General features: G+C 45.6%; 3 protein-coding genes across 3 annotated transcripts; 2 read left to right on the plus strand and 1 right to left on the minus strand.

Annotated features, from left to right (window-relative positions):
- The first annotated feature begins 9,156 nt into the window (after positions 1–9,156).
- LOC121833393 lies at positions 9,157–36,496 on the plus strand. The gene is made up of 3 exons (XM_042286627.1): positions 9,157–10,497; positions 28,744–28,793; positions 36,235–36,496. The coding sequence occupies exons 1-3, from the start codon at positions 9,731–9,733 to the stop codon at positions 36,273–36,275; spliced, it is 858 nt and encodes a 285-aa protein (XP_042142561.1). The 5' UTR covers positions 9,157–9,730; the 3' UTR covers positions 36,276–36,496.
- A 12,770-nt stretch (positions 36,497–49,266) lies between these two features.
- LOC115324735 (laminin subunit alpha-1) lies at positions 49,267–192,851 on the minus strand. Its single transcript, XM_029985369.4, has 62 exons — positions 192,709–192,851; positions 164,267–164,393; positions 153,358–153,517; positions 149,648–149,890; positions 148,952–149,011; positions 148,770–148,889; positions 148,618–148,707; positions 148,165–148,279; positions 147,990–148,108; positions 147,215–147,376; positions 146,232–146,387; positions 144,609–144,749; positions 143,509–143,661; positions 143,320–143,421; positions 138,750–138,964; positions 137,223–137,334; positions 136,698–136,811; positions 135,674–135,900; positions 133,979–134,187; positions 131,592–131,698; positions 114,333–114,510; positions 109,809–109,915; positions 109,071–109,254; positions 107,816–107,955; positions 105,661–105,888; positions 104,482–104,622; positions 103,179–103,352; positions 102,496–102,675; positions 92,003–92,127; positions 91,419–91,539; positions 90,659–90,799; positions 89,691–89,803; positions 89,508–89,591; positions 87,801–87,994; positions 82,835–82,977; positions 80,024–80,131; positions 79,853–79,964; positions 79,641–79,791; positions 78,813–79,011; positions 75,324–75,440; positions 72,925–73,085; positions 70,022–70,160; positions 69,840–69,948; positions 69,460–69,750; positions 68,157–68,311; positions 67,515–67,673; positions 67,290–67,444; positions 67,022–67,178; positions 66,331–66,452; positions 66,098–66,260; positions 65,882–66,029; positions 63,839–63,962; positions 63,643–63,763; positions 63,389–63,553; positions 62,944–63,083; positions 61,544–61,732; positions 59,651–59,881; positions 58,399–58,585; positions 56,672–56,818; positions 56,429–56,579; positions 54,707–55,075; positions 49,267–49,861 (listed from the first exon to the last, which is right to left on the minus strand). Exons 1-62 carry the CDS (start codon positions 192,803–192,805, stop codon positions 49,719–49,721), a joined length of 9,495 nt encoding a protein of 3,164 aa, XP_029841229.2. The 5' UTR covers positions 192,806–192,851; the 3' UTR covers positions 49,267–49,718.
- Positions 192,852–227,784: 34,933 nt separating this feature from the next.
- Positions 227,785–280,992, plus strand: LOC115330294. Its single transcript, XM_040215415.2, has 2 exons — positions 227,785–228,513; positions 280,042–280,992. Exons 1-2 carry the CDS (start codon positions 227,785–227,787, stop codon positions 280,969–280,971), a joined length of 1,659 nt encoding a protein of 552 aa, XP_040071349.1. The 3' UTR covers positions 280,972–280,992.
- The last annotated feature ends 7,366 nt before the right edge of the window (positions 280,993–288,358 follow it).

A 288,358-nucleotide genomic window follows, 5' to 3' on the forward strand; every position in this document is an offset into this window, starting at 1 on the left:
GCTTGCTTCCAGCGTACATCGGCGTTACGCTTGCGCCGTGGCCAAATTGGCCAAATCGCTTGCAGTTGAAGGTTGAAGCAAAAACGAAACCAACTGCAATGTCACGTGTTCACATGGAGGACACGCTTTTTATATCCATTTTAACTGTTTGGAACGAATAGACTCATGACTTTATTTGTGGTGTCTAAGAAACTGTTATCAGGACCCCTAAACTAAATTCAAACATGGGCGACATAAGGGAAGCCGCATTGCCATCGACCAGAAGATGGCGGCGAGCTCGGTAAGCGCGGGTTTTGCCAACGTCCTGCGACATTGCGCAATTGCTTTTGATGCATATCTGTCTTCGAGACATGTTTCTTTCCGCGGCATTTGTCTCGACGGTCCTTTCTAAGTGTGTCCTCAAGCATTCCGGTGCTTCGATAGCCGGCAATGCCGCGGTCGTCGCCGGGGGCGATGCGTGTTATCGAGGTCGGCTACACGGTTATGCGTGTATGACCGAACATAGAGGCTATGGACCGAACCAAAACACGTTTTTTACAACCTCGCATGATTTCTGAACGAATTATCCGTTACTCATCGTGTAAATTTATGGTAATTTGTGTAAATAGCGTGTTTTTCACCCCAAATATTCGCCAAATACACGGGACTTGCTAACAGTGTGGGTTCCCGCAGCTTCCGAAGGTCAAGCGTGGAGCGATGCGCGTCTTTTTCTATTTTCTTGCTCTATGAAGTTTTGCGTTTTCCTCTCGCTCTTTCTTTGCTCGTTTACGGTGCATTTCAGGTAATTCCTCTTCACGGCGTCCTTGCAGTTTTTATTATTTGACCGGTTATTTTTTACAGTGATACTCTTGTGCGATTGCTTTGGTGGCTCCGGAGTTGAGTGTCTTAACGTCCTCGTGAGAAGATTCCCCTGCCCTTCGAAGTTATTGCAAGCACCACGAGCGGCACGAAAGGTGTGGAATCATCGTCTCAACTACAAATAAGCAGGCCTTCACGAGCAACAACGATTCCGAGCAGGCGCTCGGCACAGTTGTGTCGTCAGATGTTCTACAACGCCGAGGTATTTTCATTTATCATTTGGAATGGCTTCAAGATTGGCAAATTAATCTATTTCGCGGATTGTTAACGCCGAGGCGAGTGCCCTCCGTTGCAGTGCCGTTGTCGCGCAAAGTGCAGAGAAAACCGGGTTGCGATGGCTGCGGTGCTCTTTGATCGCTTTGATCTTGCGCCGTCGGGTTCATGGAGTCCGGAGTAAACGTACGTACGTGCGTCTGCTGGATCGATGTTTTGGACTGCCTCAAAACTCTTTCTCACGCGCATTTTCCTTGTGAAGCTTAGTAGCTCATTACACCTCGTCGTCGACTGCGCTCATTTGACTACGACGGACGAGCCTGCGTGATGTGAATTTCACTGCCTAATATCCTTGATGTGCTGTAACGAGGGCTAATAAAATATCACCGCGAACTTCTGAACAAACGACTCGAAGTTTCGTCTGTTATCATAACTGATCGCCTGTCACAATATTAATCAGTAGCGTTTCTAGACTCCGCCCCCACAGGCACCCTGCTTCGTTGCCCGATAGCTCCCACTTCAAGTAAGCACATACCATCCTTTAGAGCTGGCAATTAATAGTTCCGAACCCAGACGCTCGCAGCGTGTGTGTGTGTGTGTGTGTGGGGGGGGGGGGGGGGGGGACGCGTGCTAACATGCTCGGAGCCCTCGTTTACGCCGCTTCGTGGCGGCAGACAAGGCGGCACATTAGAAAAGAAAGCTAATCCGAGCTGTCTATGTAACTAGACCCATTCGCTAGTCATTCGATGAAACGTCGTGGTCTCGTTTTTATTCGCTAAAACGGCATTCGATCAAGTGAACGCCTCGCACTTATTTCGGCTCGGCAGAGCCGCGCTGCCGCAGAAAGGCAAGCAGATCGCGAAAATCGGTCTCAAACGTGCCACGAATGTAATGTCGTATAGAAGAAGCCAACAATCAAGCATTTGAAAGCTACAAAAAAGCGGTAGCGAAATATTTACTACGCAATGAACTCGGACTGAAACGCGGATGTCAAGGGTCAGCAGACACCGAGAACATTAAAGACAAGAAAGCTTTTCTCTTGTTTTCTTGATCGAGATGGGTTCTCGAATGTTCATGACATGTTATCTGTTGAAGAACGGGCCACGGAGGCTTCTGGTGAAGACATCTTTCACGATGTGCCGGAGCATTCGGACAGCCTGCCGCATCCAGCTCCCCAAAGCAACGCCGCCGACGTAGCCCCCCCCCCCCCCCCCCCCCTCCTGCCTGCCAGTTCTCTCCGTGTGGTGGCGCGAGCGTAGATAAACATGGCGGCGCCCTGGAATTGACCCCGTAAGTGATGACGTCACAACTTGGCGTCTGGGTTATGCAAGGAGGTTAGAAGTACTAGGAGGGGGCACGTTGCAATATTGGTGAAGCCTAGTCATAAAAAGTTTAAACGATTTTGTGCCCAGCGTGACCGTAGATCTCTCTGGCGATTGGTGCGCGTGACATGTCACGTGTGAGATGGATGGTTGATTGCAGAAGGACATCTTGCAGGCTTGCGCCACTGATCTCAATGACAATTGCTGGATCGCGTTTGCCGCTCTGCGAATGCGGTCACTGGCGGCCATCTTTAGGTAGAGTTATATTACCTCTAGCCAATGTAAGCTGCTGCGGCCGCTATCATCCATCCATGGCAGACAGAGTGTGGTGGCAGGCTGCCATCAAAATAGCGTGGGTGATATTTCGTGTTTGATTGAAATTGTTTGACGAAACATGTTTATAGAACCCTTCGTGAACTGTAACCTGACTTTTGAAGACCCGGTGAAAGTTTCACGAAATCGCAGCACCGGGGGAAAAGCAGCACAGCACGCATTGAAAGTCGCATCGAAAGGAGCATCGAAAGCAGACGCCGGTACGGAATCTCTGCTTTCGATGAGAGCTGCGCTGCTTTCCCCCGGTGCTGCGCTTTCGAGGAACTTTCTCCGGGTCCTCAAAGATGAGGCTACCGTTCACGCCGGGTTTTAAGAATCTGCTTCGTCGAACAACTTCAATCAAGCACGAAATATCGCCCACGGTACAGTGTACTAGATCTACGGCTATTTTATGGCCACTGATCTCAATGACAATTGCTGGATCGCGCTTGCCGCTCCCGCAAGTGAAGCCACCGGGCGTCACTCGCTTGGGATACGATTTGCCGTTTTTGCTAGCCTTTGCTGCGGTTTTCCAGCGTGCTGACGACACGTTTTCTACTCGTTCGTCGTCATTCGCCGAAGAAGTTTTTTGAAGACTCTGTGTATTGTTGAGACTTTCCGTTGTGAACACGTGGAAAATTTTACGAAAGTGCAGTGTCGCAGGAAAAAGGCACAACGCGTCGAAAGGAAGGGCTGGCGGCGTGTTCAAAGCATCCTTGGCACGCCGAAGTGCCGTGTCTCTGTGCCTTCGCGCGCTTGGATACCGACCAAGAACCGACGCCGTGTGAATGTGTTTAGCGAGTGCAATGTGCGTGAAGCCGTATCAAAAGGTACAACTCGTCGAAAACGTGTCGCCGGTGTCGCGGCGTGATCAAAGCTTCCTTGGCACGCCGAGTGATGCATCTTTGTGCCTTCGCACGCTTGGATACCGGTCAAGAATTGACGCCGCGCCAAAGTTCTGAACGTGTGTCGCGCGTAGATGCCTTTAGATCATTTATATATATCGGCCACGGAGTTCTGGATCGTCCAGCTGTTCCGGTGAGTTGCTATCAATAAAAGGGGGAGATCTGTACGTATTCTTATGTACTATATTAACCATGGCTATGTCCCAAATCTACTCTAATAGATTCCGTGGGAGCACGAATAGGGCAACGTTGTACGTGGAGCCAGGGGGGTTTTCGAAAGCAAAAGTACAAGACGGCGAGAATGAAAATCTTTGAAGCGCGGCCGATATGGTCGTGTGCAATCTGTTGACCAATTACAATTAGGCGAGCCGCGCTCAAACGTCAAATGCAATTAAGTAGGTTGATAATAAGCCAGCACTGATCAGTGATGAGGAGCTGTTGTGCACGGTATTGTGTAAATCGTCTAAGGACGAAAAAAAGACGTACCTTCTCCCCATATTCCGCCGCTAGTGGACGCTGGATTAAGCTCGTTCCTAAACCGCGAGGGGAAAAGACGCTGATCCAGAGGCACGAACAGCTTCACGCACATTGCACTCGCTGAACACATACACACGGCGTCGGTTCTTGGTCGGTATCCAAGCGTGCGAAGGCACAGAGACACGGCACTTCGGCGTGCCAAGGAATCTTTGAACACGCCGCCAGCCCTTCCTTTCGACGCGTTGTGCCTTTTTCCTGCGACACTGCACTTTCGTAAAATTTTCCACGTGTTCACAACGGCAAGTCTCAACATACACAGAGTCTTCAAAAAACTTCTTCGGCGAATGACGACGAACGAGTAGAAAACGTGTCGTCAGCACGCTGGAAAACCGCAGCAAAGGCTAGCAAAAACGGCAAATCGTATCCCAAGCGAGTGAAGCCCGGTGGCTTCACTTGCGCTGCAGCGAACAAGCGGGGAAGCGCGATCCAGCAATTGTCATAGAGATCAGTGTTTATGGCAGACTGCCACCATTGCGCTGTCCGCCATATTATTATGATGGCTAGAGATGATATAACTCTACCTAAAGATGGCCGCCAGTGACCGCATTACGCGATCCAGCAAATAGACATAGAGATCAGTGGCTTGCGCGCGCTCCGTCCGGTAGGTTTTATCAAGTCGAAGTCTAGACTGTGGTGTATTCTAGTACCCCACAGCAAGACGAAGTCTAGCTACGGTCACGTGATATGGTCACGTTGGCATGGTAAGTGAGGAGAGTAAGGAGGAAAATGAGAAAGAGGCGAGGCGTCAAGGGAGCATGGCTTGTGGAGGCTACGTGGCCGACGTCATGCACTCTCACCATTCCATTTAGCGCTCTCTGGGCGGCACCATTTTGTTCGACCGCAGCGCCCTCTCCACACATCCGGGAAGTTCCGCAGGGTTCGGCGGGGTAAAACGAGAGAGAGGGCACGCGCCGACTCCGCTAGCAGACGACAAACCGGGACGTTGCCGTTCTCCATCTTTGGGCTGTATCGGCGGGCAGTGCGGAACATCGAACGCTCGCTCGTGGCTGCCGTTGTGAAGTGGTTTGCGTTCTTAGAATAGTAGTGGCTACTCCAAAATCAGCCTATAGCTCTCTGTTCTATTTCGCTAAATGATCAACTAGCGTATCTTTTTTTCCGTTACTTAAATAGCAGTTGAGTCAGCCGGCAGTACTACCCTCAACTACTGCGTGTATTTCGGCAGGAGAGCACGTTTTATTTATTATCTCAGACTTCCACTCATGTTCGCTAAAGGACCTACACTAGTACGTACTTAGTATGGTAAAAAAGGTACAGCCACCGGATTCACTTTTCGCCGGAGAGACCGGCCACTCTGACACAGTTTTCCCTATTTTTTTTTTTTATTTGCACGCAGATAACAGCGCAGTTGGACTCTGTTAGTTTTTTTTTATCTAGCATAGTATTACACGACAACTGGCATACCAAAATCTGCGCATCTGCGCTTGAAAGTTCCAAAATGACGCGATTTTAAACAGAGTTTGCACGCCAGCCGGACGCTAGCTACAGCCCAATCGGCGGAGCGGACGAGATGCGGGGCGAGAGGGGGAGTGCATTTTTTTCTCTTTTACCCTCTCTGCTATGACCCTAATGGAACGGTCTAATGGGGTTATGCCGCCATATCTGGGTCACCGTGTTCTGGGTCCAAACAAACGTTGCTAGGGACGTTGCTATGGGTTAATGCGTGGAGACTCCACACGAGGCTAGATTTTCGCTTATAAGTAAGTAAATAATTTGTCGTAAGCAACCTAACTTCTTGATATCTAATTATGAAGATGTTCTTGTCATCTCAGCTTCGTATTGCAACGATGAAAGCCATTTCTGAAGTGTTCCACTCCGCTTTGCTTTGGTAGCAGACGACACGATAGATTTGCTGGCCTCTGTTGCAGCGGGCGTCTTCATTGAATTTCGTCGGTAAACGAGCAACACAAGCAAGTGAATCGCCATGGCCGCAGAGGCCTCTGCAGTGTGCGTTTTTTTCTGTGAAGAACCCAGCTTAGCTCAGAGGGGCGAAAATTCCGTAAAATCAAACCACGTCATGCAGATCAGTTACGACGACGACCTGAAGTGCATTACCGGCGTAATGCCGGTCAGCATGAGAAACAAATAGTACGCCGTCGAGATAAGTCGTTTGTTATCATTATTATTGAGGTTGACAGGTTATTAAAATATTGCATGTCTATCGCAATTTCGCAATTTTTTTTTTTTTTTTTTTTGTCTACATTAAGTTTAATGGATGTGCTCTTTCGGTGAAGATCTCCATCGAACCCGCGATGAGAGTACAATCTGTAATAAACTCACCTTGTTTTTTATCCAGTTCTTTCGCGTTTTGGGGTTTTGCGGAAATCGGAAGAAACTGCAAGAATCTTTCTCCACGCGATGGTTACAATCAGATACGAAGCAACCTCCCTTAGCGCGAGTCCGCAAACAAAATTTGGGATCTCTACCGATAGCCTGAAGTGCTTTTCTCACGGGTGCATTGCGATCTTTTAGCAGACGATCATCTCGATCGACGCCCGGACTTTCGATAAACCATATTTTGCATCGCACCCCACTATGAATTCTTATAAGTGTCTGAAAAACAAAAAAAACAAACAAATGCAATATCAGAATATCGTTTTTATTCACCCGATTCAGACGCCGGCGCCGGCTTGGCCGGCGGGCGTATGACAGACGGCATTCTTTTTGCATTCGTCGTCTGCTGCAGGCATCTTGAGGACCAGAAGTTGCAGTCGTAAATATTTCAGAAACAAGCGATTACCGGCACACTTCTGTTGCAACATATATGACATTCAAGCTTTCTATATCTGTGATTTTTGGAAGTTTAAATCGTACTCCCGATTTTTGTACGATCGGGTTTTCGTAGCGAAACCTAGCCACATGTACAGGGTGAAACAAGGAGACGGCAGGCTCTTTAAATCGACCGCAAAATTCGGTTTCTTAACCTATCACGCTACGACTCTGTGCAGCGTTGCCCACGGTTGGTGCATTTTTTTTCGTAAAACTTGCAAAGAGCGAACTTACCTGAGGAAAAAGTAAAGAAAGAAAAAGGCTTAGCTCCTATGGAAACGCAGCGGAGCCACCGGTCTGCAAACAACACGGCGCCGTTTCGCACGGGAGACAAGGGATGGCGCACGCGGTGGCGACGCCAACTGCCGCCAACGAACGAGCAGATAGATGACGGCGAGAGCCGGCGTATTTAGCAGACAAGGAACTGCAGTTCCTTGTTGTTACCGCGCCTGTTTTTGTTTCTGCGACTGTCGCCGCCTGCGGAACGCGCGCCGCTTTTGAGTCGAAAAGATTGTCTGCTAAAGACGCTGGCTTTCGGCGCCGTATGCTCGTTCGTTGGCGGCGTTCGTTGCGCCATCTCTTGTCTCCCGTGCGAAACGGCGCCGTATTGTTTGCAGACCGGTGGCGTCTAGGGGTGTCGCGGACTTTTGTCGAACCAGATTTTTTGGTCGAACTTCCGGGGTTCGACTGAGTCGAACCTCTGAGTCGAACCGGTCGACGAACCTTCGAACTTTTCACCAGATTCGACCGGTTCGACTTTATGGACAGTGTGGCCAGAAATTAATACAAGCATGTCTAGGTTTGGAGAATTTTTTCTTTTATGCAAGGGGTTATTTTATTTTGTGAACAGCTGCAATTAAAAGAAACTAATTCTAATCACTGAATAAGTTAATAACTTAATGTTTAGTACTGTATTGACTAAAATAGACAATCAGCGCTGCACTTAATTCATCTTTTAGCCATTACCATCCAATCCGAAGCCAACTGGCCAGCCTGTTGCGCATGCGCACACGAGTCGAACCTCAATACAAGGTTCGTCGAACTTTCCACTAAAAGTTCGAAAAAGTCGAACCTGGTCGAACTCGAACCGCGGCCGGTTCGCGACACCCCTAGTGGCGTCGCTGCGTTTCCATAGGAGCTAAGCCTTTTTCTTCTTTTACTTTTTCCTCAGGTAAGTTCGCTCTTTGCAAATTTTACGAAAAAAATGCACCATCTGTCGGCAATGCTGCACAAAGTCGTAGCCTGATAGGTTAAGAAACCGAATTTTGCGGTCCTTGTTTCACCCTGTATTTGTCCATAACAACGACCCTAGCAACGGTTTGTTCGGACCCATGACGGAGTCAATTGGCGCGGACACTGGTCTATTTGTTACGAGTAGAGAAACTGTCGAAGAGGGTGTCGCGGACCGGCCGAGGTTCGAGTTCGACCAGGTTCGACTTTTTCGGCCTTGTAGTAAAAATTCGACGAACCTTGTATTGAAGTTCGACTCGTGTGCGCATGCGCGACAGGCTGGCTAGTTGGCTTCGGATTGGATGGTGATAGCTAAGGCAGGAATTAAGGGCACCGCTGATTGGTTATTTCAGTTAATACAGTACAAAAAAAAATTAGGTTATTACTTCTTCAGTGATTAGAATTGGTTTCTTTTAATTGCAAGTGTTCATAAAATAAAATAACCCTTTGCGTAAAAATAAATTCTCCTTAGTAAAAAGAATCAAAGGTCGAACCCAAAAGTTTGACCCGAAAATCCGGTTCGACAAAAGGAAGACTGCAAAAGTAGACTGCCTTCCCCCAGAGCTGCTTACCCCCAGACTAGCGCCAGCTGAGCCTCTAGCGTTTATTGTAATAACTCTATGGTTTACACAAAATTTAAATAAAAAAAAAAAATGGCGAATTACGGCGAACGAGCAGGAAACGTGTCTTTCAGGACGTTGCCATCCAGCCTTCAACTTTCTGTGAGCACATCAAGGGGCACATGATGGCCGATATGGAACTTCCCGAACTCTCGGTGGCCGCGCTTGCGCTGGAGCGACCAAGCGGGGAAGCGCAAGCAAGGTCGGAAGGACGGCCAGACCAGCATTGGGCCAGACGGCATAACCGGCACAACTTTGGAACAATGTCTTGGTTTATATTCTGTTTTTCTAGTATAGACACTAGGTTGCGCAAGCTACCGCCCAATACAAAAATATAAATATTACTTTTTATTTATCTACCTATTCACCTACAGTACTTCCGGCCACACTTCCGGCCTTTTGTCGTGTTCTCTTCCGAATGAATGTTTTGATGCGTTGGTGTAATTTCACGCAAACGCCTACAACGATTCAAGAGGCGACCGCTTTCCAGTGCTTTCTTCAGAAACTGGCGGCGACCCGGCCTTGGCCTGAGACGTGACGGGACGTGAGAGATAAATGTTTTTGAACTCGAGAGAGCCATTCGTTTCGCCCGTCGTCCAGAACGATGTCCGATTGGCAACAAAACCATCCATCAATTCAAATTTGTTCCACAGCTCTCTGATGCCGTGACGTTCTGTCACAGCACATCTTCTTCGTGGTCATAGCCGGTCCCGGTCGCCGCTGAGCGCACGACTTGCCGAGCGCTCCCGAACCTCGCGTGAGGTCAACTGCAGCGGTGAGCCCGGGTCCACGCACGACTCCGAAAGATTTGTTTCCTTCCTCTTTCCCGGAGCGGGCGAAGGCGAGAGTCGAGCTCGAGCCTCGTTAAACGTCGAGAGACGTCCTACCGTGGGTGGCAGAGCGGGTTCTCGGCAGAGATCGGACGGCGGAAGCCGTCGACAGCCAAATGCCACGAAGACAAGATCGGTCCCAAAAACAAGGCGGCAAATACGGCGCCGATGGGGACAAGAACACAGCGGCCCTGATCCGTACTGCCAAGAGGCGGCTTATGACTGCTCTTGGCGACGCCGAAAGGCTGGTCGGACGGCCCCGTGTGCGTCCCCCGCCCGTCCGCCGTCGTCGGAGACAACTCCCTGTCCACCGCAGGCTGTCCGGGCCCCGCAAGGTGTCCGCGGCCACCTGGACGGTGCAGGAGAACGGAGAGCCCGTGTCCTTCGTGTCGCATACCCGCTGGCGGGACCAGCCCCGCTGCGTGCGCGGCGCCGCACCGGACACCCTGGACGAGCTGTTCCGAGGGCGCACGCTCCAGGATCGCCACCCGAACGAGCCCAGGGCTGTCTACTCGGAGGCCGAGGTCGGCAGCCTGTGCCCGATCTGCGGCACGCTCGTGTTCCAATGGGAGGCCCACGCGGCGGGCGCGCTGCACCTGGAGAGGGTGGCCGCTCTCTCTGCGAGCTGCCCGGAGCCGACCGAGAGCGACCTGCAGGCGGCGCTTCATGTGCTCCAGGCTGCGCAACCCTGGATGTTGGCGGCCTCCATGGCTGCGATGCAGCGGCGCCCGCCGCCACTGCCCGCCAATGACGACGAGGAGGCACAACAGGAACCCGCGGAGTTCTCGCCACCGTCGTCGCACGGGAGTAGCCCCTACCGGCCCGAGTCGCCAACCAGCGAGCCTCCCTTCAACCCGGAGCTTGACAAAGACCCCCCACGCACGTGAGCAGCTGTTGTTGGCTACCGGCCTACGGGTGGGGAGCGGAGGGCTCTGTAGGCCGTTGCTCGCATGATGAGGCAACATACGATTTGCACGTGACACCGCTTGGACGGCTGTCCACACAGCAGGGATTGATCCTCCTCGTTGCTCACTGTAAGCGAAGCAAAGGTTGTCATTAAGGAGAGAGGCATCTGTACGAGACATCCGTTGAAATGATAATGAATGTTGTGTGCAGGTGTAGCTTCATATGTTTGGGGGGGGCGGAACGACTGAGGCAGAGCTTTGACTCTACATGAGAGCACGACAGCTCTAGTGCCAGAGTCCTACTAGAGTGACATACAGAAACAATAGTGACGGTTATTTCGTGCGCGCCGGGCGGAAGTGAGCGAACGCAAAAGGAAGCGCATTCACGAAGCGTTAGTCTCGGGAGCCGCCACTCGCCGTCCGAAGGTACAGCCAGTCATTTCGGCTGGCGCTTCCGTCCGCTGCAAACTTTTGCTGCCGACTGTATCTTCAATAGGCTTGCAGTCTCTCGACGCTCCTGGTGTTAGCACGAGAGACTGCGAGCCTGCCAAAGAAACTTTAGCGTGCTTTCTGCGCATGCTCGCTGCTCGTTGGTGTTAGTTGTTTTTGCCTGTCACTCCAGTGGGACTCCAACATCAACGAGAACGGCTGACAGTGGTCTCTTCAGTGAGTAGCCAACATCTCGGCCACGCATTTTGCGCTCGTTTTAGGGTGTCTGGCACGCTTCGTTTCACCTCATAATGGACCATGGCAGATGCTACGAGTCGTCCCGGCCGACCCAGTACTGTCGATATACCGCGTGCCCCACACATTGCTGTACCCAGCCTAAAGGTTATATGACACTGGCGCGGCATTCTTCTTATTATTATTATATTGACTCCGATGGTTTCTTGCGCCTGCTGCGTTCTGTTGTGTGGAATCGCATACAGTTGTGTCTCGTTAATGTGAACGCCTCCGTTCCCCCGGAAATCATCCGTGGTGTGACACGTCCATAATAACGAATCGGGCTCAAAACACTCATCAACAAGCGCAGCAACAACCAGAAATACACGGTTTATTAAGCTGCACTCGCATACTGCACAGATGTGGAAGCTGTCTCTCTTTTGAATTTGCAAACTTCTCGTTTCCAGTTGAGTGGAAGGCTATGTTCGTGTGCGTTTCACGCTCAACACAGTCTCTGACCTCTTCCGCTTCTCACCTGACATCGTCTCTGCCTTCCAAATGACTAGAGTAGGGTCTGGCCTTGCCTTTTATGCCAACGACAGGCTTATGACTTAAGGGGGCTTTCGCCGTGAACCACTTCGAGAACGAGAATTCCCTCCCCCGTCGTAGCCTTATCTATACTCCGTTTCACCGCAATTTGGCAAAGAGCGAATGCCACTGCCCCCTCGAGCTTATCGGAGTGATGGAGGCAAAGCATGTGACAGGCAGGGGCTAGACTGTAGGTGGTTTTCGCATAACCCAAGCAGTTGGAGAAGAGGGGAAGGAGGAACTCGGCACCATCTTTTGTGTGTCACAGACGTCCCCCAGAGCCTGTCACTCAAGATTTGTACAAAAGTGTCATTCTCTCTCCTGGCCGTTTCTTCGACAGCACTGTGCACACTAGTGAGACGCGTGTCTTGACGTGCCAATTTGTTCACTTGGACCGTAGCCTTTGCCGTATGCCAACAGCGAAACGGAGTGTACAGTGCAATCCACTTATACTGATAATAAGGAAACCCGAAATTGCAATCGTTATAACCGAATATTGTTGTATCTGGACTAGAAACTGATAATTTCCTGTCTAGAAAATCTAGAAAATGATTGTTATAAGCTGTACATTGTTATATGTGGTATAATTGTAAATGGGTTGCACTGTAGAAAGAATTAGCTTTGTGGGTCCACAGCTTCTCTCTCATTCTTCAAACAATGACGAAGTCTAGAGTGAGGTGACCTAGCTGCTTTAGGGTTTATTCTTTGTTCCCGGTCGTAGGTCTTACACAATCTCAAACAATAGACTGCAAACAATAATGACCCATTTTACGTACAAAAAAGATTATTTCTTGGTGCACAACTTTAGTCGCAAGACCCGCGACATCCGGGTGCACACTGTGACCTCTTGGGTTCACCAATATCCTAGAAAGTTTTTGGATTTTTTTTTTTTAGACCGGGGTAATGGGTATTTGTGACAATGAGACAAAAATGCCCGTATTTGCCCGATCCATCCCCAAACTAGCTGTTTATAGTCCAGACTGCGAATTTCCGTGTTAACAAGGCAAAAAAAAGTACACGGCGAAAGATCGGTCGCCTAAAAGTTCGTCCTTGATATCGTCCCATCTTAAAGGGACACTGACGGGGTATTTACGCTCGCCGAGGTTTTTAGTTGTACCTGACATATGAGGGCCCAAATACCCAGAACACAATTTGTGGCCCGAAATTTGGTTTTTTTCCGCCCGAAAACCAGCAATCAAGAACTGGCCAGTTTGAGTCGCGCTCACTCTTTTCTGTGGTCACAGGCCATTTTCTAAGGTTTAGACACAACCACCGAATTTGATCAAAGTCGTGGGTCGTTGAAGGCACACACTCAGTATTGAAAATAGAGAAAAATTTGAAGCTCATTTTTTGTGGCTTCTAAAAAGCTGCAAATAGGTTGGTTGAAAAAAAAAGGTTGCACAGAGAACCCGAAGCATTCTCTGCATTCGCTGCATAATTCTCAACGTGGCATCGTTTCGCATATTGTGGGACTCGCGGGGACGGCAATGGCAGCGGACAACGGGCGTGGGACTTCAAAACTGTCGTTTTGCAGTACCGGCGAATTCTGTCTACCTTTGAAAGAGAAATTTTGGACCGATCAGAATTGGTATTCATCCCGTACGACACTCCCGACCACCAAGCTGATTTGCACGAAGACGTCGCCAAGCCGTCGCCTTCCTCTCGTGGCTGAAGTCATCGCTCGCGCAAATGTCAAGCACGAAATGCGTACTTCAAGTTGAATATTCATGCACGCGTACGATTCAACATTTATCGAAGCAACACTTGTTTTTAATTTTTGTCGTGGGACAGATTAGTATCACTACTTGCATGAGAGGCCGGGCCCAGTTCAAGTGGAGAAATATTATTTGATGCAAGTACATTTTTTTGTGTCTGGCATGTTTACACAAGGATATTATATATTTTTATTCTTGAAAAATAGAAAACACTGCAAAATGAAACGCTAAATTTCAGGGAATCAGGAATCTAACAAAAATAAACTTAGATAAGCTCAGAATGTTTGGCTAAAAATAAGCTTCGAGAAATACCCTTCGAATTTAACGAAAACAGGAAAATCGTAGTTATAAAGCAGAAAGTAAAAACTAAATGCAGACAGATTGCTTCACTACAAGAAAACAAACAAAAACTTCGGGTACACAGGGGGGTTATTCATACTTAAACTTGCTTCAAACTAGATTCTTTGGTCTTATAAACACAAGCTATCTTTTTCACAAAACAAGGGTTATTTAGCTATGTTTAGGGTGGCAATTATCATGATGAAGAATTTAATGACCCCTCTGCCTTAGCATTTGTTCTACCCTCCAATGACAAGATTCCCTAAGATTTAGGGCTGCATCCCTAGTGTTCCTTGGTGCGAAGTAGTGTAAGATGAAGCAATCTTTCTACGCCTGACACGAGTTATGTTAACATGGATGAGACACTATCTAATTCTCCAGATATAAACGTACAGAATCTGTTTCTTCAATGAGACAAGAGGTGCAGCTTGACTCGCTGGCAAAGCGAAGGAAAATATCAAGGTTAAAAGAACTCTTTTCCATAACGACTGGAATGACATAGCTAGATCCGCAGCTTTACTTGCGGCCTTCAACGTCTCGTTCCCAAAGGACTGGCAACATCAGTATTCTTTCTTTTGTGGGACAATAGTAAAGTGGAACGCTGTGCCAAATGAAGTCGTCAGCTACTGTAATCTCAAGTCATATCATTGCGCGAATTTTTAACTGAATAATGTATGTGTGCGGAATACATCTTCAGATGTGCAGGGTGTGACCGCACCTCTGCATGTGCCTAAGTACTCACTTGAGTGTGACTGCATTTTGCTTGGCTTGTTCAACTTATTTTTCTCTCCTTTGTTGACTGTAAGGTTCACAGTATTGTAAATAAATAAATAAATCTAGTTAGCATATTAAATTGGCCTATGTAAATGCCTTCATTTGCAAGCCAAGTGTGTTAAACCTCACCCAATGCTGTCCACTAAAAGTTTGGTGACTTGCGATTTTCAAACCAGATGAAGGTCTCCATGTAAATGCAAGTAACTCAATTTGAGTGTTCGCGCTAGGAATGACAGAAATGTTGCATTAAGTCAAGAGGGGATACTAAACAATCAACAGGCCGGCAACCAAGGCAGCAGCTGGCCACATTGTTTTCAGCTTCAAGTAAAGTTAAGCGCCGTTCACACTCTTGCGACCGAGTAAGACTGAGAGAGACCAGACCAGTTTTTAAGCCTTTTGCGACTTCTTAGGACCGGACGTGATGCAGCGGAGCTGGTCCTAAAAGATTGCAAGAGGCTTAAAAACCGGTCTGGTCTTTCTCAATCTTACTCGGTCGCAAGAGTGTGAACGGGCCTTTACCGGAAAGTTAAACAGAGAGCAAGCGCAGCAGCATTGATTGCCATTTTCGCTGCTTTAAATAGATTCAGAGTTAGAAAGCTTGTCACTTCCGTCATGCTGAGCAAACCAGAAACGATCGACGGGTCACGGAGGTTGCGTTGGGATTGTTCGACGTCATATGGGTTGATGCGAATACATCTAAGCACTGTGGTTAGAGTAGACTCAATGGGTCAACTTTATTTGTCGAGCTAAGGTGTCATTCATGTAAGCATAGCCATGGTCTCCTTGTGGTGTTCATGAGGGTGATCTCTGAAGCAGCCTCCCTTTTTACCTATGTGCATTATGCCAGACATGGAACAAAGCATCACTTGTAACCATAATCTTCTTCACTAACACCGCCTCCATGGCTTACGAATGAAGGGTAAGGGAAAGGACAGAAAAACGGTAATTTTCAGTAGGTACTCCCAAAGTTACTCTAACCATTTAAGTCATGAACAGGTCCTCACCTGGACTGCACTGATTTGAGAAATAGTCTACTGGCATATTAAAGAAAACTATTCGCCCCGGTTGCTGTGCTCACATGCTGTGTTGACCTGCCTTGTGTACATCTTGTCCCATCAGAGTATGTAATATGGAGCCTTTTCAAAAGTCCATCAAGCAACATTGACAGTCGCCATTACTTGGATTTGAGGATTACCATTTTTTTGTCTGATACCCCCAAGGGGGTCATCCTGGTGATATCCCACACTGCCTGGTGATAGGGGGAGAAAATTGGCCTTAGAGGGATACTAAACCGAAATTTCGACCTCGCTAAACGAGGCCGGGCGGGTAGGCGGAAAGCTGCAAAACCAAAAAATATCACTCATACGGCGATATATCTAACGGATCACCATATTTTTTAGAAAAGAAGTGCGTGATTGAACCTGGCCGACGAGGCCGACGTGGCAGAGCACGTCACGATTCCTATTCTCTCTCCTTCTCACTACGTCCCGTCAAGCTGGTGAACCGAAGCGAGGAGGAGAGAAGCGAGGCAACTTCTCCTCATTCTCAAATTCTCCCGGAGGACAGTTACGTCAAAGAACTCGCTTGATCGCGCCCTTCTTTTCCAAAAGTACGGCCATCCGTTTGAGATATCGATGTACAAGTGCTGTTTTGGAGTTCGTAGCGTCCCGTTCAACACTTCTGCAGCTTTACTTTGCGAAATCCGAATTTTGGTTCAGTATCCCTTTAGAAGGGCAGGAGGCATATGTTTTGTCATTTTAGACTTGGGCTAGGTGGTGCAAGCTACTGCACGTTACAAAGGGTATAGCCATTAACATCCGTCCGTCCATCCATCCATCCATGGACACGAAGTGCATGATTCTGAGTCCACGCCGATGCAGCGCTCGTTTTCGATATGAGCTAAGCGGAGCTCACGCCGAACGCTGACACAGCCCTCATGTCCAAAACATTTTCAGAGTTTGTGATCAAGCAATGGCGGAAATGTGTTGGCACGGACTTTTGAAAAGGGTCTATTGCAAGCCTTTTGGGGTGCACAATACCTTGTACAATAGATTATCTGAAAGAGGGGATGGAATTTTACAAAAAGCTCTAGGATAAACTCGAGTCGTTGACCAATGTTTGTAAAAGTAACTTCATTGCTGGCAAACTTAACAGCAAATTGTTGTATTTGTGAAGTCTTGAAAAAAATGGTGTAGAGGTTGGATGTCACTTTCTGTGAAACTCTTTGTAAAAAAGGAAAAGCCATGAAATGGTTACTTCTTAAAGAAATATTGAGGGAAAAGTTGTTGATGAACTTTCTCGCGATAAAATGGAAGTCTCCAAAACTGAATTTGGTGTTTTTTGTTATAATGTCTTGGCTCAGTCTTTTGGTCCAAAGGCTAACTATATCACAAATTATCTTTGCTCTTGAGAGCAACCTCAGTTTCCTTTATTGTTCACTACTTTTATTTTTATAAATTTTACATTTTCTCGTAGAAGGATCGGTCGTTTCATGTATTTAAAGGTATTTAGGGTAGGTAATGGGCACTTAAGTTTTGAGACCTATGAACTAAATGCCGGGCACATGTGATATTCACTTTGTGGAATGATGCACCATTGGCAGAAAAATCATCAGTAGTTTTTAAGATGGGGGAGTGTGGCTAGTGCAACCAGTATTTTTCTACTTCGTTCCTGGAGTGCTCTTGGAAAGCAAAAAAATATGCCCAATGGCAGCAGTCATTAGGGGTCCAACCGAGTTCCACTTTGTGCCTTTTCAGAACAAACAGCATTCGGGGTTCTTTCATTTCACAAATACTACACCCATGCATGGCATCGCCTTGTATGCTACTCTGACAGGGCAGCAGCAGTCTCTTGGATCCAAGAAGCTTTTTTGGTAGCTTGTGATGCAAGGGGCAAACCAAATGACTGTTGCAGACTGCTTGGACAGGAAGAGGTCACTAGACGTATGTCTAGGACTTTGCTTTGATCTTTCATAACAGCTGACACCAAATTCAAAGATTTCTGTTGCTTGTCCAGGAAAGATTAACAAGTGAATGGTTGCAACAAAACTGCTAATGAAGAAGGTCCCTTCACTTCAATGATTGCCATCTGGGGTGCATTTCCTGTCCTTTTGGTCCAAAAACCTGCGAGAAGGCGTCGTACAAGCATTCATCTGGGAAGCACCTTCATGGAGCTGCACTGTCAGGCGAATTGGCAAGAATGCCGGTTGTTACCCTTGCTGTATTAGCCCCACTTTACCTCAGGCCAAGCAGACCGTAGGCCTCACCCCCGATACAGCCTCTGACGACCATCCTTCAGCGCCTCTCGCCACCCTGCATCACGTGCTGTGGGAGTGCTCAGCAAGACGACAGGAGAGGGAGGCTGCATTAGCCAAGCCCAGCCCAGCGAGTCAACCCAAGACGCTCGAGGCTTGGACGGCACCAACAGGTCCCAATGAAGCAAGGAAGCTTGTCTTCGACTTGCTGTTGGCTTACATCAGAACAATTGATGTAGCCGGCCTTATATAATCCTTCATCCTCCCCCCCCCCCCCAATATCCCTCTCTCCTTCCCCTTCGTGGCAAGGCATACAGCCGGCCGCGTCGTACCCTCCTATACCTAAATAAAACATTTTCAACAACAGCAAACTCAAGTTTGCCACCACAAGCATCAGATGACTCTGTTCTTGCATCCACTACTTCGAGACACTTACTGCCGGCTAGGTTCTGCACAACGGCGTAACAAGCAGTGTCTGAAGTGTCCAGAATTTGGTTGTTTCCATCCTTCCAAGAACTGTCGCCACTCTGAAACAATGCATTGCAGGCGGCCCCCGCTGGAATGGCAGGCCCAAGACGACGTTTCCTGCGTGATTCCTGCTTTGACCATTCCTCAAGGAAAGATGAACTCCCGCTGCCACAGACTGGCATGGACTGAAACGCCTGTTTTGATTGACAATAGGGCAGTGTCTTATACACTGTCTGTTGCTGAAGTTACACCTCAACAACCACCACTTCCCGGGAAGCTTATGAAAACCCCCGTGTGTGTTGCCTCCACCGGTACAAGATTCATACATTGAATGGAGTGTCTACAGATGACATAGCCTGTTTCATGCATAATTCTGTCTCTCGATGTGCTCGACATCCACACAGGGAGGAAGTGTGCTGGTACCCGAGGCTATCCATGGAGCGAGGAATGCATTGCAAGCAAGCATGGTCATGATTGGAGTTCACCAAGTGAGCAACATACTGCAGGCAAGCATAGCCATGTTTGGAAAGTGCCGGCAGCCACACGAATCACTGCGATGGATCACATCCCATGGGTCAAGCAGGTTTAACTCTCATACTACATGCCATACAAACTATAGTTCTGTAAAGCGCTATATTGAAATTTTAGATAGATGCTAGGGGCAGTCTTGGGTAAGTTACTTTTAAAAAATAATTGGTTACAGTTACGGAAAGTATGCAAAAATGTATTTAAGTTACAGTTACATTTACTCAAAAATAAAAGTAATGTGTCACAATTACAGTTACTTTGTCATGGTAACTTAGTTACTTTCAAGATCCTTTTTTTTTTTTAAATATAACTATAGAGACATTGATGACAACATACGACTATGATTTATACGTATCACCCTTCCCCTTCCTCAAGAGCTCTATTATTCCCCTTTCTGAGCTGACAGGAGAGAGATAGTGGTAAACAGATGGGTCCATTACAATATTAGGGTGGGAAGCAGAATGCTAAACCATTTGGAACTAAATAAAGTGCAAAATACCGTTAGTATCAAACGGGATAAAGAGGGGAGGGAACAAAGACAACACAAGGTTTCTTCGCAAGGTGTTCCGCTTTTGTTTTTCATTTCTTCTATATATATATATGCAACGCAGTACAAAAGATTCAACTGTGGATCACGGGCTCGCTGCCCTTCAGAAAGGGCAAGTCGACCAGTAGAAATGTTGTCGACAGAGGCTGTCATTTGGAGCATAACAGAGCCTTTAGGTGTCTATGCGCCGTGTGTTTCCACAAGGTGGCTCTGTCACTTGGCTGAAGAGGCGGGGGTGTTCGATGAAGGCCAGAAAGGGTGAAGACGGGGCGAGAGAGCCATGCACATAAAGGATGAAATAAAGCTAATGCTAAATGCACTTTTCCGATCATGAAAAGCTAAAAAAAAAAAAGAAGTAGAAAGACGTCTACCCTCGTCGCGGCACTTTGGTCGGACAAAACAAGTTTTGAGTTCTTGTTTTATTTTGTTGCGTATAATGTGGGACTCAATCTCTGCACATGATCGAACCTGCTGTAGTGTTCACAAAAGAGGGTAATTTTTTTGCGAAAAGTATCTATTTTCGCAGATACTTTTTAGTTACTTATTCAAAAATGATTTAAGTTATTGTTACAGTTACTTAGAAATAATGTATAGAGTTACAGCTAAAATTTACAAAAAATTGTAATGAGTTACGGTATCACGATACTACCTAAGACTGGCAGGGGATAGTTGTTTTATGGTAGCATATCAAAGGGACACCTGAATCAGTAGTTCCAAATGAAACTGCCCTAAAATACCAGATAAGTGCCCACTTAAAGGGGTGCTAGAGAGGATTCTGCGATCATCTGTTCTTGGTCATTACTGATTCTATAAGCCCTTATCATACTAAAAATTAAAAAAATTACAATCGCACGACGCTACTTGCTTTAATGAAAGCGTGTTGAAAGGTCGGGACGCACCCCTTTCTGAGATGATGATGGGTGCTTGTCAGCCAATAACAAGCCGCCTCTATAGGCAGCTTGCGATTGGCCGACGAGCGCCCATCGCAAGGGCACTTTTTTGGCCACTTTTTAGGCCCTAGAAGTATAGTAGAGGTACATGGTACGGTAGCTTTGATCCCACAACGCTGTAGGGGACCAGTGCAGGGGTCTGGTGGAGCACCGAATTCTTAAAGCAGCCATGCCAATCTTGTCAAGCCTGCTTTGCACCGTCGCTCTTGTGTCAAGCTTTATTGCCTTACTCCAGTTATCACACAAAGCCTTACCGCTTTGCATCGACTTCTTAGAGAAGCAGCAGACGTGAAGTAGCCCCCTGGTTAGCTTGATGGGCTCTAAGATTTGCCAGGATGGGTAGGTGATATGTGCCTTTCTTTGTGGCGTAGCCAGAAAATAGTTTCGGGGGGTGTTTCAAGGTGCTGGCGCAACCACGCAGACGATAAAGAAAATGTTTAAATATATTCATATAGAATAAAGTAAAATTTCGGAGGGTGTTTTTGACATTCAAACACCCCCCTGGCTACGTGCCAGGCCTTGATTATATATTATATTTGAAATGTTTCAATAGTAGAAAGGGGGCACTTAATGCGACATGGGTGCATGGCCGGTATTTTACAGTGAGATTTTTATTGAATATCAATTCTATCACTAATTTTATATAATTTGGTGGTCTGCAAGAGCTCTTTGTAGAGTGCATTAAAAAAGAAAAGATAAGCAAAAACAATACAGTGTAATGATAGCAACAACAAAACTAAAGTATGGCAGTCTGGCATTAGTACTCCTAATTAATGTGGAGAGAAACCAACTATTGGCAGAATACAAAAGAATATAATTTTTAGGACCTCTGGGGTGGTGGATTAGTCTGCATTTTGATTTATTTAATGATTTGAGCAAGTTGCATTGGGAAACATTAACTTTGTGGTCTCGAAGAGATGTTTAGTCATTAAGGTAGGTTATTTTATGTTACAGTTTGTAGCAGTCTACAAACAATATGTTTAAAGAAAATCGAGTTGGGAAGCTTACTAGAAGCTTACTACAGTAAAACCGTTAATTCAGATCTCATGGGACTGGCAAAAATGTCCGAACTATCCGAAAGTCGAAATATCGAAAGGACAAAGAAAGCTGCGCAAAAACATTTCTCTGTGACATACCTTTATTTTGAGAAGAAATCTGTTATTACCGCCTGCTTTCTGGACGATGCTTGGGCGGAGATGGCAACTTTCCTTAGCGCGGTCGAGTGCTCCACCGCACTCGCATTGTCGGAGCTACGCATCCCGTGCGCGGACAATATAGCACAGCAAGGCCTCTTCTAATTTCGGGTGCACCACCTTCCAAGGCCGCTTTCTTTTTGCGTTGAACTTCTTGCTTTCGATATCGGCCTCAATTTTCACGTACGTGGCCAAACTGCTTCTCTTGACGTCGTAACTTTCCGTCGCTTATCGTTTGTTTCGGCACGACTTCGTGAGGAGCAAAAGCTAAGGCTCAGATGAGCCGATCGGAGGAAAAAGGCAAAACTTGTGACCTTCTCGCAGTAGGTGGCAAGGTCATGGACTTGGTCTTTTGTCGGGCCTATTGCTTTCATTTCCTATTGATTTGTGCTGAAACATAGTATAGTGGCACTTGCTGCTGTCTTGTGAGTGATTAATTCAGTCATTCCAACTTTTTCACCTGGTACTTATGGTGGTTTGGATACAGTTGAGATGTGCGAATAATACATTTTCCTGCGAGTTGAATACGAATATTAAAGTTTGAGTGCGTGCGTCGAATTCGCATTGTCGAGTACAAACATTTTACATTTCGTTTGAATGAAGCATAGATGCTTTAAAAGATCATAGACAGAAATCTTCTGTAGGAAGCACACCTATGAAAAGGAATAGATAGTTATGGAAGAGACATTTCTGTACTTGTAATTAAGAAAGAGAGGCCTTGATAAGACGTGCTGGAGAATTCATAATTGGGGATCCATGTTTCGAGGGTGTATTTTTCTGTTGTGTTGTGCGAATATTCAAATATTCAAATAGTAGATTCGAATAATGTGCTATTCAATATTCGCTTCAAGATGAGCTGCGATATTTATACTTTTTGAAGTGTTGATTGCGGGAAGTTAGCCCCGTTGAGCATGCTTCTCACCGAGGATCTGTGCAGTGCTCGGAAGCAACATCCGCGGAGCTTCAAGGCTCCGCAGGTATTACTTTTCCGCAGTGCACAGGTGCTCAGTGAGAAGTGCACTCAATGGGGTTAACCCACCACGATTATGCCAGAGTGTGCGTTATACTCCGTTCCACCTTACGTCCAAGCGCAATGGATGTTACGAGCCTCCGAAGCCAATCCAAGGCCGTGCGAGTGTCGCGTGACCTTGCAGAAGGAGCACAGTGACGCGCGGAAAGCGTATCACGGGCTACGTCCACAGAACGGGATTGGCTAGGATAGCTTGTAGCGTCCACTGCGTTTAAACGTAAGGTCAAACGGAGAATAGGCAGCGATGTTTTGACAGCTTGTGGTCATCATGCTTTTTTTTTGTGACAAATTTGAAATTGAAGATAGAGTATCTGCATGTAGCAAGCAGACTTATAAATTCCCTCAATTAGAATAGCTGCAGCAATCTTGTCATTTCTAACCGTGGACAAGTGGAGGGTTGGGAATAGGCTTCACGAGTTCAGCTGAATTTTTGTTTAAGCATGGTGCACAGTAGTGAAAGGTCTGAAGAAACTATTTGATACTCAATTCGAAAATATTCGGCTAAAACCATTATTGACTACGAATTTGCTTCAAACTCAAAATCCACTATTTGCACATGGCTATTTTTCTGCAAATTTGTGGGTGTGCCAGCATCACACATGTGTGGAACGCTTTGTGAGATTGGTCTATTGAAGTGCTCCGACTTGTCGGCCGTTTCTTCCTGAACGCTGGTGCAAAGCAGTGAAGCCTGACACCGTTGCAGAGTAGTGAAGCTTCGCTGATCTGCACTGCTGCGGAGCAATGAAGCTTAATGCAAGAAGATGGGGAATTCTGTAGAGTTTATTTGCAATTTTCGAATATTCAAAGTGTAGAGTATTCGCACACCCCTAGAATACAGGCATGGATTATTGAACCTAGGTGGAGATGTTCAATGACTAAGTCCATGGCAAACTCTTTGCATTGGAGGCAGGAGGGGCCGACGGCGTCCGAATCCCACATGAGCATGCCGGTCGCTTGTCATGAAAATTGCTTCAGCTCAAACTGTCTCTATGGTGATTATTTTGGACTAATTGTGACACAGAAAACCGTGGCATTAATTTGGCAGTTTTAGCCACACAGTTGCCCTAACTGGAGTCATCACTTGTACCTTTTGCCTAGCTATGCTGAAAATGAGCTTACTGTAATATACCGCGGATGCACCCATTTCGTTCAAGCGGCCACTATTAGCGATTCTCAAACTTGGAAATTTTGCAAATTATATGTTAAGCGTCCGGTTCGACCGGGCAAACGCCTGTATCTAGGTTAACCCAGTTTTCACTGAGCGGGGTTTGATCTTCGTTCCTCTGCGTGGCAGTTGCATGTGTTGCCAACTCTGCCATGCACATGGCAATATGAAAACATTCTTACACCTGAATGGCTTGGATTTATTTTATGCAATAAGTGCTAGCACTATTGGTATACAGTAGTAGCAAGTAGCCGAAAGACTTCACTTGAATTTTTATAACTGCAAGCAAGGCCAACCTACAGCTACCATTGTGTCGTTCGTCGAGGTAAAAGCAGCTCAGTTAACCTTTAAATGCAGAAGCGAAGTAGCTATGGTATATAATGGCATGTGCACCAGAAATAAGCATCCTTTTGACACTGGAAGAGGATTTTGAAAAGTATATTGGGCATTGATTAAAAAACCAGTGCCAATTATGGAAAGGATGGTGCAACAAATATTATTCTTGACTCAACTTTGACGTGTCGGAGATCAGGGAGAGCGTCCAAGATTCAGTAAAGTAAGAAGTCTAACGGGCACTGAAGACACCACAGATGTCCATAGAGCAGTGGTTCTCAACCATCAATGTTTTGCGGACCCCTTGTGGATCGGCGGAAATGATGGAGGACCCCGTTCGGGGTGAGGGGAGGGGGAAGGAATAGGTTAAATATAATAATAATTGAATCAATGGACTTTAAAAGGGATACTGAATCGAAACTTAAAATACACAGGAAACACCTAGAGATAAGTCATATGGAATCAGATTAACCTGTAATTGATAATCGCATAGTCATATTTCAAGCGGATGGCTGTATTTTTCGTTCGAAATGCCTGGATTTCGGCGAGCGCTTCAAAATCAGCTGTCGAAGAGCACGATGCATCTCGGGAGATCCGGCGCGGTCTAGACGTCATCATGCCTCGGAGGGCCAAGCGTACTGTAGTTACGAGTCTTGCCACTTGGTGGCGTCAGCGTGTTACAATCTCGCACAGTCGAAGTACCCGAGGGCTGTAGTAGCATATTGCGGAGCTGGCGGAGCGGCTTCGAGTGAAATGGTCGCCGACCAACGCGACAAGAGTGGTGGGTAGATGACATTAATAAGGACGAAGATGCCGCCACGCCGCTACATCACCAGGCCATGATGGCCGAGTCGTATTTGTACGACACGTCTGTCTTGTCTTAGTCGTCCGCAACAGGTAGCAGAGCTTATTCACAAAACAATCTTGCAGCAAAACCTAAGAAAAGTGCCGTATTCACGAAGCGAAATTATCGCAAGTTTTTCGCACGATGAGATCCTACGACCACGCCTACGACAGCTACATAGCTTTACGCACTTTTTATGATCAAATTTACATCGCCGGCTACATCGCTCGCTTACGTCGTCGCGACGACCAACGTGTATTTCTATGTGCTCTCTGTGCACGTTCCAGCGAAAGAAAAGAAGAAAAAAAAAAGTAATTGAAACTGAACGCCGCGGCGGAGACAAACACTAGAACCACGGATACCTGAAAAAGCTGCAACAACAAGGACCCACCGACCAAGCGACCACCACAGACGCTAGGCTTAGCAAAACACTTTGACGATCCGGGGCAGGACCATCTGCACACGATCGGCTGGCTTGATGAATGGAATACGCCCACGCGACCTCTGCGGACCCTCCTCGAATGAATAGTTTGAACCTTTAATTTGGGGTAAGAAGGCCAGTTTTTCCCCTCATCGTACCTAGCTTGTTTTCAGATGCAGCGGTGACGAACGATCTCGTCGAGGAGGGACACTCTCCTCGATTCAATCTCCTTTTTTTTTGTGTGTGTTATAGAGCTCAAATAAATGCCGTATGAATTGCCTTCGCACCTTGGATACATACACTTTTTTTAGATGTCCATTTCATTTCGACATGATACGTTAGAGGAGTTTTTGGGAGCGACTCAATGCCGGTCCAGTTTTTCTCTGCCGAGCGTCTCGTCAGCATCGAGTTGCGATTGTCTAGAGGCCCAGCGGTTCATAAAATCGGTTGTAAAAGACCGTTCCCGAAGCGGTTACCAAGAATGCAATGCCAGTGCGGTTCTGCTCCCAGTGCGAACAGGTATTTACGTGGATCTTGCTGACACTCTTTTACTTCAAACGTATCTTCCTGGACGTTGGCTCCCCCTCCCGCATCCCCAAAAAGCGCCGCAGGGATTTGTTTACATGCGCGCTGCTTTGCAGAGCCGTACGGGCCGCTTTCTTGGCAACGGTGGTAGTTGTGTATACTTCTTAGCGATCGAGTTCGTTATCAGTTGCGGTCAACGACGGCGGCTATCTCGTAATCAGGAAAGTTGGGCATGCGGGCCCGTTTAAACAGACATTTTGTAGCGTGAATATTGCATCGCACGAACACAATCTCCAAACCACCCCAAAGAAGCGTTGCCGGAAAGACCACCCAGTACTAAAACGAACGGTGGCCAACTCTGCTGTTGCTTTCTTCACCAAAGCGCCTCGGTACTACGTTCAGGCCTCAGAAATGCCTATGAGTGTCCGTACTTCCCGTTGTGGCGCTGCTCTTACGGGCATGTTGTCGTCACGACATTCCATCAAAGCTTCACAGACATCCACGAGGTGGTTTTTGGTTATCGATTTATTCAGTTTAAAATTCGTTTTCTCGCGTTATCCTACGGAATATTGGTATTGGTGAAGTCCTATTTTAACCCTCTTTATGTTCAAGCAAAGAGATGGGCTCTAAAATTTGGTTTCCGTACCCCTTTAAGTAAGGGCTAGTGTAAAGTAGACCTTTCTTATTGACATGCACACGAGGAAGCTCACCCAAAAACTGAAACATTTCTTCTCGACCTGGAAAAGAAACTTTTATTGCCGGGCTTGACTAATGAACGCAAACCCCTAGAATGCCCTCGCGAACCCTGAAGGGTCCGCAGACCCCCATTTGAGAACCACTGGCATAGATCATTGACGCGTGGACAGAGGATCAAAGGGAAATTCTCAAAGTATTTCATATGGATAAGAATTGGCTCATCTAGAGCAAGGTTCTATTCACCACTGATTTTTTTATTAAAAGGAAAAAAGTGGAAGGAATTTTAACAAAGTCGCCTTGATGAGCATCCTTCAAGAAACTTTCATGACGAATTGAGGTACCAACCATGTCAACGATATAGGGATATTCACAATACTCAGTTGTGCTGCCCATCTGTTTCAAAACAGATTGTCTTCACTCATTTGGGTTGGGGTCCATGGAAAATAAGGTGCCAAACCTGAAAGAAACAATTGTACCTTACGACTCTTTTGTGGCAAGCAGGCCTGCCACGTTCTCTGGGCAAGACCTTCAACAAAGACTACGAGAGAAGGTGAAAGTCAAAATTCGCAACCATGTATTAATTTTGTGGTTGGCACAAAGGCATCTTAGCAATATTCAATCAAAGGAGCAAAACATCTGGAAGCCATACTCAAGAATTATGGATTGCACATTATTTTAATATTCTTTTACCACAGTCTCATCAATGTCACATGCTTTCTAAGGCAGACTGACATGAACTCCTTCAGAAGTCTGAAGATGAGCTACAATTGGATGTGGGTTTGGCCAGCCAAGGTTCAGGATTTCCTGGATGAAGGAAGTGATGCAACCAAGGATGATGACGGATGATGTACCACAGCGGTCTGATGTCTGCCAAAGGATCTGACAAGCTTCATCTATATTTCAAATGTCTGAAAGTGAAATCCTCTGAAAGAGCCGTCGGTAAGCTCCGAGGCTTTTCACGACTCCTAAAGCGCATTCCTGGTGTGCTTGCCACCAGCACTTTCACTGGGCTTATGCAAAGAGATATTATTTTTGCCCTCTTCTACCACAGTCCCATGGAGGACGGGTGTTTTGACATAAATAAATAAATAAATTAGTTTCTCAGGTACCTGTCACTCAGGAAGGAAGAACCTGTGATCAGCCATGACCTGGGATGGTAGTCTCTTGTATAAAGATATCTGCAGTTTCAGACTGGTGTGTTTAAATATGAATGTTTGTCAAGTGATGATAATGTTATTTATCTGACTTGCATGGGGCTTGCTTATTTTTCTGACTCAGTCTCGAGGGGCCAATACGTCCTGAGTCATAATATTGGGACTGTTTTTTTATGGGTGTTTTATTGTTTAATATTGCTTCTCACATTTGTAAAAAGCAAAAAAGCCCTTTTAATATTGTTTCTCAACGACTTTAGCGAATGTATTCAATGTGTATACGGTTTACATGCTTTCTGCGAGAACTTGTGATTCACTCTTATATGAGGTTCTTTTCAAAATCCTTAGCTGTAATGTTTTATCTCGAGCAAAAACCAGGTGATTCTTCAATTGACGCTAAAACTAATTGAGTGCATGCTTTTTTTTCCCGCTTATTTGGTTGCGTATTTCGCCTATATGTAACTTCAAACATAAAATGAGTGTAATTGTGTTTGCATTTCTGCAATTAACAATTGTAGCAGTGGCAAGCAAGTCTGCCATAACCAAACCTTGGGATGTAGTTTTGTAACCTAGATATGACCAGGCCGGACAGGGAAGAAATCTGTCTGGTGGTATGGGCTACTAGGGATAGGAGTTGCTTGTTTCCAAGTTGCCCATGAGATGGTATTGGTATGATTAGTAACACATGCCTCATTGGTGACGGCCCATTGCCCACCTTATCTTGCTGAGCTTGTTCCGCGCAACACCGACACCTGCGCATTTCAAGCTAGCACCCTGAAGCTACTGTGAAAAACCCGCACGAGTGTGCTGATTTTGCTGAAGAAGGCTGGATCCAGTTGGGGCTGATCTAATAACACTAAGCTCTTGCAGGTTGCAAAATACCGACAGAAACGACAACGGCGACTCTACCGGGAGCGGCACCACCTTTGGTGTCGATAGAAGTTCTCTCAGGTCGTCGATATTCCCAGAGATAGTCAAATGCTAGGGGAATTATGGCAGAGTTGGCAAGGCTGGTTTTCTCAAGCAGTGCTCTCTTTGCAGGGATTCAAATGCTGCGGAGGAAGGCAAGTCCCACGACGACTACATCAGAGGTGAAGTGCATAATTCTTTTCCTTTTCCCATTCAAGCCAGTTCAGAGGCCAGAAGGGTATAGTGGAATGCGTGTACCACAGCCATTGTATAAGCTACTCTCTGAGCATTGGCTCTTCATTCTTAAGTGGTCTCGTAAAAGCCACTACAGTGGAATTTTGTTAATTTGAACCTAAGGGGACCCAAAACTTTGTTTGAATAATGCAAAGTGTGAATTATCGGGGTTTCTTTCCTAGAAACATGGGCTGACCTGCAAGTTAGTTTGAATTATCTGCGAGTTTGAATTAACGAAATTCCACTGTACCATATCTGGGTACTTGGTGCAGAGTGGGTGCAGTTAGCAAATATTATGATTTGAAAATGTGACTAGGAGCTTTCGATACAATGTCGGAAAGCTCGGACGATATTGTTCCACTCTGTCACTGTCTGTTATGACATTTCTTGAGGATGGAAACGTGCTTCCCACAATTAAGATAAAGCTTCAGATAGCCTTCGACCATGATCAAGACGGCTGAAGTGTTGTTACGTTGAAGTGCAGCTTACTTGGTTGCTCCAGTGCATATGTTCAGCATAAGCACAGACTACCGTATTTATTCGAATATAAGGCGGTCACGATTATAAGGCGAGGGGGCAGTTGAAGGACCCAAGAAAAAAAATCGTCCTATTGCTGTACTGAGCTTCGAATATAAGGCGGGGTATGACTTTGAGACTAAGGGTTTTGGAAAAAACCTCGCCTTATATTCAAATAAATACGGTAAGTTTTTGCCGTTGCAATAAATGGGAGTATCCGGTCTCGCCTGGACTGACCTGTGCCAGAGTTCATACTTTGCGCTTGACCAGTACTCTGAACTTAGTGGGCAAACATTAAGATGGACTTAATAATAATAATAATGGTACCTTCAGCAAAAACAATGTTGAAAAAGTGACATGGGAAAAAAAGCTGTAAAAACAGCTTGACGAGCCACTTAAACCAACAGTCGCGATGCAGGCAGCAAAGAAATTATACAAAAATAAAACATGACATGTGTACTACATGTTTGAGAAACTTGACAAAAACTAACTAATGCTATACAAGATAAGTAGCATATTGATGCAATTTACACAATAGTGAAAACATGCACAGAAAGTTAGAGCATCACTGAAATAAATGCAGAAGAAAACATTGATTCAAGAGATTTTAGAGCTTATTGTGGACAATTTGGCTCGAAATAAACATTTGAAATAAACATTTCCCGTAAGACGCCCACTAATATATAGCTAAGCTCAATTCCTTGCCTAGTAAGCTGGTTAAGGGTAGTCGGCAAAGTATATTTTAAACTTTGGTGGCTGTAGTTTGTTCTAAAAAAGGGTACTTCCCAAGGTTCTTTAATTCGTGTTGGGTATCTATGAATTTTATCTGTTAGCTTCGCTAAGTTTTCAAGGTGATATTGGGATAAATTTGTTTCTATTTTATACCTTGCACATAAACCATATTTATATAAATCTAAAATTTTCATCGCACCAATTTTACTAAAAAGATCGTCAGTTGGATGTTCTAGTGGCACATTAGAGATACTTCTTAATATCTTCTTTTGTAACATAAAGATTTTTTGGAGGTTGGTATAGGTAGTAGTGCCCCATATGAGTTGACCATAATTTAAATGTGAAAAAAATAATGAATTATATAATATTAACTTTGTTCTGAGTGGTAGAATGTGTTTATGACGATATAGCATACCGACAATGCTAGCTAATTTTGATATGATATGATTAATATGATCGTCCCATGACAAGTTTTCTTGAAAAATAACGCCCAAAGTTTTAAACGTGGGAACAATTTCTATTTGAGAATTTATAAAAATATTCTTGGTAATATTAATAGTATGTTTATTCTTAGGTTGGAATATAACTGCATTTGGGTCTTAACTGCGTTTATTTTAATGCAGTATGTCTCCTCCATCTATTAAGATTTTCTAGCGCTTAGTTCGCATTATCAATAAGCTTCGACGACGTGTCATCACCATCAAACAATAAGCTCGCATCCTCTGCATAAATAAAAAATTGAGTTGAGTGATTAATATTTACAATATCATTTATATATACATTAAATAAGAAATGCTTCCATGGGGAACCCAGGGAAGCATTCTCATCAATCGGTTCTATTTCAGATGAGTGGCCGTTTATATGAACATACTGTCTGCGGGAAGATAAATATGAACATAGAAGTTTTGATACATGACCATGAAATCCATAAGAAGTAGCAAATTATGATCTAGATCAGGGGTGGCCAGGCTGGCCAGTCCTAAGAGCCGCACGCAAAACCACAAAATTTCCAAGAGCCGCGGGGGGAGGGGGGGGGGGGTGCAAACTTTTGTTTAGATTTGAGAGCAATGCATGAAACTCGGATTACTTTCAATCTATTCGAGTCAAAAGCAGTCCAACTGTACGTAAGGCACAAGACTACCAAACCACAACCTGTGTTTTGATTTAAAACGCGCTTCGTTTTTCTGTTTGGAGAAGCGCTCGTGTGAGCGGAAGGTAGGCGGCGCAGTGTGTGTGTGGGGAGGGGGGGAGGAGGGAGGGGAGGGAGCCACGAGCCGCACTTTAACACGCGAAGAGCCGCATGCGGCTCGCAAGGCGCAGCTTGGCCACCCCTGATCTAGATAGTCAAACGCTTTAGTAAAGTCTACAAATAAGCCGAGAGTGAGTTTCCTTTTTTCAAAATTTCTAAGTATATGTTCTTTTTTGCACAAGGAGAGCCAGTTTTGTGGATCAATGTTTTCGAATACCAAACTGCGACAGGCTAATTAAGTCATGATTATCAGCAAATGTTGTCATTCGAAGTAGTATAACTTTTTCTAAACCCTTAGAGCAAACAGAGAGAATTGAAACAGGTCGATAATTGCCCAGTTTGTTTTTATTTCCTTTTTTTATATAAAACGGTTACCTTCGCTAGTTGCATTTGACGAGGAAATACACCGTTTATGAAACAGAGATTGAATATGAAGAGAAATAAGATCAATTACATATTTAGCTGGTTTGATCTGCGATCCGTCGGAGTCGCAACTTTTGCTATTTTTTAGTACATTAAAGACAGATATTACCTCTGAAGCCGTAACAGGCATAAGAAACATGGATTGATTATTTCGAGCATTGTTATGTTCACAAACATCTGACTCAGGATGCTCTTTAACTAGACTTGCATAATAGTCATTAAACACATTTAAAAATGCTTGTCCTGACAGCTCTTGACCATTGTGGTTGATCTTTAAAACTTGTTTCGTGGCGCATGAACGACCCAAAACAGAGTCGTTTTTTCCACACAACGTCGACTCTGTTGCTACGCAAAAGAAAAAAAGTCACAAAAATAATTTTCATAGCATTTTGGAGTTCTTTGTTCAATTGGTTTCAATAACATTTAAATACTGTTAGTTGTTCAAATGATTTTGTTTTTACAAACTTTTGATATAACCCATTTTAGTATGAATTTTTGTGAGCAATTGTTTTGTAATCCGTGGTTTACGACTTTTTCTATGTGTGTTTCATTTTTTATACGGTAAGCAGCTTTCATATATATTTTTTTTTAATTTGTTCAAGAACAAATCATATCCTTTATCTGCGTTCATTTCATGAAGGACATTGTCCCCATCCAGACAAGATAGTTTTGGTCTGAATTCATTCATGTTGTCAGGCGTTATATTCTGAAACTCTATAACTAACTGATCATTATATTTTATGTTTATAGTTTGCTTTTTCTTTATACACAAAAATATACCCAATTGATAGCTTATATTATCTATCACTACGCCAGATTTGATATATGATGTATCGTAGCTTGTAATAAATAAATCCAATAAATCGACGATTCCGTTGTAATTCTTGTAGCAGTATTTATCATATTTTCACATTTGTTCAATCTAATTAATGCATCAAATTGTAATTTACATGTCGCATCAAGTAGCATATTAACATTAAAATTGCCTCCCAAGATTACGTTGTATTTATTTTCATTCGCAAACTCGAGAAAAGACTCGAAGTAAGCAAAAAAGGAAGAGAAGTTCCCACTTGGCGGGCGATAACAGTCAGCTATAACGCTCTTTCCTATCAGTAAAGACAGCATCCCGTAGTCTTTGTGAACGCAGCATCTCACAGGAAATGTCAGCCTTTACTATTAGGGCAACGCTTTTGCCACGACATTCTGTGCGGTTTAAAAAGTAACTTGTACATTGGTAAGTTTAAAACGCTAGTATTATCCATAAACCACGTCTCTGAAAGTATAATTATATCAGACGAAAATTCGGACTGATAAAAAAATAATTCAAGCTCGTCTGTTTTATTTTGCGCTGATTGAGCGTTCATATGAAAGCATTTAAGAGAATCGATATACCCGTTTCCTAAATAAGATTTCACATTCGAAGGAAGAAAATAATCACGACATAAAGTTCTGTTTTTTGAATAAACTATCCGTGCCATCCATTTAAAAAGGCCTTGAAGCTTCAAGGAAAAATGCAAACTTCATGGGAAAGACCCAATTGGTTTTATTGCGGCATAATGTGGAAAACAGGCATTGGAGAAGTTGGATGTATTTTTCCTTGAAATTTTTAATGCAGTGTTAGACTAGCAATGCATTCTGCTCATCCAGAGCTTTGCCCAGGTGCTATCTATCTGAATGACAGGATGCCATTTGACTGTCACTCCATATACCTGATATGACACTGACATGATGTCACTTGACTGGCATGCCATACCCCAGTGGCTCTCAAATGGGGTCGACGGATCCTTTGGGGTCCCTGAAGGCTTTTTGGGGTCCCCTAAGCCCTTGACCATGTCAAGCGGAGCAAAAAAAACTTTTTTTATTGATGCTGGTTGTACCACAAAACCAAATAGACTAAACCAGTAGTGATGAGTGGGGGGGTTGATTATTTTTCTTTTCGGAGCTTCAAAGTTGGTTTGCGTAAATTTAGTTTCCTTAATTTACTCCTTTGTCATGGTAATCGTTCAATCCCCCCTTGCCCCCTCTTCTCCACCAAAGTGGATGGGGTTTCCCATCACTTCTTTGGCTCCTGAAGGGGTCCCTGAAACTTCAGTAGTTCAGAACCACTGTCATACACCATACCATGAAATACACCAGGGGTTGGCAACCCATTGTTTGTTTGTTTTATGTTTATTTCTTGATGCCCATCAACAGCAACATGTCTTCTTAGTGGTGCATTGCAATGCAGACGAAAAAAGAAACATGCACACACATCAAATGCCGTAACGTTATACACAAAAAATACCAAATTAAAAAAAAAAAAAAAAAGATGAATTGTTGCAAACTGGAGGTGTGGGGGGCCGGCTGGAAAACTATGCTGAAGGGGTATCGGCCAATAGAAATGAAAGGTAAAGAAACTGCCACAAGCTCAAAGTGATGCACAGATGTTTTGGGGATTTAGGCACATGTGGGATTGCTCAAACTGCCTCTATAAGATTTTTGATGTTCAATATAGTATCCAAGATATTAACATTCAAATCAAAGCACCGAACAGAGTCGTAAAACTTTTTGGCGGTGCTCATCCCTCATTTGCAAATGGACGTTAGATTTTACAGTCTTCATTTTCGAAAAGTATGTTCACAGTTATACCATAGCCTCCTCTATACTGACGAAGCCAGGCAGATTGCCACGAGACGTGGCCGCCGAAAGTGGAAAGGTAGAGCGGCAGACAACGGATCAGAGGAGAGTCATGTAACGGACTGCGGCGAGAAGCCGAAACACGCTTCTCCCGAGTAACAGAATGTCCACTCATGCCCCTCGCGTTCCTTGCACTACTGCTTCTTTTCTCATCATGTTTGAAAGTCATGTTTCGGGTCCTCGACACTGCAAACGCTGTGCACTGAATAGCAGGTTTCCCGACAAATGCTCTCTGCTACCAGATTTTTGCACTCCAAATCTGCGACCGGGCACTCTATGGCTCCGTCGTCTAACTGCTAGGCTTTGTGAGTGTAGAGGAGGATATCGTTATACATACTATAACGATCACTGCAATTAAGGCTGCTGCAAGCTTTCCTAGATTTGAAAACTTTGATTCAGGGGAACGAGCATAAAACTTGATGAGGTTGTTTGGTGTGAATGCATAGTTGAACTTATTGTGTGCATGGTGATCAGCTGATCAGCAAACTGTCCGGTGAATCTCTAGAACTTGAGAACTTGACCGAGGTTGGCCTTAAATAGATTAATGAAAATGTGGACGTCGATCAAGTATTTCTGGAAATCAGCAAACAATTGACTTCCAACTCCCTGGCCAGATCATGTAATGTCTTGCGAAACTTTCTTTGTGGAAAAATGAGATCATATTTCCAACCGAAATTTTTCAAATTCAAAATATTTCTTGTTTGTAGAATTTTGGGAACAGCTCGAGCTTCAGCTCAAAAACATTTACATCAGAAAGCGTCCCTGCCATGAGTTTCCCTTCGCTTTGTAATGTAACATTCAGGTCATTAGGTGTCAAAATGTCCCTGTAATTCTAAGTCACGTGCCTATTCAGAGTAAAGGAGATCCTGCATATTCCACAAATAAAAAATTGCTATCTCTTCAAGGAGCTAAGAAAAAAGACAACGGATCTTGCATTCCTTATCCATCAAACCTCTGTGGAGTGCTGGTCTTCCCCATGCGAAGCTTCCATGCACAATAAAAATTGTTTAACTTAACAATGTGATTCCAAATAGAATTCATACTAGATATGATGACTTTAATTATTCATACCCAATTCATCATATTGATATGCAACAATTGCTGATAGATAATATGAATAGGAAACTATAACTCCCAGGTGTGCCATTTCAGAGTTTACATGAAGGTTCGAAAACACTGCGCTTGGTTAGGAAGTGACGTAAAAGACAAAATTACATGCTGTAACAAATTTAATGATCAGCTTACCAACTTTTCGGGGCTAGTTTGTTTTCTTGTGTGTGAGCGACTGTGATATATTTTCATTGGTGAGCTCTAATTAAAGACTTGCCTGCTAATTAAAGGCTAGCTAGGGACTGAACTGGTCCTGAAACGTTTTCTCATTAGAGGTTGTAATGTTAGTCTTTTGCAATTTCTGAGTTAATAGTACAGCTGATTGCACCAGGTTTGCAGCCAACCATGGTATTTAATATGCTGTTAGTATTGTTGGGGGGATGGGTGGGGGAGTCTTCTCTGGTGACGTGCAGGGTGCCGCATAATATTGCCTGGCAGACTAGGTCTGGCCTGTGGGCTGGCAGTTGCCAAGCTCTGTCGGATACCATCAGATGTTCCACTTCCATATGCCTGATGATATGTGTGTGTAAGTGGGATACACTCAAACCACATTCACATGGGAAGGAATCAAAAAGATCTCAAAGTGTCGGGGTTCTTGCCTAAGCCATCTTCTGTGCTGGTGCCTTTCCCTAACCAGGCAGCGAGCTGCCTAGTGTTTACTTTCATTCCGATTTCAATTGCAGATGCACCCCCCCACACCTGGAGGAGCAGCAGGTGGCAGTAGCTCCTCTGTACGTTGATTCTTTCCATTTCATGCTAACGATACTCTTCAGCTAGGTACAGCTGCAAGGCCATTTGTTGTGGTGGAAAGACAACCGTGTTGGTGCCTCAGGCAGAGCTGTGTGTTCCCCTCAAGCGGCACGAACTTGAACAAGAAAAGTGACGTGTGCAAGTATTCCGGTTTCAGAATATCAGGTTCAAATACATATTTTCCCATTTACTTGACTAGTGTTCTTTATTTGCTCAACCTTGCCACTCCCATTGCAATGTCACGGTAAAAGTAAATCCTTGTTAATAGCTTTTTTTTTTGTCCATGTCAAAGGGGCTTTGTAATTATATTTATGCATCAACCTTTTTTGCGGTTTCCACGTCTTTTGGGGTTTAGGCAATCCCAGCGGGCACGGAGGGAGCAACTTAAAGGGATACTTCAACGAAATTTGAAATATTCCCGTCGTATTCAAAAATAGGTTGAATATGATCCATATTATCCGTAAATGACAATCGCACGTTTGTATTTTGAGCCTGGTGGCTGTATTTTTCGTTATAAACGGCCCACTTTGGCAAGCGCTCGGAGAAGGCCCAGCGGAGACCACGTGACATCCAACGCAATCGTGACGTATGTCGTCTCAAGACGAGCAAAGCCACGGCGAGGTTGACGTCGAGAGGATGGCCTAGTCGTTCCAGCCACCGAAGCGGCTGCTTTTGTACAAATTTTGAGTGACGGGTTAATCTTCTATAATCTTGTAGGGGGACAATAGCGACTTCTGCGACACACAAAAGGCATTCTCGGGAAGAGGGGAGTTCCTCCTGCCCCTCTTCTCTTGTCGTGGCCGGATTCGAGACAACCTCCGTCACTAGCTGCCAAGGTTGCTAGACGGGCATTACAAGCGAGGCGTTAGCGACATCCACCAGGTGCTCTTTGCTAATCGTTTAATTCGTTTTAAAATTCCTTTTCGTGACATTTTTAACGAGATATTGGTATGTTCGATTTGATGGTGCTTTTTTGAACACATATAGACCAAAAAATGAGCGCCGAAATTTCGTTGTAGTATCCCTTTAATATCGGTGCATCATATTTTAACCGGACGACGCGGAAACCTCTTCCACCTACGGGGGCGACCCGCGGTGCCGAAAGCGCGCTAAATGTGAAGTCATTGGTCCTGGGCTTACTACTGGTCAGAGCAGCTAAAAGCTCCTTTTAGTCGAAATACAAACTATAAGTGGTGCAAACCGTTTCAGTTATTTATAAAAGTAGTTTTTGTTCAGTATTTTAGATTGGAAAAGAAACAAATGCTGTATATAAAGTACGGAAACAAGAAATGACTCGTCGACATACCCGCCACCAAGTGGTGGAAAAGGCGGCGCATACTAGAAAGGGTGGTGGGATCAGGCACCAACGAGTGGCGAGAGTCGAACGTTCCCGGATGTTTGCGGCGGTGCTGCGGTCATATACAGACTCGAGGATACGACCGGTTCTGAGCATTCTGAAGGCCTTCGGCGAGAAGGTTTGGCTTGCGGTTTGGCTGTTTGGCGGTATAGCAGCGCGTAGTGGCTCATGTTCTGAATTGACCTTTACGCCATGTTTGCTTTTGTTTGTGGGCAATGAAGTGTCATGCCGAATTAGTGTTTAATCGCGTAGCAAATGCAATGCAAGCCGCCCTGGCTGCTCGCTTCATACAGCCTATTCAGAACATGCTTTAAGGGGAGGCACGGCCTAAAAATCGCAAGTTTTGCGAAAAAAACGCGTTTTTGAAAATCAGTTTTATCATCATCTACAACTAATAAAGAATGCTCTCACAAACTTTTATACTCGTGCGTAAGGGATTTACTCCGGAATAAATTATTTTCGATACGTCGGCGGCCACGCGCGCTCGCCAGAAACTCGAGCACACCCGCGCGTTTGCCGATTTCAAAGCGCGCTAGCCGCTCGTTGGCTAGGCCTAGCGTGGCGTGGGACCCCCCATTGGAAACAGCAGTTCTTTCTCTTTTGTTTACGCCCCGGCTTTTCGTTCAACGCCGGACATTCAGGCGAGAGAACCCCCGCGAAAACATCATTCAGAAAGAGCTATGAAACGCTCTAAGGGCTCCTATTGGGCAGCTCGACGCATTCGGAGTTCTGATTCGCTCGGACACGCCACGTGACTAAAAAGAGACTCGCTCGCCCGCGTGAACGCTTGTTTCGTTTTCTACCTGCGTAGCGCGCGCGCTCTTGCTTTTTTTACGGTCTTCGAGTTTATCGATACGATGCCGGCGGTGAATGGCAGGAAATCGTTTACGTTTGGTGCTCGGAAGCGTAAGCGTGGAAAACCGAGAGGCATTGAAGGAGGTCGACCTCGCAAAACCGCTGCACCGCTGTCCCCGAGTCGCCCGGAGTCGTCGGAACAATCACCGTCTTCAAGCCCGTCACCGTCTCCTGGCCCATCGCCGCCTGAAGACTTGGACTTGGACTGTGTGGGACAATCGAGGCTTCTGTCGCCGCTTCCAACTCCTGACACCCCAAAGGAAGATGAGCTGACCGCGATTGAGCGCAAGATGGAAATGCTACGACGGGACGAGTGCTCCGGAGAGCCGCTAGGCCTAGATGGGAGCCGTGACAGCGGCGAACTCGAAGGCTACCGCTTGCTCGAAGTTTCTTGTGTCAAGGCTTTGGTGGGAGCTCTGCTGTGCCCAGAGTGTGCCGGGTCTTGCCTGGAGCTAAAGGAAAGTGGCCAAGGAGCGCTCCTCGGGTTTATCGTCGAGTGCCCGTCGTGTGGAGAGGTGGCGAGCGCACCGCACTCGTCGAACATCGGCGACACTCGCCAGAATGAACTTTCCGCGCGTATCGGACTAGCCGCACGCGACTGCGGCATTGGTTTCACCAAGTTGTCCAACCTCTTTTCTGGCATGAACGTACCTCCACCGATGTGCCTGAAGTCTTCGCAGAAGATAGCATCAAAAGTGCATGACGCAGCTACGAAGGCCGCCAGCAAAGTGATGCAGAGCGCGGCGCAGTCCATACGTCAAGCAGAGAAGTCCGGAGACGACAAACTTTTGGACGTGTGCATTTCGTACGACGGGACTTGGCATAAGCGTGGCCACACCTCCCACTTTGGTGTTGGCGTGGCAGTGGAACTGAACAGCGGCCTGGTGATAGACTACACTGTACAGAGCAACTACTGCCAGGTGTGCGCTCAAGGCCCAAAGCCAGGGTCTCAGGAATATGAAGAATGGTTTGAAAGCCACAGCCCTGACTGTCAAAAGAATTTCCAGGGGTCTGCTCATGCCATGGAAGTGGAAGCTGCTTCAGTCATTTTTGGGCGTTCTGTGGAGCGACACAACATGCAGTATACCACGGTACTCTGCGACGGTGACAGCAAAGCGTTTTCAAAGGTTGCTAGCCTTGGTCTATACGACAAGGAAGTGAAGAAAGAGGATTGCATCAACCACGTTGCAAAGCGTATGTATGCTGGCCTGGATGCTCTGAAGAAGGCAAAGAAAGGCCTTGGTGGAAAGGGCAAGCTGACGAACGTGAGGATGAAGCAGCTGACAAATTACTATGCCTGCGCCCTGAAGGACAATGCCCCAGATGTCCCAGCGATGCAGCGGGGGGTGTTTGCCACACTCCTGCACTCTTACTCGACAGACGACGAGCCACGACACACAGCTTGCCCCACTGGAAGAGACTCCTGGTGCCACTTCAACAGGAGCAAGGCACTTGAGGCTGCAGGAGAGCCACCTGCGTCCAGGCCCCACAAGCCAGCCTTTTCCAGGGAGTTAGCCAAGGAGCTGGTGCCCGTCTACAATCGCCTTTCGCGTAGAGACTTGCTCGAGCGCTGTTCGAGGATGAAAACTCAGAATGCAAATGAATCGTTTAATTCTCTAGTGTGGAAGAGGTGCCCCAAGGTGGAATTTGCCTCCCTCAAGACCGTCGAGTCAGCTGTGGCTCTGGCAGTCCTCGAATTTAACCTGGGATCTCGAGGCTTTGAGCATGCCCTTTCCGAGATGGGAATCAAGCCAGGGAGCCATCACACCGTGCATGCTGCGAAGGCCACCCGAAAGAAGATCGGAAAGGCCCAAAAAAAGGAACTAGAGTCGTCCAAAGCGTCGCACAAGCGGAGAAAGATGGAAGCCGTGGCTAAGGCGCAGAAGGACCGTGAAGAGGAAGGACTTACCTATGGCCCTGGAGCGTTTTAAGTGATATACTAAGCACTGTTTTCAGCCGAACACTGTTTGAACTTTCAAACACATTTTTCTCAGTTTGTCATTTTGAACACTTTTCCATTTTTGAAAAACTATCATTTTTTAGAGTTTGGACTGAGACTCCTGAAGTGTTGTTTTTCTGGAGTGAAATTGACTGAAGAATTTAGTAAGGCACTTTGTTTTTAATAATTTTGAGTTGTTCACCAAGAAAAAGTTGATTTTAGAAAAAGTCATATGAGAGAAAAATGAAGCCATTTTTAAATTTCCTGTTTTCATGCTGATGCTTGCTATATTAAATATTGCTACATACCTTACTTTGTTCATCACTTATTGAACATTACATATATGCAAAAAAAGTTGGAATTTTTCTCTTTTTTTTTGAATGATAGATTTTTTTCGTTGGTGCTGCATCAGTCTTCTTTTTTATAACAAATTGCACCGTAACTTGGCAAAAAATCTTCCCTGTTGGTTGAAATTTTGCATGCCCTCCCAAGTTTGCATAACTAACATATGGTAAAAGTTTCACTGCAATCGGCAAACTATTAAAAAAGTAGACCCCTGTAGGCCGTGCCTCCCCTTAATGGCGCCCTTTTGAGACGTTGACACGGAGTGCGACAGCCTTGACTGCTTGCTGAGCTCACTACCCCTCCTCTAATTCATGGCCACTCAAGCGACTAAGTGCGTTATGAAGGAGGTTATTTTTTTGCTTGTTTTTGTAATCTTAGTTGGCCTATAACTTTTAAAATAAAGCGAAATTCGAGAAAAGAAAAGTTTCATTAAATTACTATGTTCAGTGCGCTCAGTTTCGGTGCAAATTAAAAACGAGTAAAAAAGTCCTTGCAGCGCCCCTTTAAAGGGACATTGACAGGGTATTTATGGTGGCTAAGGTTTTTATTTGTACATGACATATGAGAGCCCAACTACATAAACACAGTTTGTGGCTTTAAACACAGTTTGTGGCTTTAAATTAATTTTTTTCCCACCTGAAAACCGCCGATTGAGAACTGGCCGGTTTGAGTCACGCTCACCCTCTCCATGGTCACGTGCCGTTTTCTATGGTTTAGACACAACCACCAAAGATAATCAAAGTCATGGGTCATCGAAAGCACACGTTCAATATTAAAAATAGACAAAAAATATAATACCCATTTTTTGTAGTTTCTAAAAAGCTGCAAATACGTCGATTGAAAAAAAAGTTGCACAACCACATGAGTTCCGGTAACTTTTTCTTCTATATTTCTTCTTCCTCCCCAGTCCAGTTTTGGTACTGGGCAGTTGCATATTTTGACTCTATTAAAAATATATGTGACGCTGTAGCAAAATATTGATTGGGCATTTTTCGGAAACCATAATAAATCGACTGGAAAAAATATATATATCTTTTTTTTTTATGTGTTAGTAAGTGTGGTTTTTACATTTAATTTGGAGGGAAACATTTTGAGCATTAAATGAAAATACTGAGCTAGCAGCGAGGCAAAAGTTTGGAATAATCACTAAAAAGCAGGGATGGGTGCTTGCTAGGTTTGAAAGCAAAAAATGCAGAGGTGGTACATTGCAGGGTAGGCCCCCAATTGATCCGACGTAAAGGTGTAGCAGCAATGGCTGGGTCTGGTGGAACCCCTAGTTTTCAAAGCAGCCATACCACTCGGAAAGCCTGGTTCGCACCGGCGCTGTTGCATCAAGCTTTACTTCTACGCACCCGCATAAAGCTTCATCGCTTTGCACCGGCTCCTCAGAAGCAGGTGCCAGGGATGATCACCTCGGCCAACTCGGTGGGCTAAAGAAGTTTCCTGAGGTGGATGCTTGATATGTTCTTTCCTCTGTCACGAATATTTCAAAAGTAGGGGGTGCGCACTTATCGCGACACGGATGCAGGCTCGGCATTTTAAGGTAGATTTTTCCACAACCTGACGGTCTGTTTCGAGCCCCGATGGTTATCAAACAGCTTATATTTTGTGCTGTTACAGAAAGAGCAGAAAAACAAAAGATTAGTACTATAATAATAAAATCTCTAGGGTGATTTCAGACAGCATATTTCTGGCTCAAACTCCTGGAATTTGTACTGGGACACTTCGACCTAGACGTTTCTCCGTGTGAGGGCAGTGTTTTCCCGCTCAAACGGGTTTTCTTGCGTCGCGATTGATCGCACCTCAAGAAGTAGCTGGCAACATAAAGGTGCATTGGCTGGTGCTGAATTTTTTTTATACGTCACTCTTTATTCGAAGGTAAGAGAGTCGAGAAGAGAGAAGTCGGCGTGTCAGCGGCATGGCCTCCGAGATTCTCGGCGTGCAAAGCTCTCCTCTGTCCTTTCCAAACGCTCGCTTGCCCAGCAGAAGGAGCGTGTGGGGGGGCTATTCACTGGACACCATATTTGATTTCACTGTGTACTGGGCATCCTCAGAATGAGCTTATACAGTCTAAGCTCATTACAACAGACTTTTGGATATAGCAGTTTCTTCTCAAATCTCAGACCGTTGTCCAAAGGGGGTTTACCGTTCATTTTGTCAAGGCTCAGTCAGGACAATGGGTCATTGTATTTCTTTGACATGACAAAAAACAATGTTCCCGTTCTCAATTTGAACTCTACTGTTTGTGTTTATAGGAAAAAAGGGGTAATGTTCTTATAACAGTGAAAGATATGAGCCCATAGATTGTATAAGAGTAGGAAAGGTGAACTGAAGCTGCTATCCTTCCCAGCGACTACGTCCAAGTGTTCAGTTATTTAAAAGTCTCAACCTTTATCCGGGCAACACTTGCTCGCAAATTTTTTCGTGGGCAGTCAGCATTGTCAATGTTAAGGGCACCAAGGATAACTCCACTGAAGAAATATCATTCAATACATTTGAATTCTTATAGATCTAGGGCATGTTTGCATCCGGATATCAATTATTTTTATTTTAAACTTTAAAAAATTGGGAACACAGTGAAATTGAACTCAGAATATCGGAGAATTCAGAATACAGCTAAAATGATCTCCGATTAACCCCGAAACTCTAGCGAAAAATAAGCAGAGAAACACACCTCCGAATTTCACTCAAAATACTCTGAAATCGCGGATCTCTAGTTATAAGCAATTATTTCTCATTAGATTCAATCTCCTAAATACTGCTAAGCCTTCAGTCTTCAAGAAGGGAAGCATTCAAGGGCTACTTGCACACTTGTGCCACGGCACGAGTTTGACACCTCGTAAGCAGTCGCAAGCGCAGTCAGTCACAGTCAAATGCAAAGGTGTGAATTAGCCTTTCGATGTCCCAACTCTTCATGGGTGGTTAAAAGTCAAGATCTTGTCGTTCATGTTTTATAGCGAGGCATTTAGGATTTTCAATGTGCTCGATCGAATGACTAGATCTAGATAGTTTAGCCCAGAGCCGTATATGTAGAGAGTTTGGCCATTCGTTGGGAAGTATAGGAGACAAATGAGGAGGCGCCATTGGCTGAAAGCGGGCTGGGCGGGTTCCAGGGAGTCTTCAGAAATTCGAATGTGACCAACCACAAGCCGGAAATAATACCCTGGCGGTGGTCGCGAGAAACAAACCTGATAACTGCATTGGAGTAACTCTCGATGGCTGAAAATATAATACACGTGACGTTTCAATCACGCTCATTTAAAATGATGGTGGAAGAGTGCGACTAGCGGAAAGATCGACATAATCCTTACGCCAAACGCCGAGCGCCGGGAATCTGCCGTCAGAGCGGTCACACTCTGTCCGCGCAAAACAGAGTTGAGCGGCGCATTCGTTTCTTACATCTTTCTGCATGATCATGATGAAACAACAGGTGCACCCTATTTTCAACCACAAAGAGTTACTACACTTCACTCTTACGCACTTATTAAAACCATATACGAACAGACACCTTCAAAGATCGATCGGCTCAGAACTGTTTCTCGCTACCACCGCTAGGGGATTCTTTTCGGCTTCTGGTTGGTCAAGAGAGCATGCCAAGCCCTCTTTCTGAGTCTGCCGCACGCCCTGGCTCTGCCCGCGCCTCCTATTGACCAAACTCTCTACATATACGGCTCTGGTTTAGCCCTGCACTGTTGCTGAGATGAAACTTGAGGCCTACATCTTACAAATACCTATATGCAGTGTATCACGTGCTGTAGACTGATGCCACCATACCAATAAAACTAGTAAAAGAAAGTATGACTCGTATTAGAGCATTACTAATTTCCTCTGTGTCATAAATTTAAGATATACATATTTGAGATAAGGTTTTTTGTATATTATCAAAATATATTTCAATAGAAAAAAGCTTTGCTTTTTGCGAATACCTTTATATCCTGTAAGGATTACTAAGTGCTTGGAAGAAAGAACTGTGTTTTTTTTTGCCGCAAAAATAGACCATGCATTGCTGAGAGCACATTCTTTGTCCAAATGTAGCACTAGTGGTTTGGACCAGTTGCCAAAGTTTCTAAACTTACCATAATCTAATAAAAAAGTTGTAAGCCATTTCCACAATTTTTTATGAGGATAAGTGGCCAGTTAGTAGTAGCAAGTGGTAATCATCTCCATGCATTCAGAGACTGTTGGTCGACATCTATACTTATTGAAAGTTTCCAGAAATCCCTTATAACTCTGATCATGTGACCATAAGTTCTGGAACTCTGACACCTGGTACCAACTGCTAGCACTACATTTGTGCTGAGACTGAGCATTCGATGGTGCTTAGGTTATTTTTGCGGTGAGAAAAACGTGGTTCCCTTGCAAACACCCAATAAACATTGCAGCTTACGAACTAGGGTATGTATAAAACTTCTATGGTGACGAGTCTAGGTAACCACCATCAATGGCGCAGTCTGGCAGTGGTAATTTGGCATGTGAAGTTCATCCCTGTCCTGCCAACATAATGTCGGCATTTTTTACTCAAACTTTACGAAGATATTCTTTTTACAAAAGTAGGTGTTGGTGCTTACTCAGTCTGTATCTAGTATTCCACGTATACTCTGATCTCGCCAATTCAGAAAGTACAGAAAAGCATTGCGTTTTATTTTTTTAAGGTTCAAAGATGAAGATCAGTCATGTTAGAAAACAGCCCTATTCATAGATTTATATTCTGCAAGTTATTTTAATTGATGAAAATTGTCAAAAGTGGTTTATATTATTATTATTACTGTGTACTTAGTCTCCATAATAGTCTTCAATTGTCTCAACAACTAAAGAGTCACTGACCCTTCAGCGGTTGAGAGAACTCCAGTTCGCTTCAGCTGATTTGGTGCAAGTCATCTCACACATTGAGGAAGTTGAGGCCGCTGTCGCTGTGCTGCGAGAGTCGGGTGATGTGAGAGTCTTAAACACGACGAGGGAACTTTGTGAAAAGGCTCACATGACTCCCGAAATGCCAGCAGTCACATCTCGCCAGAAGCACCGCAGCAACGTCCCTACGACTTTTGTGGATGAGTAGTTCAGACTCGCTGTATTTCTTCTCTTCATTGACCACTTTCTCTTAGTACAGCTCAAAGATGGATTCAAGAATCACCAGAGAATCCTTAAACTCCCATTTGCCCCACCCCCCAGAAAACTCCTCCAAAGAGGAGAAAGAGCCTAATTAAGACAAATTCGGGAACCTCTGCGTCGACTTCATTTCCTTAAATGAGCTGCCTGGAGAAGTCCTTCTTTGGTCTTGGAAGTGGAAGGACTACGTTGCTCTGCACGTTTCTGCCGTGCAGGTGACGTCCCTTTGCCCGAACGCCCTGTACCCAAACATCTACAATCTATTTGAAATTCTGGCCACCTTGCCTGTTAGCACCGCCGAGCCGGAGCGCTCGATTTCAACTCTGCGAAGGCTGAAGACTTGCATAAGAGCGTCCTCGTCCCAAGATTGCCTTTTGGGACTGGCTCTTCTCACGATTCAGAGAGACATCCCTGTCAGCCAATAGAACTTTCTATTGTCTCTTTGCATCGATTGGAGACAGCTTCGATCGAATGTGTTACAAGGTTCTGACCTAATCTGGTGTTTAACAGTCAGCGTAAGGACGCACATTACTGACGACTGTTTTTTTCTCGTGTTTTCTTTCGCTGTCGTGAAAGCAACGCGTTATTATATTCCTGTCCTCTCATAATATTGTTAATATTCCACTCAGTTTTCAAATTTCTTCTTATAGCTTAAGTCGTGAATTTATAGAGTTTATTACAAAATGTATTTGAAGTGCACAAATGAATAAACAGTATCTTGTTGAACCAGTGAGATGAGCCGAAACACGTGGGCCGGTTCTGGGATCTGAACAGGCCCTCACCGACCCCACCCCTCACGATTGTAACACTTTCGACGGCACTGTGAGGTTTTCTGACCTCATATTCAACTGGTTGACCACTGCGGCAGCTCAAAGTCGAGGCACAACGAACGCCAGCAAGGTTTGTGGGTTCTTTCTGGACACAACCTTGGGACTCGTTGACCCAAGTGCCACTGCTAGGCATGGTAAAATTACACCATAATTTATAAAAGAAAAAAAAAATGGTGGTAGGGGGGGGTCTTAATTTTCTAACCCTGTTTTCTGCAACAAAACAATTTTAAAACGGGACAGAATTGCAACGATATAAATACGAATATATGCGACAATTCTGAATGTGAATTAGAATATTAGTTCATTCGGTTCGCGACAAAAAGTCGTACCTGATTGCTGATATTAGGAAAGGTCGGAGTGCTCCGCAATTTTTTAACTGGGACGTCGGCTCCCTTGAGTGTGCTTCCCCAGCAACACACGTTCACTGCAGAGAAGCAACACCCGCGGTGGTGGCTTTGCACTAGCTATCTTGTACATTCTAGATACATGCACTCTCATTTTGAAAAAAATAAAATGTGGCTTTATGTTTGCACAAGGTACAGCTATACCTTACTTGGAAGTCAATGCCGTACCGCGGCTAGATAAAGGCAGTTTTCATCGACCGTTCCAATAACTCCTATAACAATACGCGATACTCCGCCGGCACCTCTGCGTGTGCATCGTGTCGTTATTGGAGGTATCGGAACGATCTACTAAAACTCCTTAAAAAAGTGTAGCGGAGGTCACCGCATTCTTTCTAAGCACTGTATACAGTTATATAGGATAGTGGAGACTTGATATGAAAAAAATGGAGGATGATTAGTTGGCCCATATTGAAACGATTGATTTCAGATGACACGCGAAGTAATGTGTTAATATTTAAATATTAACACATTATGCATAGTCTAGCTAGTTCTCCATGTAACCAGTGCAGATTTGAGCAGTCATGACTAAGCACAAACTCTTTGATACTCTCCCCAAAGAAGGTTGCCGCGCGAGTTCTCAGTAGTTCCGTAATGAGCTCAACAAGACTGACCTTCTTTCGTGACCCCACCATCATCAAGGACGTCTGTTTGTGCTTCCCAAAGTTTTATGCAGTTTTCTTCATACACCCATGTCTGTGGCAGGTGACGGACTTTCTGGCGCATGATGAAAGGACTGAGAACCCCGGCAGCAATCTGGTTTAGGGGGTGCAATCAAAAAATTCTTGCACGTCATAACTGCTCCTTTAATCTCTTTGGTGATTACTTAAAGAAGTAGCTAGGATATGTATCTGCATTCTTAGTATATTAAAATATTTTTGTCATTCTTGTTTTTTATAGCCAGATCAAAAGATGTTGAAAAAAACAAGCATAAGTATATACTATTGCGGGCAATATGAGCTAAAACGCCGCTTATCGGGGCGCATGGTGCTACCAGAGCCCCCTGTCGCATTTTTCTGCAGACTGATGCACTTTGACGACAAAACAACTCCCCTCCGGCACTTGTGGCGCCACGCTGCGCTTCCTTGTTGTCTGCTACCGAGACGGCAGTTCTCGACTGCGGCAGGACTGTCGGAAACTCCCGCTCCAATCGGACAGGGTTTACCGATACAGTTCTAATGACCTAGTGGTTCTCTTCGTCCCTCGTAACTCCGTAATGCTTTCGTGTGGTGCATTCCCAAGTCGACCTTCATATGTCCGTGGGCATGAACTTTGCGATTCACCTTTGCTAACGACATTACATATGCTATTTTCTTTTGACAATACCTACGTTTTAATGCTCAAATTTTTTTGCATGCTATTAGCACGCAAATTGCTAGAATATGTTTTTTGTTCTTTTTTGGTGCAAATACATATGTATGCAGTTTCGATTTAACTCAACTGTGGTCTGATGTCTGCGTGATATTAGGTCGGGGCTCTGCAAAAAATGTTTTGAGAAGGTTGACGATGGGTATATGCTGCGATGTGCCTAGGTTTTACAGCCCGGTTAGAAGAAGTCAAGTCGCCTCCACTTGCTTACTAGCAGATGACATGGAAGTGCAGAGTGGCACCGTGAGCGTTGGAGAGGAGTTGTTTTGGTCCCAGCGTGCATCACAGTTTGCAGACAAATGCGATAGGTGGCTCTGATAATACCAGGAACCACGCGGAGGGGCGTTTCAGCTCATATTGGCCGTGATGGTACATTAAAGGGAACTAGAGTCTAGCCAGTGCAGTTAAACCGCGGAATATTTTGCAAATATAATTACGGTTTCGTAGCTTTCGAGTTTACATCATGCACGATTTGGCAAGTGTTATGGGAGCCCACATTGACATACCCAAAGAACAGAGCTTCATTGAAGTAGTATATTTTTGAAGCATTATAAAATGCTTTGAAGATATAGTTCAACGCTACGTGACATCACCTGTCAAGCAGCGGTAAAGTGCAACACCATGACGTTGGTGCTCTTGTTCTTTTTTGCTCGTATTATTGACATTTTATTCAATCGGGCAGTAACGTGCCCGGGGATACCGAAATTTACTGCATGTCTTTGTTCGTGTTCAGATTTTGCACCAAAACAAACGCTCCAGGCATGTTTTAAGTTTATGCAAACTTTCGACTTTATAATGCATTTATTGTACGAAGCAATGCTTCATGAGCTCATGGCATGAACACGTTGACCCTTCAGGTTGAATTGGCAACGTTGTATTATTCTATTAATATGCTGGCACGACAAATGGTAGGTCGAAGTTCCTTATTAGGAGGCAGTGATTTGTAAACTGTAGTTCGTTCCACGTTAAGCACCTACACATATGCGTTGAACTTCGAAGATGGACTGAAAATTGCTGTTACTCAAAAGCACGAGTAGCTTGTCTCACAGAGGTTCTTGGTAGAACTTGGCACCGTGATGCTTCAATTCCCTTGTTATTACTCCGTCACCACGTTCTTCCCAAGATTTGCGCGGGGTGCAAACACTGTGCTTGGTCAGTTGTAAGTTAAACAATAGGTGCTTGAAGGCCTTTTGGTTTGACAAATGGCCCAGTTTGCTCAAGCGGCTGGGCAAGAGTTGGGGAGGACGTTGTGGAGCGAAGCCATGTCGATCCACTCGACGCGCTTGTCGTTGACGGCGACGTTGCGCAGGCAGCCCACGAAGTTGTCTCGTCCAAACAAGGCCCCGTTGGTGCTGCCCTCTGCAGAGGGGAATCCAATCAACCGGGTTAAATCGTGCCACTCCCCCATGGGTGGTGAAACTGGGGGAAGTCGCGACAGATTCAGCGTCGGGTTGCCAAAGCGGTTCGGGATTTTAAAAAAATGCGGAGTAAAATTCTCTGCCATAACGACTATTAAAAAAAAAAAAACAAAAAAAAACAGGCTGCAGCTTTACTTTGAGCCTGGACTGAAAGTTGTGACCTTCAAGCTCGTTCCTCGTTTCGAGAAACTGCTCTAACAAGCAAGCCCACTTTACTACTTTAGCCATTAGGATCAGCCGTTGCGCCGACATGCCTCTTGTTCTTGCGATGGTTAGCAGCCCAGCTGATTTACTCGGACTACATTAACCGTAAAACAAAACTCTGGCATCAATTTGGTGTATCACTGTGAATGCACTAAAATTGAAAAGTTTGTGGCATCAGGAAAAGCCGAGGGTGTCGCGACGCTACAGTTAATGCGGAGCGCAGGTTTGTCTGCTTCCTTCGCAGGGGTTGTGGTGACGTCGGAATGCCGAGGCCTGATTGGCCCCAATTGAAGGATAGTTGGTTGACCTGAAAGCAAGGTGCCTTGAGGCCTACCCACTATCCTGCAATCAGATCCAATCACAGCTCGGCGTTCCGACGTCACCACAGCAACTGAGAAAGAAGCAGACCAACTTGCGCTCCGCATACGTTTGGCGAGTCTTGGGGTAGCACTGCTTTAAGGTTTACAGAAAGAAGGTGGCACTTGATGAGTACGACCGAAAATCAAAGTTTCAAATAGAGGCTACAGTCACGGACAGAATGACAATGGCAGGGCGTGTATTTTGAACGCCTGGCATGCGCTACGCCTTTTGCCGTGCTTGATTACGTGCGTGCGTCGAGGTGTACGAGACTTCGAAGCGTTGCTGAAAGAAATAGGAAGCTTTGGCTGGAGGTGGGGCAGGAGACGCTCCTCCCTGCCCCTTGTCGGTGACTAAGAATCGATGCACCCACTTCGCTTTTAGGGTAGAGGTGGAGGCAGCTTGTCTCTCATCATTCAGTCACGGGAAAGATGTCAAACACAGGTAAATCAAGGAGTCGGCTATGAGAAAGCTTGCCATCACACATTAAAGTGTGCGGAATACATCTTTGAGCTATCGGAGCAGGCTATGCGAGGCGGGACATTAAAATCAGATTTTATAGTTCTTCTCTTTATTTTATAGTTTATAATGAGATATGCGGGTGCTTAGCCTCATGTTTTGTACTGTATCGAGTGACATCTTAAATAAACTATTGCTCTTGAAAAGGTTACCACCGTCACAGCCATCAATAGCGTGAGTCGGGCGACGATTGGTTCATGGGCAACAGGTATTGCTGGGAGGCGGTGAATTAACAAGCGCCCACATATTGAAATAGCCTGCTAGAAGATGAAAAAGTCCGAACCTATCTTTGGGGCTATATCGCGACAGATGGGCTTCCGTCTCGGTAGCGTCATGCGTGAGTATGTGCATGTGTCGCACTTGTGTCAGTATGCTTGTGTAAAGCGCGTAAAGTTCAACCTCAGTAATGTATAAAGGTCTATTTAATCGGTAGTTATCAGAACAAAAAAAAAAATTTGTTTTTAACACAGTAGGAAAGGGTGATGCTAAAGGAACTTTATTGAGGATGCTCATTGCAAGCTTTAATCACAGAAGAAACCGACTTCACAGTGTAGTCTACAATGCACCTGCTGCTGGATATAGTCCACCAGTCTGGCACCGGTCACCACTACCAGTACTACTATCCTGGTACCAATGCTAGTACCACAGCATCACCCGTGGAGGTACTGAAGCAGCACTAGCCTTTTACATGTTACTTGAAAAATGTAATCAATTACAATTACAATTACTCTTCTTTACTTGAGAAGGGAAACCTTTCTTTTTTGATTATCTCGCATTTTCAGAACACAGATTTTTTTGGCCGGTTCGAAAACGGGCCTTTTTACTGCTCAATACTGGACTATAGTCACCGAATTACAAGCTACTTACTTCTCGAACTTCCAGATTGAACAACGACTGTTTGCATGTAACAAGGAAGTTTCTAAATTCCCTCGATTACTCATACCTGGACATCTCTATAAGTTCGTTTTTATTTCAAATGCGTCATTTACTTGCCATCTGAATGCAGACAAATGGACAAGTGAAAGCTTGGGCCTTCCCGTGTTCAGCTGGATTTTTTTTTTTAAACAGTGAAAGGCTTGGAGAAACTCTGCGGACAAGGATTTACTCCGTTGCAGTCTGAATCCGACCGAAGCAGGCGCTACGCTCCGACGGAGCCAGTCAAGCAATGCCAAAAGAGCACCGTCACGGTGCTTATCTTCTTTGTGCATCTGCTACCTTTGACTAAAACAATCGCGCACAGTAAATGCGTCACGATCTGCGCTTTTTACAGCGTCGGCTTTATTCAGCTTGTCATACCCAACAAGCCTCGTGTCGCCGAAAACGAATGGAGCATGCGAGCACTCATCGCAGTTGGCTTTTGCGCCGGTAGAGGGCGTCACCCACTCTTCCTCGCTTTTGGTCGCCCATTCGCTCGGTCTCACCATGACCGTTGGGACGGAACGCAATGGCCGTTCTGCGTGTGATCGATTGTGGTTTACGGGAGACCCGGCGTCTTTGCCAGCGTCTTGTCACTAAATCCTTCAATCGTACCCGGACAGTTGGCCAAGTGCCTTCAGGCTGTGTTCGATGCGTACCCATACACCGTCTCATCCTGCGATAGACTAAAGCCCAATGCTACAAGCAGCCAGGTCTAATCACCAGCCTATAACAAGCCATGTGGAACATTTGCTCCGTCGTATGTATTAGTGCGCCAAAACGCGTCGGCTCCGTCTGCTTGTTACTACTAAAGACTACTAAATGGATTAGATACCGTCTGGAAGCGATGGGGCGAAGAGAGCCCGGGATCAGAATTAGTGGCCATTAGTAAAGCACCTCAATGTGTTTGCGTTAGTCTTTCAAGTAGCATCAAATGCGCCAGTGCACGAGGCCCGCGTCTCGAGCGGCCCTTGGAAGCAAATGGCGGCGGAGCACTTGCTCGTGCCACGTGTCTTGCACGTTTCCACAACAATGGTTGGCAATACTTGTAAGCGGGAATTTTATCAAGAGACTTTAGCCATTGGGGGCCCTGCAATCATATTTAAGCGTTTAACTTTTTTGCGGTTTCCATGTCTCTTGGGGTTCGGGCAAGCCAGCGGGCACGGCGAGAATAACTAAATATCAGTGAGTCATATTTTAACCGGATGATGCGGAAACCTCCTCTACCTACCGACGAGTGGCGAGCGTAGAAAAGTCCCGGATGTATACGGCGGCGCTGCGGTCGTATACAGGCTCGAGGATCCGAGCGTTCCGAAGGCCTTCGGCAAGCAATTTGGCCATTTGGCAGTATGGCAGTGCAAAGTGGCTCCCGTTCTGAACTGATCTTTACCCTGTGTTTGCTGTCGTTTGTGGTAAATGAAGTGTCATGCCGAATTAGTGTTTATTCACGCAGCAAATGGAATGCAAGCCGCCCTGGCCGCCCGCTTCATACATTCTATCCAACACATATGCTTTCGTGGCGCCCTACCGAGCCGCCGACACAAAGTGCGGCAGCCGTGGTCGCTCGCTGAGCTCACCACCCCTCCTCTGGTTCGCGGCCACTCAAGCCAGGACCAAGGACGTCATGAAGAAGGTTATTTTTTGCATGTTTTTATAATTTTAATTTGCCTATAACTTAAAATAAAGCAAAATACGAGAAAATAAAAGTTTCATTAAGTTACTACACTCAGTGCTCTCAGGTTCGGTGCAAATTAAAATGCAGTCTGAAAGTTGTTGCAGGGCCCCTTTAAGAAATGAAGATGAGTCGGATAGAGTGTTAGACACGGAGGCGTATGTGCGGACTGCGTGTAAAAGGGAAATGCGGGTCCGGGACACAAAAGTTGGATTGGATTGGATTGTTATGGCTAAGGCAAAACGACTTTATGTCAGTGTTGCCTTCATGCTGTCCAACTTCTCAAAACAGTTGACATCGTAACAAAATATGGCAAGAATGTTTTTGAATCTAAATACCACTACATTTACTTCAATATAAAATAGCGCACTATCATAACAGATAACCATATGCATTAGATTAGTGCTCTTCATACTCTGCGTATCAGAATTTTTCTCGCGCGCTCTCTCGCAATGCGTACGCAAGCTTTTCTGAGGCAGCCTTCGGGCCCTAATCCATCGTTCGTACTGGCAAGACTCGAATCTCGCCCGTGCCGGAGATTCTGCCTTAGATTGGCGGCCGTTCGATGTCCGCTTGGCGCTCTAGACTCTTTCGCGCAAGGATGGGGCAGCTGAAACCTAGGCCGGAACAAGCAGAGGCTGCTCTATGGCGCAAACACGCCCGCGTGAAAGAACGCCGACGTGTAGGCTCCAGCTGACGCTGTTCGTTCTTATCACGTCACGCGATCGTCTGCTCAACCTTTTCTGAGCGTTATCGGTTGAGTCAATAATAGTAAACTTACGAAAACAACAAGCACCGTGATAATGCACTTTTGGCATTCCTCGATGGGATGGTAGCACCGGCTGCGAGCGGATTAAAAGTGGGACGGAGTATAGCGGTGCGAAAGCATAGTAGAGCAGCAAGAAACACACCTGTGCAGCACAGATTTGGCCAATCAGCTGGCAATGGTCAGTGGCCAGATAATGGCCTGCCATAAGCCAATGAATTACCTTCCTCTGGCCATCGGACTGCCATTGGCCGATAAATGGCCACTCCTTGGCCATTCGCCAAAAGACCATCGCCAGCTAATGGCCAATGCTTGCAGTCTACCAAAGATCCCCATGACCGGGCAGTTCTTACCGGGCAGTCCTCCGATGTATAGTGGACTCTCCATGTGTGGCTCTGGCGGCGTTGCCGGAGCCAGGCCATAGGCGGCCTGGTGCCGGTCCACCCGGAGGGAAACCTCGCTGCGCGAGACGTGCACCACCAGCGTATGCCATTGGCCGTCGCACATGGCCTGCTTGGAGGAGAACTTCTTGCGCGCCCGGAAGGGCCCCGTGCCGTTGTGGCCCAGGTCCACCGAGACGATGACCTCGCCCTCGTGAAGCTCCACGGCCAGGGCCGGGGTGCCGTGCGGCTGCTTGGACAGACTGAGGAGGACCCCGTTCAGGCGCCAGGTGCGGAACTCGAGCCGCATGTCCAGTTTGTCGTTTACGTTGAAGCGTTCGCCTGCGAGACACGCCCGTCTACTGTAGTACCGTGCCACGTTCCAAAGAAAAGAGCCACCGATGCAATCCGAGGCGTATCCAGCGATTTGCTGTATAGTCGCAACTCACTCGGCAGGCATTTAATTCTCTTTCGTCCGTTTCACATTTCAGCTACCAGGCTGTGCCGGCTTATTGCTACACACTTGGTTAAACGGTAGTGCCCATGCTTCTCTCCTCCAGACTTTCGCCCTTTAATTGATCTGCCTCCACTTGCATTGAGAAAAGTACTTCTTAAATTCCAGTTTTTCGGCGTTGTATTTTGGTGCAATCTTGCGCAACTAGTGGTTTATCAGTGTCCACTTTTTTGTATTTGTGACGACTGCAGAAAAGTAGGCACTGAGTGTTATTAGGACATCACGATATTGAGTGTATTAAAATATTTTTGTCAATTATTTTGTGAATTGTTTTGAGGACAAATCGGTGTAAAGCCTGGAGCAGTTCAGTCATAGTGTTTTGCAAAACTGTTGGTGCAAGCTGATTTGGTGGATCGTAAAATCGACAGAAGGGTTTCATCTCACCTGCATCATAACCTTGCAGATCAAGACATTTGAGTCCTACCATGACAATTCTTGTGTAAGTGCACCCTCTTTCTCCTTGTCTGATCAAGAATACTACTTATTGAAGAACCAGTGACGCTGGAATTTGAGAGGGGGGGGGGGTGTTTCTAGACCATATCTTTGTGCTCTGCCAAGTGTGCCTGATTTCATGTTTTAAAACTGTGTCATCAAAATAAACCATTCAGAATTGAAAGTTACGCTGCGTCCTGTTAAGTTCTCTCTTCGTTTTCGTCCTTGTTGTTTTGGCGTACTATTACACCATGTTTAAAAGTTTGTATTTGGAATGGCACGTAAACTACTGCTCGCCGATCGCAGCATCCAAGATTCTGATTGCCACTCGTGGTAAAAAATAAATAAAAAAGTGCTATCAACTTGATATTAGATAAGCTGCTTATCCATTGTTCCAATTAACCTCAACATTATGCTATTCGGGGCTCGGTGACGGATCCGCAATCTTTTGAGTCATTTTTCTTTTTGAGATATGTTCTAGATTCCCGATAGAGAAAATGCCTTTCTGAAGCTGTCATTGAATCATGTGTGCACGTGCTATGGCATCAGAGAAGTGTCGGATATACTCAAAAATTATTTGCTCTCCTATTGCATTAAACGAAAAAATAATGGTGAATTGGAGTATACACAACTGCAAGTAGTACAAAGCAGTAGACATAGAAAAAATCAGAAACTCACCTCAACTGCCCAGAATCGCAGAATTAAAGAAACTGACGTCTTTGAAAGCACAGAAAACGCTTCGGACTTACCGTAGACAGCGTATGCGTCTCCCTCGAAGAGCGCCCCAGGCTCGATGGTGGCGAAGCAGACGCCGATGCCGCGAGACTCGCCCTTTGCGAGATCCACCATCTGGCCGTTGAGGTTGAAGTTGCGGATGCAGCCCTTGAAGCTCTCTCTCTTCTGTTCGGGCGAGAGGGGTGACTCGTGAGCGCTCAGTTCGGGAAAGGAGCGCCCACTGGAACGCCGAGAACAGAGCAGGCTCTGGCACTCACCAGTTCTTCAGGGACGGACACGCCCTTGGCGATGCCTCCGACGTGCAGAGGACCTCGGAAGGGCAGCCTCTTGTGCACCTGCAGCTTCAGGGCCGGCTTGTCGTCCACCTCGAGGCTTAGTCTGGAACCCTCCTTGCTCAGATGCACCTGGAACAAAAGAGGCGCTGAGGACAGGATCTCTCCGACGGCATTATTGATTTAAGTTTTTTTTTTCCTTTAGGAAAACCTGATAGATCAGTTGGAAAAAAAACCCAAAGGCAGCGGGCTAAGTGCGCAAAAATATTTTGAACCGGTCGAATGCCTGCCCTCGCCTGCTCGCCCGGGTTGCCTCGGCCACTTCCATTGTCTGTTCCATCCGGTTCTGTACAGCCACTTCCCAGAAATCCTTTCGGCGGTGCGGCAAAGGGTGCTACACGATTTGCAGCGGGCGGGCATTGGGTGAAGGGCGTGTACATCTAAGTGATAGCTGGACTCCAAGCATAGGTGCAGAAATCCATCCGATGTAATTAACCTATACAGGTTCGACGTTTTTCTTTTGGCTGCTTTCGCGTTCTTGCAGATTATTTTAAAGGGCAACTCCGCTTCTTTTCCAGTAGTGCAAAACTATACAGTTCTCTTTGTTATCATCTACAAAACCCCCATGGCAAATATTACGACGGAATTCCGCCTAGAAGTTCATTAAAATCGCTGTCAAAGTTTGACAAGCACGAATCCGCTGGTTTTGGATGAGACGTGCGGGCCAGACAACACTGCCCGGCTGCATTTCCGCTTCCTCCAAATTCCTTCTCCCGGCACGTCCGCGACGTCATCAAACATGTACAGCTTCTTTTTTTTTTTTTTCAATTTTTTTTTCTTTCCCGGGGAGAGCACGGGTGGCGCCAGCGCCGTGAAAGACGTGAGTGACGCGCTCGGCCGGCCCGGCGCTCGACTATTGATACTACTGATAAGCCGATCGCCTCGTTGAGCGCGGCTTGTGTTACATCGCATACTTTTGAACACCAAGTAAAAGGAGGAGAGGGAAGCTGCTTTTGTAAGAATTTTGAGTGGCAGGTTAATCTTCTATAATCTTCTGGGAGGAGAATAGCGACGCCTGTGCTAATCCAGGAGGCACAAAGGAGGATCCTGATAAGAGGGGAGCTCCTTCTTCCCCTTGCATATCACGTGGGTGTACATGCTTAGTGATGCCGAATATACAATGTTGTCCGGCTTTTCCACCGTTTCGGTTTCGGTTTGTGATCATGGCTAGAGTAAAATTACACGAAAAATATTTTATTTTTCGCGAAACAAAGGATCGGGGATTGTTTTTGAGTGCTTCAAAAAGCAAAATCGGCGACTATCTCAAAATTTTTGAAACTAAGCGGAGTTGCCCTTTAAGGATTAATAGACTGCATAACCAAGTAAGGGATAAATTAGTTAAAACTTGGCATCAGCAACTGATAATTTGGTTTGAGAAAAAATTATGCTTCTTATGATTAGCTAGGCCATTGCGCCGGTAGTTTAGGTACAATCCCTTAAAGTGTCGCGAAACCCGCTCCGATATAAACATATGTACTTCTGGAATGTATGTATTTGGAGTAGAATACAAACACTGGAAAGTCTACTTTCAGTACAACTTGAAGTATTTTATGGTGCTAAATATTCATAACAGGCCCTTGTACTGATAGGGTCGTAATGCTGTTGCCTCTATGTATAAAGTTTCGCTGCTGGATGAACCTATAGTGGCTTACGTGGTGCCATTGGCCGTTGTTGAGATTTCCGTGGCTGACTAGCTTTTTGGGAGACCTCTCAGCCACCTCGAGCTTCACCCTGCCCCCCGAAAGCAAGAGCGCCAGGTGCCGGTTGTGGCCTGGGTTCTGCGCCAGGACTAGGATGCCGTTCGGGTAGTAGGTGCGGATGTCCAGGCTCAGGTTGAAGCTGCGTATGTATAGAGGCCACTTAATTGCTAAAAACCGAGTCACCGTGCTTATGCGAAGCTTGTCAGTTTGTTTTCAAATGAGAAGTGCAACATAGAGAAGAGGACATAGGCCAAGATGAGCGTAACGTATGACACGCATTAAAATATTTTTAGGGGCAAAGCTCCTTAGGGTCTAGCCTTGTCCGTCCGTTTGTCCGGCCGACGTCCATGCTCACATAAAAAGAAAAAATGTTTACGCAGTCAACAGGATTTGAACCTGTGCGGGGAGACCCCAATGGATTTCTAGTCCATCGCCTTAACCACTCGGCCATGACTGTGGGACGAGTAGGGGGCTCTGATGTCATGGATGAAACATTGCATGTAGCCACTCAACGTATATACAGGAGAGGGCGCTGCGGTCAAATGCATACATAATCGCGTTAAACTTTGCATGCGTTGGCTCAATGTTTATAGACGAGAGGGCGCTGTGGTCAAATGCTCAAATGCGTATATAACCACGTTCCATACCACACATTCTCTTTGTGACATGGACCGTTCCCACAGCTTCTAGCGGATCCAAGCTGATCCGCTAGAACCACTGGCACTGCATTTCACCGACCAGAAAGCAGTAATAGTGAAGTCGAAATGCAACTCGGAACTCAGCACTACCTATGAGCAATAAAAAAAGATTCAGCACCATCAGCACTACCTACGAACAATAAAATCAGTATCATCAGCACCACCAGAGCTTCGCCCCAATTAACATCATTCACCACGTGGAGATGCGGTCTTTGTAGTAATATCCTAATGATGGTAAGACCTGACACGGAAGTTGAATAAAGGAAAACACACAGTGGAAGGCATAAAAAGGGGAGAATTGACAACCTCTCAAATTCAGCTACAAGGTTTATTTCGCCGGTAATTATACTACACCCCCTTTCTAATGTGAAGAAAACAAACGAAAGTGACACGTTTGCGTTAATGACGTTGAATTGCTCGCAGGTGTAGCCAAGTTTAAAACGTTGACTCCGGTTGTCTGTCAGCGACCAGGATTGCAGGGCATAACCCAAAGAGGTTCCACTCACTCTGCCTTGAAGTGGACAACGTCGTGGAGCCGGACGTAGCTGTGCACGCTGTCGCCAAACTTGACGGCGCCCTCCTGGACGTCGTGGCTAGGAGCATCCGCGCACTGGTCCTGCTCCTGCTCCGTGAGCACCTCCATGCGGTCGTGCTCTACCGGGGCCGGCCGGGGACGTCGCAAGGGTCGGCCAATGCCCGCCCCCTCGTGGGACACGGGCGAGTTGAAGCCCAGCAACCTGCGTGGGCGTAAACAAGTATCTGTACCCACCGGTGGTCTGCGTAAAACGGAGGCCAATACTTGGTTCTTTGCCTACCAAGTTCATTTTAATAACAAAGAGGACATCGGGAGACTGGTGGAAGTTATCTAGGGAGAATCGAATGGCGTACAACTAGGATAGGTGGTGCAAGCTACCACCCAATATAAAGGGTACAGCTGTTAGCATCCTTCCATCGAGGTTAACAGTTCATAATAGAGCTTTTGCGAAATGTGCAGCACCCTCTGTGGAGTCAAAAGGAATTCTCCAACACAAGAGAGGGCAGGCGAGCAAGTGCGTTACCCTGCCTTAAAGAAATACCACAACGAAATTTCGGCGCTTATTTTTTGGTCTATATGTGTTCAAAGGAGCAGTATCACATCGAACACACCAATATCTTGTTAAAAAAGTCACGAAAAGGAATTTTAAAACAAATTATACGATTAGCAAAGAGCACCTGGTGGATGTCACTAACGCCTCGTTTGTAATACCTGTCTAGAACCTTGAGAGGTAGTGACAGTAACTGTCTCGCCTCCGGTTACGACGAGAAAAGAGGGGAAGGAGGAACTCCCCTCTTCCCGAGAATCCCTTTTGCGTGACCCAGAAGTCGCTATTGTCCCTCTACAAGATTATAGAAGATTAACCCGCCACTCAAAATTTGTACAAAAGCAGCCGGTTCGGTGGCTGGAACGACTAGGCCATCCTCTCGACGTCAGCCTCGCCGTAGCTTTGCTCGTCCCGAGACGAACTACGTCACAATTGCGTTAAATGTCACGTGGTCTCCGCTGACTGCTCTCCGAGCGCTTGCCAGAGTGGGTCATTTATAACGAAAAATACAGCCACCAGGCTCAGAATACAAACGTGCGATTGTCATTTACGGATATTCAACCTATTTTTGAATACAACAGTTATATTTCAAATTTCGTTAAAGTATCCCTTTAAGCTCTTTAGTGTCAGATGGTAAATGCCGCAGGAAAAAGGTTATACAGGGCGTTCTCGAAATTTGTATCTTGATTCGCGTGCAAACTTTTGAATTTTCATAAATGGTCTGTTGGAATAATCGTCTTGGCGACATCGTGAACTAAAGTGATCGTACCACATTGAGTGCACAGCTCACCTAATACCGCGTTTTTTCTAATAATGGACGCACCGTGCACTGGCTTTCTTGCAGACTACTGGGATAGCCAACCACTGCGGATTGACAAGGAGCCGGCTACCTACAGCACAGATGTAACGCCCTCACGTGAAAATGCTATCTGCAGATCACATTTTCGTGGAGAACCATTGTTTTTACTTTGTTATTTGTAACCTTCCTTATTCAAGACTTGGAGATTGGCTCAATGTGTGCTCTTCGAGAAAGCGGACGCGTGGGCCTTGTTTGTATAGAGTGTGTCTATTACTCGAGAATATATAAGATATTTTATATCTCTTCGTAAAATGCTTTTTAGGTATTTTCGTATAACGAGCGTGTGCTACAGCTTTTGCTTGTATTTATGATCCTATACAATAGTGCTTAGTCCTTTCGTATTGCCGGTACCCCCCATTTTAGTCACATCGGTTCTGTGTGCTTTCACATCGAAAACTGCACAGCATGTTGCTGAATCGGCCCACATGCTCTAATTCAACATGGCTTTGTTCACTCACACGTCATTGAAGACGGCATCCTTAATGGTGCCCACAAAGCTCTCCCGGGTGGCGGCCTGGGCACCAATAGCAATGCCGCTCCGGATGCCTCCGAAGAAGAGGCCCCCTTGGGGGGGACCCTCCACCTCCAGGGTCCCTTTGGGAAGGCGCAAAGTTCCGATCTCCGTGTCGTCCACGTTCACCTGGACCCTGCAGGTGCCAAAAACCTGTCACCCCTGTTTGTACCACACTGTCCTTATGACACTATAATTACTAGGAAAAGTAATTGTCTTGTACATATGTCTAGGCAGAGGAAAGTTAAATGAGAAATGGTAGTCAATGCAGTACCACTGCTAGCCTTGGGCCCAGGCATGTAGGCGGGGGGCGGGGCAGGGCGGGGCATGGGGCCTCGCCCCTCCCCCAAAATCTTTCATTTTGCTGGGACCTCCTTTCCCCCCTACCCTCATACAGCATTTTGTCATGGGTAAGACCCCCCCTTCCCCCCTTCCCTTCCTTTCCCTTCCCTTCCTCTCCCCTCTCTCCCCCCCCCCCCTGAAACAAAATCCTGGCTGCAAAGGACGAGGGACTTGATGAAGAAAGACACAAACACAGCCTTCAGTGTGCATCGCAGTAGCGATACACTATCACACGCTGGTACGATGCTCACCCAGATCGATAAGGGAAGAGGTAAAGATTGAACCCATGATCACTGGGTTGTGCAGTAAGAGCTTTTGGCCCACGTGCTCCAAGCCGTGGTGCGTTAACACCCTCAATCACCGATCTCCAAATTTCTAAAACCAAATATATAGATTTCTACTTTACGGTGAAGGCTGCTGACCCTTCGTTAGATCTTGAAGGATTACCAGAAGTTATAGTCTACTCTGTTTGGCCAAAAGCTATTGTGACCTTTATTTGCCTCTTCAGAAATTACACCTTTGTTGGATCAGACCATTGTAGCGATACTTGCACATTTTTGAAAAATATTTTATGGAACTATTCGTTTTATAGAACGCTTTAACGAAAATTTGGAAATGTATCGTAAGGGCACAATGAGACTTTGGCATCAGCCAAGATCCGAACGTTTGGCATAAAGAGCTGGGCGTGGCGAGTAGCAGGTTTTTTTTACAAAAATTCGTACCTGTCAATGGAGAGTGCAAGTGAACAAGTGAAGCTGTAATTAAGCGCGTAACTCTGAATCACATTTTAATTTGCGGCTTTGGTTTACTTAAAAAGAGCAAGGAATGCAGGATTGTTCAAAAGAAAGCCGGGAGGTAATATGTAGAAATATAGCTTCAACGTGTAAACATTACAAAGCTGTATAGTTCCCTCTTTTATGTATGAGTATGGTCTATTGGTTAATAGTTTTTTTTTTATCCCAGAAATTCCAGCCTCGAGGCCACGCGTCAAACAAAGCCACTCACTTTCGGTGCCTCTTCAGAACTGTAAGCGTGTGGAACTTGTTGTCATTGTACCGCTGCTCCGAGCGCAGTGCCACCTCGCCAGGTCCTCCGTTCAGACGAAGCTCAAGGTGACCGTCCTTCAGGGCCACCGAGTAATAATGCTGGCAAGAATCGGAAGGGAAAGCCAAATTGTGAAGAGCTTGAGAGTATACTTCACTCCGTTTCACCTTAGGATGGATCGCAGCGATGGCGCTACAAGCCATCGCAGCCAACTCTGCGCTGTGAACTTATGGCATGACTACGCGCTGTGCTCTTTCCGTAGGTCAGGCGGGACTCGCACAGAATGGGAATGGTTTCGAGGGCTTGGCTTCCTCCGTGGTTCATTGTGAGGTGAAACGAAGTAGAGTTGACGAAAAATAGTGAAGGGAGCAAAAAACCCCGTAAGTTCATCACAAACAAGACTTACATCCCGCTTCGCGTCGGCACCTTGGACTGAAGAAAACGTAGAGATCATAAGAAGACCTTCAGTTTGAGTTGATTGGAAGGTGAACCCGTAATTGCCCTCAGCGGCCAGGGTTTTCCCCTTCAGTTCCAAGTAGCCTGTCCCTTTGAAGCTCACCAGCTTCACTTTCTGTTACCAAGTAGAAATTATATATGTATTAGTAACCAAGAAGGAGATCCGGGAGAATGCAACCGAAACCAGACTGAAAAGAAACTTGCCCTGTCCGAGCAGCCAGGATCAACACCGTACGCCTCATATTTGAGTAAGTCCAGCGGTGTAGTCTCAACTTGTAGATCTTTCATGCAGCCAATGAAACTCTGGAAGCCCACAGTACTGAACCTGCATTGAAGCATTACTTTAGTGAGTACATTTTCGAATCGCTCAAAGTCGCTGTTGGATCTCAAACTTTGATACCTTGACCCATCAAAATCGGGGGGCACGGCGCCGAAGTAGAGCTTGCTGTCCTTCAGCTGAAGTTCACCCACAGTGCGCCGCGGGAGCTCTCCTTGCACCTGCTCATCTTCGACATATAGTACCCCTAGGCGAGAAGAGAGAAATATTCGTTCTGAGAATTCCAAATTATAAACATCAACACGCGTCGAGCTTATTTAAAAACAAGTAGCAAAAAGGCCAAACACAACACACTGCAGATGTGCTCTAAGAATTTTACGAAAGGTTTTTGGAGACAATATTAAGGCCAGTTCAGACACTTGCGTTTGACTGCGGTGCGTTCGGCTACGGAAGCGCGACTGCGGTCCGATACGGAGTACGCTTGCGCAGAGCTTGTGCACACAGTTGCGTCGAAGCGCCGTCCGCCGCAGTCAAGAACCAATAGGAGCTTGCTATCGGCTCTTGCGGCGCACCAATCGAAACCGCGACTTGCAGAGCGAATGAAGTCAAGCAACTATGATCACAACGAACTTGGCGGCGTCCAGCGGTAGCGTCGCGACTTTTCCGTGTCCGCCGGGGTTGTCGAGACTGGAACAAACAGAAAACCTCAGGAATCTCTTTCTAGACTGCGTGCGGGGCTACGTTGCACAGGCCGGCAGTGAGACGAACTGGCCCCTGGTTGTGCGAGCTAACACCGCGATGATCTTGCTCCAGCGACGGCGCCACCCCGGCCGCGAGTCTGACCGGCTCGTGTCGTAGAGCCAGGGTTGCGATTCGACGTGCATGATGAGCGCCTCCTGGTCGCTCACCGTGGGCTCCCCTGGCTTTTGTTGGGCTCCTCTTGATTCCATTCTGCAGGGAATGCTTGATCTCGACTCGAATACGAACACACGACCGTCACCGGCGCAGCAGACGTCCCCGACCGGAAAAACGGGACGAACCGGATGTAGTTGCCACCGCCGCGCATGCGCTTCGGCGTTCTTTTTTTCGCGAATTGTGATTGGTCCACCGCAACCCACCGCACGCCCCTCCAGACTGGAAAGTTCAGCCTGGCCCAACTCTGCTGCGGTGCGTTGCGGAACGCCAAGCGTCGTCGGTTGCTAGGCGACCCGCTTCTGCAGTCGACCGCAAGCATGCCGTACCGCACTGGAACGCAGTCAAACGCAACTGTCTGAACTGGCCTTTACACTTTTTTCCGCATTGGCCTGCATAGTTTCCCAGCTAGGGCTCCGACCTTATTATGTGGCGTTGAATATTGTGTGGCGTCGAACGTCACACGATATTCAACGGCAATCGCACCAACCGCGCAATTTGCTGTACCAGCTCGTCTGACAAGCGAGTCAGTTCATGGCGTGTTCCCGCGTTTTTATCCGCGATTTGCGTGCGCGTTATCGGATTCCGTATCACTTGAGTTGTTTCCATGTTGCACCGTGAAACGCGAATCTGCTGCGTCCGCGATTTGCGGTATTCGTTTCCGTGAGATGCGAGTTCTCGGCGAGTTTCAGCGGGTCCTTCGCACCTTGAAACGCAAATCTTCTGCATCCGCAACATGCGGTATTCTTTCCCAGGGCACGGGTGTTTGTAGCGAATTACCGGGTGTTTATCGCATCGTGAAACGCGAATTTGCGGTGTCCGCGATCTGCGGTATCATTTTCCGTTTCACATTCTTTGTAGCTGGTGCCAAGGTGTTTATCATTATTTTTGGTAAAGTTTTGCTGTGGTATCTCCAAAGATAGCCCACACTATGTTTTTCACCATTTATCTCTTCATTTTGGTTGGGTGTTATTTCGGAACTTTACGTGGGTAGAAGTACTCGTTACTACTAACGCCTTACGTACACATCTGGTCACAATAAATCTTCTGTATTCTGCTGAGGCATGAGAACTCGTTACTAGTAACGCCTTGGGTAGATGTCTGGTGACAATTATTCCTCAGTATTCCGCTGAGGCGTGCTTGATGCCCTTTTGTTGGTTTGGTACGTAAAACCCCCTAATTTGACTTCGCAACGGCGAAGTGCACTTGTCATAGTTCGCAGAGCGGTTGAATAGGCACAAGCGGCTAACACACCTTCGAGTTTGTTGCGGTGGGCAGACAGCCTCGTCCAGTTGCCCGTGTTGTACTTGCGCTTGCTTCGGAGCTCCATTGGGGCATTGGATCCAAGCTTAAACTGAAACACGACGTAGCCGCCGCGCAGTCCCAGCGACATGAAGTCACCCTAAAATGGGAAGAAGGTACGTTGTGGCTCAATGTACTTGGAGAAGGCGATAAAACACAGCTACTCACGGTCACATGGTTAGGACACAGGAAGAGAAGTGCATCTTCATCGAAGGTCTTGATGAGCATGGACACGTCGTAGTTGTGCTTGTCGTACCTCCGGATCTGGGGCAATATGGAATAGCCCTCACCCTTGAAGTTGTATGAACTTGGATCCACGTCTTCGGTAGGGCTGTATAGGATTGCGCGTTTGTCATGTTTGTCGTTTTCTTCGTATTCCGTAGACCGCAGCAGGTACCTACCCAGACTTGCAGCCATCACATCCTTCGTTCGTGAGGAAGTTCCAGAGACCGACTTGTTTTCCGTCCAGAATTACCTCGTGCAGACATCCCACAAACGTCGTGGCCGTCAGTTCGCGGGCAGCCTGAAATGCAAATCCCTATCATTATCGAAAAAAAAAGAATAAAATGGCAACGCTTTGAAGTTCCGTCATGCATGGAATGTAGCATTTATGGAGCTACCGTTTAAATTTGTTTTGAAGGCAACCACTTTCTTGTCTGTCGCTTCCCATTATCACTCCACAGCCAATGAGACAGTGGCGTTCCGTTATGAAGGCCAAAGAAGGAATCAGGCAGCGCATGAAGATAACGAGCCCCGCGACTGACCAAGTAAGAACGGCAGGCAGGGCTTATTATGTCCCATGCGCTGTCTGATTCCTTCTTCGGCGTTCATAATGAGTAACTCTGCGATTTGATTGGCTGCTGAGTGATAATGAGAAGCGCGCGGTTCCGAAGAGAGTCATTTCGCGTGCACCTCAGTTGGATATGTGCGCCATCTTCAGCTGCCGCATGCTCCCTATAGCTCACATGATGTTAATTTTCTCAGCGGTTAAATGCATGGGTGGACGGACGGACGAAGTTTATGAAATTTGGGGGTTCCGTCAGAAAGCATTGCGTAGTTTGAAAAGTCCTAGGAAGCTTCGATCGTACTTACCGGAATGTCATCCGGGATGCGCCCGACGTACAGGTGCGAACTGGCATCAAGGTCCATCTTTCCAAAGCCAGCTGGAGCGGCACCTGTGATCTCCTCGGGGTCGTCACGCGCACCGTCGGGCTTGCGCTTGACGCTAAGCGTCGCTACGTTCCCCACCCTAAGAGAAGGTGCCAGACGTCACTAGGTGTAACAGTCGCACCTGGCAACTCAATTACCGGTCTCTCGCGAAACCAACATTCCATCGATCGATAACTGACGCAGAACTTGCCTGAACACTTCCACCTTGTACCAGCGAGAGTCTCGCTCCAGCTGCCTCTCGTTCGTTTCAATGACCATGTTGTGGGTGATGCTGTGGGTGCCTCCGCCGGCGTTCCAAGAAAACTTGATTTTCCTATTGACCATCTCAATGGCCATAAAGTCATCCTGCGGTACCATAGAAGTGCTTTGATAGCAGCACTTAAAACCTGATCCGCTATGTGGGAACAACACTTGCCTTTCCTTTAGAGTTGGCAATAAAGAAAAGTAGGCTGTTTTGATCTTCTTCCTTGATGGCATAGTTGAGGACAATGCTGTTTGTTGTGGTTGATTCAATCTCGGGTCGGAAAGAGCGGGAACACTCGCCCTCTTGGTCGGCGCTAAGAGACACCCTTATCTGAAAAAAAAAAAAAAAAGCTTTTTTCAACTCCCTGTAACGCCGAATCGGAGCGCAGCTCTTGAGGAGGAGGATGGAAGCGTACTGAGGGATAGGCGACTCCTTGAGGTCACGTGACCTCAGGGGGGGGGGGGGGTCGTGTGACGTCAGGGGAGTCACGTGACGTCAGGGGAGTCACGTGACCTCGGGGGAAGGGGGGGTCACGTGGCCTCAGGGGGTCACGTGATTTGGGGGTCACGTGACCTTGCGGTTACGCCGAAGCCGCTCAAGCCGGAAACGGGCCCCTAAGAGCTGCGCTCTAAAAATAATGAAACACTTAAATCGCGCACAGTCGAAGGGTTGTTCAAAGTATAGAGACAGAGTAGTAGTATTTTAGCGGCATATGTATTGGAGGTATCTCCGATCTACAAACTCCTTCGTCCTAAACTTGGGCCCTTGTTGCCTAGAAAGTTTCCAAATGAAGTTCAGACAAAATATGCTCACGCTGGAAGCCCGTTGCCTGGCCAGCAGGACTTTGTCACGCAGTTCCTCCAGGTTCAGCTGCAGCTGGTTGTGAGTCTTGCGTGCTCTTGCAGCCGATTGCTCCGAGCGAGTGGCCAACTGGTCTGCTCGCTTGATGCCCCGTTGAGCGTCGTCAACTAGAAAGAGATGACGCCGCTCTTAGTATCTTTCTGCAGACCCTTACATGAGCAGCTAATCAGCTTCGGAAGGTAGTCTATCTGCAAGAAAATAGTGTTTTCTTTCTTTTCGTCGCTAAAATAAACTACCCATCGGGGATAGCTCAGTCTCCGCCCAAATGTAGCACTAGCGGTTGGTACCAGAGGTCAGTGTGTCAGGGCTTGCCGATATCTGGTTCAAGAGGTATGACTATTTCCTGAAATATTAAACGGAGAGATGATGGTTGGTGAAGCCCACGAATGCATGGAGATAAATGGCGTGAAATATCGGGAACGGGCCCCATTTTCTCTCTGAAATTTTTCTAAGATTCCCTTTAGATTTTCAGTCAAATATTTAACAGTAAAGTTTCAAGCTTAAGAATGCATTCCGAACCGCTAGCACTACATTTTGGCGTAGACTGAGCGTTCGCCAATGCGTCGTTGACTTTGCAGTAGCGATTTTCCAGACTATAGTCCGCAGGGGCAAATATGGGGTAAAAAAAAGTATTTGCTTAGATAGTCTGTTCCCGGTACATAGTCCGCACTTAGTGCCTTGTCAAAACGTAAAAATTATCATTCACAGCACGCCTGGACAAGTGCCTCCCATTTTAGCTTTTAAAAAAGCTTGTATCATACATAAATCAATGTTACTATACTTCGTTATTCATAAAATCTTTCACGTATCGTCACAGTGAACGATCTAGAAAAACAATCATCCTCGTATATAGTCCACACATGTAGATGTGCACATCGGGTAAAATTTATCCTTTTTAAACATGTATAGTCCGTGGACTATAGTCCAGAAAATACGGCAATTAAAATAAAAGCACTGCACAGTTTGTTCACGGACACCTTGCATTTTCTTTGAAACAAGAATTACCCATCTAGCCAGGTAATAGTCAAAATATTCAAAGTGCTTCAGTAGTCAAATGATATCATACCCAGTAAAACTCGAGCGTGAGAGACAAAGGTATTATAACAACAAAAATTAGAGTACCAAAAGGACAAAACATGGGTGGGATTGATGATTTCAGTATGAAGAGGGGTGTGGAATTCATTCATTCTAGTTTTCTTTTGAAGTCATCGTCAGTGAGAGCTTCGGTATCGAGTATGACAGTTGATCGACTCACTGAGGCGTGTCAGGTTATCCAGCCCTTCTGCCGAGCCCGTCTGCAGAGTGCCGATCTGGGCGTGCATTCCGGCCAGTAGGCCTAGGACGCCGTCAATGCGAACGTTGGCCGTCTCCTGCTTGCCGTAGGCGCCCCTGGCTTGCTGCAGTGCCTCTTCAAGAGGACCCGACAGGTCATGGGGCAGCTTGTCTAGTTCCCTGTTGATGGCGGCCACAGCACGGACCCCGTCCCCAATGTCGTTTTCCAGGGCTTTCAGCATGTTCTTCTTGGCTCGCATGGAATACTGCAACTCTGCAAGTGAGTAGACCCTTGGAGTGTAGCTTTCTCCTACTTCCATCTAGACGTAAGGAGCCCGCATCAGAGTTGTCATTGCATCTCACCTGGGATGTCGTCATCTCGGAGCTGCTTGGCTTGCTGAAGAAGATCTTCGCTGCGCTCTCTAGCTGCGGCCGCCTTATGCCTCAAGGACTCTCCGTTTCTGGGGTACGCCTGTCCAGTGGGAAAAGGGAAGCAACAAAGGTTTACATTTCTTGTAGGAAGCGGACAGGAGTGGAATCGATACCTCATCGAAGGCTCGGTCAGCGGCTTCTGATGCTTTGCGCGCAGCTTCTTCGGCATCCTTGAGAGCGTCCTCGATGTTCTGGTAAACCTTGGCAGCCCTTAGCGGGTACTCAGAAACCTCCTGAGTTTTCTTGAATTGGCTGCAGATAAAAAAAATAAATATGGTTGCGATAAAAAAAAGGTTACACTCCGAACGGGCATCTGGGCCGTGAGCTAAATGAAACTGGCGCAGGGCGAATGCATTTTCTTTAATGAAGCGCCTTTAGAAATCAGATAATTAGCTCAGTTTCTCAATTCGTTTTATGAAGGACATCGATTTAGGGTTAAAGTGGAATGACCTGAAGGCCCCTCTGATTTCAGCCAGAGAGTATGGAGGGTTTGGAGGAAGAGTTTTGATAATATTCCATAATCTATGTGAAAGTATTCGTTGCAGCCCTTAAATCGGCTTGCTCTGGGGTAAGCGAGTCACGTGAGGCTTATTAAAACAAGTTAAGTGACTGGGTCAAATTTCTAATGAACTCATTCGTGGTGGAGCGGGGCTTTGGTCTTCTTTTCATGAAGGCATACTGATTGTTGATTACTTCAGGAAAATCTGAACTATTCTATTTCTCTAAACTTTGTTGAAATTCCTAGAAGCAGTTTTATCAAATTTTTAGATAATGTCGGTATTCTGTACTTTCTAAATCATAAAATAACTTGCTCGGTTGATTCCTAATGTTATTTGCAGAATTAGTATGTATGTTGCAGTGCTTGTTGTGTAATATAGATACTAGGCTGTTTTTATAGTAGATGTCTCAATACAATATGGAAAAGTACACGGCACGTTACTATGCACCATTTCTTTTTAGGCTTGTGATTCTCAGTAAAACCTTCAAAGTTGTAACGCCTTCTGAGACTTGAAAGACGTCAACGAGTGAGTATAGTATGTATAATGCGGGTTCGTTTCTAAAAGTGGTGAAAATCCAGCAATTTTATTTTTATCCTGAGATGGCCGCGGAGCTAGCCACCTAAATATCTTGCCACAGTCGCACAACTATGTCGGCAGCTAGAGTGGCAGCGCCATCTTAGGAGCTGGCTGTCGTCAACTCTTCTAAAAGGGGCAGAATAGACCGTTCCTCAAATACGCAGCGCCTCCCATTGTCTTTTCGATACATTACGGCGATCCGATACGCGATGCGTCGAGGAGTACCCATGAATAAAAGGAAGTCGTTTATGGTAATGTGATAGCTTTACAAGGCCACCAACCTCAGCAGCTGCGTAAGCACGAAATGTATAGGTCGGTTGGTTCGTAACCGATAAACAATAGCGAGTTTTAGTACACCGTGTTTCCCCCTCCGCTAAGCCCCTCCGCTACCCGGAACTCTACAGCCAAGGCCATCGCGCGCCGGCGCAGTGACGGTTTCTTCGTAGCGGAGGGTTAGCAGAGAGGGAAACACGCTCTACTAAAACTGGCTAATATTGAGAAAAAAAAAATGGCAACTGGTGCCAGACAATCAATCCCGGTCGCCGGCGTGAAAGCCGACTGCGCTGCTGACTGAGATACAGACCCAGCACGCAGGAACGGGAGGAGCAGAAGCAGGTGGCGCAGAAAAAGCACGCGGAACAAGGACGAGTGGAAAGGACAGGAAAGCGCGCTTCCCTTCTCTTGGTGACCCAGAAAATTTAATGCAAAGGCTTTCTATCCGGGTGGTGCTGAATGGAAGCGTGCGCAGCATCACAAAGAGACAATGGTGTAATGTAATCTGTTCCCATACAAACCCCTGCCTTAGGCACCACCTGAACTAGGAGCACTATCTACCCCAGGCACTGAAGGACTAAGGGTCATCCTGCCTTAGGCACATCCCGAACCAAGAGCTTAATCTACCTGTAAAGCATTGAAACGCGTTTGGCAGAATGACCAAACGAGCAACTATTTTTTCTTACGAATTTACGATTTAAGAACGTAAAAAATAATTAATATTTGGGGTTGTGGGGATATTGATACAGCAGTCAGCCATGGGAAAGTTGCGACGAGTCACTCGCTGTAGATGAGAAATTTAGCCAGTTCAGTACAACCGCTAGCCTGGGATCTTTAACGTACATCATGTAGTAGTGATGGATGACCGCAGGCCCGTACGATGCTCATAAAGGTCGAAACGGGCAGAGGCGGGGATTGAGCCCAGGATCCTGGGTTCTGCAGCGCGAGCTTTCGCTCCACGTGCTCTGAGCTGGTGTGCGCTAGCCCACTCGGCCACCGAAAAGCAGGACGATAGCAAAGGAGGGTAAGTATCGGCTTTGTGATCTGTTCGCTCTGTTTTCTTTGTGTTCTGAACTCGCTGTGATAAGAGAGAAGGAATTGAGTCACTTCCAGGATGTAGCATACGCGCCGGCCGTACATCGGCATGTCCCCACAATTCACCGTGTGGCGCGATGTGGGGTTGACGAGAGGTCTTGTGGAATTTTCCAGAAATGATCATTGCCCATGATAGCGGGACTCTGGGGCATATGTATCATAGAGAGACATGTAGGATGGCCAAAAAAGAATACATGGGCCAATCACACACATGAGACATCAGGTAATCAGGTATCTCCCGGGGTTCCTATGCGCGTTGGTGCTCTAGATATCCACAGTGCGTTTGAATGCCCGCAAGCTCTCAAGAACATGTCGGTTGATGAGCCTCTCCTTATTACTGGTACTCACTGTGTCGCGTGCGGGATCTGTATGCTAGTTCTAACGGTAACCGCCGTTGAAACCCGGTACACTTTGTAGTATGTGTGGCTTTCTCATTAGTCTGGTGTGAACTGCGAGAAATCGGACCCTCTCGTGGGTGCTAATGTGGACAGGTTGCAAGATAGACTCTAGTGGGGCCTATTTGAAAATGTCTGCAGTTTAAAACTCCACAAGGTGCAGCAAGTTCAACTCACTCGGCCAGGCGTCCGACCTCGGCCATCATCTCAGCAGCGTGACGCTGGCACGTCTTGACGTATTTCTCGCGGTACTCGGGGTTGATCCTGTCCAGGAGGCCCCGTCGCTCCTCCAAGGCGTTGGTGTCGTTTTGCAGCTCCGCAAGAAGCCTGGGGAGCTCCTGCAAAGCAGGCGTGAATCGGAGGGTTACCAGAAATGTGCGGACTAAGGTGCTACAAAACCAAGCCAAACTATGTTAATTCGTTCCATCATACTTACATTTGCTCTACCTGAGAACCTTGAGAGTATGGAAACAAAATAACCGCCTAATTATGTTCCGAAATTGTTGATCGATCAAGTGCCTGGTTTCAATTATGCTTTAAAACTTCGCCTATATGATCGCCCATGTTTTCAGTGACGTAATTTGTCCACCATTTTGTTGTTGTAAGCTGTCTGGCGCGAGCCAGACTCGAGCATTCCAAGGATTTATATGACCCCTCCAATGCGTAGAGCACAGAATCTTATGTCTTACCATGCTGACATCTCAACCGGTTGCGATGCAGTCATCCTTCAAATTAGTAAATTAGTTTGGAAAACAAACTAACAACAAAATGGCGGATTGACGTCATGTACAAACACCTCATTCAAGGTGACAGGGTGCTCAACCCTTCAAATATAGCAAAATAATACATTTTCATGACACTGAACTAAGCAATAAGGTATGAATAATACTGCTATAGACAGTGTGCAGAGGTTTGAACACAAGTGCCCAACATATATCTTTGTTGAAAAGACGCTGAAATGGAGCTTGAATTTTGATTAGATGTAGCAAATTGGCGGCATCCTCTAGAGCTGTTCAATTGTATGGGACCCCTTTAGACAATACCAAATTAATAATCTAGAAAAAGTTCAAAGAATGGCAGCGAGGTTCATTTTAGCTAAATATAAGAGAACCGACTCCGTTAAAGGTATGCTGAAAGATCTCTATCTGCCACTTCTTTCTAGCCGGCGGACAACTGCAAGGTTAAAATTTCTATTTATGTTAAAAAATAATTTGTTTAACATTGACACTTCAAGGTTCTTACAACCCCGCCAATCTAGAACACATAGGAGAGGCCACACCGCGGAACTTGTGGTGGAAAGGGCGAAAAATGTCACTTTCCAGTACTCTTTCTTTCCCAGAACAATCCTAAATTGGAATAATCTTTCACAGAGCGTAGTTGATTGTGATGGTGTTGATGATTTTATGAACAATCTGCTTACTTTGTCGACCGAGCCTTAACGTAATTGTATGCCGAACTGTTACTTAGATCATATTGTTGAGTTGGTGCTGTAATGCCTTATCTGTGATTATATTGTCGTACATGATTTGATGTATTGTACAGTGGCATCTATAGAAGTCTAGAATTGTGTAATTTAACTCTATACTCATGTTTCCTAAACAATCAATCTTGCTGGTTTTTTTTTGCTCTGTATGTTACTGCTGTGCTGTAACTGGTTTTGATAATTTTTACACGTCTGATTGAAGAGCGTGCATTTCGTCATACCAGTATTCTGTATGTTTTTGTAACCATTACTCCTGTAACAACCCGATTCCGGGTGAACAGTAAATAATAAATAATAATAATAATAACGCAATAATACATACGAGAATGCCTCTTCGCGGACAGAAAGATGTGAAGCGCGCGTGATACAAAGAACACTGGGGGCGACGCACAATCCATAGGGATGAAACTTGAAGGGAACCGCTTTAGTAACACTTTCAAAGTTTGAAGGTGATGAAAAGTGTAGCTCAGGGTCAACCAGGGGGAAAACTTATGGGTCAGGCAAGGGGGAAGGGGGGGGGGGGGGGAGGGGTCTGCAGAGAAACGTGACTCCATGGGCGAAGCATTGTTCAGTTATATTGTGTTGACATAACAGTTGTTATTACACCCAGAAATAAACGGTTCATCTTAAAGAAAAAGCTGCTCGATGTCGTTTCTTTCATTAAAGAAGTCGCCCTTGGGAGGGTTGGCCGGGTTTTTTTTTGAAGACACAGGCACCAACCTGCGGCTTTTAAGAATGCATCGGCCATATGTATAGACGGCCAAACTCTTGGGGATCCGCGCAATCCATTGCCCAGAAATTTTCGAAAAAATTAGCTTGACTGTACGGTTAGAGTCAAGCGTTCGGTGTAAAATAACTCGATGAGTGAGAAAGAGGAGCTCGAGGCAAGTATTTTTTTTTATTTAGAATTTTGTTTTGTGTAAGCATGCTTTAGTTTAAAAAAATGGTTTGCTTAGAAATACTGGAAAAATTCTTAACACTCATGGCTCTTCTTACCACCGTAACAAGCATTTGGTGTTCAAGACGTTTATGTTTTCTCCAATGTCCGCCTCATACGAGGAGTGGTTCCTTATTTACTACAGAAAATGCTTACGTCAAATTTGAAGGAGGCATCGATGATGGCGTCTTTGGCCTTCCTCAACCACTCTCGTGCTTCCACAAGTGAGGCATTGGCTTTCTCCGCTTGGCCCATGCTGCCGTCTATCAGATTCTGAAAGAGGTATGAAAGGTTAGAATTTCGCGTTAAATAGGAATGCCAGCGAGGAGATTTCACTATGCACATGCCCAATGATACAATATCGCAACGCTACCCTATATCTAAAAAAGGCACGAAACCAAGAGCATTTAGTAGAAGGAACTTGTATATAACAGCCTCAGGCCCGCTGTCGATGGCTCGTTAAAGGGACACTGACCCCCCCCCCCCCCCCCCATTTTTTTCAATTATCCCCAGGCGATCTATTATTGTGTCAGAAGAATGTTCCCAATCAATATTTTGCTACAGTGTCGCATATATCTTTAATAAAGTAAAAAGAAAAAAATGCAACTGCTCTAAACCAAACCGGAAACTATACTGGGGAGGGCGAAGAAATATAGAGGAGAAAGTTACCGAAAGTCATGTGACTGTGCCACTCTTTGGTTTTTTCAATCAACATATTTGCAGCTTTTTACAAGTTACAAAAAAATGGGAATCATATTTTTTGTCTATTTTTAGTATTGAGTGTTTGCCTTCGATGACCCATGACTTTGATTATCTTTTGGTGGTTGTGTCTACTCTAAACCATGGGAACAGCACCTGACCACGGAGAAGAGAGTGAGCGCGACTCAAACCGGCCAGTTCGCTATCGGCAATTTTCGGGTGGAAATAAAACGAATTTCGAGCCGCAAATTGTGACGGCCTGGTTCTTTGTTTTCTCCTCTCCTTCGCTTTTCCTCTACGTTCAGCTGGTATTCAAGGACGCAAATTGTGTTCTGGGTAGTTGGGCTCTTGTATGTCATGTACAAATTAAAACCTTGGTGAGCATAAATACCGTGTAAGAGCCCCTCTAAGTGGCTGCTTTACAGACAGCTTCAGAGTTAAATTGGCAGCCGAAACTTTGCTACGAAATTAGCTTCACTGTGTAAGAGCGGTCTTTTATCAAAACATTGTACGGCACTCCGAAGCTTTTAGAGCGCAGCTCTTAGGCGGCCATCTCCGGCTTCAGCAGCATCGGCGTCGCCGTCGGTGTAACCGCGCGGAGCGTGATGGGTAAATTTCCCGCTAAATTTAGCGGAAACATTTCCCCGCTAAATTTATAAAAAAAAATTCCCCGCTAAGTTTAGCGGAAAAAATTCCCCGCTAAATTTAGCGGAAAGAAATTCCCCGCTAGATCTAGCGGAAAAATTACCCCGCCAAATTTAGAGGAAAATTTTTCCCTAAATGGGAGGTGAGCATGAAAGGAGGAAAGGCATAGCCCCCTCTTCGCAACTTCCCCTACTCCTCCTCAAGAGCTGTGCTCTAATTCGGCGTTACAGGGAGTTGTAAACAGCTTTTATTTTAGAGCGCAGCTCTTAGGGGCCCGTTTCCGGCTTGAGCAGCGTCAGCGTCAGCGTAACCGCGAGGTCACGCGACCCCCCAAAGGTCACGTGACCCCCGAGGTCACGTGCCCCCCCCCCCGAAGTCCCGTGACTCCCCCGAGGTCGCGTGACCCCCTAGGGTCACGTGACACCCCTGAAGTCATGTGACCCCCCTAAGGTCACGTGACCCCCATGAAGTCACGCGACCCCCCCACCCCGAGGTCACGTGAGCCCCCGACCTCACACGACCCCACCCTCCTCCGAGGTCACCTGACTGCAAGGGTCACCTATCCATCAGTACGCTTCCTCCTCCTCAAGAGCTGCGCTCTAATCCGGCGTTACAGGGAATGGTAAACGGCTTTCATTTTTTTATAAGATTACTAAGCACACCGTAAGCGTCACTCTCTCATCTTTAATCTTCAACTGATCAACTTTAACTATCGGTACTCGCTCTCACATAAGCCTGCCAAAGCCCCAAGCCCAGGCTAATCCCTCTATTCTATTACATTTTGTCTCTCTCTCTGTCAGCTCAGCACATCTCGCTATTTTGTAACCTAGATATTAGGGAATTGTAGTAGACCATTCCCGCCGCCCGCTAAGCACCCGGATAGCGCTCCGTAATCCGCCACAAGAACTTGAACTATGTAGAGAAGGCTGGCGGCGCGCATGCGCAGCTGCGGCGTTTTCTTCGGGGATACCGTAGCGGAGGAGAGAAACGACCTACTACAATTCCCTATTATCTGTTCTCCCGTATACTTGGTTTTCTTTCCTAATGCACAGCACTCCAGCGTAGTGTGGGGGAAAGCAGATATGTAGGCCTCTTATAAAAAGGGGCGCGGAAGTGCGGTGTCTATAAAGTGGCAATACAATGCACAAACTCTACTCACTTTCACCTCATGAACCGTGGCAAAAAAAAAGCCCTGCTCCTTCCGGAGCATTACTAATATGAATTTCTCCCTTTATGAGGAGAATTAAGATATATATATATATATATATATATATATATATATATATATATATATAGGTGCATTTGAGATTACATATAGGTTATCTTATTCAGACGTACACTCTTCCAAGGCCAAAAGCATCGCGCTTTCCTCCGATAACCAAAGCTTGTGAGAACTACTTTGCGCGGTCTATGAACAATGCGCAAAACTTCCTTTTTTTTTTTTTTGAGGTGGAGACGAGCATATAGTTTGTTTTAAGTGCCGTCTTCGGAACGATAACTTAGTGCAGCTCAACCTACACAAGACCGGAAGACCTGCTCTGGAGCTCCTAAAGCGGACTAGGGTGACTGAATGGGGGAGCGAGAGTATCGCCTTCCCTTTGATTTCTCCGCCAACTTTTCATTGGCGGAGAAGGGGGGACATGCGCCAAATTTGACGAAAGCGTTTGCGAGGGAGGGAGGGAGGGGGGGGGGGGGGGGGGAGCGGCTGTGCCTAGCACCGGGTTCGGGAACATATTTTCCGCACTGCGTTCGCGCAATACAGACATTACACTCAAGTCTGTTAAGCAGGAAGGTTCTTGAGCCCTCGGACATTGGTATGTATGCCTCTTAGACAAGTATAACTGCATTTTTCTTATAACGCAAGCGCTGTTTGATGGCGGCCGTGTACAAACAAACAACGACACAACGCAGTGCGTGCGCGAGCGCGCTTTCGTGGGACTTGGGAGCAGAGGTCGGCATTTTAAGTCGCCCTCACTCACCCTCACCCTCACAGCCACACTCACAGGGCCCTCATGAGTGAGGTTTGCCGAGGTATGCTTGGGAGACGCACTACGACGGATGCGCGGTGAATCGCCGCCTCATGTCGTGGTGCCTCCTGTGAGAGCAACGGTCGCTTTCCCGCATTAAATGAAGTAAAAAAATTTAGACCGTTGGGAACTCTGCTGCGCAAGTGGATCATATACGGTTACTCTAGAGCAGAAACTCCTAGCATGGCTCCGTGGTGGAAGACCAGCTGATCAGAACTCGGGCGCATTGCCAAGTGAGGAGCTATATAGTGCTTGGGGCGCGCGAATGTCGTACCTGGATGGCGTTCAGGGAGCGCAGTTGTCCCTCCAGCAGACTCAGAGCCCTGGCCGTAGGCTTCTGCACTTCGTTTTCGATGCGTCGTATCATCTCGCTCAGCAGTCGCTCCACACGGTCCAACCGCTCGGACAGGTCTCCGACTTCTTGCAGGTTCAGCACCAGGTTCCTTACGCGTTCCAGAAGCTGGTGGGCTTTCCTGGGGGACAAATATGCACGCTATCAGCGGTCGACTGGTGGACTTGTATCTAGGACTCTGTAGGGCAATAATACACTTGCAGGGATCTTCTCTAACCCCCCTTTTCCACACACACACACACACACAAAATAGTTTTTAGAAATTTAATGCCTTTAACGTGGAAAAAAAAAAAATCAACGAAATGAAAACACGTTTTGGTAGTTGCAATTGTGCCTCAACCTCCTTTTTATCTGGATTCCTTCCTTACCCTTTTTGATTTTGTGCTTTAGTTTATATAGAAAGTAAATAATAAGAAATCAAGAAGCTTTGAAATTTATCTTTTAATGTAATATATAAATGGAATTCGCAAAATATATTTTTATGGCCATCAAGAGCCAGCTATGTATATGTACATGTATCAAAATCTACATATGATTAGAATCACATGTAGATTATTTCCAAACAATAAGCACCATAAAGGGCTAGCAACAACTTGAGTTGCTGTTGCTCTGCTTACTTTATAACGATATCAATAACGATCGTTGCGGCAGCAGACAATAAGAAATATGATGATCTGAGTGTATCTTCTTAGTACGATGAGGATCGACCTCGTGCTACCGTCGTAAGCGACGAGAGCGAAAGAGACGGACCTGTTTTCTCTCTGGGCTTCGTCCAGGGGCTTTTCCATCTTTGTCTTCTGCAGCTCCCGAAGAATGCGCTTGGCTTCTTCAACAATGTGGCCGATGCTTATGGCCGCACCCCCGTGCCCAATGCCGTGGCTCTTCAGGTGGTTGACGGCATCTGCATGGCATTGCCAGAGTACACTCTAAGGATCGTGACTCGCGGCACTCTGAAGACCTACCAATGATCTCCTTCCAGTACTTGTTGATCAGCTCCAGAAGCTCGTTGGCCCTGAGTAACACCTGGTAGGCCCCGTCGACCACATCGGGCATGTTGCGCCTGGTGTCACGGGCCTGCGAGAGTAGCCAAGTCAGCCATCTTGAAAGCGCGGTGTTTGAGGAAGGCAGTATACCCTCTCCAGTAGGATGTCCGCCTGGGTCTCCAGGTTGAAGTGGAAAGAGAAGTTGGACAACACCTGGTTTCCGCTCTCCACCAAGTTCAAATAACGGTCCAGATCCGTCTGAAAGAAGAAACAAAGGGAACAGGTGTCTCGACTATCTATAGTCGGTTACAAGGCAAGAAGGTAGGAGAAGCTCCTTCCACAAGCGAGATGCGCCCGTTTCAAATCTCTCCGCAGACGAAAGAAGAGTTCACTCGAAACGCTCTTTGTTCCGCTTCAATGGATTTCAACTTGTCTCCGATCACACTATTAAAAAAGCGACCTTTGTATTCATTGGAGGGGGAACCGAGCCCCTGAGAGCAGCCTTTGTATGCATCGGAGGGGGAAGCTAATCCCCGAAAGTCGTATTTGTTTCCATCGGAGGGGGAAAACTCCAATCTAATTTAAATCCCAATTTAAAAAATACCCTTTTTCTTTCTAATGTCAGGCCTATTTTAGAATACGCTTGCGTGCTTTGGGACCCTAAAGAACGCTATCTAGAACAGAAAATAGAACAAATCCAGAGCAAAGCTGCTAGGTTCGTTACAAAAAATTACAATTTCAAACAAAGTGTTACTGCCCTAAAATGTCAATTAGACTGGGAACCTCTGAACTCTAGAAGACGCCGCCTCCGTTTAAAATTTTTACATAGAATCTATCATGATCAAACAGGACTGGATAAAACTAAATTCATTGAACTGCCACACTTCGTGTCACGTAGATTAGATCATTCCAAAAAAATTAGAGAATTTTCAGCTAGGACTAATATATTCAAATTCTCATTTTTCCCCAATACCGTTAAACAATGGAACGAATTGCCAGAGGAAACTATTTCAATTCCATCGTCTGATAATTTTTTTGATAAACTGTCACGTGATAGCTGGGAGTAAGGAAAGTGAATTTTCTCTTTGAGAATGTGCATTCAGAACGCTCGGTCTGTAACACTGTGCTATCTGTCTTCATATCTTTATTCGTACGGAAAATTACACTGTTGGCTAAAGTTTTATACCATTGTGGATCCATTTGTTCAGGTGTTATAATTTTGCAACACAATTGTTGTTGCTTTTCCTGTTTTTCCTGTGTGTTTCTGCATGTCAGAACTGTAATTCTTGTGCAAATGTATCCTCACCCCCCCCCCCCCCCCCCCCCCCTGCAATAATGCCTCTTGGCGCTGCGGGGTAACATGTAATAAATAAATAATAAATAAATAAATAAAATCTCCCTCTATTGGCTTCCACAATGCTTAGTCGAAGTCGAAAGATAAAGCAAATATGAGCAGAAAGGCAAGACCCTCCTCGCGCGTTGGCCGCGACATCACGGAAACGATGGGACGCTATGGGATGCGGAGGTGGCGGAGGGATAAATGATTCCCTCTGAGGGGCATTTGCCGCTACCTTCTTAACCTGTAACCGACTATAGCTGACTTGTACGTAGCAGATTGAAGACAGGCTGCTTATATACTCTCTTTTTCTGAGAATACTTCAAGACATGTGCATGGTTGAGGAAAAGAAAAAAAAAAAAAAACTTGTCGGGAATTGACTGTTAGCCACGAAGGAGGTTAGGAATTGAAAAAGAAAAATACACAACAATTACCCAAATAATTATCTAAAGATTACTAATTATTTTCTAAATTAGTGAAAATAAACATTTAGGTCGAAATAGACACACGCTGGAGCGTCATCGAAAAAGCCTAACTCAGCCAATTTTATTAGGGAGACTTGAGGCACGTGAAAAGCGCGGGTGTGCACTGAAGTTCTCACTCGTGCAGAAAACGAAAGTCTGGCGATGCGAATACGTGGATGACTTTGCGGATGACTTTCTTATTATGCGAGTCTTACTATCCCGCTGCACGAGCAGAAACTTCAGCCCACACTCACGCTTCACATGTGCTTTCAGTGGCTCTAAATTTGATTGATTTGGGTTTGTTTTTGATGACTAAGAAAGTTTTAGTTTGAACCGTATGTTTATTTTCACTAATTAAAAAGTTAATGATTAAGTTTTAGGAAATCAATCAGCTAATTAGTGTTTTTTTTCCAATCCTTGACGTCTGCTGCTGGACTGGCAGTTGCATAGCAATTTAAAAGTACCGTATGGACGGTGCAGTCAAAACATGACATCAATTTACGTGCTTACGTTTCCTGTAATAAGGTGGTGCACTGGGCCAGTTGGTTGAGGCTATACATGATGGGGAAAACAGCTCAGAAAACACGGAGTACAAAGAGGAACATATCATGTATGTTCCTCTTCGTAGCCCGTGTTTTCGGAGCTGTTTACTTTTCCTGCCGAAGTTTCCAGATTGAGGTTGACACGCTAGCCACTAACTACTTTATACTTAAAAACAACTGGAAGAGCAACGCACGACTATGGAGGTGAAGCCGCGTCTTTGTTTTGAGCCTCAGTGATAACTTAGTTTGTTGCTTTGCGAGCGATTGTAACGAGTGACGACATTTGATCAGCCCACGTTTCCTCAGTAGCATGTGCACGTGTGTTCATGACTGCGAGGTAAAAACGTATTGCCAACAGTGACCTGTTTTTATTTTGAGTAAATGCAAGATCAGGGTGACGTTGTGTCTCTACTTGAGAACCCCATTGGCTACAAAGAGATCCTCGCCACGCCCTCTTAGGTTACCTGTGGCCACAAAAAACAAGAGCTCAACCTCGTTAGAAGATAATCTGCAGTGCGCCAGGCCTTTGATAACATCTAGACAACAATCCAAGATAAACGACGATGAATCCTGCTCTATACGAGATAATATCGCCAGGCAGCGTTCACACTGCACTTACGCGCATGAGGCGAGTGGTTTCCTGGATTGCCAAGAGGTGAATCCAGGGAGCAGAAACAATGTCCGTTGCATTGAGGCGGTCGAGCAAGGCCAGCATTTCCTCCACGTCGTCGAGCAGGCGTCCCGTGCAGTCGTCGTCGCAGGCTGAAAGTGGAGCGTCTCTGTTTTGAACCTCACACTGCCACACTATTTCGCTACGAGGAAACGCCTATGTTCAGCCACCACCCTAATGAACATTCTCAAGTGCTAAGTGTAGTCTTGTGCGCAGAGTGGATTTTGAGTTCGAAGCGAATTCGAAGCGAATAGTGGTCTTGGCCGAATATTTTCGAATCGAATATCGAATAGTTTTTCCGTGCCTTTCACTACCATAACATAATGCTTAGACAAAACCCCAGCGAAACTTGTGAAGGTTGTTTCACCTGTTCATTTATAAGCCAAGTTTAATCTATCTATATTTATGCACTGAGACCTCAGAAGGTCTGATGTCTTGGGATGGTAAGTAAACAACAAGTTTGACATAAAATGAATCCAATGGAAATGGCCAACTGTATACCCAATTGAGTAAATTTACAAATCTTAAATATACTCTCTTTAATTTCGAGTTAAAAAAAATGACTTGCGCATGGTGAATGCAGGTTTTAAGGGCATCTCTGCCCAACATATACTCTTGCAAAACAGTCAGTTTAATTTTAAAACGTTTACTACAATGTAGATACTGTAAAATCCTTAATGTTCACGAGCTCTTAATTTTCGCGAATATCGCGAGTTGAAAAATTTGTGATACTTAAAGGCACGCGAAAATTTTGGTCTTCAAGAATTTCAATGCAGGTCTCTGGAATTCGCAAACTTTATTGGCCGCGATATGTCCTCTGTGACCGATTCGCGAAAAATAGGGGCCCCGAAAATAAAGGGTTTTACAGTATACACATTCACAAAGTTTCCATTTATTTTCATATACAGCCGGCACGCGTGCACCATCGCGCTTTGAATGTATGGTTTTCGTCCAAGCACGCAACTGCGATATTCATACTTTTCCAAAGGTTTATTGCGGCGGGTTACTCCGTTGAGTGCGCTTCTTAACGAGCACCGATGTAATGCGGAGAAGCACCACCCGCGGAGCTTGCTTTTGCGGTATTGCTTCTCCGCAGTGCACCGGTGCTCGGTAAGAAGCGCACTCAACGGGGCTAACCCACCGCAATCAACACTTCGAAGAACGCGAATATTGAAGTTCTTCTCGAAGCGAATATCGAATATTGTATTATTCGGAACTACTATTCGAAATTTCGAATATTCGCACAACCCTAGTAAGTGTCATTCGTGTGTGCTGTTCAAATTCTCATATCATTATAGTAAAAGAATATTATGAAATGCCCCGAATTCCCGTGTCATTGAAAAAATCTGCAGCGTGCGGCCCTCTTAAACTTTAAATCACGGCATTTGGCACTTAAAGGGGCACCGACGTCATTTTTGAAAAAGGTCGTTTTTGATCTTATATTGTTTAAAATCTGTTAGTTCCCGCATATAACAAGTCCTATATTACAAAACCGCCTATTCCTCTCAGGGCAATAAAAAAAACGTGGATTCTTTTTTTCTCGCGGACTACATTGTGTGAACCAATGAAAGCCCTACAATACGCGCAGATTCCGAATGATTTTATTATAACTCGTTTCGAAGAGAGTCTGTTAGGTACACACTCGGATAAGAAGTGGACGCCCGCCGTCGTCTACTTCACTGGGAAGAAACTTCCCAAAAAGGGCGTATCGCGATCTTTGAACACGCTTTTAACGAGGAAATAGGCTACGCACGATTGTGATTTCGGGTTTGTTGGGATGCTTTGAGCGTCTAGATTGAGCTGTCACCGCAAAAGGACGATTTCAGAATCGACTTCAGTGCCCCTTTAAGCTTGAGATCACGGCATTCTTTATGTTTCTAGCATCTGTTACACCTAATTGACCGAATAATGGGAAAATATTGTGTCGTGACACCTAGATTTTAACCTGTGCTTTTGTGCCTGTTTTTCAACTAGCTTTTGCTCACACTCCGACGTATAATGAAACATACTACACTCTATCAAGTGATTGGAAAGCATAAAATTACGTTGTGCTCCACTAAGTGCCGCCTGGCACTTTTTTTTTGTCTAAGCGTTTTTTGGATTTTACTATTTGATAAGACGACATGAAGAATTTGTTTAGCGCTGTAAAGGTTGTAAACGAGAGCGCATGAAGATAGTTTCTCTGCGAAACTGCTCGACGCAGCGACAAACTGCGCCGATCTATGATTTCACGCTATACTTCGTTTCACCTTAAGTGCAGACACACCCGACGAGCTGATTTGACCAGTCCGACAGCGTCAAAAGCGCATAATCTTGGCGTTCGTCATGTTTTTGTGCGTATTCTATCATCGCTGAACCAGTCATAAATAGAAAGGGCCCAGTGACGTTTGTTTTGACGTTGCTTGATTGCTCATATTAGCTCGTAGCGTTGGCTGCGACTGGCCTCAAGCTGAAAAGAAGTGCCTCATAAGCTACGTTCTCTTGTACCAATGTATGGGTGCGATAACATCGATATAACGTGTTTTAACGGAAAGCATTAACTGTCCGATGGAGCGAAGCTGGAGTTGTCTGTAACCGTCTGTAGCAGCGAAACGGCACCTGAATCCCCATTTGCCGAAAGCATAGCAACGCAGATGCTTCGTCACGGAAGCCTGCGGGGCTCTCAAGGTCAAAGCGGACGCGTCTCAGAAATAAAACGCAAAGAAAAGCACAGCAACGCTGATGCATTGTCACGGGAGCCGTGGAGCCGGCGGGGTTCGCCGCGCCTGCGCAGTGGGGGAGCGTGAAATTACCGCCGGTGCGCCGGCTGAAGATGGAAGACGTAGCGCGCTGTTTGTAGTAATGCGCTGCGTGTAGGAATGCTTTCGCATTCCTACATGTAAGCAGTCTTAAGTGTCTCTGCCAAATTTTTGATTCCACTAAAGGGAGACGACGACTCTCCTGTCTGCAGAAATCAGCGTGAAAAAGGCTGAAACAATGCTGTGTTCGCACTGCGGACGCAACGCGCCGATTTTTCATAACACACGCAAACGTAGGCGCAAGAAGCAGAACGATTTCGTTTTGACTACAAGCTATCGCGGTCTGAACGAACTCGTTTCGCTCGTTGCGCTTAGGTTACCGTGTGTTAAGAAAGATCGACGCGTGCGTCCGTAGTGTAACCATAGCAGGAGTCTTTGGGTATCTAGGGGTCCGTAATATGGCACAAAAAAAAAACCAAAGGGGACCCTTATTGACACCAGCGGCCGACCCCTCAACACCGCTATAATTTGCATACGGTGGTGGCTGACTGGTGAATACTAGTACCTGTGGGCATATTAGGCGCAGAAATTTGTTGTCAATGTTTAAAGAGTCAGGTGATAACCGACACTATTGCCTTCATTGAAAAGAACCAAGGCTGCCAGTCATCAGAACTCGTATACGGGGAGTTTTCCTGAGACGGGAAATGATTTAAAAAAAAAGGCCGCTGGAAATGGAGACCCGATTCATTCGAGATAATATTATACACCTCGGCAGACGTTAGGTAGAAAAAGTAAAATTATAGTTCTTTTTAAGCCACTAAGTATGTTTCTTGAACATTTGCTTCGGTTTCAACATTTAAATTAGACATTCGTTGCCCGTCTTCAACATTTACCAATGCAGTTGTTAGAATTCAGACAAAATTATTCTCTGCGCTGTTTTCTGGCAAATTTAAGCCGCGGACAGAGGAGATACCGAAACAAGACGCAAAAACAGCGGCGGAAGTCGAACCCAGAAGCGACGTACGTTCAGCCTTCGCAGGGGACAAGGGTAGCAAATAACCAGGAGCCGATTAGGGTCATGTGCCCGAAGAAAAGGCGTGTCCTACTCTGCTATTTCCTCGGCCATCAAGGTGTCTGTGCCCTTCCTGTCTTAATTTTGGTACGGTACAAAAAAAAAAAAAAAAAAGACAGTTTAACTTTGCTACAGAATAGCAAGGAGCAAAATTTAGTTGCCTGAGTTTTATCTAGTGCCATATCTTGATGACGGGCAACACAATTTTAATTGGGCTGTGCCAGCTGAAGTGAATATTTAAAAATATAGTGAATTTGAGGTAATTACTTGCATAATTACCACTTTTGACTTTCTACCTGAAGTCGGCCGCGGTGGGTAACGTTATTCCGCAGGAATCAGTCCTCTATTCTCAGAGTCCTTCTTATTAAATATTATTTACCGTTCTAAAAAAAAAAGAAAAAACCTTTATAATGCGCAAGTGACGGCTGAGACTCTGGTCAGGTGCCTGACAGCAAAACTAGGTTATAAAAACAAAAGAGAAACAGCCGCGAGAATGGGCGTACCAACTGGGGGGGCAAGGGGGGTCGCTTGCACCCCCTTCCCCCTTCCCCCAGTTCCCAGAGTGGGGGCAAGGCTTGTGGTTTGCCTCCCCTGAAACAGCCTCCACTGGGCAGGGCAAACACTGGCCGGCAGCGACCAAGGGATAACAAAGGCTCCTCCCACGGCCCTGGCGTTGGGGGGTCGGGTTTTTCTCCCACTCTTAAACAAGTTGGTACGCCACTGCCTGCAAGATCACGCCAGTAGGTCAAAAGACTGATTCCTTCGTCAAGGGCATGGTACGTAGTGCTTTTAGACGAGGACGAAGAAAAGACTAGGCACACAGCGCCGAAAAAATACAGGGACAGAGACGAAGGGAAACATTTCCCTTCGTCTGTGTCCCTGTATTTTTCGCTCATGTCTGTCTAGTTTCTTCTTCGTCCTCGTCTAAAAGCGCTAGCATGCCCTTGACATCCCAATACCAACTAGCCCAGCATTCTGCATTGATGCTTCCTTCGGCTGCTGCTTGCGTGTAATACTAAACAGTTACGCGTAATGCACGTCTGTTACTTTCTTCTTCGTCACTGACGAAGCTGTTAACGCGCTCCAACGAAGACAGGTGACTCACACTTGCAACCGTACTCGGTGAGGATGTGCCGAGCCGAGCAGATGGAACAGTCTCGCCCCTGGATGCCAGGCTGGCAGTGGCACTCGCCCGTGATGGGGTCACAGCGGCGGCCCTGAGCTCCGTAAGGATTGCACTCACACCGCCTACAGCGCCCTCCTTCGACCAGAGGGTTCCCGAAGAAGCCGTCCGCGCACCTGAGCGTTGAGAATCAAATGAAGTTTGTGCAGTTTTGGCGGGCCGAACAAACATGTACCTGCTTGAAAAGAAAGCCGTAGTGCTAAAGCTTTGACGTCACTTACTCTAGGCTAGCGCGTCTGCAACTTTGTTCAATCGGTCAAACCAACCTGGGTGTAATTTAATGCTGGCCTCTAGTAAGGGACGCAGAAACCCCAGCACTACGGCCTTGTTATTTAGGAGGTGTTGGTCAAACACTAACAACACACGTCCCCCAAAAAGATAACAGCCTGAGAGACTTGCGACAGCCGACGTGAAATGGTGGGCGCAGAGTGAGTAGCAATAAACTATAAAATGTGGGCAGAAGAAACAAAAAAAGAGTAGTGAAGTGCTCTGGAGCAGGACTTTGCATCACGCCATCACGCAGTGCAAATCTGGTGCAAAATGAGATTCGCCTTGATTTTAATGGGCCTGGATCATGGTCATTTTTATTAAATGGGCCGATATGTTATTTTCTGCAACTGTCCATGCGTAAGCTGACAGCACAAAATTATAGTTTCGATGGGTTTCAATCATAGATTTATTTTCTGTAGTTGTTGAGGGGTTCATTACATTCAATCTTTCAAAAAGTCAGGTAATAAATATTAGTGCAAATAGCATTTGATGCTATTTAAAGTTTAATTTCCACTGGTACCTCAATCCTCAAAGTTGATGCTACATAAAACTTCAGTACTATCTTAACTTGCCTATGTATAATATCCATAAAATTGATGCCAGCGTTTGATAACCCAATTTATGAAGGACTGCAAAAGCTAAGCAGGTTGTGTATTTACAAAGCTTCATCAAACAGTAGCAGTAACCGCAATGAAGGAAATAATCATTTTTGTATTAAGTACATTTTCCCCCTAGTATTAACAATGTATACATCCTCCGTAGAAATTAAATAAATTTCCTCCATAGTAGTAACAATGTACCTAGTATCAATTACATTTCCTCCGTAGTAGGCTCATGTAGGTAGGAAGCATATTCAAATACATTGCGCATTGACTTGAACTACACTCTTGCATTTTTTGTAAAAACAGCCGGCAATGTTTTTTTTATTTATTCTCTTGAGATTAGAACAATGACAGCAATTTATTTTATTGTTTTTCCCATGGCATATAATGTTTTGGACTGCCATTATTTTTCTGTGATTACTCTTCCGTTATGCATGTTCCTTGAAGGTAAATAAATATGTTTCTAAGCAAATTAATAAAAATATTGAATTATATAATCACTAAAATAATAGGTTGATTTGTTCATTAATATCAAATGGTTCTCTGCAGCTTTGTGACTGTCTCAATGATTTTTAAAATTGCCGCTCTTTCGGAAGTCTATGTATAATTATTTGAATAAATAAATAAAATTTTAAACTAGACATCCGTGGATTTGCTTTGCTTTCTGTCCCTTTTGTTGAAACAAGTATATGCTGAGTTGCAGAATACGTTCCGGCTTTGAGACTGACGCCCCGGTGTGGGAACAAGCAGTGCGCACCTTTCACAGCGCCTTCCGGTGTAGCCTTCTTGACAGTCGGTGCAGATATAGTCCGGTCCATGAGTCTGGCAGGTGCTGCTGAAACTAATGAACCAGAGGTTCTATCAACACTCGGACGAACGGGCTCCAGTCTTAGGAGAAAGTAAGGGTTCTCCGGACTACGAGGCAGTCCTTTTGACCGACCTGTTGGTAGGAAGTGGGCACGCGCACGGCAAACAGGGGCCTCGCGACGGCGTCCCGAAGAAGCCCTCTTCGCACCGTTCGCAGTGGTCCCCCACGGTGTTTCCGCCGCAGTTCTGTAAAAATAAGCGTCACCTTGTAATGGCGGACTGGAGGGCGCCAGGAGTGAGCCGATGAGCCTCCCATACTACGAAGACGTGGTGCTGAATTTTACAGTGATGCTTTATATGACCAGGGTTCCGTGGATTTTTCATGTGCGTCAACAAAAACTCTCAGCGGCCTCTTTTTGTCGTCGTTCCAAGCGCTTGCGTGCTTAGTTTCTTTCCGATCTCCCGGGGTGGCGGTCCCGTTGCGCGTGTCTACTTTCCGCCGGATTGCAGTGCCGTCGCGCGTGTCTTGTTTCCTTCGGCTTTTCGGGGCGGCGATAATCGTCCACGCGATTTTATATATATATAAAAAAACAGAAGGTCAAGTTGCCGTTCTCCATTTTCAATTTCACTTCTCTCGTCATAATGGGGAGGCTGCCTATAGTCCGGACTCCCGAAGAGCAACGTGCCTATGAAGAGCAACGGTGGGAACGGCAACGAGAATGTCAGCGGCGGCGGCGGGCGGCAAACACAGCAGATGAAGATCGTGCATAAATGTGTTCGTACCTTTGTTCAAAATTCTGTGTCACGTTTGTGTTGTGAGCTAAACAGCTTCGCTGGTCATCCACCTTCACAGAATGGAATGAATGGCTCATGATTTTTTATTTGTTACCTACCGGAGGACTGCGCACAGACTGTACACGAGTGCTACATCAACATTTGGCTCTGATTCGTGCTCAATTTGTGAGATTCTTAAGCTAACGCTGACGCAGCACTCGTGTGGAGTCTGTGCCCCAAGCTGGACCCCGGTGAATTGCGTCGGAACTCCGGCGCTACGTCCTCGCTTTCTATGGGGTATTGGAAGAGCGGCGGTGTGCCACGTACGATGCAGACGCCGGTCTCCCTGTGACACTCGCGGGTGCGATTGTTGCAGTTGCAGGGCTCGGCGAAGCCGACGAGGTCCAGGATGTCCCGGCTGTCCAGGTAGTTCGGCTTGAACTTGCGGTAGTAGCCCTCCGCAGGATCCTGCCCACGGGAAGGGAGAGCTCAGATCAGGTGATGCACGACAAGCGAGCGCCGGGGAAACTGGGATGCCCTAAGTCGAGCTTTGCGTGGAAATGGAAAAAGAAAAGCTAGCATAGCGTTCATTTACATTCTGACGATCCTAAACGTTTCACAGCGCCAGCGAGCTGAGGGGAACCTTTGTCATCCTGCTTCCTGCAGTGGTTTCTGGACGACCCCTCTGGTTCCGTTTGTCTCGCTTACGAAGAAAGGTTTCATACTTTTCGTAAAAAGGTGCTATCACTAAACGTATGCAGTCGCAGGGTGGCTCAATATAGGGATGGAAGACAGAAGTGTTAGGCTGGGTTATTTGTCCCGATTTTTTATCCCTTCCAGGGGGAGAGACAAGAAGAAAATGGAGAACAAGTAAACTGAAAAAAAAAAGCAATACATATATTCGTATAATTAAAAAGTTGGATGCTGAGCAGTGCAGGCAAGCACGATACTTCTAGACTATCTCTGTAACTATACAGTTGTGTGCTTGAAGTCTCGCCGCACTTCATATTACGATTATGTGTGCCCCTGGAATGTATAATGCTTTGGCGTCTTCTAATGTGACGTCAATGGTCGCAGGAAAGCTCACCTGGCAGGAAGAGGCCGTATACTGGAAGGGGCACCGTCCCTGCTCTATGCCATAAGCCAAGTACGGCGACAGCTCGTGTGGAGACAGAGGCTCCGCAGTCTCCAGGGAGACGTCTTCTAGGCTGCCGGAAACACCACATCCTAAAATGAGTCAATGACCCTCCTGTTTCTCGCGGGATCACGAGGTATGACAACCGTCTGTAACCTGGGAGCAATCCTTGATTTCTGGCCAAGCATAAGGAGTTAAGTGTGAGTTCTAGGTACCTTTTTCTGTGCCGTACATGGTTGATGACTCATTCACTATTTTTGAGACAAACACTCTGAGACTAACTTTTAAAATCAAGCCACACCTTGATCACTTCCACTACTAATACAAGCTTACGTTTATACGTTACACGAATTGTACCCTGTGAAACGCATTTCGATAGCTATATGTCACGACTTATGCAAGTTAAAGTTTATAAAGTCAGCAGGCGGGGTGTAGAAATTCCCTATCGCCCACTCTACTGCCATACTGGCTCATATGTATATATACACCTTCTGTGGCTCGGATCGCGGAGGAAACAAAAATAAAGGAAAGAGCACCTGGCAAATTTGACGTCCGGACCGTCCGTGGCCCTGATCAAAATCTTCTGGAGGTTCTGGAGAGCCACCATCAGGATGGCGCGGGTCACCGGGATATGCGGGTTGTCCACTTGGTACCACTCGTCCTGCAGACAGAGAGCTTCGTTTTACATTGGAAGCTGGCCGCGGGTAAAAACCATTTCGAGGGCACCTAAGCACTTGTCAAGAGTTGTGAATGCGAAAGCGTTCTCGGCGACACGAGGGGCAGAGGCGGCCGCAGCACCGGCAGGGAGTGCGGCGGTGCGCCGCGCCGACCGACCTGGCTTGCTCTAGAGTAACTGTATAGGCTCTTCTTGCAGAGCCAGAGTAGCGCGTTCCTTTTCCTTTCGCCGCCATCTCCGTATTGGCGGAGGAGTGGTCACGCGCGCAGAACTGGATCCGACCTTCCTGCGGGAAAGCGGCCTTCCAGAGCGCCGAGTTTCGGGGGGAACATATTTTCCGCTTTGCATTCGCAAAATATCGATCCTAGTCCCAAATCGAACGAACCGAAAGCTTCCTAAGTCATTGAACATCATGTGTATCAACTGGGTACAGTACAATCTCGTTTTTTATAACGCGAGTGATGTTTGGGGACGTTCGTTTTCAGAGTATGTGAAGCAGACGACACGGACGGCGATCGCATTCCCCGCGTCTGCGGCTCTCGAGGAGTGATACGCGGAACCGATACGCGATCGGTACATCCGGCCAGCCTGGCGAGTCGGGGAGCTCTCGTTTGAAAGCGGGGAGACGGCGTTTTCGACAGCCGCTACGTCGTTTACCGCATTAAATTTTGCATGCGCGTAGAAAGAGCCCTGTGAAAATGACAGGCTGTTGTGTTACCAAGTGCGCGAATCGCGCAGACAGCGGCAAGAGCTTGTACTGGATTCCAACGGCGAGATACGATGTGAGACGCCGCCTCGTCTGGCTTTTTCGTATGGGAAGGAGATCATTTTTAATCATTGTCTGCTTTTTTACAATACCCCAAAAGATTTCTGCCGGCAGTTGTGTGGATAAACATGTTTTAGAGACTGTTAGTGCTGTGCCTGTTCGCGATTTCTTCAAGGGACCATGTCGGTGGTTGTAAAACAGTTTAATAGGTTGAGCAAAATGTTCAAAATAGAAGAGAAAGCGAGATGTAGGTTGGTGTCACACACTGGAAGTAGACAGAGCTCTATCGCCCCAGGCAGCACACGATATTGGGCCAACATTGGAATTGATGGGACAAAGAACGGCCCAACAATGGCCCAACTGAGCCATGTGTTTACCAATATTGGAATTACCTGGGCCAATAATGGACTATCATAGCCAATGTTTTTCCAATATTGGTGATGCACTGGAATAAGCTGTCCAATATTGGACTGTGAAAGCCAATGGCTTGCCAATATTGGATAAATGCTGGCATAACCTGTCCAATATTGGACTGCCAAAGCCAATGGTTTTCCAATATTGGATATATGCTGGTTTAAGTTATCCAATATTGGACTGCCAAAGCCAATGGCTTTCCAATATTGGATATATACTGGCATAACCTGTTCAATATTGGACTGTCAAAGTCAATTGTTTTCCAATATTGGATATATGCCGGCATAAGTTATCCAATATTGGACTGTCAAAGCCGATAGGTTTCCGATATTGGATATATGCTGGCATAAACTGTACAATATTGGACTGTCAGAGCCAATGGCTTTCCAATATTGGATACATGCCAGCATTAGCTGTCCAATATTGGACTGTCAAAGCCAACAGCTCTCCTATATTGGATATACGCCGGCATAACCTGTACAATATTGAACTTTAAGAGCCAATGTGTTTTCCGATATTGAATATACGTTGGCTTAACCTGGTTAATATTAAACTGTCAAAGCCAAGAGTTTTCTAATATTGGTGATGTCTTGGTATAGGCTGGTCAATATTGGTACTGCCATAACCAATGGCTTATCGATATTTACGTCGCCTAGGCTATAGACCCGCGAACCTCTTTTTTGCATTGCAGAAATAGGAAATTGGAAAAGAGTCATTCATGAGCTCGCTCGGGCGAGAATTTTATTTAGCCAACTTCATGGGGCGTACGTCGCCGGCGCTTTATAACCGCAATCACAAATACGTCCTTAGCTGCCTATATGACTATTGCAGTTTTTTTGCTGGCTGCTCTCCATTCGCATTGCCTTACCTCGGCGTTGACAACTTAACTCCGTTTTTTTAGATTTAAGTATTTTTGTCTTTTCCAATATATTTTTTATATATACGTAGCGTTAACGTTTTCTCTTTGTCCGTGCCCCTGTCATGTTTGTATTTCTTTCTGCGTGCTCTATTTTTTTATATTTAATGATTCTGTGCATATTTAGTCATTGTCGACGCAGGTGTCAACAAACATAAAGCCGCCGCTTACGCTGCAACCGAAGTGACTCTCAGTTTTACGAGAGTATATCGCGATATAAAGTCATATATTAAACTCGAGTGAAGTCTCGAGAGGGTTGCTTCGACTGCCAGTGCACATGTCATCAGGGTAGGCAGAGCAACGACGTAGCTATCGCGACGCGAGAGCACACTGCGCCTCGATGTGGCCGGCCGCGCTCGCTCTGCGGAAATGTGAGCGTGGGACTCTCGAGCCCCGTTAGCTTACTGAAGCTGCTAGACCCTACTTTGTTGTCGCGAATCATTTGCCCTTCGAACGGTCGCGAAGCCGTTGCGCTCGGAGTACCCTACCCAGCATCTTTCAGAAACCGTTCGCGCAGCATCGCAACCCTCTGTCGGCGAGCGTGGGCGATTCATCGTGTGCTGCAATTCGGACGATGTGCTGCTCGGGCTGTCTTTTATGTGTAACTCTTTCGTAAAACAATTTGAAGTTTAAAAACGCGAACCTAACAGCGTACAAACAGTTTTAAATTTATTGATAAAAAATATATTTATATACTTATAGATATATTTGTGTACATCGAGCGCAAAAAATAGTCGCGCTTAGTTCTTCATTACATTATATTATATATTTATATATTATTATATTTACGTTATACGACGTAAAACATACTGTCTTCAAACTTGCCCCGTTTAGAACCACTTTTGGGCTGGAGAGCGTCTTTAGAAGTTCAAAAGCTGACCTTCAAAGAGCTGTCCTGTTAAATCGGTATTGACAGCAGGGTAGACGCTATGCGTGTTTAAGGCCAATCGTGTCTCCGGTTATGGTCACTTGACTACGGTCTCGAAGCTGGTGATAAGGCAGAGCACGGAACCTGCCTAAAGCCCAAGGTCACGCATAACATCTACTGCACTATCAACCTTGGGTAGAAGTGACAAATTCTCTCGCTGCGTTCATTGTTGAGATGCCCCTGGAGATTAGCCTTTTGTAAGCGCACCCCACCCCCGTTCTGGCCTGCTTGCTTTGTCCTCCTTCTCTTTTTTTCTCTCTCCCTAAGCTGAAGGCGCGGTAGACGGTCCGTACTCGCCGGACCAATGAACTGTACACGTTTTATCGCTTGAGTTCGCTCTCTGTGCGCGGGTAACGGCAGAAGCGTGATCACGTGGTTTGACGGATGACGCATTAGCCGTTGAAAAACTCGGAATGCCTGCGTCGCGAAGACCGGACCTAGTTTCGCGTGTGACGCGGCCTGCGGGGTGCGGGCCCGCTGTGGATTTCGCTTCTGTGGTAAATGGTATCTCGTTCGAAAAGTCCCACCCGTGTCGATTTCTTCATAGAAGCCCAAGACATTCTTGTGAATCGTTTAGTGTTCGGTTCGGCAAATGGCAGCGTGTGCTACATCGTGTTGAATCTTCACGGATCACTTCCTTCTGGTTTTTGTGTTTGAGGGGTTTTTGTGCAGTGCCCGTGTTTACATATATGTCGGATTACATCTTTCAAGTCCGTTATTTTCAAAGTAAGTGCGCTGCAACCTACTTGGTGATCATTGTCCGCTCTTGTATGGGTAATCTTCCGGATAACCTCTAGACTTGGGCAGGGCCTATCTCCTGGCAGCCGTTAGAATAAGTTTCCCGCAATCTTACCGACAGTCGCCTGCCATTATCTGTCTGAAATAATGTCACAACTGCAGGTAGAATGCTGACTTTTTTATTCTCCGTGCGTTTCGCGAAAACACGTTTCGTGGCCACCTTTTCGTCGACATTTTTGTTTCATCGACACGCGTTACGCGAATTGCGCGCTGTGGGGGCATTTCGTCGTGCGTGTATTCCTGAGGCGCAACGTTTCCTTGACATGCATTACGCGAATTGCACGCTGTAGGGGCATTTCAACGCAAGTGTATTCCTGAGGCGCGTGCTCACCGAACCAGCCCACCCTTTCACGCCGCTTCATGCCAAGTCTGAAGCTGTTCATTGCAAAAAAACAAAAAAGAAAAGAGGGAAAAAGATGTATTTTGAGTTTTTTTTATGAAACATCGCGTGTTGATGAAACGATCTGTCTATGAAATGTCGTTCGATGAACTGATTGCACCGCCAATGAAGGGCGAATAGCGGTAGAATTTGGGGGAAAAAATTCTTCCAGCTGCCGGGAGACTGGACACTCCACAATAATTACCCCGGTTTGTGTTTACTTTGCAATCTTCTTAGTTGTATCACAGTTGAATAGTACCTCTTCACATATTACAAATTGCTGATTTTGTGCCTGTCTACAGAATAAGCTGTGTGTAATAAACTTTTTGAAGATTTTAAAACAATCCCTTGTGTCTGTCTACCTTCCTTTTTGCAAACAACTTGGTGAATGCACTTGCAAAGAGCTGGGCGAGTGCAACGATGGCCAAAAATCAGCATAACGGCCAACATTGGATCGGGTCGCCCTTCCAGTGTTGTCCATTATTACGCCGGTTTTCGCCAATGTGGGAGCACCTTGGCTGGAACCATGGTTTAGCAATGGCCCAACATTGGCACCAATGATTGGGCCGACATTGGCTGGAACGATGGCTGAACAGTGGCCCAACATTGGCACCAATCACTGGGCCAACGTTGGAAAGGGTAGCGCTTCCAATATTGTCCAATATTGCGGCCGGTCTTTGCCAATGTTAGGCCAACGTCGGACCGACATTGGTGTGCTGCCTGGGGCCCTATTCTCGGGGCGGAATATACTGGTCAATAGGAAAACAGTCAATCTCGGCATCATTCTGGTCCCTGCCAGAAATTGGACTGCGTTTTCAAAGATTTATCCGCAATGAAAATGGAACGTCGGTGGACTTTTTTTATATTAGGCAGTTTGCACCTTGCGGCCTCTCCCAAACTTTGGAGCACCGTCTAACATTTATTATTCGCGAACCCCTAATGTTTGCGATTCAAGCGAATTCAAAATTTAGCCCAACTTGAAAGCATGCGAAAATTCCGGTCTCCAGAAGCTCTCAGTCGGGCGTCTCGAATTCGTGAAATAGCAAAAACTTCGGATAATAATAAAAAAAAAAAAAAAGTTGTACACTATTTTAGCATGACGGGGGGGGGGGGGGGGGGGGGGGTGCTTGACATTTCTCAGATTCGCATATAATTGAAACGCACGAAGGTAAAGCACTGTTCTGTCTACATAATATCAAGTAAACTGTCTGCTGAAAAAAAAAAGTTACAGGCTGAGCAGCGGCACTTTCTCTTCGATTGAACACAAGAGGAAAATAAACAGGCCTGCGTTTTTTGCTGCTTTCAATTGCTCGAGGGGAACGGTCCTCCAAAAGTTGGGCAGACAGCGGGCTCACAACGCTATCTGCATCCCAGCAACGGCGACTTGACGACTTCACTTCACACGCGACCCGCACGACCCGCGGGAGCGTACGCGGGTACGCTTTTTGCGAGAGGGAGACAGGAAACGACGGGAAAACGATCACGGGGCATGCGCGTCTCGTCGCCGCACACCGCACTATTTTCCTTCCGCAGCGCGCGCAACACGCCGCCTCGCGTCTGCGCCTTCGAGCCCCTGCAGAAACCGCCCGTGGCTTCCCGCAGTGCTTGGCTCCAGAATGGCACCATTGCGGTACTCTGCTCCGCAAGCGGAGCATATACAGTTACTCTAGCTTGCTCTTGACTGCTGCGCCCCTGTGAGGCAGCGGCGGGAGTGCGAAGCTAGGCGCGGAGCGTACTGAAACCACGTGTCATCTCATCGTCATCGCCAGCCTAGCTGAGGGTACCGGTGGACGGCGTTAGACTTCAAAGCGTAATGTTAAGCCTAACGTTAGGCCTAACGTTAAGCCAGCGCATATTAACGTCCCCCCCCCCCCCCCCCCTTCCCGCTGCACCGCCAGCAGTTCCGCTGGCTCCTTAAAGGAGCTGTGCAACGATTTTAACGTTGAAAGAATTGGCATCTTTTACTTTTGACAATTTTTGTCTTGTCACCAAGGGCAAAAAACACACCTCCTTCCTTCAAAATGTTGCGATTCCGCCGCGTAATTGCGAGGCAACTTGAAACTGGAATATTCCCCAACCTGCGGCCGCGAGCGGCGGCCATGAGAACTACGCGGCATGACGTCAATGGGGAATCTTGTAGAAAGATAGCAAGTTGTGCGAATACCTGCTCGATAAAATGTAACTTTTGTATAAATCTTGTTTCAACACGAATATAAATGCGTCAAAAACCTGGTGTCATCTACAAAACTTTTATTATACGAAGTTTTAGATGCGCCATCAATCCTAGGTCCACAAAACCGTCTGCTCTATCTACTACCGCGAACAGCCGCCAGAAGCCGGAGGGGGACGGGGACAGTGCCGGAGGTGTGGCCGGACCCGGATGAGACCTTCCTCCTTTCACCATATTGTTCGCGCTGCGCCAGCACGTGGTCATGCGGTCGCGAGCGGATGAGTTCTCGCTGCTCACTGATGGCTCTAGAGAGAGAGCTTCAATGCAAAAATGTTTCAAAAGCCGGGATTCATGATTAAAAACAAATACCTCCGACTTGCATAACAATACCAACAATTTATCAAACGTTTCGTCTCCTATGTGGAAGACATCATCAGTGCGGCTTGGGAACACCCGACCAGCTACCAGCAATCCGATTCTTCTCCTTTCTCTTCATCCGTAGCGCTGGTTCTGCCGACTTCTTCGTCCATGGCATACGGGAGACATTATCATCGTCTGCACTCGCTTTAACTTCTTTTACGTAAAAGACGACGGACGTAAAAGAAGTTGAAGCGAGTGCAGACGATGATAATGTCTCCCGTATGCCATGGACGAAGAAGTCGGCAGAACCAGCGCTACGGATGAAGAGAAGGGAGAAGAAGCGTTAAATTGCTGGTAGCTAGTCGGGTACGTGCCCAGTCTGCACTGATGATGTCTCCCGCATGGGAGACGAAACGTCTGATAAATTGTTGGTGTTGTTATGCAAGTCGGAGTTATTTGTTTTTAAAGATAGGGCTTCACCGAAACCCCGCGCGACCCCGATTGACGTCACAGCGCACGTGACTCGGAAGATGGCGAAGGAGTTGAGAGGTGCCGAAAACCTCAATCTTTGTCCATTTTTAAAATGAAAACTAGGACATGCAGGCAAAATCGTTTTTTTTGTTCTTTACTTCAGAAAGGTCAAGGCACCGACTCCCAACTTATTTAAGTAAATCACTGAAATTGTTGCACAGCTCCTTTAACAACGACGACACGGTTGCTATGGGGTCACATAACGCGTCGCAGCCAGTGGGAATTTAGGTGCCGTTTCGCTGCTACAGAAAACGGCGGCTTCGCTCCGTGGGACAGTTAATGCTTTCGCATTAAAACAGATAGTCATCTCAATGCAATTCATTTTTATGCTCCACTGTTGGGTTCGATAAGGGGCGCTGTTCGCACTGGATGTGGGCATCAATAGGTCTTAAGTTTAATAATATTTGTGGACACATCAAAATAAAGATTATTAGGATAAAATAAATAATACTACCTTAAAGGGCAACTCCACTTCATTTTTGATATTTAGAAAACTATGTAGCCCTCTTCAGTATCATATAGGAAGACCCCATGTCAAATATTACGATCTAATTCAGTTTATATATTTAATAAACTGGCCAGCAAACCTTCAAGCGTGCCAAGTCGCCGAAATCTGCCAACTCTAGCGTGCGGCGCGAGGCGCAATCACCAGCGCAGTCAATGCCACGGAGTTGGAGCGGCCAACGTTGAGCCACTACGTCAGAGGCATGCATACGTCATTCTCACGTTTTGTTTGTTTTTACTTCTCAGAGCGCAATTGAACGATGACGTCATGAGTTTCTCCTCGTGGTGTTGGCTGACCGGGCGTTCACGTGATCACCGTAACACGGATGCGCCTGGGATGCGCTGCCCTGCGCGCTTAAGCGCGATCCAAACCCACGCTTCTTTTTGCGCCTGTAGGTCGTGCGGCTGCGGATGTGACGCATTTTCGTGACGTCGCGCCGCTTCTTCGCTCCTTCCGGGCGCGCACAAGAAAGTTGGTTGTTTTCAACTTCTTTCTCAACGCGCACAAAAACGCGCGGTGACGTATAGGGCGCTCCTGTGTCCCGGCCAATCGGTGGAGGGCAAGCTAGTTCCGGCTCCGCGTTTCTCGCCGTCTGGCTGCCCTCTCCTCCCCCGCCCCCCCCCCCCCCCCCCCCCTTTTTATTCTCTTCCAACATGACAACGCGATCTCTCTCTCTCTCTCTTTCTCTCGCCGTCTGCCGCAGTTGCACTTTGCTTGTGCGCTCGTGCCGAAGTTTCGCCCGTCCAAACCAAAGCGCACGGTTCTGACTCAGAAAGCGCGCCCGGAAACAGCAAAAACGCCACGAAATGCGTCACATCCGCAGCCGCACGACCTACAGGCGCAAAAAGAAGCGTTGGTTTGGATCGCGCTTTATCGGTCTGTTTCTCCGCTCCTTTTCTCCTCTTTTGTCTTCTCCCCTTCCCCCTCGCCCCCGGGCCATCACCGTCCACGCCATGCGGAGCGACCTGCCCGCGTCCAATAAAAAAAAAAAAAAAAAAAAGACCTCGCTCGGTTTCTTGCTTTCTCCCGAGCGTCACAAGACCACGTGGTTCGACGTGACCTGCCATGACTCTGACGACCCAAGACCAATGTTGCCTGACGCAACCGAAGTTTCGGCTTCGGTATCTGCTGATGTTTAAATTAGGATTACACAAATATTCCACATTTCGCGAATCCGAAGACGTAGAGTTGTTTAGTAGTGCTTTGTGAATGTGAATCACATGGAAGCCTAAATTTTTCGGAATTGAGCGGAGTTGCCCTTTAAGCAGGAAAATGTTAACGCATAGATGCGACAAAACGTTAAAAAATAACGATATGCAATGTTTCTTTGGTTGCTTGTGCCTTTTTGAATACATGCCTTCAAATGAAGGCTCTAACATATACCACGATCGGACATAAGGCTTACATAAGACCTGCAACATTTTTGTACACTTGAAAGTTCATTGTCCTAATAACTGATGACGCTGATTTTAAAATTGCGATTACAAATCTTTTCGCTGTTCCTTAGTCATTGTTACTATTTTTGCCTTATTCGTTGATATACTCATATATGTTTGTGTTGAAACTCCCTCCTCTTTGTAATGCCCACGTGCCCCGAGAGAAAATAAATGAAATGTATTTTTTCCCGATTCCCAGTGGCCCGTGTTCTTTCGACGACTGTCATTGCGGTTTTCTCAACCCAACCGCTGAATTCAACTAGGTGGTGCAAACATCTAAGGATACGATTTTTTTTTCTTTCTTTTCGCGAACGCCTTTCTTTTTTTTACCTTTGGATGCTTGGACAGGAATCTACTGTAGCCATCACAGTTCGCTGCTCCGAAACCATAGATACATTTTGTCATTTTGGGCTATTTCCAATAACCTAGCTAGTTCCACCGATACCACTGGCAGCGGTGCCGAGTACACTTCGTAAGCAACCTTCTTTATTCTTGAGCTTCGAACGCCTGCTACAAATTAAGAGCGTGTTTATAAACAAATAAAGAACGCGTTCATAAACATGTTATTTATTCTGGTTTTGAAATGCCAGCAATTATAGTATTGGTCCCTAGTTTACGCAGTCCTTCTCTCATTACTACAGCAAACATAAGGAGACTGAGGGTTTAGGCTTTGGAGAAACTTAGACACAGTGCCCAGAGGGCGTTTCCCACTGGTATGTTCAGCGTCCTATACTGGTCACGCATCAAAAGTGATTCCGAAGTTGCGACAATTTAAATCCTCTGCCAGCGTGTCACACTGTCGTATGTCAGGATACTGGCAGTTGTTTGAAAACCTTCCGGCAGCAAGAGTGAGCGAACGCAAGTTTCGCTTTCGTTGTAGCGTCCCAGCTCTAGACTGCTGGAGCTTCCGTGGTCTGTCAAGCTCGAGAACTACATACACCAGAACAGATGTCTGCCGCGTCTACCTCCGCTAATGGGCCTTCGCTAGGATTGCAGCATGCAACAATATGACGCTTCTATGGCGTTACCAAGCGGAAATCGAAGGACCATAGATGAGTATGCGATAAGCTAAGCACTTTCCAACGAGTTCCAGCTTCCAGACACCATAGTTTAGGTGTAGAGAACAACGAGGCACATGAACCTCCCTCACCTCGTGGAGGGGCACGGAGTAGAAGCCCGTCTCGGAGGGTTCCTTGGGGCGGTGGGCGAGCAATATGCGGTGGTTCCCTTGCAGGAACACCAGCGGGAACTGGCGCAGCTGGGCCTCTGGGAACACGTCCCGGGAACGGCTCTCCACCCGGAAGCGGAGCTTCCCATTATACGATAGAACCTGGGCACAAGGAGATGGCTGCTGATCATGGCCAACTCTTAAATGGGCACTCCGATTTTACGTAGAAATCTGACAGAACTTTTGTTTGAGTTCTGTTAAATCCTTAAAACGAAACACACTAGGTTTCTCGTTGTTCCGTATATCGAATGGCATTACACAAACTGGCATTATTCTTTCGTTCATACGTACACAACTGAAATTAAATTTCAGTTTGTTCAAGTGTTTTTCATTACAGTTTCTGTGCCCCTTAATAAAGGCAAAATGTATGCTACTTCAACAATGAAGTATGCCCAAATGCAGCCTTGAATACTGGTTCTACATTTTTCGTCGTGTGGATCGTATTGAATATATTTCTGAAAACAGTTTAGAAGTTTTTGGAGGCGATTCAAAATTAGGAGGCCCCCAAATCCTTAAGTATCATAACATTTTCTTTTGAGAACTCGCAAGGAAGCTAACACCTGTTCCAGCCCAGTAAGTTTGTCTAGAGTCTAGACTGTGGTCACCTTGTCACCCAGGAACTGGTCTGGCAAAGACCAGTAGAGCGGCTGGTCCAGAACGTAGGGCACGGGCAGCAGAGTTGAGCCTGGCCGCGTCCCTGGTATGACTCTGTAGTGATGCACTCTGTCCAGCTCTGCTTCGCCCACGGTCATTGTCACGTCCCTTCGAGGTGTTGACACCTGCCGTGGGATAATCCAGGTCTTTTACATTGGGTGCGTATATAAAGTGTCACCTCGAGTTTTTTTTCTTTAGGCAATGTGTGACTTGCCACCTTGTCCCATATGGTTTGTAAAAAAAGTTTCTCTTTGGGTAGAAGCAGAACAGGTATTTTTGGAAAGGCCACCTTAAATTATTACACACAGAGACACACACATACACACTTACAAACACAAACAAAACAACTTTTGTTGCGGGTTTTGTACCGTGACACAGTTCGTGCAGTGTGATGTTACGCTTAAATACAAATCAGAGCTCTGTTTTTATAGGGAATATATTTGACCTGTCACCTTCTCCCATCTGGTTTGAAAAAAAAAAGTTTAATCTTTGGGGGAGAAACAAAATGGGTACTCTTGGAAAAGACACCTTAAATTATTACCTACACAAACACACACACGCACGAACACTCACCAAAAAAATCTTTTGTAGGTATGTCGGTTTTGTGATAGAGTTCAGGCTGTAATATCGCGCTTAAATACAAACGAGGACTCTGCGAAAAATAACGTCAGGATCAGCTTTACCTGCACAGAGTGACATTTATATATAGTAACTGGTCACCCTGCAAAAGAGGGGTGTACAGACTATGGTGCGCTTGGCAGTGAGTTTACTATGACGTACGCCCATCGTGATAAACTACCACCACATACTTTAACTGCTTGACTGTTAAGCTGTGTTTTTTTACTGAACATAATTATTTTTGTGAAGGTTTTCTTATGGTTAGCACGATGCATTTCAAAACCATATATAAAAACAAATTCAGAGTGACGCATTCATGCTATCACAATACGAGTCAAAAGTAAAGTACAAAAGTAGGATTTAATACACCGCAAACGATGTAAATTGAAACTGAGTCTTAATGCGCTGGACGTAGGTGGAAAAAAGGACAATCGATGGTCCGTTTTAAATCGATGCATCTATTGAACTGCATAAAAACAAAGCAACGAGATTCACAACATCAACAGTAACAAAAAAGACCCACACAGTTTGAGCTGTGGTCTACAAGAAAAGTATCTTTCTTTCTTTGTTCGCCGCCTCTTGCTCCTACCATTATTCTCAGTGCCCAGCGAATTCGCATGGAAGATTTAGACTTACCTGGCCCCAGACCATGTTGGCCTGACTGCAACGTTCCGAGCGACCGAACATGAAGCACTCGGTGCAGCCTCGAGGGTTGCTCTCCACGAGCGAGAAGGCGCCTTCCCGACAGCGGTCGCACTGTCTCCCGACCACGTTCACCTGCAGACGAAAGCACGGGACGATGTCCGCTCACTACTGAGTCCATGGTCGGCTAAAAGGCCGCTTGTTTAAATTGAATCTAATATATTATTGCTGTAGATAGTATCATGGCTGACCTCCACTAAGAGTGTAACGTTTTAAGTCACCTTTCTGTGGTAAATCACGTTATAATAATACGGAAACACCAATTTCGGTTAAAGCTCGAAAACATCACAATCTCCAAAATGTCATTCAGGAGCACACATTGAAATCCAGGACACCCTGGTTCTTCAAAACTGCATTTTATAAGGTTGAAACGTGCGTACAAAACATGCACAATGAAGACAAGAAAGAAGACAGGACAGGCGCTTTTTGTGTCTTCATTGTCCTTGTTTTGTTAACATTTTACAGCGAAGCTGTTATGCACTAGGATCTGAAAAAAAAAAAAAAAAAAAATGCGTCCATGGATAGTAGCAAAAGGCTCAAGCTTAGACGGCGCTTCTTCGTTCTGATTGGTCCTAGCAAGGATAAATAAAAAGAGGGAGCAACCCATGTGAGTCAGCCTTCTTTGGCATTATTAGATAGTGAAATCTTGTTCCCTTGTTATCATCTACGGTCACCGACCTATCTCAGGTAAGAGTGCGCTGTGAAGAGGCTGAGGGCAGAACGCGCCGATCTAACCTTCTTTTCTTTCGCCTCCGCGATGCTGGTAAAGAGTCTTGGGCTCAATCGGAAATAAAGACAATTAAACACGTGTTTTCATTGCAATCATAATCGTATAGATGTCGTATAGTTGTCGTAAAGTTGTCGTAAAGGTAAAAGTTTTGCTGGCATATGTAAATCGTATAGATGTCGTATAGTTGTCGTAAAGTTATCGTAAAGCTGTCGCAAAGGTAAAAGCTTCGCTGGTCATCCATTTTCATGTGAAGTGGATGGGCTCTACAATGTTTAACCTTTGAATCAGTATGAACCAACCAGACAAAACCCAAGTTTTAATGCGGCATTTCAGCCCATTCATGTCCACAAGGAAGGGTGGAGGGGCGTGCGCGGGGGGCTCACCTTGCAGGGGCACTGTCCCCTCTCGTCGCACTGGCAAACACCACCGACGCATGCCTTGGGGTCGGTGCCCGCCGGGTGGCAGTCGCAGCGCTTGCAGTTGGGGAAGTTGTAGTAGCCCGCGCGGCACCTATCGCAGCGTTGGCCCTCGAAGCCCTCGAGGCACTGGCACTGGCCGGTCAGCTCCTCGCAGTTGGGGCTCAGGGAGCCCAGCTTGTTGCAGCCGCACAACTGCGAGAAACAGGACCCTCCCGCTTGATTTTTGTATTTCTCGGGTTCATGTCTGGAGTGACCTCTTATTGACACTTCGTCTTTTTGCTTCCGCGGTTGCTGATTGCGGTGATTGAATTGTTCTTTATTTGTGACACTTCGTGACACGGCCTGAAATTATACGTTTGAGTTTACGTCCTGTAAATAATAGTCTTCACGAAAGCGAATATGCCGCTAACAAGAGACAAATTTCTCCCGGCGGCACGTTCGCTTTGCGCCCGGCGCAACAGCTCGGAGCGAAATTCTTCGCCTTTTAGCAACGTATCTGCTTCATGGAGATGAGCCTTAAAGGTACCCTGCAATCATATTTAAGCGTCTACCTTTTTTGCGGTTTCCACGTCTCTTGGGGCTCGGGCAAGCCAGCGGGCACTGAGTGAGTAACTAAATATCAGTGCGTCATATTTTAACCGGAGGACGCGGAAACCTCCTCCACCTACGGGGGCGACCCGCGGTACCGAAAGCGCACGAAATGTGACGTCTTTGGTCCTGGGCTTACTACTGGTCAGAGCCGCTAAAAGCTACTTTTTAGTTGAAATACAAAATATAAGTGGCGCGAACCGTTTCAATTATTTATAAAAGTAGTTTTTGTTCAGTATTTTAGATCAGAAAAAAAAAAAACAAATCCAGTTCATAAAGTACGGAAACAAGAAATGACCCGTCAACATACCCGCCACCAAGTGGTGGAAAAGGCGGCGCATACGTAGTGGGATCAGGCACCGACGAGCGGTGAGCGTAGAAAGGTCCCGGATGTACGCGGCGGCGCTGCGGTTGTTACGGGCTCGAGGATCCGACCGGTTCCAAGCGTTCCGAAGGCCTTCGGCAAGAAGGTTTGGCTTGCGGTTCGGCCGTTTGGCGGTATGGCAGCGCAAAGTGGCTCCCGTTCTGAACTGATCTTTACCCCGTGTTTACTGTCGTTTGTGGCCAATGAAGTGTCATGCCGAATTAGTGTTGAATCGTGCAGCAAATGCAATGCGAGCCGCCCTGGCTGCCCGCTCCATACAGTTTATCCAGAACATGCTTTAGGGGCGCCCTCTCGAGCCGTCAACACGGAGTGCGGCAGCCGTGAGCGCTTGCCTAGCTCACTACCCCTCCTCTAGTTCACGGCCACTCAAGCGACCAATGACGTCATGAAGGAGGTTATTCTTTGCTCGTTTTGGTAATTTTAGTTTGCCTATAACTTTCAAAATACAGCGAAATTCGAGAAAAGAAAAGCTTCGTTAAGCTACTACGTTCAGTGCGCTCAGGTTCGATGCAAATTAAAAAAAAAAAAACAGTAAAGAAGGTCTTGCAGGGCCCCTTTAAAGGCCGACGACCAGACTCGATATTCTGCAAGGCAGAAGATCCTCTTCACCATGGGGGAGGAGGAAACAGGCAAAGGTGGAGAGGGTAGAAGAGGGGAGAGGTGGAAGGGGATAAAATGTTGAAAGCGCGAACTGGTCGTCGGTCTTTAAGGATATGTGTTGAAATTAATTGCCCGATTTTTATAATTGCATCGCCACTCCTACTAGAACTGCACCTTGGTATGCAGTATGCTTCACATAAGAAATGAATACAACACCATGGCGGTACCAGCTATTGTGTGTTACAACGTAAAATCCACAGGAAAAGCTCCTCCTCCAGCACGCACTCATCACTTTCCGTCGTGCTTCGTCTGCGCGTGAATAGAATTGTTATCGAAGGTAGAAAGCTTTTACTACAGGCGGAGCTTCTACTGAACATCTTATGCCGCAACAGACTACAGGACAGTGATGCTTTCAGTTTTGACTAACCGCCTAAATGACAAGTTTATCAAACGTGTTCCTCTCAGCCACCACGATCTGATGTAGAAATACAGCGTGGTGGCTGGTGGTAGGTCACGTGCAATCTTCGACGTCTGACGTGTGATCACCTTGCATCCGTCGATGGGGTCGTAGCCCCAGGCCCCCGTGTTGCAGCGGTCGCAGCGACGTCCGCCCGTGTTCTTGGGGCAGACGCAGCGCCCGGTCTCCTCGTCGCACACGTGACCTGGAGCCTCGCACGGCTCACACTCTGCGCGTCCCAGAGCACACCCGTTCAAGGAACAACACAACCGCCAATGAAGGTGCCTGAGCTGACTGAGTATGACACTTTCGCTCACCTGTGTCTTGCTCCTCTAGGCAATTCTGCCAAGAATCGCGAAGTGATATACATGTGATTCAGATTAAGTGACTTTGTGATGAATTCCACTACATTTGAGAGAGCATTGATTACTACGTCAAAGCATTTTTTTTCTTCTTCGGTCGCGAAGTCTCAACCTGAATCATGGTCCAGGACTCTCGATAACCGACGAGGGATAATTTACGGAAATTCCAAATGACCACAGGTGAGGCGCGCAATGAACAGTAAAAACGTGCTGTACAAGCTGTATGCTCCCAATCCCGCATTTTCTTGCACAGCATCTACCTAGACATATGCTACGCAACACGAGAGAAAGAGAGAGCGCGGGGAGAAACGGTGTTGCAGTTCGGTTGCTCGCCTGCCCACGCCTGGTCACTGATTATTTATAGCCGTTTCCCATAATACCTTTCGGCATTTATTGGAAGTTCTAACTCGGCCAGAATCTATGAAGGTTGAGTTTTTCCCTGAAAGCGATCAATATGCACAAGAAAGAACATTGTCCAGTAAACATTGGTAGCATTTTCCCAAAGTGACAAGTTACAACATATCAGAAAGAAACGTTATGGACAACTATGGGACACAACAAATTTCATATAAATGCAGCCTTGTCATCATCTTCCATTCCTTTCTAATATTTTTCTCAAATTGCCACAGTATGCCAGCACACTCCTCGTCTTCATTCCCTAAACGTTTTCTGCCCGAAACGTGTTCTCTACGAAACAACCCGGGAGAAATAATAATATACCTATTGCTAAATTACCCAATCATCAAAGAGAATGCAGAGAATGGTGTTCCATGCGCTGCACGTGCTGGCGTCAGCAGTAGTAACTTTTCGAAAGCAAATGTCTAAAACAAATGGCACCTTGCCCGCGCGTTCGTCAACTCTTTATTTGGTTATTTACTTCGAACTTTTTATACGGAAAAGGCGTGCGCGTGTGGCACGTGGAACACCAGTCCCTGCATTCTCTTTGATGCTTGGCTAATATAGCAATATGTGTATTGCGTACCTTTACAGCCCTGGTGAGAGAACCGGTAGTGTCCCGGGAGGCAGACGTCGCACGCCAGTCCGCCGACGCCCGGCTTGCAGGGACATTGACCCGTGCGGTCGTCGCACTGGACGTTGCGCGAGCCCGTGACGTTGCAGGCGCACGGCTCACAGCCCTTCGGGGAGGCGAGGTTCCAGAAGCCGGGCTGTGGCGGAAGAACCAGCATGAACTCGACTGTTCATGCAGCGGCACTTGCTCGACAGTCTTATTCAATTACAATCGGTTTAGGACATTCTCCAGTTCAAACACACTCTGCCACTTTCTACTCCTTACAGGCCATTTGTCCCAAAACCATTTACTCAATGGGTATTAAACGCCAAAGTGCAATTCTAACTATATTGTTTTCAAGGATAATGGTATTCGCTTCTGACGTAATTGAATAATGTCAGCGTTTTTTCTCTGACGACATGAGCAAAACAGTTTTATCTGTTGGGCTCTTCCAACAATGAACGTTCACATGCAGTCTCACTATGAATAGGGTATCACATCTTATCAATACAAAAACAAAGACAAAAAAAAAAACGCACGGAAGTTTTAATTTAAAAGTGCCAAAATCTATAGACGAGGCTGGTCCATCTCGGAGCCAAATGTCACGCTTCAAACCCAAGGAATCCTCTTCAGACTCAGTGATCAGCAGGTCTCTTCATTCAAAACTTTCCAAACCACTAGGAATCGGAGGTAGAAGGCAGAGAGGCTCACCTTGCACCGGTCGCAAGCGCGTCCCACCACGTTGGGCTTGCAGGGACACTGCCCCGTGCGCTCGTCGCAGTGGGTGTCCAGGGATCCGTGGGGGTCACATCCGCACCCTGAGGGAGAGCAGAGGAGACAAAAAATAGTTTAATGAGAGAGAGAGCGATGAAGTGTAGAAGCTAGGGGGACCCTGCAACGCTCTTTAAAGGGAAGATGGGGCACTTCTACATTTGGGAAAAAACGCTTGAATTGCGTTCATTTGGCCTTTAGAGTAACAGATATCACAATTATATTTCAATGCGACGCGCCGGAGAGCCACAAGAGCAATTTAAAATAAGGGCTGAAGCCCCGCCCCCCCTAGCCTTGGGCAGCCAAAAGAGCCGTCGATGACGTCACGGACAGCGACTGTCTTTCGCGTTTTTCTCGCGTTTAACAATACTTACGCAGCAAATGGTTTGGGTATTCGGGTTCACGGGGTAAAAATACACTAGAATTCACTTCTAACTCATTTTTTCCAAGAAGCTCCGTAGCTTCCCTTTAACCGCACAGTGTCCATAATTTTTTTTTTATTAAGAAAATGAACTACGCATTAGCGAACGCTATTTCCCCCGATATGTAGTGCTAGCGGTCCGGATCACATGCAACTTTTTCAAAACTAATTGTTATAATATTCAAAAGTAATAAGTGCTTTCCTTAAACTTTCATTTAAGGAGCGGGGTCCGTTCTCGGAAGCATGTGAAAACTGCCCATGTATTTGTGAGCCTGTGGGCCACTATTGCAGCATTGAAAATTAAGAAAAAAAATCGCTTAGAGCTTTTGAATAATGACGGTTTGTTCTGAAACTTTGGCAGCTGGTCAGACCGCTAGTGCTACATTTGAACGGAACGTGAGTGTTCGACGATGCGTAGTTTAACTTTTGCAAATAAAAAACACATTTTTTTTTCGGGATACCCTGTATTTTTTAGCTTGAATTATCTACGCCAGAACTACAGGATTCGATTGAGAAAAGTAAACCCTACTTTTCGGCCCACATAAAAAAAACTACGCATGCAGAACGCTCAAACTCCTCCAGAATGTAACCCTAGTGGTAACAACCAGATGCCAAAGCTTCAGTCCGAACGGACACCATATTCAAAAGAAATAAGTGATTTTATGAAAATTTCAATGGGAAAATGGAGCCTACTTTTGCCCGTTGTCGGTTTCTGGGTAAACTCTGTCGGCCGCCATTTTCCCACTGAACTTTTCAGAAACTCACTTATAACATTTGAATAAGGTATCGGATTGGGCTGAAACTTTGGCATCTTGCTTGGACCGCCAGGGTTACATTATGGCAGAGTTTGAGCGTTCTGCGATGCATAGTTTTTTTACATGAAATAGATCGAGACGTTTTGTCACTATTCCTTATTGATTTGTGAAGCTATCGGTATAAATTAATAGACAACCAAAACGACAAATACGTCACTCCCCCCCCCCCCCCCCACACACACACACACCTGCAGTTTTTTGGTTATTGTTAAAGGACACATGCAAAGGGAAACAAACATTCTTTTTAAACAGCTTAGATGGAAAGGGGATATCATAAAACGATATTACAACGAAGAAAAAACATTTTTAGAGCTATATTTCTGGCGCTATACGAATTTGTAGTTGGCGCCGGCGGGCGCCGCGGAAAAATGGCCCTTATTTATCACGTGACGGACCCATATTTGTCAGGTGGTGCTTGCGCTCTTTCGGAAGCTTCCTATGGCCTCTAAAAATAACTTATTTATCTTTGTTTGAAGTATCACAAAAAACTTAGATGAATAAGTAACTTTTAGAGGCCAAAGGGAACTCCCGAAAAAGCGCAAGCAGACGTGATCGACCTGTGCGCCGGTTGGACGACGGCGGCGGCGCCCCGAAGCAGACGAATTTGTGCGGCGGCGGCGACGTGGGCGTGGAAAAACGCGTTGAAGCGGCGTCGACAGGCCTACCACGTGACCAGCGGCGGCTCTCGCGGGCGCCAACTACAAATTCGTATAGCGCCGTAAATACAGCTCTTAATTTTTTTTTTGTTATAAAATCGTTTTGTGATATCCTTTTCCCATCTAAGCTTCTCTTTAAATTTTTTTTTTCTTTGCATGTTAAGGAAGCCGGAAATCTGCACTCCCTTACGAGGATTTGAACGACCCGTAGATCTAGTTTTTCAGACGAAGGTGCGAGCGAGAACTAAGTGCCACTTTGAGAGGCAAGTCCTGCCTCGGAATGCCAATGATATCCAACACCGTAGACATAATGTAATTAATCTTTCGTGTTGCCAGTGAGCGGCACTTTATCAGAAAGAGCCTTTTGTGTTCTTCTTGCAGTTCATCTTCAAGGTAAAGACTGAGAGAACCGAAAAATTGCGGCACTCCGCTGCTTCATTGAAACGCATCGATGCTATTGCCTATGGCGAGACGACCCAGGCCACGCGGAAGAGAGCGCCGAAGTGTCCGGTACTGGGCCATCCTCTATGTATCGTCATTCCATATAAACCAGGCGAGCTTAAAATGTGCATCATTGACCTGAAGCGGTTTTAGTGCCGTGCATCTGCGTTTTAATTATTCTTAGTTTTTGGTTTCACTTTGAAGAAATGAGACAATGAAAATGATTTTTTATCGTAATTCTAGAGATATTCAATAAGTTCTCAAGGTTAGTACGGACGCCGTTGACCCAAGAAAAAGCTGCATAGTGTACGGCACTGTCGAAGCAACTTGCACGAGTGCGTAGCTTCGTTTGGCGTCTGCTTTATACGAGAGTGCGTGCGTGTAAGACAAAAACATACACTCACACCCTTCTGGGCATTTTGAAAGATAGATGCCTTGACCGCATCTTGGCCTTTTTTTCTAAATAAATATCTGCAGGAGAGACAGCGGTATGGTTTGAGAGAGACAATAGAGAGTTTTAGTAGATCGTACGCTGAGGATAGCGGTCCCGACGGGCGTGAGCCCAAACCGTGCTTCGAAGGGACGGAACGAGCTCCCGCTAGAAAAGCGTAGCCCTCGAATACAATATACTAAAACTCTCTTATGTACGAATGTTAAGTTTGCAAATAATCGTTCCATCCTGGCGTGGTTGGCACATGATTTCCGCCAATGGGTAAGAGCAATTCGCAGGGCTTCGAAGGAAGTGCGAGGTCGCTGAAGATATCTGCTTAAATTAATTTATACGTCAAAGCCAACCTAACACTGATTTTTGTTTTCCGAGAGAGCCTTTATTGCAAATAACTTTGAGAAAGTGGAACTGTAATATGAAGCAACTAGTCGCCTTTTTACAAAGACGCGAGAGGGCGAATGATTTAGATTTTTTCAAGATCACTCGGGCACATGAAGAAAATTCGATTCATAAGAGTCTATCAGAAACCTTTTTGACGTCGATGAAACGAGATATTGGCAGCATCCGCAAAACATTTCTCGCAGTTAAAAAAAAATAATGTGTTGCTACATACTATAATTTTCATTCGTGACACAGAAACCACTGCTTTGCCTACTTTCACAGTGCGTCGCAAGACACCGCCGTGCCAAGGGGAATGGATGCACCTATTTATCCGTGACCACATCAAACCTTACGGCGCCTGACGGCCAAAACAGGAAGTCAAGAAAGGGGGTCGGATGGAGACCCGGGGGCTGGAGAAATTAAAACGTTTCAAGAGGGTTTTTTTACATACAGAGTCCTTCCTCATGCAGCGGCGAAAGCTACGATTGGCGTCCAAGCAGAGTTGAGCTAGCTCTCCTTTCTTTTCCGTGACTCGAGGAAGGGGTAGCTCAACTCCCCTTCCGGACGCCAACAGACGCCAACAGACCCCAATAGTAGTTGGAGCTTGCACAGCTTGGTTTCGTCTCAAGCGTTTCCCCAGGAATTAAAATTGTGTGTGTGTGTGTGTGTGTGTTTGGGGGGGGGGGGGGGGGGTTGCACAAGGGGGCAATTTTTTTCTCTATTTACTTCACTCTGTTTTGCTGTTTTCTACGTGTGGATACTTGGTGCCCGACTGAGGTTCAGAAACCCCACATTAAACATGACAGTTTACATATTTTATGAAGAATGCGTAATTTCCTTCAGAAAGCACAAAGTAAAGCAAAAGGCACTGTCAGAAAACATCAGTCACGGTATCAGTACTGTAATACCGCATTTAATGTCAGTACCGAATATATATTCTCCGGGAAAACCTCTCCGTTCTTCTTCACGTCAATCGGAGAAGGAGCCAAGGGGCTAAGCAGGGCGGAGGAGAGGCGACGAAACGGCTCGTGCTTTGATGCCACTGGGGCGTTAGCTCCATATAGAAACCACTTTTGAGCCAGCGCGCTCAAGAAAACAGACGTTTCGCGCACAATATTATCCTTTTTTGGCGGATGCAATTTTCTAGGGGTTACCCTCAGACAAGCTTGGGGGGGGGGGGGGGGGGGTGCAATCCCCCTAGGGGGTGGTAGGGGAATCGCTGTTTTGTCTCGACCTGAAAAAAGATCCATTGGAAAGCTTCGCCTCACTGCTGACGTTGATTGGTGCGGCAGAGACACTTACACTTGCAGCCGTCCACAGTGAAGCCGTAGTGTCCCTCGAGGCAGGAGTCGCACAGGGTGCCGAAGACGCCCGGTCGGCACGGACAGGAGCCCGTGATGGGGTCGCATATCTCGGACAAGGAGCCCCGGGGGTTGCAGCGACACGGCACGCAGCCACCCGCGGCTCCCCCGAAACCATCCTGCGATCAGCGCAATTCAGCATGCACGGTGAGCGAGGGAGAAAGAAAATCCCCTGGTTTCGCTATCTGCCCACTGGGAGCTTCTTCAAATGCTGCACCTGGTAAGTACATTACTTATGTTCATCATGTGCTGTAATTTATTACTTTACGCAGGCGTTAATTTATGAATGTAATGAGTTAATTCAAAACAGCAATTTAGACAAAATTATTTAATTTTTTTTAGCTTTCTATTCTTCAAGCGTCCAAGCTAACAGTGACAACTATACATTTTTTTTTGAGGCAAGGAAAATTGAGACAATTACGTTTAAGCGAGAAGTTACTCATTACAACTTCCTTTTTTACTCAGAGTTGAGCTATTGACATTTTGTCTGGTTGTCTGGGGCTCGACCATGTTTTAAAATTGAAATAAAATACTGCTATATATATGTATACATATATAAACGAATATGTGCAGATGAATGAACCGTACTTAATCCAATGAATTAAAGAATCCAAGTTTTTCAGGAACCCGCCGAAAGCCAAAAAATGGCGGAGCCAGGATTTGAACTCTGGGCCTCCCAATGTCCGGTCGGGTGTGCTAACCACTACACCTTGGCTTTCTGGCGTTTCCTACCTGTCTTATTAATGCACAAGAAACGAAATGTGTCCAATCGGAGGTGTTCTGGAAACACACGCCGCCGCGTGGAACGCGGTACGACGCTTAGTGTCACGTGGTACGTGCTCGTTTGTGCTCCAGAAATCCTCCCACTGTTTGTCTCGCCCCGTGTACATGTAGTATTCTTTGTTTATGAGCTTTTAGAGACACGGTATCATCATCATCTGCGAGAATCAAGAGCCACGTTATTGAATATACAACACGGGCACTTCACGTCATCGTACGTGGTCTCCGAGGGGGATATAAACGAATATGTGCAGATGAATGAACCGTACTTAATCCAATGAATTAAAGAATCCAAGTTTTTCAGGAACCCGCCGAAAGCCAAAAAATGGCGGAGCCAGGATTTGAACTCTGGGCCTCCCAATGTCCGGTCGGGTGTGCTAACCACTACACAACTCCACCTTGGCTTTCTGGCGTTTCCTACCTGTCTTATTAATGCACAAGAAACGAAATGTGTCCAATCGGAGGTGTTCTGGAAACACACGCCGCCGCGTGGAACGCGGTACGACGCTTAGTGTCACGTGGTACGTGCTCGTTTGTGCTCCAGAAATCCTCCCACTGTTTGTCTCGCCCCGTGTACATGTAGTATTCTTTGTTTATGAGCTTTTAGAGACACGGTATCATCATCATCTGCGAGAATCAAGAGCCACGTTATTGAATATACAACACGGGCACTTCACGTCATCGTACGTGGTCTCCGAGGGGGATATAAACGAATATGTGCAGATGAATGAACCGTACTTAATCCAATGAATTAAAGAATCCAAGTTTTTCAGGAACCCGCCGAAAGCCAAAAAATGGCGGAGCCAGGATTTGAACTCTGGGCCTCCCAATGTCCGGTCGGGTGTGTGTGTGTAGTGGTTAGCACACCCGACCGGACATTGGGAGGCCCAGAGTTCAAATCCTGGCTCCGCCATTTTTTGGCTTTCGGCGGGTTCCTGAAAAACTTGGATTCTTTAATTCATTGGATTAAGTACGGTTCATTCATCTGCACATATTCGTTTATATCCCCCTCGGAGACCACGTACGATGACGTGAAGTGCCCGTGTTGTATATTCAATAACGTGGCTCTTGATTCTCGCAGATGATGATGATACCGTGTCTCTAAAAGCTCATAAACAAAGAATACTACATGTACACGGGGCGAGACAAACAGTGGGAGGATTTCTGGAGCACAAACGAGCACGTACCACGTGACACTAAGCGTCGTACCGCGTTCCACGCGGCGGCGTGTGTTTCCAGAACACCTCCGATTGGACACATTTCGTTTCTTGTGCATTAATAAGACAGGTAGGAAACGCCAGAAAGCCAAGGTGGAGTTGTGTAGTGGTTAGCACACCCGACCGGACATTGGGAGGCCCAGAGTTCAAATCCTGGCTCCGCCATTTTTTGGCTTTCGGCGGGTTCCTGAAAAACTTGGATTCTTTAATTCATTGGATTAAGTACGGTTCATTCATCTGCACATATTCGTTTATATCCCCCTCGGAGACCACGTACGATGACGTGAAGTGCCCGTGTTGTATATTCAATAACGTGGCTCTTGATTCTCGCAGATGATGATGATACCGTGTCTCTAAAAGCTCATAAACAAAGAATACTACATGTACACGGGGCGAGACAAACAGTGGGAGGATTTCTGGAGCACAAACGAGCACGTACCACGTGACACTAAGCGTCGTACCGCGTTCCACGCGGCGGCGTGTGTTTCCAGAACACCTCCGATTGGACACATTTCGTTTCTTGTGCATTAATAAGACAGGTAGGAAACGCCAGAAAGCCAAGGTGGAGTTGTGTAGTGGTTAGCACACCCGACCGGACATTGGGAGGCCCAGAGTTCAAATCCTGGCTCCGCCATTTTTTGGCTTTCGGCGGGTTCCTGAAAAACTTGGATTCTTTAATTCATTGGATTAAGTACGGTTCATTCATCTGCACATATTCGTTTATATCCCCCTCGGAGACCACGTACGATGACGTGAAGTGCCCGTGATGTATACATATATATATAGGATCAGAATTACTTGCAACGCTCCATATAACTTTCGCAATGCTGATTTGTTCAAGCGATTTGCAATTATAATTTTATATAATTTATTCACTTATAGGCTGAGCACTTGTTTGAAAGTCGAGGAAACTACAAACCCGCAATTTCTGAGCGGCCTTGCATTTCTGACTAGAAGGATTCAAGCACACACCACCCGTCACGCTTAACACTGCATGGGACATGGTCCCTCACCAACCGAATTGCGGAAAAGAAATGTTAAGGTTTAGAGGTCACGATCTGAGCATGCAATGTCTATGCAATCTCTAATCATTAATCATTGACGAAATTTATTTCCAAATCGTTAATACATGTATTTGATTGACTTGTATATGGTGTGAAACCATGTGAATTCTTTTTGCTTGTATATTTTTCATTTTGATTGAATTTTGACCATATTGTACAATTTCGCAAACCAAAAGTTTTTCTCTTTCCCCTTGAGTCGCTGTTTGTGTGCCGCTGTAAGGGGCCGGGGCTGTCTTGCTGTCTTGCAGCTCTCTTTTGTCGCGACCTCCCCGTCGCATTATTTTATGAAAAAAATTAATTTAGTGTGATACGTTGTCTTGTACCAACTAGAAAGGATGGTGATAAGCTTGACAACTCAGCTCTGTTACACTGTGTATATGGTGTTAAAAAAAGGTGGGTTCTGTCATGTTATGACAGGGAAGTGACGACAGAATATTTATAAAATAATGTAAATAATTTCTGAAAACAATAAAATTATGATTTAGGCACTCTTATTTCTAGGTAATTTGCAAAGGTAATCTAGTTAGTCTTAAGATTTTTCTGGAGAGTAATTAATTGTCCACCTCTGCGTATACTTTGCTTCATAGAATGTCGGGTCATTAAATATGACTACTTGTAATTCGACGAAATGGCAGAACAAGAAGAGAAAAGTTTCAACTCGAAGCTTGACAACTCATCAGCCTTCTCGGCTGTGACTCAACGAATACGGGAAGTACGCAAAAAGGCACACAATACTCAAGTTTAAAGTAAAAATTAATGCCGTTGAGTCAGCACACGGGCAGAATTAAACGTTCAATTATGTAAGGGTAAATGCAGTATTACTGTTCAGTAAAATGAGATCACAAACAAATGTGTTTGTCTCTAAACTAGAACAAGTAGTAAAGAAAAAAAAAAGGCACCCTCGAACAACGTTTTTAATCCAAACAACACAGCAAACGCTGTTTGTGGTTGCCCACATTTTTATTTGTCCTATAGTGCCATCTCAAGTATTAAATCCTGCAAGCTTTTTCACTCTTCGTTCATTTAATAAAAATATGATGGAAATTAATTCCAACGTTCCGCTGTCTTCGAAGCACGAATCTCAGCTCCAGAGCCCGATTGATGCCCCACTGTAAGCACGAGAGAACAGAATAGAAAAGAGACAGTGATGCTCTTGACGGGTGGAATTGGAGACGATCGATGTACTAAGGAAGGTACAGCGGCTTCGAGCGAAGAGTATTTTCTTGTTTCCGAGTCGCTTTGATCTGTCGCTTCCAATATATACCTCAATAACGGTTCTTAGAACCGGTTCTGAACGGTTCTCAAAAACACACTCTTCCACCTCGTGCTGCACGAACGCTGTAACGTCGTTTAAAAGAACGTTTTCCTTTGTCCGTCTTATTTCCTGAAGAACTTTGTTTTTCTAACATCAGAAAACAGATGTTGTGTATGACTAAAATGTAAGATTGACCATAGGGTATATTCACGAAGCGCCACATTTGAGGTGGTTGGGCGCAGCGGATTCTCAAAACACGCCCCCAATTTGTGGCCGGCCAATAACAAAAACCTTGGTTGGATCGGACGCGCATTTCTCCACGTTCAACGACGTGCATTCCATTAATTCAGGGTAGTTTTTAATGGAAAATGATGAAATGTAAATGAGCTCTGGGCTTGCGCAGCAAATAGCGGCCCAGCAAACACCCGTCATAGGTTGCACTAACCCGACAATATGCTTAGTTCGCTAGGGGTTACGTCATATTGTGCGTAATGATCCAGCTATTATGTCGCTCTATAGTAAGGTATGTTAATTTTGTCCCCTATAAAGTTGTAATACTTCCCTCACTCTAAGAGATGCCTACGCGTTACTTACCCGCAAAACACTCCTACAGCCAATCTCTGCGATCTACGGAATCAGCTCAGCGAATCATGAGGCGGAACATCCGTTTCAACCTCAAAATGAAGTCTGTGCTGTGGCATTACACAATGCAAGCATGACGCTTTGCATTGCGTAATGCCACAGAGCAGACTTCAGTTTTAGATCTAGACGGATAGTCCGCCTCATCATTTGCTGGTCTGATTTCGTAGGTTGCAGAGATTGGCTGTTCAGTGTTTTGCGGGTAAGTATTCGCGCAGGCGTTTTTTAGAGTGTTGTGTGAAGCCACATGGAGCTTGCCTTCGTTGATGAAATTGAATTGAAGTGACTGTTTTATGCCGTACAAAGTATCTTCGTTTTACCTTTTTTTTACGATCAATATCTAGACTAGAACCCAGTATTATTTTTCGGTTGTAAAACAGTATTTAGACTGACTGACTGTGCGTTCTATGTCAAAGATGAAAATGCACAATTTGCTATACTGTCAGAATTGAAATGTTTTTCTTTCATACATGTCAGAACCACAAGCTTACGCAAGTAATGAAAAAACGGTTAAAGCGGTTAAAGTGCTAGGAAGTGTTAGGAACTTTTACCCTTAGCTCTTGAAATTTTAAATGTTGTATACGTTCTGGGAGTCCATTAAAATTTTTATCCCGATAAATCGCCACCCTTTAATCGATGAAGGAATCAATTAATTGGTCTTGTTAATATTTATGCATAATATATATATATATATGTCAAAACATTTTTCCGTTGTAGAATGTACGAATAACGGCGCAATATACAATTCCGATGTGCTTGGGTAAATAGCAAATGGTCTATTGGTGCAAGCACCACTAATCTCTAAGCACTGATATGTATGACAATTGCTAGATCGCGCATCCCCACTTGGTCGCTGCAGGGCGAATACGGCCACCGGACGGCCATCTTGCATGCGGCAAAATCGTGCTTTTTGCTTGAGTTGCAGAGGCTAGCGGCAGCGTGCTGAAGACACGGTTTCTACTCGTTCGTCGTCATTCGCCAAAGACGTTTTTTTAAAACCCCGTGTAAGCCGTGAGACTTGCCGTTGAGAACACGTGGAAATTTGTAAGGAAGCGCAGTGCCGCGCGAAAAACGCACAAGACGTCGAAAGCAAGTTTCGCCGGTCTCGTGGCGAGATCAAAGCTTCCTTGGCACGCCGAAATGCTGCGTCTCTGGGCCTTCGCACGCTTGGATACCGAACAAGAATCGTCACCGTGTGTATGTGTTTTGCGAGTGCAATGCGCGTGAAGCCGCATGTGCCTCTGGAGCAGCGTTTTTTACTTTACTCTGACGACTGTATTTGTAACTTGCGGCACTCGCGGTCCAGAAATGAGCTTGATCCAGCGTCCAGCGGTGACGGAAGAGGGGGGCAATTTACGCCTTTTCTTCGTCAGTACACGGTTTACAGACTACTGCGCACAACAGCTTCTCGTTACTGATCAGTGCTGGCTCATTATCAACCTACCTAATTGCACTTGACGTTTGAGCGCGGCTCGCCTAATTCAGCTTGGTCAACAGATTGTACACGACCATATAAGCCGCGCTTCAATTACATTCAATCTCGCCGTCTTGTAGTTTTGCTTTTGAAAACGGGCCTTGCTCTACAGCGTTGCTCATTTGTGCTGTTATGTGATCTATAAGAGCAGATTGGGAACATAGCCATGGTTAATAGTGCATAGTATACACCAAGTCATCTTTACAAACAAACCGGAGCGCCCCTAGCGGACGCCACCGGAGCCGCGCATGCGCGATGGGGGTGTGGGCAAGAAACTCGCCGTCGCCCATAAACAAACCATTGAAATGCGATGTTGTCGGCGTCGGTGTGAGTCCCCCTGCTTTTTTTCGCGTTCGAATTGTTGATTCTACGTCTTCCTGGCGATGTCTGACTACTTGAGCGGCGTCAGCGAAATTACCGAGGCTCGCTACAGCGCTAAACATCGCGTGAATAATGTGACATGTGGCGATTCATTCCGCGTGGACGCCGCAGTATGTACGCTAAAACCTGATTCGCATGATGAGATTTCGCTCGCAATTTACAGTCGCGACGCCACTCGGGCTACAAAAGCGTGAACCGTAGCTGAGATGGTCGACGTCGATACTAAAAGTCGCAAGCAGAATCGGGCCAAGTCTATTAGGCATAGCAAGTCAGTGATGGTCACTGGTAACAATGATCAACCTCTCCTTGTATTTACTGCTTACATCGAGCCTGCTTACCAACCTTCAAACTTAAGTCTTTTGAGACCTGCACTTACTTCTTATACCAAGTACCGGGCCAATATTTGGTCTACGGGCCGGCGTCGTCTAAGAGAGCAGACGACAAGCAGAAACGTTTAAAAGAGCAGACGATAGCTCGAACGATCAGGCGGCCGTTTGAACTTGAAGACGCATTGAACGTAGTCCGCAAGTGGTCCGCACAACTTGACGGCTTTCTGGCGTTCATGTTGGAACAAAACAAATAAATCTGATAACCACAAGTATCCGTGAATTCAACTCAAAGTGCTTCCCGTCCATCCCGTCCAAGCAAACGTTGTCCGACGGCGTCTGCTTTTCCCTTTTCACGGCACATATCCAGATTCTCGGACGAACCGAACACGTGAAAACTGACCTTCAAACGTTTCTCGTCTCTTTTGGTACGGCCCCAGTCCCGGCGTTTTGACGAGAAGGCAGGTTTTTGTCTGGTTCCCTTCAGAACAACGCAGGAATACACGTCTGGCATGGGGACTTCTGCCCACAGCCCCAGACCGGAAGTGCGACCGACGCGCCACCACCGCGCCGTGACGTCACAGAGATGGCGTTCCATTAGGGTCACAGCAGAGAGGGTGGAAGAGAAAAAAAAAAATGCCCTCGCCCTCTCGCCCGTATGTCGTCTGCTCCGCCGAGTGAGCAGTACCTAGCATCCGGCTAGCGTACATACTCTGTTTAAAATCGCGTCATTTTGGAAATTTCAAGCGCAGATGCGCAGATTTTGGTACGCCAGTTATCGTGTATTACTATGCTAGATAAAAAAGACTAACAGAGTCCGATTGCGCTGTTATCCGCGTGAAAAAAAAAAAAATAAAAATAAAGGGAAAACTGTGTCAGACTGGCCGGTCTCTCCGGCGAAAAGTGAATCCGGTGGCTGTACCTTTTTTACTATACAGAGTTCGTACTGGTGTAGGCTTTTAGCGACCATGAATGGATGTTTGAAATAATAAATAAAAACGTGCTCTCCTGCCGCAATACTCGCAGTAGTTGAGCGTAGTGCTGCCGGCTGACTTAACTGCTATTTAAGTAACGAAAAAAAAATATGCTAGTTTATCATTTACCGAATTAGAACAACAGAGAGCTCTAGGCTGATTTTGGAGTAGCCATAACTATTCTAAGAACGCGAACCACTTCACAACGGCAGCCACGAGCGAAAGTTCAATGTTCCGTACAGCCCGCCGATACAGCCCAAAGGTGGAGAATGGCAACCTCCCGTTTTTTCATCTGCTAGCGGAGTCGGGCGCGTGCCCTCTCTCTCATTTTACCGCGCCGAACCAACACCTCCTAGAGAAGAAGGCCAGAACGCTCTGAGAGGTTACGTCACAATGGCAGAGGAAGGAAGTCCATGGCGCAACTACGTGAGAATACGCTATCGACGTGAAAACAATGTCCCTTGACAAGCGGCGCGGTGGTGTTCGTTCATGCGCGTTTATCCGACATTAATATACGTTTTAAAGTCGCAGTCTTGTACAATTTATTATATATATAATATAAACGTATTATATAACGCGCTACCAAGGTTGAGAGTACCAAAATTATATTTATGAGTATTCCCGTAACCGCGAGACTACGTGCAGTTCCGCAGCACCCCACACTTTTCGAAAGGACCGGCTGCGATGCCGCTGATGCCACATGGCTCCGATTCTGGTAAATTTACGTTGTGTGTGAGCTGCTGACTGTCTGAAAAGGAACGCTGAGACATCTCAGAAGGGAAGCAAACCGAAAAGAAATCCAGTCGTTGTCGCAGGGAGCGCACACCAGCAAGAGATGGGTCGACAACGTTAAGCCTTTCGTCGCCGCTGCTCTCGTGTGTGGTACTTTTGAGACTTGTTTCCCGTCGTATTTCTGTCATCACCGTAGTCTCGGGTAGTTTTTTTTTTGTGTTCGCTTGATACTACGGCATTTACGTGCATTCGTGAAACAAGTCCTGCTACGGTTTGAGTGACGTGTGACAACTAGCCAACGAAGGCTCTGGTCGACTAATCGATAGACCTCTCTCTCGACAAAGAGAGGCTTCTTGGAGTTCGTGTTCAAATGTGTTCGTCACGGATATTGTGGGACGTATGGATACGATCGACAGGTGAGAAACAACTTATTAACGGGTGTGATGATGTGACTCAATGTGGAAAAGAAGAAGTGCAAGTCAACCCATGGATCGGCCCAGAGGGAGAAAGGAAGATGACGAAGAAGGGAAGTTTTGGGAGTGCGTGCAGAGAGCGCGTGAAAGGAGACGGGCCGAAGGGAACGTGCAGAGGGTGTGGAACGACACCATCGGCCAGGTCAATCGGCGGCCTCCTACTGCCTGACCAGCAGCCTGTTCCAGCGAGGGCAGCCCATAGAAACCCACGCTGCCCGGCTTCCTACTGCGCGAGCACTGGTTGCGGTGACTCTTGGGGCCGCCGACGGAAGCCAACCGCTCCCGCTCCTGACTTCCAGCCACAACCGTGGGCCGACAACAACAGCGCAAGACACACTGCTGCACAGGAATTCAAAGACATGGTGACTGATGCGTTTTCCTTTCTTTCATTTCTTTAACTAAGTTTTCCTTTTTTTGTATAAGCATATGAACTCTTTGATTTCTTTTGTAAATACAAGCTTTTATGAAAAACGAAGGACATTGAATCTTGTCGGTTATTAACCACAAAGAACCTCACAACAATTAACTGGCGTCCGCGACAGGACAAGATACTCTGTTCCTTCGTTTTTCTACGTAACAATAATTAATCAGAATGGAGGTTAAAGAGTTAATGTCTTTGGGCGCTGAGTTGGGACTGGCAGGAGCGGAGTTGAGGTCTTGGGTGGACGAGGAGCGAGCACGCCAACGAGAAGAGAGGGCTGCTGAGAGGGAAGCACAGCGCCTCAAGGCAGAAAGTGAGCAACGCATTATCGAACTAAAGATTCGTCTTGCAGAGGCTAGCGCAACCGAGATAGGACGAGCAGATGGCAGTGAAGGGTCACGTCGCGCATCTATATCGCTATCTCCTAGTCCGCACAAGCTTATGCCTCCCTTCGATGACAAAAGGGACGATCTCGACTCGTATTTGAGGAGATTTGAGCGTGTAGCTCAGGGGCAAGATTGGCCGCAAGAGAAGTGGGCGACTGCTCTAAGCATGTGCCTGGTTGGCCCAGCTCTGGAGGTCATAGGTAGGATGTCACCTGAAGACTCTCTGAATTATGATAAGGTGAAGAGGGCTTTGCTCCAGCGGTTTCGGTACACGGCAGAAGGGTACCGCGAGAAATTTAGAGAGAGCAAGCCGTTGGACAGAAAGACAGGGAGCCAGTTTGCTGCAAGACTAGAAGGGTTCTTCGACCGGTGGACCAGTATAAACGCATGCCCAAAAACGTATGAGGGGATTCGTGACCAGATGATCGGGGAGCAATTCCTTCGGAATTGCCATCCTAGGCTGGCTGTCTTCTTAAAGGAAAGAAGCTGTAAGACCATATCGGCGCTGGTTGAAATGACGGACCACTTCCTGGAGGCGCGGGGCCAGCCTAATCTGGCCAACTTCAGGAAGGAGGCCAAGGAAGCCTTAGATTCCCGGAAGGAAGATGTGCAAGGCAGCAAACCCGCTCCAAAGATAAAATGTTTCTTGTGTGGTAAGTTGGGCCACAAGGCAGCAGACTGCCGATCGAAGCCAGAAACACAAGTATTCTGTCAAGTGTGTCGGAGGTCAGGCCACGAGTCCAGATCATGTCGGCAAGGAAAGAACGGAAAGACAGAAGTTTCATGTTTCGTAGAACCCGATGATGATCCTGTTGGTAAGACGGACGCGTTCGCACGGGGAAGGAAGAAAATCTCAAGAAACGCCTTCAGAACGCCCGCCATGAATATGACTGAAAAGGCGAGACCAATTCTGTCGGAAGTTATGCCAATCACAGATGGGATTTTGAACGGCAAAGCAGTAAAGGTGTTGAGGGACACCGGGAGTAACACCGTGATAGTGCGCCGGGAACTGGTCGCATCTGAATATTTTACTGGCAAAGTCAGTCCCGTATTTTTAGTGGACGGGACGTGTCTGATGTTGCCAGAGGCAAACATTCGCCTTGTGTCGCCGTTCCTAACGGGACAGGTAACCGCCAAGTGTATGAACCGTCCTCTCTATGACGTTATCGTAGGGAATATTCATGGGGCGAAAGGCTCGACCGAGCAAACCTTGAAGGTGTCTGACGCGGAAGGTGAAATCGTCGCTGCCGTCGACGGTAGTATGCCGAGTAGGCTGAACCAATTTAGTAACGGTGGGAGTGCTAGGGAACGGGGGGACCTGCGGCTCTCGCAGTGGGGTGACACCGACGCCAAGGAGCGGTTGAAAAGCAGGTCAACCACTCACGAGCAGCACCTGGAGAAGGAGAAGCTGCTGCAGCAGGTCTTCGACATGAAGAAGCCGGTGTACCCCAAGCCCCGCAGAGTGCTCTACCCGAGGCCTCGCCTCAAAACGAGGGACCCTGAGGCCCAAACAGTGGTTTCGCCACTGGGCCCGACCGATATTTACCCCGTCCCGGAGATAGATCTTCACGACATCGTCCCGACCGAGTTCCTGAAGGGCTACAGCCTGGCAGGAGCCGACCCTTCCGTCTCGCCCGGAGAGCACACCATAGAGCACGGAAATGGAAAGGCCAAGAGGAAGTGTCAGGATGGACGGCAGGAGTTCCTTGAAAGGCAAGTGGACCGGGAACAAATGATCCAGGAAAAAGAACTGCAGCTTCAGGAGCGAAGGCTCAAGCTCGACGAAGAGCGGCTGGCCTTTGAGAGGACCAAGTTTGAAGCAGAGGTGGCGGTCAAGGTCAGAAGGCTAGACATGGAGGAGAAGGAGCGCCGGATACGCGACGGCACAGACAAGATGCACCTGGAGCTCATGAAGAAGATGTTCGACGAACTGGTCCGGAAGGCACTGTGATCGAGAACTGCCAGAAAATTCTTCGTCGCGTATGAAGTGCTTTGGTACGATGGTGGGCATTATCACCGAGCGTTAAAAGAAGCGTAGTGGATTCAAATGATTCTTCGTTACGATTCATTCATTACGATTGAGAGGAGCGCAAAGTAGAATGAACTGTAATAATTTATCGTTAGAATTTGCTTTAGTAATATACCTCGGGTTATGCATATTTGGGAGCGTATTTGCAAGGCAATTTGAGAACATGTGGAGGCGTTAAAGCAGTTTTTTGAGAGAATGCGACAAGCCGGTATTACAGTAAACCCATGAAGTGCGAAGTCGGTATGAGGACAATAACATTCCTGGGTCATGGTCTGGGTAATAGAGTAGGTTCGTGTGCATTTGTATGGAACGCATTTTGTTGTTCAGACAACCCACCATCCTATACAATATCGAAACAAGGCGAAACAACTTAACAGCCGAGTGTTACGCTGAGGTCTGATGCCTCAAGAGTGCTCGTTTCGCGTGAAGTACATTTAAAGAAGAAAGAATGTGGGTGCGGGTTATCTCATTAGGCTCCAATGAACTTGCGCACATCATCATGGTCTTGGTTTTTTTTTTTTTGTGTATGTAATTTCTTTTGGTACTTAAAAAAAAAAAAAAAAAAAACTTAAAGGGGGGCTCCTTGTGATGATGTGACTCAATGTGGAAAAGAAGAAGTGCAAGTCAACCCATGGATCGGCCCAGAGGGAGAAAGGAAGATGACGAAGAAGGGAAGTTTTGGGAGTGCGTGCAGAGAGCGCGTGAAAGGAGACGGGCCGAAGGGAACGTGCAGAGGGTGTGGAACGACACCATCGGCCAGGTCAATCGGCGGCCTCCTACTGCCTGACCAGCAGCCTGTTCCAGCGAGGGCAGCCCATAGAAACCCACGCTGCCCGGCTTCCTACTGCGCGAGCACTGGTTGCGGTGACTCTTGGGGCCGCCGACGGAAGCCAACCGCTCCCGCTCCTGACTTCCAGCCACAACCGTGGGCCGACAACAACAGCGCAAGACACACTGCTGCACAGGAATTCAAAGACATGGTGACTGATGCGTTTTCCTTTCTTTCATTTCTTTAACTAAGTTTTCCTTTTTTTGTATAAGCATATGAACTCTTTGATTTTTTTTGTAAATACAAGCTTTTATGAAAAACGAAGGACATTGAATCTTGTCGGTTATTAACCACAAAGAACCTCACAACAACGGGCTTTCTTGTTCATGTAGGACGCAAGTAAGATACTGCAATCGTTTTTTTTTAATCGCATGATAAATTGCAATTTTATTCCTTGTCATTATTCGTATGCAGTTGCGTCGACATTTGTAAATATGCGCGCTAATCAAGTTTTCACTGGAAGATGAAAATCAAGTTTGTGTGATTATTGAAAGTGAGTTGTTTGTGGTTCTGTGTTTATTTATACTAAAGTTATTTTATTGCCTTTTCTGCGTTTATACTAGAATCTTAACTGTATTAAGGTGATAGTATTATTATATACAATATAAGTTATGTTTTGTTCTAAGGCAGCTCGAGCCCATAGGGAGAAGTAAATTAGTATACTAAGTAGTAAGTTTAGTACACCTGCCACAGGGAAACGTTAATATATTTTCATTCAGTGATGTAGGATTTAATCAGCTCGCGGTCTTGATTGATTATACGAGCGCCGCAAGCGGATTTGTCGACCCTATAATGTCATTCGATCGAAATTACATTAATGTTGCCATGTGGCCGGGGTATGATGCAAGAATTCAGTGACTGCACGCGATAACGTCGCTTACATGGTCGTGAGAAACGCTTGTCTTGCCTTGTTCGCGTTGACTATGTCTACCTGATTTTTAACTGTTCTGTTTTGCTGTTTCAAAATCACTGCGTGTCTCGCCATTTTGTCAAAGTATTTCTATATAAAATATGCATTCCTACAACAATAATTGCATGACCCAATGTTTTCGACTTAAAACAATCATATTTTTCGATAGACCTCTTGTACGCATACCTCGTGCCATTTCGTACCGATTATTTAGCGATGTAATATTTTGCTCGTGTAATAAAATGTTTTCTAGACCCGTTGCTATGTGCAGCTTTCATTTTAGCTAATATGACACGCGTATGTGACTAAAAACGCGTTACGACGGTCGATCTACGCGCGTTGCATTCGCTTCGACGCGCGCCCCCGATGGCCTTCCTTTGCGACGTCACGAGAAGAGCACTACGGCCTTGTCTTCTAGGAGGTGTTGGCCGAACCCACTGAATTTCCCAGATGTATGGAGAGGGCGCTGCTGTCGAACGAAATGGTGCCAACGAGAGAGCGCTAAATGGAATGGCTTTGCGGACGAGCCTCGCCGCAACTTCGCTTGTCCGGAGATAATCTACATCGTGATTGCGCTGGATGTCACGTGCTCTCTTCTGGCTGCTCTCCGAGCGTATGCCAGGGTGAACCGTTTATAACAAAAAAGCAAACAAACAAAAAAACACCGCCTCCAGGCTCAAAATACAAACGTGCGATTGTCATTTACGGACAATATATTCAGCCTATTTCTGAACACGAAGGGTATATTTCAAATTTCGTAAGTTTCCCTTTATTATTATGAATTTGTTTGGTTCTGCATGTGGGCCTTTGCAGATGTCCTGTTTTGCTCTGTAGTGTAAAGGGAGGTAGAGGCCTCGTCAAGCTAAAGTAGCAGCTTTTTTCTTTGTTTTTTTCTACCACCTTCCCTCCCCTTGTTTGGAGAAATTTTTTAAACTACTGTGGCTGGTGAAATTGGTCACGACGCGAAATAACTCTAGGGAGCTGAAAAACAGTGCCTCTACGCATAGAAACACATACGGCGTAAGCTCATCAGCACGTCATCCGACGAGATTGCGAGCCCGGATTACGTCGTGCTAAACGCCCCAAACGCATTGGTTCTCAACCAGTGATCTTTCGCGGACCCCTAGTGAATCGGCGGAGCTCATGAAGGACCACCTTCGTGGTGAGGGGAAGGGACGAACGGAGAACCAGAGGAGCGGGGACGGCAGCGGCGGCGGCGGCGCAGAGACGGTGACAGGGACTGCCGGCCTTGATGCGGGAAGCCGTTTTAGCAAAAAAGGTGTGCGCGTAAAAATAGAAATTCTTGTGCTCCGCCTTGCAACAGCGTTGCACGAAGGACCGGGATGTCTAATTTCATTAGGGACTTTTCGCATATCGCATACGCTGCGGATTTCTGGTCTAGTGCATGGCCGCCAGCTCAATCTGTGTTCAACGTGACGGCAAACGCTTCCACTAATAATGAAGAGCTCTAGCGTATAGTCTACGGAAAGTCTATTCTTTGCCTTAAGTAGGAGAAAACTCGTCACGCAACGGTATGTCGAGCAATACACATCGGGTATGGGTTAGCGTTTTAAGGCCGTTACAAGGAACATGACTATTTATTACAAGCACTTTCATAAAACAGATTACGCATATTTGCTTTCAGGTAATTACAAAGCAAATAAAGAAATGCTCGAAGCATTTTAAGCGTGTCTGTTTTAGCCAGTCGTTCGTGACGAGAGCTTAGAGGGGCCGCAACGTTGCAAATAGCAGGGTACAACATGTACGGTATATTAAATATTTATTTTCGATAGAGCAATAAATAAAACTACTAAACACGCCGATTGTGTTAATAGGCAGTTTTAGCATAGCGTTACCGCAAGCTACCGTTGGCTACCGTGAGCACGGCAACGCTCCTGGCACGCGCTAAAAATTGTGCTTCAAAGGCGCAGCGCGAGCTTCCGGTTGTAATGCTACACCGCACGGTAGCCTGCGGTAACAAACTTCTTATCAATAACCAGAAAGCAGTTTGATCACACGTTGCAATACACTAAAACCGAGGCGGTGAGCAACGAGTTGTGAGCCTGTGATGCGAAGACACGAATACTGTGAACGCTGCTCTTCCGGAACTTGACAGTCACCTTGCGCGGCTCACTTTTTAGAGCACAAATGGCCAGGCAAAGCGCAGACACGATATCTTCATCACCCTCAAAAATATTCCGCCACAAACAGTGACGTGGCCGGTGCCTAAAACGCGCTTGCTCACCACAAAGCTTTGCAAGTTTTTGTTTCTGCAACTTTTAAATATCAGCATGCTCGTTTTCCTAACAGCGGATCAACGTCCCCGTCACCTGCAATATGACCCTGCCCTACCCGCTTCGCATTAGTAGGCAAATAAATCATTTATAGCGCGCTGACCAGCGTCAGCGAGCAGGCCCATGGGAAATCCTGGAGAATCTATCCCCGTCTCTTCCGCCATCTTGAAACTACCGCCCCGCCACCTATAGGGCGTTGGAGTTGCGAATAGGTTCACTACGATAATGATTTATAAATTGATATAACTTCTGGAATTTCCCTCGCTGCTACCTGTCTCGGAGAATGACACAATGCACTGGTTCAACAACACGTAGTCATTCATCGACTGTTATCGCCCGCGCCAGAATCCCCAGCTCCTGGTACATATGCTCTGACGGCCTTTTATCAGCGGCGGAGCGCCGCTCGCGTGGCCAACTGCACTTAGCCCCTCGCGGTGGAAATGACCAGGGCTAATTTAACATGCAGGCAACCTGGTCCAACGCTTCTGATCCCAAAGTTGCCCACAGACTAATGGCTAGTGTGAAGTGAATTTCTCCAATAGACATAGACACGAAAAAATTACCCTGAAATTGTAAAGTTTATTTTCAATCTAAAACTGGACGACTTTTATTGTTGGGCTTGACTGATGAGGCAGGGCTTCGCGGATCCCTAGAATGCCTCCGCAGACCCCAAAGGGTCAGCGGACCCCCTTTTCGAACCACTGCTCTACAGTGTAACTCTCGGCGACTGCGATTCAGCTAACTGCCCCTGGCCTCGTGACAGTGTCGTGTGACCGTGTAATTATAAACACTGACGTTTTAAGAAATGCAGAACAGAGGCTATAATCTTTCTGCTTCCTGATTTGACGTTCTTATTACTTAATCCGACTATCCCATTGGCTGCGGAGCGAGGATGATGTGTGCGCAGGGCTCCTTCTACCCTGCGTTTCTTTAGAAAGACTGAAGGGCATGAAAGAGTGTACACGGCGCAGAGGTTTCTGCCCACCTAGCCACCCAGTGTCGTGAGTGAGACCCACCTGGCATCTGTCGCAGGTACGACCCGCGAAACTGGGTCGGCAGTTGCATTGGCCAGTGGTCTTGTTGCATTGAGGTCCCAGGGATCCCGCCACGCTGCAGTCACAGGCTGCGAGAAAGGCTAGTTCTCAGCTCTGTAGGAGCGGAGGCAACAGCGAAAGCTCAGACGTGCAGCGATTGCGTGGAGCCTTTACGCAATGCGTCACATGTCATCTGGTTACTTGGTGTTAAATTTTTCTGAACGATTTTGTTTTAATGCTAAAGCATTAACTGTTTTATGGAGCGAGCCGATGTCATCAGGTTTGAAGCCGCGCCAAACGGCACCTTAGATCCTTTCTCCAAGTGAAGCCAGCTCCAAGCTATGAAACTACGCGACAAGCTAGCCAACGGCACCTAAATTCCCCAATCCCAAAGGAGCGGAGTAAAGCTGATGGATTTTCGGCTTCAATGCCATTGGATGGCGCGCGTCGACGAGGCTTTCATTGGCCGCTGCACATCAGTTTCAACGACCGCCACCCCAAGGCGCAGCGTGTCCGTCAGCGCGCCGTTAACACGGAGCGTCCAAGGTTATTGCGCCGAGGAGAGCGCGCGCACTGACCGGCGACGAAAAGTTTTAATTGACGAAAAGTACGCAGCAGACGAAATAAGGAAGTGGACGAGCGGCTTGCATGCTTTCGCATTCACAACTCATAAGAAGTGCTTAGGTGTACCTCGAGACTTTTTAATTTATCGCCCCTTTTATTTGATATCAATCGATCGGGCACCTAGTTTAGGTAATTATGTTACGAACGATTGGGGGTTTCGACTAAAAAATTCGATCACTCTTTTCGCCTCAATTGAAGCCGCAACAATTCTCGGGAACGGCATCTTCAATCATTTATCAACGAGAAGAGGTAGGGATCGAAGTAGCACGTCAACGACAGAAACTCAGCAGTTGAAACTTCTTGCGGCGCGTTCAAAAAACATGTGTACGTACATAAAGAAGACCAATAGCGAAACTAAGCATCAACAAAAAATGTAAAAAAAGTCACGGTTACTTTCGGTATAATCGCTCAGTCATTTGATTGTCAAGTTACCAAGTAGTCTTATCACGGGCACCGTACAGCATTGTTAGCTCAAACAGGATATCCGTGACGTTTCGCAATTTACTTAACGTAATTAAGATATCGACGAACACTATATTATGTTGCCTCAGGAAGGAACATTTTCCTTCACACCGTTAGTTTGGAGCCTCTTTGAACCGAAGGAAAGGAACCGGCAAATCCACAGATCACACATTTGTGCTGTGACACACTCTGCGAGTCACATATGGTGGAAGTTTTCTACAGCCATTGATTGCTTAAAGGGCTCATGAAACGATGTCTCTACTTTTGCTGAATACTACTTAGAATCGTTCCCTAACGTTAATGACTATATAAACATGCCGTTTTTTTAGGCATCGGCAGTTGGAAACAAAAAAGAAAGTCGAGAAATATAAATATCGTTCGTTTCCTTAACTCAAAGCGAGAACAAGCGGCCATGTGGCCTGGTGCCTATCCTTTGTCCTCAACGTTGATCATACCCATGCGCTGGGGTTGGCAAAGTAGAAAAGGCATCTGAGCTTCTAGGTATCGTTAAAGTACGGCTATTCTCATCACTGCAGTGGTTGGACACGAGCCACTACCCAAGTGTTCGCCGATTCGTTGATTGTTACGAGCCAAAATCGAGTGCTCATGCAGTTCTCGTGTCGAATCCATGAGCCCCGCTCGACTGTCGTCAGGTGGGTGGTTTGGACTCCACAATTACGCCATCAAGCTTTACGAAGGCAAGATTGAAAGAAATAGACCCCTTTTATCCTCGCGATTTTTGTAGCAACAAAGGAACTTCTGAATCAGTGGCAGTCTGCGCGAGTATGCTTGGGCTAGACTAGGACCAGCACGCCTCTGCAAAGTCATGCATAACATTCCAACCCGATATCGTTTCATAACCTGTCTAAGTAGCTCAGGACATTAGTTTACTATCCCTGCTGCTTGTGCTTTGTAATTCGTTCTTCCGCCTTCTTGTCAGCTAATGCAGCAGTTTTAGTTGCTGCGGAGCGATTATACGGCGAGCAAAAGCTCCAAAATACGGCTTTGGCGCATTAGATTGCAAGGACAGGCACTCTAAGGGACAACATAAAGAACGTTGCCGGATACGCGCTGTAACGAGGCGGTCAAACTCGCTCCGTCATTAGTTGAGGTCAGAGGGAAACAAGAGCACATGGACTCATCTGGAGCGCAAACGAGCGCACGAGTTGCGCAAATAGCAGGCGGACTTGCACGCTGTATATAATGTGCTTGGGAATCGTCCCGCCCTGTGTTTCTTCAACTGTGACCGATTCGTCTTGGGTAATGAGTAAAAGACATCTCACGCCTGCAGTCTCCCGTGGCAGGGTTTCCGAAGAATCCGTCCAGGCACTCCAGGCAGTTCCAGCCACCTGTGTTTCCGCGGCAGCGCAGGCAGCGCCCCGTACGGTGGTCGCAAAAGCCCGGCACAGAGGTATCGGCGTTAGGTCCGCAGCGGCACGGCCGGCACTGTTCCCCGGGCACGCTGGGATTGCCATAGAAGCCGTCGGCGCACCTGCGCGGAGGCAAGTGTAGGGTTAACTGTTATTAAATATACTAGGTAGCCGCGCCGCTTAATTTATGGTGTTCAGCCGTACGCCCAATCAGGTCTCGATTTGTGCTTCCAACATCCTAAACAGTGGTGTCACTGCACTACACCCAGCTGGGCCTGAATAGATATCCATAAAGTCAGTATGCTTGTTTAGTTTTTGCTGATTTTTTTAGTCGTGAATTCATTAAAGGGATGATGAACCGATATTCGTAGCTGACAAAATAAAGCTGGAGCGAATATGATGCTGCGAAACCCCAAAGCATCACTCATACAGCGATATCTCTAAAGCCGTGGTCACACTGCATGCGTATGCATCATACAAAAGACCGCCTCAGTACAGATTCGAACTCTTGTCACCGCGAGATCTGTGCTTTGAATGGCGCATGGTAATGCGTTCAAGGAGAAACTAGGCACGCGGCATTCGAACCCCGGATATTGCAGTTACTCGTGTTTGCAGACTGTCTTTTGTATGATGCATGAGCAGTGTGACCCTGACTTAACGGATGGCCGTATTTTTGGAAAGTGTACGATTGAACACGGCCAACGAGTCGCCTCACGTCACGATTTTCCTTCCCTCTCGTCTTCGCTTCGTCCCCTCGACCAGGTAAAACGAAACGAGAAAGAGAGAAGCGAGGCCGCTTCCCCTCATTGTAAACTGTTCCCAAAGAATCGCGACGTCACATTCCTCGATTGATCGCGCCCTTCTTTTCTAAAATACAGGCATCCGTTGACGTCGATGTACGAGGGATGCTCTAAAGTTTGTAGCGTCCCGTTCAACGCTTCTGCAACTTTATTTTGTGAAATCCAAATTTCAGTTCATCATCCCTTTAATATTGACAGGAAACATGGATGTAAATCAGCTACTAGCGACTTTAGTGTTTCCCAAGTAAAATGGGCATCGTAAAAACTGGTTCAACGCAGCTGTGAAGATGCCATTCGGTAGCGGCGTTGGGAGGGAGGTTGGAACGAACTGTTACTATTTGCTGTCCATCATGACAGATCGATGCGTGAATTAGCGTGCCAAAAGCCCCCCGTCCTCTGACGCTGATTTGGGCCACTTTATGTCGTCAACTAGCATCCATAAATCGCCGATTCATGCTCTTAAACTTATTTATAAAGTATGTATATATGTTAGGTCCGGTTAACTTTAGACTACCGTTTTGTTTAGGTTATGTTCAGGTTCGGTCTTGACTAGCTCTCGGTTAGGTTTAGGCTTAGTTTTGGCGTAGCTTTGGTAAAGTCCGGTTTGTAAGGATTAGGTGACTAGATTGGATTAGACGAAGTGAAGTGAGGTTGGGTTAGAGTTAGGTTGGGCTACGTTCAGGTTAGCTTAGGTCAGTAGGCTTCGGGGGTATTAGAAGTAAATAATAGACATGCATCTCAAAGAAGCCTGTGACGGTTCGACGTCGTCAGCAGACGAGCCAACGTCTGGGCAAAAACAATCCCTTGCCTCTCGCATTTGTTTCCAGCGTGGTTGGGTGGGCACTCGGTGCACACGTAGTCGCTCTCCCCGGTCGGGGTGATCACGGTCCGGCACTCGGACGAGAACTGGTTCGGCTCCGAGCTCAGAGGGCAGGCGCAGGGACGGCAGTCGTCGGGGAATCCCAAAGCGGCGTTGCCGTAGAAGCCGGGCAGACACTCCCCGCAGTTGGAACCCGTCGTGTTGTGCAGACATTCCTGCGAGTAGAGCTCGTGTGAGGGCTAGAGAACAGACACATAGCTTCATCTTTTAGAGCGCAGCTCTTAGGCGCCCGTTTCCTGCTGGAGCGGCGTCGGCGTAATTGTGCAGTGCATTATGTGACATTTTCCATGATGCAACGCGCGGGGAGGAGGACGAGGGGGAGGGGAGGAGGGGGGAAGTAGGAGTGGGAGGGGGAGGGGAAGGGGAGGGAGGAGGAGGGGGTGGGGAGGGGAGAGGATGAGGAGGAAGAGAGGAGGGAGGGGAGGAAAATGAGAGGAGAGGAGGACCTAGAAGGATGAGGGGAGGAGGAGGTAAAGGAGGAGGAGGATGGGGGAGGAGGACGAGCAGGAGGAGTAAAAGGAGGGAGGAGGGAAGGAGGAGTAGCAGGATGAGGTGAGAAGGAGGGGTATTCCCTCCCCTCATACCAATCTCCTTGATCCCGACATCCGACAGCATGGCACCCCGGCTTTTGTGACATCATTTGTTGCCAGTTCGCAACCACTTTTGATGTATGGGGCGGGATAGGGCACGTGATTAGACACACCAGCCGGAGACGCGTTCCAGGCACCATAATATTACTGTTTAGAAAGAAGACTAGTATGAAATACCAAGTTTTATACTGGGGTCGATGCCCCATTAATAATTTTCTTATGGCCATTTTTTTCTTGAAACAGCTACCACAGAAATAGTGTTCGGTTTTTTTTTTCAGCCATTTTAATTGACCGTAACTTCTAAGCAAATAAAAAAATTGCTCGGTATTCGTGATGAGCGCGTGCGGTTGTTGCGAACTCACGTGGCATTGTCCCGTGTAGGCGTCGCACGAGTCGGCGTGGTTGTTGCAGTCGCACTTCTCACAGCGGCCACCGACAAGCGTGTCGTTCACGCGCCGGTAGCCCGGAGCACAAAGCTGCGACGGACGACAAAAAGTAGGCATAACCGTCACAGCTCTAACATCTTCCATAGGCTCAGACTAGAGGTACTAAATCAGCCGCGCTTCAGAGTATAGACACTTCATTCTCGTATCAACTTGTGAGAGCCGCCATTTTGATGCTTAGCGCAAAGCGGGTGCAATTGGCGATAGTTTCGATTTAAAAATGCTGCTTCCTTAGCTTTAAATACAATGTCAGACAACTCAGGCTTTATGATTTCGCTCTGACGCAGGCTGCAAATTCCTGGAGGGCAAAAAAATAATTTTTGTGATTGCAGATAAAGATTTATCCAGCTGGAAACAATGATTTTAAGCAACAAGGTTACTGAAATGTTACTGAAGTGAAGCGAATTTAGTGGCCATAGCCCACACAAGAGGTTGGTACGATACCTCGCACGAGAGACCGGCGTAACCCGTTGGACACTGGCACATCTCCACGGAGGTCATCTTTCTCAGGCTTCCCGAGTCCTTAGATGCCGATGGGAGCTCCACGTGATGCATCCTGGACAAGAAAGTCATACATCACAAACTCACAAAAAGGCAAACAGCGCGCAAAAATAGGTACAAAAGAAGCGCACACAGGACAAGCGCTATTTGCCCCTTTGTCAGTATGAACCAACTACCCCACGTCGCCGTCTTAATCACAATCTCAAAGCATGTATCCGCAAATTCAGGTTCCACGTCTTTCCGGACAAAGATCTGACTTAAAGTTTGACATAGCATGAACCAGAAAGTTATATATAAAATCAAACTTTCAGCACAAACTGACAAAGTTAAGCATCTTTTATATCAAGCTAAACAAAAACGCGTTGCTGCAAGCTAGTGCCACTAAATAAGCTACGCTTCAGAGTAACGACACTTGGCCATATCATGGTTGCCAGTTATCTGAAACTTTATCTGAAATCACAGGAGGCGCTTTTCCGTCCTCCACAAATGTTTAAACAGTTCACGACAGAGCAAAGCAATGTTACATGACCTTCCTAACACCGAATCTAATGCTGAGGAAGTCGCACTTTTGAATCATGACGATCGACAGTTGCGTCTGCTCTGCAGACGAGCCAAAATGGCGGCGCCCACAGCAATGTCGGGGAACGGAGTGCTGACACTCTAAGCGCAGCTCATATATTGGTTCTACTGCAAGCTATGGGGAATTTGCGTCCTTAAAACACGAAGCAAATAACTATATTGTTTTGACAATATATTCTCTTTCCTTGTGTACTTTCAACTAATGCCTGATCGAATGACCCACGGTGCCATTCTTTTACATTTTCTAGCTATAGCCCGTGACCTAAAAGTTTCAGTATTAACCTTTAATTGAGGCACGATCTTCCTTGCATATCTCCCAAAACTCGAAGTATTGCCAAGCTCAGGGAATGCCAGGAGCTACATTGACACAACTATCACCGTGCGCTGAATGTTCATGAAAGTCCGCAGAGCACCTAGGTTCCTGGGTTCAATCCCCACCCCTGCTCGTTTCGATCTCGTTGAGCATTTATGTACCGGCCTGCGGTCGTGTACCACTGCTTTGTGCTGCACGCTAAAGGCCCCCGGGCTAGCGGTAGTACTGCACTGGCTAAATTTCTCATCTACAGCTGAGACATCAGACGCCCCTTGGGCTGACTAACTTCCGGCTGTATACACACCCCAATTAATGCGTAGACCACCTAGACCTTTATCTCAGATAATAGCGCCACCAATACTACAACCTGATGGGTAAAATCAAGTATCGTTAAAAGCGCAACGTCACAACGTTTGTCATCTTTCTTTGAAGGTGGTGTCATAGGCCACATCCTTCCAAAGCAGTGAATGCGCTGCAGCCTTGCACCTTTAGTCTGTGTTTATGTTGATATATCTGCTAGCTTTTGACTACGCTCGTTCTCACGGTAGAAAAAAAAAAAGCCTATAGCGTTGACTCACGCTCCTTCGACCTGGTCGCTGTGGTACTTGGCACGCAGCAGAAGACGCTCGACGTCGTTGAGGACCAAGGTGAACTCTGACCGGGTTGCCGGTCGGAGGGGTCGGCCGTCCCGGTCCAGCACGTGCCAGCCGTGTTCACGCAATGGCAGCGCTATGCTCACGTTGTCTGCACTAGGCCGCACTCCCCAGTTGTAGCCCAACTTCTTGCCGTCACCCTGCAGAGGTGCAGACACGTGTCAAGTGCTCCAGAATCCAAATGAAAATCTTTACTGTCAACCCAAACTATCGGTAAGTTGCTGTCACACTAACGCGGATACCTTCATCATGGGGCGCTTTTCGGCGGGTAGGGTGAGTAGCAGATGTTAATATGAATACATGAGAATCCCCGAAGGGTCCCCTGGTTATCCACAAACCGACCTGACCTCCTTGTTCGCCCATATCTACAAGACGGACCTCATTTGAAGGCGCCAAGATTTGTCCGCCCACGTGGGGACATATGTTGGCCCTCAATAGTAACCACTAGTGTTGACGTTCGGTCTAGTTCATAAGCTAAAAAGTTTCGTCGCTTTTCTTCACTACTGTTGAAATGCAGTGGTAATGCAGAAAGTATTGTGCGTTTCTCCCAGCAATGTTCCAGGTAGGAACTCCGTGCGCATTTTGAGCCTCGATGGCACAACTATCGTCATATTGATTTCAATCTTAGCCATTTTTTCTAATGGCTTCGAGCAAGTTATTTATGTTAGACTTATCAAGTTCTGTGAAACGATTATGATCCTTACCGAATCTCAATATGGCTTTCGAAAAGGTCGCTCCACTGAACTTATCGTACTACAGCAAATATAAATGATATGAAATAATATTGAAAACAGACGTGTCACGTTGGGAATTTTTTTTGGTTTCTCTAAAGCTTTCGACCGGCTAGAACATAAAATCATCCTAGAAAAATTATATTCTTGTGTAATTCGAGGGCATTTCCTTAGTTCTAGTTAAAAGTTACCTGAGCTGTCGTTAGCAAACTTAAAAAAAAAAAAAAAAACGGGTATTCTTCAGTGCTGAGACCAAGTCGAACAGGGGCACCTCAAGGTAGCTTTTCATGGTCATTGATTTTTAACCTGTATAATAATGGTAAAGTCAATATTGCGTGCGTATACCTCATACGTAGCATATGCTAATGATGCTAGTATTTTTTTTAGGTGAATAATATTGGTAAGCTAGTTTCTGATGCAGACATTTGCCTAGATAATACATGGACGTGGAGTGCATTAATAGCATTAATGCATAGACTGTCTTAAATTCTTTAAAATATATACAAAAATAAAGCAAAAGCAGTTGCTTTCAAACCAAAAAATACAGTGTGCAATGCCAGCGCAAAGCTAATGTTGAACTCCTCTGAGGTTGAATTTGTAACTACTGTCAAAATGTTAGGATTAGTTTCTTATGAAGATATGTTATGGGACTCTTATATCAACAAAACATTACTCAAAATCGCGAATATTACAGGTGTTCTATACAAACATCGCCATATCCTGCCAACTAGTGTAAAACCTAGAATTCATAACGTATTATTCAATTCTCGTTTATCTTACTGTAACCTAGTTTGGGGAACTACGACAAATACCAACTTATTTAATTGTTTTACAGAAGAAAGCAATTCAGGTCGTAGGAAACGCATCGTATCGCGCACATACTGCTACGCTTTTTCTTAAGCATAAGATGATGAAAATTATATAGCACTTCAACTATAAATTTCTGACAATGTACACGGCATCGCTTAGTATTCCCGATCATCCATGGTACCACGGATTTCTAAACTAAGTGTAAAAAATTATCATAAATGGAGTACGTAGGACCGAGTCCTTGAGAGTGCCGCGTCCTCGAACTAACTACGGGCTTCAGATGATTCAGCGCACGCTTGCAACTGTACTGAACTCTTAAAAAAAAGAAAAAGATAATGTTTGTATTGACGCGATAAATAAAACAATACGCAACATATTCTGCTCTGGCCGATAATAATTTGATATATATATATATATATATATCATTGATTGTTGTGCCTGTATTATAAGCTTGTATTTTTTTTCTGTCGGCCGATCAGCCAGTAGGGGGCAGGGGTCCTTGTCAAGCTGCACTTATGCAAGTTTTTCCCTGCCTCTATCGCCCATTCGTGATGTGGAAGTAAATAAAATTAATTGAATGCCTATATCCCCTGAAAGGAAGCCCTGCCAACTAGTGCTTTAACGCCAGCTTTAGTGGTCGCGTACCCTAGTTTTCATCCTGCTATTTCACGTATCCTTATTGTCTTTGAAGTACGTGCTCGTTCTTTTCCCCGTCTCCTTCTGCACCTTCTCCCATCACGCGTGGGAGAGTGGTGTGTCGGGATATTCTATATTTCATGTCCAGCGTTGGGTAAAGCACGTCTAAAAATAACTTGAACTAAAATACAAAGTAAGTTAGAGGTTATGTACTTAAACTAATAGTCGACACACTGGGTGCAATATCCATGAAGTAAAGTACTATAAATACAATGTACTTTCAAAATAAAGTAAAAGTACTTTTTAATACAATCTTTCTTGATGCCCTTTCAATCCCATATGCAGTGTTTTTTAACTGATGTGCGTTGCCCCAGGGCTAATTGGTGGTGCACCAGTTATGCTCTGAAATGGTGGCGAATATTGCATAAAGTCAAGTGGTTTCAGAGTTGACACAGCATCATTTTGTGATATATATTTAACATGAGCAAATTTGTGGAATGTCTTTTGAAGTCGGGAGTTGCACGCTCCTCGAAAAGTGCCATAAGAAATACTTTAAGTACAAGTACACAGTCAGATAATGTACCTGAAGTAAAGTACAAATATTCTAAACCTTCTTGAAGTATTTCGTTAAGTGCAACGTACAAAGTGCTTTCCAACACTGCCCGTGTCATAGATAGCGTAGAATACAGAGAAAGCTGCTTGCGGGAGCCTGTGTCTCCATTTAAAGTTTTATTTGCACACGATATCGTGCAAACGAGGCGCTAGAAGTAGCTTGACGTTCGAGTCGGGGACTTCAAGTGCGGTGAAGACCAATTTTGAAACGAAGTATATAATTATCAACGCCGTATTCCTGCATTTTCAACGTGATCTACTGGAGGACACCGAGGGACATATTCTACACGAGAAATACGCCAGTCTTTGACTGGGACTCGTGCTGAATCAGTGAGGACATAAGCTCCACCAGGACGTTGACGCGTCACTCCTGTCCAATCAATTTTTGCGTGACGCTCTTTCGCTGGTGGAAATGGGTCGCTGAAAACTGCTGCGCGCTAAACATATCACCCATTTTCTGTTAAAAAACAGCGCTGTGGTTTGTTCCTTATCTTATCTTGCCACATCTTTCTGCACTGTTTGTTTTACTATGGTGATGAGTTGTGAACTCACACCTTCGTAAGCGCCTCTGCTTCCTGCTTTCTACGAAGAAATTTTTTTCTTCTTTATCCACTGTTGAGATTCACTGTGATGTGGATGAATTCAAAGACAGGCATTTCAAAGTAGTAAGGCAAGAGAGATGGGGAAAGTGACTAAAGAAATCTGAGCATCTTGCTTTTAAGCTCCATTTCACCCCTTCCTGGGCTGGTTTGCTGATACTTGTGGCATCTCAAATATCGGCTGAACTATCCACAAGAGGTATTTTCTAGTCACGTGAGTGGCTCAGAGGGGCAGAATGTACCTAGCGTTCCAACCAGTTTGCTTAGAAGATGTAAGCCTTGCCTGTTGTTTTCTTCTATTCTTGTCTAACACGACCTTCCCCAGAAATAAATTTACACGCCGCTTCTAATGTACACCAATTCGGTTTATTTCACTTATATTTCAAGCTAATTCATCCTATTTCTGCGTGTTGAATTATATTTGAATAATTTAAGCGAGGGTAGAATTACGGCAGTAATTTTTCTAGTCTCAGTGTCAACTATTTTGATCTGCATAAGGCTCATTCATACATTTGTGTCGGTTGTGTTCCTTAGCAACCAAAACGGCAGCAACGACAGAGCCACCACGACAGTTGTTCGACGTACAAAACGTGTCAAGCGACGCACGAGGTAGCTTTGCGAAGCAATCATGAGTGACGGTTCTTCCGGCGTTTTGGTCACTTCTGTCGTTTTGGTTGTTGTGACCGCAACCGTTGCAAGCGTGTGAACCAGCCTTAACGCTTTCAGAGCTACTTGCGCGAGCACGTCGCTTTGTTTTGGCGTCACCTTCCTACGAGAGCTTAACGAGGCCGCACTTCAGACGCCGGGTGAAGCCACGTGCTCTGGCAGTAGTGTTGGGCTGCAGCACTGTGGAAGCCGCGTTAGCCTTGACAACGTAGCAGAAAATAGTTGACGAGGGCTTTTTTATACCTACCTTGTCTCCACAAAGCAGGTCATGCGACAAGAAAATCTCCCTTGCGGCTATTTTATCCACCGGCGAAGATAGCCGCATTTATAAGCAAACCGCTCCTTGCTCATTGTGGGGAGATTATCCACTTCGACATAACGCTTTTACATTTTTTTTACGCTACATTTTTTTTTTTTTGGTGGGGGAGGGGGGATGATTACCTCGATAATGACGTCAGAACCTTCCACGTATGTTCCGGACGTGTCTCCTCGAGCCACCACGAAACTCAGCATGAATTTCAGGTCCCCGCCGTAGGAGTACAGCTGAAAGAAAAAAGGGAGACCTTGACTCCACACTTATCGTGGAGTGAGCCCTGATGAAACGACGAGAAGGAATCCGAACGAACATACCCTGTTGCCCAGGTACTTCTCGGGTGCTTGCCAATAGTACATGTTGAGGACCACGTCATCGTCGGCTATGGTCAGCTTTCCAGGCTCCTGGGTCGGCCTGAACTCTCGGCGGCCTTCCAAATCCGTTACAATCCAGCCTTGAGGCTCTTTCACCTGTTCGACGTGGATTGGGCATTGTCACTCCTTTTGAGTCTTAACGGTAGCCTGAGGAGGTTTCTGAGATCGCCTAAATATGGCAATAACTCGCTCTGCTGCTAAGCATCCTAGAAATGCCTAAATCATGAGAATACGCGGTCGATTTCCATATTAAAGAAGCAATCAAAGATTGCAGAACACCGATTTCATTTCCGGCGATGGGAGGAGCAAGTTCCAAAACCAGGACCGTTGTCAGCCAAGAGCAAGCGAAGGACCCTCGCGCCTCTGAACGGTGGAACCGCGGAGTGACATCCCGAAAGCGTGTGGCTCGTTGCCCACACAGCCCGAACTACGATTTGACCCAGTGAGCGCGCGCTCGAGAGCTGACAACCGAACACACCACTCTCACAAAAAAAAAAAAAAAAAAAGAAAAACAAACATTGTGCGTTGTTTTTGAGACGATTATTGCAGTATTATGTTCCCTCTCCACGAAAAATTTGTTTTCGACTACTCTTACTTGCTTTTATCGTCTACAAAAGCATACACATTTTGTAATAAGGTTGATAGCTGGGCTAGTTGGTGGTAGCTGGGCTAGTAGGTGGGCTGCAGCGCTCTGTCCTGTCTGGTTTGTTTCTTACTTTTTGTAACTTGGCGCTGTTTTATTCCATTACGTACACATTTTGTGCTAACATCGTTTGCAAACTCAATGAAATGTAGCGTTTTCATTGGTCACACGTTGTCCTGGCTGCCGGTACAATGCTCCTCTCATCTCCGGAGATGACCTCGGTGTTCACGATCTTTGATTGCTTTTCTAATAGAAAAATCGGCCGCGCATTCTCATGATTTATGTGTTTCTAGGATGATTAGAGCCTGCAGAGAGAGTTATCGTCATATCTAGGCAATCTCAAAAACCTCCACAGGGCACCTCTAACAGTGTCAAAATAAAACTAAGGAGATAGGCTCACGGTCTCAACGCCCCAGTCGCTGGGGCGGCAAACGCTGGTGACGCCGAAGCAGTAGCAGGAGGAACAGCCTTCGGGATTTGTCTCGGACAGGTCGTAGTAGCCGTGGGCGCACTGGTCGCACTGCTCGCCTTCCACGTGTTTCTAAAAGAAAAAAAAAATCCTCAGGGCAAAGCACCTCGTATCACCATAAGTCAGATCGCTGACAAGGACTAGAGGACACAGCAACACAGATGTGACCTGAAAGCGCAAGCTTTAGGAGCATTCGCTGAGCTTGATTCGATTAGTCAAGAATAACACACGCAAAAAGAGGTGAGAAACGCCGTGGCATTGCTCTCTTGGGGCTCCTTGATTTCCCTTATCAGCTTGTATTGTCGGCTGCGCTCAGACTTAAAGGGGAGATGCAACGATATTCAATAGAAATGTTTTTCACTTCACACGAGCTTACTGGCACGAGTGGCACTCAAGGATACTCGCACGCAACGCCACTGGCCAAGAATCTCCTTTGTTGCGGTGTAATTTTAAGGACAAAAGCGATTATTTTCATTGCAACTCTCCTTTGCGAAATTTGATGACGTAACGTGGGGATCGCAATACACCCCAATGACGATATTTGAATGCAAGTTCATAAATTGGACCCCAGCATTGCGTGGGCACTCGATTTGGGCTCGTGATAATTACTAGCTCAAGAAAAATTCGGGTAGTGGCCCGTGTCCAATCGATGCAACGACGACAATAGCCAAACCATAACAATGTCTGGAAAAGATTGGGTTGTGTGTATGTTTATACAACCTAGAACTTGGTCTGCCTCACAGGGGCGACGAGTCTCCCAGCTGCAGATGAGCAATTTAGCCAGTGCAGTACAACCGCTAGCCTGGGGTCTTTAACGTGAACAGTGTCTGGAACTCAGCGTGTGTCCTGTGCTTTGCCAACCTCAGCGCGTGGCTATGATAAACATTGGCGGAATATAATCGGCTCCAGATCTTGTGGCTCCTCGTTCTGGCTGCGAGTTGAGGGGGTGAACGCTGCTCGTTCTTCTTTGATTGTCTTCTGAGATTTCTATTGCGTGGGGTGAAAAACGAACGCGTGTTTCATAGGTCATTAACGTCAGGGATCCGTTTTTAACGGTGTTTGCGCAAAGTACAAAGATTGTTGCGTCGAGTGAAGCGAGGCTTACGGGTACAACGTTCAATATTCTAGAATATGCCTTTTGATACCATATAACCTAACCTAATGTTTTTGAAAGGCCAGGTAATTTTTTTATTTCCAGCGACGCTTCTTGCAAATATGTTTTCAAATTATATATAAAAAAAAAAGATCCAGCGAATGGTCGCGTAGCAGTAGCGTTTTCACATGTTACTCTGCGCGGTAAACTTCCACTAGCTCGCCGGCACGCGGCGGTTTTCACCGCCGCGTGACAACAGCTATACGTGATGTGACCCTGGCCAGTCTGCGCTTGGCTTTTCACATGGCCAGAATTGATCACAGATAGGATCTGAGGAGACAAATGCTTTCTCTGTTTTTATTAGGAAGTGTCATTTAGGGCGGCCATATTGCCTTCCTATGATCTGTATGCATAGCTTCCCTCGTAAAAGAGGGCTGGAAAGGGGAAAGGATCTTCCACACCTTGCATTTGCACGGTCCCTCGCACTGGTCTGCGTCGATGGTGCCAGCGTAGTGGCAGGGGCAGCGGTCGCAGCGCGGGTAGTTCCGGTAGCCCCGCTGGCACCGGTCGCACTTGGGGCCCGTGAACCCTTCGCGACACAGGCAGTCGCCAGGGAACTGGGAGGGAGAGAGAGAGGAGGGCGCTCTGCTTCAGTGCTTCTGGGAAAGGCTCCTTCTGAACCTGGGATCACTCTTTGTGCGCCACGGTTGCTTATTCAAGGAAATCGGAAGGCCTATAGTCAAGAAACTTCTTGATTGACGAGTCCAGAATATTTCAATATCGCTCCTCTGCCCGCCGCAGCATGAGCCATTAGGAAGACCGAAGAACAAATAGCGAAGTAAGCAGCATAAGGATCCACGCCCTGCGGTTCTGAAACTGTGAGTGACCATAGACAGAACCTGAAACTTGGGGTTCATAATACCCGCATTTGTTTGAGGTTAGTCGTTTTAAGTGGAGGTGCTCACATAAATTGCCATTGTCTCCATTATGCTAGTATCGCAAGATACAATATCAAATGAGTGATTCGACACTATACTAGACCTATCTAGTTATTTCTGTTATATCGTTTTCCTCGTGCTATGCCATATGTTTTATATTTGTACAGCATTCACTCGAATCAAATGTTCTTCCAAATCACTTAAAAGTAGTTATATAACCCGGATTAAATTTATTCAAACGCTAGCTCATACTTCTCTAGGTCCCATCATACAGTTAGCTTTATCGTATTGCTATGAAATTACTTAGAATTCTTAGAACGGTATGATGAGCGCTAACGCAAAATGGAGGAGACATCAGAAGCAGTGCTTTAGAAAAGGCGAGGTTAGCTTTTCTTCTTGGTACTAGTTTTCTTTGCTGATGGACCTCCAGTCAATTTTTTAACTGGTCTTTTTTCATCTTTCTAGGCGATCTGGTTCACTCGAAGACTGTGTCACAGGTGACGTACGAGCCCCTCGTGGATGTGTGAGTCGTCCGAAACGCAGTTCCCCGTCGCTCCTGGGCCAGAACAGGAGCACTTGCGGCACGGGTTCCGGTGGTCCCTGGGCACTCCGCGTGGCCGGAAGTAGCCTTCCTGGCACTGTTGGCAGTTGATGCCGGCCGTGTTGTGCTGCCGAAAAGGACATCGGTTGAGAAATGCATCCGGCGGAGTAACCGTGCATTCGATGTGACAAAACTTAGTTCACAAAAATGAGCATATATGCCCCATTTCCCTTGTTTTAAAACGTGGAATGCTTGTTAGCGGAACCTCCTCTAATCTCAGATATTTTTCTGTCCGTCTGTTTGTTTATGCATTTCCCTGTTCAATTTAGCCGACAAACTGATGTCACGTACTATCAGGGAATCAATCACCTTACACCAAAACTTGACGTTGTGACGTGAATTTTACACATAAATTTAGCGGATAAATTGATGTCACGTGACCACATCATGTGTCCTCAGGTGATGTCGCGCAATGAGTTCACAGTGTCATCCTGGTGTCATGCGATATCATGACGCCACTTTACGACAGGTGACGTGGTATCAATTTCCTCGCTAAATTTGGCGATGAAATGAATAAACATATTATTTTTCTTTTTCTCCCACGAAACATTCTTTCCAAAGAAATTTAAACGGTCGGTCTTTCAATATTGCACTCGGTGTAGAACTTTGATGATAAAAGTCGTTAGTAATCGTTTAGCTTCACTGTAAACAGTTATCAGAAATGATTCTTTAATGCTTACAGAGCAGTTTTGGCAGACTCCGCCGCCGTGGAATTCGCCATGGATGTTGAGGCTAGTTCCGCTTTTGGCCACGTTGGAATCATAGATGCACGATGTGGCATGTCCAAAGCACTGGCATTCTGCAAATTGTCCAGATTCAGCTTTTCATAAACTCGGAGAAGGCGCACGGAATCACCTTGACATTCCGCCGCGTCACCATGAGTGCCCATCCTCCATGGCTGCTGGTTGAACATGGGGCAGCACCTCTCACAGCTCGCACCACATGTGTTGTGTTCGCACTTGCAGTGAAGCTGCAAAATTGGCGTCAAGTTCCGCGCGAAGCTCGTTAGACACGCTATAATGTTTGAGGACCGGCACCTCAAAAGCAATCATGTATTTGCTTAAGAGACGTCAAACTGAATTAGGCATTGACCAAGTTTGTGGTCAGCCAAGATTGAAGAGTTACACATATAAAATAGCGCAAAAAAAAAAGAAGACAAGGACAAAAAGCAAGCAGGACAAGCGCTAAACAGGACAGCGCTTGTCCTGCTTACTTCTCGTCCTTGTCTTTTTTTTTTATATTTTATATGTTCAACTAAGATGAACCAAGTTGCCCAACAAGGTGCCCTACAAGATTGAAGAGCCTTACCTCCCCGTTGGCCTTTGGCGGGCACTCCTGGGCGTGTCCGGAGCACACGCATTGTCCGCCAATCGAGATGTCTTTGATGGAGTAGTAGTACTGCATAAGAAATCAGGTTCCACCGTTTTCTAGAGCATTTCAAGCGTCCGGCAAGTACGCACCCTGCGCGTAACCGACTTGTCCACCTTGTCTGCCTCGCCGACCTGGAAGCTCATGAGGTCTGCGTTCAGCGTCCGGATGCGTTGGAGCCTCAGTCGTACGTAACGCGCCTTCGTGAAATCCTGCGTTCCGGTGGTCCTTGTAGATTACCCTCTTCCTTCTGGGCGTCTAGCGAAGCTCTTACCATTAACTTTTCGCTGAACTCTTCGGCACCGGGCCTCCCATTCACGAGAGACGTGTGGACCTAGGATACAAAAACGGTTCGAAGACTTTCATGAGGTGCAGACAATAGTTAATGAGACAAATTACCTTTATTCTCTAGGGCCATCGGATGCTCCGAAGTTTTATACGGTTTCGAATAAACCGTTCTACTTATTTGGACAACCTCGTGCTCTGAACGCCTAATGTGGAGGCGTGCATGGTTTTGTTCAATCTAATCTCCCATGAGCTACGTGACTAGCAGATGAAGACCAGTCATCCACAGTGGAGAAAGGCAAGTTGTTAGTTTTTTAATCTTTATCTATCGCGCAAGTTACAAAATAGGATCAGCTATTATCAAGGCCTCGGCCACACGCCCGTAGCCTCTGCTATGCTCTATAAGCTAGGGTAAAACCGAGTGCACTTCTATTCATGATATCGTCGCAAAACAACCAAATTTTGCGACCACCAAAAAGAAAAAAAAAAAGAAAAGAAGTTTACATTGCTATCGACGCAACTAATCCCTATCCACCGAAGAAACAAAATGTGTGCGCATTTTCTCGTAATACAGCACATGAGCACCTATTTTTTGAAATGTTTGCTCTGAAGAAGCGGCATCGATAGGCAGGGTGGTAAAGAGTTCCAGTGGGGTACCCAATATCCCGAGCAACCCCACACTCGCCTCTCCGTCTTCAAAAGGTGTGAGGCTCGAGTAGTAAGAAGTGCAGATGACTTCATCGTCGGTCTTGTAGACGGGTTTTCCTGGTGTGGGTGCGATGCCATAGGCCTCCCAGCACTCGGCGTCGGTGATGGCATAAAACTGCCACGGCCGGTAGAAGACCCCGTCGATTGACCGTTCCAGGATCCAGTTGCCCGGCCGTGGAGAATTGGCCGTCTTGAGTATAATGTATGCCACTTGGAACACCTTCGGTAAGTAAGATAGACAGAAAATCGTGTTAGGGAAAACAAAGAAACATAGGCAGACACTGTTCTTCACTCGTGGACACGCCTTTTTTTAAAGCATGAAATGCTTTTTAACGCTACCCCCAATTCCAAAATTTGGTCCATCCGTTCGGGTATTTTCCGTTAAATTTAGCGGGGAAACTGGCGTGACGTGACGTTACGTGGCCTATACGCCTTGCAAAAATTGACCACACGTGACTTAGACGTCAACTTGGTTTCCCCGCTAAATTTAGAGGGAAAATTCGCGTCTTGTGACCGACACACAAATCCACTTTCCCCGCTAAATTCAGTGGGGGAAATCGACGTCATGTGACCCATACAAGCATTCAGTTTCACCACTAAATTTAGCGGGAAAATATACGTCACGTCACTCCAATTCCCTCGTGAATTTCCTCACCAATCCCCCAAAATGCATTGCGTGCCTTATAGGACTTTAAAAGTAAAGGTCGCAGCCAATCTATTTTTTATGTTGAACGACATTGTTATTGTTATGCAGTGTTGTAGGAATACGGGAAAAAAAGGAATGAAATACGTTACTTGACACTCGCAAATAAAAGGGACGGGGTACCGTCTTACGTTACCTCAAAATAAAAGGAACGCGTTACCATTACTGTTACGGATAAAAAATAATGCATGTCACTTTTGCGTTACTCTTTTAATTATGAATCAACATGTTTTAGTGTCTAGACGTTACAGGTATGCATAAGCACCATATTTCATGAAACATTATGTCCACGCAGAAACTGCATATAATTACCTTATCTTATTTTACGGCTTCACGCAAATGCTCACAAGAAAAAACGCAAAGAAATACGCAACAAACCTAAAAAAATATCACATTGCTTGGTGACTACAAACACACAAAAAAAATTTAATGTAATTTTTTAAAGTCTTGGCAAGAAAATGTAATGAGTAACGCAACTACATTACCGGTTACCGTTTTGAAAATGTAACGAATACATTACACTCTACCGCAGTTATTGTAACGCGCTACCGCTAAAACTAGTTCTGTGTAGACCTTTCCGAATCGCATACTATTTGGGCGGCGGGGTGTACAGTCTCCAAATAGAAAAGAGATACTATATATCCATGGGACAAACCCTGAGAGACAAACTAGAGAAGGTAAAGGGGTTTCAATGTGGTTATCAACTAAGGCATGCTGCGCGTTTTTTTTTTTGATCGAAGGAATGATGGAATTTATTTTGACTAGTTCAATTTCAGGCCCGCAATTTGTTTTTTCTTTTCATAACAAACATATATTTAAAAGAAAAGATGGGTTAAAAAGCCACTGAAAAGAAAAGATTTTTTTAAACTGTCCGGTTGGGACACGCGTGTCAAAAAAAAATAAGTTTTACGCGAAAAAAAAAGAAAAAAAGGTTAGAGCAAGATCGATGGCGCGAGATTTATTTCACATTTTGTGCGGAAAGTTCATGACGCCACGGAATGGTCATACGCTTTTTCCACCTCAACGAAACGGTCATACACTCTCACCAGCTCAACGTGATGGCCAAGCCAATCCACCTCTGCTCCACGCACCCGAAATGCCGAGAGAAAACAAGTGGAAAGGCGGTGACTACCGACTATATCGCGTCCGTCACTATTGCTCTAAACTTCGTTTTCTTTTTCACGCAAAATTTTTTTACACGCGTGTCCCAAATAAACTGTTAATTTGTTTTTCTTTTCTTTTCAGTTGCCTTTTAATGCGAGCCGGTGGAAGTTTACGATAAAGAAGTTGAATTTTCGTTTCACTACCCCAGTTTTGGGTATACGCTCGCAAAAATGTCCAGCTTACTTTTTGCGGTCCGTATACACGTTTGCAAGTCCGGCTTCAGATCGCTGCCATCTTGCTCGCTGGGGTGCGCTTGGAGACGTCCTAATCCGATTACGAAGCCTTGCTAAGGCGTCATAATCGGATTATGGCCGCTCCCAAGCGCACCCTATTGGGCAAGATGGCGGCACCCTGAGACAGGACTTGCAAACGTGTACAGACCATTCCATTTAGCGCTCTCTGGGCGGCACCATTTTGTTCGACCGCAGCGCCCTCTCCACACATCCGGGAAGTTCAGCGGGTTCGTCGGGGTAAAACGAGAGAGAGGGCACGCGCGCGACTCCGCTAGCAGACGACAAACCGGGAGGTTGCCGTTCTCCATCTTTGGGCTGTATCGGCGGGCTCTACCGAACATCGAACTCTCGCTCGTGGCTGCCTTTGTGAAGTGGTTCGCGCTCTTAGAATAGTTGTGGCTATTCCAAAATGAGCCTATAGCTCTCTGTTGTTCTATTTCGGTAAATGATCAATTAGCATATATTTGTTCCGTTACTTAAATAGCAGTTGAGACAGCCGGCAGTACTACCCTCAACTACTGCGTGTATTGCGGCAGGAGAGCACGTTTTATTTATTATTTCAGACTTCCACTCACGGTCGCTAAAGGCCTACACCAGTGCGAACTTTTATATAGTAGAAAAGGTACAGCAACCGGATTTTCTTTTTGCCAAAGAGACCGGCCAATCTGACACTGTTTTCCCTATTTTTGTTTTTTATTTCCACGCAGGTAACAGCGCAATTGGACTCTGTGAGTCTTTTTATCTAGCATAGTATTACACGATAACTGGTATACCAATATCTGCGCGCCTGCGCTTGAAAGTTCCAAAATGACGCGAATTTAAACAGAGTTTGCACGCCAGCCGGACGCTACCTACAGCCCACTCGGCGGAGCGGACGAGATGCGGGTGAGAGGGGGAGCGCATTTTTTCCTCTTTTACCCTCTCTGCTATGACCCTAATGGAACGGTCTATAAGCTTGGCGTGGTTTGTATGTTGTATTTATTTAATTTAAATCTGATGCATTCAGTTTATTTCCTGTCGTGAATCCACGGAACGTCTTACAAATACAATACTAGGATCGACGATGCATAATTTTCAGTTTCAATAGCGTTCCCAGTTATACTGTGCTTCAGTCATTGTATCGAGAAACCTATCAAATCTTTATGTGTCAATAAGACGCAAATGTATTTGTTAATACCAAATTGCGTTCTTACGGTAGCTAACTGGGAATTCCCGCCAGCGTTCATGGCGCGTTGGCACTATGGAGCTGGCCAGCTGCCCAAAACTTTAAAACATGCACAGAAAAAATAGGGAAAACACAAGACAGGCCAGCTGACGGCACGGCGACGCGACGCTTTGAAAAGACTTCGACAGCTGCCAAAAGTTTTCAAAAAACAAGAAAAAAAACGGTAAAAAAGAGGCATGGGGCAAAGGTTTGGAGTAACGGTGGTTCGTGCTAAGAAGGCCCAAACTGGACTTTTGCGTGCACTACGGAACAGACCTAAATGAGGCTTCAATTCTTTAATTGAAAGGGAAACGAGTTAGAGCTTTTAATTTCTATTGTGTGTTACGACAAGTGCATAATCGAATGGGACCTGGGTCGCTGACCTGTTTGAGATCGAGCGTGATGGTGACCCACTGGTACTTGCGCCCGTTCTGAAGCGTCGGGCTCTGCCACCAACGGTTGCTGCCGTCGATGGCGTACTCGATCGGATGCCTTTTGTCAGCGTGCCGGCTTGAAGCATCGCACTCTCCGCACTGCGGCTCCCTGGAAGAAAAGAAACTCTTTGACGTTCAAGTCGACTCAAACACGTTCTCGGTAGTGCTGCGGGCTGTTTTCTGTCATCCATGAAAGTTTACAACTCCCCATTCGTCAGCAGAATTTCCCAGTAGACCGCAGAAAGCGTAACGGGTGCGAAGTCAGACTTCATAGATGCCAGTCTTTCGCGCGAACTCTTGAAGCGGAAAGAGCTTCCAACACGCAAAAGTTTTTTTATACTTTTTTTTTGGGGGGGGGGGGGGGGTGGTAAAACAATGCAAACAGAGACAAACACATTGAAGAGAATTCACAATAAAGGACTAGTGGTGCGTCCTTTCAAACCCATTCAAAAATTAAGTCAGAACTCGAAGCATGCTCCAGTGAGCACATAAACGGAACATCAACTATGTGTGTGTGTATATATATCTATATATATATATATATATATATATATATATATATATATATATATATATATATATATATATATATATATATATATATATATATATATATATATATATATATATATATATATATATCATTAGAGCGCATGATTTATAAAAACAAATATGCAGGCTGCATCCACGGTGAATGGACTTACTATATAATATAACATAAAGAATACCTTTAATCAAAGAGGATTGTTTATTTGCTAGCCGATTGCACATCGCCCTACTCTTCGACATGCTATGTTTCAGTACTGCTTCGTCCCGTTGACTGACAGCTAGATATTCGCCACATGGCCCATACGGCCCCTTGGATAAGCCCAAAACACGTGTTTAAGGAAACATCGTTTATTTCCATCATGAGCGACGGGGGATACCGAAGACAAAAGTCGCATTTTATGCAGCTCGACGAGCCCTGGTACAAGTGCACTTGACTGGGACACTCGAGGACGATAGTCGTTCACAGCTTTCTTCAAGAGGGTTTATCCTGGAAGCCTCGTATTCGCAGAAAATATTTCGCCAATACTTAGCTTTTTTAGCTTCATCCTAAAAAGTACACAAAAAAAAACCTACTTATTAGTCCAAACATATCCCATGCATACTTTGTTAGAAATAACCTCTTTAGAACGGCAGGTGCTGAACTATTAAGGTTGTCTAGTTGGTTCAACATACAGAACACATGAAGCGCAAAGAAGGATACAAAGACGTGTAGTAAAATAGAGAATGTAGCCCTCCCTTGTCTACTTCATGTACTTGTCTGTCCCTTTCTGCTTTATATTTCCAGTCTGTAGAACGGTAGGGATGTGTCCTAGCTGTGCCTCGGGCCTGTGGCCGAACGTCGTACATGTTCTGTGCAAACATAAAATGACACGGCTCTTCTGTGTCCTGCGCGAGCTTTCTGCCCTCGATATTGCTCTGCCGGTGCGCAATCAGGGCAGTGCAAAAGTCAGCCGATTCATAATAGAGGCAGGTCAACCAGAAACATCTCTTTGACCTTCTGATCCTGTTCGCGACTATAGCAAAAAAGGTCCCAAAATGAAATTGTACATAAGTACAATAAAACAGGTGCAGCAGACAAAAAAAACTTTTTTCGTAACAAAAATAGAGTTGGGAGTTCCAGCAGTATTAAATGAAAGATTAAAACGATATGATTGCGTGCATTACGTAAATTATTGAAACGTAAGAAAATGTTTTCAGCGTTATTTGTGCTGCGGACGTCAGGCAATGGCGGAGCACAAGTTCGTCTGCTTCTTGCGCAAGGGTAGCGGTGACGTCGAAATGCCGAGTTCTGATTGGCTCCGATTGAAAGGATAGTGGGTAGACCTCGCTGCTAGCAACCTTTAGGTCTATCCATTATCCTTCCAATCGAACCAATCAGAGCTCGGCGTTCTGACGTCGCCCCAACGCCTGCGCAAGGAGCAGACAAACTTTCGCTCCGCATATCCTAAAGGTAGCTTGACTTGGTATGTTACCTTTGTATTTACAAGTCACGGTTAAAGAAGCCTTTTCTAACTATAACATTATGACGTATAGCTCCTCGCTGACATCTTTTAGACCTCCTTTTTAAATTAAATATGAAGGAGATGTGAAAGAATGGTGAAAGACAAACGAAACTTGTCATTTGCGATTTTTTATTTGGCCTTCGTCGATGTTTGAAGATTTGTAGATTTATGACCACAGGTAGCTAAGTACAATTTTTTTTTATTTGTATGGATCTTAAAGCATCTACAAAAAATGACAACCATAGAAAGATAATAAAAAACATATATGCTACCCATAAAGCGGACAAAATCTCTAAAGAGTTGAGCTGCTCCAACTTTGTAGCTATCTAATACAAATGAAGGGATCGGTAAAGTCATAATACGTATATCGCGATCTCGCGCTGTAAACTCCTGGGTTCTGGGCTCAAATATTACCCCGTAATAAAACACTGACTAGGTCGTCGTTGACCAGGTCATCCTTAATTGATCTCTGACCCGCCCCAAGTGGCACACACGCTGAACCGCAATGAAAGTGCTTAGCAAAGCGGCAGATTTGTGTGCCGTTCCAGACGCCCTCGTAGCGACGCGAAAGCAAGCTAGCATGGATTGCGCGGATCCACTAATAGTTAAGAACAGAGGCAAGGTGTGAGCCTAGTCTTCTAGACAGGGCTTACACCTTGCCTCTAGACAAGGCCAGGATTGAAAGAGCTGGAGTGCAGTGATAATGGAGGCAAATAAAAATGATAGGAATGCAGCAAAGAGGTTCTGGGGGAACATCTTCGATGGAAATAAAGGCAATTATTGTGATTTTATATAATTATTACATTAATGCACAGGGGAGGCACACAGAAGAATTTCATTGTTCCTTCACGACACACAAGAGGATAGGTGTAAAGGGCGAGGAGGCAAGGAAATTGACTAGATGAAGAGCCGAAGCAACATTCGCAGAACTTTAACCAAAGGAGATTAGACAGAACACAGACAGCAAGACAGCACAAGACGGGAACACTAAAGAGACAACTGAGGCAATCATGGGGGAATGGAACAAAGCAGAAAGTAAAGAACCAGTCAGTGGACACGGCAACCACGCCGTGGCTATGCCTAACCTACTTCCTACAATCACGCAGGTACTCGGTTGCCTCTGCATCATATCGGACGTACGGACGACATCAGTGACTGGCCGATTATGGAAGATTGGCGATCACTCGCCGCTCGATCAAGGCGAGTCATCAGAACCGCTACACGTGGACAAGACCTACTACGCATAAGCTAGGAGCACGGTGACGTCACACAACCATCAAGATTCCAGCCAGCTGCTGCATATAAAAGCAACGCCCGTGCCTGCACACTTCAGTGGACATGGCAACCACGCCGTGGCTATGCCTAACCTACTTCCTACAATCACGCAGGTTGGTGATCGTAAATATGGCTTTCGTAGTGACCATCTATGTATTTTAGTGTTGCCGTGCCCACAAACACTCCTGCAATGTGCAAGTGATTGTCTGTCAATGGCAAGTCTGTTGCTGAAGCTATCCGGAGATGTCGAGGAAAACCCCGGTCCAGTCACAGATGAGAAACTGGCGCAAATACTTCAGACTTGAAATGACATCCTAAAAACAATTACCGAAATCCAAGAAAAACAAAATTCCTCAGAAGCCAACTGCTTAATTGTGCAGAACAGGGTGTCAGAGATTGAGAAAAAACTGGAGTGCGTGGACGAAACCAGTAACAGACTTGCCAGGTTGGAAAGTGCTTTCACCGGTCGGGATGATGAAATGTATAATCTCTCTAGACAAGTCGACGACCTAGAAAATCGGGGGCGGAAAAATAACTTTATCATCAGAGGAATCGAGGAAGAACCACTGGAGAGCGAGGATACATTAGCGAAAATTGTGGTTGATCATGTGTTCGGTGCTAAACTAAACGTAAAAATTGACTCCATTGAAAGAATACACAGAATAGGCAGAAAGTTTCCGCGCGGAAATCGACCGGTTATTGTTAAGCTTGCGGATTTTCGGGACAGTCACAATTCTGAAAAACTGTGTCAAACTAAAAGGTACCGCATACAGCATTAATGAAGATTTCTCCAAACGGATTAATGAAATTAGGAAAAATTTATGGAGTTCTGCTATCGAGGAAAAAAAACAAGGGTCAAAGGTAAAATTGATCTATGACAAATTAAAAGTAAACGATACAATGTATGCGTTGGACGAAAATAGGAAGGCAAGGTACCCTGTGTCGCCGGGAGCATCCAGTCTCGGTGAGGCTAATAGTAACTGACTGCACCAGAGTGCACGGATGGACTTCAAGATAATAAACGTTAACGCTAGGAGTATTCTGAATAAAGCTGCTATGGTTGAATGTGTTGTGCTAGGACACGAGCCTGACGTTATCGTGATTACCGAGACATGGCTGCACAAAGATATTTTGGACTCTGAAGTTACGCCTCCAAATTACACTATAGTGCGAAAAGATAGAGCTGGGCGTGGAGGGGGAGTAGCACTGCTCATTAAAAATGATATAGTATTCACGGTACTAGAAGTTGTTGCTGAACTCGAAATGATATGGGTGAAGACTAAGCTGAATGGTCGTCCGGTAGTTATCGGAGCCTTTTACAGACCCCCTAATTCATCTATAGACACTATCTTGGAGTTGCGCAACTACGTGGACTTAAAACTTCAGACACTTATTCCTGGACAAGTTGACGTTTCGATTTGTGACCAATTGCTGGAACTTGCATTTTGCTATGGTCTGACGCAGGTTGTAACGGACTATACAAGAGTAACCTTAACGACGTCGACGGTACTGGATCTAATCTTTATTTCTACCAACATGATTTCAAACATGTCTAACTGTGAAACATTCGAAGGTTTATCTGACCACAAGATGGTAATGCTGACTTTGAACATGAGAGCCGACGTTGATGCTAATCAGTCACGAAAAGTTTTTCTCAATTTTAAAGCCGCGGATGACGTGGGCATTTTGGATTGTTTGGAAGGTTCGTTTGATGATTTTCAGATGCTTTATCGGTCACGTGCTGGCACTCAGGCGCTGTGGAATTACTTCTCGGATGTGACTGCACTTTGTATTCGGCAGTTTATTCCCAAGTATGCCAAAAATACTACAAAAAAAAAAACCTTGGATTACAAGGGAGGTTGTGCATGCCGAGAGAAGACTAGGCCGTGCCAGAAAGGCATATTCGCGGAACGTGGATGCTAGTAAAAAGATAAATATCCAGAACATGAGCAGGAACTTAAAACAGATTATAGGGTCTTTAAAGGCGAAGTTTTATAACGTCACGTTGAAAAACTTCCTTAGGGAGGCACCGGGTAAATTCTGGCGCTATGTAAATCCTCTGGTAAACGCCAAAAAAGATTGCAGGTGTGAAAATGATCTCAGGCAAGCTGATCACTTTAACTCATTTTTTTCATCGGTGTTCACTCTGGATAACGGAGTTGTGCCGAGGAATGATGGCATAACTAATTACCCCCCGATGAACAATATTGAAGTAAATGGACAAGGAATCCTAAACCTACTACTTAATATAGACATAAAGAAGAGTCCCGGGCCTGACGGAATCCCCAATGCATTTTTAAGAAAGTACTGTAAATGGGTTGCCAGATATTTAACCATTATTTTGCAATCATCACTCTGGGAGGGTTTGTTACCAACTGCATGGAAATGTGCTAAAATTATTCCTATACACAAAAGTGGTACTACTTCTGATGTAAGAAATTATCGCCCCATATCTCTTACCAGCACATGCTCCAAACTGCTCGAACATATTGTATCAAAACATCTTCTCAGTTATCTAGATAGCAATGATTTCTTTTATCATTCGCAGCACGGGTTCAGAAAGGGGCTTTCTACTACAACCCAGCTGATCGAGACCGTTCACGAGCTAGCCCAAACAATTAATCATCGCGGTCAGACTGATATAGTATTCTTAGACTTCGCTAAGGCTTTTGATAAAGTGTCTCATCAGAAGTTATTACTAAAACTGAACAATTTGTTTAAAAACACAAGCATAACACAATGGTTTAATTCTTATCTATCTTCTCGAGTGCAGTTTGTTGAAACCGGTGGTCGTACATCAGGTTTTGCTCCAGTGCTTTCTGGGGTGCCTCAGGGAAGTGTTTTGGGTCCGCTGTTATTTCTAATCTTTATAAATGACCTCCACAATGTAATTAACGTGCCAATACGATTGTTCGCACATGACTGCGTGATATATAATGAAATAAGGACACCCGATGATCAGGCCGAATTAAATAGAAATCTACAAAATATTAACAAATGGTGTCAAGATTGGCAAATGGTTTTAAATCCAGGAAAATCAGTCTTCATGACCGTTACGAGGAAAAAACAATTTCTGAGGAACGACTACTGTATCAACGAGCATGAACTTGCAAGGGTAACTGAGCACAAGTACTTAGGCTTAACATTCACTTCAGATTTACGTTGGAATGCTCATATAGACATAGTGTCTGCAAAAGCCAATAGATCGCTATGGTACCTAAGAAGAAACTTGTCGTATGCCTCACCGGAAGTAAAAATCCTCGCCTATAAGACCCTTGTCAGGCCAGTCATAGAGTACGCCAAAATAGCATGGGATCCACATACTGTCACTAATGCATTCAAATTAGAAAAAGTTCAGCGCTTAGCTGCTAGGTTCATTTATAACAAATATCGGCGCGATCATTCTCCTATTGAGCTCTGTCAAATGGCTAATCTTCCAACCCTCGAGTCTAGGACGCATTTTGAGAGATTAAAATTTATTTTTTTAATTATTAATGAATATGTAAAGATAAACAAAGATAATTATTTCCAAGTCCTTAAAGACGAAAAATCAAGGCACCGGCATAGTCTATACATAGGAGAATATTCTGTGAAAAACGATTGCTTTAAATTTAGTTTTTTTCCCAAGAGCCGTCAGGGAATGGAATAAACTGTCGAATGAAACGGTGACATCATCATCCATTACGACCTTCCTTCACTGCATTGAAAACGTTTTGATATGTGCGAGTGACTGAATGAGTATCGTGTGTATCGTCTTGATTTCGTGCCAGCACGGGAAGTTATCTATGAAGTGTCAGCATTTTTTATGAAACCAAGCGAAATGCGAGAACTGTGTGTATTTACATCTTGTATCTTTCTGATTTTTATCGTTTGTACCTTCCACTCCTGTAATGGCCCTGTGATAGGGCTAACAGTATCAATAAATAAATAAATAAATAAATAAATAACACCGGCTTGAATAGCGACAGGCCCAGATGGCATAGGAATGAGACTAGTCAATACACTAGGAACAAAAAGAAAATTCAAGTTAAGACTGGCAACTCATCAAATAATAATGGGGGAAGAGGTACTCAATGATTGGAACTTAAACACAATGAGGTTACTATACAAAGGAAAGGGAAATAAGGACCTCACAACATCATACCGACAAATAACAGTAACTTCGATCCTTTACAGACTAGCGACGCAGGTAGTGAAACGAATAATGAAAGGATGGACAGAAAACATTTTAGGTGAGCTGCAGAACGGGGTCCGAAGAAGTAGAATATTAGATGATCACTTATTCTTACTCAATGTAAGAATACTTATTACTCAATGTAAAAAGCGAGGAAAAAAAAACGCTATGAATATCATTTCTAGGGCGTGCGATAATGTGATTTAGGAAAAACTCGGAACAGCTGACAAAATATGATTTAGATGCCCATTTCATTAGGCTTTTACAACAGGTACACACAAATAAAAAGGTTGTTATAATATGTGAAGCAGAGATAAAAGAACCGGCAGTAATAAAAAAAATACTCAGGCATGATTGCCCCCTATCGCCTCTGCTTTTTTTATGATATGCCTGAGTAGAATAGAAAATAAATTAAAGGAGTGTATTTTAGGCATTGATACTTCATTGATGGAGAGAAAAAAAATGTAAATAAATTTATATCAGGAACGTTTTACGCAGATGACATTGTACTGTTAGGAGATAGCCAGGATAGGCTACAGGAGCTAATTAATACCCGTGCCACACGGGCAACTCAAATATCATTTACAACGAATGACATTTGAACGATCGGCCAAACAGTGCGCGACACTCCGAGCGTGGGGCGTTCCACGCGCGACAGATCGCGAGCCGATTCGTTGATCACACGAGTGTCATTCGTTGTAAATGGCATTCGAGTTGCCCGTGTGGCGCGGGCATGAGATAGGTGGAGAGGACGGAGACTCTCTGGGTGTGAAATTCAGCAGCGACAAGTTGGGAATAGTGATTAATAACGATGAAAAGGGGGCCCACTGAAAATTCAAGATATTTTAATAGCACACGTAGAGAAATATTAATATCTCGGAGTGGGATGAATGAAGGAAAACAATATTTGAAAGAACAGGAAGAAAGTATGCTGCAGAAAGGAAAAAGGACTGCAGTAATTATGAAGCTTAGGGCTCTCTGGAATTAAAATAGTTATGAAGTTGTTAGCGGATTATAAAAAAAAAGTCATGATGCCGAGATTGTATTTTGGCAATGTTGTATTATGCATGATATCTGAGGTCCAGTCGAGTTTAGAGATCCGGCAGACTGACACTGGGGGCACATGGGGATACACCAACTGATGGAGTGCAGGCAGACATGGGCTGGGCATCTTTCGAGGCTAGAGAGGCGATCAGTAAGTTGAAATTCGAAGAAAGGTTGGACACAATGGAGGATACACGATGGGCGAGAAAGGTATATTTACAATTCTTAACACTAAATGGACAAATTAGCCCGAAATCTAAAATTCAAATACCAACAGTCAAGCGCTGGGGCAGAACAGAGCAGACTACCTCTGTAAAAAAGGAGGTAAAAGAAGCCCTGAGAAAAATGTGGGAAAAAATAATGCAGGAAAAATCAGCTTTTAATATCTATAGGGAGGGGGCGGAAATGGGAAATAAAAAAAGGAACATTGGTATGATAAGTATGATAATTCACGGGAGAGGGGGGGGGGGGGCTGGTTGTTATTTGAGGATAGAACAGGAGTGTTGACGACTAGGGCATATAGGACAAAGTATGAGGAAATTAATGCACAGTATGCCGTATGATAAGAGGAAAACAAGACAATAGAACATGTGGTCTTTAGGGGCGCAGGACTTGATCCCGCCCTCTCGGATGGTGCGACTGATTTTGCCGGGGCGTTGGGGTTTGCACATGAGAACGGAAGAATGGATTAGTGCATTTTAATAACGAAGATGATATTAGAATAATGTTGGAAATCATCTAGGGAAAATTGAATGATGTACAACTTACTAACACAGTGGGGAACAGTCGGGACAGAGAAAAATTGGGACTCCCTCCCGCGTGGCTCCGACCCAAAGCCTTAACCCTGCCTCCCAGTGGGCACGGTGCTGGGGCAACGCCGACTAGGTTTGACCAGAGGAAAATTGGCGACTCCGCTGGGAAAACAAGGAGGGGGTGCTGTTTTTATTATTATTTTTGCCCGATCTTGGAAAGGTTATCCTGGTGATACCCCACAGCGCCTGGTGACAGTTACAAAATTGCCGAGGGGAAGCAAGTTGTCTTAGAAGGGCGAAGTGAAGATTCATACTTTCGGTTTTTACTGTCTAGGTTAGGTGGCGCAGGCTACCGCGTGATATAAAGGGTAGCTCCGTTAGTATCCATCCATCCATGCATCCGTTAATTCATCAGGGTATTGACACAATCTTCACACCTGCAGGTCCCTATATGAGCAAGCAAAGATCAGAGCGCAGTGGTGTAATTAGTGATGCGGGATTTGTTTGAACCACCCCAACTTAGCAGTCAAACTACAGGGGCCAAATAATCGCAACGGGGACAACAGCTGTCTAAACTTACACCCAAAAACTTTATCGCTACAAATAAATTACAGAATTATATTGTCCTTTCAGTAGGTTTTGATGCAAAATTAAAGATAAAAGAAGATTTAGTCTACAAATAGCGAGGCCTAACAAAGGATAAAATAACTTCGCAGACAATGGATAGACACGTATTTTTGGAATTGCAATTAACGCAGATCTACCGCGATGAATAAAACATATAGTTTGAAGGACGTTAGTGTTAACGCCGTGTCACCTATACACACGAGATGTTTCATAGCTATGATGTCTTGTTGTGTGCCTTTAGCGCCCAGATGTTCCGGTGGCACCCTCTTATGATTTCCGTTCGTGACGTCACGATCAGATTTGTCTCGCCGTGACGTCACGAGCTGTAATCTTGACTGCTGATCATCAGTTGCAAGCTACGAATTGAAACTATGACATAGCGCTGATTTCTGTCCATGATAGAAACATTAATCCAAACAAAGACGACATAGCGAGCCTTTGGCCAGATAGCGAATTGCAACCACAGCGTACGTGGCTCATTATCTTTTCGCTTCGATGTTTGTTTCTTCGGCGTTTTTATCGGTTAATGTATCATAGGCTGTGGAACAATAATATGAAGATTGGCCCCAACCTGTGTCCCTGTCGGGGACTACAGGGTGCGCGTCACTCCGTGGCATGCCGATCTCACCTTGAATTATTTTCACGCAATCCTAGTGAACGTGTACCAATCAGACACGAGCAATCCCACTGCACGTACACAGACCGAGCGCCCCTTAAGTTTGTGTGTCCTTCATTTGAGCTACTAGCAAATCAAAGCCAAACTTAAAAAAAAGATGCTTTAACGTTTAACTGGTTTGTTGGCAAGTTTCGTGTTTTTTTCCAATAAAGAAAACGAACATTTGATATTGGATGCGGTCGACACGAAGGAGTTGAAATGTTGCTCATGTCCATTCGGTCTGACCCTCCGCCCAAAAACGGTGTCTGAACGTGGATACCTGTTGTAGATGTGTTCGACGAGTTTGCAGTACGTCTCGGGTCCAGTCTCGCCGCAGGTGGCGTTCACGGTGATGCCCGCGTTGCTCGCCAAGTTGAAGACGGACGGGAACAGGCCCCGCGTCAAATCTGCAGCATACACGCAGAAAATAGATTCTATCAGTACGTACGGAAGCTACTAAAGAAATGCTTTCTAATGGCGTTTCTAAGCGCACAACCAATAAACAAACACAAGTTTTTACTATGTAAAATCTCTAGGGTACAACCGATCCTGAGGTTGACTGTAAAGTGGGTCGGAAAAAAAATTGCGTTTCAGCTTGGCGTGTTGAAAGTTTTATTAATGGTCTATTTTAGCGTGGGCTTTAGCTTATGACAGTTCAACGGGTAGCGACGTTTTCGTGATAAATGCGAACGATATCCTTGAAGATTAAAGCGAAGGGCGCCGATGTAGACGACCTAATCGAACCAGCAGGAAGAATAGTTCCTCGTCTAGAAGTCAACAGGTCACTGATAGCAGAATAGAGATCCTAGATATGCACAGTTGTACAATACTTACTACAAGCAATCAAACTACTTGTAATCGAGTAGTTTTTGGAGTAATTTTATATAATTTGATTACTTCTATTAGAAAGTGATCACAAAAGTAATCTGATATTTTTGGAAGTACTAAAATTATTCGTAACAGTTAATGTATTTCCCTCCTCTTCCTGACGGCGCCCTTTGTTCCTACAAGTTTCCTGCCGAGGAATCCTCGAATCAAATCTCCAACGGGAAGATGGCCACCAAAATCAGTGCATTGAGAAGATAAGAAGTTCTGTGATTTTTTTTTTATTTTAATGCAATAATAGACAGTACGAAAAGACCCGTGTTCAAACCGGCCAAGAAAAGTTTGTTGAAAATCTGAAGTAATCTGAAAGGTAAAGGTTACCTTTTCAAGTAACGATCAGTTCCTGTCGCTGTCAAGTAATCAAATAATCTAATTATATAGTTTATTAAACGAGAGTAATTGTAATTGTAATCGATTACTTCTTTGAGGTGATGGTACGGGACTGTATATAAGAGAGGGAGCAAAATAAAAAATGGCGAGCGTTTAGCAATTGTAGAATGAACGCTTTCTCCCGCTTCTAAAGGTTTCCAGCTGAACGTAGAAGGAAAAACGAAGGATGGGAGAAAAAAGAGACACACACAGTTGGACGCAGCTTTCAAAAAACAGACATGTAGACTCCAGGACTCTGAATATACAAGCACACACCTAATACCAATATGCAAAAACCTCTGCAAGAAAGTGTAGCAAAAAAACCCGAGAAAAATGAACAACAAACGAAAGAGAAGCCCCTCAAACCTCTCGTGGTGATGCCATACATCCACAGGATAACGCAACGCCTGGAAAAGATAGCTGGCCGACAAGGTGTACAAGTCGTCTGCTCAGCCCCCAACAAGGCATATGCCATGTGCCGTAAGGTGAATCGTGGCTACATAAGGCTACATTCTACATAGCTACATTCATGCTAGATGCATGCACGCATGCTACATGTGCTACATAGGGCAAACTGGAAGTTGTATTAATAACCGCACCTTGGAGCATGCAGCTTCTGTGGGCGCACTAACGTCAACTGGCCACCTTCAGCGCAATGTCGACTATGCCAATGTGCTCCCTGCTTGCAGGGGAAATACTGGAGTCTTTGGTGATTGAGGTAAACGGGGAAGACTGTGTAAGCTCCGCCTCCATTATGCTATTTCCCAAAGAAAAGCTGTTTCTGCAAAGAGCGCCCCATGTGGGAAGCAAAGTCGGGAGCATTTGAAAGCTATCCGTCAGGGATCCCACCGAAGAAAAAGTTACCCTTGGGAACTCAACGTTTTAATTCGTGCGTGCCGATGAAAAAGATTTTCAATAAATGGTTCATAGTCCAGCAGTGTGTGTCTCTTTTTTCTCTGTCCCCCCCTTTCGTTTTCCCCTCTACGTTCAGCCGAAACATTCAGAAGCACGTTAAACCAACCAGCTAAGCTCCAGGCAATCACAGCTTCCTCCCGCGCAGATTGGTCGCACCTGCGCATGCGCGCGCTCTCTCGTGACGAAGAGTATAGCGGGCGGTGTGAGGAGTCCCTCGCAGACGATTGACGCTTTGTTTAGCGTATTCGCAAGTGCTTTACGAGGCTTCTTATTCCGCGAAAATTCAACAACCTTAGCGCCGTCAGCTCCTGCCCTAATTGGAAGGGCCGAACGCGCCCTGCTACAGGTTTCCCTTTTTGAATTTGGGAGCTGCCTGCCGCTATCTATCATCGGGGAAAGGCAGCGGAGACGGTCGTCTCCGCTGTCTTGGCGCGGCTTTGTCTCTGTCTAATGCAAATGAGGGGGTCAAAGCATACTCCTGGTAACGTAGTACTTGGTATTTCTTTTCATCACTTCCTCGCGTCTGGCATTGCAAACGCGGTCCACAAACCACGTGACCCCGATTGAACAGTTGTAAACACTCTCAAGATCTAGAATCAAAATACGCGTATCAAGCGTCATAGGCGAGGGATGCGGCTAATGAAAGTTTCCGAAAGCGCGTGGCAGTTTCGTTCTTTTATTGTTCTTTAGCGTCACCGGGCGTGAATAATGTTAAGGGAAATTAGAGTACAATCATTAGTTTTAATTTAGTCGCCCGCAATCGCCTTTATTCATCGACAGCGCGTCAGCCCTGACTGGCGGCTCCACTCGCTCATCCGCACCCATGTCTGTAAGTAGAAAGTTTAAGAATTTCCGATTTTTTTGAAGAAGGTTGTAACGCCTCAAAATTTCGGCGTGAAATCAAATATTAAAATACATATTTCACAGTGAAAAAAGGCACCGCCATGACTACATTATTCACAAAGGCACATAAATATCAGACCTCGCATGCTTGCAAGTAAGAAAAATAAGTGCCACGCAGGGGAGTATGACATGCACAAATGTCGAATTCTCAAAAAAAAAAAAAAAACTGAGTCTGTATATCTAAATTTACTTCTACGTTGTGACGTTTTTCCAATACAAAATAAAATAATTGTGTGCATTGCATTACACTTACAAGCGTGGCCATGGTCCATTTCATGGCTTCCATTGCCGTTTATACTTTCCACCTCAATTAAAGGCGCGATGTCATAAATGTCAAACGTGAGACGGCTAATTTAATTAGTCTTGCGTGCATGTTTGTACAGCGTAAAATTAGTCAGCCTCAGTGGGCGTCTGGTGTCTCACTTGTAGATGAGATATTTAGCCAGTGAAGTACAACCGCTACACTGGGGCCTTTAACGTGCACCACGCAGCAGTGATACACGACCGCACGACGGTGCGATGCTCATCCAGATCGAAAGGGAAGGGGTGGGGATTGAGCCCAGGGCCCCTGGGTTCTGCAGGGCGGGCTTTTGCTCCACGTGCCTCGAGCTGGTGCGCGCAAGCCCACCCGGCCACCGATCCCCCCACATTTTAGGTAGATCTGTACCAAAATTAGTCCCGCGGCGAATCGATAAGACACGACGACAATGTCAATAATTTCACTGCTATCTTAGCATGAAAGGATAGAGCCTACATCGATTTCAGCATGTAGCTGTATGAGACAAAAATATAATTATAATCTAATAAGGCTGTGTCACGGCCTCGACGTAGACCTCCGTGGGACAAAGAGGCACGCCAAGGTTGGATCCGCTTCTTCTTTACCTCGGCTTGTGACGATCGATCAGAATCATCGAATTGACGTAAATAGCGTCAATTAATGTAACATTGTCATTATTAAAAGAGCTAGACATTGCTGAGACATTTCGTTTATTTATTTCAACTGACCTTCAAGACCCCCTCAGGGAGGGTAGTATAGAGGGGTTTAACACTCGCGTTTGTACAATTAGTAAAGAGAACAAGAACAATAGGAATAAAATGACAGGAGAAAGTGTACATGGTAAAACTGAAATCAATCAAGAACAAAACATTGTGAAGACACTTTTTTTCTTTCCCTTACCTTTTTTTTTAACTACGAGCCAGCGGTGAACATGGCTTCGCCCAATCTCCTTTGAAGTAAAGAGAATTAGATATGGAACAGATGCTGTAGGGAAGGTCATTTAATTATTTTGTTGCTAGTGGGAAAAATAGAGCAGGCGAGGTCACTGTTTTAGTTTTGGTGCGCATCACGTTAAAGGGCAACTCCGCTCAATTCCGAAGATTTCGGGATAATGAGTGATTTCGCATTAAAAAGCCCCAGTAAAAGACACTACGTCGTTTGCTTCGCGAAAAATGGGACATATATATTTAAATCTAATTTTAAACACGAGCGGAAATCGAAACCGAAACTTCGGCTCCGTCCGGCAACATTGGCCTCGGGCCGCCAAGTACATGGCCATCACGTGGTACGAGATGTCACGTGATCCTCGGCCCAACGACGGGCGGGATGGGGGCGGCGGGCGTGCGGCAGGCGCGAGTGTCGTCTGCACCGCACTCTTCGCCACCTTTTGCTGCCTACGGCATTCGACGACGTCTGCACAACTGCGGCATAAATCTGCGACTCTGCGCACGTGGTGTCCATAGAGTGGACGAAACTCCAAGAGGCAGTAATCACAAGCGGTGAGACGACGACAGTGGTTGTGACGCGGAAGACGGCGGTAACGGCGGGACCACGGCGGGCGGTTGGTCTGCTCCCAAGAAGCGCGCTGCGCAGGCGCGTACGCCAATCACGTGGACACCGCTGAGCGCCGAGAGGAAACGTTGCTGACGTCATGCGCTACGCTCGATCGGAGAAGTAAAAACAAGCAAAAGGGGGCCATGATGATGACGTTTAGCTCAATGTTGGCTCCGCCCATGCCGTAGCCTTGACTGCGCTGTTGGTGGATAAAGTGAGTTGTTTAAGTACTATCAATAGTGTATTTGATTTCTTCTTGATGCCTTGAATGTCAAGTTCAACAACGGGGAGAGGGAGTCTCCATGGAGGTATAGTTGGAAGAGTAAACGAGTTTATATCATCAGGGATGTATTGCTCCATTTTTGATAGTGCCATCGAATATTCTGAGTGAGGTCGCTTAAAAGTAAGATCAGCCAGTAAGTGATGACTATGATTAGTAGTATGTCTCAGATGAACTCTCAATGTTTCCTGCATCATTAGTATTTCTACAGGTGTGGCGCGTGCCTCGGCAACTGTGCCCAGAGTCGAGGCACAAGCTGGTAGGCCCAAACAGCCACGGAGGCCACGTGCTTGAACTGCTCTGACAGCTTTGATGTTGGTTTGACACGTGCCATGTAAAATGGGAGCGCTATATCGAAGTAAGCCGACAAATAAGGCCACGTATATCTGTAATAGGGATCTTACTGTCGCGCCCCACGTGGTTCCACCGATGAAGCGGGCAAGGACACTAAAACTGGCAAGCTTTTTCCGCAAGTACAAAATATGAGGTGACCAGGTCAGACCCCTATCGATGGTTACTCCAAGAAATGTGTGGCATTTAACGTACGGTATTGTTCGTTTGCCTATCTTAAGTGGGTATTTGTTCATTCTTCGGCGGGTGAAAGCAATAGCTGCTGATTTGTCAATGGAAATTTCGAGTCCACGGGTATTAAGATAAGTTGTCATTTTCTTTAGTGCAGACTGAACCCTTGCCTTTGCTTGAACTCGCGTAGATCCAGAAGCCCATATACAGATATCATCGGCGTAGAAGGATGCCTGGATGGTTGGGGGCAGTATTTTGGTGAGACGAATGAGAGCGATGTTAAATAATATAGGACTGAGGACGCCCCCCTGAGGGAAACCACGGGTCACCGGATATGAAGGCGTATTTCCTTCTTTTGTAGACATAAAAATTGATCTTCCTGTGAGGTAGCTTCTTATCCACCTATATAAGTGTCCCCCAATCCCAATTTCGCTGAGAGCCTGAAATATCGCTTCGTGAGTGACATTATCGAATGCTCCTTTGATGTCTAAGAAAGCCGCTATTGTGAATTTACGATGTGCTCGCTCCTGTTGTATGTAAGTTACAAGGTCAAGGACTCCATCGATAGAGCTCTTTCCTCGACGGAAGCCTTGCATGATTTCTGGATCTATCCCTTGCTGTTCAAGATACCAATCTAGACGGCGGTGAATCATTTTTTCCATGGTTTTTCCAATGCAACTCGCGAGCGCGACAGGACGGTACGAAGTTAATTGAAGTGGCGATTTACCCGGTTTGAGAAGTGGCACAATCCTTGCCTCTTTCCACGAGCCAGGAACATTTTCATTGATCCATGAAGAGTTGAATATATTCAAAAGAAGCTTTCGCGCGTCCTTCCCCATATGTATCAAATAACTGTACTGTATGCCGTCAGGTCTCGGAAAGGTGTGAGGTTTCACTGAAGACAGTGCAGCATCGAGTTCGCTCATTGTGAAAAGGTCGTTCATAGCCTCTTCACGAAGTACTGGTTCGACTGTGATGCGAGATGGAGATTGGCTCGAAAGGGTTGTGTATGTTGTCAACAAAATGCAGTACTGGCTTGCCACCTCTTTCTCTGAACAATTTCTTGGAAGCGCCAGAGAGCGAAATGGGTGCAGTTGCGAAGGAGAAGATTTGAGACCTCGTGAGATCTTCCATATTTTACATAATGGCTTTCTGGGATCTATATTTTCTTAGAGCGCCCTCCAGCAATGTCGAGCTAGCTTCTTAAAATGACGACAGATTTTCTTTTGCACTCTGCGCAATTCGCGGAGATCTTTGATGTCTTTAGTTTTTCTGGATCGTCGTTCTGCCCTCCGACGTATAGCGCGGAGGCGCTCGTATTCTGCGTCAATTGTTTTTTGCGTGGACGGGCCGTTAAAATCACGTGTTGCTTTTTCTGCACAAGATACACTGACCTTTTCAAATCGAGATAGTTCAGTAACATTTTTGCATTCGTTCGTCATTGCTTTTTCAAACATATGCCAGTTGGTTCGTCGTAGGAAGTTTGTTTTTCGGACATTGGTGAACCCATTAATTATTGTGTATGTGGGTACGTGGTCACTACCACTAGTTTCAATGTCTGCAAACCATGTTGTTTGCGATGTTAGTGCTGCCGAAACAAATGTTAAGCCGAGGCAGCTGCTACCTTCCGTTCCGTAGAAATACGTCGGGGTTCCGTCATAATGGTAGATAAGTGGTAATCGTCGGCTAATTCTGCCAAGTGCCTTCCACGCAGGTTTGTCCGAATGCTCCCCCATATTGGATGATGGGCATTAAAATCACCTGTTAGAATAAATGGCGGTGGCATTGTATTTAGGATAGACTCCAAATGCTGCCTGTCAAATAAGGTCTTTGGTGGTATATATGCTGCGATTGTTGTGAACTTCATTTTCCCATTTGAGATCGTCGCGCAAACATATTCGTTGGTCGGGTGGGTTGAAACGACGTATGCGGTATATGTAAGATCTCTTCGAATGAACATTGTCACGCGACTTGCACTATTAGTGCATGATGAGTCAAATTTTTCGTACCGTGATAATTGAATGTCTTTAGGTAAGTTTGATTCACAGATTACAATGATGGGGAAGCTATATTTATAAACGAGTTGTCTGAAATCAGAGTTGCTATCGAGGTTCATACGCAAATCATGGGCAAGTATGGCAAGTTGAGTTTGGCATCAGAATCCTTTTCCGAATCTATATTACGATGAACGAATAAAATCATTAGTTTCAAAGAAACGCGCAACATCCCTAATTTTGGATGATACGTAAGTTGGTGAAATGTGACGGTAGTTAGGTGCTGAGCACCGGTCCCCTTTCTTAAAGACAGGAATGACCCTCCCCCCTTTCCAATCCTGTGAAACTAGGTCTACAGTGAGGGACTGAACAAATATCACTGAAAGTGAAACACTGCAGATACTTAGAGTGTTTTTTAGAACCTTGGAATTAATGTCGTCAATACCCGTCGAGGAGGAGTTTTATGTAGTCAATTTTGTTAACAATACCAGGCGGAGCAAAAGTAATCGAATCCATCATTGTATACTGTGCGCTGATGATAATTTATGTCTTTACTATAACGTTTTAGATGTATAATAGTCTTTATGCATCGTTATTTTCATAATTTTCGATTGATACTAATTTATCCCGTGTGGCACAAAAGCACTTGAAGTGACATCCGCTGAGCTGAAGTGTACTTGGTTGAAATGCATATAATTAGCCCGTGTTACAGGGGTAATCGGAAAACTTTTTGTGACGGAAACCTTCATAAATAACAATAACAACCAACGAAGGGTATTTCAGCAAAAGGGCGTATTGCCCCAAACCACCCAGCCTGGCAAGTTACGCTCTGTAACAACCATCTCCTGGAAATTTTTTTATTTTCGAAAAGACACGCGACAGGAATGAAGCGAATGGGCGGGCAATTCGCAGGCCACGCAACTAGAAAACCAGGTTCAGTACAGGGACTGTACTCAGCAATGATTTGTCGCCTTCAGTTTTATGTCTTTCTGCGTTTTATTCAAATCCACGACTTTTATGCTAAATACTTTCTGGAACCAGAAAGGACAGGATCCGGAGAAATTGAGAAACAGTGCGCTGCGCACTTGTCCTTATGAAGTATTTGTAAGCTACAGGCGGTGGTATGAGGGACGCTCGAGCCGCTCCGGTTTTAGGAAGTGTTCAGAGGCTGAAAGCAATGAAATTTGAGATCCGAACGAGGCCGACTTCAGGGCGCCCGAGAAACCACGAGTGCTACGGCTATGCCCGATAACCGCGGCCATGTGCCCAGTCTAAACCTACTCGGCGTAGCAGAGTAATACACAACATGGTCCAGCCTTTGATCCGGCACTTTAAATTCGCAGATGCGATGCGGTGTGGGGGTTCCTTTTCCCTCAGCATTGGCTTTGGTACCATGCAAATCCAGAATTTTAGTTAGTTCCAAGGTGAAAGCCATCAATTGATCCGAGGGCTCCAATACAAGTGTTTGTAAGATATTCTATGAGTGTTGACTGGCAACAGTATCCACAAGACAAAAAGTTGTCAATTGGGACTATGTTTTGGTTTCTCCAGTTCCCCCTTTGTACACCACTAGTCATACTATGCTTCCAGGGAAGTCTCTACTGCTACTTACCAATGAATCATTGTCTACAGCAAATATGAGGAATTGCATATATTAGCAGTGCACTCGTAGTTAAGCCATGATTACCCTAGTTTATTCTCTATAATTCGGGGTTTTCCTTCGATATTTCTGTTGCTGCATTTTCTACAACTCATATAAGGTTGTTTTTTTTTCGATAAGTGCGACCTTAACCACTCAAGTTTACCGCGAGGCGACATTTTTTGTTTGATTTGTGGGCCATCATATTGAAACTGAATGTGGCTCCCGCTTGCTGAAATGTCGTGATAACAATACACATACGCAGGCTTGTCAGTTTCGCCGCCCCCATCGTATACGGATGCAACATACCAAGAACACCCCTTCTTCGTCTTATAAAAAAAATTCATGAACAAGCGTTTGCTCATTGTAAACCCAAAAGTATTTCAATCAGCGCGCTATTGTTGTTTAATATGAGTGCGTTGGCACACATTTCAATCAGGGTGGTCGGAACAATTGTTCAGGGTGGTTCAGGCAGGACTCGAGGGGTGGCGTTGTTGCGCAGCCACGCGGTGGAAATTTTTGCTTTGCTTCTAAATCGAAAGCAAAGGTCACAAAGAATGCCGCTGTCTATAGCCCGGCCGTACATCAACTCCGCTCGTAAATTCTCCGATTGGCTAGTTGCACTTCATGACTTGAAAAAGCAGGAAAAGCCAAAATGGCTCGCATTCGCCTCTCCACTGACATCTTTGAGAAACGCAAAACCTAGCGAGTCTCGTGCATGCCTTGCTCTGTAACAAATACGATCACGGCATTAACCCATAAGAACGCTAAAGAATGAATGAATAAGTCAGGAATGTAAACTAAGTGCCTTGTGATCTTTTGTCGGCATTCTTATCGACTAACGTCGCAATCTTATTGATTGCGGGGCGATGATAAGGCGCACCCCACTCACCGCGCCCCGCATTCTTGATCCGTCGTTGGTTACACAAGCATTTTTTTCTCCCATCCCTCAACCCCCACCCATCTTGACGCTACCCTTAAGATGGTATTAACCGTAAAATCTCCACATATCGGTATTGTTTGTAATTCCTGGAGACGCTTGTCATATTAAGAACGCGAGTCTTTGGTTGTTTCGATTGGGAACTCTGCACTTGGCCATCGGGTGAGGTTCAACGCAACGAGCGTAGACTTTACAACATTGTGCGACGCCGCTTTTGTATCCCCCTCTCACGGCTGATGGCGAAATCCTTCCGATGTATTTATAGGCTTCATAAACAATCCGTGATAGGCCGGAGCAGCCGACGCCCGGCGAGCTTCCACTGCAGAGACGCAAGTACAAGGACGGCTGTTTCAGCGCGTTCGATGGCAGCGGGTCGTCTGGGGCCGCACACCATTCCCATCGCTTCGGGGCTTGAGAGCGTGCCAGCGAGCAAAGAAAATGGTGGCGCCATATGGTGCTTCGATCAGAAACCACGCTGTTTGTTGACGTTTCGCTGCCCGTTCCGCGGACCAACTTGCTCTCCCTGTTAACAATCTTCTCTTGAGGGTCCTCTTTCGAAGGCGCAAAGGGGTGGACTCACACGCTGTGCATGGAATAATAACCACAATAAGGGCGTAATTTGGATATCGCGTGTCTCGGGCTTTTTTTTAGTTCAAACGGTGTGCTGGTTTATCGCTTTATTTGTGTTAACACATTCTGAAAATTTATGTCGTCATATTTCGCTGAGGAAAGAAACTTCCCCGTATTTCCGGCACGTAAAAAAAAAAAAAAGTTCGAAAAAAAAGAACAGTTCGACAACACAGCCTCTGTCACGCACTTCTGTAATATTGCTAAACAACGAGCATTACAACTGCTGGTGTTAATCCCCCTGGTTGCAATAAAATATTATGTATAAATATTTGAACAAAATTTGGGGATTCTAGAGAAGAGAACATTTATGAACATCACGGCTCTTACAGTCTAGTAGAACCGTGATGTTCAGTGCCTCGTCTGAAAAAAGGAAAGAAAAATGGAAAGACGTTGACAATCCCCTGTAACACCGAATTAGAGCGCAGCTCTTGAGGCGGAGGAGTGGAAGGTACGGAGAGGATGGTATGCCCCTCCTCCTCACCTTCCTCTCCTCACCTGCTCGCCTCCCATTTAGGGGAAAATTTCCCGCTAAATTTATAAATTTAGATGAAAAATGTTTCCTAAATTTAGTGGAAAAATTCCCCCGCTAAATTTAGCGGAAAACGTTTTCCGCTAAATATAGCGGGAAAGATTCTCCGCTAAATTTAGCGGGAGAATTTCGCCCTAACTTTAGCGGAAAAAATTCCCCGCTGAATAAAGCGGAGAATATTTCCCGCTAAATTTAGCGGAAAAATTTGCCCGCAAACTTTATCGGGAAAAATTCTCCGCTAAATATAGCGGGAAAATTTCCCCGCTAAATAAAGCGGGAAAATTTCCCCTATATTTTGCGGGGAAATTTTTCTGGTAAATTTAGCACGGCAATTTTTCTGCTAAATTTAGCGGGCAAATTTTTCCCCTAAATTCAGCAAAGAAGTTTTCCCGCTAAATTTAGCGGGGAAATTTACCCACAATGCAACGGGCGGTGACGTCACGAGTGACGTCACTGGTGGCAATCGTGACGTCACACGTGACGTCATGTGTGACGTCATCATAGGAAACGTTCCATAATGCACCGCGCGGTTACGCCGACGGCGACAGCGACGCCGCTCAAGTCGGGAACGAGGGCCTAAGAGCTGCGCTCTAAAAAAAAAACAACGTAACCAGTTAGAGAAGTGACACTTTTTGTGGTGGATTACATGGACTGCCTTTTCTTGAACAGACGGCACGCAACTAGCAGGCACACTCTAAACTTTGTTGAGGGTTTTATCGTCGCTTACAACGGCGTTGAAGGCAAGCTTTATGGATTCAGTATTCAACGAGAAAGCTAGACATTTAGGTTCGAATTCAGAAGACGCTCTTTAAACTAGAAGACGCCCGAATATCCGCGAGTGCACGTCGTACAGGATGCCGCAAGCTCGGAAGCCATTTGTCAACTGGGTCTCCTTCTGTAGGCAATACAAGACCACTCGAAGATGTCGCCGCGTGACTGATCTGTCGTAAGAAGTCTCGCGTTCACTTCAACGTTACATACGCACATATCGACATTGCTTCATTTCAGTAAAAAAAAAAAAAAAAAAAAACTGCTTAGACGATCCTGACAGATCACGCAAATCTCTGTATTTCATCTCAAACGAGAGTTATCTCGGACTCAGCTCAATTTATCAAATCCTTCTGTCGCAAAAAGCAGAGGCACTACAAAAATGGCGCCAGGTTCGGTGTTCATCAAATAGAGTTCTTAGTGTTGTTATAAAAAAAGTTCCTTCATTGGAACAACTGTGTTGGCCCGCTTACAGGCTTTGCAGCTGGTTTGCCAAATATTATGAAATATACTTGAAACCTTTCTATGTGAGAAAACTATGGACCGGTAACATCAGTCTCATTAAAAACAAGTGATTCGTGAAAAATACTTAAAGGGCAGTTAGAATTTTGCGGTAAATACAGAAAAAGTTGAACCATCCTTTAATGCAGTGAGTTATGAAAGATACAAGTTGCCACAGATTATAACACCAAAAGAAACAATATATTATTACAAGCTGAATCCATCGAGTGTAAGAAAAAAACACAGGCGTATACCGACTTTTCCACGCGCAATAAACAAACGAGACACATCGAACCAAGAAAAAATTAAATTGAGATTTTAACGGAAGAGGGGCTCGAAGCTCTACGACCCATGTTTGTGTAGCACCATGTGGCAATATAGAAATGTAGGGTGTTTGATTAAATAATGGTTCAATGGAAGGAGGAACAGTCAAATTATTTTATGCAGCCTGAAATAACCGGTATTTAAAAGAGAAAAAAAGTCGTTTTTTCCCTCTGCAAAAAAAAAAAAAAAAAGAGAAATTTACACAACGCCGAACTTGTTACATTTCCTCAAATGCAGACTTCATGATTTGCACCAGATGCCAAAGTTTCTGAACTTGCCATCATCCCATATAATACCTACAAGCGATTTTCCAAAATGTTCAGCGACAAAATAAGGCACATGCGAAGTCGTGGACGTCATTTATCTTAATGCATTATTAATTCGAAAGAACTAAATGACTCATGGAATGATCCGGCGTTACCTGAGCTTAAAGCCGGCGTCATCGTTTGTCTGCAGCAGCGATAAACGGCCCCTAAATTCTGACTGAGCGAAACGGCACCTACATTTCCATTGGCTGCGACGCGTCATGTGGCTCCACAGCAACGGCGTCATCGTTGCTAAGGAGCCAGCCGAATCGCTGGCGAAGCAGCGCAAAGAGTAAAAACACGTCAAAACAAAGTAAATTAACGGCTTTGAAAAGAAAATGTTGTACGCTTCGGTCTGGGTGGGATATCGAACCCGGACCTCCGGGGTGCGAGGCAAGCAGGCGTCCCCGACGCCACGGAGGCTCCACGGTTCTGGCTGACTAAAGCTGAGCCTAGTGCGTGCGTCATGCTCTCGCATTTCCGCCATTTTCTTATGGGACTTCGTAGAACTGTCGATAACTTTCGAATTAGGTAATAAAACGTTCTGAACCTTTGGCATCTGATCCAGTCTACAAGTGCAACCCTTCGGGCAGAAGCTGACCGTCCAGATATGCATGGCTTAGTTTTGCCGTTTGAAAACCAAGGTTCTTTTTTATCTGAGTAGGAAATGGTACACTTTGTGAAGATAATGTTACAGGCTATTTGTTGACGTGTGTTTACTAAAACAAGATGCAATAAGTTGTTTAAAGGGAATAGCATTATTGAGTATCATTTTCCCTGGGTTTCAGATATCTGTGGTGCATTTAGATTGCTTCTATGTATAATGCGCCAATTTCTATAGTAGGTATGCGAATGTTGTTTGGAGTCAAGGGAGCGAAGCAGCTCTGTTTATATGTTCATTGTAAGTAATCCATTAATACTTAAAATAACTAGAACAATACCCATTGAGTAAAGTAAATAATCATTATTTTGGTCATGAAAAGTTTTTCAGCCATTGACAAGTAACTATTGGTCCAACTCGCTCATTGGACTAGTGTCTATAGTCTGTTCCAACTCAAGAAGGTAGGGGAGGGAAAGCAAGGCCGGGGAGGAGGAAGCAGGCGGAACGCTGGAGAGAGGAGAAGGTTTCCTCCTCTCAGGAGTTCCGTCTGCTTCCTCCTCCCCAGCCTTTTTTTCCTTCGCCCTACCTTCTTGAGTTGGAACGGACTATGGCTGTCTAGCGGAAATATGAACAAAATTATTTCATTGTACTATGATATGTAGCGCTCCTCATCTAAAATGTGCATGTTGAGAGACAGAAAAGCAAAGAGCTTTTTCTGACCTTCCAATGACATAAAGAGAGCAAGAAATCTTGAGTGAGTAATATGAAGCTTGCCGAACTTCGAAATATTGTGGAATCGACAGGTTTTGATTTTTCATAATATTTTAAAACCTTATAAGCGGTATGAATACATTATACTTTATAATATTTATCTCGAGAGTGTTACAAAAACAGCTTTATATTTGTGGGATAACAAGTTAACAGTTAACGGGGTGAAATTTGCAATCTCCGACGTCCGGGAGAAGCGTTAGTTTGCTTTTGTTTCTCCGCTTCAGTAAACGATAATTTGTTAACAAAATATGTTTAATAATAAAAGCTGGCTTGAGATGGGAGTCGCACATAAGAAGGCACTGATAAGTCTTGAGCTTTACCATGATTCTTTTGTCTAATAATAGCTTAGGGCATTGTGTAAGAAAATATATTATCTTAGAAGATTGTGTTCCAAATTTGGTCCCACTAACCAACTTTTTCTTTGATGTTTTTTTTTTTTGTTATTGAAGTGAAAAAGTCGCATATTATTATGAAGTTCACGCAGTGTCGCGCTGGGATGACATTTTTCTTTGCGCAAGAGAAGTGAACAAATAATATTCTTCATACTTTATCAGCCACAGTAAAGGGTGGGGCTAATGCCGCTCATATGCAACAGTGAAAAGGTTTGTGGTTTGACATTGGACATGCCATTTCAGCACCGAAGATGAGCATCCTAGAAGGACTGTGGAAGAACCCTCTTAAAAAAAATCTGGATACTTTTCACGAAATAATTTTGGAAAAAAGGAGGATATCAGTTAAATGCACAGCTGATAGACTGAACATATGTGAGAGCGCGTTGGCCACAGACTGACGAATGTACTGGATAGGAGAAAAGATTAAGCCCGGTGGGCCCCAAAATTCTTCAAGGCTGACCAGAAGCTTGAACATGTGACAACTTCTCAGGGCAGTCTTCGACATTTTGAAGCATACGAAGCAAACGTTTTGGGTCGACTGGACGCTGTATACGAGACATGTTGATTTTTGTACAACCTTGAAAACCAAGAGGAGACATAGAAGTGAAGACATTCAGTTTAACCCCGACCAAAAAATTTCGAATTCAAATGTCTGCACGCAAGGTGATGGCAACCGTGTTTTTAGACAATGCAAAACTGTGCAATAAATTGCTGCAGGTTAAGAAAATGTGGGACAAGCTCATCCCACAAAGCCCTCCACTCCTTTAGCAGAGTCAGCACTAAAGAGGAGGCGAGGAGGGACTCGCCTCCTCTCCAGTGTTCCCTCTGCTAAAGGCAAACGAGTTAAGGCCTTTGGGGAATATGCTCGTCCTGCTTTTCTTAATCTGCAATCAGGGCATAGTGAATTATCCACGAACAAGAACAATTCATGCCATCATTAACATAAATTGTTAGCGATGATTCACTCACAAACTAAAGTGAATTATCCAGGAGTGGGTGCTACAGGCGCAGCGGCTTATCATACATCACCGTTGGACAAAGCACAGGAGCTGGTCAAGAAACGTGGACGAAAGTTGTCGAACGGAGCGGTGTTTTTGCACGGCAATGCCTCCGCACAGAAAGAACTCCTTCATAATGCAGAAACTGACCAATATCAATTTTGTGATTGTGAAACATTCACCTTATTCACCAGATTTGATACCTAACGACTATCATTTGTTTCCCAACATTGAGAAACACCTGAAGGGCGAGCAGTGTTCTGTCAGTGAAGATGTCATAGGTACCGCAAGCAAATACCGGCTGTCCCAAGTAGCGTCCAGGCTCTTCAAATGGACCGCAAAATTCGGTTTCTTGACCTATCACGCTACGATTTTGTGCAGCGTTGCCCACAGATGATGCATTTTTTTGTAAAATTTGCATAGAGCGAACTTACCTGAGGAACATGTAAAGAAAGAAAAAGGCTTAGCTCCTATGGAAACGCAGCGAAGCCAACGGTCTTCAAACAATACGGCGCCGTTTCGCATGGGAGACAAGAGATGGCTCAAGCGGTCGCGACGCCAACTACCGCCAACGAACGAGCACACGGCGCCGAGAGCCAGCGTCTTTAGCAGACGAGCTTTTTGACTCAAAAGCGGCGCGAGCTTTTTGCATATCAGTTGCCAATGCATTATTTTATCATCCTTACGAATAAAACACATTGAATGGACACATAATCGATTAAAAAAATGGTTTGTCGGGTTATTTTAACTGTTTTTTTTGTGTTACTTATGTCGTCTGCTTTGCAGTTCCTTATTGTTACCTCGCCGGTTTTTGTTTCTGCGACTGGAACGCGCGCCGCTTTTGAGTCGAAACATCGTCTGCTAAAGACGCCAGCTCTCGGCGGCGTATGCTTGTTCGTTGGCGGCAGTTGGCGTCGAGACCGCTTGCGCCATTTCTTGTCTCCCGTGCGAAACGGCGCCGTATTGTTTGAAGACCGGTGGCTTCGCTGCGTTTCCATAGGATGTAAGCCTTTTTCTTTTTTTACTTTTTCCTCGGGTAAGTTCGCTCTTTGCAAATTTCACAAAAAGAAATGCACCATCTGTGGGCAACGCTGCACAAAATCGTAGCGTGATAGGTTAAGAAACCGAATTTTGCGGTCCATTTAAAGAGCCTGGCCGCTACTTGGGACACCCGGTAGTTCCGTACAAAAAATCATAATTTTTCCTTGAGAGATCGCAGAAACTGGAGTACCGATGTCAAAAGTGCATTCACTTTTGAGGAAAACCTTCTAAATACAGTCACGTCTCGTTAATACACACCCTGGTAATATAGACACCCCACTATATACAGAACATTTCCAGGCACAAATTGGGTAAATACATTAATTTTTTGTCGTTATTATGAACAACTTCTATTATGGAAGCTTTTTTTTTTTTCGGGGAGAGGCGGATAGCTGGCAAGTTTTATTCCTGAACGAAATTTGTTTGTAAATAAACTTCAAGATTTATCAGCTATAGTTATATTTATTTCCTTCGCTAATATCGCATAGTAGCCAGAGACACGGAAGGGTGAAAAAGAACGGACAAAACAGAGACTCGTTGTTTTGTCCGTTCTTTTATCGTTCCGTTCCTCCGGTTCCTATGGAAGTTCTTCACCAGCTCGCCTGTGTTTTCACCCTTTCTTTTTTTTGCGAATATCTAGGTCCCAGGCACTACGGCCGTGGGAAGGCACGCTTCAGTTCGTCGATGCGTCCCTGCTTTTTCTGACTTTCTTTAACTGCATAACCGGCCGCGTCCTCGGCTTCCTCTAGGGCGTCGTCCTTTCCGGCGTGTCGACCCTTGGTCAGGCCGAGCAGCGTGTACACAGAGACGCCCGTTCCTCGGCAGGCTCTCGCATCGGGCGTCGAAGAGCGCGGCTGCCCACGTGCCGATCTGCAGGGGGAACGGGCCCGTCCGCGGCGAGACTGCGGGCACTTCGGGGCACCTGCGGCGGGGTTGCCTTTCCACCGGCTGCGCCTCGTCGACAGACGCATGCCAGTGCCCCGGCGGCGGCCGTCGCCCTCGATAGGGAGATCGCGCAGACGCCACCCTCCGCAGTGTGTAGGGTCTCTCGTTCCACCGGCGCTGACGCGATGATTTTCGGAATGAAACGAAGAATTGCGATGCGCGTTTCTTTAGACACTGGGAAGTTTGTCAGTCCCAATGTAGGTCAGGTTTCTAGTGTAGATGAGAAATTGAATCAGTGATGTACCACTGCTTGCCTGGAACCTTTATTTAAGAAAAAGCGCTAAAAAGGTTCTTGAGTGAAAAAAAAAAAGAAGAAAATGTTAACGTTTTAAAGGTAGGCACCTTAAAATTATGTGGCTTTAGTTTTCTTTGAATCTTGTCAGTAAGAACGTCGTAATCTCAAATGAAAATTTCGAAGTAGCCACGCTGTTGCGGTGTGCCAAGAGAGCGAGAGAGGAGAGAAAGAGTAGCAAAGGTGACGTCTTCGGCGGGGTCATGTAACCCTGCTCTCCGCTAAGCTAGCTGGGGGATGTCGAAGATGACGACACTACGCTTTGGACAGATTATAGACGGCAAAGAGGCTCGCCGCATGCTTGCGTTAATCGCCTGACGTGTTGGTTGTTTTCTTGTTTGTTTTCGTTTTTGCGGAATTTTCGTGGCACCGAAGCAGCTGACTCGAGCCGTTGCACGATGCCGCACTTTCGTGTAGACGACTCCGTTATCCAAAAATGTTTTTTTTTTTTTTTTAACATACTCCGCCACCCATTGCTTGACAATGGAGGGCTTACGTTGTCATAACTGGTCATGCGATTCATCATGCGATCTTTAACAGTGCAACCTGTTTAAGCATGTTTTTTATAGTTGTTGGTACCATTTAAGGCGACATAATTTTTAAACCTAAGCATATATTTTGTTATATTTGTCTTCAATAGGTATGCATTCATTTGAGGAGCCCATTTTAAAAATACAAATCATATAACTTTTTTGTGTGAATTGAGTTTCTTTATGCACGTTACGCAGTTATTTTTTATATTTAGCTCCTGGGTCATAGAATGGTTCATTGTGCCGTAGAAATACGATATGACGATGATAATGCGCGGTGGTCAAATGCAGTCAACAAACTTGAAGAGAGAAGTATATGAATGCAGAGGCCAGGGAAGCTTTCACGAATTCAACACCAAATTGAGTGCTACCGGGCACACATGGCTGCTTCTCTTTACCGTTTCATCTTAGGGGAAGCTCTCCCGTCGCCCGAAGCCGGCCACACTATCCCGTCAAGTCACTTCGGCCTTGGTGAACAACGCAGCCTGCACGTCACGCGTCCAATCATGAAGGCCGATGTGTGCCTATGCCCTAATGTTTGTTCTCTGTCGACCGTTTTGGGGAGGGTCAGGTTAATCCGACTTGACGCGTCCAGTAAATAGCACTCCGTCTATTGTAAACGTTTAACACTGCACGTATGAAGTCGGCTATGCCGTGTCGTTAACCTTCGGCGCGAGCCGTTCCTCACGTCTGCACGTTTTACTGCGGGGGTCCTCTTTCTGCTTTGCCAGCGGCCGGAACGCCTACTTGTCACGTCGAGGGTCTTCTGGACAGATCCGCCTTTAGGACACACCGAAAGATTTCGAAAAATCAGACGCCGAAATGTATTTACAAGAGGCTGAGCAGAAGCATCGGCGCCCGACTGCTTCCGCAATTGACGAGATTGTCCTTTAATGACGTAGTTGCGCGTCACGTGTGGCTAGCCAATGGCGTGCCGCTTCAAAGACCGCTTCCGTTTTTTTTTTTTTCGCGTTTAGTGATTATTTTGTCTCAAACGGTCGTAATATTTAGACTCAGGAGTCACAAACCACGTCAGAATCAACCAGTAACTCAAGTTTGCTTTCGAAAAGCTTTTTAGATTCTTTTTAAGGTGAAACGAAGTAGGTCGTCTAGACCCTAGAGGCTTAACCCGTTAAGCAGCACACACTTCAAAAAAAAAAAAAAATTCTGCTTTGAACATGTGTTGTAATATTCGCTTGAGGTTTTCGGTCCATCGATCGATAACGTATGCGTTTACAGAAGCCGTGCTAAAGTCAGCGTGGCGGATATCTGAGTCCAGTTACGCGGAAGTACGGGTACTACGATATCAGAACATGCGAAAATTCAATCCTGACTCTGCGACGCCCTTCCCTGGCAAAGCGCCATAGATACGTGACGGCCAGCCTCCGGCCGGTAGATTTATTGCGGATTCCGTTTGCAGTAAGCGAGTCAAGTGACTCAGGCCCCTCATTCTGTGTGTCTACGTTTTCTCTTCCTTTTGTTATGTTCCTTGCGTTAGTCTACGCTCTTCTTTCAGCGAAAATTGCTTTTTACTCAATGAGACAGACAGACAACAACTACAAAACAATGTTTTGGCCAGCAAAGAAATATTATACATGTTTTCATATTGTCGCCATCTTGCATTTCTGTATTTTTTTATAATAAATGTGTTTGCAACAGTAATTATATCATGAAGAATTTTTTTTTCTATTTTATGGACACACCTAGGTTTAACATATTAGGAAAACGAAACTATACATTCATGTCTTTAAAAACAACATGATTAAAATAACATGACTCACAAATGTAAAACAGCCGGCGAAAGGGTGTATTTTTGGAGATGTCTTTTTTTTTTTTTACCGCGTACAGTGCTAACTCGGGCAGAATGCAATATTATTTACAAAATGCCCACAAATGTTATCATAATAGTGACCAAGAGTCAAGTTCGCAATTGCATTATTAAAATGAAACATAAAACACTGTACACTCCGGGAAGCTGAAAAAGGCTGCCACTGGTCGTCAGCTTGATTGCCATAGAGAGAAGCTCACCTTTCATCCCAGACGATTATGGGATAGCTTATATTAATCCAGACTTGTGCCCGTTACTCGAAAAATGTAATGGATTACAGATACAAATTGCCGAGCCTCAAACGTAATGAATTACCGTCATAAATTACTTTGGCTGAAAAGTAACGGATTACTTTACTCGCTACGCGTTGCAAATAACTTTCACGTTATTTTTGCCCTACACTGATCAAGGAAGCAATAGAAACAATTTTGATGTCTTCAAATATGTTCTGCAACATTACTTTCCATTTCTCTACGCCCGCATTATGGTAGTTTTTGTAAAAATAAAAAAAAGTGTATTTAAGAAAAAGAATGTAGGAGCATTCCGTTCATTTGTAAGATGGCGAGGCAGAGAAACCTGCTACCACTCCCGCCATCCCGCTAACTTACGGCGACAGGAATGCCCTGGAATTGTGCAGGCAAAGCTAGCGGTGCGCATGCTCAGTAGAAGGGTCCACCTCCGGTAGGAGATTCGGAAGTAAGGAAGCGATCTACGAGAGTTGCCTTTTGAACCGGGGCTTTCAAACGATGTAAGAGTCAAAAACAAACACGAAGGGCTTTCTCCTGCCCGGGAGAAAAAGAAAAACACGATGGAAGGGGCGATGGACAGAGGCGGAGCCTACTCCGCGTTGTCCTTTTTTATCTTTTTCCCCCGCATATTTTTAGACGCCTTGCATTTTTTTCTAATGGTTCTAGTAACCGGTCAAAAAAAAAAAAAAAAAAAAAATCGTGTTTTTTTTTTTTTTTTTGGTTATGCTCTGCTTTACGATTTGTTCTATTTAAATTTGTTGAACTTGCTACCTTTAGGGTGCTGATTTGCCTGCTCACATCGCTCCAATTTCTGCATTATGTTCATATTTAAAAAAAAGAGTAATTAAAGTAATCCGTTACCAACATTTTGTAAAGAAATTACATTACAAATTACTGCCCCAATAAAGTAACCTGGCAATTGCAAAATTACTTTAAAAAGTAGAAGATTACCAGTAATTCATGACATGCAACGGGTTAATTCTAACGTCTGCATCAGTATTTTATTGGCCCTAGAGCGTACTCGAAAGGAGCAGTGCTAGGATTGAATAAATATTTTATTAATGTATTTATTCAAATTACCCCTAAAGGCCCTCCGAAAGGAGGGTATTGCATGTGGCAGTACATAAAACACAGGAAATATATGAAATATCTCAAAGGTAAACATGATAAAAAAAAGGCAAAGAAAAAGCGCTAAATCTTTGAAGAAAGTAAATATCAGTTTAAATAGACACGAATAATCCTCCTATAATAGTTCGTAAAGCTGCTCACCTGGAAAAAACACTTCGGTCGTCAATTTGCATGCAGAATGCGTTGCGTCATTGCTGGGAGGGGACTATCTTTACCGTCGAGCTTTTCGATTAGGAAATATAAAACCTATTGTTTTGCGTGACGATCTTGCGCGTGATTTCTCGTAGTATGTAGAAAAAAGTATAGCCAAGCAGAGGACAAGAGCCCTAAGAGTATTCATGTGTGAATAGAGCTCTTCAAGCCATCGTTGCCTTTTAGAAGAGGACATGGGATGGGCCTTGGACAACACATGGCCGTTTCTCTATGTATCGGCTTGACCCTACAAATCCAATAGATTATAAATAAAGTTTTGTCCTCCTCCTAGCGCACGTTGAGCTACCATTAAGGAGCGGTCATGTCAACTTGGTTCTTTGATAAAGGAGGCACTTTTGGCACTTCCACGGATCGGCTCCCCAAAAAGTGTTTTGAAACATGTTATTCTTAAACCTAAACCATCCAGGCAACGCTCAAGGCGACGGGGCGTTCTCCAACAAATCTTAGATTGTGCAAGAGAACACGCGTGAGCAAAACATCACCGTGCTCACTGCTGGGATGACAAGGCACACTTTTAATAATTTTCATACTCAAAAAGGCTAAGGTGCGAAAATGCGTCTCAGACAATGTTTCGCCGGTTTGAGTTTGAAATATTGTTACGGTTGCAGTCTATCGCTAACCTTTCGTGTTTTTTTTTTTTAATTGGCATTTAAATATTAAATTAGGGAAACTGCGCTTAAATAAAAAAAAAACAAATAAAAAACGGGCTTTTCTTGTTCAGCTTTTTATTCTCTGTCTTCGTTTTGTTTCCCGAAGTGTTTACGCCTTTTAGTGACTCAGAACTGACTCTATAGTAAACATTTCCATTTTGATACAGCGCATGCAACTACCTGTACGCCGTCAACGTGCCAGTAGAATCAAGCCCCACTGTATAAACGGGAAATATAAACGGACCTGAACTAATCGCGATCAATCCCGTCGAGTAAGATGACATCAGCTCAGTATTAGAGTTTATGGGATCTTGTTGAGGTCTCAGCAGCCCACCGGTGTTTTATTCTCACATAACCTATTGATATATACCGTATGTGTCAGTTTCACCGAGACCGCGATAGGAGATTATGGAGAGTTAGCGGACGGTTTGAAATGTCAAGATATCGCTCGGGTCACGTGCTTCAAAGCCTGAATTAGGCGAATAAGTTGTTGCGTCTGATACGAATAGCGTTTTGAACAAATGCGATTTCCTAAAGCTCTACGATAGAAAGATTCAAGATATCGCATTCTCGTTAACGCCCCTGACTTTCGCTTCGGAGCATGCTGCGGAGTGAAAACGCGGTCGCAAATGCCGCGGTTTGTAAACACGATGTGCTGAAACTGTCCCATTAAGAAGGTAACACGATCAAATACACTATAGAAAGATCTGCAGCCACAGACCTAGACGAGAGACGGTAAGAACGTTCTTGAAGGGGTTTTTACCGCGTGAAGGCACCCATGCTTGGGTCCCCTTACAAAAAAATTATATCTGGCCAGATCTGAAGATTTCAGATATGGCCATATAAAAAATTGGCCACATATAACCTGATATGGTATATCTGCCATATATAGCCTCCTAATGCCAGATATATCCTGATAACCCTGGTCAGGTATGGAAATCCCAGATCTGGCTAAGTAAGGAAATTCCAGATCTCGCCAGGCATTTCAAAAGGACACAAGCCTGAAATCAGCACTTTATAACTTTTATTGTCTACAATTCTCCCAAGTGCCCCCGCCCGCACTCGAGGAGTTATGGAAACGGTGATCCTTCCTTAGTGGTCGCTAGTTTTGACCAATTCCATGATTACACAGTTTCGAGTGTAATTCGTAGTCACCCTGAACATGCGTCCCATAGGGCTCAAGTACCTGTCATATCACTTTTAAATTTTCTCGCCAATGGCAGCGTTTATGATACTGTGCATTTTGTCCAACCTTCAAACAGGCTGAGCCGCCGAAATCTCTTACCATATTATCATTCTCGTGATTGTTGTTTTAGCTGGAATTACTTAAAAGCCGAGAAATTACTACAACCAAAACCGGGATTTAGCTCGGATTCAGCGGAGCTGTTTATGACATTTTTAGCGTTTCTAACTTAATATCAGCGTCTTTGAAGTTGTACGAGAATGATAATAATATAAGAGATATGTCTGCAGCTCATCCAGGTTGAAGGTTGGACAGAATGCACAGTACTGACATTGGCGGTACTTGGGTTCTGTACCGCACGTGCTCAGGGTGACTCCGAATTACACTCAAATCTGTGTAACCATAGAATTGCTCGAAATTTTCGATCACTAGGCAGCTGAAGAAACACCGTCCCCGTGATTTCTCGAGTACGGGTCGAAGCGCTTGGGGGATTTAGCAAATCGTCTATTCGGTAGTAATGTTAACACTTTGAAATAATTAAGCTACATTGAAATCCTCGTGAAAACTAGCACAAATAATCTCACACTTAAGCTTGTCAAAGCTGAAGTTTGGGACTATTTGTGTTAATATTTAGCTCGCGAACAATGAGTCATTCAGAGTTTGCTAACAAAAAAATTATTTTTTTACTTTTTTTTACTTTTTGTTGTATTGAAAACCGGCCGGCCAGATAAGTCTGTATATACGCCAGATAAGTCTGTATATACGGGATATCAGGCTGTATAACGCCAGATAAGTCTGTATATACGCCAGATATGTCTGTATATGCACCATATCAGGCTGTATATACGCCAGATAAGTCTGTATATACGCCAGATAAGGTTGTATATATGCCGTATATAATCATATAATGTTTGATATGGCCAGATATGGCCCAGATATAAAATTTCCGTACGGGTCACCCCACCCCTACAGGACACGTGCCGCTCCGCTTGGAGCGCAACGCTTCGTTTTCCATCAGAAGTAAAAAAGCATCCCTACAATACTTCTAAGGTGTCATTCACACAAGGAGTAAGGATGTAGCAACGTCCACTCTGGATCTCAGTGTGCGTAGCTTGACCTTGGTAACATAGAGAGGGTCTGATGGCTAAGGGAACCTCAGGTACAACCAAAATTATCCGGTTGCCATAATGCAGCAACCACAAAACTGCTCTAATCTTAAAAAAAAAAAAAAAATGAAACGGTATTTGCGAAGGTTGCAATTAGGCACATATAGGTAACTCGGTGCTTGCATTTGTGCACTTCTTGGTAAGAATAGCGGCCTGTTCGTGGCGACAGAGGCTTTGAGGATTGTGGAACTATCGTAACCGACAACTTGAGAAATGCAAGGCGCGGCGTGTCCGGGGCGCCTTATCATCGCTCAGGAGCAAACTAAGTTCCAGCATCAGACGTTGAAGGACCAATCAGGGAGCAAGAAGTGGGAACACCCGAATTCACGCCGTGCGCTTTGAAGCTTTCAGTGAATTTAGTAGATTTTAAAGAAAGCAGTTATATTGTCACGAATTTAGGCGACGAGAAGGCGAACAGTGGACTGAAAAGAAAGGTTTAATGGGCGAACTTGTGCCAACCAAAAATAAGTAACGAAAGAGCGTCGAAGCAGCTGAAAAGCAGGCGGCGATTCGGCGGCGAATCAGAGAGCGCGAGCGAGACTGAGACTGACTCGACAAAGTGGCGGGCAGCTGCTTATCTAGAGTGCGTCACTATCTCGAAAGTTCGGCAAAGAAGGTTCGAGCGATAATAAGTAAAATAAAAACGATAATAAGTCAAAAATGCGTACTGACGGAGTTACTAATTCGAAGTTTATTACGACGTTTCGAGCGGGAACCGCTTTTCATCTTCACCTGATGAAGAGCGGTCCCCGCTCGAATCGTCGTAATAAACTTCGAATTAGTAACTCCGTCAGTACGCATTTTTGACATATATAACGCGTGAGTAGCCTTTGCGGCTCATTACAGCTCTTCGGGCGCTGGTCGACCTTGGCGTTCTCAGTCTGTCTCAGCGCGCGGTGCCGTTTTCCCGCCAATTCTGCCTAAACTGAAATCGGTATATAAAATGCACCAAGTCTAGTGTTCGCGTCAAATTTGCCTATGAGGCCGCGACGGACAGGCGCATACATTCTTACAACTTCATTTCCGAAAAAAAAAAAAAAAACTATTGCATTAAAAAAAAAAAAAAAAAAGCTATTAAGAAGAGACAGCACTCGATGTGTACGCTAATCTTCTGCTCCTGCGTGGTTTTTTAGCACTTCAGTCGATTTGCGCAACGTAAAAAATATCCACGGATATTTTTATCCGCGGATGAACCACAGTATATTCTCTCGCATTTCCGCGGGTGACCCGCGGATCGTTGGTGGACATTGGCAGTAAACTCGCGGATGCGGATAAAAATGAATTAGATTTGACATATATGGCGGATCGGTTGTGGACATCCGCGGGTCCGGACTACATTTTTACCGAAGCGACCCATAAATGTGTGCGACCACACAGTGTATAGGGTGAATGGTACTATGAAGTGTAGCATCGAATGTTTTGGCGAAAGCAAATTACTCTTTTAGAAGAAACGTACCAATCGGGGGAAAAAATTGTTATTTACGCCAGTAAAAACCTATGTCCTGCAAAATATCTTCTCAAAGCGTTCTATCTTGTTAAAAAAAAAAGAAAAAAAAGATGTCCCGAAAGACATAAGGAATACAGGGGCATCAATCTTCCCGGGAAGGCGTGTTATTGTTTGGCAGAGAAAGAGCGAAAACGTACTTTGGGCATAGAAAACCCCAAACATGCAAGGCACATGAAAGTAGAAAAAAAAACCTCTTATCATAAGAGTAAAGCCCATATTTCCGCACCTCATCCTTGTAGCGCAGTTCGTACATTATTTCACAGCATCAGGTGCACCAGCAGAGAGTTCTAGTTAGCGGGCTTTGTAATTTAAGAGGGGCGAACCAGTGTGAATTAGTCAATCGTTGACGATATTCTATATCTACACAGCGAGCTCGAAAAAACGTGCTCATCTGTGCGTTATTATTATTATTATTATTATTTTTTTACTAATGGCAAGTTGCTTTGAAGTGTATGGTTCGGAGCACGTGGTTACCAGTTCGTGCTTAAAACTAAAACTGATAGGTGTTGCTACTTTTGAATATTGCGATATTTTCCTTGTGATATACTCGCGTCTTCGCTTTGGTGAGTGACCATTTTTCCTCTCTCTTTTTTTATCATTTGTCCTAAATAAAATGTCACAGTGTTATTAGCCAGTCCTTTATTAATTGAAATCGTCTGTTGGAAATGAATATTACGGAAGTAAAAATAAAATGACGCCCTTTTGAGCAATGTGTCGCACACCCCCGACGACGGTCTCATGAATGCCATAATCCTTCCACACAGTGTCTCTGGAAGGATGACCGCTTAGAAAATAAATTCGATGGAACAGAATATGATAACATTACTTTCACCGTAATCTAGCTCGAATAGCTGTTTTCTACAGCAAAAGCAAAAGTTTTTATGCGAGGAGCTTTTCTTTTTTCCTTTTTTTCCTTTTTACGTTTGACGTTATGACGTAAAATGAACGCGCAATCTGCTGGTCGTATAGGGTTCCGAATTATGCGGACGCGGTTCGCATACGGATACAGAGTATGCGAATCGGGTGAGGGTAAAATCATTCTGAATAAAGCTTTATATTAGGTTCCTAAAAAACTGATGTACATTGGACGATTACTTCAGAGATATGTTCGTTGAAATGTCGTGGTATGAAATTCTGAGAACGTAGCTTAGCGCATTAGCTCAAAGCGTTTCTTTTTTTTTTTTTAAATTTTGCTTGCGTGAAGTCTACTCTATATTCAGTTCTATTTTTGTGGACGACGAGCAAAATTTGTTTGAAAGTACTCGTTTTACCGATTCATATTTGTTTTTAGCGGTTGCCATGAAAAAAACAATACAAAACACTTAAGGGTAAGGATTACAAGGAGCAAATTCAAACTAATCTTAAAAAGTAGCTATATCAGGTGTTCTATATTAAAAAAAAATATATAAACAAAACACGATTTATGATTTTACACAATCCGATGACTTCGCGCGTACCCTTCAAGTCCACACATGTCAGGTTCGCCCTACCCCGCGCGCGTGTGCCGAGAAACGTCAGCGTCGGCGGCATGCATGCCGTTGCCCAGGTGAAACCGCACGCTTAGTCGACGCCGCTATCGCCGTGCCGATAAGCGAGTACCGACGCCGGCCTGCGTGACCAACACAGCCGCCGCAACCTGAACCGGCGTCCCGCCGCGTCTCGCAGCCCCCCACGAGACGGCACTCTGACGGAACGACCGCCCCGAATCCGGACTCCGGACGCTTCCCGAGCGCGAACCGGGGGCCCAAAACATTTCGGAACAGCTGGTGCTATAGACGCGAGCTGGGGAGATCATCGGGGCTCCTAGGAGTCGCAATTATTTCTTAAGGTTCGCGGTTCGAGATTTAGACTCTTTGGGAGTTACGGTCCCGGGCCGGTGTTCGGCGCAGCTCACCGTCGTAGTCCTGGTCGTATCCGCAGGGTTCCCAGGGGTGCGCGTGCGCGAGGAGGCAGGAGGCGGCGAGCAGCGGAAGAAGCAGCCCACGGCCCATGGCCCCCCTCGCAGGGCCCGCTGCTCTTCGAGTGAGCGCCCCGGCCGCCGCCACATCGAAACAGAGACGCGCCCCCGCAGCGCCCGCGCTCCCTCCGGGCTCCTCCAGGCACCTTCCCCAGGTCTCCCTAGGGACCCCTAGGAAATGTCCCTAGGCACTGGCTTCCGCACGAATGTACGCTGGCACGTGCTTTACTCTGGTGGGAATGCACCTGAATTTTACTCGGGCAACGGTGATGAGTATGATGTAAGCGCTCAATGCTCCTTACCGATTAAAAAAAAATAATACTACAGAGTTTTTATGGCTAGTGATACCGTATTTAAATAGAAAACGTGTATAAAAAAGTTATAGCGTTTTGATTAGTTGTGTTTTGCACTGTTTGATACAGATCTAATGTTATACATATATTTGATAACTTGAATTTCCTCTCCACTTTAATTTTTCTGATGTTCCGTTCCAGCACTGAAATGTCTCAAAAGTATTCATTATATTCTCTTGCAGTTTTTCAATAACTCAAGAAAAGAGTGCACATGGTCTAGAGTCTAGACTGTACGAAGTTTGCAGGATGACGCGCTATGCGATGAGCTAAGTGCTGAATAAATCTAAACTAATAAATCCCGTCAATATTACGTGCGCGTACGGAGAGAATATAGGCCATGCACGTAAGGGAACTATATCAGTTTCTTGTACTACTTTTGACTTTGCCGTGCTCATGTTACGCATTATGCAAATCACGGAATTTGATCGCGTTGCTAATAGGCATTGATCGCAGTTCCTTCGAGTAATTTCAAGTGACATTTAAATTTTGCTGATTATTTGTTTCTAGGGCCCTGGCAAGGAGGTTAAACGTTCGTTTTGTTAATTCCTTCATGACGTGGCGGTTTATTTTAGTCGATTCATTTTTGCCAGAACTTGAGTGATATCTTTTGGAGTCAGGAACAGACCCTATCCTCGATATGAACGAGACTTGTTAATGACAGTCTACAATCTCGACGCCTCACCTTCTTTTCAGATTTAAACAGCTAAAGTAAGCATCGTTGTCTTCATCGTACCTGTGGCTCTTTTGTTCAAATTCTGCACTCCTTAATTTATTAATCCATTGACTAATGTAACTGTCAACCCAAGTAGCACAGTGTTTGACCCAGAATTTGGCATTTAAGTGGAAATTTAGGGCCTTAAAACGACCAAAAGAGCCAAGGTAAAGTAACACTCGACGAACTTGGCTCGAGTCTGGATGTCTTGGCCCTATTTCGTCAAATAAGAGCCAAAGTTAGGCATCACTGCCGGTAGATTGGCTGTCATCCGGTATCTTTGGGCCTAAATCGCCGCACAAGTGTTGGAGTTAGGCTTCACTTCTAGTTGTTCGGTTTTCATGTGGAAACATTGGGCCTAAATTTCCAAACAATTGACTGATTTAGGCTTCAGTGCTGATTCTTCAGTTCATACGTGGCATCTTTGGCTGAAGTCTGGTACTTTGGAAACTTTGTGGTGGAGGGCCTGTAAAAAGTCATAGAAAAAAAAAAAACACTCTGGCACTAACGCCTTTGAGCCAAACCGTATTATGCCCAAGTTAGGCCCCTAGCATTTATTGCCACGCTTGTGCTGAGTTAGTTGTTTGTCTTGCGTGCTACCTGGAAAGGTTTCGTTTCGGTTCAGTAAGTCCCTTAAGAACCTCGCAATAACACAACGAGGATTTTTTTTTTGAAGGAAGGGGAGTGAATATGACTTGAAGAGTGGGTAAGGAGTGCGTTATGGCATTATGCATATGAATATAGGCTAGTCGGCTGCATTTCAGACGGGGCATTAGCATTATCAGAGACCCTACTCCCCCCGGGCCGACCATGTCATTGCTTTTCCTATAAGCAGTTTCAGCTTAAAAACGGAAGAGTTCATACGCAGCTGTCAGATGGAGCGATTGCTGAACCTCCGCAATCCAAAAAGTATTCTAGGATTTCCCTACTGCACTTTGGAATTGCTGACTGCTTTTTAATTTTTTTCCCAACTTGTCGTAAATATGCCAACAAATACGTATCGTTCGCAGGTTTATCAAAACAATATCCCATACATAGGCCGATATTGCTCGATTCTAAAAGAAAAAGGACACGGGAGCAAAAAACACAGCTTTCCTGAAATAAATTTTTTTCAACAACAATACCATCAGGAACAAATGAAATTCATATTTTAATTGCAATGTGGACGGGATTGCCCACCTACATATATTGCTACTAAATTCTCAATAAAGCAAAAAGCTTGGTTGCTATGATTAGTGATCTTGTCATCAAAATTCATTGTTATCTGGCATATGACGGAGTAGAACCTGTATATAACCTTATAACTTTGGGTATTGTGTCTTCTAAGCTTGTTCAAAGCGCACATTCTGTTCAAAAACTAAAATTTAAGAAAATGCTCTCCACACAGTGCTTCGTCGTATAAGCAATTAAAAATATGTAAATGATAATATTTTAAATGGTTCTAGCTTGGCATGCAATAATTATACAGTTAGGCAAGCTGAAGCATTTTAATGTTTTTCTCAGGTAACGACAACCTCACCGATACAAGAGGAGCAATTTTAGTAGAGCAATGGAACTTCACTTGTGTGAGACATGTTCTCAATTCAACAAGTCACTATAATTGTAAAAAAAACACTCACAAAAAAAAAAAAAAAAAACGGATGTATTACGTGTGCTGTGTAGAGGGATCTTGATGCAGCATGTCCCACACTGACAAACACCCGGAAAGGTATGACGCGCTCTCACTACCTATAGGATCCATGACTTTCTTTTTGAACTTGAAGACAACCACATCCAATACATATTGAGCACTGCCATCGAGCTTCAAACACGAGATTTTCAAGAAATGTGACAAGCACGCGAGTAAATAGAATGCGCATGACGATGACGGGCTGGTCACCGATCGACTACCTGATTACCTGGTTAGGACATTGGAATGCGCATATTCTTTCCGTTTTGATAACGCGTCACAATGATTACAAAACAAAAATTATTTCTACTCGTACTTTTGGTAGACTGCTGTAAGCCTAGATTTAAGAATGTAGTTTCATTTCCACGCACACGCCTCGCCTTCATTCGCAGAAAAAAGAAAAAAAATATAGGAGCTAGAACAAAACATTTTTTTGGTCATTACCATGCTCTGTCGGCCCATGCTGCCTATAAAAACAAGCAGATTTGCTTTGCTATTAATAAATGGAACAAATACCACCGTGCTGGGGGTCGTTTTGTAGATCTGTCCAGTCACATACCTGCATCTGTGATCCTGCAGCAGCAAATAAGTATGCGTCACTTTGCCAAACACTGGTCGGCTAAGGGATTTACGAATCCAATGCTATTTACGTTACAAAAGAACACATAAACGAGACGCGCAGATAATAACCAATCACGCAGAAATTAGGCTTTTCAGGCCGCTTTTTTGCATAGTTGTTTAGCGCACCTTCTCAGCACAAATAGTTCGCACGCTTTCCTCAAGAACATTGGCAGTTTCTTTAAAGCCCTTCCGGATTTAAAGGGTCCTGTTTTCGAATGCTGCCGTTAAAAGGACACTAACGCCCCCTAAATTTTTTTTAAAATTTTTTTTCGTTAGGCGATTTATTATGGCGTCAGAAGGCAACCATATATGTATTTTGATACAGCGTCCCGTATATTTTTAATAAAGAAAAAACAACAACAATTGTTCAAAACCGAAACAGAAACTGCACTGGGGAGGAAGCAGAACTATAGAGGAGGAAAAAGTTACCGGAAGTCACGTGGCTGTGCTACTTCTTTTTTTCTTTCATTTAACGTATTTGCAATTTTTTAAAAGCCACAAAAGTGTAATATTTTTCGTCTAATTTTGGTATTGAGTGTGTGCCTTTGATGATCCATGATTTTAACTATCTTTGGTGATTCTGTCTAAACCATAGAAAACGGCACCCGACCACGGAGAAGAGAGTGAGCGCGAATGAAAACGGCCAGTTCTCGATCGGCGGTTTTCGGGTGCAAAGAAAACGAATTTCGAGCCGCAAATTGTGTTCTGGGTGGTTGGGCTCTCATATGTCAGGTAAAAATAAAGTCCTTGGCGAGCATAAATGCCCTGTCAGTGTCCCATGAAGGGCAGCCTTGACAAGCTTTGGCGGTGCGCAACCTCGGAGCGAACTGCCGGATCCCGGTAGTATGCTAAAACAGGCCAGTGGCTTCCTAAATGCGCTTAAACGGGCCAGTGTCTTCCAATTTATATACGCATTTCATGATTAACCTTTATCTTATCTTTAAACCTTACCAGGCATGTAGCCAGGGGGGCGGCCCATGGGGCCCGGCTCCCCCCTCCCCCCCCCCCCAAAAAAAAATCTTCCATTTTTCTGGGACCTCCTCTCCCTCCTTCCCCTCATACAACATTTTGTTATGGCCGGCCCCCCCCCCCCCCCCCCCCCCCCCCCAAAACAAAATCCTGGCTACGTGCCTGAACCTTACCCTTCAAACCACGAGAGCCTACGGTAAGTTGAACTCGATAGATACGAATTTAGAATTCTAGTCAGGGGCGCAGCCAGGGGGAAGCTTATGGGGCTTCAGCCCTCAACCACGTCCCCCCCTCAAAATTCAGCCAACTTTATATTTAGATGCTTTACACACGTGCCAATTACAGCCGCCATGGCTGACCTTCTCTTGTCTTGCCGAGATACCGAGCCGCTGAAAAGGGCATTGCCGAGCCTCCACAGAGGCCAATGCTGGGGCGAAGGACACAAATCTAACATGGAAAAAAGCCTGGCCTGCTATGGTAATGATGAAGTGAAATAAAGATAATAAGAGGGAACAAAAACTGAAGGTCGGTTATGGCGGCGCCCATGCATAGCTGCTGCAAAGCGTCTATACGCATGCATGTTGCCCCCCCCCCCCCCCCCCCGCCCCCTCCCACCCCTTTATTCACGAAGGTTGTAGTCCGTCAGTTGTGTATTTGTTCACAAATTCAAACGCTCATTGGCCACGATTGTGGGAAAAAACAATAACGAAAATCGTTTGACGTCAAGTTAACCTGAATTAATAAGCCATTTCGATACAAAGCGGCACATTAATACACAAAACTTCCTAATATTTCTATTTTATTTTTAAAATAAACCGGCACGAAGGCAGTTTTTGTTGGAAAAAAATTTCTTGTGGCGTTTGATTCCAGCTTTGACCCATCACGATGTAGCTCCAGCGACGCAATTCGCTTTACGAGTCCTTTTCGGATTCTTCAATGGTAAAAGCCTGCAACTTCTGAACTACCTTTATTCAAAAGCAAACAGTAATGACGCACCCAGACAGGCGTTTTTTTTTTTATTTCCGCAACTAAAGAATCGTTTTGAACAAAATATTTTTTAAAAACAAAAAGCTCTACCTCTGGATGTAACTGCGCTAAAACACCCATTCACATCAGGGACCACTCAACAGCATTACCATGCTATCTGCTTTGTTAAATAGCCTCATGGCATAAATAGTGTTTAACGCAGGTAACGTTACGCCACATATTTTTATGCAATATTACACGAAAGAGCACAAAGATGTGTTTTAAGTGTCCAAGTCTCAAGAACCCCTTTAAGAACGGTCTTTTCTTAGCTTGTAGAAATATCAGAATCAAGTGAAATTATGGTAATTATTAAGAAACAAATCTGTAGCGGTGATTAGCTCTGATCGTCTACCGTAAATCAAACCACCCAAGCTAAAGTAAAGCTTACGTAACGTTTTGAACACTTCTTTGTAAGCTAATACGTTCTGCGCGTGAAAAAAAAAAGGTACACGGAAGATAACTGTTCCCACACACAAGTCCACTTTCAAAGCCGACAACTTTCCCGCTGTCTAAACGTTCACACAAGAAATGCTCATTCAAATGGACTTTGCCTTCGCTTACAGTCTGTCTTCCGCGTTTCGTTTGTGCAGTGGCTACTTGGGCGTCAGTCAGGGCGTTGTTCCCAGGCAGAGCGTAGAGTCCACAGCGGCTGCTCTACTTCCTGCCCTTCCGTCTCTGTTTGGGTTAAGTGTCGGGTTGCAGAAGCCATCGTGTGCTAGCGGGAGTATCGTCGGGGTAGTAGCATAGGTTATGCATTGAACGCACTGTGATCATTCAGCGCCCTTGAGTTCAGGTCATCGGGCAACAAGATAGCTAAGTTGCGGAGATCGATAATGATGATGATGATGATGATGAAAATAATAATAATAATAATAATAGTAATAATTGTTAATGTTTAAAGCGAAAGTAGCAGTCTTTGCGTTACTTTATATCAGGCGTTTCCAAACTCCGGACTGCGGGAGCCTTCTTACCCGCCCTTCCTGGCCGCGGTCTTTCCAGTGACGCCCGGACCGCGGCAACGTTCCAGCAAGCCGCCCAATGCTACCGTCTCAAAAAAAAAAAAAAAAAAAAACACGCGGCAAGGAACGACGCCGCGACGCGCAGCACACGCATTGTATACGTTATTATTCATATTTCGGTAATAGTTATCTGCCATATTTGTCGCGTGGTTGCTTATTTCATGTCTGCGTATTGTGGTTAGTGCACTTGAAATAAAGCACATTGTCAACATCCAGTTCTACCATTATCATTCTCATTCCGTGTCAATACACCAGAGTTGCTAGATGCACTTTGATTTATACCCGGGGAATCTTCTGGGCCACAATCGTTCTATATCATAATTAGCTAAATATTAAATTTCAAGATATAATTCATTTTTAAATTGTAATATAATAAAAACATTCAAAATATAACAAAATATAATCAAAATATAAATTAATAAAAACCTTCAATTATCTTTTTGTGCGTCTATAATTCATCCTGAAATTCCGTCGTTAAATGCTTATCTACGTTTATTTATCCAGCATTTCCTCATTTATCTTGCGCTATCGAGAATGCAACAAATCTTACGATCCTCAATCTGGCCCCTGAGCCGAAAAGCTTGGAGACTCTTGCTGCACTTGAATTACGCTTCATGATTGAATAAATATTTAATTATTATTTACTCGATTTCTTAGTTTGTGACTTAATTTTTGACAGTATGCCTGAACTTTTGGCATCTGGTCCGAACCGCTTGCGCTACATTTGGGCGCAGAATAAGCGTTCGGCGATGAGTCGTTTGTTTATTTAGGTGTAAAACACTGTATATCCGGTGTTTTTTTTTTTCGGGTACACTCTGTTTTGTAGTAGCAACTTGAATTACAGATGTTATCGCATTAGTTTCGGAAGTTATCATTTTATGGCCTTACACACGTGTGCGACATGCGCTAACTTGTGACGTTGTAACACTCCGACGAAGGCCGTGTTCCAAAATTTACTCGATCTTACTCCAGGGTAAGAGTTTTGTACCTTGGCGTTCCAAAAGCTACCCACGTCCAGCGTTTTTCAATCTGTGTTGTCACGTGACACGACCCGCCGGAGTAACTCGGGTTCATTTAGGTAAGATTTGGAACACAGCCTGTGAGTTGTGTGTATTCAGAAGGAGAGCGAAGGCCACTTGAGCATCGCAAAGCGAAAAGAGGCTCCGTGGCGCCATCTCGCCACCGAAGGAAGAGGCGCGCTTCATCGGCACGTGCGTCGGCGGGAAAGCCCACGCTCTATCGACCTCAGGAATCCTGGCGTACAGATCTTTCTGGTTTCGTCCAGTTATTTCCCTAACACCCACTAGGGAGGCGGGTCTACACGTCACCCTTGATTTTCTAAAGGCACCCCTTTAATTAGCAACGACTCCATTAGTCCCAACGCCACCTTCTCCAACCCCCCCCCACTAACTCCCTTCCCCCGCGCCTAAAAATGTAAACGCCCATCCTAATTTCAATTCCTAGGGAAACTCCTGGTTTTGTCGCTTAACCCTTTATTGACGAAAAATACAAAATTTAATGAAAACATTTGTTTATTAGGATATCAATGTTTAACAAAATCAAATAAAGAAACACAACTAAAATAAAAAAAAATATCGTAAGCTAAACTTGCAAGTTAGAGCTTTGTTGCCTATGTGAGCCACAACAGGCCAAAAGTTGAAGGTGGCTTCCTTGCTTAACACCTACGGATCAATATAAAAGAAGCCAATAATATCTGCGCATACGATAGCCTCAAGTGAAACGGTCACCCATCGTAAAATATTAGTGGCAAGAGAAAAACACATATTCAGATTTTTCGCCCCATTATGGGTTGCCGGGTATTTGCGCGCCAAACTTATTTTTCGCGTCAACTATTTGCGTATCATTTCACTAGATGGCGCTGTATTTTTGATCATCAAGACTCTTGCCAGAGTACTAAAAGTAACGATAAAATTAAAAGTACCAAAAAAAAAAAAAGTGGTTTGTTGTATGTAGGCAAAACCTGTCACCTTTGTGTGCCCGCCTACTTCCGGACTGAATCGATAAGGTCGATAATAATTGGTTGCTTATAAACGCGACTTTGCAATACACCTGCGTGACCGGTGCAGAATCGCATACACCTCCTTGTTTCATACACGATAGAATCGTGTATGAAACAGACAAAAAGCTTTTAGCAGCTTTTTGTCTGGGGACCCCTCCAGTACTTCTGGAAAAATAAAGTGTATTGTATTGTATTGTATTGTATTTCCTGCGACAAAATCTTTAAAATACAATTTCTCCATAGCGTAAATTTGACAGTGCACGCACACTTAATTTACGTTTTCAGTTTTTTAAGTATCTCGTTTTCTAGATGTGGTGCCCCCCCCCCCCCCCCCGTGTGTTCTGTTTTTCCATTCAAGTTGCGCAGTAAGTTAAAATATTATATTTTATACTGATTCGAGTTTAAGCCACGAGACGGCGAGATGGAAGAGTTGCAAGTTACAAATGTTTTTTTCCCTTTAATGTTAACCCCTAGCAAGGCATTCAAAAAATTCAAAATGAAATTTATTTTAAACAACACCGGGTTATCAAAATACATTTACGGTGTTTCTTTTGTGTTTTTGTTTCACCGCAGAAAGAAACTACGCATCGCGGAACACTCAGTTTCTGTTTAAAAGTCAGTCTAGCGGTCCGAACCAACTGTCAAAGTTTGAGTACTTGTCGGTATCTGATGCAAGCGTTATAACTTAGCAGTGATTTTATGAAACCTTCGATGGGAATTCGGAACCCGTGCACAGTGGTTGACGCCATTCATCTTCGTGCGTCTCTGGTTTTCGTCAGCCAAAATTTTTGCATTGAAAATTTAAGTACATGTCCCTTATAACTTCTGAACCAAATAAAAGCAGGGTTCGATACTTTTACATTTCGTCCGGAGAGCTAGCGATACGTTTGGACGATGTCTCTGGGCGTTTGGGGATGCGTAGTTTATAATATGGATAAAGAAACACGGTCCTTTTTGTTTTTGTTTTTTTCGGGGACATTTTGTTAAAAGATCTTTAAGAACCAGACAGCTGGTTAATTTTGAACTTCGAGCAAAGCAAAAACTTAATCGGGTCCATCATTTCAGGTAAACTGCATCTGACTAAATCTAGAGAGCAAAAACAGATTTGTTTCTACATCAGAAACCAAGTTGCCGGTATTAAGCGGCCATTTATGACAACATGTGTCGTTTGCTCCCAAGTACCTGTAAAACGCTTATCAGTGTGATTCGATCTAGAAAATAAACGTGGGAAACAAAATGAATTACACTCCGTTTCACATTTGGTCTGACCGGTACGATTCGACGGAGAAAATCGAGTAGCTCCAAACATGCTTCGCCATGGCGCTCGCCATCTTCGTGCATTTGCTCTCTCCGGCTAAGCCAAACTGGTACAGCCAATGCGCCGTCCTTTTCTCTGCAGGCAATTGGATAAGCTGGTTACAATAAACCCACAAGGAAGAGAGCCACGACACTTTTGCGGTGTTGGATTGGTGCATCGTACGTTGTAGGCTAAAGTGAAACAAGGTACGCGGGTATGGAGACTGAGGGACTGGAGGGGACAGGTGAGCGTGCGGGGACTTCAGAACACCGAGCTCTGATTCGAATGTCCATTGGGAAGACGCAAAGCTAGCTGCCTCCGTCTTTAGTCACTCTTCGAACGCTATCGAACGCCGGTGCCGGGCGTTCGGAGTTAGAATGCTTTCGAAGAGTGAGTAGAGACAAAGGCAGCTAGCTTTGCGTCTTCCCAGTGGACATTCCAAACAGATCTCGCTGTCCTAACGTTGAGAACATATGGTAGCGCTTTTTGACACAGACGACAGGGGAGAACGGGCTAACACAATGCCCTAACCTCTACTATTTATTAAGCGCAAAAAAAAAAAAAACAAAAAAAAAAAAACATGAGTAAAATTACTTGTTGTTATCGCGTCACTTAGCCAATATCTTGCCCTGCCACTGTTCGCAAGAACTGGATGTCTCGGTCCGCAAGGTCAATCGAAGCCGCGCTGACGCGCCGATCCCCATAACTTTTTGTCAGGTCTGCCTCTATGATTTCCCGTACCGTTTTATTCTTGTACCTACTGAAGATCGTGCGTGACTTGAACTAATTAGGCTTGGATCTACAATCGTGACAGTGCATCGACAAATGGCCATCCTGGCACCCACTCACGTTTTGGTTGCGTTCGCGTAATCTATCTTTTAATCCTGTCTTTCTGCATAATAAACGGTTGAAGTTAGCGCTTTGTGTTGTTCTATTCTCCGCTCTCATCTGTCTCAAAAAGCGCTATAGTCGGTTACAGTTACAGGGTAAAGTGGAAGCACCTCGCACCTCTTTCCAGTTTAGCAGAGCGAACATCGGAGAGGAGGCGACGTCCTCTGCAGCGCTCGCTCTGCTGATTTGGAAAGAGGAGCTTCTTAACTTGTCACCGACTACGCCATGTTCTCAAAGTTTGAGCACCAACTCGCCTAACAAGCAGCATTGTTTGGACGTCCCCGCGCTTTCGTCTCCTTGTCTCCCTCAATTGCTATACCCGCATAGGTAGCAAGAGCGCAGGGCTAGACTTCTTACATCTACCCCCGGAAGCGAGCGAAAGAAAACAGGCTAGGCCATGTATGAGTGTTTGACGAAAGCGAGATTAAAGAATGAGTCGTACAGTCAACAGATAAGTTCCGGGGCGAGAATTCATTATCCACTGGGAGTCCTTCTATTGCACAGTTTATCGGAGGTTCTGGTGAGCGCGTGGTGACACCTGTCTTTTGCAGAGCCGTTAATGTAGAGACCTTGGTCATTAATGTGGAGCGCAAGTACGTCTGCTTCTTACGCAGGGGTTGCGGTGACGTCAGAACAACGCCAAGCTCTGATTGGCTCTGATTGAAGGAGAGTGGGTAGACTCCAACGCAGCTTGCTTTGAGGTCTACTGACTACTCTTCACTCAGAGCCAATTAGAGCTCGGCGTTGTTCTGACGTCACCGCAACCCCTGCGTAAGAAGCAGACGACTCCACATTGGTAAGAATAGGGCAAACATAAGAGAACCTCATAAGCTGAAATTGATTCAATGACCTTGGACGCGATGATTGACGAATGTTGTGACCAACGACTTGCCACAAATATTCCCCTAGCGGAGGCAATGAGCTAAACAAAGACCCTCCAATCACAATCTCTAGGTAAGGATGTATTCAAGCATTTCCTTACAGCACGCAAGAGTTGGAATTTGCGACTCTTAATAACTGACGGGGCAATGCACGTGGCGTTGTCGTCATGGCACGATTCAGAACGCACTCAATCTTTCTTCTGACTGCACGACAGAGTGAACGATAAAAAAAAAAGAGGATTCGGCCCCGTGGGAGGTTTTACCCAAACCCCGAACGCACACCCCACATTTGCAGTTGCGTCCCATGTTTCAGAAAAATTTTCTGGGCAATGTCACCTTTCCTGGCTCAGTACACACACTCAGCACCTTGAAATTCCCGTTTTCCAGCAATCTCTGATAATTATTCATCCATGTACTTTAAGTATCATCCCCCCCCCCCCCCCCGAAAAAAAAGGAAAAAAAACAAACAAAAAAACGTGCGCTGTGTTTCGCGAATTTTTCAAGGCCATTTCAGCACATTCTTGATTTGCAACATCATCAATAGGGGAATATACGGCGCTGGTGGCGCCGCCGCTTTCGCCGCTTCACCCCGGCTTCCGCCGGGTCCTCCTATTGACCAGACTCTCTCTATACACGGGTCTAATCTTTTGTTGCCCTTTACCCCCGGGTGGTGGTTTCCGCAACTAACGGTGTGCAAGGGTTGTTCGATGCTCAAGGTACATCCTCTGCTTGATGAGAGCTCTCTTACATGGGAGAACAGTGCTTGTGCAGTTTCATAGAAAAAAATATAAAAAACAACAAGACTGGAGGGAAACTATTCTGTAGCATTCCATAAATGACAAAAAAAATAAAGATATAGTATAATAGTTTGCAGTCCATGGCGACTGCGCGAAGACCACCGTCGCGAAGACCGCTGCTGGGCCTAACGCTCTTCACCCCACCTGTAACGTCATCCCGCCACCCTCGCCCAAAAGCTCCATTTAAACATAGTCATCACTGTGAAATACCAGTGCATCATCATTAGGCGCAATGCCGCAGGCCTTCATGGTATCGGCGACGTGACTTTCTGCGGCACCGCGGCTCCCCTGAGCCGGAATAAAATATCAGTATTATAATATAAAAGGAATGTAGAATTGACTATTGGAGTGGGCTGACTTCAGTTCACCGAAAAAATATTTTGGAGCGGTTTAAAGATGCCGGTCTTCTCTTATATTAGGTTTCGAGGGTGCATGCTTCTTTCTATTCAACCTACAAAAATGACTTGAATGAATGTTAGTAATTTTAGAGTGAAGCTCTTAGGCGCCCGTTTCCGGCTTAAGCGGCATCGCCGATGCCGTCGCCGTCGGCGTAACCGCGCGTTGCATTATAGGACGTTTCGCATAATGACGTCACGAGTGACGTCACGAAAGTCACTTGTTAAGGTCACGACGAAGGTCATTAACTTCACAGTAAAAATAACCTCTGCGTGAAGTAACCTTCACCTGAAGGTTACTTCACAGTAACCTACACGTGAAGGTTACGACCTTCACAGTGAAGGTCACGACTTTCACAGTGAAGGTCACGACTTTCACGAGTGACGTCAAGGAGGAGGAGGGAGGGAGGGGAGCAGAGGGAAGGAAGGGGAAAGAGGGAAGGGGGAGAGGGAGGAGGGGCATAACCTCCTCTCCGTGCCCTCTCCTCCTCCTCCTCAAGAGCTGCGCTCTAATTCAGCATTACAGGGAACTGTAAACGTCTTTTTTTTTAGAGCTGCATCGACCAATTCTAATGAGTTGGGACAGCACATGCTTTAACTTAAGATTTTCTCTAAGCTGCTGCTGAATCGCGTGTTCCGTCTGACACTACCAGACGACCGCAGTGCATCAGCAGGTTTCAGCTGACTACAGAACTTCTCGGATTTCCGTTACGATAGCTACTCTAAGCAAACCGTTTGAAAGATATCGCCGCTGTTTTTTTATACGAGTTTTTCCGACTTACATATATCATGCAGAACGAACGTGTTAAAAGCTACACAATTAAATTGTGTCCATTACCCGTACTAAACTGTTTTTTAGTGGTATGTTGACTAATGTTCTCTTAATTTATGCTTTCTTTATCACGTTTTAGCCTATATATTTATCTTGCGATTGAAGCTCGTTGATGCTGAAGCCAAATTACCTTAGATTTGTAACGTTTTGAAAGAGTATTAGCATCCCTTCCTTACAAAATTGCTTTTTACCAGGTCAGGGAAGAGATACGAAGTAAAGTACCCCTGAATAAAAAATACTGAGATACATGTATTTAAGGAAAAAATACATATACTGATATGCATTTGTCTTTGAAGTAACAGGATATCCCTCAGATGCTTTTGCAAGAACGAAAAAAAAAGTTAACACAGAGGTACGGGCGAGTTGGTTGCTCGTGATGTACAGGGGGAACAGCGCACCCGCAAAACAGTCAACACACACGCACAAAAGAAAGAGAAACTTAGCGCTGACTGACAACTCTCGGGTATATTTACACTTTTTCTTTCTCTTCGTCTATTTGTATTATATGCTAGGGCCACGGAAAATAAATGGTCTTTTTTCTTTTCTTTTGATATGAAGCTTAATTTAAAGCCAACTTAATTGAAATGAATGTATGGCTAGGCAGTCCAGTTTTTTTTGTGATAAGGTTAAAGACGGAGTACTAACACATCTGTAGTTATGTTTGCGATATTCTCTGCTTTGATAATTTCTCTTGCGAACTGGTTGTGGTGCTTGCCAAGCACGGCGCTTGGCTAACCAACTTCGCAGCTTGTGCAAAAATGTAAATACCCCACCAATTACAACTGTCAGCTGTAAAAAAAAGCATAAGAACACCTTTGTCCCTTGTACAGAGATGGTGGTGTACTCCTTTGCCCTCTCTTGTGGAAAACTCTACGTAGGTCAGACCGGAAGGTGTCTTAACGATCGCCTCCGTGAGCATAAGAACACATTCACCAACAAAAACTTCGGACATTTTGGCATTCACTGTCGAGACCGTGGCTGCTCAGTGCTGCTTAGTAACTGTGCCATGCTCGGCAAGCACCACAACCAGCTCGCAAGAGAAATTATCGAGGCAGAGAATATCGCAAAAGATAACGACAGATGTGTTAGTACTCCGTCTTTAACCTTATCCCAAAAAGAATTAGACTTACATTGATTTCAATTTATTAGACTTACATTGATTTCAATTTAGTTAGCTTTAAATTTAGCTTCATATCAAAAGAAAAGAAAAAAAGACCAGTTATTCTCACTAGCCTTAGCCACAGTATAAATAGAAGAGTAAAAAGTGTAAATATACCCAAGAGTTGTCAGTCAGCGCTGCGTAAGTGTCTCTTTCTTTTGTGTATGTGATGACTCGAGTGACTGTTTTGCGGGTGTGCTGTTCCCCTTGTAAATCATGAAAAAAAAAAAAAAAGCATTCGGAATACAGATACAGACACATACTGAAATACTTTCTTTTTTTCCCAAACGAGGCGTTTCATTTGCAGACACACGATATAAAACTGCAGCGATTTTCAAACAACGTCATTTTGTACAGCAAGTATCAAATGGGACACGAAATAGGAACAATCGAATTATCAAGAAATGCACATGTTCATTCGATCAGGAAACGAATATGCTAACGTTCACATTAGCTTATAACTTAACTATATTCTAGCATGAATAAATTTTGAAATAACTTATTAGTGATGCACCGATGATTTGATCGCAGTACCAGACTAGCGAAAAAGAAAAGCCTCTCTACCGCCGCCGAAACGAAAAGTCCTTCCTCCTACGCGTTCCTCCCCAACTCAAAAGCGACATGAGAAATCACGTGGCCGTGACGTATATTTCGGCAAATGCGATGACACCAAGCTTCCACGGTGTTTTTTAGCACAGCATAAAACTTGTCATTCGCAAATGATGATAAGTGCTGCCACTGCACTCATTGCGAGCTGGTCGCTGAGCATCCTAACGACGCCATAAACTCACTCCCTGAAGAGGCAAGACCAGCTACGTACGAGGACTGGACCCGCCCCAGGCTCGAGCACCCGCACCGCAGACACATTCTCGATTCCCTGACTAGTTTCGTCCGCTCATCGGGGATCGCCTGTTACATCTAGCCTCCTCCCCCTACCCTTCCCGTAATCCCCTTCCCCCGTCACGATTGGATGACTTTATCAAGCAATCGTGATGTATCCCATTCCTTTAATAAATACGTTTTTTCACTGGCCACGAACGCTAACCTAAACAAGCGTCGTCGGATGGACTGCATTGACTGTTGACGGGCGCATACGTCCGAGTGACGCAGTGCCCGTGTCTTATGTGTGAGTTCGGGTCGGCTGACGTGCTTTGGGTACAGCACATGTATTGCAATGAAAAGGAAGAGAGCTCTCGAAGGAAAGGAGGTACGAAATATTCCGCTACATTTTCAAATTTTCTCACCGAAAACAGGCTCTTGACATTCCCCCCCCCCCCCCCCCCCCTCCATTTCATTTGGCCCACTAAACGAAATGCGTTTAGTAAAATCCCTATATAAAATCGTTTATTCCAGCCCGGCAAGCTTTCTACTCTTTGTACTTTAGCGAGCGATCGCTGGAAAGAAGACAAGAGAGGAGGCTACTAGTGCATGAAGAGTGGATGGAGCATTGAGACGTCTTTCCTGGGGTTCATCAAGGATGCGAAAGTCTTCCGCCCTCACATGGGCCTGTCCTGATCTTGCTGAAGACGAGAAATCACCATGTTCGAAGTCGTAAAAGACGTGAACGTCTTCTGTTCGAAATGAGCCATCTTTTGCCTCATGCCATGTTTTGAACATTATGATTTTCAATTTTGACGGGTAACTCGAAATGCGAGGTGGGTCGCAAACTGTTGGACCCACGGAATCTACAGGAAATTAGAGACTAGGAAAACACGACTACTGGCCATTCTTCAAACCACATTTCTTTTTCAATATTGGTAACTTTTTTTTTGCAATTGGCTATGCAATCTCTCGCCCCCCCCCCCCCTTCCTCCTTCTTTTTAAAATTTTTTTAAGGGATGTCATGTGGTGGTTTCATCCCTCGCAGCAGTCAATTTGACACCAAATACATCAAGACACTTACGCCTGGCGTAGAATCGCGATACAATCGACCCATCGAAAAAGTATGTCACTACTGAGATGTACATACATTTCTCAAATGTATCTTGATAGAGGGATAAAGATACTCAAAAGTATCTCAGGATACCAGCGATACTGCCCAGTCCTGCCTTTCACACACTGAGGAATTAGGAGTTTCTGATTTCACGCAAACCTTTTGCGAAAGCCAATCGCGGCGATCTACCGAGAGATCACAGAGAATGACGACGCTAAAAAAAATGAAAGACGTTTACAATTCTCTGTAATGCCGAACTAGAGCCCAGCTCTTGGGGAAGAGGAGGAAAGGGTACTTAGGGGAGGGAAGGGTATGGAGGGGAATTTACCGGAAAATTGTGGGACGATTTCCCGGTAAATTTGGCTGGAACATTTCTCCGCTAAATTTCGCAGAATTATTTTCTGCCAAATCTAGCGCGTGTGACGTCCCGAGGGTGATGTCACACATTAGGTCACGTGCGATGTCAATTTGGAAAGCGTCCCACAATGCAACGCGCGGTACCGCAGGCGACGACGCCGCTCAAGCTTAAACGGGCGCCTGAGAGCTGCGCTCTAAAATATATTTCAACCGAACTAAACACTCGGTGCAGTGGCGCTGGACTATGAAGATTCACCATGCTCAGTGCCACAGCGCAGACTTGTTTTAGAGCGCAGCTTTTGGGCGCCCGTTTCCGGTTTGAGCGGTGTCGCCCTCGGCGTAACCGCGCGCGTTGCATTATGGGAATAATGCAAGCGGGCGTAACCGCGGGTTGCATTATGGGAAAATTTCCCCGCTAAATGTAGCGAAAAACGTTCCCCCAATAAATCTAAAGGAAAAATTCCCCGCTAAATTTAGCGTAAAAATTCACCACTAAATTTAGCGGGAAAAATACACCGATCAGTTTAGCGAGAAAACTTTCCTCCTAAATTTAGGGGGAAAATTTCCCCGCTAAATTGAACGGACAAAATTTCCCGCTAAAATGAGTGGAAGAAATTCCCCGCTAAGTTTAGCGGAAAATTTCCCCGCTAAACGGGAGGCGAGCAGAAGAGGAGGAGAGGAGGGGAAGGAGGGCCATACCCTATCCTCCGTACGTCCCCTCCTCCTCTTCAAGAGCTGCGCTCTAATTCAGCATCACAGACAATTGTAAACGTCTTTCATTTTACTTAAAACTGAAAGAATAAAACACGGATGACAAGCACAGACAACCACGTTCTTTCATTTAGCAACAACCTTTATTTCGGGCAGGAAAATTTTAGCCTGAACGACATCCTAACTAAAATATGGTGATAAGGGGGAAGGGAAAACTGTGGGATAGAAAGGGGGAAGAAGAAACCACGAGGCACGGGCAGAACTACAGTGGTGTGGTTTTTACGGGGAGTTGCGACATTGTTCAAGATATCGCACCTCCCTGCAAACTCCCCGTCTTTCATATTTTTAGTTCTTAACATATATTCATACCAGCCATTAGCTGTAGTTTGCGGAAAAGTGGGCGCTCTCCGGTTTCTCACGCTCCTGCATGACGATGAAATCAAATTTTAGTTCCACCGACTGGCATTGTCTGATCGGCCAATGAGCGCACCACCACTGGTGCAGTACGGTGCACGTGCTACGCTTTCGGTCAAAATCGGCGAGGGACGCTCAATTTTGCCGCGTGGCAGAGGGTATCGGAATTCAAAAGCAAACGATAATTAAACAGGCTTCTTTCGTTAACCCGTAGCTCCCCGGGGCGTTGAGCGAGGCGCACGGAACGTCAGCCAAATCAAACGGCTCACATATCCGTCCATCCACCGAGCGCACTGAGCATGACGCATATGCATCTGAAAACATCCGTCAGCCATCTTTATTTTGTCGTTAAAACGAAGTCATTAACACCGTCTTTGTTTTCTTTTCTTTTTTCAAACTTTTTTTGCGTGTCTGGCAGGATAATAAACAGGAAGGGCTGTTTTGGTATCTATACGGTTGTTTTAAGTCTCGCGGAGAATTTTGCGAATAAACATTTGGTAATCATTTTGGAATTCACATACGGCATTTTTTGGCCAGCAATCGACACTATTCGATTTCAATTTCATTCGAGTTGATAATTCAGTATTCGGACAGACCTGACAGATAAGTATAAAAAGAAAACGGTAAACCCAATGTACACGTTGTTTCTATTCCCTTACGGGGCCTCCGGTCGAAGTCTAAGCCCTCGAGGGAAGTCGCGGATTAGCCGTTCGCGCACTTTTGCGTGCTGACTCGTTAGCAAACTTGCAACGACTTCCTGCGGTTATCTCGACTTCGATCCCGTTGACCTCAGACTGCGGTGGCGACTGCCCGCCCCCGTACCTCGGGGGGATTCCGCCGCCTAGGAGAAGGGCGGCCCCCGCGAAGAGGAAGGGGCTTCTCGGAAGCTAGGCACCGACAATGGCCCCTCACATTCCCACCGGAAGCGCCGAAAGGGGCTGCTGCTTCGCGCCCCGCGCCCGGGTTGAACCAGCTGAGCCACTCAGCATGGTGCTCCGGCAGGGGGCTTGAATAAAGAAAACAAGCCTTCTCTACCCCACATACATGGTTTGCACGTGGTGTCATCGCGCACTCTGCTTGTGGTCACTTCAACTTGTCCTCGCCGAGAGAAACAAGTTCAGTGGAGTAAAGTGTATCACCGCGGAGATTATGAGCGGAAACACCCTGTCCGACCCTCTTCTCCGTGGGCGGTCCCCACAGGCTCCAGTATTTCTCAACTTATCAAACAATGCAAAATATGGGACCTGAACTTCGCACTGCCTTCCTAGTTTGGACCACAGCTCTATCAAAGTTTAACATGCAAGCGAAAAAATTAAGGACTGTTTCAGCTCATATTGTCCGCGATAGTATACTCTGCAGAAGGCACACGCGCAGCAGCAACGCCACAACAATGGCTGCTTATGTGACGCCAGTGCAAGGCATGTATATTAGGTGTCTTAAATTCGCTAGGTCTGGGAAATTATCGACTAACCTTTAAATTTTTCGGTAAGTTCTTTAATGCGCTTAACTTTTTTTCCTGAAGAAAATAAACCCCGTAGAAGGGGAAGAAGAGAAACAAAGGACAAACACAAATCTCCAAAAACAGCTAGGTGACTGGCGAGCGTCTGAAGAAATCCGCCTGGTCCGGGTATCGAACACGGGACCTCTCCATTACAGGTGGAGCGCTCCACTGAGCTGACCAGGGATTAGACGTCAGCAGAGGAAACGGGTTTTATCAGCTACCACCAGTCTTTTCGTCATTCTTGTCGAGCTCGCTTGCACCTTTGCATTTAATTGTATTATAATTATAACTTTTTACCTGGTTATTCGGTTCCGTCCTACACTATACACCTTTTCTACGTGGGCGCCGTTATCTTCAATTCTGGAACTGCCGTTATGCGTGAAAATATCGCATTCCCCTCGTCTCGCCAGTAGAACATGTTAACATTTTCATTGCAACCGTCATCCCTTCTTGTTATGCCCTTCCTATATTTTTTTTTCTTCTTTTTCCGGGTTGAAATCTCTTGCTTTTTTCCGGAACGCATACCGGATATGGGGACAACGTGGCTGGGAACGAGGCTCAACGAGAAAGGTGGATAAATATCGAGGAGAACATGATAATTTTACTTGCGGAGTGTTTACCAATTCCAGGAAGCAGGATGGTTACATTCTGCGATAAAGCCTTTTAGCATTTCCATGCCTGTCGTCCAGAGTGAATGCGGGGTTTAAATAATGCAGAATATTTCATTGAATATTTAGCGCGTGTTTTTCTTCTGCGTCACGGTGTCGTTTCACACGACTCTGCACAGTCCGCCATTGATGACATAGCAAGAAAGAGCAAACATAAAGTATGGTGTTGACACTCTTTAAAAGATAAGATGCCTGAAGTCTAACAAAACGAATAATGATTAATTTGTCACTTAAAGGGTAGCAAATAATGGGGTAAAAAGGTTTAATCGACGCCCAGCACCACAATTTGTTTTTCAAACTAAGAACTCTTTGTCGGTGGACTACACCCAGGAACCGCCTTGACGCCGAAAAGCAGTGCTAGATTCGCTCCTTGATTTGATTGAGGCGCAAGGTTTAGAGCATTGTATATAATCACCTCCATCCAGCTTTTATCACTCTCCCTATAGCCCACTTAGCACAGGAACTCCAATCTCCTTAGTTTTGATGTCTGATTGCGACTTAACGAGTGCATCATTCTAATTATTTTCGCTCACTCATTTCTTTACCACTAGAAGCCAGAAAACCAAAAGCACGTGCCTCGAAACACGCTTAGAAAGGAAATTATTAAGATCCCGAAACGTTTTCGACGCGATTAATCTTCCTGCATAAGATAAATATTCCGTGCCCGCATTCATTCGCCCAATAAAGCCAAGACGCTGACGAATGTGCTTCTTTTTGCCTTTCCGCAGAGAAAACATGATTTCGGCTCCGTGAAAGGCGAACCTCATAGTTGCGATCATGGTCGCGTCTGTGTCGTTTGAACAAGGTACAGCGGTCACGCGTTTAATTATATTTGTATACGGCCGTTCAATTTTCATGTTGTGATAGACGAAAGAATGTTGTGACCGACTCCAAGCAGAAGTAAAAAGGGTATATTTATTTATTTATTTCAATTGACCTTCAAGACCCCATCAGGAAGGGTATTACAGAAGGTTTCAACACTCGCGTTTGTAAAATTAGTAAAGAAAACCCAAGAATAGAAATAAAATGACACAAGAAAATATACATGGTTAAACTGAAATCAGTCAAAAACACAACATTGTAGAGGCACTTCCGTTTTTTTCCCCTCTCTTTTTCAATTATGAGGCAGCGGTGAGAATGACTGCTCAATTTCTCTTTGCAATAAAGATAAGATATAGAAACGTTGCTTTGGGGAAGGTCATTCCATTCTTTCTTGGGAAAAATGAAGCAGACGAGCTCCCTGATTTAGTTTTGGTGCGCATCACGTTGAGTGTATGACCGGTACGATAAGAAGTTCGTGCGGGTGGCATGATGTACGGTGAATTTGGCTGGAAATCGTTATATAATTGTTGTCAAAGAGTGTTAGTGTAAAATATATTCGGCGAAGTGATAGGTTATCTAGTTGAGCACGTTTTTTTAGTTGAGCACGTTCCTTATTTCGTATGAATAGGTAAAAAAATGAACCTGACTGTACGATTTGAAATAGCATCTAAATAATGATAAGGTAATTTTAGAATGTGTCCCATATAGCCGCAGCGTACTCTAGGTTCGGGCGGATTAGTACTTTATAGGCGGCAAGTCTTAATTTTAATCTTGCGAATTTGAGATGATGTTTTAGTTGTCCGATTGATCAGTTAGACTCAGATGACATGTTTAACATGTAGTGCCCAAGATATGTTACTAGAGGAGTGCACACCTAGGTATTTATAACTTAGTGCTGATGTAAATATGAAGTTAAGGCCTGCGCCTTTTCGCCGAACGTCATCACCAGAGCCGTATATTTAGAGAGTTTGGCCATTCATTGAAAAGCATAGGACGCAAATGAGCAGACACCATTGGCCAAAAGCGTGCTGGGCGTGTTTCAGGGCGTCTCCAGAAGTTCGAATGAAGGCGGAAATAATACCCTAGCGGTGGTTGCGAGAAACAAATTTAATAAGTGCGTGGGAGTAGCTCTCGGTGATTGAAAATATTGTGAACGTGATGTTTCAATCACAATCACCCAAAATCACGGTGGAAGAGTGCAACTACTAAGATGTTCGACATAATCTGTACGCCAGGCGCCGAGAGCCGGGGGCCTGCCGTCCGAGTGATCACAGTCTGTCCGACCAAAACAGAGTTGAGTGGCACAATCGTTTCTTACATCTTTCTGCGTGATCACAATCGAAACATCACGTGAACCCATTTCCAACCATGAAGGGTTACTACATTTAACTCTTTCGCGCTTATTAAAACCATATACCTATGACTAAGACTGTTTCTAGCTACCACGGCTAGAGGATTCTTTTCGGCTTCTGGTTGGCCAAGAGAGCATATCAAGGCCTCTTCCTGCGTCTAGTGCACGCGCTGACTCTGCCCGCGCCTCGCATTGACAAAACTCTCTCTATACACAGCTCTTGCCATCACCAGTGGATTCAGGCAGCCCGGCCTAGCTCGTGTCCGCGTCGCCACCAGCGCCTCTTGCAGAGTCTCGCAACGAACGCCACGCTAGCACGAGGCGACGCGAAGACGCGTGCGTTTACCTCCTTGCGTCTACTCTGTCAAGCTTCAGCGTTCTTGCCGCTCGGGGAGGATTCGGGATTTACTCATGATAGCATCCTTTTCAGGTATTGTTTTCTGTGCATGTCCGTTCCGATGGCACATTGACCCTTTGAAGGGTCAACGCGCGCCATCGGGATCTCGATGAGTTTTACAAATTGAATATGCAAAGGCTAGACAGTTTATGAAATCTCATCGGAAAATAGTAATTGCTGTGGAAGTTCGGAACAGCGTTTTACCGCTGCCAAGTATTGAAATCCAAAATAACGCAAAAGTGACGGTCTTTAGGTCTTGGATGCAACGGCAATAATATTTTGTTACATTTGCAGCGTGGTAATAAATGTCAGTAACGCGTTTATTGTTTTTACAAACTAACACATTTTCGGTAACGTGCTTTTGGTAACAGGCATGACACTACACTTAAAAGAATCCGCTCCTAAAAAGGTTTTTTGACGCACCAAGAACTCTTTCAGCTCGTGATGAACGGCTTCGCCTCAAGCACCATCGCCTATCTGGCGCACTAGAAAGGTACCGCATTTTCCGGGCTATAGTCCGCGGACTATACATGTTTAAAAGTTGAAATTTCTGCGGACTATCTACGCGTGCGGACTATACAGAAATTATGTTTTTCAAGATCGTTGATTATGACGAGACGTGATGAATTTTGTGCACGAAAGTGTATGTTAATGATGATTCATTATAGGCTTTATTGTGAGCTAAAAAGCAGACATTTGTAAACGTGTGCCGTCTATGAGAAGATTTTCGTGTCGACTAAGCACAAGGTGCGGACTATGCACCGGGTGCGGGCTATCTAAGCAAAATCTTTTATTTTTGACCCCAAATTTCCCCCTGAGGACTATACACCGGGTGCGGACTATAGTCCGGAAAATACAGTAACTGGGTGATGAAGAAGTCTTTCGCACAAAAATAAAGGAGCTTAAAAGTACCGCTTATAGGTTTTTTACGAAGATCTTATTAGGGTGCAAAATATGGACAAGCCAAAGAACCCTAAGAGTTTTTTTACGACCCTATTTTTATTTTGTGTATCCGCTCCGAACGCATACTAAAGCATTAATTTTGTTACCGGCTTTTTAATGGAAGCAAAACACTACATAGGTCATCTAGAACAAAACCTTACATTAGTAATAACATCAGGGAGATGCTGTACTGGGACATGTCTCATGGGATTTCTCTAAGGAACTGGAAATATCCGTCACCTCCCCTCTTCACCACGACTTTTTGTTAACCTTAGGATGCCAAATAATAAATCTTATTCCACAGCGTGTAATCAAAGCCTGCATTGTCTTTAAACAAACAGTTTGATTTTTTCTTCTACTTTAGGACGGCTAATATAAGCCACTCCGATTCAAATGACCGCTATAGTTCCCTGTTCCCGCTTTAATGCGAATTCGGCCTATTTTCGTTCGGAAGTGAACTTACTCGTAACGGTAAATTGTGACCAAAGCGCGTATCACGAAATAGCAAGAAAACACGTTGATGGAAAAGAGAAACCACAGCCAACCAATTGAAAATAGCACCATGGTTCGTTGAACAATTGGAGCTAGTACGTAAGAAAAAAGGAACCATGCCGGATAGGAATCAACAGAACGATAGTTAATAGCAAGCTGTAGCGTAAACGACAGAGAGCGGATAAGTATACTTCTACCGAACCATTTTTGTTGGTGTGATGCCAGCTCATTCAGATCATCCTTTGCAGCGAACGATGAGGAAGGAATAAACATTTTTTCACACAAAAAATGCCACCAACGCTGCAGCACAGCCTACACAAAATCTATACACATGCAGGATTCGGCGAAACTACCGTTCTTTGAGGGGACCGCAGTTTCCTACGCGTCGCATTCTCTATGTTCGTTCTGTTAGCCGCAATAGTTGTCTAAACACGTTCTCAATGGAATAGTAAATGAACGCGCTTCCTTCGGACACACTCTTCGAGTTTGAGCGCGGACAGATAAGGAGTATTGTAATGGTTAGTTGTGTTTCACCATCAGGCCGGGATTTGTACGTAAGCGTATTGGACGAGTCTACCGGTACTTCGAGATTCCACGGAGGAGTTTCATTCGACGAGCACGTGGGGGGCCCCCGCGGCACGACGGCGGTCGGGGCGTGCGTCGGCGGCCCCGTTTCCGCGTGGGCGACGGGCCGCTCCCTTTGCCTGGTTGGCGCGCGGACGCACCTGTGCCGTTTAAGGGCCCGCACTCCCAGACAGGAGCCCACCGAGACCTCAAACTGAGTTCTAACAGACCAGACCCGGTGTTGGCCTTGTACCCCAAAACAAAAACAAGAAAAATGATATTTGGAGCCCCGCAGTAACACACCTTGCTGATTTCATTCTTACATGCCGTCCACCGAAAAGCTGACAGGATGTTGGAAGCTACGTGCTTCTAAAAGCAGTTAACCGTCGGACTTGCACCACGTTATCACACTTTATAAGCGCACTATCCATCAATACCTGCGACAACTAAGGCCCGTGAACAATCTCCCTGTCTCCATTGAACGTTACCACACTAGAATCACGCCAACTCAGCATGGGCCCCGATCGGACTCCGAGCGGTCGTCGAAGCATCGATTAAACATGAAATTTAGCCGAATGCCCACACCGCGCTTGCGTTCCATTTGTGCAGTTGAAACTCTGCACAAGTTCTGGGGCGAACTTCTGCCCGAAAGCGCGTCTGAGTCATTCACTAGAAGCCTGTTGTTGTCTCGTACAAAGGCGACCGAGTGTTCCAAGAAAAAGCGAATCCACGCTACGGCTCTTCGGTTTAGCGAAAGGACAGACGGGGAGCGGGGTCAGCAGCAGCGGGTGAAGGTGGGGAAAAGAACCGGCGCCTTTGAAGAGGCCGGGTAGCTCGGTTCTCCAAATCGGGGGAAAAGGTAAACACCTCCGTCCTCCTAATCACTACCCCGCCGGGGGCGGCTGTTAAACGCGTCTCGAGACGCCGCCTTCCTGGTTATGCTCTGTTCATCACTAAGGTGGCAGTGCGGTGGGAGCTACGCGCTCGCCGAGCCAACCAAACGCCTCCCGTTCAACACCTTACCCGATCAAGTCGTGAAAAGCAGGCGTATGACCGGCCCAACGAGCACGTAGTTTCCATCGTACTGTCAGCTTAGGGGTGAACGAAGACAAGCTGCGCGTACCGGCGAACGCTCTTCTTTACCTCCCATTGACGGGGGTGTCTCGTTCCATTCGTCCTGTGCTCGAGGGGCAATTTTCGATAGAACGGGAAAACACTCCGTATGCTGTTTCGAAGGCGATTCGCGCACACGGACGGACTCCGTAGGTTGTTGCGTAGAATCAGAGCTCTGTGACGCTCTGCAAGACTTCACCATCTTAGCAGCGATGCCGCTCGTCAAATTGTTTATTTGGCGACGAAAACCGGACCACCTTCCCGTTGCCCAAACAACCGCACTGCCGCTGCTCCTTTCTTGCCTGCCACGCAGGCCATCCTGAACCTCGTAGATAACAAAGTGCTCAATTTGCTACGTCATCCATCCGATACCAGCGCGCTGGAAAGATTGGACGCGAGTGCTCCGTCTGTCAGCGACTTCTGTTTTCACCCATTGGACACGCGTCCCAGCCGAACGATGGCACAGCATTCTGTGCATGCGCTGGCCTCCCGTATCTGACCTAGAAAATCGGGCACTATAAAGCCGCGTTATCTAGAATGTGTTGCCGAAACTCGCAGGTATCATCAGGTGCCCAACGTGCACCGAGCGTTCAGCTGAAGCTATGAGAGTTCGTGCGGGCGGTTCGTCACTCACGTTTCTTGTGGCCCCTGGCGCTGACTCCGGGCCCTCCGGCGAGCGAGGCCAGAAGCAGCAGCAGCGGCAGCTTGAGCGGGACCGGTGCCATGCTTGTGCGGCCGGTCGGCGGCCAGTCACGACTGTGTCGTCGTCGTCTCCCCGCTGCTGCCCACGGACGGCCGTTCGCGTGGGACGCCGCGCGCGTGGGAGCAGTCCCTCGCGCAGAGCGCCGCCGCCTTCTCTGGAAGAATACGGGCCCCTCTGCGCGGCCGCCCTGCCCGACTTGCCCCGTCGGGGTGGCGCGCCGCCGGCCACAGACACACTCTTCAACCGGAGGAGGCAGCTGTCTGCGGGGAGCTGTCTCCGCCGGTGCCGAAGCGGGCAGCTGAGAGACGCCGGAAACAGCGGGTACTTTCGGTACGGTTCCGGAATGGGGTCGGTGTCCGTGTACCTCGCTTGATCTTCTGGATAGCAGATTAAATGGGAATTTCTTTTTGGCATCACATGGTTTTGAACGTTTTATTTCTAAAGTATAGAATGCTTTTTAACGGAGCCCCATAATATCAGAAAATGGAGAGCTTTAGTAGGACGTTCCGATACCTATGACAACATTTTGATGCCTGTGTAGTACATCCTTCGGTTTAGTATCTGGAATCGTTAACGGAGTCATCGGAACTAGGGGTGTCGCGAACTTTTGTCGAACCGGATTTTTTGGTCGAACTTTCGGGGTTCGGCTGGATCGAACAGGTTCGACGAACCTTCGAACTTTTTTTCAGATCGACCAGTTCGACTTTGTGGACAGTGTGGCCAGACCTTAATACAAGCATGTCTAGGTTTGGAGAATTTTTTTTAGGCAAAGGCTTATTTTATTTTGTGAACAGCTGCAATTAAAATAAACTAATTCTAATCACTGAAGAAGTTAATAACTTAATTTTTACTACTGTATTAACTGAAATAGCTAATCAGCACTGCACTTAATTCATCTCTTAGCCATTATGATCCAATCCGAAGCCAATTGGCAAGCTTGTTGCGCATGCGCACACGAGTCGAACCTTATCACAAGGTTCGTCGATTTTTCTACTAAAAGTTCGAAAAAGTCAAACCTGGTCGAACTCGAACCTCGGCTGGTTCGCGGCACCCCTAATCGGAACGCTCTGCTAAAACTTCAAATTTGTTCGTCCGTCCATGCATTTTGCAGCTACATTTAGTGAGATGACTGAAATCACGTGCTCTGACGTCACGTGACCTATGCACCGATTCAGAGTCTCTGCTAAATCTACTGGGGAAATCGACGTCAAGTGATAATACACCAATTAACTTTTATCGGGCTAAATGGACCCCGCAGGGCGTACCTGTGAAAGCAGGTGTTTGGAGAGTGGCGTCTCCACGGACCCCGAGCCCCGCAAGGGGCGCCTGCACATTAGGTGCTAGGTGCTTGGTGAGTAGCGTCACCACGGACCCCAGCAACGTGGGCCACCATACCCGCACGCAGGGGGCGCCTACTTTAATAGGTGGTTGGTGAGTGGCGTCATTATGAACCCCGAGCCATATGGGTTCGCCCACCCACGTCTGGCTGTGCGTGGCGTACCCGTGTCCGGGGAAAAGGGGATCCTTGCGGTTGAGCTGAACCCGGGGTACGTTTGGACCGTTCGGGGCCCCCCGGGCGAGGCAATACACCGCTTTGGCCCCTGCTTCTCGTAGACGGGTGTCCTGGCTTGGCCCGACCAGGATGATTCAGTCAGTCGCCTCTTCTACCCTGTTCTTCCTTCTTTCACTTTTCCTCCCACGTCTTTCTCTTTTCTTCTATACTCTCTTCCTTCCTTTTTCACCTTCTAAGGCGGCAAGGACCAACCTTGAGTGGAAACAGGCCCTGTCTCTGCAACCACACTAGGGTATAGTGCCCGGGCAGCACTGGTAGAGTAATTGTGTCAGCCAAGCCCATCTTGCGATGGCACATTACCTACCCCCTTGTTGGGCTCCGTGGTGGGCGGTGCACCCGGGCACTGAACCTTCTTTCCCATGTTATGGGTTCCAGTGCAAAAACCGTCCTCGATCGGCCCTTGAAAAGGCTTCGCACCGAAGTTCAAGCTACAAAGAAGACACCACCGACACTTGCCAGATTCCCCAAGTTTTTAGTTCTTCACTCGGAAACTGACAAACAGCTTTCGAAATTATCGCCTTTCCTTGTCGCAAAGACACTCGAGGGTGTGGTCGGCAAGGAATTTAAAGCAAAAAAAAAAAAAAAGCCATCTGGTGACCTACTTGTCGAGATCGAATCAAGCGAGCAGAGTACTGCACTACTTGGTTTAACATCTGTTTCTGGATATGGCATCTCTGTCTCTCCCCACCGAACATTAAACAGCATTCAAGGGGTTATCTCAGAGGACGACCTTCTTGACACCTCAGAGAGTGAAATTGCTGAAGGCCTTTCCGACCAAGGTGTCGCAGCTGCAAGGCGGATCACCATGCGTCGTGACGGGAACGAAATCAAGACCAAACATGTTGTACGCAGCTTCCAATGGACCATCCGTCCTGAGGCTGTGAAGGCTGGGTACCTACGCTGCAGGGTTCGGCCTTATGTGCCGAACCCCCGTAGATGTTTAAGTGCCAGAGATTTGGCCATGGCTCTCAGAGCTGCCGTGGAAAGGCCACCTGTGCGAAGTTTAGCAAGACCGACCACGAAGCTGATGCATGTACTAACAACCCACGCTGTGTAAACTGCTCAGAAGCTCACCCAGCATACTCCATATCATGGAAGACATAGAAAAACAAAAAAGAGATCCCCAATTTGAAAGTTAAGGAAAACCTTTCTTTTCCTGAAGCACGCCGTCGCTTTGCATTCGTGCAGAAAGGCGGCTACGCCCAAGTGGTGCAGCGGGGACCTGCACCACTGAAGGTTGCAGCGGGAACCCAGACGTCCTTTCTGGACTATGGGAAGCCGCGGCAGTCCCCCACGCCCCAGCTGAAGATTCAGCTTCCGGGGCGTGCAATCTCGGCTGGGCGGTCTTCGGACGCTCCAAGCCAGAGTGCGAATCCTCGCGCTCCAACAGGGCTGCAGCCTGTGTCTTCTCAGGCTGTTTCTTTAACGCAGGATGGGCCTTTGGCTGCCGCAACCCTCTCTTCTCTGCGATCTCCTTCCAGGGAGAAGGGTCGACACTCTCGCCCACACCCCCTGGAGAGAGCATCATCGAAGGAGCGGCATGGCTCTCGTGCCGCACCTGCAGTGCCTAAGAGACAGGAACGGGTGGACTTGAGCGACGCTTCGCCCAGCACCTCCTCTGCCTCTTTGGCTGGAGCTGGTCGCGGGCGGTGCGTGGCGCCCCGTTCCCCGAACCTGAACAAATCTGTAGAAGAAGCCTCGCCTCAGGAAACTGAGGCCATGGATGAGTGTAGAGAAGTCTCCACTCATACGTCTGACCGAGACGGTATGGAGTGGCAGACTATTAAGAGTAAGCAGAAAAGCAAAAAACCGGGGATCCCCACAACGTGACATTGCGAATTAATTTTTGCCACATGCGGCAGCTTTAGAACTTTTATTTATTCTCCCAGTGTTTCTTTTCATTCATATTTTAACACAATTTTAAAACAATGACCGATTTCCACTTTCTGCAGTGGAACTGCCGTGGCCTAATCAGAAATATTGATGACGTAAATTATTTTATGGACAAGCTGAGACCCATTGCACTCAGCCTCCAAGAAACACATTTAAATAACACTAATACACAAATTTTACGTCAGCACCAGGTTTTTAGAAAAGACAGAATTTCCTCAAACTCGTCTGGAGGAGTGGCACTAGTGGTGCAGAATGGTGTTGCTTGCTCTGAGGTCCCCCTTTCTACGCCCTTAGAGGCTGTAGCGGTGCGCCTGCTTGTTGACCGTTTGATAACTTTAGTTTCTCTTTATCTGCCACCTAACTCTCCATTGAATATCAGTGAACTTGAGTCACTTGTAGAACAATTACCTCAACCTTTCTTAAATTTAGGTGATTTTAATGCCCACCACCCTTTGTGGGGTAGTGCTCGCCAGGATTCACGTGGAGGTGTCGTAGAGTGGTTTTTGTTGTCATCTGGGTTGTGTCTTTTTATTGGGAAGGAACCTGCATTTTTTAGTGCAGCACATCAATCATTCACATCTATTGACCTTTCTATTGCATCACCAATTTTACTTCCATGCTTTTCATGGACTGTTTTAAACAATCCTTTTGGGAGCGACCATTTCCCTATTGTTCTTGAAAGCACGATGCCAATACCTTCTATTCCGACACCACTTCCAAGGTGGAAATTGGAAAAGGCTGATTGGTCTTTTTTTGTTTGGAAGCTTTTATTGACTCTTCTGTTCTTGTAAACATGAGCCCTGAAGATGCTACGCTGTATGTTACTGAAGCGATTATAAATGCCTCATCACGCTGTATACCCCAGACGTCTGGACGACTCCCCAAGAGGTGCAAGGAACGATGACTGCACCACAACACGCAAGTTGCAAAACAAGGCATGGTGCATCTTCAGACGTTATCCCACACCTAGGAATTTACTTGAATTCAAGAAAAGAAGAACCAAAGCTCGCTGGACGTGAAGGCAAGCGAAAGGCAGGTCTTGGAAAAAGTATGTCACCTCTTTGAGCAGCTTTGTTTCTTCAAAGGAAGTGTGGGATCGTCTCAGGAAGATTAGGGGAGACTATCGGTCTTTCAGGATACCCCTCGTTCCATCAGCAACATCCCTGAGGGAACAAGCAAATGTTCTTGGTGAACATTTCCAGGAAGTCACTAATTCAGCCAACCATAGTGAATCCTTTAATAGGTTTAGATCAGCAGCAGAAAAACAAACTATTTCTTTGTCTGGTGGTCAGGGTGCTCCTCATAACAAGCCAATTACACGGAGTGAGCTTGAGTTAGCTCTTGGTGTCAAAAAGAAATCTGCAGCTGGGCCAGATAGGATTCAGTACGAGATGCTAAGAAAACTGTCGCTTGAATCCTTAAGCAGTTTGCTCACTTTTTTAATTTATTGTGGGATGCTGATTGTTTTCCGGACTGTTGGAAAATGGCACACATAATCCCTCTACTGAAACCCAGCAAAGACACCCCTTTTTTGCCAAAAAGTTACCGCCCAATTGCCCTGACAAGCTGCCTGGGTAAAACCTATGAAAGACTGATTAATCGTCGTCTTGTACATTTTTTAGAGGCAGAGGGTGTTTTTGATAGAAATCAGTGTGGCTTCCGAGCAGGCCGCTCCACAGTAAACCACCTTGTCCGTCTGGAAACCTCTATTCGGGAAGCATTTGTGCATCGCCAGCACTGTGTCTCTGTCTTTTTTTACCTACAAAAGGCTTACGACACGACTTGGAGATATGGGTGTGATGAGGTGGACAATGGAAGCGAGAAGAGAGGAAGACGAAGTGGGGCCGGGCAGTGTGGTGCGCGTGAAAAAGGGGGCTGCTGAAGGCAGATCGGCAACTGCGACGCAAAAAAAAAAAAAAAGACATCGGTGGGCTCCCGCGGTCCCGACGGCAGCAACGACTGGTTCTGGACGGGCGGCTAGAGGCCCGTGAGAGCTAGCCCTGGCCAAGGGGACCGCCGCCTACGCCGGAAAGCGAACATTCCCCAAGCCGACTTAGAAGGCAGCACCCGTGGCTGCTGCCGACGACGACGTGAAGGTGCGGTGCTTGACTCGAGTGAGACTACGTCATCTATTTTCGTTTTTTCTTCTGTACATAATACACCTCTCTTTCTTTCACTCGCCGTCCTCGGGTTCTTCGTCCTTTATTCACCATCTTTCCATCACAATATCTGGCGTCCGCGACAGGACTCTCTATTTGTTAACAACCCCTAGAGAGCAGAACCCCGGGACGGCTGTGTGGGAGAGATAAGAGCATGGATGCTGAAAAATTGCTTGGCGTTGGTAAAGAGCTCGGGTACGTGGGCGAGGAACTCCGTACCTGGGTTGAGCAAGAGCGTGGTAGGCAACGCGAAGAACGGGTCAGATTGCGGGAAGATGCGCGGGAAGCAGCTAAGGAGACACAGGACACCGCTGACCGAGAGCTCCGCAGGCTCCAACAGGAACAAGAAGTGTTACAGCTGCGCCTGCGCTTACAAGAGAATAGCGGCTCAGCTCATGATGAGGTCCACCACACCAATGGCAGGGGAGAGAACTCGGGAGCACAAACTTGTCACCGGAGTCCCCACAAACTAATTCCACCATTTAATGAAAAGAGAGACGACCTGGACGCGTATATCCAACGGTTTGAGCGGGTTGCAACTAGCCAGGATTGGCCTCGAGAAAAATGGGCAATGTCCTTAAGCTTGTGCCTCACCGGTGAGGCTTTGACAGTTGTGGGTCGGATGACACCAGAGCAGTCATTGGATTATTCTAAAGTCAAACTTTCCCTGCTACAGCGGTTTCGTTACACCACTGAAGGGTACAGAGAGAAATTCAGGGAAAGCAAGCCAGAGGAGGCAGAGATGGGGAAACAATTTGCAGCCCGACTTCTTGGGTACTTTGATCGCTGGGTTGAAACTGGAGAAATTTCGAAGACGTTCGAGGCCCTGAAAGATCTGATAGTTGCGGAACAGTTCTTAAAATATTGTCACCCAATGCTATCAGTCTTCTTAAAAGAGAGGAACTGCAAGACGCTCGAAGACATGGCAGTAACCGCGGACCACTTCTTAGAGGCGCAGGGCCAAACTAACTTGGCAAAATGGAACAACGACAGCCTGAACAGTAACAAGGGTGGAGATCGAAGTAAGGAGGATACCCGAATGCCACCCACCGCTAGGGGGAGGAATCAATGTTTTCTCTGCAACAAGCCAGGTCACAAGGCAGCAGACTGCTGGGCGAGCACCAAGGCTCAACGCTTACCCGTGTGTTGGAGATGTGGGAAAACGGGACACAAGGCAGCAGCATGTAACTGGAAACCGCAAGACAAGCAGGATAGACCTCCTCAGGCTTCCTGTATGCTTTCCGTTCGACTAACACCTGACGAGACCGACCCAGATGACACATATGTCCTACTGAAAAACGGGGACAAAATCCCAGTGGTGAATGCGGCACTTGGAAAGGCTCCACGATTTCTAGTAGAAAACATGCCAGTGGTTTGGGGAGAAGTGGGAGATCGAGCGGCCACAGTATTGCGAGACAGTGGGTGTAACACGATTGTAGTGAACAGAGACCTGGTTACGGATGATCAGCTAACTGGGGTTTCCAGTCCGGTGTTTTTGCTGGATAGGACGGTCAAATATCTGCCAGAGGCAGAAATTGATGTAAGAACGCCTTATTTTACAGGCAAGGTATTGGCGAAGTGTATGGAGAACCCTCTGTATGATTTGGTACTCGGGAACATTGATGGGGCGAGAGGGATTGATGATCCAGATGAGGAATGGGAGGGAGAAGGATCAGGGAGATCTAAAAGAAGTGAGGAGAGTAACATGCTGATAAGCACGTCCGTGCGGCACGAGACTGCCGGCAGGATGACCCAAGACGAGGGTGAAAGGGTGCAAGACGACGGTGTTCTGGATAAAGAAAGAAAATACGCAGGGGCGCTCAGAAAGGGGCGCTCAGACAGCCAAAGGACGATTTCCGAGTTACCAGTCATGACATTGGATCCGATTGACATTGACCACGCTAAGCTGAAGGAGGCACAACGTAGTGATGAAACACTGAAGAGGTGTTTCGCTGTCGTTGGCACAGCGTTTGTGTCGGGAAAATCGCAGGAATCCGAGTTCTTTCTACACAACTATATTCTCTACTGAAGATACAAGGACTCGTCGCAAAAACAGTGGAAACAGCTGGTGGTCCCCAAAGAATTTCGGCAGATTGTGTTGAAGCTCGCACACGAGGGGATCATGGCTGGCCACCAAGGAGCAGGAAAAACCACCGATCGTATTCGTGAGGAATTCTATTGGCCGGGAATAACAGCGGACGCGAAACGATTCGTGAAATCATGCGACATTTGTCAGAGGACTATACCGAAACACTTGGTTATCAGGGCACCCCTAGAAAATATGCCTATCATTAGTACACCATTCCATAGGGTTGGCATAGATATCATCGGACCTATCAATCCGGGTTCAGAGTCCGGCAGCAGGTATGTTCTGACGGTGGTGGACTTCGCAACCAGATACCCGGATGCAATCCCATTGAAGAGCATTGACACTGCGGAAGTCGCAGAGGGTCTGTTACAGATATTTGCCCGAGTAGGCTTACCACGAGATATTGTGAGCGACCGAGGGTTATGCTTCACTTCAGCCTTAATGAAGGAGGTCAGCCGCCTGCTCTCGCTCAGACATCTGACCACGACGCCTTACCATCCAATGTGCAATGGATTGGTCGAAAGGTTCAATGGGACAATTAAACAAATGATTAAACGGATGTGCCAAGAAAAACCAAGGTGTTGGGACCGGTACCTTAATCCGTTGCTCTTCGCGTACCGGGAGGTGCCGCAAAGCAGCCTAGGATTTTCACCCTTCGAACATCTTTATGGCCGACATGTTCGCGGTCCTATGACAGTGTTGAAGGAACTCTGGACAAATGAAAGCATAGACCCCGAAACGAAAACAACCTATGGTTATATGGTGGATCTTCGACGGAGACTAGAAGAGACTTGTAAGACCGCCCATGAGGAATTGAGGAAAGCTCAAATGACCCAAAAGAGGTACTACGACAAGAAAAGTGGAGTTCGACAACTGAAAGAGGGAGACAGAGTCCTCATCTTGTTGCCAACGGACAAAAACAAGTTGATTCTGCAATGGAAAGGACCATTTCCAGTATTAAAAAGGAGGAATAACGTGGACTACCTAATAGACCATGGAAGAAAGTCTACTGTATTTCACATCAATATGCTCAAAAAGCACGAAGAGAGGGAAGTTCTATGTGCTCCCCGTCAAGCCCTGGTTGGCATTACCATCGAAGAGGAGTCAGAGGAGCAAGACATTCCTAGTGTCTGCCTTAGCCAACTGGAAGGCTACAACGATGTACAGATGTCAGAGGAGCTAACTGAACGACAAGCAGGAGAAGTCTACCAACTGCTAGAAGAATTTCGAGACGTATTTTCGGACTGTCCCGGTCGAACCAGTCTCGTACAGTGCAAACTGAGATTGACAACGGACACACCAATTCAAGTACGCCCGTATCCTGTCCCTCTAGCACTGCAAGACGCTGTGGAAAAGGAGGTAGACGAGATGCGACAACAAGGCATTATTGAGAAATGCGACTCAGCCTACAGTTCACCGGTAGTTGTCGTCAAAAAAAAAAAGACAAGACCACAAGGCTCTGCATCGACTTTCGCCAACTGAACAAGGTTCTAGTACCTGATTGCGAACCTATTCCCCGCGTCGACGTGATGTTCGCTAGAGTGAGCACAAAACGTTACTACTCCAAACTTGACTTTGCGAAGGGCTACTGGCAGGTACCAATGGCTCCAGGATCAGAGGACGCAACGGCTTTCTCGACAACAACGGGATTATATCGATTCCGGTTTATGCCCTTCGGCATCAAAACAGCCCCGGCAGTATTTACACGGCTGATGAGGAAGATTCTTGATGGCGTACCGGACGCTCACCACTACTTTGACGATGTTTTAGTTGCGTCTGACTGCTGGGAAGATCACTTAAAAGCACTGCGTCAGTTTTTGACCAGGGTGAGAGAAGGAGGACTAACGATCAAACCCAAAAAGACAGAGATTGGCTTCTCCAAAATAACATTCCTGGGCCATAAGGTTGTGCAAGGATCCTTCGAGCCTCTAACGGAGACCCTGGAGAAAATCCAGGACTGTAAACAACCTCGAACCAAAAAAGAAGTAAGATCATTCCTGGGATTAACAGGCTACTACAGGGAGCTTATCCCAAACTACGCGGAGACCGCACTTCCTTTGACGGAGCTGACGAAACAAAGAGCGCCTGACAAAGTTATCTGGGAGAAGAAACATGCAAAGGCATTCGATGAACTGAAAAGACTGCTTTCCAGAAAGCCTATCTTGAAATCACCAGATGTGACGAAGATATTCGTACTGAGGACAGACGCCTCAGAAAGGTCTTTGGGGGCCGTGCTCATGCAAGAGCACGACAACGTTCTTCATCCCAACGCTTATGCTAGTCGTAAACTACTACCCCAAGAGGTCGCCTATTCCACCATAGAGAGAGAATGTCTAGCTCTCATATGGGCAGTAAAAAAGTTTCATGTATACTTGTTCGGAAGACACTTCACCATACAAAGCGATCATCAACCGTTGCAGTACCTTAATTCAGCCAGAAAATTAAACAACCGGGTACTGAGGTGGAGTTTACTACTCGCCGAATACGACTTCCACGTCGCGTACATCAAGGGAAGCGAAACCTTTGGAGCAGACTTTTTGAGTCGCTTGTAATCTGCACTGACACATCACTGTCATCGTGAAGGCCTGTCCATCCCTTTGTGTATTCTATGACAAGATGAAAACATGGCTTACACAAGCAAGTTTGGTAAACACAAGCAATATGATGGCTTGCGAAACTGGGACGTGAGAACGCGAACAGACAGCTGAGTGAGTGTCAACACCAGCCAAATTACTTAGTTTAACTTGGAAAAGTAGTGCGATGTTTCTTACTCTTATGTTTTTGGTTTGATTGTTTGTTTGTCCCTTTTTTGAAACAACTGGAACAATTGTCTTAAAGGGGGGGTCGTGTGATAAGGTGGACTATGGAAGCGAGAAGAGAGGAAGACGAAGTGGGGCCGGGCAGTGTGGTGCGCGTGAAAAAGGGGGCTGCTGAAGGCAGATTGGCAACTGCGACGCAAAAAAAAAAAAAAGACATCGGTGGGGTCCCGCGGTCCCGACGGCAGCAACGACTGGTTCTGGACGGGCGGCTAGAGGCCCGTGAGAGCTAGCCCTGGCCAAGGGGACCGCCGCCTACGCCGGAAAGCGAACATTCCCCAAGCCGACCCAGAAGGCAGCACCCGTGGCCGCTGCCGACGACGACGTGAAGGTGCGGTGCCTGACTCGAGTGAGACTACGTCATCTATTTTCGTTTTTACTTCTGTACATAATACACCTCTCTTTCTTTCACTCGCCGTCCTCGGGTTCTTTGTCCTTTATTCACCATCTTTCCATCACAATGGGATTCTTCGAGACTTGTACTCATATGGTGTCCGAGGTCGCATGCTTCGCTGTATTCAAAGCTTCTTGACGGGTTGGACCTTCCAAGTGCGTTGGGGCTACATCCTGTCGGATGTTTTTCTCCAAAAGAATGGCGTCCCTCAGGGTGGAGTACTAAGTGTTACACTCTTTGCTGTGAAGATTAATAGCCTGGGAAAGGTTATACCACCATCTGTATCGTATTCAATGTATGTGGACGATGTGCAGATTTTGTTTTCCTCTTGTAACTTGTCCAGCTGTGAACGGCAACTGCAGCTCACAATCAATCAGATGAGCAAGTGGGCTGATCAAAATGGCTTTAGGCTCTCCCCCGAAAAGACAATCTGTGTTCCCTTTTCCCTCCGCCGTGGCCTGTTTCCAGATCCAGTGTTCCACTTGAATAAAGTTGCTATATCTGTAAAGGAGGCCCACAAGTTTTTAGAAATAATATTTGATAATAAGCTCACTTTTATACCCCTCTTGAAAGAGTTGAAACATAAATGCCTACGTTCTTCAAACATTCTAAAAGAGAGGTCGCATACAACCTGGGGTTCTGACAGACGGTGCCTCTTGCGACTTTACAACTTTTTGGTACGGTCCCGCTTGAACTATGGCGCGATTATTTATGGGTCGGCGCGTCCGTCTGCCCTAAAGATGTTGGACCCCGTCCATCACCTGTGGCTTCGACTTGCCATGGGGGCATTTCGAACATCATCTGTGCCTAGCTTGTATGCTGATACACATCAAATGTCTCTGGAAAGACGAAGGCAATATTTGAGTCTTTGTTATGCTTACAAGATATACAGTTTTCCTCAACATCCCTATTTTATGCCCTCCAATCTGCTACATCTTTCCGACTCTTTGAAAACAAGCCGAGTATTGTTCGGCCTCTGAATTTCAGAGTTCAGAGCATGGCCACATCACTCCAGCTTCCTGTTAGTGAAGTTGCTTTGCTGAAGAGCCATGAAAAAATTGCACCTTGGGACCTTCTGCCAATCTCTTGTGACTGGTCACTGTCCAAGTACAGAAAGAGAGCTATTTCTTCACTCGTTCTTCAGCAGGAGTTTCCGGAACTGGAACAGAAATATAAGGACTACTCGTACTTTTACACTGATGGATCAAAAACATCAACTTTCGTGGGGTGTGCGGTTTACTCCATTGCCTTCAAAAAAGTTAGACAACTCCATACTCTTGCATATATTTTTACTGCTGAAATGTACGCCATTTCAATGGCTGTTGAGTACTTACTGGAGAGCAATATCATGAAAGCAATTCTGTTTGTCGACTCCCAGAGCGTTCTTCTAGCCATTTCGTCCTTAACAGACAGTAAGAACCTTCTCGTGCAATTTTTTCGGGTACGGTTAAACCGAGCACTTCAACTAGGACACTTGATCGAATTCTGTTGGGCTCCTAGCCACGTAGGTATTTCCGGCAATGAGAAAGCAGACTTGCTTGCTGGCTCTGCAAAAGAGTCCCCAAAACTGCCTCTTGGCTTGCCACACCAGGACCTAAAACCAATCATCCAGAAATCAATTATGAAGTCATGGCAGTTGGATTGGGATATGGAAAAAGAGAACGAGCTTCATATTATCAAGCCCCAACTGGGGGTGTGGGAGAGTTCCTCCCATGAAGACCGTCAGGTTGAAGTTCTCCCTTGCCGCTTACGAATCGGTCATATCCGTTTGACTCATTTGCACCTGCTTTGTGGTGAGGACGTTAAACTTTGCGACAACTGTGGGAAAGCTATGACTGTTTTGCACATCCTGTGGCATTGCAAATCTTTAAACCAAGAACGGCGATCATGTTTTCCAGAACTTTATCGAGGTCACCTTCCCTTTCACCCATATTTTCTGCTTGGCGATCAACCATTGGTACCATTCAATCGAGTTTTAAGTTTCCCTCATAAAACTAGCTTTTTACACCAGCTGTAGCTTCCAGTTCTTATAGTATATACTTTTAAGCCTCTGGGAAAAACCTTTGTTTGGTGCAATATGGCCTACGTTGCTCTTGCGCCAAAAAAAAACCAATCATCATCATCATCGGGCTAAATGGAGCGGGGAATTGAGGGTCGTTCAAACTGACGTCATTTGACCCAATTCAGTTTCCCATTTAAATTTATCGGGAAATTTGCGTCGGTTCACCTCCACACAGATTGATTTTGTCTGCTAAATTTAGTGGGGAAACTTATAAACAATAGGCTCTTCCTCACTTCTCGAAAACAGTATTTAATGTCTTCTAAACTAATATGAACTATATCTTATTTTTTAATAGAATTAAAAAAAATTACGTGACTTTCGAGTTAAAGGACGCTGATGTGTCTTTTAAATAATAAATTGGCAGTAATTCGCATTTCCTATGTTTGTATCTATCGTTGGATAGGAGTGCCCGCTTTTAATGCATTCTCTAAAGCATATTACTCTGTCGCGTGCTTTTCTGGCAAATGATGGCATTTTTTTTTAAAATTTCTATCCTTTAAAAAAGATAAGTACATACTTACCTTCCGTAAAATTATGGATATCCTTATACTAAATTTTTAGCGACTGGTGAATATTTTTTTAGAAATGTAAATTGTACACCTTGTTTGTTTTTATAAGCCTTTGTAAAAATAACCGAGTATAAATAATGACTGGGCAGGTTTTTAAAGCGAAAGAAAAGTTTACAATTTATATTTGGTAAAAAAAAGTTCACTCGGCATTTTCTTTTCAAAAGGCGCAGGAAACGCGGGCAAGAATAGAAGAATAAGAAAATCACATCTACGTCGTTTGGTTGTTTAATCCTCTTGGCTTCTTGCATTAAAAGCAAATACAGTTGTATATCAAAATACGCCTGTCCACTTACTGTTATGCCAGAGAACTACAACGCGCACCATATTTTAGACGCACGGTGAAAGCTACTGCCGACGGCAGAGAAACTGCTTTCACGACCCTCACTGCCTTTTTTTTTGTTGAGAGTTCCTTTACTCGTCTTAGGAGCGTGTATGTACTGCAGAGGGGGACGTAGTCACAAACGTCGCAACCATAGCTAACGCGCTTGATGTAAACTTCTCAATCAGCACAAGTGTGAGACAAGGTGCTAATTGTTTTGCGTCTGAGAAGCCCATTTCGGAATCGAGGGCAGACACCAGCACTCCTTGACTCGCGACGAAGAACAAGGTTTATTAAACATATTTAGGCAATGACTGGTGCTTCAATCATGTTCAAAACGGTTAAATGAAAGTTAGAGGACACATAAAACCGACCAGAGGCTAGAAAATATTACTGGGAACTTTACAAAAATAAAAATCGATGTCATATGCAGCACTCGGGTTGCGCTTGCTGGGCGATGTATATCTACCCACCCCGACACGACCGAAACACGCTAGGCGTCAGGAGACGCCTGCGTCGTCCAAAGTGGAGGCTCCCTTGATCCTTTCTCGGAAACAAGCTACGCTTCAAAGCATGGAGGTACGAATCTTCTGAAACCGACATGACGCCACCAGCGATGAGTCGGGGTAGACTTCCGGTTTGGAGGGACATGCCACCAACGATGACCAAAAACAAACAAAGCCAAAATACGCTATTGAGCGGAAAGGACACCCGTGGACACCCGTAAGAGCATCCCCACCGACCGCGACCTCTGCTTCCGACTTCACCCGGGGATTTGCTCGCTTTGTTAGCTTGAACCGGTACGTCGCCTCTTCTTCTTCCTACCTCAATGCTTCAGAGTAACGGCACTTCATCCATCCTGGTGCTTAAAGTTATTGTTGCCGGTTATCTGAAGACTGAAACTTTATCTGATATGGCAGGAAGCGTTTTTTTTACAGCGAAGCTGTATACCTCTACCTGCCAAGAAAGGTTTCGTGTCGTCGTCCTAAGAAAAAAGCTCTCGGCGAACAACTGAAGGCGAAACAGCATATCTCGTTTGAAATCAGGCATACCGCATGCAGCTCAGTGTCCGTTTCAATTAAGAAAGCCACAAAACAAGCATCAAAACCACATTATGTATGATAAGGCGCGTGTGAACAATAAGAACACCCTCCCACGCGTTCCGGTAAAGATTAGGTTTGCAGCTGCTTCGAAAGGGGTTGACGTCATTCGAAGCCCTTGTATGAAGTGCGAATTCCATAATGGATGATGGCTATGTTCCAAATCTTACCCCAGTAACCTGCCTCCTACGTCAGCGGGTAATACCACGTGACATCGCGAGTAAACGATCCGCGACTCGATTTTGGAACGGCCGGGATAATCACCTGAATACTACGCGGATTGGCTTCGTCTTGGGGTACGGCCAAAAGGAAACACAGGAGCGATGGCAGAAAATAGCACACAATCCTTTTAATCACGGAGAAAGCACTCGAAGAACGATAATATTAATGACGACGCGGTGTTTTTTTGGGGTGGATCCACCAGCTCCTTTTACTCACCTTCCTTTTGACCTGCATATTGAGATCAAAATGATTTACTCCTTACAGTTAGACTTCAAAAGATTTGTTTTTATTAATCAGCGCGATCGCTGAAATTCTAGTCACGGTGCCCTAAACGCATATATTCCACGCATTGTAATTTTCACCGATTATGTTTTGCAAAAAATTTATTCCACACGGTGAAGGGGTAGAGCGCGAGAGTGCTTTCTCCAGAATGATATGAAACTCACGTTCGCTTTGACGCGAATGTGATTACAGTGAAATTTTCGAAGCGTTCACTGCTTTACGAGCGTTATCCTCTCATTACACACACAAACATTTCGGCCTTGAACGTAAGAATACGGCATTCCCCCCAACGCCGAGGACGAGGATGCGTTGAAGCTCCTGTTTACGGTCGCAGTCTGATAATAACAAGTATACCTTCCCGGGGAAGGTGGACGGTCTGGATGTAATGCAGTCAATTCCTGCGTTGAAAACAGCAAATCGCAATAGCCACACATGCTGCACCTAATTCTTTGTCATTTCGAACGTCCGCCACCAAAACCAACGGAGCAAGCGAGCTTTGACGGCTGTCGGCGTCAAAGCTGTGATGCGCTTTCTGCGCTTCGCTGTGCCCCCTCTCTAAGGTCACGTGACATTCACACGGCCTCCGATTGGCTCCGATGGTTCGCAACATCCGCTGCACTTCAACGTAAGATGAAGCGGAGTATACACCAACTCATGTTTACAAACAAACCGGAGCGCCCCTAGCGGACGCCACCGGCGCCGCGCATGCGCGATGGGGGTGTGCGCAATTAGCTCGCCGTGCCCCTAAACAAACCAGTGAAATGCGATGTTATCGGCGTCGGTGTGAGTCCCCCTGCCCTTTTTCGCGTTCGAATTGTTGGTTCTACGTCTTCCTGGCGATGTCTGACTATCTTGAGCGGCGTCAGCGAAATTACCGAGGCTCGTCACACCGCAAAACTTCGCGTGAATAATGTGACATGCGGCGATTCACTCCGCGTGGACGCCGCAGTATGTACGCTAAAGCCTGATTCGCACGATCAGATTTCGCTCGCAATTTTCAGTCGCGACGCCGCTCGGGCTGCAAAAGCGTGAACCGTAGCTGAGATGGTCGACGTCGATACTGAAAATCGCAAGCAGAATCGGATAAAGTGAATTAGGCATAAAAAGTCGGCGATGGTCACTGGTAACAATTATCAACATCTCCTTGTATCTACTGTTTACATCGAGCCTGCTTACCAACCTTCAAATTTGAATCCCTTGAGGCCTGCACTTACTTCTTATCGCAAGTACTGGGCCAACATTTGGTCTACGGGCCGGCGTCGTCTAAGAGAGCAGACGACAAGCAGAAACGTTTGAAAGAGCAGACGACAGTTCGAACGATCAGGCGGCCGTTTGAACTTGAAGACGCACTGAACGCAATCCGCAGACGGCCCGCACAACTTGACGGTTTTCTGGCGTTCATAATGGAACAAAACAAATAAATCTGATCACCACAAGTATCCGTGAATTCAACCCAAAGTGCTTCCCGCCCACGCAATCGTTGTCCGACGGCGTCTGATTTTCCCTTTTCACGGCACATATCCAGATTCTCGGACGAACCCAGCACGTGAAAACTGACCTTCAAACCTTTCTCAATACTTTTGGTACGGCCCCAGTCGCGGCGTTTTGACGAGAAGGCAGGATTTTGCCTGGTTCCTTTCAAAACAACGGAGGAATACACGTCTGGCATGGAAACTTCTGCCCACAGCCCCAGACCGGAAGTGCGACCGACTCGCCACCACCGCGCCGTGACGTAACAGAGATGAGTTCGTGTATAGAAACTGATTTCATTGTTGTTGCAGCACCGCGATGAATAGGGCACACACAGTTAGGACGCCCGAGGAGTAGCGTGAATACTAGGAGCGGCAAAGGGAAAAGAATAGGCAATACGACCAGCGGCCGCTTGCTGCTACCGGCGGCGGCATTTCGAATAGTGCAGCAGGCAATCGTTGCAGGTGATAACACAGCTTCGCTGACCAACCACCTGCACAGCGCGGATTGGAGCCACATTTTTTTTTGTCTTCTAGTTATGTTTAAGGGTAATATAATATTGTCTGAGCATCTTGTCACTGTGTCTCAAGCTCATGAGGTTAAACTCTCGAATTTTAACTGTCGCCATTTGTGTCCGCTCTGTATCAGGTAACATAATGCCCGTGAATACAGACAATGGGAGATAGTGTGTCGATACTCTAAGCGTGTAGCATAGTTAGTGGCTCCACCATGTCGCTATCACTAAGTTGCGGTTACTGATATTAAATCTTGCCGCGTTTATCAACATTGTTTATCTTTTTCGTCCTCTCTCCATTCCTTCCTTGAACAGATACAGCTTGCTCCGCGCAAGAACATAGAAAGAGCAATGATATACGAATGCAGTTTCTACTATGCCACATGCACTGAAGCCTCTACACTAAGAAATATGCCATGTAGACCACGTTTTCCACTAATGATTTTCTTTGAGCGATTGATTGGTTGTGTGATCAGGACTACCCGTACGAAAATGTCAGATATGGCCCTGATATATTTTATATACGGCCAGATATGATAATATAAGCAGTCAAACAGGGCTGTATTTCGCCAGATATGGAAGCTAATACGGCCGTATTTCGCCATATAGGTGGGCAAATACTGCTAGATCGGGCCATACAAGTGCGTAAATACGGGCATATATCACCATATACGCGTGCAAATATAGCCCCAGATAATGATATATGGGCCCGTTTCAGTTGTAAAAGCAACAAGTTATACGTACTCGCTAAGACACTAGTTGATTGATCTCATTGCATGAGTCTCATGTAATTGGTTAACTATCGTTAACATCCTTAAAGTGAAGTTATTCCAGGTATTTGGACCAATTAATCAATTGCACAATTTGAAGATTGAAAGACAAGTGAAATTTGGTTGTATGTTTGATGTCTGACAATATGACGTCGTGCGATCGGAACGCGACTTAATCGAACAATGGATTTAGTCGCAGCTCTTAGGCACCCGTTTCCGAATTAAGCGGTGTTGGCGTCGCCATCGGTGTAACCGCCCCGCTAAATTTAGCGAGAAATTGAATTGGTACGTATGTCACGTGATGTCAATTTTCCCGCGAAATCTGGCAGTGAAACAAATTTTAGAGCGCAGCTCTTAGGGGCCCGTTTCCGGCTTGAGCGGCGTCGGCGTCGCCGTCGGCGTAACCAAGGTCATCTCAAGGTCACGGGACCCCCAAGGTCACCCCAAGGTCACCCCCACGTCACCCCCTGAAAGTCACGTGACCCCGTGGTCACCCCAAAGTCACGTGACCCTCAGGCCACGTGACCCCTCCAAGGTCACGTGACCCCCTCCCCAAGGTCACGTGACCCCGAGGTCACGTGACCCCTCCCAAGGTCACCCCGAGGTCACGTGACCCCTCCCAAGGTCACACCAAGGTCACGTGACCTGGAGGGTCACGTGACCCCTGTCACGTGATCCCTCCCGAGGTCACCTCAAGGTCACGGGACCCCCAAGGCCACCCCAGGTCACGTGACCCCCAAGGTCACTTCAAGGGCACGTGACCCCCCCAAGGTCACGTGACCCCTCCTACGGTCACCTCAAGGTCCCTTGACCCCGAGGTCACGTGGCCCCCTCCCCAAGGTCACGTGACCCCCCCAAGGTCACGTGACCCCCAAGGTGACCCCCAAGGCCACCCCAGGTCACGTGACCCCCCGAGATCACGTGACCCGTCCCAAGGTCACGTGACCACCAAGGTCACGTGACCCCTAGATCACGCCTCCCCGAGGTCGCGTGACCCCCCCTCCCCGAAGTCACGTGACTCCCCCTTCCCGAGGTCACGTGACCCCCGGAGCATATTCAAGAATGAGGGGAGGAGGAGGAGAAGGAGGAGGGGTCTACCCTCCCCTCAGTACCCTTCACTTCTCCTCCTCAAGAGCTGCTCTCCAATCCGGCGTTACAGGGAATTGTAAACGGCTTTCACTTTTTAATTTTTTTCACATTTCCCCGCTAAATTGAGCGGGTAAACACGAACCGTTAGCTTACTCAAGATGCAAGACGCTACTTCGCCGTTCCGAATCCTTTTCCCTTCGAACGGAAGCCGTTGCGCCCGGAGTACAATACGCAGCTCTTTCAAAACCGTTCGCGCAGCATCGCATCCGTTCGTCTGCGAGCGTCGGCGATTCATCGTGTGTTGAAAGTCGGAAGATGTGCTGTCCGTGGTGTCTTTTATGTGTAACTCGTTCATAAAAAAATTGAAACAGTGTACACATGATTTTAATTTTATTGGTAAACATATATATACACATATTTATTTATTTATTTATTTGTCGACATCATGCACAAAAAATAGTCGCGTTTATTTTTTTGTTTAAAATTATAATGTGGGCTATACAGCGTAAAACATAGTATCTTTAAACTAGCATCGTTTTGAGTTCAAAACCTGGACATCATAGAGCTGTATGTTCACTCGGTATTGACAGCAGGGCAGGCGCTACGCGTGTTTTAGGCCAATCGTGTCTCCGGTTAGTGTCACGTGACTGCAGTCTAGAATCTGGTGACAAAGCAGGACATCGCACCTGCCTGGCGCCCAAGGCCACACATAGCATTCACAGCACTGTCAACCTTCGTTACAAGTGACACATCCCCTCGATGCGGCCCCGTAAGATAAGCCTTTTGTTCGTGAAACCCTGTTTTGGCCTCTTCCTTGATCCTTTTTTCTCTCTCCCTAAGCTGAAAGCGTTTTAAAAGTTGAGTGGTCACCTGGTTTGAGGGATGACGCATTAGCCGTTCCCGATCTCGGAATGCGTTTAGCCGGACCTAGTTTGGCGTGTGAATTCTCCCTCTGTGGCTGCTGCGTATGTCTGCTTCTGCAAGCGATTTCTTCAAAGAAGCCCAAGAATGTTTTGTGATGCGTTTAGTGTTCGGTTCTACAAACAAAAGCTTGTGCTACATCGTGTTGAATCTTCACGGGCACCTTCGCGTTTCTGTGTTCGAGTGGTGGTTTTGCCGTGGCCGTGTCGACACCTTCCTTGGATAACACCTTTCAAGTCGCGTCTCGTCAACGTAAGTGCGCTGCAACCTACTCCGTGACAATTGATCGTTTTTCCTAAATGTATTCTTCCAGATTACCTCTAGATTTAAGCCGTGTCTATCTCCTGGCAGCCGGGAGAATCATCGTGCAGAATGTTTCGGCATTAGTGCGATTCCGCTACAAGCAGAAAGTTTTGATATGCCGCCGACAAAGTTTTGACGTGTTGCCAAAAAAACAACAGCAACACAGACTCTTAATTACGCGTACCAAAATTTGACGAGCGGCTTTACGAGTCGCTTGTAGAAAGATTGTTACGATTTTGCGAAATACTGGTAAGCAATGCTAGGTTACAGTCATAATCTAAACCCTGGGATTAGGATAAATCAAATAATGGACAACTCTCATTGACTCAGGCTTTATATTATGATGTTTCCTAACCGGCATGCCAAGATACTTTCGCTCCTTGCAAGGGTTACCGTCTCTGGGACGGCACAAACCGATCCCCTGACGGCGGAATTTCGGCGAACTTGCACGCGGGGCCGCCTCCGACCGATCGCCGTTATCGGCGTTATGTAACGATAGGCACAGGTCATCTACTCCAAGAATGGGCAAAAGCGGATGCAAAGGCGTGCGCGAACGTGAACAACGGTAGAAAAGTGCCGTTGCTCGCCGCTGTGAGATGCGCGCCGCTAACTCGGTCATCCGCGGGCGTATCCCTCTCCTCCCGCTCGTACTTTCTCTAACTTGACGGACACTCTGTCTCGCGGTTCAGGCCGACGAAACGATCGTCGGGATACCGGGTAATTGCTACAGCCGAGCGCGGCACAGTTTACCATTGCTTCCGCTGTTGAGGGTTGAAGAGTCAACTACCAGCATGATAAATACTGTTTTTTTTTTGTTTTTTTTTTTTCAGATTTTGTTTTAAAAGAAGCCGTGAGCGCTCCACTTATGCGGTTTGTGCGAGAGTGATACGCCCAGGGGGACGTTATGTAATCTGCTAATCTTTGCGATAAGTCGGGTAATTAATTAAAATTCATTAATTAACTTTTAATTGGTGAAAATAGACATATAGTTTCAATTAGAAACTTGCTGAGCGTCGTCCAGAACCCATAAACCTGTAATTTTTAGAAAGACTGAGCGCGTGTGAAGCGCAGTAGTGCGCTGAAGTTACCACTCGTGAACCAGGTACAAGGCTGGGGCTAGATAAGAGACAGAAAAATTGCGGGGCGCCTTACCGAAACCGCTAGCCTTGTACCTGCTCCACGAGTGGTACCTTTAGTGCGCTTCTCACGCCCTGAAAGACTTTCTGAAAATGACTCATTTAGGGATTTTGGACGACGCCCCGCTAGCTGCTTATTGGAACCGTATGTCTATTTTCACTGATTGAAAAGTTAATTAGTGAATTTTAATTAATTAGCCGAGTAATCGCACAGCTTAGCGCCCACGTAATGTCCCCCCGAGCGTATATCTCACCCGCAGAAACCACATAAGTGTAGCTTTCATGAATTTTTTAAGAACAAATCTGCAAGAATAGAAAAAAAAAAAAAAACACCCTGATATGGGAGGCAGATATACCCCTATTTGGCAGACCCTGATATGGATATATAAAAGATTGGGCAGATCTGGCTATATAAGGCTTATATAAACCGATGTGCATGATATGGCCAGATCTGCCCAAATTTTTATATATCCATATTTTTTTTTATATAAGTCCAGATCTGCCATTTTCGTAAGGGTAGGCATTGAACAGTTCCTTATTATGCGTTCAACCAATTTAAGGCATGAATTGTATAGAAATATTGTTTTTACGCTTAACCGTGGGTTGCATAATTTTTTTAAATAAGCTATCTTTTTTTTTAATACGGAGTATTATGTGGTGTTTAGTACGAGAAAATGTTTTTGCGAATATATTTGGATAATAAACTTAACATTTTTGGTGCATATCACCGAAACAAATAACATGTATGAACCACATTTGGTTTGACTTTTTGTGAGCTGGGGGTGAATATTAACATATGGTTGTGTCTACCAGCGTACAGTGCAGTAATGGGTAGTTTAAAAACGTCTTCTAAAAAGTTGTGAATTCGGTTACTTCGGCATTGTGTCTAAAATATAGCATGGTACATTCAAAGGAATAGCACTTTTAGTTGTCACAATAGCGGCTACGAATATATAATAATGATCAAACAGTAACGGCACCGGCGAGCTGGGATCGATAATATTGTCACGAATGACAAGTGATGAGGAAGCGAATGTCTAAGTAATCTGAACGTCTAATGGGGGCGAACCTGTGCCCAAAAGTAAAAGGAGAAAGAAAGATACAGCAGAGCGTCGCGGGCGTCGAAGTCGGCAAAAGAGCCGAGTCGAACGCTTCGTCGAAACTGACTCTGGTTCGCTACGCGAAGCCCCTACCCGTACGAAAATGTCAGATATGGCCCTGATATATTTTATATACGGCCAGATATGATAATATAAGCAGTCAAATATGGCTGTATTCCGCCAAATATGGGAGCAAATACGGCCGTAATTCGCTGTATAAGTGGGCAAATACTGCCAGACGTGGCCGTTTAAGTGCGTGAATATGGCCATATATCGACATATACGCGTGCAAATATAGCCCCTGATAATGATATATGGGCCCTTTTAGGCCGTGCAAGCAACAAGTTATATGTACTCGCTAAGACACTAGTTCAGTGGTTCTCAACCATTGATGTTTCGCGGGCCCCTTGCGGACCAGCGGAAATGATGGAGGACCCCTTTCGTGGTGAGGGGAGGGGGAATGTAAAAGTTAAATATAATATTGACATTATAAATGAATTTAGCTAAGGGCTACTGTGAAGTAGACTTCTCTTATTGACACACAGACGAGAAAACTAGCCCGTAAATAGAAGAATTCCTTCTCGATCTGAAGAAATGACAACTTTTATTGCCGGGCTTGACTAATGAGGCAGGGCTTCGCGGACCCCAGGAAGCGGACCCCCATTTGAGAACCACTTCACTAGTTGATTGATCTATATTGCATGAGTCTCATGTAATTGGTTAACTATTGTCAACATCCTTAAAGTGAAGTTATTCCAGGTATTTGGACCAATTATAGTCGGTTGCAAGCTAAGAAAAAACCGGAAATGCCTCTCAGAGGAAAATGTAATCCTACGCCGAGAAACGCCAGCCAATCGTTTTCTTGACGTCACGATTCTGTGGACCAATCGCGATCCTTTTGAAAAAAAAAAAAAAAGCTCAACATGGCTGCTGGCCTTAGCAACGCGACGCTAGTTTCTCGTGACAATTATTCTGCTTTTTTGCACCTTGTTTTACGTGCCCGAGGTTACGCCACGAAATCTTAATGGTATCGCCTTGCGTGTGCAGCAGTTCTTGCGCGACAACGTGAGAATCCAGCGACGCTATCGCCAACGAAAATTTCGAAGCGGGCGCGAGGCTTAGCACTGCTGAGAGGTGAGGAGCTACGCCGGACGTCGTCTGCTTCGTTGGATTGTGCTTCTTGAAGAACCGCTTTGGTGTCGCCGGTAAGGCTGCACCAGGCTGTTTCGTCCAAGAAGAGTCAGGGGAATCGCTTTCCGATGTCACCTCAGTGGGATCCATGACGGAAGACAAGGAGAGCGGGGCGCGGTGGTGGTGTCGATGAGTTGGGAGGGTGCCGATTTGTCAAAACCCGAAAAGTATAATTATTCTTGTTTTCTGTTCATCCAACAAAATAAAGGCACACATTTCGTGCGCAAAGCCCACAAAACTAAGTAAATCACTAAATATTTATTATTTGCAGGAAGTATAAGTGCTTCGCTTTCCCCAGCGGCTTTCCCTCAATCGAAGGCGCTGGAAGACGGTATGTTAGACAGTATCTTGGACAGAAAATGAATTGGGAAGACGGTACATTGGACATGACTTTCTTTCTTTACTAAACAGCTATTTCGTTCACAAAAACGTGTTCTAACTTATTTAAATGTCCTGAATGAATTAAATAAATAATGTAGTAGTTTAAGACACGTTTCCTGGAGGAAGAAAAAGCAACGTTGCTAGCGAACTACTTTCTCGACGGCGGAGGCACTTCAGATGGGCGCAATGCGCTTGTGGGTGGAGCTAAAAGATTGTTCTCAGGTTGCATCTGACTATAATCAATTGCGCATTTTGAAGATTGAAAGACAGATGAAATTTGGTTGTATGTTTGATTTGTGACAATAAGACAAAGTGCAATCGGAACGCGAGTTAATCAAATAATGGATTTTTGTCGCAGCTCTTAGGCACCCGTTTTCGAGTTAAGCGCTGTCTGCGTCGCCATCGGTGTAGCCGCCCCGCTAAATTTAGCGAGAAATTGAATTAATACGTATGTAACGTGACGTCGATTTTCCCGCGCAATCTGGCAGTGAAACTAATTTTCTTTCATGTTTCCCCGCTAAATTGAGCGGGTGAACACAAACCGTTAGTTTACTCAAGATGCAAGACGCTACTTCGCCGTCCCGAATCCTTTTCCCTTCGAACGGAAGCCGTTGCACCCGGAGTACAATACGCAGCTCTTTCAAAAACCGTTTGCGCAGTATCGCATCCGTTCGTCTGCGATCGTCGGCGATTCATCGTGAGTTGAAAGTCAGAAAATGTGCTGTCCGTGGTGTCTTTTATGTGTAACTCGTTCGTAAAAATATTTGAAATTTAAAAACGCGAACCTAGCCGTGTACACATAATTTTAAATTTATTGGTAAAAATATATATAGATATTTACTTATCTATTTATTTGTCGATATCATGCACAAAAAATAGTGGCGTTTATTTTTTCATTATACTGCGTAAAACATAGTATCTTCAAACTCGCATAGGTTTGGGTCACTTTCGAGCTAGACAGCTTCTTTGGAAATTCAAAAGTTGGACTTCACAGAGCTGTATGTTTATTCGTTATTGACAGAGGGGTAGACGCTGCGGGTGTTTTAGGCCAATCGTGTCTCCGGTTAGGGTCACGTGACTACAGTCTAGAATCTGGTGACAAAGCAGGTCATCGTGGTTGACAAGCAGGACATCAGAGTGGGCAGGTCGGCAGCAGCACGACGTGCAACATGCTTACCAGAGTGTCTTTCGTCTTTGTGCAGCTTCTGCTGCTGCCACATGGAACCACTATCAACGCTTCGGGGGACGTCTTCGAGCACGCACCCACACACGGGGGCAGCGGTCTGGCGATGACACAGCCGATCTTGACGCCTTTCTGCAACCTCACCACGGTCGCTTCCTCAAACCAGCACCAGATGTCATGGCTAATCGGAAGACCACGTGGGACATCGACGTCATCAACTGAGACTACAAAAACCAGAATCATCGACAGCTTCTTCAGTGGGCAGGTCGGCAGCAGCACGACGTGCAACATGCTTACCAGAGTGTCTTTCGTCTTTGTGCAGGTACGTCCCTTATTTGACAACAGTCACTGTTACCGGTCCGACGACCGCTTTCTGCTGCTGCTGCCCTGCCCAAAACGTCTGTCTTCGCTATTAGATTGTATTGAAACGTGTGTTGTCACCTTTGGATCACTGCTTTGCTGCGGGGATGTTGAATCGAACCCGGGTCCCATGACCGTGGAGCAAGCTCACCAGTTCGCACAGATGTTTCAATTACTAACTGAACTCAATTCTCGGTCACAGGGGTTTGAGGCTGGTCAAACAGCGCTAATTAACTCCGTTGATGAAATTAAACAAAGTCAAAGGGCTATCGAAGAGAAGGTTACAAACATCGGTGCAAGACTCGCATCCGTCGAGATAAAGACAGGCGTCTTTGAACAGGAGATACAAGGCTTGCGACAGGAAATCGGAGAGCAGAAGAAAACAAATAGTGCCCTGCTTGATCGGTTAGATGACTTAGAAGATAGATCAAGGCGAAACAACAGTCTCTTTTATGGAATTGCTGATAGCGGCACGGAAACATGGGCACAAGCCGAACAAAAGATAAGCAAGGCTCTATCTGACTGCTTTGATGGTGAAACTAACTTGTCACTGGACATTGTGCGCGCTCACAGGCTCGGTCAGTATACTGTCAATAAATGCAGGCCAATAATCGTCAAATTTGCTTCTTTTAAATTAAAAGAGCAAGCCTGGTTTTAAAGGCAAAACTGAAATTGATGAATATCGGTATAAGCGAGGATTTTTCCTTTTCGACTCGTTTGGCACGAAGGAAGCTAATTGAGTTCGGGAAATCGCATGGAACTACGTTTAAGCTTAACTACAACAAATTATATTTGAATGAAAAGTGTTACGTCTATGACCGTGAATCAGGAACCGTCACCGAGCTGTTTCGTCCACATGCCTCCAACAGTGGTCCACGCCGTGGCACAACTGTTACTGCAACAGAAGGCGCCTCCGTTTCTACTTAACAATTGCAGAGGGGTAGTGACCACTTGCATTCTTTGTCAAACTTATCTATTCTTTCTACAAATATACGAAGCTTATTAAATAAACGTGATGATTTATGCTCTGCAATTGACTCTTGCGATGCTAACATTATTGTGCTAACCGAGACGTGGCTCTCGGCAAGAATCAGAGATACCGAATTATTCTTAGGACAAAAACAATTCGCTACCTTTCGGCAGGACAGAGAGTTGCGAACAGGTGGAGGCGTACTAATTGGGGTCATTAAGAGTATACCATCATTTCTTGTTAATATAAACAGTTCCTTAGAAATAATTTGGGTGTGTATTAACGTTCAACATAAGAAATATATATTGGGATGCTGTTATCGTCCACCCTCATATGTCTCTGATTTTGCTGATAAACTACACGATGCATTGAATGTAATTACAATGCGTTTTCCTAACACGCCCTTGCTTTTGATAGGTGATTTTAATTACCCTAACATTGTTTGGGGTCCGGGGGATCCCAACTCTGACCCATCTTCAGCAGACTGTGCGAAGTTTTTAAGTGTGCTTTCTGATTTTCATCTTACTCAGCTAGTTCATAGCCCAACTAGAATAACTGCCACTACTTCAAACATTTTGGATCTTGTTTTGACTACGATGCCCAACCTGGTTGGTCCAATCGCATACCTACCTGGCCTCAGTGACCATCTGTTATTGCATTTTACTTTGAGTGTTCCTAATATTTGTGTTAAAAACAAAAGAAAAGTCATTCGGGACTACAGCAAAGCTAATTATGATGCCATTAATCTTGAATTATGCAGTTTTTTAGATACTTTTTTGGGTAACTTCTCAGAATGCTCTGTTGAATCCAACTGGACGCGCTTTAAGGAAAAGGTGATTTCGCTCACTGAGAAATACATACCTTTGAAAACCATAATTGTAAACTCTAATTATCCGTGGTTCAACAGGGTGCTCCTGAGATTGTCAAACAAAAAGAAGCGTCTATTTAGAGCTGCGAGACTGACATCCTGCCCAGTTCGCTGGCAAAATTATTTCAGTGCTGCTCAGTGCTACAAGAATGCTGTACAGTCTGCTAAGTTCAACTTCTTCTTCACCTTACTACCTTCCATGTTAAAAAATAACCCGCGTCAGTTCTGGAATGTGTTGTCCCATCGAGATAAGCCTTCATCTATTTTATTGAAAGCACCTGACGAAACTTTGATCGATGAATCCTTATGTGCCACAATGTTCCAGGAAGTGTTCATTAAATCCTTTTCTAGCACCCTAAGCAATGTGAACCCAAGCTATAATGTTGATCCTTTTCCACTGATGGACCCTATCATAATCAGCCCCGATGGTGTTCTGAGCCTTCTAAACGGCCTAAAGCTGTCATCGGCAACTGGTGTTGACGAAATTAACTCGAAATTTCTTAAAGCTACAAATCAGTACTCCTCTGTTATTCTCGCCCATCTTTTTCAGCAATCACTTGACACATCATTGGTACCTTGCGACTGGAAAATTGGTAAAGTTATTCCTCTACATAAATCTGGTGATAAGCACTTTCCTATCAACTATAGGCCCATCTCGCTAACCAGTGTTCCCTGTAAAGTTCTAGAACATATAATTTATACACAACTTGTTAACTTCCTAGAGTCCAATTCATTTTTTTCCCCAAATCAACATGGCTTTAGGAAATCATTGTCCTGTGAGACACAGCTACTGTCTATCACTAACGATTTTCATTCAGCATTTGATCAGGGATCTCAGGTGGACTGCATATTCTTAGATTTTGCCAAGGCGTTCGACAAGGTATCGCATAGACTTTTATTACATAAATTAAGTAAACTCAACATTGATTCTGACGTGTTTAACTGGTTGGTATCATTTTTAACAAATCGCTCGCAATTTGTAACATGTAACGGCATGAACTCCTCCTCCGCACCCGTCGCTTCCGGCGTGCCCCAAGGATCAGTTTTGGGGCCTCTACTTTTCTTGATCTATATTATTGACTTGCATGAGATGGTTTCTTCTTCGATTAAACTCTTTGCTGATGATTGTGCTATTTATCGTGTAATAACTAATGACTCGGACTCGCAAAAACTACAACATGACCTCGACTCCATATTTAGATGGTGCAAACTCTGGTCAATGGAGCTTAACATTAACAAATGTAAAATCATGCGCATAGCCCGCAAAGTTAAATTTACTACCGCTTATAACATTCACAACATACCCCTGGAACTTGTGACCTCCTACAAGTACCTAGGTGCGATCTTAAGTGACGACCTTTCCTGGAAACTTCATATTAACTATGTGATTAACAACGCTAACCGAATGCTTGGCTTTCTCAAACGTAACTTTCCTTTAGGTCCATCGTCATTAAAACTGACTCTTTATAAAACACTAGTTAGGCCTAAGCTCGAATATGCAGCTTCCATCTGGGATCCCTCAACCATCTACCTCATTAACTCACTTGAAGGAGTTCAGAACAGAGCTACACGTTTTATACTGGCCAACTATAACCGCACAGCAAGCGTAACGTCAATGAAAAGCACATTATTACTTCCGACCCTCGCACATCGTCGCATGGTTTTTCGAATCTCCCTTTTTCATAAAATCTATCACCATGTTCCTTACCTAAAAGCCCAAATGATAATCCCCCCATACTTTATTTCAGCACGCCTTGATCATCGTCAAAAAGTTGGTGTACCATTTTGTCACTCTAACGTTTATTACGCTTCTTTTATTCCAAGAACTTCTAACGATTGGAACCGCTTACCTGCATCTCTCACATCAATGACTGACCACGCTCTTTTTTGTAATTCTATTACCAACCTCATGTTCCCTATTGTTTGAGTTGTTTGAGATTTTGTTCATTGTTCCTTGTGTATTCTTATTGCTTTTATTCCCCACTCCCCTCTGTAATGCCTTTGTGCCCTGAGGGTAAAATAAATAAATAAATAAATCGCACCTGCCTGGCGCCCAAGGCCACACATAGCATTCACTGCACTGTCAACCTTCGTTACAAGTGACAAATCCCTCGTTGTGGCCCCATAAGATAAGCCTTTTGTTCGTGAAACCCGTTTTGGCCTCTCCTACTTTCCTCGTGATTTTTAGAAAATTACATACTTGTTACACAGCGCACTTTTGCCTCATATTCAGGTTGTTTTAGAAAATATACCATGCATAGCTATGGCGTAAAACAACTGTCAATTAGTAGTTATGAAGATAAGCTATCTGATCTAGTACTTGTGTTTGTAACAATCATAAGAAAATTGTATTCTCTTCTATACTTGTCCAAAACCTCCTATTTTCAAATTTTAGAGGTCAATTTCCTCAACAAGTCATTGTTTACTCTTTACAAGGATGGTTCTAAGGCTGAGAATCGCAGGTTATAAATATTAGATGAACCCTTTTTATTCATGGTTCAAATGCACCCAGTTAAATAAGCCTCTTTTTTTTCCTGCAAGGATAGACCTAGACTTTTGAGACATCTAAAATATTTTTAAGCCACATTTTTATTGTTTTTTGTGGTTGTCTTTTTGGGACAGGAAAATGAGTTTTTTTTTTGCTTGACTTTCAATTTTCTTCCCAGGAATGCTTGCTTCCCCACAAAGATATTGGGGCACCCAAGAATAAAAGTTGTGCCAAAAGAATGTATTTTAGCGCAATCATAATATACACCTGAGACTTTGGTGCGGAAAAAGAAAGAATCTTTCAGCTGAAGAAAACGCAACGTTCTCCTATGTTCCTATATTCTTGGTCTTGAAAGTTGCTTAATTTTTTGCGCAACGCAGTCTCATGTGTTACGTTATGGGTAATTACTGCTACCCCAGTAAAAAAAACATTATATGTATCAGAAATTTCTTGGTCCAATATTTTTATTTTTTGTGTTTATTATTTTCCAAACAAGGGGAGGAAGGGAGGTAGAGAAAAAAGCTGCCATTGCAGCTTGACGTGGCCTCTACCTCCTCAATAAACACATATAATTGAATAAGATCATATTGGAGCATACAAGAACCTTATAAGAATATATAAGAACAATATGAGATTATAAACGAATTTATGAGAAACGTCTCCACAGTTTTGTATAACTGCTTATGTAATATTATATTGTTCTTATATGTTCTTATATGGTTATTGTATGCTCTTATATGATCTTATTTAATCATATGCGTTCATTGCACAAAGAAATTTCTTATACGGATAAGATATTTCACTAGGGTAGTAGGCCTGTACACGGACTTAATTCGTGTTTTAACCTGGCGCACTCCTTGCTATATTTCTTCACTTCTAGGAGTAAGTATTAAACATCACTCTACATTTTCAAAATATTTAGTTTGAATACGTGCATCGCACTCATTTTTAGCGTACAATATTTAATCTATATAATCAAGAAAAAAAAACAGTACCGAATTTGCTTGATATTCTGATTATCAAATAAATTATGAATGGGTGACACCGGAAACTTTTCAGATCGCTGCCAGCTATCACCAAAGAAGCAGAGCTTTTTTGTGAACCTATTAAAGAGCTTAATTACACTCGGCAAAATAAACCCCGTTTACACAGTGGCCTAGAAAAGTCCCAATCTAGGAGGATAAGATGGGCGGAAGTGGTCAAACATACGACTCCACACGGCCAGAAGAAATGTCAGTGTCCGGTATCTTCATCAGTGATAATCTTCAGAACAGAATATGGGAAAAAATTAGGGGTGTCGTCTTTTATCATAAGACACCCTCTGTAAGGCTTGGCGTCGTTGAAAAGTTTTCACCCGATTAATCGCCACCCTTTAAACGATTAATTATTCTATTAATCGGTTTAAGTCATTTTCAAGCATAATATTTTTTTAAATATTCAAACTTTATATATATATATATATATATATATATATATATATAGGTAAAGTAAGGTAAATATGAAAACAATGGACCGGGAAAAGTTAATAAGTGAAAGATGCGTACTGTCGGAGTTACTAATTCGAAGTTTATTACGACGTTTCGAGCGGGGACCGCTCTTCATCAGGTGATGAAGAGCGGTCCCCGCTCGAAACGTCGTAATAAACTTCGAATTAGTAACTCCGACAGTACGCATCTTTCACTTATATATATATATATATATATATATATATATATATATATATATATATACAGGGTGTTTTTTTAAAGCTTAACAGATTTGTTTAAAAAAAGCCGTGAAAGCTACACTTATGCCGCTTGTGGTGGTGAGTTATACGGCCAGGGGGACATATTATAGGGGGCTAATCGTAACGATCACTCGGCTATTTAATTAAAATTTGTTAATTAACTTGTTAAATAATGAAAATAGACATGTGGTTTCAATTAGAAACTTGCTCAGCGTCATCGAAAACCGCTAAATCAGTCGTTTTCAGAAAGACTTTGAGCGCGTGAGAAGCGTAGTAGTGCACTAAAGTTACCACTCGTGGAGCGGGTACAAAGCTAGCGGTTGCAATAAGGCACCCGCGCGATTTTTCCGTCTCTTATCTAGCCCCAGCCTCGTACCTGCTCCAAGAGTGGTAACTTTAGTACAACACTACGCTTCTCACGCGCCGAAAGTCTTTCTCAAAATGACTGATTTTTTCGTTTTTGATGACGCTGAGCAAGTTTATAATTGAAACCATATGTCTGTTTTCATTATTTAACAAGTTAATTAACAAATTTTAATTAAATAGCCGACTGATCGTTACGATTAGCCCCCTATAATATGTCCCCCTGGCCGTATAACTCGCCTCCACAAGCGGCATAAGTGTAACTTTCAAGGCTTTTCTTAAACAAATCTGTTAAGCTTAAAAAGACACCATATATATATAGGGTGTTTTTTTTATTTTTACACATTTGTTTAAAAAAATCCGTGAAAGCTACACTAACGCGGTTTGTGCAGGTGGGTTATACGACCAGGCGGACATCATATGGGTGACTAATCTTTGCGATAAGTCGACTAATTAATTAAAATTCGTTAATTAACTTTTTAATTAGTGAAATAGACATATAGTTTCAATTAGAAACTTGTAGAGCATCATCGAAAACCACTAAATCATCTGTTACTGGAAAGATATAACGCCGGGGCAGCATTTTACGGCGTTCTGTAAAAGCGTTTCATTTGGACGCGTTTCTAGATTTCGGTTTCTTATCGGAGCGCATCACCGCGCCCGCGGTCCTGCTCCCCAGTGGCTGAGACGCGCAACAGATGTGCGCTGTACTTCCCTCCATTCTACGAGGGAGGCGAGGAGGTGGCTTCGCGCCGCGACCACCGGGGAGCAGGATCGCGGGCGCGTAGATGCGCTCCGATAAGAAACCGAACTCTAGAAATGCGTCCAAATTGAGCGTTTTTACAGAACGCCGTAAAACGCTTCCCCGGCGTTATATCCTGCTAAAAATAGTTGATTTAGGGGTTTTCGATGATGCTCAGCAAGTTTCTAATTGGAACCATATGTTTATTTTCAGTAATTCAAAAGGTTAATTAACGAATTTGAATTAATTAGCCGACTTATCGCAAATATTAGCCACCCACATAATGTCCGCCTGGCCGTATAACCCACCTGCACAAACCGCATTAGTGTAGCTTTCACGTTTTTTTTTAAACAAATGTGCAAGAATAAAAAAAAAACCTGTATATTTAACCTCGATGTTTGGTTCAAAACATGTTCAAAGGCACTCGCACGTGCAGATTTTTACTTCAGTTGCGTGGGGCAAAGAGGTTCGTTGATATTCTCTGGCAAAAGCGACCTCCTTTGATTGTTCACGATAGTTTCTGCTGCACTAAACGGACACTCGAATGGCGTCGGAGTGGCCGGGACACGTGCGACCTTCTGCACGTCTCAGGAGTTGCAAATCTTGCCCCTTCATGTTGCTCTAGGCTAAAATGTGCAAGGAAGTTTGCCCTTTATATGGGTGTACTCGTCCACGTCTGCATGGTAATGCGTGTAATCTTTCTTTCTCTTGGTTTGTCAAAATTTTACCGATCAACCTGTTAAAAATTAATCGTGATTAAAGCATCAATCGATTAATCGGTAGGTTAACCGATCAATTTCCCATCCCTAGCCAAAGCAAATACTTCTATGCGTCAAAACTAAAAAAATTGACACCAAACTTAAGTCGATTGTTGTGTTTGACCTCTGCACGCCTTACTTTATTGCAATATGCTTTCCTTTGACAGTCACGTTATTTCTTTGAATTTCAAGCGACTGGCAGTTTTTGATTCGTGAACCGCTGCCTTAACAGACTTACTGCTTCTTCGTATCATCCTGAATTCGACGGTAGTCTGTAAATGATAGATAACAGGGCTAGTTGGTAATTAAACATCTAAACGGTATTAGCGCACACGGAGAAAGAAGTGAGAAGATAGAGGATAGAGGGCGCTACTCACAACTATATTAACTGAGATGAAGAGAAGGAAGAAGATCGTAAAAATCTATCACCCCAAAAACGATGAAAAATAAATAGGAGGGTGTTCCTTCGCGGACACATGCTTTAGACACCAGATCCTTTGTTTCACACACCAGATCCATGTAAAATTTACTGGTGGGCTAGTTGGTTAAACATGCTGTGAAAAAGCGCAAATGATCAGGAAAAAAAGGGGACAGGCGAATGGCTTTCTCCTGCTCTGTCCGGTTTCCTTCTTCTCTTCCTAATCATTTGCGCTTTATCACAGCACCAGATCCGTTGTTGGCCTTGCGTTGCCCTCGTGCAGGGTGTTCCGCCGTATTCTTGGCTCGTGCGGGGTTTTCATTGTCAAAGAAGTCTGTTTGACAGAATATCTAGCCCAGTGCAAAGCGCGAGTCGGGAGAGCTCTATTTTTTTCTTCTACGAGCTGTACATATATACAACGAGACTACAGCGCTGTGTAAGAGTCTGTGTCTCACATATTCCCTTTTCTAACAAGGAAAAGTCAGGAGGAGTATCGTTTTGGTTGAACAACACATTTTCCACTTTGCTTGTGTGTGTGGCTAGTGTCCGTACATCTGAGAACGAAAAGGGGTACATCTGCTCTACTTCTTCGATGTTGGGTGGTTTCAGCAGTCGCTATAGGCATCGCGACTAAGTGTGTCTTGTTGCGGCGAATGGACGTATAGCCAGTGTTCACCCAGTATGATCTCAGCTCCTCAGCTGACCTGTGGAGAGTGCCGAACTTCTCGAGGTCCACAACCCAGACGTCCGTGTCGATGTTTAAGTCGGAAAGATTTCGCACATACCATGGCGAGAATCAAACCAGTGTTTCTGCTTCATCCTGTTTTCTTTTTCGTAAGCCTTTAGTTTCTCTTTGTCTGGGAGACGAGGAAGCAGGCTCCCTGATGAAGGTGGAAGAATTGTTCTGATTTTTCTACCCATTAGTACCTATGCAGGTGAGCAGCCGTTCTTGAGGGGGTTGACCCTGTAGGTAACAAGTGTCTGGTACGGGTCGCCCGACTTTTCAAGAGATCCTTTGATTATTTTTATGACAGCTTCTGCTAGACCGTTATTTGTGGATAGTGGGGACTTAAAGTTATGTGTCTAAACCCATATTCTTTTGCAAAAACTGCTACCGAGGAGTCGGATCTTTTGGACAACTGTGGTCTGTTGTCACTGATGACTACCTCCGATCTACTGTGCCTTGCAAAGATGAAATCGCAGTGTGTGACAAGGGCGTTGCCAGTCAAGCTAGTGAGCTTCACTAATTCGGGAAACCTCGAGTAGTAATCGGTGACAATCAGCCACTACGAACCTCCAACGAAGAAAAGGTTCATGCCGAGCTTTTGCCATGGTCTTTTCAGAAACTCCGTGAGCTTCAGCGGTATTATTCTGTTTTCTTTGTGTTGGAAGCAAGCCCGACGTAATTTCGCCAAGTTTTTAATGTCAGCATCGATTGTTGGTCACCAGACTGCTTTTTTGCCCTCGCGTGGCGTTTATCTGTGCCAAAATGGCCTTCGTGCAGAATGCAAAGAATTACATCCTGAAACGGTTTTGGGATGATGATTCTGGTGCCATGTGTAAGAACGTCTTTCACTTCGGTGACATGGTCTTTATACGGCCAGAACTTTTTTAGGCAAAGCTGATGATCACGACGACTTGGCCAGCCGTTTTGTGTGAAAGAGCGGAGTTGGCGATAGAACTCGTCGTCTTGTTGTTCCCTTTTCAGCTCTTGCAGCGCATGGAAAGAAACTGTTAGCGTTGAAAACAGCTAATTTATGCAGCCTTCGGTCTCCTCCAACTCGTTGTCCTCGATCGTCCCTTGCAGCGGAGACCTTGACAAAGAGTCAGCTGCGGTGATGCCTTTGCGCGGAATGAACATGATTTCATAAGCGTACCGCATTAAGCGTATGCTCATCCTCTGCAGTCGAAGTGTCGAGTCGTTTATCGTTTTCGACCCAAAAAGCGAGACAAGAGGTTTGTGGTCTGTTTCCAGGCAAAACTTAATTCCGCAGACGTAGTCGTGAAACTTCTCTCATAACCAGACGAGAGCAAGGCCTTCGTTTTCGATCTGAGACTAACAGCGTTCAGTCTAGGTTAGCACTCCGGAAGCATAGTCAATGACAGCGTGGCGACCGTCGTCTTGCTGCTGACGTAGGACAGCGCCTAGGCCATAGGAGGAGGCATCCGCTGTGACTTTCGCTGGTCTCTTCGGGGAGTACATCTCGAGGACTAAATCTGATGAGAGTAGTCTTTTCCAGTTTAAGAATGCTTGTTCCTGCGCGGTCTTCCAGATGAACTTTTGCTTTGATGACAACATGCTTGACAGTGGTTGTAGCAACTATGCCATGTTAGGTAGAAAATGACTTTAGTAGGTGGCCATGCCCATCAATCGTCAGAGTTCAGTCTTGGAGGTTGGCCTCGGCATCCCAGCGAGTGCTTTCATCTTTTCTCGTCAGGTCGAGCGTGGTTGTTCTCGATGATGTGCCCCAAGTACTGTATCTTCGTGACACCAAACTGGCATTTGTCTCTATTCAGGGTCACGCCTCCGTCTCGAACTCGCTCGAGAGTAGCGCAGAGCCGTTGTTCTTGCTGTTCCCTCGATGATCCCCAGAAAAAGGATATCGCCCATGTGGCAAGCAACACCTTCAAGACTTTGGAGAATGCCGCTCATGCGCCGTTGGAAATGTTCCGGGGAGGAGCAGATTCCAAATGGTAGGCGATTAAAGCAAAAGCGACCAAAGGGTGTTATGAAAATGGTCAGCGATTTACTTTTCTTGCTTAAATCTGCCAAAATCCTGATGTTGAATTCATTTTTGAGAACCAGGCAGTGTCCAAAATGTCTGTGCCACCACCGGAATTTGATGCCATTTGCATAGGGACGAACTTGTTAAACTCTGTATGGTATACACAGACCCGTAGTGTTCCTGACGGTTGTGGGTCGCTCTACTAAACTGCTGCCCAATCGGTCCCTGACTGATCCGCCCTCCCAAGAAGTCACACGTGCAAGGATATGGTCAAAACGTTTTACTGTTTTGGCAACATTGTTGCTGTGGGCCTTGCTGTCGCAGGTCGTCGTCCGGGTGTCAGCGCTGTTCTTGACCGTTCCTTGCCCGTGCCTTGCTGGAAATCGCGTGGCGCTGTCACGAGCGCCGGGCCGTCGGCCACCGCTCCTGCCCTCTCGCGCGCCGTCATTCTCTTCGGCTTCCCACCCCCCCCCCCCCCCCCCCCCCCAGGCCCGGTCTTCGGTTTTGCCCCGGGGGATAACTTGTCTTGGCCAAGGAGTTGTTCCACCTCGGCCATGATGGCGTCGTCAGAAGTCGAGGGGGGCGGAGGGGGCTGGTGGACGACACTGGCACGATGGCTTGGGCCGGAAGAGGTAGTGGCGGCCGATGTTGTGGGAGCCGTCGTGGTGGCATGTTCGATGGCGGCGGCTGTGGCAGCCGGTGCGGTGGCACGGTTTTCGGGAGGCCGGGCTGGCAGGACGAAGGCCAAGGCAGCCGGAGCCAGAAGGTCCGGGCGGCTTGCCTTCAGGGTCTGGACCGCTGCCGTCACGTTGTCCGGGAGGGGTTGTGCCTCCAGCAGGTCGGTATGGAGCCGACCTGCTTCGTAGATCTCCAGGTGTATTATTGGGACCCCGCACAGCCAGCAGGTGTCGTGGCCAGGGAACGGGAGTGGGACTTGGTGGTCGGGCTGGCCAGGCGTTGGTCTAGGTTGGTGCTTCCAACGCTGGCGGGAGACAAAATAAACCGCCCCGCCTTCCTCCCACCCCGTCCACGTGATTACGGTGTGGCAGGGGTGCCGACTCCAGGCAGGTCCCCCCGTCGTAGACGGACCCGCTCCGTGGTGCGGGGGTGCCGTCGCGGACAGCCCTGCCTGGTGCCGCGATGTTGCTGCGGACGGCCCTGCCTCGTGCCGCTATGTTGCTGCGGACGGCCCTGCCCCGTGCCGCGGAGGCCTGCCTGCTGACGGGCTCGCGGTACCCGCTTAGCCCAGGCTGCGTTGGCCCGCTCCGCCTTTCGGCCATCTTCGGTGTTGACGCCTATTTGGGCGGCCGCCCCGAGGGTTTGGTCGACCGGACCAGTGGGGTCCAGCCGCCCCGGGCCTGGCCCGTCCGGTGGACCTTCTGGATATGGCCCGCTGGAGCGGTTTCTCCAAGGAGGCATCCTGTGTAGAAAGAACACTGTCAGAACACCAGAAAATCATCACTTTCTGTGGCCGAATGTGGCGGCGGCGGTAGTTTTCATTAACTATGTTCCCCATCGCGTCGGTAATACCCCTTCAAATCCGCGATGTGAACTGGACCCGACTCCTCATTTGTATTACACGGAGTGAGTTTATAAGTAAGCCGTGACATTCCCGTCTTTACCTCATAGGGCCCTTCCAATCTATGAGCAAGCGATACGGCGAAACCGCTAGCTGCGTTACTCAGAGGGTGGGTTCTTCTCAGGACCAAGTCACCAACTTTCAATTTCAAGTGCCTATGCCTCTTGTCATACTGCGCCGCTTGCTCGATCCTTGCGGCATCAAGATTCTCTCTAGCATCGTGCAGCGCCCCAGACATGCGGTTCGTTATCTGCTCCGCGTATCTGGAGAGTGGGCGTCCTGGTGGTTCTTGGTTGCTCCCTAGCTCGTTCTCCAGCGGAGACGGTATCCCTTTACCGAGGTTCAGAAACACTGGCGTGAAAAGAAACCAGTCGATCTGGTCACAGTATTCTGAATAACAAAACCCATCTCAGCGATGTGCTCATCCCAGTCTCGGTGTCTCTCCGTTAGCACGATCAGCATTCTTTTGACATTCCGATTTACTCGATCAGGGATATTGGCTTGGGGATGGCACGGTGTTGTCCTCTTGTGCTTTATGTTCAGCGCCAAGCAGGAGTCTACGAACATTTTACTAGTAAAATAACTAGCGTTGTCACAATTGAGACAGCTGGGTGTGCCGAAGCGTAGGAAAGTATCTAGTAACTTTTCCCAGAAGCGCTCTGAAACCAGCTTCCTGAGTGGGTACTGCTCTGCCCACATTGAGAAATGATCGGTAATAACCAAGAGGTGCTGGTTTCTTCGCGGACTTCTCGGCAGTGGGCTGATGATGTCGCAAGCGACGATCTCCCACGAGTAGTGACTCTCCACCGATTGCATCAAGCCCGGAGGCTTCCCCCTTCTGGGCTTCGCTTTCTAGCAGGCTGGACAGCTGCGGTCGTATCAGAGTGCGTCTTGCCTCATCCCCGGCCAGTTCGCGGCGCGGCATAACTTATGAAAAGTCTTGCTGCCACTGCCATGACCTGCCAGAGCCGAGTCGTGGAAGTACCCGATAAACCTCTTCCGTAGCTTCCTGGGAATCACCACCCTGAAGGGAGACTCACTACCCTCCACTTCATCGATCGTTGGGATGTAGGGAAGCAATAAGCCGCCTTCGCCCGGCAGATATGAATCAAATTGATCATTAACTCGACCGCCAGCCATCCCGGTGTCAACCGCAATTTCCGTCAGTTTACCCAACACCCACCGACAAAACCGGCTGCTTTCTAGGCCTCAACAAGCTCTTTCTTGGAGATCACTTAACCCAAAGCGACGATCCTTTGCTCCTTCGTGCCGCGCGCTAAGGCTGCTACGAGTGCCGGTTGCTTCGCCTCCTCCCAACCGTCCGTGAGGGACCTCACCCCTGCATCCATAGATATTCTCCTGTTCTTCCGGCTCATCTCGTTACACCCTGATTGCGTCACCTCCTCCCAAACACCATCCTGGGTTGCCCCAGAGAGCGCGTCCGCGACCTTGTTGGTCGATCCCTTTAGGTACTCAAGCGTGTACGAGTAGCGCTGCAAGGTTAGTACCCAGCGGGCCAGCTTTCCCACGGGCTCTTTTAGCCTCTGAATCCATGTAAGTGCTGCGTGATCAGTCTGAATAACGGAAGTCGTACCGTCTAAATAGAGGTCGAACTTCTTCAGAGAAAATAAAACGACCAACCCGTCCTTTTCCCTCACGCTGTAGTTGCGTTCCGACGGTGTGAGCGTTCGACTAGCGAATGCCACAGGGCGTAACTGTCCATCATGCTCCTGTGACAATAATGCTCCAACACCGTAGTCGCTCGCATCTGTCTGCACAACGAAATGCCGATTAAAATCTGGTAACCGAAGGATAGCGGTGTTTGCTCTTGCCCTCGGCCCTCGCGAGAGAAGAGAAGGCAGCACCCTGCTCTGGACCCCAGACCCACCTCGAGCCTTTCCGGAGCAGCAGATTCAATAGGAAGTATTCACTAGCGGCCATATCCGTGTGCGCTGCTGCTGAGCGCGTGCTGACGGCGAGCTTCCGCAGTCCTTTTGGAGCGTGCATTTAGCACCATCAAGGTTGCCGGTCTTAGTAGGCTATTAATGTGACCTCGTTCTGAGCATGTGCTGTAAACATCGCCCTCAAATATGGCGTCTAGTGAATACCTCCAATAGTCGCGCCAGCTCCGCACATGGATGGATGCATGCATCCCTAGCAAAAATAAAGGTTTGAAATTAGTCGGGAAAGTGAAATCCGGACTAAATGCATACCGGAGTCACACCGGAAAGGCGACTTCCGGTTCGCACAAACCGTGAATTTTCAAATCCGGTTCAAAATCAAATTGGAGGAATTCCGGAGAGGCAAATTCCGGTTCGCTCATACCGTGAGTTTCCTAATCCGGTTCAAAGTCAAATTAGAGGAATTCCGGACATGCAAATCCCGGTTCGGTGAAGCCGTGATTTTCCTAATCTGGTTCAAAGTCAAATTGGAGGAATTCCGGAGAGACAGATTCCGGTTCGCACAAACCGTGATTTTCCTAATCGGTTCGCACAAACTGTGATTTTTGGAATCCGGTTAAAAGTAAAATTGAAGGAATTCAAGATGCACAATATGCGGTTCGAACAAACCATTCCTTGCCAAATTCGGTGAAAAGGCAAATTGGACAAAGTCTAGACTGAAAATATCCGCTTTCCACAAACCATACTTTGCCATATCTTATTCAAAAGAAAATCGGATCAGCCGCCTGATGCCGAAGAATTTCATGCGTATGGTTGAAAGATCAAGTTGCAAACAATCCATCCCGATACCGTACGGGCTGCGTCGATCAGAGCTCAGACCGCAGAAGACAGCGAGCTGATACGCGGCGCCAAAAAAGTGACATCAAGCGATTTTTGCGGAAGTCATCGCCATCTAATTCCATCTAGCTTTTTCTATGCAGTCTGCAACACTTGTTCATTATTATGCTTAAACTACGTTCTGTTATTTTTTAATTATTTTTCTAAAATAATTGCTTGATAACTGTCAAATAACCTTTTTTACATAATTTTCTCCTCTTAAAAACAATCAAAAACAAGAACTAATTTGATGCCACAGCCAGATGTACACACAATCGGAAAGTGTAATTTCAGTATCTTTGAGAACTTTCCTGCGGTCTCCTTGTTTATGCTTGCATGTTCAGCATTCTATTATGGTGCACATGCAGGCAATTTCAAGGGCTTTCATCAATATAGGTACGCAAAGCAGGGACTCGAATTGTAACCGTAACCGAAACTGAGAACCATTTAGGAACGAAAATGTCCAGTAACCATAATCGGAACAGAATTGTTATTTGAAATTAAAAAAAAAAACAAAAAAAAAACATAACCGTAACCGTAACCGTAAAGTATTCACCGGTAACCGGTTTTGACCAATATTAGCCGAAAAATAAAAAAAAGAAAAAGTTTTTCTCAGGTATGACCTGGAGGAGGGATCATGAAATATCGTGGCAATTTGACAGAGTTACTTTCAGCGAGTGGTGCATCTGGTAATACATTTCCGTTCAATCTAACTTTAGGATTAAGGATGCTTAGTTGGAATCAGTGGTCGTGATTATAATAAAAAAGTCTCTATTGTTAATCTGTCACACTTCTACATCGCTACATGTATCAGTATGTGTCGCCTTCAGGGTAATAACTAATAAGTTAGAATTCTCATATGTCCATCCAATTCGGTTCTATCAAAACCACCGATGTTCCTAACATGCAGTAGCCAGTATGAAGAAACGAGGTAAATTGACCGTCATGCAGAGCTGGCGGAACAGAAAACCTGGTATTCATTTAGTCTGAAACGTGTCGCTAGTGACAATTTTGAGACAACACAGAAAAAAAAAAAATGTGAGAGGATTGACATTGGCGTTAAGTGTATGTTTCATATTACCGTGATCCAGAATTTATCTGAACAGAAAACCATCACAAAAAAGTAAAAGTATTCTGTGAAGTGAAAGCTAATATATCCTTTGATGGCCAGTATTTACATGGCAGTTCAGTGACTGGCCGGCATCGGCGCTTCGCTGTTCAAACTGGCGAGCCCTGTCATGGAAGATTCGTTTACTGACCGGCATCGTTTTATTTTTTTTTTGCCTTTTTCACTATCCAGTCAAGTCATTGAGATTCTGACAAACTGTGGCAATTCATGAATAGCGAGTGGAAATGTTTGTCTTGATCAATCCTTCATAATGACGGCCGACGCTAGGGTATCTTATCCCAGCATGGCAAGTCTGACGTGTTTTATCGCGAAAACGTAAGAGAAAACAATGCGCTGAAGAAAATTTGCTGCCCAGGATTTGAGGATATGACCGCCTACGCCACGAAAAATAAATTTCACAACGCCGAGCATTACTTTTTTCAGAAAGCTAGTTTAATTTGATGTACTATACTTAAGGTCCGGTGGTATACACTCGTGTTTGGCTCTGATAAAAAAAAACAAAAAAAAACAACAAAAAAAAACCGGTATAACGGAGAAAAAAGCAAAGAAAAAAAAAACCTGGCATTATTGAGCACGCGCTTTCAATTACCAAAACAAATAATAAACATTACTTTCCAGAGACTAGGAAAATAAGAGATGTGTTGACGCTACGAAATTGAGTGTGAAAATATGCTATTTAAGGCAGGAATCAACTGTTTTTAGTTGTAGTTACGATGATCCAACAGAAATATTTCAAATGTTCCCATACCCAAACGATATCTGCGATTGCTCCCAGTTTATCTTGCAGAAAGAGTGCTATCGATTTCTGCCATGTGCCTCTCTCCGAAACTATCGCTCTTAACGGACAATCAACTTTCTGCGTCTTAGCGCTGAACATCATCTGCACAAAGTTGATTGTCCGTTGAGAGCGATAGTTTCGGAGAGAGGCACATGGCAGAAATCGATAGCACTCTTTCTGCAAGATAAACTGGGAGCCATTTGTATTGGCGACCCGTTTTTGGTCAAAAGCTCGGATGAAGTCGTAGATTTTTTAAAGACAAACGCGGACGAAGGCTTTTTAGCCTGCTCACTTGACATAAAGGATTTATACTATTCCCTACCGCACGACAAACTACTGACCTGCGTAGAGGAAAGCATCGATAAACACGGGGTGGTGGCCTTTCAGAACGCAGCAGGAATGACTGTAGATGACTTTCTCGAATTGCTTACATTTTATCTAAACTCGACCTTTGTTGAGTGGAACAGCGGAGTGTATATTCAGAAGCGAGGGGTGTGTATTGGCTCGTGTTTAGCTCCAGTTTTAAGCGATATATTTTTAGCCCATCATGACAGAGTTCTCTCGGAACGCCTGAATGACTTTAATGGTATTAAGGTTTTTAGATTCGTCGACGATTATTTAGTTTTTCTTCCCCATGATGTTTCTCACTTTCCCTCGGTGGCGAACAGCCTTTTAACAGTTTTTAGTACCGTCCTAGATCCTCTCAAGCTTACGCACGAGGTACCTGTGGACAACGTCATACAGTTTTTAGATGTCAGGCTCACACTTTCGGAGCAACATGTGTGTTGGAAATACCAACCAAGAGCAAATAAGCCCCTGTTGCCATTCAATTCATCCCATTCGAAACTTTTTAAGAGAGGAATTGTAAATTTGTGCTTTGTGAATGCCATCAGAAGGTCGTGTCATCATGCGATGCCTTCAGGTCTGAAGGAGCAGTCAGAACGCTTGGAGGCTGCCGGTTTTCCGGGGACGTTCCTGGTGTCGGTTGCAGAAAAGGTTTGAAATAAGCTACGAGCAGTAGCGAGTCCAGACCAGGATGTGGCCAAAAAGAAACAAGGAGTGGCGGTTGTGCCTTACATGCATAAAACGGCACACAATCTCAAAGGGATAGCAAACCGCCTAAATGCTCGGGTGGTTTTTTCTGCACCCGAAAAACTTGCCAAGTTGTGCAAAATGACGGACCCTTACCGCAAACCACCGGTTGGCTGCGTGAAGAAGCATCGCAGCCCGTTTGTAGATTGCGCAGAAGGCGTCGTTTATGAGATCCCGCTGACGTGCGGTAAAAAGTACGTTGGACAGACGGGAAGATGTCTAAATGACAGATTGCGCGAGCACAACCCAAAAGTGAGCGGACAGCGTGACGGTCATTTGTCGATGCACTGCCACGACTGTGGGTGCAAACCTGAATTTAATTTGTGCACTGTCATTAGAAAACATAGAGATAAGACGGTAAGGGAAATTATAGAGGCGGACCTGATAAAAAAACTACGGGGATCGATGTGTCAGCGTGGCGTCGATCGATTTGGCCAACAAAGAGACACAGTTCTTGCGATCAGTGGCGTGGCTTGGGATTGGTTGAATGGCGCGATGATGCAGAGTATTTACACCTTTGATTTTCTGACGATTAAACCAGTTGAAGTTAACGCATTGTGTTGTCTCGTTCCTAGTCTTCGTCCCTGTCGTGAAGCGCTATTATGTTCTCCAAGTTTCAGTACCAACTCGCCCAAGAATCCGCTTTATGAAAAGAGTGCCCACCGAGATTCGAACCAGAGACCGTACGCTCTGCGAGAAAGAGCGTTAACAAACTACGCTACAGGCGCCGGGTTGACTCGGTGTGGTTTCTAGGGGTATACATGTTTGCTAAATTCGTTTCCAAACATTGTACACTTAGTTTTGTATTTAATATTTTACTAAGTGTTCAGGACTTATTGATAATATTATGGCAATATTGACATGCGCAACAATTTATTATTACTGTGTCTTTTATAAGTTTTATAATGCGGTTTGCTTGTTCTTTTATTTGAAACGTTTTGAAGATACAAAAACAATCTCATCTAATCAACAGCCTATGTTTCGCACGGTTTGCCGGGCGTGTCGGCCGTGTGCGTTCGAAAAGTTTGAATGCTTGCGTTCACGACCGGCTAACGGTTAAATTTCCCGATGAGTCGTGATGCGTGGAGTAGGCCTTAGTTTCAAACGTGTCCGAAAAAGACGGAAGCGACTGTGAGATGTGGAACTACGTCAAATCAGCTCAACAGCCAAGATCATGGCACGGGATCCGAAGTAAGTTTGTTTGTTTGTTCCTTAGAGCTAGCTTATTTCCTGCTTTCAGAAGGCATGTTATTGTCTGTAGATCGCTTGCTTTTGCCAGTCTTATTAATTGTGCGCGAATGGTATTACGCGAGGCTGTTTTCTTCTTTTTTCCCCGATGCCGAGACTGTACTCGCTCAAGGTCCATCAGTAGCGGCGGAACTCTTTGGGAGACGGAGGGTGGGGGTCAAAGGGGGGGGGGGGGGGGTCAAAGGCGGAAGAGGAGGGGGGGAGGTCGATTGCCTCCCTCTGCCGTATTGTTTACTGGTAAACTACAGGCTGAAACAAGGAGACGCCAGGCTCTTTAAATCGACCGGAAAATTTGGTTTCTTAACCTATCGCACAACGATTTTGTGCAGCGTTGCCCACAGATGGTGTAGTTTTTTTGTAAAATTTTCGAAGAGCGAACTTACCTGAGGAAAAAGTAAAGAAAGAAAAAGGCTTAGCTCCTATGGAAACGCAGGGACGCCACCGGTCTGCAAACAACCCCTTCGCCGTTTCGCACGGGAGACAAGAGATGGCGCAAGCGGTCGCGACGCCAACTGCCGCCAACGAACGAGCAGACGACGCCGAGAGCCGGCCCTTTACCAGACAAGGAACTGCAGTTCCTTGCTGTTACCGCGCCTGTCTTTTTTGTTTCTGCAACTGTCGCCGCCTGCGGAACGCGCGCCGCTTTTGAGTCGAAAAGATCGTCTGCTAAAAAGGCCTGCTCTCGGCGCCGTATGCTCGTTCGTTGGCGGCGTTTGTTACGCCATCTCTTGTCTCCCGTGCGAAACGGCGCCGTGTTATTTGCAGACCGGTGGCGTCGCTGCGTTTCCATAGGAGCTAAGCCTTTTTCTTTCTTTACTTTTTCCTTAGGTGAATTCGCTCTTCGCAAATTTGACAAAAAAAAAAGAAAAAAAGCACCATCTCTGGGCAACGCTGCACAAAGTCGTAGCGCGATAGGTTAAGAAACCGAATTTTCCGGTCGATTTAAAGAGCCTGGCGTCTCCTTGTTTCACCCTGTAGAATGTCTGGAAGCGCGCGGTGCGGTGCCCCTCCATCGCCGACGCCACTGCGTGCGGAGAGCTGGACCCGACAAAAAGCGGCGATTGATTGATCGAGCAAGCCCGCAGCTTCCACCGCCCAGTTGTCTCCAAATGATTTCATTATCGCGATTCGTAATCAGAAAAGGATTGCCAAAAAGTGGTGCCGCAATGAGTTCACCTCATGGTTATTAATGCCTAGCATACCACTTTCGATCGCAAGAATGTGTGCCCGCGAAATAAGTTTTGACGTCGGCACTTATACCTCGCGAAATGTCGAGCTCTAAATATCATTTTCAGTACACGTGTTTTGTATGATCCAACGCACATGCAACGAATTTCACACCTCCAGAAACACTCAAGCTGCTTTAAATGTTCAAGCATTTACTCTTTTCATGAACATGATTGTAAACCTGAGACTGGGGCAGGAAGAGAACACAACAGAAGGTAGTAAAAGAGGAGGCAACGTCTCAAACGTTGCCTCCTCTTTTACTACCTTCTGTTGTGTTCTCTTCCTGCCCCAGTCTCAGGTTTACAATCATGTTCAACTTACACCAGCTCGCCTGCACTCTGACTATTTTTACTCTTTTCATACTGCTTTTTTTAGAGACTATCAAGTATTATTTACAAGCTTCTAGGGAAATTTACAAGCATGTCCTGAATTAAGGTAGTGTCCCGCCAGTTTTTGGTATATATATTTTGTCAAGTGTAAGTATATAAGTGTTAGACATACCTCACCCTATCCCTGATTTTTCGTTTGGTACTGACTTTAGCGAATGGTGTAAGTTGTAATTGTGTTTAGTTGTTGCATGATTGTAGTAAGGTGGTGAGCTGGTACTAATTGAGCATCTTGAAAAATAGTTCGCAAAAAATCAAGGAGACAGGGACAAGGAGACAGGGAGCACACTTAGACCTCATGCAAGCGCTAACAGAACTCGCATAAATCAGAGAAGGGAGAAATAAAAATGTGGTAGGGCTCGAGCACAGGCCCAAGTGGAACGCGCTGATGTATCTGTTAGCAAGAGCAGATTAAAAAAAAAAGAGAAAACAATTTTCATGTTAGTGAAGGTAACAAATGGATGGCTAGTACATAAAGAGAGCTCAATTTTTTCTAAAATTTAGGATGGATTGTCACCTACCTATGCAGTGTTTACATCCTTAGGAAAAACGTGAATAATTAGCAGATACTATAAAAACATAGAAGAGAATTATTTTAGGCTTTTATTATTCGTAGTATCGGCGACCAATTTGTCCTCACATCCGTCTGTTACCTGAGCTGCCGAGGAAATTGTTTTTACAGTATTATGCATATGGGTGAATAGCACGATTCACTGGGACCTGTTTGAAATTTTGCTAAAGCTCCTAATGCATTCTTTTTTTTTTCTCTAATTTATGTGTGTTTGGAGTCTGCACTCGTATGTAGTGTATGTATTCCTCTCCTTTATTCCTTGTTTTTTGTGTGCTATATTTCAAGATGGTCAATCAGAATGAACTCACAACTTTACTACATGGGAAGGCTGTTGCTAAATATAGAGTGTCTGTAAAACAATCTACCTGACATCTTTGCCTCACGCCCCGGTTCCTGAAGCTCGCATTCTCCGAGTACAGCCTTTCTGATTTCTCTCAAGGCCCGTTCACACTCTTGCGACCTCTTAAACCTGGGTTCCTTAAAACTTCTTAAACCAGAGAACACACTGGCGCCATCTATTGGGAAGCAGTGTAAAGTCGGCGGTCCGGCATATTTCTTTATTTCTCGCGCATTATCCTTTTTTTCTTGGCTCTAAAAACTTTTGTGAATATAATAAACGAGCCTTTCTATGGGTATTACGCACATTTGACCTCGGAAATCCCGCAAAACCTTCGCTCTTGTGAAATGCAGTTCCAGGGTCATCGCATAGATGGTGCCACAATGCCAGTGTGTTCCCTCATTCTAAAAACGTTTAAGAAGTTTTAAAACATCTCGTCTCTCTGTCGTACTCGGTCGCAAGAGTGTGAACGGGCCTTCATCCTCTCACTTATTTTATTTTGTTGCGAATGTGCACCAGTCTGCGTCCTATGTGTTCCGGTCCTTTTGTCCTTGTCTTTTTGTGCACCTTTTTCAAGTTGGTCCATGATATTTTTTATCATATATTCTAATCTGTGTTTTCACCTTTATACTTACTGCAGTCTTTCCCAATTAAACGTTTGCATTCACTTTCGCCATCCTGATGTGAGTGACCTGAGACGACACAAAATGACAGTCTTCCCTGCTGAAGTTCTGGCTTGATGGAAGACTGCCAAGGCTGTTCATGGTAAGGTGCTCTACATATTGAGCAATATAATAGCAACTTATTGCTGCCAGGATTGCTTTTAACACAGACTGTATTTATGGGCTGGCCTTTAGCAATTCTGTTGCCACTCACGTGGAATGAAAGCCTTTAGTGAAATTGCGCATTTCATTTGCAAGCGGAATGCTGAGTTTACAACAGAAGTGCGTTGCATTGCCTTGCGTTGGGGATCAGTGGCCGACTGGGCTAGCGCACATCAGCTCGGAGCACGTGGAAAAAAAGCTTGCCCTGCAGAACCCAGATCTCCTGGGTTCAACCCCACCCCTGCCCATTTCGATCTAGATAAGCATCGTACCGGCGTGCGGTCGTGTATCACTACTGCGTCGTGCTGGTTGAAGATTCCAGGCTAGCAGTCATACTGCACTGGCTAAATTGCTCATCTACAGCGAGCAACTCGTCGCAACTTTCAAATGGCTCAACAACTACACGCTGTATAAATATCCACCGAAGCCCAACAGAAGTGCGTCACTACTTGCATCTAGTAATGCTGTGTGTTGTATCTGTATTTTGTATTTGTTTATTTAGTGTTCACAATAATAGCTGAGCCTTCCCATTGGTGCGCTTGTTAGTAGCAACACACAAAAGCGAACAAACGGCGAGAGTGGTGAAGAGCACCACTTTCGCCGCTCGCCACTGCGCCCATTGGTTTTCGGAGAAGTTTGCAGTGTTAGTCTTTGTGGTATTTGGTGATATATCATATGGACACAACCAGGGCACTGCACCTACAACTCAACACTTGCAAGACTTGCGTGAATACACCCTGTAGGTGCTCGCACTTTCAGAGTCATTTTAATGTTGCAGAAATGATAGAATGGATGCTTGGGCGAGTTGATGAACCATATTCTATGGTGACAGCGCAGAGAAACATTCGCACACCAGATACTCAGGAAGACAAGCACACGCGCCGTGTTTTTCGCAACTGGGCCCATTCTCATATTTCCCGTTATCTGAAAACGTCCCATTCGCATTTTGACCGTGCGCATTTCGTACCATTCTCATTTCGTCCGCCTTGCTTGAACCTTCTCACAAGATCCAAATTGTATTTTTGCAACTGGATCCCTTCTCATTTCGCCCGTTCGCACTACGACCGAATTGCAGTAGTTCGGCATGCTTTTAACATCGTTATGCCTTCGCGGCTTTGTTGATGAGCCTTACCTTGCTTGGGCACCAACATACCATCAGATATATGTTATGTGTAGAGGGTACGCACTGAGAATCGTACAATGACGCCTGCTTCCCATCCTCTAAGCAAACGAAAAAAAAAGCGATGAACATTTAATTTGGAAACTTCGTTTGAACTGAAATACATAATAGCAGTTGTTCTTAACCAGTGATGTTTCGCGGACCCCTTGTAGAAAGGCGGAGATTATGGAGGACCCCGTTCGGGGTGAGGGGAATAGAAAGGTATAGGCTATCATGATAATGGTTTAATAAATGAATATAACTAATTGCTCGTGTGAACTAGACTTATCTCATTGACATACACACGAGAGTACACACCCGAAAATTGGAACGTCTCTTCTTAACGTGAAGAAAGACAACTAATATTGCTGTGCTTGACTGATGAGACAGGGCTTCGCGGACCCTTAGGATGCCTTCGCAGACACCCATTTGAGAACCACTGCATTATAGAAGTAATGGCATTGTCCCAAGTCGAGAGACCCAAACAAATGTGACATTTCGAATATGATCTGGCTGCGATAAATAGTTTATTGTCAGCTATAGCTTTTCACGACGATCTCGACGCACTGCTAAAATTCTTAGCAGAGAAAGTATGCCTGTAGCGTGGCACACACACACACGCACGCACAACATATATCAATGTATTTATTAGAATGGCTGTTTTGAAAATGCCAGGTGAAAAGGGCGAAACGAGAACGGGCCCAAATGAGGAGGGTTGAAATGCGAAAGACGAAACGGGAAAGGGCCAAATGCGACGGGTCAAAGCCAGAAGATCTTTTTAAGAATGGTTGTTTTGAGAAGGGCCAAGTGAGAAGGGCAAAATGAGAACGGACTCAAATGATAACTCCCCCACGCGCTGAACTTACAACTCTCGTGTATTCGACTACTTCGTTCTTCTCTTCAACGTCTAGATTGACTTTTCAGATCGTGAAAAGGAGAATAGCACAAAATACAAAAAAAAAGCAAAGAACAAAAAAAAACAAAAAAAAACGGAGAAAAACCGAAAATAGGAAGCCCTTACAAGTCATCCCTCTCCCTCACTGCTATCCTTAAGATAGAAATTGGAGCTTTTGGTCGACAACACAATAGAAGGACTACTTACACACTTGTTCTTCAGGTGCTCTATTCTTTGTGCCTCCAATATTTCTCTTGCTAATGGGTCTCGAGTCTTAACTATTACGGAACAATTTTCAAAATGTGCTGCACAACTACAGTCCGGAGAGCGGGTTCCCAAATGTCCAGCGGTGACTCGGTGGGTGTTATAAAAATGCTCCTTTAAACGATCATTCAAACACCTGCAAGTCTGCTCTACATAACTAGTGTGGTAAGAAGTATGTAGGCCAGACTGGCAGGTGTTTGAATGATCGTTTAAGGGAGCATTTTTATAATAACCACCGAGTCGTCGCTGTACATTTGGGAATCTGCTGTCAAGATTGTGGTTGCGTAGCACATTTTAAATGTTTTATAATATATGTATTTGAATTAATAGATAGATTAATAGATAGAAATAATGAAAGCGCAAGCAATAGAGCATTTGAAGGACAGATGTGTAAGCAGTCCTTCTATAGCGCTGTCGACCAAAGAGCATCAATTTGTATCTAAACTATAGCGGTGAGGAAGAAGGATGATTTGTAAGGGCTTTCTTTTTTCGTTTTCTTTTTCTTTTGTCTTGTCTTTCGCATCTTTTCCTTGTATTTTGTGCTATTTCTTCTGCTTATCACGTTCTGGAAAGTCAGTCCAGAGGTTGAAGAGAAGAATGAAGTAGTCGAATACACAAGAGCTATAAGTTTAGCGCGTGTGCTTGTCTTTCTGAGTATCTGGTGTGTGATTGTTTCCCTGCACTGTCACCGTAGAATATGCAAAAATGAATAATGACATTGGCATATTTGTCATGCCAAAGCCTGTCACACTTATTCCGAACTCTCATCTCCACGAGATCACAATATCATCGTTTCTGTTGTAGTGGCACTGCAGACTTTATACTTGTTTTGCTTCAGTCTTTGTAAGAGGACGCTCTAATCCGATTCTACTCATCTATGGTGTACTAGAGAGCACCATATTTGCAGAGTTAGTCTTCGTTTTTTGTAGTTCCATCGATATATATTTCGGCCTTTAAGTTATTTGTTATTCGGCATGTAAATTTACAAGCTCATCTAGATTGAGGGCAACACATATTTTGCCAGCATTCATGGTACGCGTTGGAAGTATATTGCGTTAACATAATTGACCCAACCTCTGATTTTTATTTGTCAGTGCCTCTAGCGAATTGTGCATGCTAGGATTGCTTTTGCTTGTTTGTTTCACATAATCTACATCTCATTTTTCACCTTTCTACTCAGTGCAGCCCTCGCCGAACAGAAGCTAGCATCGACTAGGCCGAGGTTCAGGTCCATGGCAGTCTGCGAAGGTTGTTGATGGGTAAGCTGCCTTATATATACAGCGGTGTAAGAGCAGCTTGTCATGGGTGACAATTTGAAATGCATTTTTATGTTTTAGAAAGTGAAATTTGCATGGGCATACATGCAACGTGAAACCTTACCAAGCCTGTTCTGAACTTTTGTCCTCTTGAGATTTCGATACAGCCATTTATGCTGCACACACACTAGCTACTTCGGCCAGGTAGAGACTTGATCGATATGAAGGTAAACAGGTGAGTATCAACTGCTCAGTTTCGTCCGTGGTGACGTTCTCTCCTTATCAGACGACTAACCACACTTGGTTCGCAAGGCATTTGAAAAGGAGAGCAAGTCAGCTGCTGCATGATGCTCCCAGTACTGAGCAGTCGACGATTGCTTGTTCACCTTCGTATAGATCACGAATGTACTTCAAGCTCGGCAAGTGTGACACTTATCTGATTCAGCCTAGCAGTGGTGTGCTGAGCGGAATGTGTAGAGCTAGTTGACTTGTGTACAGAGAGTGGCTGTGCGGTATAAAACAAACCCAATTGGGACCTTTAATTCAATCTTGTGTAGTCCCATTGATGTTATGATTATGATTACACAACGTTTTATAGTACAAAGAAAAAAATCGCGATGTAATCAATTTTTTTAGACTGCTTGTGCGACCTCCAAGCTTGTGTTTGTACGTTCTGTGCGGTGAAACGCCCTGTATAAGCAAAAGTAGAGAATCCTCCAGCTGTATGCTGCAAGGAGTGAAAACAGCAGTCTGGCCGCATTCTCCCCTCTTCTGTGTACTGTGCAAATGCAGACGGACACGCACTTTGGATGCTTTTTACTTAAAGGCCCCACATAAAGCACACTGCTTAATAAGCATCAATTATTGTAAAATGTATGCGGATTCGGCTGGTCAGCAAAATGCGGGCCAAATCGTTTGTGTCAAATCTTTACATCGCCTCTCAAAAAAGTCTTGTGTTGTCCTAGGCCAGGGGCCTATTTAGAAAATTTATTGCAAAACAATGTAGCTAATAATGTGTATGTGTGCTGATTATTGTTTTTTTCTTCCAATTACAGCATAGACGGAGGGTATCTCCAAGGAGAAGGGGTGGGATTATGTAGAGAAGCTAGTGCTTCTCTCTCTGGGTACAGAGCTGTCCGAAGTAAGGTCAGAATGGAAAGAGCACCACCAAGTTCCGCCTGGTTCTGAACAGCCACAAAATGAACACAGAATTCAGAAGAGTAGTAATATGAAGGACCTAGGCAGGTAGCCACACGTTTTGAGTTCGCAATGACATTTGATTATGATCACAAATATTCCTGCTTTGCTCAAGGTCGCCTAGTTTACACACCATATTGGTGATGTTTAGCACAGCAGAAATATTTTTTTTTATCAGACTTAAACCTCATTTTTAATTGAACAAATGTGGCTGTTTGTGTAAGTCCTTCGTGTTTTTATTCTTTTTTATTTGTGTGTTCGTTATTTCATGTTTTTCTCGTGATTTAGTCCGTGTTTTTGTTACATATGTGTTCATCATTCATTAATTTGTTTCTTTATTAAGTTTTAGTTAAAGATACGATACCCTCGTCATTTTCTAGTCCGGCAAACGGTGGTGACCTCGTCGTGTTCAAGGAGCAGTAAATAACTTTCCATGTTGTATTGCTTCCGGCGAACAATGGTGTCTTTGTGCGTGTGTGTGTGCGATGTGTTGATCACAAGGGATGATTTCGGAACCGAACGGAAAAACAAGGCCAGCGAGGAGCGACTGGGGGACTTTGAACATCGCAGGGTGCGAGGAAGGACTTCAACGACGAGGCTAGCAAGCGAGCCCTTGTCAAAACTGATGTGCTCGACCGGAGAGTTGAATCAGGACTTGACCCTGTGAGTTGAAATCAACGACTTCGGAACTTTCGTATAGTTTACAGCTTAATTGTGTCTTCCTTTTATTTTATTTTAATAGGCGTCGGTGTGCTATTACATTTTTAGTTTATTTTAATGGTTGTCCGTGTGATATTACGATTTTTTTTTCTTGAACGGCGGAAGTGCTTGTTTGGAGCTTTGGCGCTTCTATGTATAAAACGTTTTTTGCAAACCATATTCTCTGTGCTATCTCGACAACCAATCCCGCCAAAGGGCTGTGATTTTCCGATGTCGAATGACATGTTTCGTAACTAGCGATCGCCTGCATTTTATCTTTGTATTATACATATTTGTCGGAATTACAAATTTTGAACCAGGCCAATAAAGATTGGTCAGTAACCTATTTTGTCGATGTATCTACAGAAACACACGTTTGGGAGTGTGGGTTACAGTAAAATGTATATTTTGAGGATATTCATAGAAATGCATTATATGATCCCTTGTCTGGACCTGAAAGTATAATACCTGCCCCATGGCAATAATTTTAATGTGATGCTAGAAGGAGCATCACATGAAAATTGCTTTATATGGGGTGGGTACCCTATTTTCCAGGCGCAAACACTGGATCATATAAAGCAGTCTATACATGGTATATGAGGAATTAGGCAGATATGGCTATATCCATCCAGATACGGTCTGATTATGCATATGTGGTCATATCTGCCCAATTCGTTATATATCCATATCTGTATTTTTTATTATAAGTCTAGATATGACATTTTTGTAAGGAATGGCCTGTAGCATCAGCTGCAGTACGCCGGAAGGTGAAACAGTAGGTATGTCACTATTAAACTATTTCTATTATATTCCGGTGTTACCTGATACGGTTTAATATACGGTTAGACCCACTCCAGTGAAGCTCTACGGATTGGCCAATCACGGTTGGGTTTCCGGACTGGACATTTCGGGTTCATTTTACGGTTTCTAGAAAGCCGGTTTGCTTAGGGGCCCATATGACGGCTTGAAATTCCGGATTTATTCCGGTTTATTTTTAAACCGTTTTTTTTTGGTAGGGTGGGATGAACTGCCGGTAAAAGCCAACCATTCCCAGAAACCTTTGAAAGCTCTTTACACCGTGCGGTAGTGGATAATCAAGAATGGCCCTCGATTTATCATCGTTCGGTTTTAAAGTACCGTTGTCTAGGACAAAGCCTATAAGATTTACCTTTGAGGCGGCCAGCTACACCTTCTCCCGGCCTCACTCATTCGACTTAAGACGATCTCGAGATGAGTTAGGTGCTCTTTGAACGACTTGGAGAATACCACAACGTCATCCATGTAGGCCATAGCGAAGTTAAATTTCTCGTCACCAGCAGGACGTCCATGAGCCGTTGGAAACTCAACAGCGAGTTCGACAACCCAAAAGGAAGGTGCGTAAACTCAAATAACCCCCTGTAACAGGTGAACACCGTCTTTTGGACATCGTCTGGCGCCACCTAGATCTGGAGAAAGCCCCTGCCGCAATCCAGTGTCGTGAAAACCCACGCGCCTTCAAGCGAATACATTACCGACTCAATAGATGGAAATGGATACGCGTCCCTTCTAGTGACGTCATTAAGTCTTCGGTAATCAACGCAAAGGCGCGAGTTTCCGTCTTTCTTTGGCGTCAAAACAACTGGAAACGCCCAAGGGCTCTGCGATGGCCGCACAACCCTCGTGTCGAGCATCTCCTGAGAGCCGTGTCTAGGAGAGCCCGTATATGTACGCTTAGAGGTCTAGGTTTACATCCCCACGGCCTAGCCTCTCCTGTATCTATCTATGTAAAACAGTCGGAAGCCCCGGTCTCTCGGTAAACATAGCTGCGTGTCAGGACAAGGCGTTCGCTAGCATCCGCCGTTGGTTGGGGGGGGGGGGGGGTGGGGGGGCATCGAAAGACGCAAGCATCATTTCGGCGTTCCCGGGCACTACTCGCGCAGGTAATACCTGCTCCTGGTGTGACGCAACGAGCGAACGTTTCATTCCCTGCGCCAGAGATGATGGGGCAACAAAGGGGATAAGAGGGGAAAACGCACTGTAACGATACCCGTTGTTCCTCAGGTCCATCATGCCCTCCCGACAGTCGAAGTCCTGCTCCAAAATAACAGGAATTGACATACCGGGCAAGTAAACGAAATGTTGCCTCCTTCGTCTGCCGTCAAAGCCAAGGTGAAGGCGCATCGCCCCTTGCGCTTCGGCCAATCCTGTCGCTAAACGCAGCGGAGTTACAAGTTCCCGCGCGCAAAGGTTCTTGTTATCGCAGTCCTCGTACCCGATATCGCCAATTAGAGAAAGAGTAGAACCGGTATCAATTAGTGCCGAATATTTTCTACCACCGATCTCTACCCGCAAGTACGGGCCTTTCTCAAGTGTCGCGCTCTGAGCCCGACCCGCCGACGGGGCCATCGCCACGCGGTCGCCGGCCACAATTTCCGCTCTGTCGGCAAACTGATACTGGGCCTCGGCAGCGGTCGACAACCTCGACTCAGAGGACCTGCTTAGTGGCGCCGGCCTCTGGCGTTTCCCTGGAAACCCCGAGAGCCAGACGCTACCACGTGCAATACCGCTTGATGTGCCCAAGACGGTGACAGCTGTAACACCTTACTTGTGGCCGGTCGTTACGCACAACCTGCCTATCGTTACTCTCACGCGACACTTCATATGTGGCAAACTGCGGTGAGTCGTAATTCCCGTGACTCTCATGTCCAGTCGCGCCCCCTCGGTGGTTAACCTCCGCGCCACCTCTACGGGCCTGCACTGGGGCCGATTTTGCGTTGGCTGCCCTGCACCTTTTCTCGTAAGCGAACGGGTCCAAAGCCCGGGGCGTTATGACTGGCACCATGACAGAACAGCACACGACATAACAGCACGCGACAAAACAGCACGGTCAAAACAGCACGCGTCAAAACAGCACAGCGTCAAAACAGCACGGCGACAAAACAGCACGCGTCAAAATAGCACGCGACAAAACAGCACAGCGTCAAAACGGCACAGCGACAGAAGAGCACGTGCCAAAATAGCACGGCGTCAAAACAGCACGGCGACAAAATAGCACAGCGTCCAAACATGACATTGCCAATATAGCTAGAGTTCGGCGTTTCCGGTTTGTATTATTTGAAATTCCGCGCACTTTTTTTTGGTTCTTATTTCAAACAAAATTTTTAGGTTAATTGCAGTAAATATTTGTAGACTCGTAAGCTTTTGAGTTATATAAGGTTTATTAGCGAAAACCAGTATACTAATGAAAATGCAATAATTAAAGGCGTTTGTGTAAAATGTATATTGAGTACCAGGTACTGGTCTTCTTATTTGTTGGCGTTTTTGGCAGCCGACGCGGCCTGTTCTGTAAGACGGATTGGTGCCTTATCATGATCTGACATTTTCGTCGTGTGCTCGTATTTGTACACAGGACGAGCATGAGCTTCAGTACCACTTCGGTCAGAGAGCGGTCGGAGAGGCAAATATCAAAATGGAGAAATTAGCAAGCATTGTACTCCGTGCACTTCCCCCCACACGAAACCCTAGTTATGAGTCACATTCTCTCTCCCCCCCCCCCCCACACACACACACACCACTCCGAACGCCCTCGAAAATACTGAACTTTTTCAGTTAAGGCCGAATGGGCACCCCAGAAACGGTGCCTATGGTACACCTTGAATACGCTCCACATTAAAGTCACCTTATCTTACCGGTTCTATCAGTGCATCTGTAATCGGCGCATCTCCCGCTTTCTTTTTTTTTTTTTTGGGGGGGGGGGGGGGGTAGGGACGTTCTACGCTTAGGTGGTAATAACGAACCGAGGAGTACTACGGAACATCACCGGACCGCCACAAACCAGGCAGTTCATAACTTGAACTTATGGATATCTTTTTCCCAATGACTTTTCCTCTTTCCCTGATACTTCAAAAAAGACCAGACAACACAGCCAACATCGACGCGAAGGTATCCCCTCTAACTAGCCAATCTCTTCAGAAAGTAGCGTAGTTAAGTAGTAGTAACTATCGCTAACTTTATTTGTTTTTAGCAATCACACAGCAGCAGCACTCGGGACACTGACTTGAGTGCGATCCCGTTGCCGCCAGCGTACTTTTTTTTATTGTTTCTCCACTATCTGTTAAATAATGCCAGGCAATGTCCAACCCCTTTTTTTTACGTTCTGTTTGTTTTCATAAAACGCTACCTATTACAGCCTCTTTACATGCGTGCTGTTTTGTCGCTGTGCTGTTTTGACGCCGTGCTGTTTTGGCACGTGCTCTTCTGTCGCTGTGCCGTTTTGACGCTGTGCTGTTTTGTCGCGTGCTATTTTGACGCGTGCTGTTTTGTCGCCGTGCTGTTTTGACGCCGTGCTGTTTTGACGCGTGCTGTTTTGACCGTGCTGTTTTGTCGCGTGCTGTTTTGTCGTGTGCTGTTCTGTCGCGTTCCCGTTATGACTACCCCGTGACTGCTCTCCGCAACGGCCGTATACGCCGTGCGCGACTCGATGTGAGTGTCTGCGGCGCGTCCTGCCCACGCGCATCTTGGCTCTAGGGACTCCGCGGCCCTCGGACGGGGGTGGTACTGCAGCTCAGCGAGCAAGCCCGCTTGGATCGTTCCCGCCTCTCTGGCAAGTGCCTTCAGATCCGGGAAATCCCGTTCGCGCAGGTAGGCTTGGAATCTAGGGTGCCATTGCCGTATCGCTCTAGCTACCTTCTCTGTGTCAGACGCGGATGGTTCGGCCCTCAAGTAGAGCTCCTGGAGCGCGCGAACGTACTCCACGAGACTCTCGTCGGGGTGCTGAGTGCGATTAGCTAGTTCGTCCCTAATCCGCATCTCATAACCAGGGCGCGAAAATTCCTCCCTAAACCACGTCCGGAAGTCCGCCATCGATAGAAACGGTCGTTGGAACCGTCTCCAACGCGACGCGTCGCCCGTTAACGTGATCGGCACGATCTGCACCAAGGCCGTTTCGTCTGATGCTCCCAACGCGGCTACATATGCATCCAAGTGCTTTAAGAAATCGTGGACCGATTTTCCGTCAGAATATCCCGCGTAGGACGGCGCCGGTACGGACAACCGCGGTCGGGGCAGGGACGCAGGCGCGGCACTCGCGGCTCCTGGAGCCGTCGCGATTTGTCGCGAGAACGCCGATGTCTGCCGCGCCTCCAGCTGGAGCTCGTGGTAAAATCCCAGCATCTGGAGATGCTCGCCTACTAGAGCCTTCGCCATCCCTCGCAGCGTCAGACAGTTCCTGAGTTCCGCTCTCAGACGAGTCGTTCTCGTCCCTACTGGGGGTCGAGCTCGTCTTGGGGGGCTTGGTTAGCGCTTACCCTTCTACACCACGCTGAACGCTTAATAGGTCTGTGTTACTCCCCGGGACGAACAGAACAAGCAGCAGACCAATCGGGCCCCACGTTGGATGTGCCAGTTGTGCGGGTCGCTCTACTAAACTGCTGCCCAATCGGTCACTGCCTGGTCCGCCCTCCCAAGAAGTCCCACGTGCAAGGATATGTTGAAAACGTTTTACTGATCTCTGGGTGCCTTGGCTGTGGGTCTTGCTGTCGCCAGTCGTCGTCCGGGTGTCAGCGCTGTCCTTGACCGTTCCTTGCCCGTACCTTGCTTGAACTCGCGTGGCGCGAGCGGCGGGCCGCCGGCCACCGCTCCTGCCCCCTCGCCCGCCGTCGTCCTCCTCGGCTTCCCACACGGTTAGGGTACCACCACCATCGGAGCACACCAAGAGGTGGGTTCTTTTATGGAGGTGATGACGCCGAGAGTGGGCATGGAAGCTTTGCAGCGATGAGGTGGCTTATGTTTTTCGTCTTGCCCCAGCTCCTGTCCGTGTCAGCGCGTGCGTCCCCTTCCAGCCGGCGACACGATGACGGCGCAGCTTTGCTCCGGTTTACGGACCGCGAGCTACCATCCGCCACGCGCTCGTCGACCACAGTGTTGCCCGCTGGGATCAAGATCACAGAGGACCTCGCTCGTGCTATGCCATCAACAGCGACATCAACGGAAGCGCCTACAAAGGGACCCCCTCGGCTACAGCGCGCCAGTGGGCATGGAAGCTTTGCAGCGATGAGGTGGCTTATGTTTTTCGTCTTGCCGCAGCTCCTGTCCGTGTCAGCGCGTGCGTCCCCTTCCAGCCGGCGGCACGATGACGGCGCAGCTTTGCTCCGGTTTACGGACCGCGAGCTACCATCCGCCACGCGCTCGTCGACCACAGTGTTGCCCGCTGGGATCAAGATCACAGAGGACCTCGCTCGTGCTATGCCATCAACAGCGACATCAACGGAAGCGCCTACAAAGGGACCCCCCCGGCTATAGAGCGCCAGTGGGCATGGAAGCTTTGCAGCGATGAGGTGGCTTATGTTTTTCGTCTTGCCGCAGGTTAGTAGTCGTAAACCTTGCCACTGTTTTAGGTCGAATTATGTTTGCCTAGTTGTGCTTCCATGCCCCGGAGCTTTTATTGAATCTTTTAGAGCGTGTATTGAATCTTTCAGAGCTTTGTTGCTTTTGTTGTCTGGGGATGTAGAGAAGAACCCAGGCCCTATGAGCAAGCAACAAGAGGATGAATTCCTTGCGCTTGTGCAGACGGTCGCGAAACTTCAGAGTAGCCTTGCTCTTCTGCAACAAGAGGTAAACCTACTAACACAGAAAAACATAGAAAGCGAAAAATCTGCTTCCGCTCTAGAAGAACGCGTTATCAACCTAACAACTGAACTCGACTTACTAAAGCAGAAGGAAATCGGTAACGTCACACCTACCGAACCTCAGCTTACTACAGCTCTAAACGAACTTTCGCAGCTGAAAACTCGTTGTGACGACGCGGAGGGCAGATCCCGTCGTAACAACCTTCTATTTTTTGGCGTCACTGACACCGATAGGGAAACGTGGGCCCAGTCCGAGGGCTTGGTAACCGGCCTGTGTTCCAGCAACCTAGGCGTGAATATCGAATCAAGCAAAATTGAAAGAGCGCACCGCTTGGGAGCGTTCAATCCACAGAAATGTCGCCCTATAATTGTGAAGTTTTCATCATTTAAGGATAAAGAGGGCATTCTTTCGTCGGCATTTAAGCTCAAGGGAACACGTGTAGCCATCAGTGAAGATTTTCCCATTTCTGTCCGACTTGCGCGCCGTCACCTTCTTGATTTTGCCAAGCCTAAAGGCACGACTTACAAGCTGCGTCACGATAAGCTGTTTTTAGATAATAAGTGTTATGTATATGACGCCGCTCTTGGTGCCGTGAAGGAAAAAAGTGCATAGCAATGCCAGCGTTCATTTCGTTTTTCGTCATCCAATCAACCTGCAAAACGCCGTGATATCTGTAACAAACCTTCTTATCATTCTATTTTATTTACTAATATTAGAAGCTTGATACCAAAAAGAGATGATGTGATTTTCTCGGTTGAGGCATGCAACGCAGATTTCCTTGTGCTTACCGAGACGTGGCTAAGCCCCGATATATCCGATACTGAACTTTTTCCTTTGTGTCCAAACTTTCGTGTGTATAGGTGTGATAGATCCGCTAGGAGGGGGGGTGGTGTGCTTTTAGCTATAAATAATCACATTCCGTCCCGGGTTATACCAATTCTTATTGACTTAGAAGTTGTATTTGTGTACGTCGCTACGACGCCCCCCGTAATAGTGGCTGTGTGCTATAGACCGCCAGATAGTGATAAAGAATTTGTTAACAAGCTATATAAGTGTATTTCTGAAATCACCACTAAATACCCTAACGCCTTTGTTACTCTCTTTGGTGATTTCAATTACCCGAACGTTGACTGGTCTGCCCTCTCTTCTAGTTGCGCATTGTCTCAAGAATTTATAGACTTTTGTTTAGATTTCAACTTTACAAATGTTATCACTCAGCCTACTAGGATTACTAATCACTGTAGCAATATACTCGACTTGTGCTTAAGCCAAGACCCCTCACTCTTCAGTAACATCACATACTTACCCGGCATTAGTGACCATCTCGTCATCGATTTAACTCTCTCTCTCTCTCTCTGCTCCTCGTAGATCACATTACTGCAAATTCATTCGCAATTACGCGAAAGCTGATTACGCATCAATCAACTCGAACCTCGAAGATTTTTATCATACTTTCTCAGTTAACTTCTGGGAAAGAACGGTTAATGAAAACTGGACTCTATTCAAAGATAAAATGATCTATCGAATCGAACGCTTTAATCCGCTGACCCGTATTATATCTGACAACACTAACCCTTGGTACAATAAAAATATTCATAGTCAATCGAATAGGAAAAAAAGACTCTATAAGCGGACTAAGGCTGCCAACACTACGGCTTCTTGGAACGCCTACTACGAATGCGCTAGGGCTTATAAATCAGCAATAAATCACGCCAAAACCAAATTCTATAGTATCGACCTCCCCAACATACTAACCACGAAACCAAAGAAGTTTTGGAAAATAATCAATCCAGCACTTTCACTTCCTTTGCAATTTGTAGATGACGACGGACTTCCGCTTTCTGATAAACACGGCGCTCTTGCTATTAACAATTTCTTCTGCTCCATCTTTACTAACGAGGACTTACTAAATATTCCCGACTCGTGCCAATCCATTCACCCCCTCATGGATCCTATCGTAATTGACCGTACTGGAGTACTTAAGGCTATAGATCAACTAAAGGTGTCCTCCAGCTCCGGAGATGACCAAATTAACTCTAAGGTATTAATAAACACTAAACACATTTCTTCCACTTTCCTCTGCAACATATTTTCTCAATCTCTTAATCTCTCTGAAGTACCATCAGACTGGAAAGTTGCTAACGTCATACCCGTTCATAAAACAGGCGATCGCCAACTAATCAGCAACTATCGTCCCATCTCGCTCACCAGCGTTTCATGCAAACTCTTGGAGCACATTCTCTATTCTAACATAATAAATTTCCTAGACTCTCATAACCTCCTTTTTAAGCACCAGCACGGATTTCGCAAGTCCTACTCATGCGAAACTCAGCTAACAGCATTTCTAACTGACGTTTACTCAAATTTCGATTCCAATGTTCAAACTGACGCCATCTTTATTGACTTCTCCAAAGCATTTGACAGGGTCCCTCATCAACGTCTTTTAATGAAACTAAGAAATATTAATCTTCACCCCTCAGTAGTCAATTGGATTTCTGAATTCCTTACTAATCGCACACAGTACACTTCTATTAACAATATAAAATCTACCACAAGCGCAGTAACGTCTGGCGTCCCTCAGGGAAGCGTTCTTGGCCCCCTTCTTTTTTTAATCTACATTAATGATCTCCATCATTGCATCACTTCTGAAGTACGTTTGTTCGCCGATGACTGTGTCATATATAGACCCATTCATTCATGCCACGATCAGCTAACCTTGCAAAACGATCTCCAACTTATAATTCAGTGGTGTCATAAATGGCAAATGGCTTTAAACTATAATAAATGTAAATCGCTATCTTTTTCCCGCAATTCACATGTTCTATCCTCCTCTTACCACTTTTCTGGCATCCCAGTAACTGCTTGTTCATCGTATAAATATCTAGGAATTCATCTGACATCTGACCTGTCATGGACCACTCATATAACAACTGTCATCGCCGATGCTAACCGCACTCTCGGATTTCTTCGCCGTAACCTCAGACAAGCTACATCCCCCGTAAAACAACTAGCTTATACTACCTTGGTCAGAACTAAACTAGAATTCGCTTCTTCCATATGGTCACCGTGGCAGGCATACCTAACACAACCTGGAATCCGTTCAAAGCAGGGCCCTCCGTTTTATTTATTCCGACTATTCCCCATACGCAAGCATATCAGGACTTCGCCAATCAGCTAACCTTGACACTCTTTCTCACCACCGCAGGGTGTCTCGTCTTTCTCTTCTTCATCGGATCTTTTATTACAACAGTCATCTCAGACAAAGTTTGGTATCACCTCCTTACCGCATTTTCCCTCGTCTCGACCATTCTTGTAAACTCCGTCCGATTTCATCGTCAACCGTCACTCACCAAATGTCTACTCTACCATTGGCCATTGACGACTGGAACTCACTGCCTGACGTAATTGTTACCTTATCTGATACTAAGAAATTTTCTGCAGCCATTAGCTTATTTTTTCTAACCCATAACTAGATTACAGCCTGTTTTTGTAGATAAATTGTTTTGTTACTTGTTTGTTTTTTAAGTGTTCACTCCCTTGTGTAATGCCCCCTGGGCCTTCAAGGAATAATAAATGATGATGATGATGATGATATCTTGCATCCGTAGAAGGAGACATGAGAGCATGCGTTGTGGCGTCTGGTCGAAGCAGTGTGTCACACTCTTCTTGTAAGTTGCCACGACCCTGAAAAACCTCAGGGAGTTTTTTTTCGGCGTTCAACGCCTCAACAGAGTAGGGAGCTGCCGCGTTCGACAGGAGCCGGAGGTTCTACAAAACACAACTCGTTGGACAATAGCTGAAGGTTCTATATAACACTAAAAAACAACAGATGCCTCATTTGACGACAGCCAAAGGTTCTACAAACTCGATAGCCAATGGTTCTACAAAACACAAGTGCACTAAGAAACATGCCAAGCCTTTTCTTTCGTGCACTTCAGGCGGGGTGTATATCAAACGGGCAGATGCCTGAATGATAGGCTACGCAAACATGATTATTTCTTGAGAGTCACGGTGGGAGGAGATCTTGCAACAGATTGTAAAGAGTGCACATGCAGTCCGTTATTCGGAAAAACAATCATCCTAGGGAGGCACAAAAGCAAATTGACTCGCGAGGTACTGAAAGCTTATCACATCCTCTCTGCAGAAAAGGATTGCATTAGTGTTGAGCCGGTACGGTTGCACTAACAAACAAGCAAAGAAACTTCTTAACCCAGACAGCGAAGACCCCACATAAGCCACGGTTGCCGCGAGACACCAGGCAAGATGACAACGCGACAGCGGACAACCGATCAGGTGTTTGTCTTCATCTTTGACAATGAAGACCCCGCACGAGCCAAGATTGCTGCGAAACACCCTGAGCGATGGCAACGTGACGGCCAACAATGGATCTGGGGGGCTAAGCTCGGCACGGAGAGATCAAGGTGAGTTCTTCGCCGAACTCGCCGCCCGCCGCGATTGGTCCGCGCCGTGCATGACGACACGCATGCCGGTACGATGCTCATCAAGATCGAAACGGACATGGGTAGGGATTGAACCAAGGATTCTTGGTTCTGCAACGCGAGCTATCGCTCGACGTGGTCTGAGCTGGTATGCGCTATAGCGCAGTCGGCCACCGATCCCCCGATTCAAATAAAATTAAATCCTTCACTGCCGAGCGTAAGTACAAATCTGAGCTACGCTGGGGATCTCGCCGCCGCCCGGGGGGAGGGGGGGGGGGTAGGAAATGTAAGAGGAGGAGTGGAAAACTCGCCGGGGGCAGAGTCAAAAGAATCTCCTCCTCTCCCCGGTTACGTCGCATTGAAGAGATTCTCGCCGAACTCGAGCTTAGCCTCCTTGATGCGTGAAACAAAAGATCTGGTGTCTGAAGCATGTGTGCGCGAGCGAACACCCTTCTATATATTTTCCATCGTTTGGGGGTTATAGATTTTTACTATATTCTTCCTTCTCTTCATATCAGTATATATAGTAGTGAGTAGCGCTATATCCTGTATTTTCTCTCTGCGTGTGTGCTTATATCGCTTAGACGGTAGCCCGGCAATAGCAGGGCCGGATTAAGCTGAGGGCTAAGGGGTTAGCCCAGGGGCTCCGACCGAATGGCGCCATGCAAAAGGTCGTAAGGAAGGGGTCAGAGGTGCCGCCTCCGCGGCGGTCTCAGTGAACGTTATTTTTCTAAAGGAAGCCAGACGGAAGACCTCAACATTTTTGTTTAATGTGGACCTTTTTTAGTGTACGTTTTAGGAAGGATAGGCCTTTAGTCAAGTTGGTGCTTATGCCGAAATCTGCGCACACTGTTTTACTTTTCGAGATGTTCACTGGTTTGGTACTGAACCTTTTAGCAATGCTATCACTTTTGAGCAACGTAGAACACGTTTTCTCGATAACAATTAATTTGAAATGTTGCTGCCTATTACAGGCCAAAAAAAAAAAAACCCGTTTAGCTTTTTAGAAAAAAATAAAACGTATGAAAATATTTTCTGGTAATAAAGAAAATAAAGGTGAGTCGACTGCGCTGCAAGCAAATGGACGATATTCCTTGTTACTGTGTTTCGTGTTTCTGGCTTTGAATGGCCGATTTTGCTGAACCAGAGAGTGAAAGCGGAAGGTAGGCAACGAGATCACTGCATTCGTTTGCACGAGTCTTATTTTAATGCGAAAGCATTAAGTTTCCCATAGAGCGAAGCCGGCGTTTCTGTACCCGTTGTCTGCAGCAGCAAAAAAGAAAAAAAGGAAAAAAAAAAAACGGCACTTCAGTTTTTATTGGGGCTGCCTCACAAATGAAGCACATCCCATTGGCTGCCTCAGAAATAAAACACAATGAAAAGCACAGCAACACAAATGCTTCGTCACGGAAGCCGGCGGTTGCGCTCAAAGTCAAAGCAGAGGCGCCTCAGTAATAGAACTAAAAGAAAAACACAGCAACGCAATACGTCGTCACGGAAGCCGTCGTGAAGTCGGCTGTGTTCGCCGTGCCTGGGCAGAGTGGGAGAGCGAGATGTCATCGCCATAGCGCCGTGTGCGAAAGGAAGACGTGGCGCGCTGCTTGTAGGAATGCGTCGTGTGTAGGAATGCTTTCGCATTCCTATATGTAAGCAGTCTTGAATGTCTCTATCGAATTTTTTTGTGTGTTTTGATTGGAATCACGAAACGTGGCAAGATGACGAGGCTTTGTTCTCCCGGTGGCACAAATTAAAAATGAAGAGAAGCTTTTATTTGAACGATTTTTTAAAAAGAAGTTGGAGACCTATAAATTACTATTCTCGGCATATGCAATAATAATGCGTATCTATGTCTTTAATTTTTAACGGCTGTGCAAGGTACTGCAGAGTCGGATTAAAAGATTCCGGGCCCTTGGGCTAAGGTTGCTTCTGAAGCCATCACGATGATGATGTTATGACTGGTTAACACAGTAAACTTAGGGAACCTAGATTATTTAAATCATTTTACATATGTACCTTCCTGAATCACCTTTCTAAGAAATGTTCTCGTTCAAAATAAGTTAACGTTTTCTGATAATTTCAAGTAAATTACTACTAATAGGCGAACGGAACGCGGTAATCTAATGGCGAATTCCACTGGTCGTTTTGGAGCGCGCCGGGATCAACTTTTCTGGAGCGATCCTATTTCACTGGGCAATCGGGACCGAGACGGACATGTTCCACTGGTCGTTTTGGATTAGCCGCCGCCCCAGATCTCGATCAGGATCCGAGAAAAGTCGCTCCTCCGATTTCGACGGATTCAACCGGAAACCAGCCGGGCCAGCCCTCGGCGCACACACGTGGCTGCCTTTCTCGCGGGGCATCTCGCCTGATCTTGCCCGTCTCACCTCAGAGGAATTCGTAACGGCCGCTCGGAGGGTGCCGCCTGTACCGCCCGCCTTACTGCTGCTGCTGCTTGTCGTCAATTTGCTCGAGCAGCTTCCTGCATTCAGGCAATCTTTGCTAGAGGCTCCTGAGCCATTGCTGCCGCTCGTGCATCGAACACACGTTAGCGCCGCGATTGCGAAAACGTCTTCGAAACGACCGCGGCGACCGCGGAAAGGGTAATAATAGAGTAATATTACCCGGGCAAGTGAATGACGGGAAGGCATCCGCCGATGCCGGAGCAGTGGTCATATCCCACGGGGGATCCGTAGGCGGCGCGATTTCGTTCGGATCGTGTGCTCCATTCCGGATCTGGTCAACTGATCCCGGCGCGCTCCAAAACGCCTTGTGCAATTCGCCATAATTTAATTAGGGTTTTGTGGATATTTATACAGCGAGTCAGTCATTTCGAAGTTGCGACGAGCCACTCACTGTAGATGAGCAATTTAGCCAGTGCTGTACAACCGATAGCCTGGTGTCTTTAACGTGCACCACACAGTACACGACCGCACGCCTGTACGATGCTCATCCAGATCGAAACGGGCTGGGGTCGGAATTGAACCCAGGATCCCCGGGTTCTGCAGCGCGGGCTTTCGCTCTACGTGCTCCGAGCTGGTGTGCGCTAGCCCACTCGGCCACCGATCCTATGTGGTGTCCATATAGGACACCATATACCAACAGTACCCTGCATATAGGGTGTCCTAAAGGAAAACGACGACGGTGACGCTTTCGGTAGGACGGTCGTTCTCATCGCTCCAGAATAATCGTAGCATTTTTGACAACCAACAGCCTACGTACCGGCCGGAACTCCTCGGGGCATCTTCCTTTGGTACTCTAAAGATCTGTCTCCACCGTTCGGGGCTCAACGGATATGACCCACCATAAAGCACCGAAGCCAGCATCCACCGACGTCGAATGTGGTGAGCCGGCCATCATTGACGATGATGCTTCTATGACGGATGAGTCTGACGATAGAGACAAATGGACGACTCAAATGACCAAGAGGAGACGCCATGGCTCTATTTCGAGTCAATCAACCATCATAAGTCAACCCACAAAACTCGTAACCAACCTCAACCCCGTGGTTCTGAAAAAGAAACTGGAGGACGTGGCTCCTGACGGCATCATACAGACTAGAC

This window comes from Ixodes scapularis, unplaced genomic scaffold, assembly GCF_016920785.2.
Source record: "Ixodes scapularis isolate PalLabHiFi unplaced genomic scaffold, ASM1692078v2 PGA_scaffold8__174_contigs__length_109621045, whole genome shotgun sequence".
Taxonomy (NCBI): domain Eukaryota; kingdom Metazoa; phylum Arthropoda; class Arachnida; order Ixodida; family Ixodidae; genus Ixodes; species Ixodes scapularis.

Coding starts and splice junctions, on each gene's coding strand:
- LOC121833393 (XM_042286627.1), top strand. CDS start 9,731: ATGCCACGAAGACAAGATCGGTCCCAAAAACAAGGCGGCAAATACGGC. Junction 10,498..28,743: donor GACAAAGACCCCCCACGCAC/GTGAGCAGCTGT, acceptor CTCTCTTTGCAG/GGATTCAAATGCTGCGGAGG. Junction 28,794..36,234: donor CCACGACGACTACATCAGAG/GTGAAGTGCATA, acceptor TTTCAATTGCAG/ATGCACCCCCCCACACCTGG.
- LOC115324735 (XM_029985369.4), bottom strand. CDS start 192,805: ATGGGCCGTGGGCTGCTTCTTCCGCTGCTCGCCGCCTCCTGCCTCCTC. Junction 104,623..105,660: donor GGGGACAGTGCCCCTGCAAG/GTGAGCCCCCCG, acceptor TTTCGTCTGCAG/GTGAACGTGGTCGGGAGACA. Junction 63,084..63,388: donor GTGCCGACGCGAAGCGGGAT/GTAAGTCTTGTT, acceptor GATTCTTGCCAG/CATTATTACTCGGTGGCCCT.
- LOC115330294 (XM_040215415.2), top strand. CDS start 227,785: ATGACAGTGTTGAAGGAACTCTGGACAAATGAAAGCATAGACCCCGAA. Junction 228,514..280,041: donor ACTCAGCCTACAGTTCACCG/GTAGTTGTCGTC, acceptor TAGAGCGCCAGT/GGGCATGGAAGCTTTGCAGC.